General features: G+C 42.2%; 5 protein-coding genes across 16 annotated transcripts; 3 read left to right on the forward strand and 2 right to left on the reverse strand.

Annotated features, from left to right (window-relative positions):
- Positions 1 to 23,248: 23,248 nt before the first annotated feature.
- Positions 23,249 to 29,148, reverse strand: bmp2b (bone morphogenetic protein 2b). Its single transcript, XM_069714240.1, has 3 exons — positions 28,725 to 29,148; positions 27,418 to 27,785; positions 23,249 to 24,253 (listed from the first exon to the last, which is right to left on the reverse strand). The coding sequence occupies exons 2-3, from the start codon at positions 27,770 to 27,772 to the stop codon at positions 23,349 to 23,351; spliced, it is 1,260 nt and encodes a 419-aa protein (XP_069570341.1). The 5' UTR covers positions 27,773 to 27,785; positions 28,725 to 29,148; the 3' UTR covers positions 23,249 to 23,348.
- Positions 29,149 to 55,771: 26,623 nt separating this feature from the next.
- On the forward strand, positions 55,772 to 172,199 carry LOC138630099 (1-phosphatidylinositol 4,5-bisphosphate phosphodiesterase beta-1-like). 4 transcript variants are annotated; one of them, XM_069714217.1, is made up of 34 exons: positions 55,773 to 56,115; positions 60,725 to 60,802; positions 89,541 to 89,609; positions 117,564 to 117,704; positions 118,244 to 118,323; positions 120,518 to 120,571; positions 123,589 to 123,664; positions 125,490 to 125,590; positions 126,280 to 126,446; positions 136,306 to 136,452; positions 137,720 to 137,877; positions 140,287 to 140,369; positions 140,647 to 140,731; positions 144,242 to 144,416; positions 146,359 to 146,445; positions 146,897 to 146,967; positions 147,103 to 147,199; positions 147,520 to 147,604; positions 147,935 to 148,059; positions 148,199 to 148,353; positions 148,525 to 148,689; positions 148,863 to 148,962; positions 149,286 to 149,390; positions 149,490 to 149,605; positions 152,483 to 152,621; positions 153,244 to 153,297; positions 153,682 to 153,901; positions 155,898 to 156,066; positions 157,097 to 157,173; positions 157,275 to 157,364; positions 157,501 to 157,558; positions 157,710 to 157,796; positions 159,321 to 159,345; positions 170,950 to 171,135. In XM_069714217.1, exons 1-34 carry the CDS (start codon positions 56,017 to 56,019, stop codon positions 171,045 to 171,047), a joined length of 3,636 nt encoding a protein of 1,211 aa, XP_069570318.1. In that variant the 5' UTR covers positions 55,773 to 56,016; the 3' UTR covers positions 171,048 to 171,135. The 4 variants fall into 4 exon arrangements, with proteins under 4 accessions (XP_069570320.1, XP_069570318.1, XP_069570319.1 ...); XM_069714218.1 differs by lacking the exon at positions 170,950 to 171,135 and adding an exon at positions 162,181 to 162,236; XM_069714216.1 differs by lacking the exon at positions 159,321 to 159,345 and having other exon boundaries at positions 170,950 to 172,199.
- Positions 172,200 to 174,629: 2,430 nt separating this feature from the next.
- Positions 174,630 to 235,249, forward strand: LOC138630100 (1-phosphatidylinositol 4,5-bisphosphate phosphodiesterase beta-4-like). 7 transcript variants are annotated; one of them, XM_069714221.1, is made up of 40 exons: positions 174,630 to 174,649; positions 179,363 to 179,408; positions 191,633 to 191,699; positions 206,297 to 206,394; positions 211,015 to 211,095; positions 211,828 to 211,887; positions 213,493 to 213,636; positions 216,477 to 216,556; positions 216,696 to 216,749; positions 217,581 to 217,662; positions 217,749 to 217,849; positions 218,324 to 218,381; positions 219,350 to 219,458; positions 220,133 to 220,343; positions 220,526 to 220,619; positions 220,855 to 220,934; positions 221,040 to 221,124; positions 221,225 to 221,315; positions 221,434 to 221,529; positions 221,930 to 222,078; positions 222,673 to 222,768; positions 222,853 to 222,997; positions 223,159 to 223,243; positions 224,449 to 224,573; positions 225,249 to 225,300; positions 225,914 to 226,016; positions 226,380 to 226,544; positions 228,178 to 228,382; positions 229,068 to 229,156; positions 229,339 to 229,495; positions 229,594 to 229,643; positions 230,065 to 230,130; positions 230,761 to 230,876; positions 231,211 to 231,286; positions 231,374 to 231,549; positions 231,754 to 231,855; positions 231,952 to 232,009; positions 232,304 to 232,390; positions 233,108 to 233,144; positions 233,959 to 235,249. In XM_069714221.1, exons 4-40 carry the CDS (start codon positions 206,311 to 206,313, stop codon positions 234,033 to 234,035), a joined length of 3,726 nt encoding a protein of 1,241 aa, XP_069570322.1. In that variant the 5' UTR covers positions 174,630 to 174,649; positions 179,363 to 179,408; positions 191,633 to 191,699; positions 206,297 to 206,310; the 3' UTR covers positions 234,036 to 235,249. The 7 variants fall into 7 exon arrangements, with proteins under 7 accessions (XP_069570322.1, XP_069570321.1, XP_069570326.1 ...); XM_069714220.1 differs by lacking the exon at positions 174,630 to 174,649 and adding an exon at positions 176,237 to 176,561; XM_069714223.1 differs by lacking the exons at positions 174,630 to 174,649; positions 233,108 to 233,144 and adding an exon at positions 176,239 to 176,561.
- Positions 235,250 to 238,956: 3,707 nt separating this feature from the next.
- Positions 238,957 to 246,043, forward strand: lamp5 (lysosomal associated membrane protein family member 5). Of its 3 annotated transcripts, XM_069714230.1 has the most exons (8): positions 238,957 to 239,031; positions 239,605 to 240,050; positions 240,239 to 240,319; positions 241,053 to 241,231; positions 241,754 to 241,885; positions 242,275 to 242,371; positions 242,896 to 243,084; positions 244,763 to 246,043. In XM_069714230.1, the coding sequence occupies exons 3-8, from the start codon at positions 240,259 to 240,261 to the stop codon at positions 244,936 to 244,938; spliced, it is 834 nt and encodes a 277-aa protein (XP_069570331.1). In that variant the 5' UTR covers positions 238,957 to 239,031; positions 239,605 to 240,050; positions 240,239 to 240,258; the 3' UTR covers positions 244,939 to 246,043. The 3 variants fall into 3 exon arrangements, with proteins under 3 accessions (XP_069570331.1, XP_069570332.1, XP_069570330.1); XM_069714231.1 differs by lacking the exon at positions 239,605 to 240,050 and having other exon boundaries at positions 238,958 to 239,031; XM_069714229.1 differs by lacking the exon at positions 238,957 to 239,031 and having other exon boundaries at positions 239,592 to 240,050.
- A 6,546-nt stretch (positions 246,044 to 252,589) lies between these two features.
- On the reverse strand, positions 252,590 to 255,015 carry LOC138630105 (serine/threonine-protein kinase PAK 5-like). The gene is made up of 4 exons (XM_069714234.1): positions 254,857 to 255,015; positions 254,272 to 254,397; positions 254,055 to 254,189; positions 252,590 to 252,936 (listed from the first exon to the last, which is right to left on the reverse strand). Exons 1-4 carry the CDS (start codon positions 254,980 to 254,982, stop codon positions 252,781 to 252,783), a joined length of 543 nt encoding a protein of 180 aa, XP_069570335.1. The 5' UTR covers positions 254,983 to 255,015; the 3' UTR covers positions 252,590 to 252,780.
- Between the last annotated feature and the right edge of the window lie 3,188 nt (positions 255,016 to 258,203).

Consider the following 258,203-nt stretch of genomic DNA (forward strand, 5'->3'; position numbering starts at 1 on the left):
AGACTTGTATTTTTTGGAAGAGCTGGTGGAAAGTACCCTACACTATTGGAGTGGAAGTATAAAGTAGCATCAAAGGGAAATACTAAAGTACAAGTACCTCAAAATAGTACTTAAGTGCAGTACTTGAGAATTTGTCCTTAAGTTACTCTTTACCACTGCAAATTTAACTCGGTCCAATTTACCAGTCATGGGAAGTCCTACTCAGCCTCAGAAAACAGTTGTCTAGTGGTTTCTGGGGCACTAGAGGGAGCTTCCTAAAGCCCCCCCCCTCCCCAAATGATGATGACATGATGGAACTGTAGGAGCCTGCTTTATTTTTTTAATTTTTTAATTTTTAATCTAACTGCTAGAATTGCTAGAATACTGCTTTAAGAACTTAGCAAACAGTGAGTTACTATAATGAATACCAGCCCAACAATAACTCACTGTATTTCAAAATTCAAAGTAATAGAGGATTAATTTTTCACGCTTTCAAAGGAGGTGTAGTTAATGTGAAAATATCACATCAGGATTATAGCTCTTGATTAATAATGAGTTACTAAAGAAAAATCAGCCCACTGTTCCCGAAGCCCACATCCTGTTTAATGAGTAAATCAAGATGAGTCACTTGAGTTTGTCGCTGTTCACATAATATTAATAATTGCCAGCTTACAAAACGACAATAACACATCTGTCACATCTGAGCATTTGTTTACCATTTGTACAGATGGTGTCCTCCTGACAACCAGCCAGCTATCCTGAGTTATGGCCAGCTTGTAATATTTAGGTGTGTATCTTTGTGGGTGTGTTGGACTGCTCCTCTGTGTCAGTCATTTTGGCCTGAGGTTAGCCCATGTGTGAAGCCTGCCCCCCTCTGGTTTCTATTGGTAACATCATACAGGGGCTGTTTGCCATGGCCGATAGTAGAAATGCATACTGTGGCGCGGCAGGGACATCAGCCTCATGTAGCCAAATAGAAAAGATAAATGAGACTCCAGACCCAGACGGTAATCAGGCAGCTTCAGCACAGATTGAAGTTGAATACTGAGTTACATTTTAAGATAGATGTCTTTATTTTGAATAAAAGACAGATCCTACCAGTAAAAGGAAGTAATAAGTACTTTCACACTGTCACTTCCAAGTTTAATTGGAAGTTTCAATCATAAGCCTTTGGTATCCATTGGATTAATTGCTTTTCCCTTTATTTTATTTAATTTTCCCCTGCCCCCTCTTAGCCAAACAGTTATTTGAGTCTTTGTGGACACAGAGCTTTTTAGTTGATTAGTAATTTTTATGGTCGTGTAATGGGAAACAACCGATTGCTTACTAATCACAGATTTAATTTGGTCAGTAATAGTGTTATAGAAATCCTTCTGCCTGACTGCATTCCTCTGCATTGAGACATATTAAGAAATATGCAAATCGGATTATTTGCTCTCCGGGCACTGTCCTTGCATTGAGAGCGCTACAAAACCTGGTACTCTCATTACTGCTTTGCTGCCACAAAGTGGCGCCATTAGACCAAACTGGAGTTGGAGGAGAGAAACATCCTCAGCTGGTGAAACAGTTTTGAGAGGACGATGCTTCATTTCTTATAGAAATTATAGCCCTCACTCAATAGTTCTTTACATTTGTATTTTATGGTGTGTACTCCTTAACAGTGAAGGAATGAACAAATTTAAGCCTGTTTCCACATTTTAAAACATGACTAAAATCATCCCCCCAATCATATGGTATTTTTTGCTCTGAAGAGAGAAAGCCAGAGCTGACAACTGTCACTCAAGTTATCACAACATGAAAAGGCAGCTTAGTAATACAAGTGAAATAGTCTGTTGTCAGTATCAGTTGGAGTCCTATCACTTGCAATTATAGCTTTCTAGGTTATGATTAGCAAACCATGCAAGTCATCTCAGTGGGGACTTTTGGAGCTGTGACTCTTTATTAATTTTTTTATTTTCTTTTGAGAATTTCATACATTTGATTAAGTGAGAAAACTTGTCTCTTTTTTTTTGTCCCGTCCAGGGAGGAGTGATGCCAGAGTCAGCTGCAGAAGAAGAACACACCTAGAGTTGGTACGTATTCAAGGGCACCGGGTACTTGCTAATTCAGAGGCTCAAACCTGGGCACTCCTGTTGAAGGACACTTTCTCTTCGACCATTTTGACCACAGATTAGGTGCAGCAAACACGTCTGCGGGTCTGTCCAAGCTCTCTGTTCCAGCGCAGTGTTTAGTGCTGGCACACGAGGTCGTCTCGAGTCCCCGTGTAAGAGAGGAAATGTAAATTCCATGACAAAAACAAACAAATTCAGTAAACCCTGAGCCTCATAAACTCTGTCAGTGGTGTGAGGACACATGGAAAATAACATAATTTGAACCTGTCAGGCCTGGACACCATGTCATCGTGACACCTGTGGTTCTAATGGCGGCTCGGTGCACAGAGTCCAAGCTAAAGGAGAGGACAAATATCAGCTTTACTGCAGTGCCTGGGAGGATGATAAAATGCAGTCTTTAGAGTGATGAAGAGAGAGAGAGAAGGAAAAGTTTTGGACTGTGGTTTTAGACACAATAAATTACATCTCCTGCCTGAAGCTGGTCTGAACCTACTTGGAAGCGGGTGGGAAACAACATCTGTAGAAGCCTTCGTCGGCGCTCTGTATTTATGGAGAGAGAAACCTCCCGGTGACCTGGGAACACGCTTACCCAATTAGCAGCCTCGCCGACGGATCAAATGGAAGTGAAAACATTCACTGCCGTGACGGAGACGCATCACAATGCTCCATTCATGCTGCCCTATGCTTTGGGGGTGGTGGTGGTGGTGGTGGGGTTGTTCTTTTAAGCATGTAGTGGGTAGGTGGGGATAGGTGAAAGGGAGTAATGAATGCAACAAGAAACTTAACTTACCTCACCACCGTCTTTGACGTGTCAGTGGAGGCCTCATTCATGACTTAATACAGATCCAGAGGTAAACACTGTTCAAAGGTGTTGTTTTCCTAAGGTTATACCAACCACCACTCACCTCGGCACTCCGTGTCCCCCCTCACCTCAGGCCCCGCTTCCCCTGCAGTCTCTCCAATCCAGCACAGCCACAGGGTTTTATGCTGGGGGGACTAGCAGGGGTCAGGAGCCCTGAGAAACAGCAGGAGAAGTGACAGTACAGGGCTCCGGGGAACAAAAGCCCTGCAAAGTCTTACAGATCCGATTTATTCAGGTTTTTTTTTAAGTCTGTTTCTTTCTCTTTTTTTGTTCGTGTGAATCGATTTATTCATAAGCCACAGACCTGCGTAGCTATCATCAAATTCCAGACCAAGTTCCTATTCAAATAAAAAAAAAAACTCAAGCGTGGAGAAGCTGCACCTGGCTGGTTATTTTTTTTTGCAAATGTCAACATAATTTGAAATTCAGTCATGATTGGAGTCAAGACAACCCAGGTGTGACTGTCAAGAGAGGATATATGACTGATATACAGTCTGTGCGGAGTGATTGACTAAATATAGTATAAACGTGTCTAAATATTACTGGCCTCACCTCGCATAAACTGTAATCCTTGCACTGCAGTGAAGGCTCTGCATAAAGGGTGCTTTTATTTCTAAAATTAATTGTTTATTTATATGGGTGGAGCCAAAGATGCTTCGGTAAATGGCGTCTTGCATCGTTGCTTGTGAACCTTATAAAAATGAAGAAATGTTACAGAGCGAAGACCAATAAAGATGTGGGGTTTTTTTTAAGTTTATGAAAGTGAAAAAGAAGTTTAAAAATACACAATTAGCTCGGAGTGATATTCCTCTTCTTTTTTTTTTTCTGTTCACCTCTCCTAGCAATGGAAACCTGTGATAGAAATAAAACTTGTCATGGTGTCAGGTCAGATAGCCATAAATATGGGTTGTCAGTGCCGTGTGACCCTCACATGGAGAGGAGAGGCTGCTCCGAGCCGCGGTTTGGAACTGGATATCATATGTTTAAATATTGCGCTTCTTTCTGAAAAGTGGCTACTGTAAAACAGCTTCCATCACAGAGTATCGCTTTACCTGTCACTGGCAGTATTTCATCCCTCTGCTGCCCAGAAGCTTAAAAGATATAAATGAACACAGCCATATGGACCAGATAGTGATCACTCACCCCTCAGACAGATACTCCTCCTCTCTGAAACTGAAAGGAGGACAGACAGATAGGTGACATTTTTCAGATATTAAACCTGATGAGTTCACTTTCCTGTGGTGCTGAAAACGGTGTCTTTACTTCTTTGTCAGTTGTAGCAGGTGGGCGTGGAAGTTTGAAGCAGCTGACATTTCAGTTCCTATGTGAATATCAAATATGTTGAATAAAGCCATATTCAGTGTTGTGACTTTTATTAGGCCTGTCAGGGCATACAGACGCACAGTGGGAACGCTGCCCATGTTTTGTTAAAGATAAAATAACACCTTTTTCTTGCAGGTCCTGTATGCAGAGGATTTTTTTTTTTTTTGGAGGGGACGGATCTGCCCACATGTGAGTGGAAGTACGCCGATGCTGTCCGGCCACGTCCTGTGCTGCGTGGAAGAACCGAGCGTTGACGCCGGCCTTGAAGTTGCCATGACTGATCTCACAGGTACGGCGTTAAGAGGAAGCAGGGCGTTGTGTTCCTTTCCTCACCACATCAATTTACAAACTGGTTGTGAATGGGTGCCATTTTGAAACATGCAAATATGGGTAGCCTCTGCCTGTATCAGCTGATGCTGGTCAGTGTTGTTTTTGGCCCGGCCTTAAAGGCTTGAGGGGAGAAAGACGTACTGAGAGTTAGAAAAGGTCGTATAAACTCTAGCAGGATTACTTTACCAACACTTTCCATGGCTGAGATCCTGTGAATGGATCCATTGTGGGGTGGGTCTCCGCTCGCGGAAAGCAAACCCTGTCAGGATCCAGTTCATTAGCACCTAGTTTACTGTTTGAAGTCCGTTATTTATCCGGTGTCTAAAGGGGAACCCCGTTCAGACATATGTAAAGTGTGTGCGTGTGCGTGTGTGTGCGTGTGTGTGTGTGTGTGTGTGTGTGTGTGTGTGTGTGTGTGTGTGTGTGTGTGTGTGTGTGTGTGTGTGTGTGTGTGTGTGTGTGTGTGTGTGTGTGTGTGTGTGTGTGTGTATTCATGCGCAGGCATGTCGCATGTACAAACGTACAAGACTCAGAGGATCTACAGGGGGTTTCCAGAGCAAATGGCTCAAGAGCAAATAAAACTTTCCATGGTGCAATAAAATGTATGGAGAACGAACAGGAGGTACATTGGTGCGGCTCTAAAGGTGGGAAATAACCCTGAGAATTTGTAGAAAAAATATATACATAAGGGCTTGATATATTTATGTGCTGACAGTCACTGACCTTGACTCTGTAAATACAAAAATAATATCAAAAGCATAAGAAGTTAGAAATGTTAAAGTACATTTATATTACATTGTTGCATAATTCATAAGGCTCTCTTCTTGAAAAAAAGATACATGAGGTTATATTACATCATTATTTATTCAACATGAGAATGAATTGGTGTTTGTAAACAGTGCTTGAAACCCTGTTTACTTGTGGAATATCAGAGCAACAGCAGCAGCAGCAGTCCGTCCTCTTGAGTTATTCCACTGTATTTCTAACTATCATGTGAGAGCGCCTGTGTGTGTTTTTGCTTCTCTTTTTCTTTTGTGATCTGTTTGTTCTCTGGAAGGCGTCCCTGAGCCTCTGGTCAGACAAAAGTGCCGCGTTGAGCAAAACCTCCACTCCACTTTTATGGTCTGTGTGGGCCGTCCTATTTGTACATGCTTAGAGCAAATTAGACCAGCAGCTGCGCATGGCCGTCCTATTCCATGTTGGCTTTTTATGATAAAAATATGCTACGGTAAACCTCGCAACTTGGATCCAGAAATATGCGGCCCGTTCCTTCTGGCACTGACACCTCTCCATATTTACAATCAGCACTTCCCCCTTTTCCTGGTCTAAAAAGAGATGGAGAAACAGAATAGAGGTTTGGGATGAATTGAGGGGAGTGCAGAGAGAGAGAGAGAGAGAGAGAGACAGATGGGGGGGGGGGCAGAAAGAAAGAGAGGGACCACCTATGCAGATGTTTTCCACATGTAGAATGAAAACAAGCTGCAGCAAGATAAGTACAAGAGAGGAGACTGCACCTGTTGTGGGGTGATGATCCGCCCATGCGTGATATCGGACCTTAACATGTCATGCTGTTTGAGTCATTTTTGTAAACATTTCACAAAAAATCCATTGTTTATTTGAATATATAGAGATTAAAAAGTAAGTAAAAGGCTGGTTTGTCAGCCAGTAAAACAACATTGCAAGCTACAACATAGCTGTTCTGTAAATTCTGTGATTTAAAGTTTTAATATGCTTAGACTTTGTAAATTCCTCCAAATGCTTTTTTTTTTTTTTTTAGAAGATATCAATCCTTTAAAGGAAAATAGTCTGACCTAAATACAAAAAGCACACGTTTACTTTTGTGTGTGTGTTTTTTTATTTGTTGAAATATGCAGTTTTAGAGCAAATATCTCAATGCAGAGGTTTTGTGAAGGTTGTGGGTTGTATGACTGTACTGGTCGTTTCGGCCTGCATCCTAACACTTGGCTCTTCCTATCTTCTTACCTGCATAGAAGTCTACCTTGGTTTCTTTTGGTTTGATTGTGTTGAGTTTATGTTTGTTTAAACTCATTTTGAGTTATCCTTAATAAGTGGTTGGCCTAAATACATTGCTCCTGTTTGGATCTCCCTTCGTTGTCATAGCCTGAACGAGCTGGGCGTAACAGCTTTTATTTTTGACAGATTTTGAAGCTACATCTTGAAATAAATTGACATCAACCTTTGGATGGCTGGAAGATGGCTGGAAATATTCTATCATTGTTACCGTACATCTTACAACAAATTTGAATAGTAGTCCTGAAGTTGCATTCACACATAACAACCAGCAAGTGAAAATAGTTCAAACCAAACTAGTTTAAATTAAATAAGTATAGAATACAAAAGTAAAGAAATAAGATGAAAAATGTATACATTTTGTATAACGTATAAATCAGTACAATAAAAGAGCAGCTTAGATATTGCATTTGAGGATATTATACGTTCCCTGAATCACAGTGACCTTATGTACAAGCAGTGTATTTAGGAAGATATACATAAAAAGGTGCAGTTGGAATGTGAACATCTGTGTTGTGCTCTGTAAATGTAAGTATTTTAGTGCAGCTCGTCACACGGGTCCCAAACAGTCGGTCAGTATTTGGTTTGTTCTGTTTATGTATGGCTCAGGGTCTGTTTTTAAGAGTGTTTGTCTGTGATACGATGGACCTGAAGCATCTGTCAGAGGGCAGCAGGTTGAACAGATGATGTCCAGGATGGAGTGATTATTTCAGTTTGTTGGCTGCTCTTATGAGGCAATTGGAGCTGAATAAGTCCCACAAAGAGATGCGATACGTCAGCATTCTCTTGATGAAGGTGCGGTTGCAGCAGCCTCTCCTGTTTTTCCAGAGGATCCTTAAAACATAACAGTTGCTGCTGTGGTGTTGGTGGTCCCGGAGTAATCTTCTGCGTTTTGCGAACCTAGGAACGTGAAAACAAGAAATCTCTCCACATATCCCCCTTGATGTACAATATATCGGGGTCTGCACTATTCTACGTTCACCAGAATGTGACACATTGTGAAATGAGGTGCAGTTTTTAATATCTTATATAAAAGTCACACACTTGCCTGATTTCCATTGATCACTCAAGTCCTGCTTTATGCCTCGAGACATTTGGGAAAAGTGGTAGGTAAATATAATTTCTGACAGTGTGACAGGAATAAGGAATAGTCCCTGCTCAGAATTGAGTTCTTAGGCTAATCATCCATGATTATAGCCCTCGGAGCCAAAATACACTCCATGTGAAAGAGGTTGTTTTCATCTGCATGCTGCAGCAGAACGACTGGCTGACAGTGTTACCTATTCTCCCGAGGGCTCTCACTCTCCTTCTGCGTCTATTTGACTGGCCTGCAGCAGGTCCTGTAGCCCTCAGGAACTGTCCTGGGAGACCTGGACAACATTGGCATCAGGCAGCTTAGCGGTGTCATTTCGCCGTGGTGAGCCGGACAAAAGCATCTCTTGTTGTCGCAAGCTGTTTGTGGTGCTGCTTTCCCAGCCCTGTGGAAAGGAAAGGACAGCCAATGACCACTGCCAAACAAACCTGCTCCAGCTCACCTGTGCAGTGAATGTGGAACTGAGTGACCCAGATCTGGATGGAAACCATTGCAAATATTTCCCAACATGGTCTGTGGAAGAAACATTTAACAGGGCCTCTCAGCAGGGAATTTAACTAACTGTAAATGACTCTGACTCCCTCTAATTTGTATCATCTGTTCCTAAGAAGTAGTAAACATTCATTTTACCATGAAACCATTCAGCAGTGTGTTCCAAGGTGTGGATTGAAGTAATAAAACTTCAGTGCTCAGGACAATTGTGGTTTCATCTTGTCACTCCCTGAAGAATTTATTATACTACAGAGCAAGGAATGAGAATTACTTTGGGATTAGAAGCAGAATTGTTGTTGTAGAGCAGCGGATCTGTTTATTACCTTGTCTATGCAGTGCTGGTGGCAAGGCAAACCTCTTTTGCCCAAACTACAGCTCAGTTTAGAAGCGTAAGCCATGCTGCAAATATTTGGCTTGGCCGCAGAAATTGAATTATATTGGCACAGAAAGCTTAGAAATAAAAAACAGCAACCTTGGGAACAATTATGCAAAGTGAAACGTGGTTAAACCAAGTGCTACTGGTTTTCCATTCCATCCAAAAGGAAAAAAAAGGAGAAAACTGCTTTAGCAGAGTTTATACACCTTATTAAATATGTTGAAGTATTTATCCTTGCCATGGCAGATGGAGCTACAGCTCATTTTGGTTGTGTTGTATAGCTTCTCTGTGTTTCACAGCCTTAAAAGTGAACACATCTTCTGGGAAGTTCTCCATGTGAACCCGAAGCTGTGGTGACGTGATGGTTTATTTCAACCACAGATGAAACCTCATAACAGATAGCATTTCATAAATATTTCTTGTGTTTCCTTAAAACATTTTATACTTTGACAACACGATCAACATCCATTGAAATATACAGCAATCAAGTCTATGTCTGCAGCAAAAAAAGAAAACAGAATGATTTATGCCTGTTCTAAAATATTAAATTAGTTTCTCCGTCAAAGTTATTATAAATAGATGCCAACAGTATGACAACTAATAGCCAATATCACCAAACACAGTACTGTATGAGGTGCAATTAAAACTTCAGAGACTGCGTCTATTATGTTCTGACTGCCAGCCGAAATCTGATTTTTGTCATATTCACATTGTATCCAGATTGATTTTTGAAAGGCTGAACAGCAAAAACCACATAAAATGGGGAACCAAAAAAAAAATCGGGATCCAAACCACATTTGGAGGTGGTTTGAAATGCAATTCCAATTGAATTTCTGGAGATGCATCGCAGAGTGTCAATCAGACTTTCTACCGTCACTTCCAACACGACACAGTGACGAAGTAAATTTCAGAGAGAGAGAGTGAGTGGAATCTAAGCTACCACTAGCAGAGCGCTATCAGAAAGTGTAGATTTTGGTTGTGTGGAAGACAACGACAACAGCAATCCACAGACAGAATCTGAAATGAACTGTCAGCTGCCACTTCCATACCAGCAGCTTCTGTGTTGGAAAGCCGCTGCACCCCATGCAAATGGGTTGGTGATGTCTGCTCACACCAAATCTGATCGGTTCACTTGCAAACTACAGTGCAGACAGTCTGACCTAAAGATCAGATTCTACCAAGAACTTTACCTGATGTGAATCTGGCTGCCATCCCCGTCAAAGTAGTCTCCTTACGCAGCGATGTACTGCTCCCAGCGCTCCTGCCACACTAGGAACGCTCCCTGAAAGTCCCGGTCTGTAAATGCTTCAAGCACCAACTACAGTTTGTGCTGAATCTATCTATCTATAATGCTGCTGGAGCGAAAAAAAATGTTTTTAATAAAGTAACTATCTATCTATCTATCTATCTATCTATCTATCTATCTATCTATCTATCTATCTATCTATCTATCTATCTATCTTTCTATCTTTCTATCTATCTATCTATCTATCTATCTATCTATCTATCTATCTATCTATCTATCTATCTATCTATCTTTCTATCTTTCTATCTATCTATCTATCTATCTATCTATCTATCTATCTATCTATCTATCTATCTATCTATCTATCTATCTATCTATCTATCTATCTATCTATCTATCTATCTATCTATCTATCTCTTCTACAGTGTCAAAACTGTGAATCTTCAAAAAAAAACAGAAAATATGGCAAGTAGGGATAGTAGAGTGTGTTGTTGCGGCTTAGAAACTTGTGCATTGTCATTTTGGGAAACTCAAATTCAGGTAATTTGGACCAAATGTTTTGCCTCAGAACATCACAGCAGAACTCACCATAGGCAGTCTGATCTTGGGGGATTTGATGTGCACGCTCTGCTTAAGTCCATTATAAAATTGCAAGTGCGCACTTCTCACTGGTCACAAAAACACGTGCAGATGTTGATCACGCTCCATTTGTGCGCAACAGGAACAGTCTCTAAACTTTTTGATCGCACCTCTTGTATTCAATGAGAAGATATTGTAGTGACCCACTACTGCTGTAGATTGTTGCAATGTTAGCTATGGTGACTCTGGTGTGACTTTGTAATGCTTTACTTTGGCAGTGAACTCATGGACACTATGCAAGTTTGATTTAATTGTCACCACCAACTGGCAAAGATCTTATTCTGCACCCTCCAGGCAGGATGCAAAGACTCAGGTTGGCAAAATATACTGTCATAAAAACATATGTATATGTCTGTATGACATGATTAAAATATCACACAAATCAAACAGTGATTAACTTATTAAACTGATAATATATTAGAAAAATACTACTAACTTGGGTGCATAGTTACTATATAATGTACATTTATGTTCCTGTGATAAATTGTGGTAATTGTGGTCTTTTCTCATCAGTCACTGAAGCCCCACCTGCAGAGCACAGGAAGCACAAACTCCATTGCTGTCACTGACATAAACACTAATGCGGCTAGCCAGCTACCTAGCTAACCATCATGCAAACCTTTAAGCCAGCTTTGTTTGCTCACAGCTGAGGCTCAAAAGAAAGGCAGGACCAGTGCAGAAAAGGGACAGCTTTGACAATTTTCACACAAAGAGAGTACTGTTGGCTAACAGTGAGCGGCCTGTTTCTGGGAGGTTTGCACTGTTCCTGGGGCCCATTTCATGGAACAGTTAGCAAGGCCAAAGCAACCCGTGGACTGGAGTGATAGTTACGGCCTTCGGGGCCAAACCTGGGTCTGGCCCTCTGGCTCTCCCCTCTGTCCCCCACCCAGTTCCGAGGCTTTCACAAAGCTGACGGGGGACGCTGGGCGCTGCAGGTGTCCTCTCATAAAAGCCCACATCACACGGGCTGGTGGGCTGACTGACTGAGTTGGCATGTTTGTTGTTGTTTTTTTTCCCCCTCACCACAGGTGTTAGAAAAATCAGGACAATAATGAGGCTCTTATAGTCAGTATAAGACTGGTTGAATTATTAGTTGTAATCAGGATTTTTGTGTTTTCATATTGTCACTATACGTGAAATACTATTTGTAAATAAGCAGTTCTTATAAGTCGGTTTAATAATGTTGATGTCAAGTGATGTGTGTGGATTTAATAAGAATGTGGTTGGCTTCAGTCGTTGTGAGTGTCAAGGAGAGTGTGGTTGACTTATTCAGGTTCAAGCAAAACAGACCAAGCAATTATTAATGGAGAGATTAACATTAAAACATAACCCAGACCTCAGTTTGAGTGGCTGTCGCTATCCATCACTCTAAACTGGGCTAAGACCAGATCGTTAATATCTTTGTACCGCCCAACCACTGTATCGGTGTTTGAGAGGATGCTTCCTCCAGCTGCAACTGCAATTGCAACCACTATCAAAAAGGAACCCACTCTGCCTTCATTTGATTTAGCTGTAATGGGATGGAGAGCCCAGATCTACAACTTGCGTGGTGAGAAGTGGAAAGAGGAAGAAAACATGCGAGTAGAGACGAGAGAAAAAGAGATTAATATCCAGGCTTCTCTCCTCCTGACCACAGAGTGGGCATAAAGAGCCCGGCGCCTCATTGATGTCAACCGTAGTTGTGCCTGTCCTGTAGTTTTCAGTTTGGTTTGGACAGAACAGGCGGCCTGGCCTACAGGAGTTGGGAGGACAGGGCCTAGGCTTTCCCACATCACTCAAGGGCCTCTGATAGGCGGTCACACGGGCCGATAATGACAGGGGGAGAGATTTAGTATTAAAGTCTCCTCCGCTGCCTCCTCTGCTCCTGTCTGACGTCAGACTGTTAAATACGGGGATGAGAGCATGGCATGGCCTATGGGGAAGGGAATTAGACCTGTCTTAAGTATAGAGCTTTGTGTGAGAGAAGCCTGGCTGGATTCCCTTGGACTGTTTCGAAGGACTGTAGCTGTACATAGCAAGGGGGAATTTGGGTTCACAGTCAATCATTAAAGGGATTTGCATTTGCCATAAATATGAATTCAGTCAAGGTAAATGGTGATAAGATTGAAGAAGGAGGGACTTCCTACTTACACAGTGACTCATTCAAATTGGTTTGAATTTGTTGGGCAGACTCCGGGTCAGAAATGCAATAATACAGGCCAAAACTACCAGTAAAATTATTCTTCATACTCTTTAGTTGTTCGGAAGTGCCAGCTTGCCATCTCGTCATTTTTTTAACCACTAACCACATACAATACTGAGGGGTTTTCCCTGGTTATTTGTAGAGCATTATGATATTTGAGTTTATGACTAATGAACTTGGAAAGCCTGGGAAAGGAAAAAGTAGATGGCTGGAGGCTGGTTTTCAAAAATGTCATATACACACAAGTAAAAGACCTCATTGTCTTTGCCAGTTTGCAAGTCAACCGTACAACCAAAACCCAAAGCAGCTCAGCAACATAAAAGCAGCCTATTGCTGCACCTGCATCCACAGATCATCACACCATTGTGGCATTTAAAGAAAAGGCCTCAGTCGAACACGCCCCCTGACCTTCTCCAGCTAACATAAACTAATTAGGGTGGCTCTGAAAGGAATGGCCTACCATTGGATTAATCAGCCTCCGCAGATCTGGACCATGGAACTCTGCTCCGGCCTGTTCTCCCTAATAGAACCTCATTATCTCACGTTTTCAAAGGAGCGCCACGGCAAAGGGAAGGGGCTGAGGGGATGAAGAAATGGAGGAGGTGGTGGTGCAGGAAGGGGCTTCCCCAGTTCCTCTCTTCTCACATTGGACTCAGAAAGGAAATGTCAAGCGTGAAGCTCCAAGAGTGGTCAGTACTGCTCAGTCCAGCAGGCAGCACAGAGGGGGCCTTTGTCCACCATCACTTAGCGCCAATTACAGCCCGTCAAAATAGTTTTTCTGCTGTGGGGCGACGTGTTAATGGGCCCGGCGTTGGGTGTGAGGAGCGACCTTGTCCACACACACCAACCAGGGGTCAGGGGTTAATAGGGCCCCTCTGATGTGGCGGATGAGATTTTGGCAACCTTTAGCTGGCGAGGGAATGCCAGGACAAAGCCTGTAGAATGTGATACAATTAGGCGGACAGCTAGCCATCCTGAATGGAGTCGCTCCCTGGAAGTGGGATGGCTGTGTTAGCTAGGAGCAGATGGGCAGCCGGACGCCAGCCAAACAGGTGCCTTGGAGGGTCAAAACCCCTCCCAAATGCGAAAGAGGACGCAGGTGAGGACACAAACACTGGCCAAACTCAAGGCTTTACTTGAAGTGAGCAGCAATTAAAAGTCCTGTTGAACAAATGACTGCTCTTCTGGACACAAAGAAGGTCTCTTTGTACTTGTGAAAAAGGTCAGAGACCATCCAGTCTTCCGCAGCATTTCCCATCCCAGTCCTGAACCCATGGAGCTGGAGCTTGGCTCAAACAGAGAACTGGGCCACCAAGCCTGTATATCGGCCGCAGTCAAACGTGGAAACTGTCTGCTCTCCAATATGCGAAAGTGAACTTGGCACGGTTGGAGTCTGACCGATACTGTGTGTTTAAGTAATCAGTGTTTATCTGATGAAAAGCAACAAAAAAAACAAAAACAAAAGTTCTGGCAAAATTAAATGTTCATAACCCTGAATTGTGCTACGTGTGTTTGGTCTGGGCTTGTGAGCACAAAGCCAGGCCTCCGTTTACACCATAAGTGTGGGAACCGCACAAATGCCGAACGACCCATTGGCCCTTAGAAGGCTCACAACACCCTGCCAGGGAGAGTTGCAGATTTTTGAAAAAATACCCTACACCACACTGAGCAAATCCAACCACATGCAAGCCTGTGGGAACTAGCGGATGACATCTATCCGCATATAAATACTCTCAAAATACTTTGTGGACTTTTGGGTGTACAGCTCGTTCCCCTTACCCAATCCTCTTGGAAATGGTAGTGGGGATCTGGCCCCCAGCTTCATCTAGTTAATGTTGAAATAAAAGAGGTGATTGAACTCGGCTTCCAAATTGGATTTGTTTAATCTGCATCAAGTTTGAACATCCTGTGTAAACACAAGCGTGTGCAGATGCCGGAAACGCCACGGCTGGAAACGTAAATGCTCGTGGTTGACTTTGGCAGAGAATCAGAAGAGCAGGAGGGGGAATGAGGCCTGAACAGAGGCTGGAGAACGTCCATTGTTACTCGATGGTCAAAGGCTGTTTCTTCAGTGTACATATGAGTACATTTAAATTCTATAGATTAAAAGAATTTCTAATAGTGTAATCATTTGCAGAAAAGCAACACCCCACAAATTACAGACCCTTTTCGTTATTTACTGTCATTACTTTAAAATGAGTCTTATTAGACTCACAACCTCTGGGAAAACAATCTGTAACCTCTCCTCATAACCTTTACACCAAATTCTACTTGGCCAAATGATGGGGAAGCAAAACTGAATAAACACAAACATCATTAAGAGTTCATGTGTTCCAGTTAAACAACCCTTTGGTTAGACTCTCATTTCCTTAATGGCTTTGCAGCCGTATTTCACCCTTGCGTTAAGTCACAAATCATTGGCAAGCAACACAGTTGTTTTTTTTTGCCTTGTTTTCCTCCGAGATAAGTGAGAATATGACTTAGCCTTGATAGGATTTATTTGCCTTACAGCAAAGGCTGCGCCCCTTCAAGCCCAACTCATTAGGGAGTGTGTTTTGGGGAAGGGAGGAGAAGTAAAGGTCACTAGAGGTTAATTCCAATCGCAATGCCTCCTTGAAGCGGCATGACAGCATGTCTCCTCTGCTCACAGATTGGATGAGTTCTTGGCCATCAGGCTGCCTTGATGACAATGTGTGTAAGATTGGAGTCTCTCGCTCACACACACACATTCACAGACACACATATCTTTTTTTCCTCTCCTCTTACTTATATGCATTGTGTTATTTTTTTAGGGGATTTGCACCTTGTGCTCACATGGCTATTGTACAAGTTGAATTTATTCAGGATAGTAACAGTTGCGACTGCACAAGGATTTGCGGTATTATGTCTTCCACAACAAAGGCAATTTCAATAAACCGAATTCAAAACCTAATTTGGGTGTTTTGACAGTTTTATGTGATTCATCATATCCAATGTCTGGAGAGGGTTGATATGTGATGGTGCTGCCCTTGTTCTTGCTTTTGTCTTTTATTGTTTTCATCAGCACAAGCTGCCGCTTTATGACTTATCAAAATATACACCTTGATCTTGAGAAGAAGAAATACAGCAAAGGGGAAGAATGGAAGAAAGAGATGAAGGAGACAAAAGAGCGACCATAGAGAGGTGAAGACATAACAGCAAAGAAAGAAAGAAAGTATATGAAGACAAGAGAAAGAATGTGCCACAGAATGAAAAATAAGAATGAAAGGAAGGAAAAAAAAGAAAACAAAGACAGGCGAGAAAGAGCGAGATGTGGGCCATTCATAAGCAGACTTCTCCAAGGGATCTCGGGCCAGCACACCTGCTACTATTCACTTCAGAGGAAATAGACACTCTGTGGAAGAGAGGCTCTTGGCCTCCGGACAAAACCGCTGCAGCGCCAAATTAGAAACAGGAAGGACTGTGGGTAAGGCTCAGATTAAAAACGCACTCCCCACATGGACTCAATATACTGCAGCCCTGATCCCGCTCTGGAAACCCAAAACCCAACAGCACTATTTTATGTCCCAGTCAACAGAACGCCCGCTGTTTGCACAGTGACAGTACGGAGATTTAGTCCAATGTCAACCCTTGAATGTTGGTAAACTGTGGCCTTATAAATGCTGCCCATTCTAATGAGGAAAAGTTGTTACAGTATATTTAGTATAGTAGTATAGTGTCAAATTCTGCAGTCACAAGTTGCAGTTAAACATAACTGCATTTTCACTAAGGCTACTTTTTTCGACACAGATGTTGGTAAACTTTATATGAGTCCATTCATGAGGATATTATGTGAATGCCAAAAAAAAGAGAGTGGACCAGAGTCTTCCTTTTCTGTCGCACTCGCCTCTTTCTGGTCTTTACCATCTATCAGCATCAGAGATGTGATGCACATGAACACACCAAAAGGGAGGACACAAACCTCAGTTTCCCACAGACGACCATTAGACTAATGTTGTCAACAGGCAGCTAGAAAGAACTAATGATCCATAACGATAAAGGAGTGAAACTAGAAAGAGGTCTGGGAATGTACCAGAAAAGGAAATGAATATTGATATATGCCTGCTGCCTTCCTCATGCGACCCTTGACCTTGAACGGGTTTGTCCTCTGCTTACGGGAGCGGCAAGGCATTTCCTGCCCGTTTGTACATACACATTCAATCTGAAGTTGAAAAGTGCAAAAAAAAAAAAAAAGAATGTTAGTTTAGGTAAAAAAAACAAAAAAACATCACTTCTTTGAGCCCATGATGAAGGAAAATAGTATTCACTTATTCTCATACAATATTTCCATTTACTCATAGGCCTGTCCAAGTAGTGTGTTCCCCTCAATCTATCATTTTCACTGTGGTCACCGGTGGTAGAAAGGCCTACTGTAATTATTCTTGCAGATATTGAGGACATCTAGAGGTTGTTTCTCCTCATTGGAAAACAGAATTACTCCTTCCTCTTAAAGGTCGAGGTTTCATTACTTTCACAAAAGGATTATTACTAGCAATTGAATGCACAGATGCAAGCAGGCAACAAAAGGGCGTATTTGTATCTTCGAGAGAAGAAGAAGAAGCAAAAGAGAATTTTTGTTTTCCAATAATCCAGCCTTGGGACCGAATCCATATTCCATCTACAACCGTCCTCTTCCTCCCCTGTCTGTTTGATGTGCCTCTCTCTGCAGAACCTTTGCCTCACAGAAGAGGTCATCACTGAAGCTATGAAGGGCCACATTCACCACACGTCCTCCGACTGATGTCTGAGCCAGGCACGCTGATGGATGTACACACATAAACACACACGCATGCGTGCGCACGTAGGCTCCAGATGGGGAGTGTGCTCGGCAGCGCGACTCCAAGAGGAAAACCTGCCATGACATCACCCAGGGGAGTGCAGGTGCAGGGCCGGGACAGGAAGTGAGTCACAGGAAGCGTGGTGAGGCAGACTTTGCCATGCCAGTGACAGGCTGTGGGAGAGCGGGATGAAGGGCTGTGAGTTACACCACGTAGCTGAGACTGGCCGGGGCCCCCAGGTTGTGGAGCTTTACATAAACAGGCATCTTTCACCTCCCGCTGCAATCAGATTCATGAAGCCTCCTTTCAAAATAACTCGAGTAGTGTTTTAAAAATTGCATGATTTTCTGCATAATCTTTGCATAGTTTATAAAATCCCGTCACACGACATGCTCAGTGTTCAAAACAAGTGTGTGCAACTATTCATTGGAACATTTCATAACCTGCGAGGAGATGTGCGACAGATGTAACGTGTGGACAGACGGAAGGATGGATGGAGATGGTGCATGTGTCCTTGACAATGGCAGTCCAGTGGTTTATACAAAGCTTATTACTCTAATGAGAAGAGTGTGGAGGAATGGTTTTGTCCCATACCACCCAGGGAAAGAGAGTCTGTCTCCCCAACCCTGGTGCACTGCATCTGGAAGCAGCCTCCTGGTAATCTGCTGTAAGTACAAAAGGTTCAGCACCAGCTTGTTCTCATAGACCACCAAGTGAGACCCTGAACTCCATAACAGGTCCCCTTTCATAGCTGGGATTCAACTGATGCTCAGTGGACTTGGCTTCCAGGCCCGGAGCTCCTCAAGGTGCTGCATCGAGATGCTGGACCGTAGCTTTAGTGTTAATATTCTGTAATTCTGAACTGTGGAGACGTCACACTCAAATCACACTTGATTGATTTAATGTAGTTGTTTTTGTTTTTTGTTTACTGCACTTTTTAGGAAGTTAATTGATAAATAGTGACTATAGTATCATCAATTTATATTTTATATGTATATGAATATATAAAATAGAGATTCATGTGTTTGACAGAGAGTATGGGTGTGTTCCGTTTCATAACTATTTGGCATTATGGGCTTTTGTCTTTACTTCTGTCATCGGACAAGACAGTTAAGTTTAGAGCTTCCTTTTCTTTGCCAGCTCCAAATGCGAACATCACTGTTTTGAAGTCGTATGCGTGGTAATGTACGAGATTTACTGTGTCTGAGATTGACATTTATTTAACAGGCATGCTGGGGGATGTCATGTAGCTCCCTTTGATTGATCTCTTCACTTCCTGTTACAAAGATGGAGGCTGCTCCCGTAACCGCACAGGCCCTTTCAAGCTGGCTGTGTAGGAGACGCCCTTAGGCAAGGTTCCAGGATCAGTCAGGTTTACCCTTTACCCCAAACCTAACTGTAACCATCAGAGGAGTAAACACAACACTGACCTTAGATCAGTGTCTAGAGGCAAATCCATCCTCGAGCCTGTTAGCCCATATGTGGCCCATATGGAACTCCTTCCTGTATCCGCTGTGGAAATGTGTTCGTTCACAATGTGCAAGGTACACATCTTGAGCTCCATTGCCGTTTGACCATAGAGTTAAAAGATAAAAGAACGTAAAACTAAGAACGTTATCGATAACTGCACTATTTTCTCTTGTATTAAGTATTAACTGTAATAAGAGCAGAGAGAGAGAGAGAGCAGAAAGAGTAATAATATAACGAGAAATGTGTGGATTATTCAAAGTTCTTGAACGAGGGATGACCACCTTTGACGTTACGAGGTCATTTTGCTGCTGACACCTATCATCCATCGATTAGAAAGCTTTTGGCTTAAGTTCTTGTCCTTTCTATTCGATTTCATTGCTTTGTTCTCGAGAGTATAATAATGGCAGACAGGCTTTTAACTATGTACTGCAGCTTAACTGCAAGATTATTTGGCTATGAGTGTATGGCCATATAATGGTCTACTCCACTGAGTCCCAGCCAGAGGTAATGATTTCAGCATGTCACTCCAGGCCAACTCCACTGTAATTGCATGGATGATTAGCTCTTACAGTAATGGTAGTAGCAGAACATAGTTCAGGAGCAAGTTAGTCCCAGTTTTTAGTAATTATGAATACATTTCTTACCTGCCGTTTATGATAATGTAAGGTATTAGTAGTAGTACATCTGTGGCACGTGCTCACAGATAAGCTGAGGATTCGTACGTGGGTGCAGTTGTACAAGTGTGCACGTGGAAGAATGAAAGGCAAAGATTGTATATATGTAAAAGTACCATCATCCGTGCAGTCATTCTGGAAAAGTAATTTCCATATTTGCTCTACTCCTGAATCTGTAGACGCCCGTCTGTTTGATGTGTTCAGAGCTGCAGCACAGATGCCACAGTCTTAGCTATGCTGGACGTCATCTCGCTGGCTGTTCTCGGAATACAGAAAAAACACCATGTGCACCACCTCTAAAATTAGTGTGCGCAGCACATGAAGAAGAAAATATCCAAACTTAGAAAAGACTCTAAAGTGGCCGCTGTCTCTCTTCACTTCTCTAAATGTTCATGTCCCACCTTGGCACCAAGCCAGTCGAGATCTCATGAGCCCTCTGTTTCATCAAAGATACACGGCACGCCACATACTTTCCAATTCTGGGCCGGCCAGAAAATCTGGAAATCTGATTTTATAACCCGTACGATTTGGGTTGTTTGGAACTGCAGATAGTTTTGGTGCGGTTTTTCTGTGCACCAAACAAAATGAACGAGCCTTGCCACGCTAGTAGGTCCCAGCTTCCAGTGTTATGCTCATCAGTTGTGCGGCTGCTCTGTTGTGTGTTTGTGCATAAACAAAGACGGTGAAGGACACCTTTAACTGATTTACCAGATGTTGGTGGAGAGGGGAAGGGGAGAAAATCTGTTTTCTGCGAGTGACTTTGCAGAGGTCTGTGTAGCAGGTGAAGAGACTCCTGCCAAGAACACATATCTCACGATTGTGCTTTTATAACTTAATCATGAAATTCACAGTCACACACAGACCCAGTTTTTAGCTCATCAGCTCTTTCATGCTATAAAATGGATGATTTTAGCATCCAGGTTGGATAAAATGATTCTGAAACACAAACATGTTCTCTGCTCTAGCCAGTGGCTGACCACACTTGAAGCCACCGGTCCGTGATGATGTGATGAGCCTGGAAGTCAGTCAGTCAGGGCGGAGATAATAGGTCCTTATTACTTTGACTCCTGACCCCTCTTTTTAGTGAGAAGTTTAGAAGTGGTCCCTTAGGAGCGTTCTGATACTAACATGGCTCTAAAATGAGAACCCCCCCTCCCCCCAGAAGGTGGAGGAACAGTGGTCGACTCATAGTACAACTGGAACCCAGTTCAGCTGGGACTGGGGGCGGGAGTGGGAGTGCTGCCCATGTGTCACCCACCCTGGGAGCAGTATTTCCACCCAACCCAATGAAAGGTTTATGGACTTGAACTATAAAGCCACTAAATCTAACACTTTTTTTTTTTACACAACCCCCTCAACGCCCCACATCCCACTCTTGACATTACTCCTAGAACTCATAGCAGAAACTTTTTTTTTTTTTTGCAGGGGGCGGGGAGGTAAGGTTTTTAGTGTTGATTTTTATCAAGTGTTCATTAAGTGTGCCAGCAAAGTGACTTCCTCCTAAAGTCCATTAAAATGGCGCTGCTACTGGCAGAGTTACAGTATGTGCAGCTCGTGTGGGGTTGTGGGATCCGCAGAGGAAAAAATGGACACCAGATGGCACCAAGGGGGGTGGAAATGCAAGGTAGAATAAAATAACACATTGAGATTGAAATGTGGTGTGTGTGTGTGTGTGTGTGTGTGTGTGTGTGTGTGTGTGTGTGTGTGTGTGTGTGTGTGTGTGTGTGTGTGTGTGTGTGTGTGTGTGTGTGTGTGTGTGTGATTGTGTGTGTGTGTGGTTGTGTGCATGTCAGGAGGGTGTAATATAATTAAATAGTTGCATCATCTAGAGTAGATGGACACCCTTGGAGGATAAGAATGGGGAACCAGGCATGATCTGAGGCTCCAAAAAAATAAAAAAAATAAAAAAAAGTGACATGTCGGTGTTTTTACAGCCCCCAAATATAGTCTCACAGCTCCCCTCTAAATGTTTTGATTTACATTTCCTATATAAGTAACAAGCGTATCTTTGTTCAATGCACATTTGTTTTTGAAGAGAAAAAGCCCACCAGGAAACCCTTGAATAGATGATTGAAAAAACAACCCTGTCGGTTTTCCATGCAAGCGTATGCATGTGTCTGAGATTGAAAACCAACATTCCACGGTCCCAATGTGCGCTCACATAAAAACAGTCTATTTAGAGCATTTTGAGCTGCCCTGTGATCCCTCCAAACCCTTTCTAATGCAAACACAGCAGAAAACGCAGCCTGTCAAACTCCGCAAAACTCTCCCTCTGTTTCTCTCTTCTCTCTCTCATTATCTGATCTGCTATTGTGGCTACACTATAAATTCTCATCCATGTCTTTCTGGAGCAGTTTTACTCGATTCACTTTCGTCTAGATATCACAGTTTCTTTGCTTCAAACTGTCTTCCTGTAATGTGAAGTTTTTTATGTTTAGCTTTTCCCAACATCATTGTTTTAAACTCTTTTCACTGTCAGTGTCTGATTTTTTTTTTTTGTGTTGCACTTCATTTTCTGCTGCTGCTGAGTTGTTTTGTAAAACATTCCTCTATTTTCTCTTCTACCTTTTAGAGCCGAAACACATTAGTGCCCTATGACTCAGAGATGACAAAGGAAAGCAGCCAAACTCTGAAGTGGATAAGAATCTGTCGGAGGATGTGCGAAAAAATGGACAGGTGCAGGTGCGTGTCTGTTTTATACTTATTAATTAAAGTGCATGTAGAGTTCGCAGGACTGTCGGTGGGTCTGTCTGCCACAGTGTGCAATCTTTCAGTTTCAAATCCTCCTGTAGACCTCATGCCCCGGCAGAGTCTTCCACATAAGTGCTGCAGTTTTCACTTTTTTTTCATCCCATAATACTGGTCGGGGACAGAATAAACACAGGAGCGAGCTTTCAGACGAGTCTTCCCAGGGATCTCTGCAGCGACATGTAATGCATAAAAACCCGCTCTGCTGTTTTTCTAATCCCCCTGTGGGAGTCTATCACATGTAAATTGTGCAGTGACTCCACACCGTGCTACAGTCCATTACACCAGTGACCCAGTCCTGTCACTTTGCTCACCAAACTTCCATTGTTGTTGGTTTCCAATTACATTTACCAAAATATTCAGTGTTTGGTTTGCAATCAGTGTAGTGTGAGCTGCTTGTCATGTGTTATATTTTCGTATATTCATGTCAGCCACACATGCCCCCCCACTCCTACACACACACACACACACACACACACACACACACACACACACACACACACACACACACACACACACACACACACACACACACACACTTCCCCTCCTCTCCGACACAGATACATCAACAATGGCTAGTTGAGTGTAGCTGATCTCTGAAAACTGGAGTGACCACGTCCTTTTTTTTTTCACGATAAATACACATTATTTATTTACAAATAAAGTGGTTATAATAGAAATAAATACAAAATAAAAATCTGAGCATTATACTTCATGTGGTATTGCACCCATTTCAAAATGTACATCAGAAATACATTTTCAAAACCAGTAAAGGAATATTCCTTTGATTAAAATATTTATTTTTCCCAACTTTACGTAGACATAAATATATTCATATATAGTTTGTTTTTTTCTTCTTCTTCCACAATAGCTCTATTTTGTGTTTCTTTCATATAAATAAACGTCTTCATTGGGAAACAGGGTGTCCATATTAGGCTCTGATGTCTTTTCAGTCTCTCATGCCGACTCAGTCTTTCTATCCACACCAGCAGGTTCTCACCGGCAGCCGCATCCCTCCACCACCATGTCCTGGTAGTTTTTCAGAATGACTTTCTCGTATTCGTCCAGGTAGAGCAGGGAAATGGGGCTGAGGTCAGTGGGCACGCAACAGGCTCTGGGGATGTTTGAGTTGACAGAGTTGACAAGCGTCTGCACTATGGCGTGATTGGTGGAATTGAGGTGGTCTGCTAGAGGGAAAGGACATTCCCCGTGGCAATAAAAGGCATGATAGCCAGGGGGTGCCACTATCCACTCATTCCACCCCACATCACTGAAGTCCACATACAAGGCATGCCTCTTGCAGCTGGCCTTGTGCTGGTGCTTCCTGCGTTGTTTACGGAGTGCCGCCTGCCTTTTTTCCCGCGTGTGGAGCACCGAGTCCCCACGGCCGTCGTGGCCGTACGTCACCAGCAGAGGCCGGACCTGAGGCCACGAGTCCTGGTCCTGGTGCAGAGACCGGCTCACCCTGACGTGCCTGCTGCGTCTCTGGGCATGCTCACCGCCCGTCTCACCTTTCTCCGGGTGAAGTACCTCCACCATGAAGCCATGGTTGTGGCCCTTCCCAGAGGTCCACTGAGATACGGCGGGGCTGATGTCGAAACTTTCCCAGCGGCTCAAAGAGTCCTGCACCAGCCGAGTGTCCAGCAGACGCGCCAGAGGTTCCGCACTGTGAGAGGCAGGAACTCCAAATAGCTCATAAATGTTGATGCGATGGAAGCCACCGGCGGGAGCACCGTCACTAGTGCTGCTGTTGTTGTTGGGGACTGCAGCTCCTATGACCTGGTCCCGGTAAATACGCAGCTCTGCAGAGGTGATGAGCTCCTCATCGGGGATAGAAGTAAGGTTGAAGTAGAACTGCTGGGTTGTTTTGCTTTTCAGGCTGGCCAGGGCCTCCATAGACTCTACAAAGGACAACAGAGAGACAACCATGGTGTTAGATTATAGAAGTGTGAAATAAGGATGAAGCACAGAATTTATGCATGGTACAAGAACGGGAAACAGCATCTGTGATTAAATCCGAGCTGGCTGCATGGATCCAGTGTGAGCAGCAACAGTTTCTTCTGCTCTCTCGCACACACGCACTCGTAGACCCACACATAACTCACAGCTTTTTTTCCCCCCTTGTGCAGCCAGCCAAGCTGCCACGTGGTTACAGTGAGTGGGTGTGGACCATTGTCACAGATATAAGACGTATATCAACACTTTTTATGTATGACTCAGTGTAATTGTAGGTAAATGCTCATTGTGATGTAATACCGTCAGTAATGTCACGGTCTTAAAATTGCCTGGTTAAATGTCAGAAGATGAAAGTGGTGCGCTTCCATCTATCGATAAGATCACACAGACGAGTCTGGCTGCCTTCAAATGGCTCATTTGCACTGAGAGAGACCTGGCGGCTGCACACGATTCCTATCAATGCACATTGTAATGCAATAACTATCATCAAAGATTAGCAGAGGAATATGGAAATCAATACAAAAATTATTGGATAAGTGCTGGCACAAATGGCAAGTGTTGCATTAACCTTTACAGAACTTGCCTGCTGTAAGATATCACTGGTAAATCTTGTTATGTGAAATTGAATTAATCGTAAAAGCCATTATAAAGACATAAGGTATTTTTAATGTCTACATTTTTGAGAAGTTCAATAGACTGATGGGAAGCTGAGTATATATGCAGTGCTTGATATTAACTGTGAGCCTGGAAATGCTATCCTTTATTATCCAGCTATACATATTATAGCTGTCCTGAGGCATATGAAAATCTAGAGTTCATTGGTATTCCCCTCTATAGTGCGCAGTAAATGACAGAAGTCTTAGTAAAAGCTGCAATTTTCTTTGAGGCAGCCCCACTTTGAACTCTTACTTATGAAGATCACAGATGATGTATAGACACACTTTTTAATCTGTTTGGTGCGGCAGAGTAAACACAAACTTTGAACTTTGCTTTTTCAAAGGAGGCATTTAGGAAATTCCACCATCTCATCCTAAACCTCCCTCCAGAGGCACAAAGACCTCAATTAGGCCCATCACTCCTCATTTGATGTGGGAAAGCCCCCTGTCTCTCGTTCCCTCTCCTCCTTCCCCCAATCCCTCTTTCTTTCCTCCCTCAGCTCCCAAATCCCCTTTTCCCTCTGTTCTCTCAGCCCCAAATCCTCTTTTCGTTCTGTCTCCGTCTCTTGTCACTCTTTCTCCATTTCTTTCCTGCACCAGTACTCACTCTCTCTCTCTTTCTGTCTTTCTCCTCTTTGAGGAACGGCTGTGTGAACAAGTCGAGGCTTGTCAAAAACGTGTGAACCACAGATATGAGTGTATCAACATTCCTAATTTCTTTTTGTGCTGCATGCCAAGACAAAAGATAAAGGCTAATGTTGGGTCATTCATCAGGGACCTGTCTCTGGCAGCCACTTCCTGTGTAATAGTGGAAATGTTCTATTTGGCATGAAAAATGGTTATTTTTTGAAAACTGATATCAGTGAGACTAATTATCTCGGTGAAATGAATATCAGCTGGCAGATGTGATGAATGAGTCGAGCTGCTTGCTTTGATGTGCTGCATTTACATCTGTAGATACATGCTTATTATATGGAGTCGCCATCAGTTGCACGTCTCTTGGAGCGGGACGAGTAGCAGCCCCTGCAGCTCTGTTAGCATAGCATGAAAGAACCGGGGGAACGTATGTAAACACAGTTTGAACACATCCGTAATGGCCAGTGATGTCAAGGTGTGTTGGGCGGGTGCAGAGGTTTCCAGTTGTAGGCAGAGAGCAGTCACTCAGCCTCGGCGGCCCGGGCCAGGGTTGTTTGTAGTGTGTCAGTGTAGCCACTTGGTGTCATTACATTGGGCCTCTGGAGAGCACCCAAGCAACCACTCAACCACCCCTCTGACTCACCCCTGATGGAAACTTCCCCAGTGAAACACTTAGGACTCTGTATGAAGACTCTGTGTAGAGCCCCTATGGACTCAGTCACTTGTGCTCAGTAAAAACTGGAGCATGGACCACAGGAAGTAGAATGGAAGATACCGAGTTGATTTCAGAGTAAAAGTTGTAATTTTTATTTTTTTAATTTTTTTATCAAACACATATCATTTATCTTAGGGCCAGGTGCACCTCTCTAGTTTACCAATAAACCGTCCATATGTTTACATTTCATTTGTTCGATTATTTTGTTTACAAACTTTAGCATATCCAACTTAATCGGTAACATTTTAAACGTATAGTGTATAAGTGGTGAACTACTGCGTTTCATTGTGTGAGCCTTATTCATCTGAGCAGCATATGTTGTCTTGGAAGTAAAATGGACTTGAACTGAAACCATGAATTCAACAATCAGCCCGTATCCAGCATATAAACTAAGTGAGCAATTATGGTGTTATTGGAACGTGCGTAATGGCGCACAGCGCGCAGACAGAGAGAGAGAGAGAGAGAGAGAGAGAGATTTGGAAAGAATATAAAACGCGCGAGCCCGCCTCCCCTCTCCGTTACCAAAGACTAATTTCAGTCTTGTTCAAAATGACTCAGAATTCAGTCTGACACGATGACTTTGTCATAATGCGTGTTAGCATAATGTCATGTCGTGTGTTATTGAAGTAAGAGGGTGATGACTATCACCTGCGCACTAAGGCACACCGCCCTTTATTCCGCTCCTGTGGTGCGTGTCTGGAAAAACTGTTTTCAGAGCCCACGCAAACACCATCAATTATTAAGAAACAAATTACCCGAGGGATTCCACTGCCCCTTGGTGTTTTTGAAGCCGGTGACAGCTGCGCTAGGGGGATGTTTGGTTAAAGGTTGCATCACTACATATAGGAGAGTTAATTTCATTGTGCGTGAGCTGCTTGTTTGTAGTTCTTGTCACTGACTTTTAAGCGATCCCAAACTTATTTAAGAGTTACAAATAACTTGGACGCGTGTCACCTGTAAATGACTAAACCTCCATAAAACAGCGAAGACTCTGAAGTTCAGTCTTGACGCACTGAGTCATGTTTAAATATAGGTTTGGGTTGTCTGAGACAGCCGAGGAGCTCTCCGGCTGACAAGATAAAGGTATGTCACTAATACATACCTTCATGGTGAAAGCTTCTAATCGTGTTGGCCTTGCTGGCGGCTCTCTCTGCGTGTTTCCCCATGCTCTTGGGCCGTTTAGTGCTGTGGTCTCCGTTTGCTGAGTGCATGCGGTAAAGGTCCACCATGTACTGCGGCACCACTGCTTGCTTGCTCGGGGTCGGCCTGCGCCTCAGTCCAAACATATTGAGAAGCCGAAGCTCAAACTCGTTGAGGAAGCTCTCCGACTGCTCTGGGGTCTGCTTCCCGGATTCGCTGTACTTCCTCCGGCCGACCTCGGGGATAAGTCCCGTAGCACCTTCCAGCAACACCTGAGCGAGCAGCAGTACCATGAGAGAGCGGACCACGGCGACCATGATCAGTCAGTCCCTGTGGAGAAAATTGGTTTCTGTCAATACACTGGCGCTTAGGTATTGACAGGACGTGGACACAGCAGTGGCTTCACTGCAGCATTCCCCAAACTGTGCGTTATCCCCCCCCCCCCATACAGTCGGAATGATTGAAGGGAGAGCAGGTTAGAAAGGGAAGACACCTCTTCACTTTGAAGTAGAACAAAAAAGAGAGAGAGAGAGAGAGACAACCCCACCGGCAATACAGCTCGTCAAACTGAAACACAAGTTTGGTCCTAACATGAACTGAAACATGAAAATATCAAGGTGAGGAAGTTATGAAAGAGACGAACAAAAAAAAAAGGGGGTAACTGACACGGAAAAGACAAATCAAAGGTGCGGGGAGGAAGACTGCAGACATAAAGTCTCCAATTAGAAGAGATAAGAAATCGTGTTTGGTGAGGTGATATGAAAAGAAAAGAAAAAAAGAAATGCGAGTCTGTGCAGCCAGAAAAGATCACAAGAAGAATGTAGTGAGGAGTTAGAATACACAGCAGCAACAGAGGCAAGCAGACGGTGTGACAAGCGTCTGTTTGCAGAGGCTTTGACGGTCATGTATAATCATAAGGGATAGAGTTACTTCAAGGGGCTCGCAGGTGTTAGATCTGACGTGCGTACCAGGGCCAGATGTAGCCCGGGATAGGACATCAAAAAACATCAAAAAAGCTAAATATCATCAGAGCAACACAACCTCCAAAAGAAACAAACTTTTCACCGTGTTCTCAGCTTTTTCTCGTGCTTCAAGAAACCCTTAAACTTTTACGCACACACCGTATAATTATATATAAAAAGACAAAGAATTGGCGAGTTCACGTTGTAAAGTAAACGTTTTCTCATCAAGCAGGTTGTTTTAGAACTTCTGAAATTATTAAGGTTCTACTTTTAACAGCTTGTCAAAAGTCCCCCCGTTTTATTTTACCTGACGAGGAAGCGCTGTGTCCGGTCGTCGTTCCACCTTTGGGCTCCGATAAATTCCACATTAATTCGTGTTTAATCCACGTTGCTTCTCCTTGGGGGACCAAAGACAGCCCATACCCTTCGCCGATTGCCTCTCGCACATATTCTCACCAGCTGCAAATCGGTCTTGGTCAGGACGGAAAGTAGAAAAAAAACAACAACTATGTGAACTCTATGAGGAAGCGGGTTGGCGTAGGCATAACCGGTCTAAAATCTCTTGATTGAACATCTTAAAAAGAGTTCGCTGAGACAAAAGTTGAGCGGCGCAGGCTTTTCTTTAAGAGAGAGATAAGCGCACTGGAGTGTCGCTCCTTTGGACGTTTGTTGCTGCGAGTTGGAGAGCGCGTCGCCTCTCCGCTGTGCGCCACACCGTAGTGGTTCAATTGATTGGTGCCTTCTCTTCCCCCAGCGACTCTTTTTGTCGTACAGTGATGTCACCAAGGGGCTGTCAATCATTTGTCCACTATAAAGCACCTCCTGCGGACCTCTATTCCCGAGGTTTATGACTAACGATGTCAAATAAGCACATATTAAGACCCCCCCCCCTTTTTTTTTTTTCTTCTTTTTTTTTTTCTTTTTTGAGAGGATTTGATCAAAGACCCCCAAAGGAACATTTTGTTTTGAAATGGCTTAGACCTTTTTCTGTACTTTGATTTAATTGTAGTAACATAAAACTAATTCATAAAATGCTGCGGACCCCTTTGGAAACCTCCGTAATGAACCGTATCCTCCATCAGCATGTGTAACTATAAAATACACGCAGTATATATATCATTATAAATAACTCCTTTTCTCGTTGATACATATCACTTACTACAAACTCAGACTATAAAAAGTTTAAAAGTCAACTGGTAAAACCAGACTTGTTTTTTCCACACACAGGAAGAGCCATCACTGTTTGCTTAATACTTTTAAATAACATCAAAATGGCTTATTACACTCCTGAAGAGGTGAATTTGAGCACACAGAGCACCAACATGTCAGCTCCTGCTGTTTCAGTAAACAGAAGAGGTGTTAATGGCCTGATCGAACACTTTATAGTTTTTGGATTAAGGCTAATATATAATGGCTTTATAACGTGTTGCTTTTCTGGGTTTAAAAGGATTAGATGCTGCAACATGACTTGTTATATTCTCCTGCTCAACTTGTGTGTGTGTGTGTGTGTGTGTGTGTGTGTGTGTGTGTGTGTGTGTGTGTGTGTGTGTGTGTGTGTGTGTGTGTGTGTGTGTGTGTGTGTGTGTGCGTCAGTGTCAGTGAGCGTGACAGCACTGCTGACTTATACATGCTTCCTCCTGGCTGCATTAATCTTTTCATTTAATTCCAATTCTCAGCAGTTTATCAGTATATCAGTGTCAGATTTGGCTGCATTACTTGCTGTCTTACACCTACAATACTCAGAGTAAAGTGAGACAGTCTCAAGAGAAACACCATCAATTTCCCAAGATGGCAATATTTAATTCACCGATTTTGAAATTCCGTATTTTGAACATTTGTGCTCACACTAAATTGCATCTTAAAAAAAGCGCAACATATTTTATATTTATGTTGATTTACACATTTATGGAGAAGCACTTGGTACATTTGTAGTCAGAGGAACAGGCGAGTGAGTGAAACTTTATTGCTTTGTCTTTAGCCTGTGGGGTGTAGTCAACAGTATCAATGTTTGGGTCATCTCCATAAGAAAAAGTCCCCACTTATTCCCTTCTATAGTGACTTCCATTAGGTAATGATTGTGAGGCAGGCGGCCGTGTTTTGGCCAAAGCAACCGAGCCTGTTTTCTTCACAAGAAACCAATAGATTAAATCCCACACAGATCACAAGATACCTCTGTCTCCCGTCAGGGCAATAACATTTTATGAGGGATAATCCCGGATCATCCACTTAGCAATTAAAATACAGAGAGGCCCGTGGGTACATGCTGTTACCTGAGTGGCTGTGTGCATTCATTTTTGGCTTTTCCCTAACTGGATCCAAGAACTTCTGATTTGACACTTTTTTTTGGTGCAGAATCTAACATGCTTCTTTGGCTGTTGCTTTTTATTTATTCAATATTTTATTTTAATTTTATTCAAAAAATAGATATATAAATTCTGTTCCACTGGACTTCATTCTATGTTTTTTTCAGGGCCGATACTGATCATTGGTAATCAAGGATATAATAAAGGGATATTTGGAACCGAAAATCTTTGTGTCAAAATTTGGAATAAGAAACCCGAACACAAAACTTCATTCACATCCTTTTAAATAGATCATTGTTGCCACTATGTAATCTTATTATGAACGTATATAGCAACTTGGGTTATTTATTGTGAAAACAAAGAAATCCTTTATTGAAGCATCAGTCGTGTTTTTGATACATGATTCAAATGTTTTTTGTTTGTTTTTTTATTGGGAGGATAATCTATCTGCGGCCTTAAATAATGTTGTGTGATGCTTAAAAAAAATACCAATACTGATAATCGGAAAGATGCTAAATATCAGCCCGATATTTGCCCAGGCCGATAATCGGTCGACCCCGAGTTCGTTCATTCATAAAGCCGGGGTATGGGAGACTATGTTCATTCATTCATTCATGCTAAATAGATTTGCTCTATTGTCATGTTAATCTGTTGGCAGTGATAGTTGGGTCTCTGCTGTTGCCAAAACACCACTTGATGAACCTGGTGCTCTAAACCCAGGTAAAAGCTGCTCGGCATTTAGATGCTGCAGATGGGGAGGATAAGGCCTCACACAGCAAGCTGGGAGTATCTTTAATTACCCGAGTGAGGGGATTAGCAAGAGAGGGCTTTATCTGATGCTTTCTCCCTCTTTTTCTTTCTGTATTCCTGTGTGTGTGTGTGTGTGTGTGTGTGTGTGTGTGTGTGTGTGTGTGTGTGTGTGTGTGTGTGTGTGTGTGTGTGTGTGTGTGTGTGTGTGTTTCTTGGCACTGCTTGTGTCAGGCCAGCACTGAGGAATGTGTCTAGCCAAGGCCGTTGAGGGACTTGATCAGCAGTGCCCAGAGTGGATTGAGAAGATCACCGGGCTCTGCTGATACATCATTGTTTTTTAGGCAGATATATCACGCTTATCAAATCTCTGCCGCTGATCCAATTATGCGCTGATTGAAAGGAGAACATTACAGAGTGAAGTGGCCGGAGAGGGCAGGTAGAGATATGCTATCTGAAACACAAATGAACAACCTGCTGTGAGGGTAGAGGGATGGGGATGGGTGGGTGGGTGGGTGGGGGCTGTGAGAGGTTAAACTATGACTCAGCCAAGCTGCGTTAACCTCAGTGCAACCCAGCATCATTATTCCCTTCCAGAAAGCATTTGTTTGTTTGTGATAGCAGTAAATATTCTCTGAAAGTAGCAGCATTAAAACTGCAGGTTTCGGAGCGCTGTACTCACACGGCTCTCTGCTCTTCTCAAACACACCACAGAGCGTCCTGGCCCATTAGGACAGCGGTTTATAAACTTTTTGCTGGCAGTATTTCGCGATGTTCCACTCTGCTGACCCGCTGCTTATAGGAAAGGGAAACATCATTCACTTGAAAATGCATTTTTGTCAAAACAAGAACATATGTCATGCAGTGTTTCCCACAGTTGTGTTTAAGTTCAGTTCCGTATTTCTATAACATATATCCCGTTTTTCTTCGCCACACATATGATCCTGTGGTAGAAATCTTTCTTTAAAAGTGGCATTTATATCTTTTAGGGGTGCAAATAGGAAGCGGTGAATCAATTTTATTCAAAATGTTTCGCTGGCACAACCTAAGTATTTTTGCTATGCCTTGTACTTCTGTCAAAGTCTCCTCTGACCTACAAGGTGGGTTGAAAAAAAATGCAGTGGAACATCTGTACATCCTCATAACAATCATTTGGCTAAAGATGGTTGTTACCAGATTAAACTGGTGTTCTTGGAAATCCTTTTTGTCCCAGAAGTGAGGAGTGATGTGACTAGTCTCTGCTCCGACCCCTGGGGCCTCCGGTTTGTGCTCAGGAGCGACAAAACTGAACTGAACAAACATGCGTTGTCCCTTTTTTCGGACATATTTTCTCTCTTTTAGTCGCCTCTTTGTTCCCTTAATATGATGTTCTGGCCATTATCTTCATAATTCTCTCGCCTTCTTTGACAAGTGGAAGAGAGTATGAGGTTAAATTTGAGCTTAGCCGAACACCATGATGAGGTCTTCTATTATGAAACACACAGAATCTCACCTATATCATTTGAAAGTCAGATTTCTTCATTGGTATGTTCCATTCATCCTTCAGCTCATCTGCAGCAACCAAAAGAATAATATATAGTAAACCACTGTCATGTTCTTGTGCTAATAGATGGGTTTTTTTCTTGTATGGAAACCCCCTGAAGGGAGAACAATGTGTCATACATTATAAGAGAAGTATAATGAATCTATTGAAGGGGAGATGTTTGAGGTTACGTGAGGGAGACGAGGGTTGAAAGTATTGTGTTGTTTTAGCGCACAGATCCTGAGGAAGAGGATTGGAAGACACGACTTATTGTCTCGTACACGCTCGTTTCTCTGTATGCGCTCCGTGTGTGTGTCCGTCCGCACATGTCGCGGTGGACGTGGACGGCGCAGCCTTCTCTTGTCATCACGTACATTCCACGAGTCAGTGGGCAGACAAAGCCCCCGAGATGACACCGCAGATCCAACTATTAGCCTTTCACCTGCTGTTAACAGTAGCTTGGCTAGACACGGGGCCAGCATTCCTCCGCCTCGAGCCACATGTAGTCTTAACACACTGCATCGTGCCTTCGAGGAGATCATCTTCAGAGATGTTGGTCCTCAAAACCGGCAGACAATCTGCTCCTGCTACTCACCTCTAATTCAACCGTTCGAGCAGAGTTGTCTTTTTAATTTAGAAACCATTAAAAATCTTCATCAGTCCACATGTGCTTGACAGCAGAAGCACGACTGATGGACCATGCCGAGCACGTGCACACGGTGCATGAAAGAGATTGCGGCCAAATGGGACACATTTCATATAGGTTTGTCCCAAAATGGAAACCCACCAAGGTCAGAGACAGCCAGCTAGAAAGCCAGAGTCAATATTTATGGATACTGAACATGTGGCATGCTTCTATACCCACTAATTTGAGCAACAAATCCACCTCCAGATTGCATGGCCTTCCAGAGATCACAAGAGAGGGTCCAAACCTTGCATGGAGGGTTCAAATATTGAGAAGTGCGCTGAGGTTGGTCGCTGACAAGGAGCAGTGGGTAATTTGGCAAATTGGCACGTTGTTTATTTGTTTGTGTTTTAATTTCCTGTGTGAATAGGGGACATGGAAGCTTTAATCAGGCAGTCGGGGCTGCAGTTGGTAGTCATTGTCATTGATTTTGTTATAATTATCATATTGTGAAATGACTTTTGGCTCGTATTGACTTGTATTAATGAATCAAAACCATTTCCTTGTGTCTTGTTCTTGACACTTACATAGCAAAATGAAGTTCCAGTGCTCTGACTATATAATCCTACTAACAAGACAAAGCTATAAAGTCACTATACCAGTGTGAAACATTTAGCTCTGTGCCGACCTCTCGCTCCAACAGTGTACAATAGGAATCACATAAACACATGCGCCATTTAGCCGACTAGCTGAGATGCATCCACTTCGATTTTAAAGAGAGAGAGAGAGACACACATAAATACAGGGATCTGCCCTTTGAATGCAGCTCCACTCATAAAGACACCACGCGTCACTCAATTATACGTCTGCATGATTAGAAGCTTGGGCTACGTAAACAGCCAGCGTCAAGATTTACATTTTACCCCTTAAGCACAAGCAGCTGTTTACAGGCGAAGGAAGGAGGGAAACACTTAGCAAGTATCTATACATGAGAAGGGATCCGGCATGAACATATCCAGGAAAGATGGCTTCAATTAATAGTTGTTTATGTAGAGTTAATGCAATACTTGGTTGGAGTAGCAAACTGCTTTTTAAACCCTCAATGCTGCTGCTTTTGGGTTTTGAACTTGTTAAGATTCACTGGGGTTAAACTGCAGCGAGAAAATGAAACTTGCTTCTGTGTAACTGCCCTTTAAAGGTTCAGGAAACCAAATTAAAAAAAGAAGAGTAACATCGTGATAGAAGTGTTGTGACCTTCACAGGCACAAACACAAACTGACAGCATTTTCAATCACGTGCCGGTCAAGATGAAAGAGCAACACTCGTCGTATATATTCTCATCTGCGGTGTCAAGCCATAAGCAATAACACGCATCTGTAGCTTTGAAATGTCCCTCGCTTTCACAGAAGCCATTTCAGCCACACAAGATGAGATTAGACCCATCACATGACGCAGGGTATTGGTCAAATCTGCCAGGTTTATCGTTTGGGAGATACAGTGAAGGTTATACAACGGAAAGCATCTCATATCAACCAGCGCAAGGTCAGTCAATAAACATTAAAAATAAAAACATCTCACTGTTTTCAGATGTTTATTTAATACTTAATAAGGATTGCAGATTTCACTGCCCAGCTAATATAGATCACAATTAGCACCATGACATTTCTTTCACAGAAGCACATTTTGTACCAAACCTAGACCCCCTCCAGCCATGTTGGAAGATATATAGAATTGGTCTGCTTTGAATAGTAATTGTCTGAAATGTTTGTTCCATAGAATTAAATTTACGTGGTCAGAAATTATTAAAATTATATCTGCTCTTTTCCCCTCACTGATATAGTCAGAATCTATGAATATACAAATATTTGTATTCTCTGGACACAAGAAGTCCCCTACATCACTAAAGACCGTTCTCAGTGTTCAATGCAGCCTTCAAGTTTCTACAGCACACTTGTGGAAATTGGATCGGGGTTGGCCTCTAAACTAGTTGTGACTAGGTGAGCTCAGTGATGACAGAAGTATTTAGATTCTTGACTTAAATGCCAACACTGCAAAAATACAATATAAAAATAATCCATTTGAAGTAAAACTCCTTCATGAAAAATCACGAGAAGATCACCATTTAATGGAGCTGTTAACAACTCATAGACATCTGAAATATGACCCCAACTGATTTTTCTAAGACATCAGAGGCCAAAAAAGTTGGAAACCACTAATGATGAACAATTTGTTGTATTTTAAAAGCTTGTTATACTATCCATAGTGTCAAATCTTCATCTGAAAAGTAACTAAAGATATTATGTAGCATAGTAGAAATTTACAATATTTCCCTCTGAATTGTATTGGAGTGGAGGCATAAAGTAGCAGCAAATGGAATTACTCAAATATAGTACAAGTACTACTACAACTTCTACTTTAGTACAGTACTTGAGTAAATGTCCTTAGTTACTTTCCAGCACTGCTGTCCTCTAATTCTCCATCACCAAACAGCACAATAAACAAATTTAGCAAAGACAGTTTTGTATGTTGCTGCTACATATGAGAATATGTCTTCAAAAGCTGATGGAGACCAAAACAGAGATAAAAGAGAGTGGATTTAGCTAAAAACACAACACAAGTGAATGCTGTTGTTGCTCTGAAACTGCTGGGAATGTCAATAAGCTACTGCTTGCTACCAAGTGCAACATATCAACTGAAACTTAAAGCATCCAAGCCATCTGAAAGGAAAAAACATTATTTTAAAAGGTGAATAGGTACTTCTGAAATAGAAAACTGACCATTTTTTGATTCTAGTTGTAGTTATTAGTTGCGTTGTGTTGGTTGGGGAAAAAAAACATCTACAACAAGTTCATGCAAATACATACAGCTGTAGGAAAATGCAAACCCTGGCTTTCACATATTTGAAGTTGAGTACAGAACAAACCCATTTCAATGTCACATTTCATTATCATGGTGTCGTGCTGAGTCTGATCCCAGCCGTCCAGCCTTGAGCAAGTAGAACAGCAGGGTTGTCTGACACAGGGAGAGAGAGAGAGAGAGAGAGAGAGAGAGAGAGAGAGAGAGAGAGAGAGAGAGAGAAGGCTAGTAGGCTATAGGGAGGACCTGATTGTACTCTGGCATCCACAGAATGACATTATAGCTGTGTGGTTTCATGATAATAATAATCTTCAGAGCAGCTGTATAAACATTTAACTGACATCCACTCCCTGGGCATGCAGTATGTATCTTTAACTTCTACTAGGGCCAGTCTGATGCAACTATTCATATCTCCGCCCATCTCTCGCTCTCCCTCCGTCTCTCAGCTTGAGATACATGATCCATGTTAGAATTTGCTGTAAATGTCAGCGGAAAATGAATGTTCATATCACATTAAGCTTTCAGCATCCGAAAGAAAAAGCATGTCACGTTAGGAGAACAAACTTGGAGTGGGCTGATTTACTGTTTGGACCCACACAGAGCTACGACAGTTGTCTTCTTTCATTCAGTTTGAAGAGCAGTTTTTAAAAAGAAATTTAGGACTCAACGAAGGCGAATAAATTCAGACAAACCCTCGCTCCGGCCTCTCACAATGTCGACTATTTCCTGGTAACATTTGTCTTAATTCGTGGCAGTTTGTGTAAATATTTATGCCACTAAACTAACTGGTCTGTATACAGTAAGCCCCCCCCCTCCTTTGCTCCCAATCTTCCCTGGAATGTGATTTAATTGGCGGTTTCCTCTGTTTATCCTGTTTCATACGGTTATGGGCGCTTACTGTAATGAATAATCAGGTAGATAAAGTGTAGCCTTAAATTAAATGTCCTCCTTAAAGAAAATCAAATGAAGGTTAATACCTGTTTCATGCCCCCTGTCTGTAATTCCAGTTCTCTCATCACATGCCAGATTACCATTATGTGTCATTTGTAATACAATAAACAGACTCCAGATGGCTTGGATTCTCTGGAATATACACAGAGCAACAGAAGCTCTGAAGAGAGCTGCTGTATTTTCCTGTGGAGACCAGCTCTCCTTCAACTGCTGGCATGTTATGTCCTCATAAAGTGAGACAAGGGAATGAGGAAAATGATAAAAAAAATAAATGAAAAGGTTCAGATGAGAGATTAGTGTGTTGTGTCCGTTAGAATAAGACTAGATGACTCAGCTTGAACAAATGCAGCCTTACTGAATTTTCTTTCCTGCGTTATTCATTGATTTTTTTAATTTGTCGTGCTGGCAGTGGAGTGAATTTTTTTGAAGTAGTTTCCTTGTTGCTTGCACATCTTTGACATTGTGCAGCGGAGCAGGCAGGAGATGTACGCAGAAGGCAAGAAGTGAGAGTTTCTGATCTCCCAATTCATAATGGCTCTTGCCTTGTCATTGCACGCCGTGCTTTTATTATCCATATCTTGGAGTTTTTTTTTTTTTTTGCCACAGCAGCACAAACAGGCAGTGTGTGAAAACTGATTCTTTTCCAAAAACACCCTGAAAACATATCCATGACATATGAGATGTTAGCTGCAGACTTACCTAAACACCTCTGTTATGATGACTATCTCACATCCGACAGTGATTTATCTGTGATTATTTGGCCTCTGCGTTTGGGTGCGAGGGACGAGGAAAAGATCACTCGTTCAGTTGACGCGTGGATCATCAAGGAACACTGGGCCTCCTTGTCAGTGTGCCAAATTTTTTACCCTAGAATGAAACATTGTATTTTCATAACCTGGTTAAGTAATCACATTACCTAAGACTCCATAAAGTGGAAACAGTAGCATATAACCCCGACTTTTTTTTATGTGCCTTGAGTGACAGATTGGCTTTCATCAAAGAGGCAAGCATAGAAGTTATATAGCCATTTTGCTACACTAAGAACACTAAATTGATCCTCATATGTAGAACATCTGGTGAAAAGCAATTTCCACCCAAGTGTTTTAGTATTTCCTCCTAATTAATTTCACATGTACATGACAAGAGTGAGCGGTCTCCCAGAACCGAGGCACAAAAGCCAGCTTTGTTTCCCTATTAGAAAAAGTCATCTGTGGTTCCTGGTTGAAAACTGGCTGGCGCTTCGACGCTCCAAATCAGTGCTGAAAGCAACATTTTTGGGGGAGAAATATCACATCTTGCTCCCCTGGTGACACCGAGGGGACGAAGGGTTTACATTTACATTCAGTCAACTGGTGAGTCGTGAAGCGAGCGGGGCATGTCGGACAGAGTTGTGAAGGTGAAGGAGAGCAGACAACAGAGCCTGCACAGGAATGAGTAAAGAAAAAAAAAAGTGAGTGCAAAGCCGCCAATCCAAGCCATAATGAAGGAGTGCGTGTTAAAAATGCAGAGTATTAGAGGCAGTTCTTGGATCTGCGCATAAAATGCTTGAAATTGTCTGTCTTGACTCACCTTAAAGTAACAATTATGTTGAGGCAGTGGATGGAGAAATCCCCATTAAAAGGGAACTTCTCAATGGCTCTCCCTGACATGCAGCAGCTTTACATGCAAATATAACAGCATTTCTTGCTGATGATCCTGAAGGATATTAACTATTAGTGTCATATCGCAGGCCTACTGTATATCACAACTGTCTGAGAGACAGGCGCCTCAGTTTATGAAGGTGGTTGCGAGACTGCTGTGAGACACAACACTTCTTGTTATTACTTGTCCACATGACAAGTCAAAAGAGCTCCCAGAGACGTTGGCGTCGACGGATGAAAAGTTGGCTCGATCAGATTAATCATTAAAGAAGGAGATATGAGCACACCGCGGCATTGTTTTTAACACCAGCTTGATGCCACTCAATCTGAGACCTCTGTTTGGATTAGGGCGTCTGGGACCACCTGGATGAATGTAACTTTTGTTTGCCAAAACCGCACATTTCTCACCTGAAGGTCTCTTCTTTACAGCGGGTTTCCCCCACCATCAGAGAGTCAGTCTGCTTTTCATCTCCCCGAGCTCTTCATCTTGAGAGAAGATGTGATGCATGGCTACAGAAGAAATAACTGTCCAGAGGTAGCTAGCGGAGGTCTTGTCTGTACACAGGCGAACAAGAATGGGTGGTATTTACACACAGATGCAGGAGGGAGATACAAGCAGGTGTTTACAGGAATGTTTGAAGTTGAAGGGAGATGGTGTGCTCTGATTAGAGCCCTGAGGAAGGCGGACACTGTAGGTGTTTCTGCGGATACAGAATGAAAAAGTCCTCATCCCTTCTTATCTTTTCATTTCTTCTTCCCATCTGCTGTTTTTATAGCTAAGCTTTTGACTTTCAACTGAATTTGGCACCGGGGAAGCATGACATATTGCCATTCCAAACATACCCTTGCTTTGCCCTTTTTATACCACCAATGACAGCAAAACTAGGCGCGTGTTGGCCTCATGGGAAACAAATCCATCCCACTAACCTCCAGGTCAGTGGCTGGGTTTCTTTCAGTGTGATAAAAGAATTCGAGGACTCCTATTGTCGCTTACCTCCTCTGGTCGTGAAGTTCGGCCGCTGCACCCAGCGCTGCACCGGCTGCATCCTGCATCGAAGAAGCCCTCCTTTCTATCGTGGCTTCAAAGCATTTTTCCCCAGGCGGCAGAGTTACAGGCTCTTTGTGGCTTGGGTTATTTGTCAGAGGGGTTTTGGAGAGTGACTTGTTTCACTCTGTTCTCTGAAAAAAAGGTCCCGTGCGTGAGTGCTTGAGCGGTCTAAAGTTACAGCCGTGAGCCCCGGTATTACAACCTGATGACTGACAGGAAAAATGGGGTGAGCTCTTTTTGCCGGGCTCTAACAAAAACACCAATAAGAAGGAGAGGGAAACAACAGATTAGACTACTGATCTCAATCTGCTCTCTTTTGGTTATTGGGAAATAATAGCTCTGAAAAGGAAGTCATTTAAAAGGGCCTTTAATCAATTTGCCTTTGACGAACAAGCGGCATGAAAGGCTGCAGTGAGAGGGAGAGCATGCTCCTATAGCTCTGAACATTTTGGCGCGCGTGTGTGTGTGTGTGTGTGTGTGTGTGTGTGTGTGTGTGTGTGTGTGTGTGTGTGTGTGTGTGTGTGTGTGTGTGTGTGTGTGTGTGTGTGTGTGTGTGTGGGGGGGGGGGGCATGGGAGAGATGGGCTCTAATTTGTGTTCTCATGGTGTCCAGGCATCTCCAAAGCACTTGATCACCACCACAGCAGGCCTTGATGCCATGTGTGAGTGTAAATGGTTCCAAGGCTCCCTGGTGGTAAAATCACATTGCCAAAATGACCACCAACTCTAAATGAAACACTACCCTCTTTTTAAAAGGTCCTATTCAAAACCCTGTGGCTTTTTTTTTTTTTTTTTTTTTTAAAGGCACATAAGGTAGCAATTTCCCTCAAATATGGCATAGCCCAATAACTGCTGAAATAACTGACACCATGTCAGGCCCAATAAAAGAATTTTTTACAATATGTATGAAGCATTTGCGAGATTTGAGATAGTAAAAAAAAAACTGTTAAGTAAGTCGTAATTGTGTGCCAACATGTGCGACCTGCAGGAGCTGTACTGTACTACATTCTTGCCATCACTTTACCTCTTTTTGTTTTAGTTACAGCCGACTAGAAAGGTCTGTGTATGGACTCTCTTCATTCCAAAGCATGCACAAATCTGTTTTAAGTTCAGGAGAGGAGGAACCCTTTAATTTAAACCCTGAAATGAAGTCATTCATTCCCTGCTAAACTGCACTGTGACCCATGAGGTTAGGTAAACAAGTGTCCCTTGCATTACTGTCAAAAAAAGACCCAACCCCTCGCTCCGCTATGATGTAAACTCCCACTATCCTGTTACAGTTGCATGGAGGGGGAAACTGGCTGGATGGATGGTAAAAAAAAAAAAAATTTAAAAGGAGGGGAAGAAATGTATTCATGTGTGCCCCTATTTCTTTTTTTTTTTATGACATAGGGAGGGTAAGTCAGTACCAGGCTGTTCTCAGGAAGGTGTCCTACAAGGGGGGGGGAAAACACGTTCTTGGTCCAGAGCAGAAAACTGAGGAAGGGAGGACAGGCCACAATGCACTGAGCCCAGCAGGCCTGCTCAGATCTATTACCAGCTCCAGCCCCAGCTCCAGCACGGCCTGGAATGTGAAGAATCCTACTGGGCTGGGGTTCTAGTGCAGGGGTCCAAACCTCACATCGCTGCTTGCACTCATTTTTCCCTCTGTTTTAGCATTGTATTTGGATAGGTGATTGTAATGGAGCAGGAATGCAGAGTAACCATTCTGCGGATAGCTGGACACAAAGTTGAGACTGTATAGGCATCAAATGTACAATGGATCTGTTCTGGTACTCCCTGAATGTAAAAAAGAAAGAAAACGATTTTAAGTAAAAAAATAAAAAAAAAAAAAAATCAAACAAAGTAACTGTTTATGTAGAAAAAAAAAAAAATCCATGAGTGAGCAGCAGCTTTGGCATGAATATTGAATTCTACTCTGGATGTCACTAATGTGACACTAATTGCTTCTTAGTCTGTCAGAGGACAAGAGAGAGACGAGAGGAGACAAAAAGACAGAGGATGAGGAAAAAGAGGGGGAGAGAGAATACCAGGTGCTGACAGAGGGCAGTAATGACTGCCAATGGAATGCCTACACCCATAATCCTCTCTGTCACTGCTGACAGATCCTCTTGACCTCTGAACTTCTGATGTAAGGAAGGGAAAAGAAAGGAAGTCACAACTTAATAAAATTACTGAGTGGTGGTTAGCGCTTGCTTTTGGAGTGGCAGTTGTCTTTGGCTGTTTGGAAGTGTTTACATAGGTAAAGCGTGCACTCTCTAAGATAGAGTTTAACCCCCCCCCCCCCTGTTTTGGATATGCCCTTTGATTGTTGCTCTGCGCATGTGTGCACTCCCAATATGCGAGGTCAAAGGGCAAGGATGTCATAACAATAGTGGAGGTCATATCTGCATGTTACAAAAACCCAGATATTTCAGGATGGATTTCTGCTCTGACATGGGCACTGTGGTTCGCCCGGCTAATCACTCACACATTAAACCCTGACATTGGATGTGTGTGTGTTGGAGGTGCACTGCAATCTATATTTCAGCAGGCGGGCTACCTCTGAAGACATGGGCCAAAGCTGTCAAAAGTTTGTCATCGATTCCCCCCCTGCCTTGTCATCAGGCTTATCTGATCACACTGTGTTGCTCGCTCCACGTTCTCCTCCCTCGTGGCTAATGGCAACAGACTTTCAGTGGTTATAGGGACATTCAAGGTGGGACCTCCAGAGGGCCTCTTAAACAGTTTGTTCTGTATAGTAGCTGTCTTTCAGATCTATTTCCTGGATTTCAGCATGATGTTGTGTTAATATAAAATAATGCTGTTTGTAGGGGGATTTTTTTTTTTGTCACTTCAGGTCAGACTTTTTTTTTTTGCATCTTAATCATTGGAAATGTACTTTGAACAGAAAGATATTTGTGCTGTCAATATGTTTTCAGACAAAGTACATGACAGGAAAGGTGCATAGATTACATAAACTATCCTTCTTTTTGAGGGCTGATGCAGTTCAGAGTGATTACTTTGAAAGTTCACAGAGATTTTGGACTTCTAATATTTAATGTGAGTAGCCTACTGTGCATGTGCACCGTAGCATAGCAAGATATTAGTTTTATATTGTCATGGTATGACGTGATATGTAAAAAAATTCTGTTGCAAAACCGGTAACTAGAAGTAAAGTATACGTGGTCGTTGTCAACATCCTGTAAACTTCCACCCGTCCAGCAGCACCTAAGATGGTTTCAGTATGGTTTTGTATTTATTTGAACACTCTTTTATGTTCACCCTACACATCATATAGAACTACAGGATGATACTATTGTGCACGTTCTGTGTATGAGCGTGTCATCATCATGTTTCTGGCCCTTACTCTCTTCCTCCTCCTAAGCCGGCTGCACTGACAATTCCTTTGACAAACATGCAATCACCATAGTCACAGACAGCCCCTTTACTTAGGGTAGAGCGCAGTGTGAATTATGGTTGAGATGGAAACCTTTGAATTATGGGTAAGCTCTAAAGTGCCAGGGAAAGAGAAAGAAGAAGAAGAAGAAGAAGAAGAAGAAGAAGAAGAAGAAGAAGAAGAAGAAGAAGAAGAAGAAGAAGAAGAAGAAGAAGAAGAAGAAGAAGAAGAAGAAGAAGAAGAAGAAGAAGAAGAAGAAGAAGAAGAAGAAGAAGAAGAAGAAGAAGAGGAGGGATCTTTACAGACTTGTGCCACAGAGGAGCGCTGACAGAGACCTGGCTCAGCCAACTGCAGCAGAACCAGAACAACAAGAGGCTAACCCAAACATGGACCAGCAGAACTGGAGAAACCCAGCCTGGGCTGAGGGTCAGACGGTGCATCTCACCACTGAACAGTGAAGGAGGTTGACGGCATGTAACCTCTTTACCATTCAATCCACCGTTTGCCCAAGCCAGCGCTGCGAACACACGCTTGGAAAACAGCATTGCAGGCATTCCTGCCTAATTGTACATTTGTCCTCTTTCAAAGGGAAGAAGTGTTAGGCCAGATACAAAGAATCTTGGGATAGGGCGATAGCGCCAGCATCCGTCCCTAGCCTCCTGAGGGCTATTTAAAGGTACAGTAGGCTGTATTTTCCGCCGCACAGTGAGGCACCCACCCTTCCGCCTGGCTCCATATTGGAACCAGATGCTGCTGGATGCGAGGCCCCACTAATTTAAGTGGACAGGGCAGATGGAAGCGACTTGCCCTGTATGCATACCACCCCCTGTTGGCTTTCATGTGATAAAAAAAAAACCTCTGCAATATGGCGGGGGAGCTCCACTCCATGATACACACATGCGCCGTACATGCACACATTAATACAGCACCTACGGACACACATTGGCATATACACATGCTCTCTTGTACTTTTAGCAACTGTTGTACACAACCAAAGAAACACACAGACGTTTTTCAGATAGAGAAAAAGGTCATTTATGCACCATGAAATAACAGTGTTGTCTGTGAATAGAATAGAAAAAATATTAAGGTAATGTATAAAAAAAAAAAAAAAAAAAAAATCTGCACACTACGAGCAGAGTTTAGACAGTCTCAGAAAATATGTGGTATTGTTGGCAAGCACTGTACCAGTTGTTTGGCAGCTTTCTGCTTGAAATTTATATTAAATTCCATTCAAAATCTGAATTGGTCCAGAAAATTTTGTGCTAGCCTCAATAGAAAAACACCACCCGCTGACTTACTTATAAAATACTTTTTCTTTGTTTATAGTCCAGACCTTCAGCCAGCGCTGAAATCTCCTCTATCAGCTGTGTATTGTGGAGTAAAGCCCTGTCAGCAAAGCGCTCACCACCTGGTAGGAAGACACTGATGGGCGCTAAGCCTGCAACCCTATCCCGCCATAAATTACAACAGTGCCTAGCAACCATAAGAACTGTTGTATCGTCCCGTGGCGTGTTCGAGCGCACATGCGGTGCGAGTACTTGCATATACCTTAGTGTATGTCTGCATAAGAAATGGCCCTCCATAGTGTGTCCTTTGTCTGGGGAGGTGACAGGTAATTGAGTCAAAGAGAGGATGGAGGAATTATGGCTGGGAAGCAATTTGAAACGTTGCAAGGCTTTAGAGCCAAACCCTCACTGGTGGTTAATTGCTGTGTGACACAGCCACGTGCAGTCCTTTTTGCCGGGTCTAACTTAGCGTGAAATGAAAATGAAAATGTATATCTGAATGCAGTTTTTAAAAGTAACACAGAAAATGTTTGAAAAAAAAAAAGGCCCAGACCAGGGCTCAAAGGCATAGAAAGGTCTCTGCTCTTTACTTCAACATAACCATGGCATATACTGTACAATAATCAACAACTGACTGACAAGCATTAGCACAAACCCATTGTCTCATCCCTCGGGATCATCTGGTGAATGCACGCTAACTGTGAAGCAAAAACTTTCAGATTGGACAGGAAATTTCCTCTTTGATAGTGCATGTTTGTTTAGCTGGACTCGGTTGACCTGTGTTGACCTGTCTTCTCAAGTTCAACGGTCCGCAGCCAGAGCCCTGCCTCGCACCGACAGCCATCCTCTGACAAAACTTTACTGCTCTGCCTTATAACACAGATAAAACCCAAACGGTTTAATTTCTTTGCACATCAAATGCATTGATATTCAGAAAAGCAGGAGTGGAGCTGGGATTGTTGGTAAAATCTCTTGCATGGTTGCAGAAATTTCTTCTTCCTATGTCCGTCCGGAAATGTATTAAAATAGCTTATATAACATTGTTGGAAAGCTGGTGCTTCACTTTAACTTAGTTTTCCAGTCCAGTAGATCTATTTTATGTCAAAAGAGCATGAAGCAAAGTTGAATGTAAATACATGTTGTTATTGGTGAGTTTTTGGTATCTCCTTGACTCTCAGGGTGTTATGGCTTTTGACCTCTCCATTCAGAGCACATTAGATAAGCATGTGTCGAGAGGATCCCCGCCAGCTATACAGTAAATATGGCCGATCTGCGTGGAATTACGTGCGATTATCGGAACAGGATTCCTAACGCTGATTCTGAGAAAATGAAGCTGGGGACTCATTCAGAATTAATGACCCCTCAATCCCTGCATGAAGAACGAGGACACCTTTTTTCAACCAAGAAACCCGACCACTGTGACGAGACACACACACACACACACACACACACACACACACACACACACACACACACACACACACACACACACACACACACACACACACACACACACACACACACACACACACACACACACACACACACACACACACACACACACACACAGGTATGCATGCATACATATATTAAGGAGCACACACAAACACAGAGGGTTAAGGGGTTGCATTGTTATCATGGGGGTGCCCTGTGGCTGTGATTAAGAGTTGTTTTCACTATCCTTCTGGTGTCCTAAAGCTTAGGTAGATGTCACAGCTATGGCAGGAATGCTCGAGTGAAGAGGCCAAGAAGGGGTCACAGCTAGGATGTAAACATCAACATTTTCTTTCTTAAAAGGATTTAGGCCCACTTGAAGGGGGAGCTCTACCACAGCACAAAGCCTGATCCCGAGCACCTGGCCTTAGGCGCAGACCTATGACCAGCTTACCCCCACCTAATCCTCATTTAAAACCATTTGTGGGGGACAAAACTGACCTTAGATCAGCGTCTTAGCGTGGTGGCCTAGGCTTAGTCAGCGCCGGGTTGTTGCAGCGTGTAGGGATTGGGAGAGAGGCTTTAGCTACAGATTGCTATCAGAGCAGACAGGAGTTTTACGCCCTCCCTGGAACTGTGCCACAGCGGGCCAAGGACAATAGAACCTTTGTGCATCACTGATTGGCAGATCTACTCATAACAAACACACTAAATGGTAAAGTCACAGTGGGAGGTGCAAGGGTCTGATAAATCCTGCTTTTCATTTTAGGCACAATGATGCATTTTGCTTTGTTTAAGATGTCAGTTTTGAAGTGACAACTGGACTTTGTGTAATTTAAAGATGACTAGGGGAATACCATGCTGGCAAGCTAGGACTATAAAAGCAATGAATGGCTGCAGAGGCATAAAACATTTTTCTGTCCATTTTTTCTCCTCCTCACTTCTCTCGTCCAGCTGTGTAGTGATGGTTTGAATTAACCTGTCTCCCCAGAGGATGGGCTGTAATGATGCAAATTTAGGGCCTTTCTGACAAGACCCCCAGACACTTGATATGTTGGTGAACTCCTCGTTCCATGTTGGTTTTACTGAACCATAAATACTGAGTCCACTGGTGGAAAGAAGTCGAAGAAAAAGAAAAATAGTTTGTAGTGCTATAGACCTGCAGCCCCATCTACTGTTGCACCACACAATAGGAGCAGAAGATGCCCAGAGGCGAAGATGTCTGGCTCGACCCTGCCTCTTAAAACCAAAGCAATACCCAGCTGGGAGGGAAGTGAATGAAGATCGATTTTCAGTCTAGACGTTTTCTTTTCTTTGTTTGTCATGCGTTGTTATTGGTCAGAGCTGAGCAGTAAAAAAAATTACATTTCAGTAGCTACATCTCTTTTCCCCTTCCTTCTCCCTCATTCTTTGCCTCAAACATGTGACCGTGGTTATGCTAACACAGCATGGGATGTGAACCATTTTTAGGCTGCGGCCACAACCATGGCATCCGCAGCCCTTCCACTGGCCTCATCTGGAAGTTGCAAAATCTGGATTCATGTGGCAAATGGATACATTTAGGTCAATATTAATTTAAACTCTGAAAAACGGGAGATTTGTTTGCAAACCTGGAATGTAGGAATTTAGGAAACGCCTGGACAACTTTAGTGATTGTGTTTTAAGTTTCTTTGCTTGTGTGTGCAGTAAGCTGCCACCATGCAGATACCCTCAGTGCAGCTAAACTACCAGCAAAACACAAACATGAAAGTCAGTTGTATGGGTGCTCTACATCTGCATAAGTGCGAACTGAACGATTACTTTTGTTTGTCAGGAGTTTGAAGAGGCTGTGTTTTCCTTCTGTGATCATTCTGACGTGCACCTAATGAGTTCTTTCTGACAGAGTGAAACTGGCCCAGCTGCAGCTCTGCAGGTGAATGATGTCTCCGACTTCCTGGCTGTGAAAGGGCCCTGTGTGGTCCGGGTTTCTTTACATCATAGCAAAATGTGCACAGATTGGGAACCTGTCATCCATGTTGCCATTTGATATTCAAGAATACTTAGTTGATTGTTGACATTACCAACTGACCTTTTTTTGTTTTTGGTACCGCGCGTGTGTGTGTGTGTGTGTGTGTGTGTGTGTGTGTGTGTGTGTGTGTGTGTGTGTGTGTGTGTGTGTGTGTGTGTGTGTGTGTGTGTGTGTGTGTGTGTGAAGCTTCTGTAGAGGTGTATAGTGTCCACAGCTGTGAGGAAACTGTGCCTATAATCTGTCTCACCAGAACTGTGTAACCTGAGTTAGAGTGAGGTTAAGGGTCAGTTATTGAACTTGAATTACACTGGGAGAGGCCTCCCTCGGCCCCTCGCCACCCCTCTCAGCCACCCTGTGGGGTTTGTTTGTTTTCTCTCCCAGTCTCTCCCAGAGCTCACCCAGCCCTCTGTAATGAGTATTTAATACACACCCTCAGACATGTTTACACTGCATGTAACAGCACTGGCTGTGTGATCTTGCAACACACTTAGACATGTGTGTCAAAATATATGCTTGTGTGTGTGTGTGTGTGTGTGTGTGTGTGTGTGTGTGTGTGTGTGTGTGTGTGTGTGTGTGTGTGTGTGTGTGTGTATACATGCATGCATGTTCCCTATTCATTCTAACTCCCACTCTTTATTTTCATCATTTCTGAAGTCTGTAGCCTGAGGGGAGGAACACCTGCCAGTTTTTTTTCCCCTCTTCAATCTCAGATAAGACAATAGAAGTAGAAGAGGTGTTTGGTTACACAGAGACAGAGCGAGGAATAAGACATATTAAAACCTCCACTGTCTCGAGTATAGTCGCTGCAATACTCCAGGTGTGAATAATGTCAAAAAAAAACCCACATATTTGTGTGAAGAGAGTCGGGTTGGGGAGCAAAAGAGCTTCAGCATTTTTTTCTTTAAACTCATAATTTGACCCGAGCCACAAGCCCTGGGCCCCCTCTGCAAGCTGTTAAGTTTTTAACGTATCGTTTTTCACTGCACATGTTCCGTGTTATGTTAGTTACCAGGAATTTGGATTGAATGGACAATGAAGTTCCTGAACCTTGAGAGAAGGATTATTCTTAATCGTAAACAGAGGACAGCCACCGGGTTCATATAAAGTTATACCACAGCGCCCTCTGTTGGTGAACTTGCAACACTGCAACTGCCCCCCCTCTCCCCTCTTTTTTTTTTTTTAAACCTTGAAAGTCCCAGTATGGCTTTGGTCTTTTTATAGGCCAGAAACCACATCCCTGGTGTCTTTGAAGAACTTGTATTCACTAAGTAGTAGTTAGGGCTGCCAGTACTTACTCACTATTTTATAAGTACGAGTGGTAGAGGAAGCCTTTGAACTGAACCCATTTAGAATCCCAAAGCTGATGGCTTTATAATACAGAAGTAAACAGACTATAGTCACATAATTAGCAGAGTGTTTTCCCTTGCACAGGTGGATTAGAGAAATGGTCCAAATATTCCACGTTGCTTTGGTAAGCACCAACATGCTTTTCACGCATTTATATGCACACATCCAAATGTTGGTCCAGACACACGCTACATTCCCTGCTCAGCATGTCAATGTGCAGCAGAGGTTGTAGACACATCCTGCCCAAGTAACTGTATGAGGAGAAATCTCAGTGGGCTATACTCGTGTCGGGTCTCTCAAACCACACCAGAAACACCACAGGAAACAATTAACTTTAAATCTATAAAACCTTTCAATTATAGTCAAATTATAACCACTTCAGTCTGAATTTGGCAGCACACATGAGTATGAAATATGTGTCTGACTGTGGTCAGAAGTAACTAAGTACATTTAATCAAGCACTGTACAGTTTTGAGGTAGGCTATGTGTGCTTTACTTAGTACAATTTCCATTTGGTGCTTCTTTGTACTTCCACTCATTTCATTCATCCTTTCTACACCACTATATTTATTTGAAAGCTTTAGTTACTTTTAAGATGGAGATTATGAATGATACAAGAATATTTAAAATACAACACAGTGTTAAAGATTAAATCTGTGCTTTCCAGCCTGTTTGGTTTCTGACATCTTACAAACAGCAGTGTGTAGTTGGATTCATATTTCAGATGTCTATGAGTTGTTAACAGCTCCACCAAATAGTGATTTTCCACTCCAAACTTCTCACATGGTTTCATTTCAATAAATCTTCAAATGATTCATATAACTCACAAAAATTAAAGATGAGAGGAAAAGGTCCAGAAACTGAAAACAGATTTTTCTTCTTTCCTCTCCCAGTAATCATCTGAAGACCCCTCAGATTTCTCTGCTGTCTCTGGATCTATAACTGGATATAAAGGAATTCAAATCAGCTACAGCTGCAGCAGCTACAACAGTAAAATGCTGCTTACACACTGATGTTTCAGTAATAATTATCTCATGATAATATATCAGTCAGAGGACGAAACCAGAATGTTGAAGTTTAAGCAGGATTTTCACTGCAAGACTTTTGCTTCGAGTATTTTTACATTGCTGTTTTGGTACTTTTAATCATTTAAATCATCTTAATACGTCTTCCACCACTGCACATCAATGCTCTTTGATGGACAAACTGTAATGAGTGATCAATTGATTTATGAAACAGATCACACCTGGTCTGATTTTTTGTTGAATGTCCTGCTGTTGTTGCTTGATGGAATCCCTGTGATTAACTTATCAATCAAAAATATTTGGTAAATATGTTCCCACAGTGCTTTTAACATAACATCATGATTGGTGGTCAGCTATTGAAAGCTTTGTTACAGTAACGCATGATGACATCATCATTCTGGAACTCATAATACAGCTCCTCCTGAAGTGACAGGTATCTTTGTCTTTGTTGAAAACGAACACTCCGGTATCACCGTTTGCAAGTATATTTGTCATACATATTGTTGTGTATATATTAGTTTTTTTGAGGAACAGATTACACATACATCACTTGTTTTAAACTTCAGTTAAACAGGAGTGGAAGAGACTGACAGGCTTGCAAACTTGTGGAAATCTTCTCTAGAAGAGCAGAGCAAGAGTTCATCAATTAATTGGTATTAATTAATTGTACAGTATTTAATACATTGTATGAAGTGGGGGGAAATAGTAGTTATTTTGCTGTATTTTGCCAAATTTAGGCTTCTACAACATGTAAACCAGCGTTACAACCCACAGAAGTGCACTGGCAGGAAAGAACCAGAAGATGCTGCTAATGCACCGTCTTTGCACCGTGTGATTCTGTTTAGGTTCATAGAGAGGGCAATGCAGGCAGACCCTTTGCCATTCCCACAAGCCTTTTTTTTTTTTATGCATTAATATATTGTACTGTGCAACACCAGATAAGTGATTACAAATCTAGGTTTTCTATTTGAAATCTCAGATTGATTTCTGTGTGTTGTTGTCAGAGAAATGTTATTTCCATCATGTCAGATCCAGGGGGCTGAGCAGTAAAACAGCACTACTTTGTCCTCACGTGGAGCTGCACTGGCACTCTGAATTTAAACAATTAACCATTTTGTATCTGTGACTACGCAGTTGTTTTTGTCATAAATACAAACATTAACGTAACATTATTTTGCATTGCTCTGTAAACATCAAGCCAGTCTCAGCATCTAAAACTGGGTTATACTTAGCGAAATAAACAGAGATGGAGAAAGACGCAGAGGTGTGATGCACTGAGCTTCAGTAGAATCCATAAAGCAGCTTGGTTAATGCTGAACGTGCAGTTTAGGATAGATCTAAAGTTAATATTGATAAAGAAAGCTGCAGGAGGCAGTCATTTGAACACCTGTTCCTCATCGTGTGTGTAGAAACGTTCTGCACAGTACCAGTGTATGAGTGTAGAGGTGTACTGTGTACAAGTGTTTTTATGTCAGGTTCTGCTACCTTAACTTAATTTAGGGTCGGGTGCAAGGTCAGAGCGTCATCTTGGATATTCAGTATGCGGATGACAACACCACTGACCTCAAGTAGGTCTTGAATGTTTCAGAGCCCCAGGTCTCGTCTTGAATACAAAAAAAGTTGCAGGTCCTTCGCAGCTGGTCAGCCGGTGATGTTGCCCGACATAAAAGTCAACATCATCAACTTTGAACGTCAGGCTCCCAATCTACCTGGCTGTAGATCACACTCTTTTCTGGACAATATTCACTCCCCAGTGCAGAGATGAACTAAGAAATCTACAGTTCTCTAACTTACTGTATGCATTTTGGACTGTATTACAGTTTGTAAGACCACAAACTACAGATCAATGCGGTCATGTGAGAGGTGCATCCTTTGGAAATTGTTGGCTTTTTAAACATATTTGGAAAACCAATCATTTTATTCTCTTGCATACACTGCGTGCAGATGAATTCGTTGATGTAAAAAACACCACATGGGAAATTTGTGTTTTCTATCATTTATTTAATACATATGAATAGATGTAATATTCTTCATTGGAAAAAGTAACTACACCCTCGGCATTAGAAGCTAGTATTGCCCCCTTTAGCAGCGATTGCTTCCTGGAGATGTTTTGCTTAATTTTCCACCACTCTCTGACATCGGCTTGCTGACATTTTTGACCACTTTTCCATGAAAAAGTCTCTCAGTTGCTAGATGTTTTAGGGTTTTCTCTGCTGCACTGCCTGTTTTGAATCCCCCAAAACATTTCAATAGGATTTAAATCGAGGCTCTAACTAGGCCGTTCCATAACCCTCAATTTCTTCTTTTTGAGCCACTCCCTGATGGATTTGTTTGTGTGCTTAGGATCAATATCTGTTGAAAAGATTCCCCTCTAATTCAGCTTCAACCTTCAGACAGATAGCCTCACATTACCTTCAAGCAATCTTTGATATCAATCAATAGTTGAATCAATGACTGCAAGCTGCCCAATCCCTGAGGCAGCAAAGCAACCCCAAACCATAATATTTCCACCACCATGCCTCACAGCTTGTATGAGGTTCTTGTCTTGAAAAGCTTGTTTTGGTCTGCAACAAACATGACAAATGTTACTGTGGTTAAACAACTGTACCTCTGACTTGTCTGCCCAGTTCACATTCTTCCAAAAGGTATGGTCTTCGTACACCGGCAAACTGTAGTTTTGCTTTCATGTTCTTTTTCTGGCAATCTTTTTGATTGCAGACACTTTGACTCCAATAGATCCTATAATGAAATTCTGGGGTTCTTGGAGACTTCTTTTAGCATCAGACTACTCTCAGGCTGAACTTCCTGGCATAGCCAGTACTGGACAAATTGGCAGTCGTTTGAAATCGACGCCACTTGGAGAAGATTTTCCTTACATATCAAATCATTCTGAAGGCCTGAGAGACTTTTTTAGATCTTGGCATGAAGACACCACACATCTTAATAGCTGACAGAACAGCAGACACTTAATGTCAGAGGTTTACATACGGTGAGTCCCAACTCCTTCTACCTAAGAAAGTTCTAATTATTGGCAGCAAATCTGAGGCTCCTGATTCAAATTTTATGGTTTTGAAAGTGTAATTATTGTGGGCGTCTACTTACTTTTTCATGTGATTGATTGATTTCATGTTTATTTATCTAAATTATAAAAATCACAACCAAATTGAGTATCACTTTTAGTAGAATAGGCCTTATTTCAAAGAGGATCAAGTGTTTGCTTGTTGAGACATGCTAACATGACAGTACTTACTTTTTTCGGTGCCGTTGTCCTTCCAGCAGAAAACAATATTTTACATGATCACATGGTCTGACAGACTGGTACCAATATACTGGATATTTTTCAGATGAAGCCACGGTAATGCTGCACCAACTGGACAGGCCACCGCATCCCCCCCCCCCAAAAAAAAATCCCAATTAGATAGATGAAGGTCAGCGAATCCTTGTTATGAAGATGACATCAAAACCAGCAGGAAGAAACAGGGAGGAAGTCACATTACACTTAAACACTGACAGGAGGAAGTCAGTTTAAAATAGAACTAGAAACAAGACTGGCAGTGAATGAGATGCAAACCCCTGTCACCTGTCCAAGGACAATGTAAAGTTCACATTAGGATGAGCGTGTATGTTTCGGGTTACCTGAGAAAAGTCACACAGTGTATAATAATACATTTATCATCTACTTCTAATGTGTTTTACATATCACTGTCTCCTACAGCAACAACCACACTATTTGTTTCAACAGTAAGGAAAAGCTGAAATGCTCTACTGACAACTTCGAGGACTTGATTTTAAAAGCTCAAAACAATCTTAGAGTTTTTATATACTGACAATCCAATTATTCCTCCTTACTGTGGGCTTTTGTCTTTCATGTGAGAGTGCTGTGGCTGATTTTAGAGTGAGCTGAAACCTCAGGGCTGATAGGAAGTCAGATGATGGATACCAAAGTCTGAGGCATGGAGGATAATAATGACTCATTCGCTGTATAAAAAAAACAACAACACATTTGAGTCTCGGCATTGGTGTGACACTATTCTGTACATTTGTTGTTGTTGCTGAAATAAGTGCTTCTACTTTGGGATTGTGACTCATTAAAAATATTGTTTTTAAATGTGATTTTTTCCCCCACCCCTTCTTATAGCTTTGAGTCTTTCCTCTCTGTTTCTCTCACACTCTTCTCTCACTTCCCTGAGCTGTCACCCAATTATGACTCTTTTCAGGGTCCGGTCCCCAAACTGTCACAGTTAATCAATCATTAATGACAGGAGGCAAACTCAAACAAACTGCTATTACAGCTGACATGGAAAGTGCCACTCAGAATTTGACAGCTTTGAATAGTTTGACATGTCTGAGGGGTCGGTGCCAGCCGGTGACTGACCGCAGAAGGAGGATTCAAATAGTCCGCCGTTTCTTTTTTTGGAAATTGCAGAAAATACACTGCAGGTGGTGCAAAGCCCAGAGGAGTTCCATGTTTTATTTAATAAGATAGTTAAACTCTTAAAACCAAAAGTCCTGAAGGCTGACTCAGAACTTTATAGAAGTCTAGTGATGAAGAAGGAAAATGACTGAGAGCCATGTTTGGGGACTCAAACAGAAATCGGAGAGCATTCTCACTAATGGGTGTGGACCTATTTCTTAAATTAACAAGAAGCACCTGTTACCCATGGATACAGGGATGAATACTAGTTCAAATTTCCCTTCTGGTGAGGATAGACTACATCCATTTAATGCCAAGACCAAGTCACAGCACACCGAGAAGAATTAAAAAAAAAGGCGTGTAACTTATTTTTCAATATGAAAACCCAACCGCAAAATCCTGCCTCATTTCAAGGGATAAAACATCTTTCTCATTATTATACTGCTGTTATTGTACTCTAAAAACAATTTCACAAGCCAGCAATTGCTAAATATCAGTGTTGCATGCACCTGCACTTATTCATATGTTTCCCACATCACTAGTGACAAGTTTGTTTAAAACTTGAGGACACTAAATGCCCGTCTAATTGCCACGGACGCATGGCGGCGCTAGATCACTTACAGCATCGATCCTGTCCCCGCATTAACTTGTACCATTTGAAACCAGACCTGCAACTCATTCAGATGCCCCCTCCTTCTCCACCATTATCTCTCTCAGTCCGTCTCTCTCTCTCTCTCTCTTCTCGTCCTTAACTGCATGTCGCTCAGTCAGCCAGTCAGTCAGTCAGTGGCCCCGGTCCACGACGCCTGTGTCCGCCTCCACAGCTCTCCAAAACGCCGAGACGCGCCACCGCCGAGCGTCAATGCGGGCATGACACACTGGCAGCAGTAGTGGGCTCCCGTCCGCCTGCTTTTGAGCAGATTACAAAGGAGTGGAAGAGAAATAAGAGTGGAAGAGAGTGAAGTGACTCATTTTCTACCCCTGCCGCGCGTTGAGAAGAGTAGATGAGTCAATGGCTGGGGCACAGCCTGGAGTTCATGCGCTACAGCTCAAGCCAGTGTCCGTGCCCGAGAGCCTGAGAAAGGGCAACAAATTTATGAAATGGGATGATGTAAGTAATGACCTACAGTGAATCTTTTTTTTCTTCTTCTTCTTCTTCTTGTTTGGCACCGTGGGATGATTTCTGCACGCGTCGGTTTGCATGCACTGTAATGTATTACACAATCTATAGGCTACTCATGCAACAGTGGCCGATTGATTTACTAGTCAGTGGAGACAGCACTGACAGAGGGCTGACTGCTTTTGGCTTCCTGGTTTGCGGTTCAAAGAAATACTGCAGCTGTAGTGTGTGCTGACATGTGCTTTGCTTTCATTTACAGTATTTGTATGCGTGCGCGCGTGTTCGCCAATGCTTGTGTGAGAATGTGCTCGCCACTCACTAAATCAAAGGAAACGTTTGAACTAATATCGCCCCTCCCCCTTCCTTTGAATTATTTGATCAATTAACTAATTAGTGTATCGCGAATCTAACCACCAGCCAAAGAGTTGAATGAAGCTCGTCTTTGTTTGTTTGCTTTGACTTTGTTCTTGGTGCTATTCCTATGTAAAGGTCTGACTGGGGTGAAATGACCTTGATTAAAATTGATGGCACGCTGCTGATGAGTAAAACAGTAGTGGCCTTTGACCAGACAGCTTTGTTCCGCACTGCACCTTTTCCCCAAGAATAATCCTGTCGGAGAATTCACACTGAGCCGTTGCGCTTCAAACGGAGTTTAAATTGAATGACCTTATTGTACTAAATGGTTTTGCTTATCTCCAGCTGTGACTTCAGAACAGCTCTCTCTGTTCTGAAACGGACTCTGTGTGATGTTTTTACTTCCCATGTTTTCTGGCGTATGTTTGTTGTGTGAGAATTTGAATATGTACCCACCTGTGAATACTTTCAATTCTCTCCCTACATTTTCCATCACTGAAAATGTTGAGAGAGGATAATGTACCCACATGTAACTGTTGCCCAACATACTTTTCTGACACTGAAAGATGAATCAAATCTCATTATTTTTTGCATTCAAATCCTAAATGGAGCCAAGCAGAGGCAACGAAATGTCGCTAATAAACTATGCAGCTCTGCTAGTTTTACATAAGTGGCCTTTTAAAAGTATAATTTCATAAGCTCATGTATTCACAAATACATATTCAGATTCCCTGAGCTCAGGTGAGCCGAGCACAGCACAGATGGCATTAGTGGATGAGCGTTGACAAAAGTGTGAATGTGGTCAGTACAGATGGCAGAGAGGGAATTATGCACACTTGAAAACCTGCTGCTCTGTCAATCATCAACCTTCAGCTTAAATAAGAGAACTTGAGTCATTCCTTTAACCAGTAATTACTAATGAGCCACTCCTCTCTCGCTTCCTCTCCTCTCTCTCTCTCTCTCCCCCTTTCTCTCCCCGGTATGTTGTGAGAAGGGGTGTGTGAGGTGTGAGTCTGTTTCCCCTGCCAGCGTGTTTATGAACTTCAGTTTGTATGTATGGGCCTATCTCCAGAACCAAATGCCCACCAGGCCTTTCCTGCGAAAAGCCCACGGCATAGAACACACTCGCAGATACTGTCTCTTGTTTTATTTCCCATGCACTCCTTCCTTCCTCTTTCCTCTCTGTATCATTTCATGGAAAGAATGACAGTCCTAGGAATTCAGAGGCAGACAGAGAGAGAAAAGCTCTAATAAATTGTCAGTGGGGAAGGATTAATTCAATCATTCTCTTCTTATCGTGGCATTGGACGTTTGGCTGCACTCAAACCTCTCTCAACGAGAAATTGTACAAACAAAGAAATTCTTATATGCATGTGATTTAATTATTGCGTTATTGCTTTTCTCTGGTGGAATTTTTTTTATTTTTCCTTGTCCGTGTAAATTACAGATTTTTTTTAGTCACTCCTGAAATCCATTTTTTTTTTCTTTCACTGTGTAATGAGGGCATACTGTACTGCAGGAACTAGAAGCCATGAGTTTTCAGAAGCACAGTGTCTGAGCTGGTGAGGAAAAGCACTGCAGAACTACAGCACACAATGCTGTGACTCTCGAAGAAGAAGAATAGACAAACTATCAGAAAACCTCTCGAAATGTTTGCGAAAGCCTCAGACCTCTCCCAACCTCCCCTCACACAGACATATACAGACACCTTGTATTTTAGTTGCAGCCACTTGCAGACAGCTGACTGCCTCTTCAGCTCATGAAACCACTGGTTGCAGCCTCACATATTGCCTGGATTGTGTTATTTTTTGTCAGTCAGTTCAAATGGCACATTTACCACCAATGACTGCTTTCTGTTGGGAGAGAGTGGAGGACAGGCGGCCATCCAAATCCTCAAGGACAAGGACCCTTCATTTTAAGGATCCCTGACAGACTGGCATGATGTGAAATCTGAGAGATGATGCTGGGTCTGTGTAAACAGATTTTTATAAGTTTACACTTGTATCATTTCCCCTTCGGTCTGGCGTGTGTAGAAAAAGATATGATCAGGCTCCACAAGGGAGCATAAAAATCCCTCAAAAGTAGCACAATATGTCATTAGCATACAGAACAGGAATCTGCTGAGCTCAAATCTCCTCTCTAACACATCCCCTTAGGTGATGGCTAATGGTACAGACTGTTCACTAAAAATAATGGCAATGTCTCCTGCCTTGGAATTGGATCCCTCGGGGTGTTTGTACTTTCGCAAGTCAGTCACTAATCTCATCTTAATTCTGCTAAAAAGCAGGCCACTGGTGCCTAATGTCGTCCCATTAATGACAAAAAAAAAATCAACATGAGCAGTCACACTCAGGAGGTGGTAATCTGAGCAAATCACTGAAGTCTAATCCACTATGCTATAAGTACTTTTTGTTTTTTTCTAAATATGCAGCAGACCCATGAGAAAGTCTTTGCTAAGAGTCCATAATGGCTTAATGTGTTTGTCGTGGTGGCCATGAAGAGTCAGGACATTAAGTAAGAAGCTGGTGAAAATGACTGCTCTCACATCATTAGGCTAAATCCCAGAGCTCGCCAACCATCTTCCTCTGACATCCATCCGTCGCCACATGTTGCCCACTGGAAAAATTCTCAATTTACTGGAAATATAAACAGCTTCCTGAAAAGTCAAAGATCAAGCTCATGATTATTTTCTAGAAATAAATATTCATGCAGAAAGAGATATCCATCTGTAATAATGTAACTGTAGAAATTGGACTGTAGATTGTAAATTGAGTGAAGATCAGAGACATGAGCTGGATTCAGTATGAGATGCTACTGTATATCTAAGAACTGCAAACATTAGGCTTCTTTTTCCTGCCCTCAGGCTTTGCATGGTGTGCGTGTGCTACGTGCATTCAGTGGCATGAACTGCATCTTTTGTCATTCAATCAAGCCTGCAAAGATTGTGCAATCATGTGAACAGAACCAAAACGATTCCTTTGAGGCTCTAATAGATTTCATGGGGATGGTGGGTTACCATAGCAAACGTCACTATGGCAAATGCCACTGATGCAGCACTTTACCAGTTCCGACACTGAACGAGTCGCTCATTTAGTTTACGCTCATTTCCTGTCTTTCTTTTTTTCTGCTTTGCCTCTGTTTATTTTAATTTCTCCATGGATGTCAGTGTTGATCCATCATAGAGCAGGTGTGTGAGGTTTCATGAACTGTTACCGTCTTGTTAAGACAGTGTGAAATGATTTCCAATGGTTCTCAGACTCCTCTGCTGTCTGCCACCTCCCTCTCCCAACTTTTAAACTCTGAAAGTTCCAGTACATAGGGTCGCCCCCAAATGTGACAAGTGTGTAGCAGATGCAGACCATTAGCTCTGTCTCCCAATGCTGTGATAGGGACATCATTAGAAGACACTTTGAAGATTTTCTAGCTCTGTGCAGCAAATGCGGTTTCCATCTCTCTGATCTCACAGCCATAGCTGATTGAGGAGGACAATATGCTACTGTTCAGCTCATCCACAGCCACTGTCCACAAGACAAAAAAAATGCAAAGGCTCATTCTTTTTATAGAAGCATCCAATAATATCTGGTGTTGCCATGTATGCCTCAGGGTCAAACTGTGTGTGTGTGTGTGTGTGTGTGTGTGTGTGTGTGTGTGTGTGTGTGTGTGTGTGTGTGTGTGTGTGTGTGTGTGTGTGTGTGTGTGTGTGTGTGTGTAGGAACTGTGTGTGTGTGTGTGTGTGTGTTCCAAGAGAGGAAAATGGAAACATCAGCAAGAGAGGAAAATGAAACATGCTGACAACCTGCAGTTCATGACTGAAGTCATCGCACACACACACACACACACACACACACACACACACACACACACACACACACACACACACACACACACACACACACACACACACACACACACACACACACACACACACACACACACACACACACACACACCAGGCTCCTTGGCCGTTTGTGGTGATGCCCGGTCGTGGTTCGGAAAGAACATTTGATGGAAAGGATTGTGTTCATGCTTACAACATAAACAGGACTTGTAATGTTTTTTCAGGTTCTGGTATGCAAGTGTTATTACAAAAAAAAACTAAGCTTTGATCCCAACAAATTAATTAATTGGTTTACTCAGAGAATATTGTGCCGTAAAGCAGGCACTCATGTAACAACCCAGACAAGGCTACACACATCTAAGCAGAAACACACATTGACTCCCGATGTCGTTTCTGTGTTTACTACAGGATTCCACCACTGTGACCCCGGTGACTCTAACCGTTGACCCCAAAGGTTACTTCCTGTACTGGACCGACCAGAACAAGGTAAGACACCACATGAATACGACCTATCCATGCCTTCAAGCTTGGAGCTCTCCTGAAACTCTTGTGGCAGTCTTCATTTATTAATTTGAAGATTAAATCTAAATTTGGAAGCCCAGATTTAAAGCTTATCAAGCAGCAAGAAATCACATATTGTTTTATAATACATTGGGCCCAGATACTTTCTGTTATCTTTTTATTTTAAGATGTACCATATGAAATTAGCACAATGTTGTGATGTACATAATTCAAGCTTTCCCACGTGAATCAAAATGTTTGGAGAGTGCTTCTGTTATGCATGAACGTAGTGCAACCTCGTAGCGAAGAAGCTATAACCCTCATGAATAAGTACTCCAAGTTTCGTAGATTGATCAACATCATGAGTTAACCGCGTTTTTGTGACCACTGGTCCGAGCACATCAGCGATTTCTCCATGAACCTGAAACTTGGGCGGAGAGCAACATTGTGTAGTTGTGGGTGAGAAACATATGCGTTTTGAACGTGCTGTGAGCGGGCACATTGTCATGTGGGAGAGCCGAAGTGCCACCGCTCCACAGCGCAGGTCGTTTGTACCGAATGTTTTCCCTCGGACACCTCAGAACATCACATTTGAACTCGGCATTGAAAGTCTGACCCACCGGGGTCGAATTCAGGGTGCGCAAAAAAACTCATCTGGTTGCGCTCCTGACCTGGTGTGTGTTTTCCATGTTGAACAGTGATGTTCTGGCCCTCTTAAGACGCGAATGTCACTCAAAACACCTTGACTGGTTCATTGCGTCGTTGCCGTAGGCTTTCTGAAGCATTTCAAGGGTGTCTGTTGCAGATTTCAACAGTTTTGCACAAATTGTGATATGCTCTCTCTGCTCATGTCAATGGAGAAATTGCCACTGCAGCCGGACCAGTGCTCACAGAAGCCTGTGTAACTTAGACACTGATGCTGATCGAGCAACGATACTTACTCACAAAGGTCACTGCTTCCACAGGCACGTCATGATGCTGCACAGCCTTTGCATGCAACAGGAACCCGTCTTGTAACATTTTGGTCCAGCTTCGTACATACTGTATCAGCAGTGCGTTGCCAGGTCATAACAGATAGATTTAGCTTTTTTGCTGATCTCCCCACATATAATTCTCTGATGCACTAAAGCATTAGTCTCACTGAAATGAGAAACCTTTCATTTTTGTCACTGTGCCATTGTCAATCTGAATGCTAGCGGTGAGGATTGAAGGACATAAAGCCTTGACCAATAGAAGGATCTGTGATATCCATTACATAGTCAACACCCTGATGATTGGCAAGTGGAAAGTGCTGAAGCACTAAACGACCGTCTGTGTTGTTCTTATCTAAAGTGCACGTTAAAACTGCCTCCTCGTCTCATTGTGTTTGGTATTAATCTGAAGCAGGTGTCAGGACAATATATAAAACTGGCATCTGCAGGCAAGATTAACCAAATAATCGAATGGACCTTTGTGTATACATAGTCTGTGTGCAATCTAATATTCCCTCGTGACACAGGTCAGCCATCAGAAACCTGATTTCTGCAGTATTTGATTTGTGTCACCATGGGAAGTTACAGCACTTACGGCTCGGAAAGCTGCTACATTACCAGACTGTTTCTTCAAACTGTACAACTTTTACATTTACTACCGCCATCATGCAATCCAGTACTTATTGCCATGTCAACTCCATTAGAATATCCATGATAGGCATTTCAGTTGCCATTATCATGGTACATAGGATTATTAGAGGAGTCACAAGCTCTCTGGGAAGCATTTAAGCCCCTGGAAACAGCCTCCTTAACTGTGTTGACATGAATGGAACAGAGCAGGATCAACAATATAGTTATATCAACATTTTCCAACATTGCGATGGTTTACCTTTTTTCTTTGTCTCACTATTCCAGAAACATTTGTGTTTAACGTTTCAGCTTTTGGATATAAGCGGCCACCAGTTAGCTTCAATTGCATCCATGACAACACTGACTGGTTCTCAGGAGGTCTCTCCTCTCTGTTCTGACTTAAACCTGTAAAAGAGACAGAAATCTGAACTGCTGCAACTGCAGTCCTTAACTTGACACCTGTGAGAATATTCCCTTGTCTATTGTGTTGTTGTTTTTTCTCCACTCCCAAGTATGGCAAAGAGTGTCGTAATAACCAGGAACAAGGTTATAAAACTGAAGATAGTACATGCTATCAGTTTCAGGAACCTTATCAATCACTTCATCTCAGTCTCACCTTAAAATTTGATGTTCCAGTTCGCTGTGTTTATTTGTATGTACAACTGTTGGGTACAGGGATTGATTACGCGGAGGACTCGAGCACAGGTCTGCCAATCCAGCGCCTCCAAAATAGCTCTGCAGGCGTCATGTTTTCCTGTTCTATTTATGTGTATAACGGGAGCCAGAGGTAGACTAATTAATAGCTACCATTGATTTGATGTTTTGCTGGATGAGGGGTAATTCACAGCAGTCATATCAGGAGTGCTGACCGAGACCTTTCCTTTGCACACAAACACGCACAAACACACCATTTATGAGTGTACAACGACTGCTGTTTTGCAACAGACAAAGGACCCTACTATGTTTCCAGCCTGCTGTTGATTAACACACTGTATGTAAAGAAAATATCTGCAGTTCTATTGAACAGTCAAGGAGAAAAGACTTCCTTTTCTAGAAAGAAAGAAAAATAAAGAGACTCTTTTGATGTCTAGTGTGTGTGTGTGTGTGAGTGTATGTGTGTAAAGTGTGTGTTTGTCTGTGGTCGGAGATAACAAGCACTAAGTGTGGTTCTCCACTAAGAGAATTGAGAGAGGCTCGTTGGCATCAATTCGACATTATTTCCTGTGCCTCTGTCATAAGGCGAGGATTTTGAATGATGAGGCTTTTGTGTGTGTGTGTGTGTGTGTGTGTGTGTTTATCTGTGTGGGTGTCTGTTCTGTCTCTCAGCATTGAAAACAGGCCCACCGCACACATAATAACTTAAAATGATTCCATGCACAGCCCCCGACAAAACTCTATTAGGGCATAAAGAAAGGCACCGGCTATATTCCTGTGCCACTGTGTGTTTGTACGCATGTGTTTATAAAGAGATATTGTCTCAAGCGTTTATTCATGATGGTATTACACATCTGTTGAACAGACCAATTTAAACAAGCCGTGATACTCTGTCCAGTTGTTGTGTGTGTGTGTTTGTGAGCGACTCGGCCTGATGGCCTGCAGAGTAAAGGCATTCCTCAGATTCTTCAGGAGCACAGCAGAATTGTACTCGGTGTGCCCACTGCGCTGACTTTCAAACACACACCGCTACACTTTCATCCATTTACTTTATTTTCAGTTCTATTATTTATTGAAGGTCTTAACCATGACTCATTTAGTGGTTCAAGTGCCTTGATTTACTGTCTATTTAAATGGCTTTCAATCTTGTCAAGGAAACACCTTTAAATTCAATGAACATATTTAAGGGCATTGTCACACCTGAATGTCTGGACCAATGTTCGGGTCTGAAAAATGAGGCCAATGCGGAAGTGTTTTAAGCTGAAATACCACAGAGTGCCGCTCCAGGTTGGCTCCAAAAAGCCTCCGGCACCATAGACTCCCATTCAACTTCTCTCATGAAATACAAAGTCAAAGAATTGTTTACATAAGTTATTTCAGTGTTTCTAGCAAAAGTTGCTTTTGCTTATTAGTTTTCTGGCGATCCATCTGAAAATAATCCCATCATTAATTTGAAAATAAGCCTAAAAAAAGCAGCGTTTTGGGGGCGCGTGTCTGTTTGATTGACAGGACTGTGGTGTGACATTCCTACATCCCTAAACTTGACATTGTTAGGTTTGTAGATGGTGTGCATCTGACGTAAGTGTGATCGAAAGTCTGTGCTGTTAATCCCAAGGTTTTTCAGTGATCAGTTCTCCTGCCAGAGTGTGATCCAGCAGTGGATTTCAGCCATGTTTAAAGGTCAGACCTGTTTAGGTGAGATGTTCTTTGCCTTTTAGCAGATGACTCAAGGCTCAGGGATCCAGGTAGTTTTATCTCGCTGTCTTTGTTGGGGTCACAGTAAGTCGTGCTGACGATACAACCTTAATTTTGAAAGGAAAGTATTCTGTGAAGAAAATGTCAGAAGTGTAACAAGATACTTGTATTAGTTGTTGATGGTGTCCGGAGGGGAAATGGAGGTGACTTAACAATGGCAGCAGCTCAGTGTACTGTATGAGCACCTTTGGATTCAATAATAAGCTTAATTGTATTTTTCACTTCTCTCTACATACCAAAACAAATGCTTGAACCAGCTTAGTACTCTTGTTGAAGGTAGTTAATGTAGTATGATATAGTTTAATGGTATTACACTTTCTCTGTAGATAGAGAAACAGGTGCAAACAGTGTAGAGTCCTGTGCAATGTGAGCTGTGTCTCCATTTCTGCACACTGCTGTATTTTTAAACAGGGCACTGCTATGTAAACTACTGCAGTCATAACTCTCCTGTGTTTGTATGAGTCCATTTGGCTGGCTTTTTATGTTTCTGCACGGTCTCCCTTTCATTTTGAAACGCCTCCTGCTTTAAAAACACACAAACACACATTCACATTCACAGATGGAAAAAAATTATGATGAAGATTACAGTGATGATGCAGCTGATGAAAATGATGGTATGCCTGACAATGTCAGAAACAATACCATCAGTAGTAGAGCAGAACCATGTGTCACCTCAGCGTAAATGATTACCACGCAGTTACTTTATGTCAACATAATCCTATCCTACATTTGACATAGATTAACAGGAGGGTCATAAATACTCCACCGTGTCTGCTTCTAGTATCATTGATAATTAGAAATACCGAGTTCAAAAGTTGGCACATTTCCCATTGCCATTCAATACCATCATCAGTAGATGTTGAAAACATAGGTGAGGTGTTTTCCCTCAATCAAAGAAAAGTACAAGACACTTTAAGAACAAGGAACTTGAATATATTTAAAGGTTCCTTGTCCCAAACTGTAAGAAAACACTTCCTGCTTGGAGTTTCGCTGTGTCTATTATTGTTGGCTTCTACTCAATGAATTTGCTCAGAAATGTGGTCTGAATAGCCTGCAAATGCATCACCAGTGTGTCTCTTATTTACTTGATACCCATTATTGGAATGACACAAGTCACTGAGTTCCCATTTTCACCCTCCGCTTTGGCTGACTACTTTACATATTCCAGTTAGAGTGCCATGGTAACTAGACAGAGCTCATTTGACCACATTACACACATGTGTATGTCATGCTTCAAGTAACAAACCATCACGCACTGGGAAGCACCTACACACACACAGACACCCCAACATTCCTGTCATGTCCAGCCAGGAACAGGTGCTTCTTTAGGAGGTTAAAAATAACGTTTGCTCCTGTTGGTTGGGTCTGCTTCCAGGGGGAGGAGCAACTGAGAAGTGGACTGACTCAGTCAAATTAACAGCGTTTTGGTTTAGTTGCCATGGTTGCCATGCAACAGCACACACCTTGGAAATGTCACATTCTCTTTCGGCCCCCGCTCATATTGTGAGGAATGTTGCTTTGAAACTGATATCATTGTTTCTGTGTGTGTGTTTGTGTGTGTGTGTGTGTGTGTGTGTGTGTGTGTGTGTGTGTGTGTGTGTGTGTGTGTGTGTGTGTGTGTGTGTGTGTGTGTGTGTGTGTGTGTGTGTGTGTTTTCTCCCAGGCAGGCTGTGGTTATAACAAAAGGTTAAATGCTTTCTCTCAGGAGATTTATGTTTGAGTATTGTGCCAATTTCAGGACATTCACTGGACAAGCACTCAGCATATGGCATTGAATGATGTTCAGAGGTGAAAGTCAGTTCACCCCGGGCCAAAACCAGAGTCACACAGTTGGCGGCTGGTATGTAAGGAGCATTTCTCGATGAGCCCCGAATTGTCATAATCCAGAGCACAAAAAAAAAAGAAGCTCTTTTCGGGTTTCAGTTAAGTCCAAATACAAACGGGATGGACCAACACAAAGCCTTTTCTTTGTCATAGCAGAATTCGTACATCTGTTTACCCCAACACAGCAATTTTCTGTGATTACTGAGGCTGCTGCTCCTCCACCTCTGTCAGCACTATATGGGAGCGAGAGACGAGGCATAAATCTGCAGCCAATCCACTGAAAGTGAATTGTGACCTCTTCCAAGTTATAGGCTGGCACACAGAGCCCCTATTTCATCCTCATCAGTAGTCAGAGAAAGAGAAAGAAGATTAGGAAGAAAAAAAAAAAAAAAAAAAAAAAACTTTGTTAGCTGTGGTTGTCAGTTTATTTACATAGAGTCACTTTCCTGCCATATTCACCCTGAGATATGCAGCAGATCTTCTGTCAGTATCTTGGTTAAATAGTATTTTCATGATTGCTGAGGAAAATCTTTCCACCAAATTACTTAGATAAGATGTTCAGACAGAAGGAATCAGCCACTCAGAGAGGCTTAAGCTTTGCTGTAAACACTGAATGGCTAAAGCGTACAGCAAAAGGTCAGAACAGGGTTATCGATAACCGGCCAACACCTTTTGTAGGTGTTATTTATTGGTTTTCAGCAGTGTGGTGAAAGCTGTTGTCACTGCAGTAGTTAAATATTATGGCCTTTAATCAGTCACTCTACGCCAGGGTTCTCCTGGAGCTCGTGAACTACCAGTAGCCCATGACCCAGTTCTGAGTAGATTGTGACATTTTTGAACAATATGCAGTGTTTCCCATACATTTACTTGGGCTGGACGCTCAGGTGTATTGATGGACGCCCAGGTATATTTGGTATATTCATCATTTTTTTATTTATTTATTTTTCTACCTGTCAGAGAGAATGCTGCTAACAATGCGATCAATTAACAAGTGGACAATCTCCCCTTGCTGCCTTCACCTGTGTCTGCTGTGTCAGTGCAGCAGAGGTTGAGCTCTCGTATACTTTCATTTTGCCAAAGTATCTCTCAGAGTGAAAATGGTTGGACACCCCTGCTTTACTCCATGTTTTTTTAGGAACATCAAATGCTCCTATATATATGACAAAGAGCAAGGATAGTTTTGCTTTATCTCAAAGGTTTTTTTTATTCAGTGTGCTGAACAACAGCTTGACTTGAAGCATCCACCCTAAAACAAGTGAATGGTGACTGTCAGACTGTCAGTCTGTCTGCTGAGCAGGGTAGAGCTGTGACTGTGGAGCAATCCAGTGGCCTGGATGTTGGAACTTGGAACTTGGAACTTGGCACCGTGGAGTAAGGAACAGAGCCGAGAATCAAATGCAGAAAAAGAAAGGTGTTAAACGAAAAAAAAACACTGCCAAACTATTTAGGATTAGCAGTTCCTGGGTGAATTCAAAAAAGGCTTTGTTTGTGCATGAGTTAGTCCAGTTTTACTCCTTGAATTCTGATTAGGACTTCTCCACTGCACAGCGCTGGTTTGGTAAACACTGCATGCTCCAGCACACACACACACACACACACACACACACACACACACACACACACACACACACACACACACACACACACACACACACACACACACACACACACACACACACACACACACACACACACACACACACACACACACACACACACACACACACACACAGTTACACTAAAGAGGAGGTGCAGCGATATTGTTCTGTTCGTTTCCTCTCCTGAACAACTGCGATCTGTTCACAAAACTTGGGAGTCGCAGATCCAGAAAGAGGACTTCTTTTTTTTGGCTGATTAAATGTTTCCCTGGTGCCAAAAGCGTTCAGTGTGAATCTCAGTACTTCTGCAGAGTTGGAACAGAGGTGGCTTAACAATGGCAGCAGCTCTGACTGGCCAGCTCAGAAGAGCCACTAAGACCCTGGATTCAGGTGATAAGCTCAACCAATCACATTGCTTGAAATTGATGATGCAGCAGCAACTGAAGGGTTGTGGCCCATTTTCAGTATTAACAGGGATGGAAATGGTCAGAGAAAATAACAGGAGTACTTTCTATAGTAATGAGATCATATACTATAACATAAATAATCCTATGAGTTGAATACTCATAGTTGAGGAAGACTGTTAGTTCACTGTCATGCTTATGAAAATTATTTTTTCTTATTTTGCCCACCTTCTTATTTAATAATTTATCTTCAAGGTGCAGTGATCGAGGCCTCAGAGAGATATTTAAAGGATAACACTGGTATAATTTTAGTGTTTCCCCTCACTGTTTTAATTCACATGAAGAGTCAACTTGTTCTTGCCACAGTCACAAACTACTGCTGTTTGTCTTTCCAACCAGAAGCCATAGAGTGGGCTGTAACTGTAGTTTTTAATGCATTTTTTTATGCTCAGACAGGGGCTTTATTTCAATATTTTTTTCCTAACATAACTTAATAACACAACAAGTCTCGTTTGTAGGTGTTTATTTATCTCTGACTTTACATTTTGGTGAGAAGGACTGCTGCTATAAAGTGGGAAAATATAAAATGTTTTTAATTGGTGGAAATAATTTAACCCATCTTAATAACTGCGGATCTCAGTACAGGAATTGCTGCCTGTAAACTGGCTTAAAATGTATTTTCCCTTCATATTCAAGATTCATATTCTACATTTTGATAGACCTGTATTATGAACATAGAGTGTATATAAAAGTGGACGTAGCTTCCAGGTCTGAAAAATGAGGCTGATGCGAAAGTGCCATACCACCGGGTGCCACGAGGGGTTGGCTTCAAAAAGCCTCCGGCTGCATTGACTTCCATTCAACTAGTTTCATAAAATTGAACAATCTATAGTTTTTTTCCAATTAGTTATTTCAGTTTTGCTAGCTAAAGTCGATCCTTGTCATTAATTTTCGGGTGGTCATTAATTCGAAAACAAGACTTAAAACGTCGTGTTTTTGGGGGCGTGTGTGTTTGATTGTCAGCCTTTGGTATAGTCAGTTTACTGCCATGGGTGGGTGGGACCTATTATCATCAGATTTCAATTAGATAAAGTCTAAGCTCACAAGCTTGTACAAATATGGTCACTTCCAACTCCAAACCACTCTGAACAGCAAGATTTGCCGGCCAAAATCCGAACTTGAGCCTTCATATTGGCCGTTCACAAACCAATGGGTGAATTCACTGTTGGTTGATTGTGACGAAAAGGAAATTGATCCACATTTGAGTATTTCATGAGAGAATACATTAAAGGCCAGTATTGACTCATCTGTAAAAACAAATATCATAATCTGAAACTTGAATTAGTCAATCAGCTTATAACAAAATATTGTTGTAGCACTGTGTTTGTGTACAATGAGACGGCAGCTCGTGACTAATCACAGGTGCTCTGTGTGACTGCCTGTTTAAAATGTGACAGCAGAGTGAAGAGGCTGATTAAGCTTCTCATTGTCTCATGTGTCCAGGTATTTATAACATTTATGCCGGCCTATTTCTGCACCACTTATTCAAAACTGATCTCTATTGTGTTGATTTCTTTCATCTGACACAGTTCACACAGGCTGCAGTGGGATATTTTGCGGGCTAAGTGCTTGTATGATGGCGTAGCACACAGTCGTAGGAGTACGAGAGCAGAGCGAGAAAGGAAGAGATGAAGAAAGGGAGACTTTTGTTGGATGAAGATGACTGAAATAATTACACCGCCTTTTTCTTCGGCTGCCTTGATCCACTCACTTGAACACTGTCAGAAAAACCCTCTCTTATTTCAAGCCTATAAAAAAAAAAAAAAAAATCTAAGGATGCCTCTCTGGTGCCAAAGAAAGTGGTTAGTGAAATTTTGATGTGGAGCACTTAGATGTTTGGTTAACAGTGATGACGATAAATTGACTTTATCTGTACTCAATAGACTGCAGTCAGCTGGAAGGTCTGCGTCATCTCACTCTGCCCGTTTTGGTTAAGTTCTGCCTCTGCCACTCTATTTCTGTATGCTTTTACGTCTCTTGGTGCTCTCTGTCATTACTGTCTTTGGACATGCTGATTACCTCTTCATTATGTTCATATATTGGTTTGGCTGCACAATAACACGCAATGCTTTGAGGGAAATCTTTTTATATAAACAACTGTTGCCATTTCTCACACAGATTACGTTTTACCTAGCTGTGTGCAAGGAATTAAAACTCACATATTCATATTTATTATCCCTCTAGGCAGTTAGGAGCCTTTTTTATTGCAGGCAGTAAATAAGCTGAGCCAAAAGTGAACTTTGAACATTTGGACCTTTAACATGGGATGTCAGGAGGACGACTCTGGTATAGGCCCCCGTGCAGCAGCTTTTGTTGGAGTTTTGAGTTGTCACTCTGACATTGCCGTGATTTGAATATATTTAAATGTGCAACAGAGGCTGTAGCTGTCAGTTAGATATTTTCATGGTTGAGACAGAGCGGAGTTGATCTGTTGGTTGAACTCACAACACGGATGAATCAGTCAGTGTCAGCTGGTTTATGGCTTTTCTTTTTCATCCATACTGGTCTGCATGGCAGTGCCTCCCAGCTGAACTACTAAAGTCTCTGTGTTGTCCACAAGATTCAGAAAAAAAGTATATAATGTCAGATTACAATAGTTTACTTAAACATTAAACAATAAGTTTATCGTTATCTTTGCTGTCTGATGTTTGGGGAGCCAAAGTCGATTAAGGGCATTTTGATATGTGGGGTTGGTCTCATTAATTTTGACATTGATTGGTTTGTGTGTCTGCTGACAGCATTTTGTCAATTTAGCCGGTAGCCTTTTTGGTTTGAATGGAGCAAAAATAACTAAACAGATTAATTTCATTGCCACTATATTATTGTTACGGCATTACTACCAGCTTTAATTCTCCTCCCAGAAAATAAGCTCTAAGTTTTGGCATTTTTATGTTTTTTTCAAGTTGACTTTTGATTTGTACGTCAGACCACATTTCCATTGAATGCTTTGTTTCCTCCTCTGCCCATGTGCTGCAGCTAATTTTTACTTCACTTCTAGTTCTTTTTTTTTCTTTTTTTTCTGTTGTTCAATTGGTGTTGGTAGCCAAAATCAACTTCCTGTATTTACTCCGAAAGTTTGAACCATCCAAAATGACCAAATTTCGGTCGCTTAGTCTGGAACAGGGTCAGAGGCGCCTCTCACACCTGCCAATTTGGTTCAGAACAAACTGAAAAGTCAGAAGATCCGGACCAAACCAGGTAGGTGTGAAAGCATCCCAAGACTCCACTGAGTCTAAAGGAGTTCATATAAAAATAAGTCTATTCTAAATGGCCACGCTTAAAGGCTGGGGGATGGTGGCACGCCGTTTCAGACAGTCTTTTGTCAAAGCTGTTCATGGTGTTGCACTTAACTGTATACCCTCAAGTGATGAAAGTAGTTGTGAGATGAATGATAAAAGAGAGTTCAAGAGGGAAAGTCAATCCCAGTTTAAATTCATACTCTTGCACTCCTCCTTGGTTGCAATGTAAGGAGGTGTACGGTATATTATTGGAATATTTATTGTTGTAGCGCCACTTAAGACGATCCATCAAGTGTTTAGTTTGATTTTTACTGAGGCCTTTATTTATATCCAGCTTTGATTTATCTTTGAAAACATGCGGTCCTAAATGTCACAGGACTTTAATCTGACCTGGGGATTGTGTTTAATCATTCTCCATATGTGTCCTTTTTTTTTTTTTTTTACTCATAATTTGACCTACTTATACACAAAGCATTTGCAAATGAAAAAAAAAAGTTGAATGTGTTCACTCAGCTGAGCCCCTTGGGTATTCTTTTACCCACTCAGACAATTACAGCGGGTAAAATAAGTATTGAACACGTCACCATTTTTCTCAGTAAATATATTTCCAAAGGTGCTATTGACATGACATTTTCACCAGATGTTGGTAACAACCCAAGTAATCCATACATACAAAGAAACCAAAACAAATAAATTCAGAAATTAAGTTATGTGTGATAATGTGAAATGACACAGGGAAAAAGTATTGAACACGCTTACAGATATTTATTTATTACTTTGAACAAAAGCCTTTGTTGGTAACGACAGCTTTAAGACGCCTCCTGTATGGAGAAACTAGTCGTATGCATTGCTCAGGTGTGATTTTGGCCGATTCTTCCACACAAACAGTCTTCAAATCTTAAAGGGCCTCTTCTATGAACTCTGATCTTCAGTTCTTTCCATAGATTTTCAAGTCGGGTGATTGGCTGGGCCATTGTAGCAGCTTTATTTTCTTTCTCTGGAACCAATCGACAGTTTCCTTGGCTGTGTGTTTGGGATCAATGTCCACCCTCGTTTCATCTTCATCATCCTGGTAGATGGCAGCAGATTTTTGTCAAGAATGTCTCGGTACAGTTTTCCATTCATCCTTCCTTCAATTATGTGAAGTTTGCCAGTACCGTATGCTGAAAAGCAGCCCGACACCATGATGTTCCCACCTCCAAACGTCACTGTTGGTCTGGTGTTTTTAGGGTGATGTGCAGTGTTGTCCTCCAAACATGGTGTATATTATGGCATCAAAAGAGTTCAATTTTGCTCTCATCTGACCAGACTATATTCTCCCAGTATTTCACAGGATTGTCCAAATCTGCGTGTGAGTCTTGCGTGGTGAGCGTGCATACAGGCCATGGCGGTTGAGTGCATTACTTATTGTGTTCTTTGAAACAATTGTACCTGCTAATTCCAGGTCTTTCTGAAGCTCTCCACAAGTGGTCCTTGGCTCTTGGACAACTCTTCTGATAATTATTTTCACTCTTCTGTCAGAAATTTTGCGAGGAGCAGCTGGTCATTGCCAGTTTATGTTGAAATTATGTTCTTTCCACTTCCGGATTACGGCCCCAACAGTGCTCACTGGAACATTCAGAAATTTAGAAATGCGTCTGTAACCAATGCCATCAGTATGTTTTGCAACAACAAGGTTGCGAAGGTCTTGAGAGAGCTCGTTGCTTTTACCCATCATGAGATGTTTCTTGTGTGACACCTTGGTAATGAGACACCTTTTTATAGTCCATCAGTTAGGACTGAATCAGCTGATATTAATTTGCACTGACAAGGGGCCGGATTGCTTTCTATTTACTGATAGATTTCAGCTGTTGTCTTGGCTTTCCATGCCTCTTTGCACCTCCCTTTCTTCATGTGTTCAATACTTTTTCCTTGTGTCATTTCACATTGTTACACATAACTTAATTTCTGAGATTATTTGTTTTGGTTTCTGTGTATGTATGGATTACTTGGGTTGTTACCAACATCTGGTGAACATTTCATGTCAATAGCACATTTGGAAATATATTTACTGAGAAAAATGGTGACGTGTTCAATACTTATTTTACCCACTGTATATTACCTAGAAAATGGAGATATGCAAGTAAAATTAACAGAATCTGAAAACAAATAAATTCCTTTCTTTTTCTCCCTAATTAACATCACTGTGGGTGATTCTGCTTTGTATACTAGAGCATCTCTTAATCAGATTACAGCTGGACATCGACTGTTATGGTCACTAGTCAATCAAATGTGTGGAGGGCCGTGGTTTTTATGTTGTATTATGTGTTGTGGGGGTCAGAAATCAGTAGTTACAGAGGGCCACAGCAATGTATAGATCCTTTATCACAGTTTGTCTGAGTGTTACTGTGTCAGGTCAGAGGGGATGAATTATAGCTCTCTTTGATTTGCTGTAATACTTGTAATTATGCTGAATCAATTACAGAAGAAAACGTAGCTCAGACATAAAAACTCTGATCCTTCTGTTAAAATGATATTTCAAATTTGTGTTGCCTGTTTTATGAGTCAACTGGTGAGCAGAGACACACTGACTCTCTCTCTCTGTCTTTCTCCTTCCCTTCCTTTCACTTCAAACACTAACCCTGCCCAGTTGCCATGACAATCCAATCCATGCAGCTTGTTTTTTGATACTGCAAAGTACTCAAAAACCCCCCTGCTGCTGTGATTTGACTGCCATCTCTGTTCCAAGCCAGGTGGCTGCTTTCCTCAGGGAGCCCTTTCAAATAAAGGCATTCAGCAAATAGACTTTGAAGTCCCACTGTAGACACGCTCTCAATAAGAGAACACACTTCCTTCCTGTTTCATCCCGGGCTTTGACAGGAGATCCTAAATGGAGCGCAGCCTCGTGTTGCTCATCAGTTTGTTGTGGTGTTAATGCTACAGAACAAGTGACTGTAACTGAGAATCCTCCATTAAGCTCATTTCCTGATTAAACAAGTCTTTTTCTTTCATGCAGGGTTTTGATCCAAATGCGAGACAGAGAATGCACCTTATTTTGCTCAGCAATTTAGCTTCCCTTTAATTTCTGGTCTTTGATTATCCAGTGTGGGTTAAAAGTTCACCCAGTAATGAAGCTCTCCCATTCTCTTTCTCCTCTCTTTCATCTGCACAATCACTGAGAACAGAAAGATGAGAAATTAAATTAAAAAAATATTGAAGTCAGAGCGGCATATTTTAAATTATCCATATCTCCTCTGAAGAATGTTGTAAAATTGGAAATAGGCAAAGTTAGCTTTAGTGGCAAATTAATTATCTGTGTAATACTTATTTTTGCTTCTCTTTTGTGCTAGTATTAGCAAAATTACTATTTCTCATTTCCTGAAAATTGCAAGATGGTTTGTGGAAAGAAAACATCCAATTAACTGTCACAAAATGTATTATTTTCAAAGCCATTAAAAAACAACTCAAAAGAGTAAAAAAAACATGAGAAGCACATTCAACAGGCTCCAAGAACACATAATGTCAATGTACTATGGAGCACATAAAGTACCGTGAAGCAGGTATGTCAGCCAAAAATTTAAGCCAAGAGCCTTATGTATGTACTGTGCCCAAATTCACATCCCCTTTTCTTGGTTGAATTGCTCAAAAAGTATTTATCAGCAGGGTGAATTCATATCAAATAAAATGGCACAACTTGAGCTTTCTAGCAATGTTAGTTGGTTCTCTGTGCGACCAAGTGTTGGCAAAACAACAAGTGTTGAGTTTACATTACAATAAATTTAATCATAGTTATAATCTGCATACAGCTCTGCATCCACCTTCACATTCACTACTCTTGTCTGAATTACTCATGAACTGGCCATTGAATAAATATGGAACATATTTCACAAGAAGGAGCCGAACTGGAGCTTTGTAATGATGATAGCCATATATTCACCCCAAATAAAAATCAAGAGACCACATGTTTGGCTTGCCCTTATAATGACCAAGATAAATCTTGAAAGTAAAGGTAGTGAAATTACCATGTAAATGGCTTAGTGCAAAGTCTGTGCAAACCATACAGTTAGTGACACGAACACATCCTCTGGACAACCACAGTTTTCTATTTCTAGTAAATATACTATACTACAGTTTGTTTGGCCTCTCAGTTCCAAATATATTTCAACCAATTGATCCTTGAAATGGACGGAAAGATTAGCTGGAGGCACTTTTCTTTTTGACATTACTGGTACACTTATGAACATACATATAGATGTTATAAGCGAGAGAAACTGTGTAAAACATTTCACAGTTGAAAGGATACAGATGCACCACATACTTTTTTCCCAAACCCAAAACATGTAGTACATTTTACAAGTGTGTAGAACTATCTGATTAAATAACAAGATTATGCGTTTTCGGTTCAGGGAGGCTGAAAGACTTCAAGTAGCTCCCGACCTTCTGCATGCAAATAGAAAAAAAATCCCACAAGAATTTAATGTCACAGGGTTAGACTACAGATCAAGATGTTTAGCCTCTTCAAGACTCACTTTATTCTCACTGTAGATCTCATAATTGTGTATCATGCTTCATCTTATAACTCTGCGCCAAAGCACTTGGCATTACTTTATTAATCCTGTTAATATATAACGAGCTGTAATTTGCTTTCCCTTCTCCCCGTTTTTCCCTCTTAACTAATGTTTCAAGCTGGTTTTTTCCAAATTCACTGAAAGGCCTCAATACATTTCATTTGGTTGGAGGAATCCAGACGGTGGATGGCGTCCACTCAAGTCCCCTTTGTTAATAAGGCAATTATAGGATTTTTGCTTTCAAACAATTTCCAGTGCTTCCTCCAACACAGATGAATGATCAATTGCTTGAGTGGATAGCTGGAAAGTAGAGGTTTTTAACTCTGTTTCAAAGACACAGATGTAGAGTGGTCAATGGGGTAGTAAGTATCACAGAGATGAAAGAGTATGTTTTGTTCCGCCAACTGGTCTTATAAATTCTTTACAAGCATGTTGGAAGGGCTGCATGTCGTGTGTTGACACTCATTAGCCTATTAGTCAGAAAACTTATTAACAACACACTAAGGGACTCATTTTGGCCTTTTCTGTAAATTATTAACGGAGAGGATTACATTTCAATCCACAATCATTTGTGACAAGATTGTTTAGTGTCTGAAAATCTGTTTAACCCACTATCACACTGCTTTGTGTATCTTACTCTGCAGGTATGACCTACCACCTAAATATTTTTCTTGACTGGTAAATAGAGTGAATATAGAAAGTTTTGTGCCAAGCAATCACTCCGCTGTCCATCCCCAAATTTCCTCGGACTCCCCTCTTCCTCTCCCTGCTCCATTTCCGCTCGAGCAACTAAGTGTGTCACAAATGTGGGTCAGCTGCCTTTCTTTCCCCACTAAAGTCAATTCAATTTGGTGGAATGATATGAAGGTATCAAATTTAAACAGCTTGGTGGTGCTCTGGGGCAAAACAAGAAGCGCAGCAGTCTGCCATACTGAAAATACCAGCTCTTTCGAGAGAGAGAGAGAGAGAGAGAGAGAGAGAGAGAGAGAGAGAGAGAGAGAGAGAGAGAGAGAGAGAGAGAGAGTAACATGACAGGAGGGAGAGGAGCAACACCTGCCCCATTAGAGGAGAGGAGGAGAGGGACATGGAGAATTAGTTTTCAGCAGTGCATTAGCAGATGAGTTGAATTTAGGGTGGCAGTGAAACCTTTCAGTCTCCTCTTTATAGTCTCACTGCGCTCTGTTGATGATGATTGTCTCTGCATCTGTGGCTTTGCTCCATTATTTGTATCAAACAGCATTAGGGCTGGTTGACAAACATATGTAATTGCCGAAGGTTTCGTTTCCAAGAAAGAGGATAAAAAGGCACTTGACTTCTAAGTAGCAGCGGGTCGACAACAGAGCCTGACCGATACATTGGCATGGTTGATATGTGTTCTTTAGTGTTGCTGCCACGACTAGTTTTACTATTATACATACATACCATTAGCATAGTGGAACAGTTGAATTGAACACAGCTTCACTGAAAGTGAAACTATGCAAATGTTTGAGTTAAACAGGAATCATTCATCCTTCTAAGATGAAAGGTAGCCAGTGGTTTGGAAGTTCCCACAAGGATGGAAAGAAAAAAAACTGTTTCACAACAAAGATAGTACTTTTCCCATATTATGCTCTTATGCCTCTTTAATTACTATTTTTACTGTGGTGGCTGTTGTAGCTGCTAACAGACCACAACATACTCTGAATGCCTTCGGTTGCCAGCACAAGAAAAGATGCCTACCTGAACCACAGGGAACTCAAGCTCCACTTATCAAGAAGTTTACTGCTGTTTCCAACCCACACTAGTTTATAGACTAGTTCAGTTCATCACACATGTATTAGTGTCAAAATATATAGAGATGAGTATCAAGGATTTTCATTACAGGACTGTTAAGAATAATAAGATAATTCAGAAACATTGTTAGTTTCAGTCATAGTTTGTCCACCGAAGAGAAAGAGGAGGGCAAAGTTGGTCTGTTGGCTGGTAGTTCCACCACTTTAGATCAGACTGAAATGTCATGTTGGATAGATTGAAATGAAATAGCAATCAGATATTCATGGTCTTCAGAGGAAGATGACTCTTGATTTTGTTAACACCCTGACTTAAACTCTTGTGCCATCATCAGGTTTGGGCTTTTATATCTTGACAGCTTTTGGCAGAAAATGGATGGATTGGCACGACATTGGGTCCAGACCTTCATGGTCCCCAGACAATGCATCGCATAAACTTAAGTGATCCCACATCCATCCATCCATTTGTTTCTACTTATCTGGGGTTCGGGTTGTGGTGGCAATAAGTAAGTTAGTCCAGAAGCCTCCCTTCCCAGCAACATTTTCCAGCTACTCCTGGGGGGTTCTAACACGTTCCCAGGCCAGATGAGATATTTATAGCGATAGAGATAGAACGTAAAAACTTCCCTCTGAGGGATTAATAAAGTATCTATTATCTGTCTGTCTGTCTGTCTGTCTGTCTATCTAGCACCTGTCACCTCACTCCATCCTTCCCTCATCGTGAACAAGGCTTCAAGATACTTGAACTAAGTCACTTGGGGCAGGCTCTCCTTCCCAGTGATCCACTGTTTCTCTGTCATAGCACCACAGCCACAGACTTAGAGGTGCTGACCCTCATCCCAGCTGCTTCACACTCTGCTGGAAACCACCAAAGTGCGTGCTGAAGGTCGTGGTCTGATGAAGCCAACGGACTCATATCATCTTCAAGTAGCGGAGAAACAATCCTGAGACCCGCTTCCTTTTCTCGTCAATTTTCCAATTTGTCAAATACTTTTGGTTTATGACCAAATACCTGTAAAACAAATGACATTCCCATCAGCCTCAGCTACGTTAGCATGCTAACACGCTAAACTAAGATTGTAAACATGGAAACTACTGGTACAGAATGTCTAAATAATAGGCCTTTAAAAACATGAACATTTGACTGTGCACTGATGTCAGAGAAAATCACACTTGGGAAGGTTCTTAGTTTTGTGCTAAGAGCCAGTGTGATGTCCTCTTCTCTCTTCCGTCCTCTTCCTCCCACAACTGTGTTTACTTGTCCTGTTCTGTTCAAAGTGCTCAGGTTTATGAACAAAAAACCTGTAGGAAGAATGAAAGGCTAACCAGAGAGTGTTTAAGGGGCAGAGACATTTGCCTGCAGAGAGAAAGTGACAAATGCATTTCTCTTAGCTGCCCGCTTTGTCCTGACTTCAAAGGACCCGTGGTTTGCACTTAAGAGGCGTCTAAATGAGGTGATGGGAAAGATGAGAGTCAGAACTGCACTGTATCTGCCACTGGCTGTGATTCTCAAAGGATTTCAGCAGAAGCACACACAGACACACTGATCACTTTCATCCCGTAGATGTTAAAACAGAAATGTGGTGTGGTTGAAATGTTCATTTCAGCCATCGCCTGAGTACCAAGAATTTCATTTGTGTGAGTGCTCTTCCCTGCAGACAAAAGGTGAGTGTTGTATTCAGACAAAAGAATATTAAGGATATGCTGTGCAGATGCCCATATATATATTTTAATATCTGAATAGAAGCAAGGTTAGGACACTGAAAAGTATTATGTAGTTGTACAAGTGCATTATAGTGGGTGAGTAACTTAGTTTACATGTATACTGTGGTGTCTCTGTCTGTGTCTTCTCTGGCCTTTATTTACCGTAACTGATCTTTTTGGGGCTTTTTAAGTCAGTATTTGTATGTGTGTTTCTGTATTTCTGTATTCACTTGCTCTGGTACTCTTAACGGGATCTCAGATGTTTCACTGCAGCAGTTAAGAGCCATCCAGAGTGTGCCTAGAGGATGCCAAATAGAGATGGTGCAGAGCAGTCAGGATGGAAGAAGATGGAGGAAGGGATGGGGGTGGCGTGTTTGTGTGTGTCAGTGGGGGTTGAGACAAGACAAGATGTGAACCGTCATCCACAGACGCGAGAGCTGCTGTTGAGATGCGAGCAGACAGGAGGGAAGGTAAGAGGGTGGGAGGATGAGGAGGGACAGAGGAGGCAGTTGTCCAGGGAGAGGAGAGGTGAGATGAGTGAGGAAGAGATGAACATGTCCAAGGCAGCGGAGGCAGATATAGACAAGAGAGGACAGAGTAAGCGAGAGAAGGAGGAGGGGTGTTGCAAAAAAAATAAAATCTAGCTAGAAGCAAGACAAAGACAAACAGAGGATGATGGACAGATAAAGGAAGCAGATTTGCTGTCTTTGTCATCCCACTCTGCTCTGCTATCTATCAGAGAGGAGTACACTCCCCCCAGTATCCCTCACTACACTGCATCAGTCATTGTGTATGCGAGTGTGTGTCCAAGATTTGATTGGTTGAGCGCACTCTAAGGAAATTGGTGGCCAGTGTGAGCTCATGAGACGGTCACATCATCGCTCTCAGTCCCCAAGTGTTTATAATGACTGAACACTGCAGACACTGCAGATTGATGATGGAGACAAGTTGGAATGTGTGTGTGTGTGTGTGTGTGTGTGTGTGTGTGTGTGTGTGTGTGTGTGTGTGTGTGTGTGTGTCTCTGTGTGTGTGTGTGTGTGTGTGTGTGTGTGTGTGTGTGTGTGTGTGTGTGTGTGTGTGTGTGTGTGTGTGTGTGTGTGTGTGTGTGTGTGTGTGTGTGTGTGTGTGTGCGCGCACAAGCACAAGCGTGCGCCCATAGAGTTGTATTTGTGAATGTGTGCATTACCTGGTATGTGTGTGCAAGCATGAATATGTGCGCTGATGTATAGAACAAAGCTTCCTGCAGCCTTTATCTCAGCTCTGGTTGTTTTGCGGAGCGTGCCAGCTGCTGATAGCCGCTATCAGCCGCAGCCATGCTCCCCTGCTGCTCGGCCTCAGCGTTAGTCCCCACAAAACCTCTCCTCCCTCACTCCTTCCTCATAGCCTTTCTCATATTTTTCCTTCTGACCTCCAATCCCTGTGTCTTACCCCCCATCTGTCTTACCATGAACCCAGCTCACACTGATTACCAAAGTCATGTGAGCCCACTGATTTATGACTTATCTCACGTTCTGATGACTCAGCTCTCGTGTGTTTCTAGCTAAGCTTCGTCATCCTACTTAAAAATGAAATTTACGTGACATTGTGGGCATAATGGAAGTGAATTAGCTGAGAGTCCAGCCAGATAAATTCTTATCATATTTGTACACATGCTTGGTGAATGAACTTATTTTTTTGTATAATGCTGGTTTTGACTTGAAAATGTATTCAAACACACCTCAAAGTGTGAGTAAACCCTACGTTCTGAAAGAGGATCTGACCACGATTTCTCCAGCTTGTTTCCTAATATCCTCACCATCCCTCCTGCTGTTTGTGGAAGTCTTTCCCTGCATTTAAAAAAAAAAAAAAAAAAAAAAGCATTAAGATGTGTAAACTTGGCAAAGCTGTATGTGATGTGATTGCTGCCTTGAAAGATAGATGTTGCAATGAACGACTGATGTGATTTTACATTAAAATAATGGGAAAAGTTTTTTGTTGTTGTTTTTAAATAGTATTTATTTACAATGCAGAGTTACAGGCCACACATAGAGGCTGAGAAAGGGAAACAGGAACAAGTAAGAAATTTTTAATAATCTACAAACAGAACACGTTTTATTTTAAGAGCTTTATTTCAATACACAAATCAAACCAAGCAAAGAAAAACAATCAAAACAATGTGGTTATGCAAGAAAGATTTCATCAAAACTTATAGTGGATTGCAGCATTGTGTTAAATATGAAGAAATTCTCTACGCTTGCGTACATATCAATTTCCCCTTTAGAAGAGTAGAAAACAATAGGAATTCCAGGGTTTTTACAGAAAAATAAACAAGAGCTCGACAGATTTAAGATACTGTAATCACAGCACCGCCATCTGACTGTGGACCTTCTTTTGTACGCCCTCCCCCATCCCCTTGTCCCCATGTCTTGTCATCTCTGCACTGACTTTTGTCTTGTAAGGGGTAAACAAAAATCCATCCTAGATATTTAAGAAAACAACATGCATAGGTTGAATGAACAAATTATTTGTATGCTTCTACACATTATGTTCAATTCCACATTTTGTTTTTAGGTTGTCCGTCTGTCCGTTCCATTCTTGTGAAAATGATATCTAAAGAACACCTTGAGGGAGTTTCTTCAGATTTGGCACAAACCTCCACTTGGACTCAAGTGGCTTCATTTGTTAAATGTGACAGTTGCAAGATACAAAAATACAAAAAGATATGACTTTTATAAGAGAAGCATATTACATGTCACCCCATATACGATGCTTTTAACTGCGTGAGAGTGTCGGCCATATTTTCTTTGAATCACTTCTGTGACAAATCGGCACTTGCATTCACGTCATTTAAAGGTTAGAGTGAAATTGGAGGCAGAGAAAACTGGAGTGTGATGCATCATTGCTTTAAGATGCTCAAACGCATGCTGACAATCACTGGACCACAGTGTGTACACAGGTTAGTCAAAGCACGGAGCTCCCACATGGTGGCTAGAAAATGCCCGGATGACATCTCTGCAGCAGCACACTACACATGTCTGAGATAAGAGGACTGTACACTTTCGAAAACACAGCTTTTGCAGTGCTCAACAGTAGAGCCCAGCCCAGAGATAGAAACGGCTCTCTCAGTTGATACACAACTACACATAGAAATTAGGCTTATTAATTAATGCTTTGCCTGAACTCATGCAACCACTTACCATTGAGACTTTAAAGGAGAATAAATAAAAGTGGTGGTGTTCAGTTCATTTCATTTGCATTGTAAAGAGAAATTATCGTGGGTTGGTTGCTTATGACAGGGTATTGATTTGTTTAAAGATTTTATGCAGGTTTTTTTTATGCTGCAGACGAAGCGAGGAAAGGGAAAGAGCTGGAGACATGGAACAGGGCGGATGGATGAACTAATGTCTCCGTTTAACCCTCGTGTTGTCCAGCTGTGTTCAACCAAGTTCTGTTTTATTTCTATATTTTTGGGATCATTGGTCATCATTCTTTAAAGAAACCCTCACAGCCTCCTTGTCACCAATGATCCCCAAAAAATATGAAAATAAAATAGAACTTGGGTGAACACAGCTGCGGGTCATTTTGATCCAAGGACAACACGAGGGTATGCCCTCAGGCAGCCTCATGGCAATGCCATACTCCAGTCTGGTTCAAGGTTTTTGTCGCATGCCATACTTAATTTCTCTCCAAATTGAGCTTGAACTCTTCATTTTATACAGGGAAACTAATGTAAAATTTAATATGTCTTCTTGTGAAGAAGATACATCTTCTTAGCTTATTAGTAGGACAGGAAGGAGCACTGAAACCCTTGGTGGAAGTTCTTGAGAAACAAACGTTGCATGCATTACATTACATTTAGCTGACACTTTTATCCAAAGCGACTTACAACACATCGATGGTACACCATCGGGAGCAATTTTAGGGTTCAGTGTCTTGCTCAAGGACACTTAGGCATGTGGACAGGAGGAGCTGGGGATCAAACCACCTACCTTCCAGATTAGTGTGCAACCCACTCGACCGACTGAGCTACAGCCTCCCACGGCAAATGCAAAATGTACAGAAAATTACTTCCATCCACATCCAGGCTTTCATCTCTTTTATCTGACTCTCTCTCTCTCTCTCTCTCTCTCTCTCTCGCTCTCTCTCTAGTCAGCCACTTCAGGTGAGGAGTTTGGTGACTTTATCACTGTGAGGCTGTTAGAGTTGCTCTGTAGGAACCCAAGAGCAGGGCAGCAGAGTGGATGTGACTCTCGACCGAGCTCAAGCACGACTCTCCACCAACCATTTTCCCTCGTAGGGTGTGTTTCCAGGCAGCTGAGTGTCAGTGGAGGGCCACTTACAGGGACAGGCGCAGCACCTGCACAGCTTCAGCGGGTTTTGTTCCATATAATCACATCAATGCCCCGAATCCTTCGACCATGACTCAGTGGGCCTTTCGAAAACTCTTATGCATGGAGATTGCCGCAGTATACTGTAATTAGTTATGCAATTATCTTATGTAGCTCTGCACCTATTAAACCTCAATAGTCATCTCCTTTTCCTTCTTAATTGTGCGAGTGTATTTTATGTATATGTATAGACAGAGATGTATTTTTTTTTTTATGTTTACAGAGAGCCTCCCCAGGCTTCTAAACCGTCTGTATACTGTATTTACGAGAGATTATTTTGGTCCATAAGTGGCATAAAGAGGCCTGCTTAACATGTAGCAGTATAGTGTGTGTGACCTTATGACACAAACCAGCAGCTTGTCAGCAAGCTTGGAATCAAACCACATCCGACTGGTCAGCAACTTGATGGCAGACATGGACGTGTGGGGCATTAGATGAAACGTGACACGATGGACCAGTAAAAGCTTGTTAGTGGGTTGATTATGTCTTCTATTTCTTCGTTTTGCTTTTTATTCTTCAAATAGATCAAATTATACTTTGATGACATTGTTATTACAAAGCACAGCAAAAATACGATCCATCACAGATAGCCGTAAGAATGACTATCGTGGACATTTTCCTCAGACTATTCCTGGTATAAAACAGTTCTGTCTCAGAAATCTCCCCCTTATTTTTTGCTCCGTGCGTGTTCACTTATCCCTCTGTCCTGCCCTCTCTTTCTTTGCTCATTGTCTCTGTTGCTCAGCAGAGGCCTTCAGCCCTGTGGAGTGCACATCAATTTTTGAACCTGGAGGCTGTTAAGCACGCTGTCGGTAAATGAGCAAGGTAACCTGTGGCTGTCCGTCTTCCCACTTCCACTTATCCTTGTCTCCGTCTCTACCTTCCGTCCCATGTTTCCTTAACCTCTCTCCCTTTTTTCTCTCATCAGCACATCCCTCCATTGCGTATGCTGCTATATACAGCTGTGACAGCTTCAAACAGCAGCAGAATTCTTTGTTATACAACCACCCAGCCTGGTCAAACCATAGCAGCCCCATTGTAGATACTCAGGAAAAACTTTAATTCAAAGCACCTTGAGCAGATTTTTTTTTTTTCCCCACCTTGTCTCGAATCAAATATATTATATCACACTTCATACATAGGTGAACTCATTGTTGTTCAAATTTAATGATAAAAAAAAGGGTGTATCTTGCAGACATGAAATACTGTAAACAGTATATAACATTTATAGAGTAGAGACTGTCCTCATCCAAAAAAACAACCCAGGAGGTCTTTTGTGCGAGCATCTCATTACAATTATATTTTAAGGGTGAGTGACCTCGACTGGTTGTATGATTAATGACAATCTTATGTCACAGAGACATGAGATCATACAGACATCAAATGGCGTCTATACAATGTTAATTATTTTCTTCGATACAATGGGTATGGGAGACCACTGTTAGCGACCCGTTTCCAAACCACGTTTAGCGTTTCCATGGTGATGAAGGTTACATAACGCTGATTGCAGGAGACTGCTGTTTGCTACGCGTTCGGGACCAGGAATCGAGAATTTTTTTTTATAATCGCGTTTACTGTTGCCATGGCAATGAGGGTTGCTTAACACTGTTTGCAGGAGATCGCTGTTCATTTCCTGTTTCGAACTAAAAGTCGAGACAATTCTTTAAAAACTGTTTCCATGGCAATGAGGGTTACTTAACACTGTTTGCAGCAGACCGCTATTTATTTCCCTTTTCGAACTACAAATCAGGACTATTTTTTAAACCGTGTTTACTGTTGCTTTCACAACAAAGGTTGCATAACTTTAAGCAAGTAGTTACTTCAACACACAACAGGGTACAGTTCATTATTTGAACCCTGCTGTCACAAGGACAGATACAGGAGATCATTCCTGCCCACTGCAATAAGACTGCACAATAACTCACCTCTGGCAAAATCCATCACAGAACAATAACACTGTTGACTGTGTTTCTTGGTTTGTTTGTATATAATATATATAGATATATACTATACTGTATATACTGTGCATTTTATATTTTTTACTACTATTTACTGCTATTTTATTGCTTTTCTATTATTCTATTCTATTCTATTATTTTATTCTATTATTTCTATTATTATCTTATTGCTTCTGTATGCTGCTGTAGCGAAAAAAAAAATTCCCCTCGGGGATTAATAAAGTAACTACCTAACCTAACCTAACCCAAACATAAATCTTTTCTAAAATAACCAATTGTTTTTTTTCTGCCTAAACCAGACCAATGGTGCTAATTTAGGAAACAAACAACCGTTATGGTTGAATGCATTGAAAGACATAAAGTTAATAAAGGATCTTAAGCGGAGGTATTTTTTTTTAACAATAAAATGACTTGGATCAATAATGAATGTCCTACAATGTTTCATATATAAACCGTCATCTGTATTTGCTACTCCCCTGCTGGAATGTGTTTGATTTTACAAGGAAGGCAGCATGCTGCAGATGTCGTGTGAACGTTGCTCCTCAGCAGAGACAGACAAACAGGCAGAGAAAACAGGGCCCAGGGCCAGCGCAGGTTAAGCATGTTCATTTATTTCTGTATTTTCTCTCCCGCTGGCACTGCTTGCTTCCTGGACGTGCCGTGGCTCTTAATAGGCTTTGGATTCGTGCTCGCTGTTTTGATACGTACAGAAATGCTCCGAGAGAGGGAGGGGGAATAAGAGAGTGAAAGACAGAGCCGGAGGGAGAGTGATAAATACAGAGATAGCAAAAATGAACAGATAAAGAGCATGTGTCATGGGAAATAAATGAAAGACGTTATACAGGAGAAGTAATGGCTGGACTGCAGGACTGAAAGTGCTTTAGTTAACTAACTGTCCAGTGTCTGTAGTGATAAATGCAAGTCTGTATTAATAAAATGCCATTGCCATCAGATTTTATTTATATCTGTTCAATGAGTAAGCCTCTGCACGCTAACAAATGCTGAGTGAGGTCTTTGGATGTTGCAGTTTTGGCTACATATATATTGTCTCAGTGCTCACAGCTCGTCACCATTACAGGCAGTTTACGTTTAATAAGTCGGTTCTGTAGGTTAACACTTAACCAATGATGTTTAACCAGCTTAGAGCTGTGCTAACAGTGCATGGCCTGAGGGCACAAAGAAAGGACCCCATCAGCCAGTGACTTCCTGATGTCCCACTGCTTCACCAGGCCCCCATGTGGAGTTCCACCTCTCTAAAGAGACTTCAAAGGCAGGCATTTCCAGACCCGATGTAGGCGTTAACCTTTGACTCAGAGGCTCTCTCTGGACAAACTCTAACTGATGCCACAGAAACGGCATAACTTCTCCTTGTGTATTACTGCAACTGAATAGATTGCTTTAATTTCCATTTTTAATATGAAGGCAGACAGCAGCTGCATATGACGTAGCAAAGGGACTACAGTGTTCAGCATGTACTAAAGCTGCATGTCGCTGAAAAAAATGCTAATCAAATTGTTTTCATGTTTAATTCTACCTTGGTTAAATATGCTTTTACTTTGAAAACCTAAAGATCCTATGCTGCCTGTACAACTTTTTGGTTTAAATGTATTTCAAGGGGGGAAATAATGAATAATGCTATGTATCATCATTGTACCTTCAGTATCAGAATGAATGACAAATTTAAACTATTACATCTAGTGGAATTTGCAGGCAAAGTTAAACCCCATTTTTAAATATAAGGATTTAAGTAAATACTCCAGGGGGGTTCCTATTGGCATGTATTTGTAGATAAGGGAGAGTAGGCAGGTGCAATTTTCCAACAACCTCATGGTCCTGAGATGATCAGATAGCGGCGCTGCGGCTGGAGATTGAGTCGAGCCCCCTTCGCCTCCTGTCTCTCCAGATAATGCTGAGTGGACACAAACGTTCTCTGTGGTTAATTTTCCACCTCATGGCCCGGTGCCCTCTCAGAGAGATGGAGGGAGCGATAATCCAGATTGATAAGAGCTGTGGTGACTGAAGGAAGATACCAAGGGACCTTCTGTGGGATTACATTTTCCATATATTTTTTGCTAAACACATTGTAGGCAGTTTAAGGGACAAAAGGTTTTCAAATATGCATGAAACAGAGCCTTTCCATGGATTGATGGATGCATGCTGTGTGTGTGGTGTGTGATGATTTGTAGATGGACATAGAGTGGGTGCCTTTCCTATGGTAAACCTGCTATATAGCGGAAGAGATAAATACAAAGTTTAGATCACCAAGAATTTCTTCAAAATCATGTTTTTAGCTTTAATTTAAAGAAAAAAATACTTCTGTCATTGAAGAAAAAAGAAGGACAGTTCAGATTTCTTGTGCATGTTGCTTAATATTTCGCCACTCCTGTTTACGTTTCTGTCCCACTGTGGCCGTGGATTAAAAATAATGTGAAATATTGGAGCAACTGTATTAATAATGGACCACAGATTCTGTTTAAATTTATTGTGACTGTTAAAATGCTCTAAAGACAGCTTTGCTTAACTTTTTGGTTTAATCATAATGCTGATATTCAAGGCTGACTTCATTAGGGTGCCATGTTGTGTGTCTTTGCCAGTTGAAACCACTCACACAGCTGAGTCCAGCCAAGCTGGACCAAGGTGTTATGGCTGAGCATGATGCACCAGCAGAACATTGTGTATGTGTGAAGTGTTTTGCATCTAATTTCTTTTTTATTAGTCCTTGCCAGCAATAATTCCAGCGCTATGATGCAACTGATGACATTATCTGTCATAGAAAACAGTCAGTACTTTTCATTTTTTGGCTTGTTGCATCAATACTCCTAAAACTACTTAGAATATTTGGTTGTGTGCTTGTGAGGAGCTTCTGCTCATTTAGCCAGGTCATCAGTCAACATGGGAACATTACACTTTTGTCCTAATTTGACATTTTTGCAGCGCAGACAGTCATTAAGGATGCATCTGTCTGTGCTGAGTGACTCCCACGTGACGCCCGTTTAAGGCTAATGTGGGACCTTGAACACTTGTGGCTGTTTAGACACACACAGACACAAACATCCACTGCCATCCGCCACAGGTGGCAGGTTTAAAAATAGAAAGGGTTCCTGAAATGATTCCTATCACCTTGGCTCCCAGTAACTTCCATGAGTATAAAATGTCTTTGTGTCCTGAACAGTCTTTGAAGTCTTTGAATTACCACTTGGTTGACATTGACACTGCTTTTTATGTGCTTGTTCTTGTTTACAGGATACAGACCTCCTAGATATAGCATACATAAAGGATGCCAGAAATGGAAAGTGCACCAAAACACCAAAGGTAAGCCCACAATTCCCGAGTTTGAATTGTTTCCGGGTTGTTTTTTTTATCTGTGCATTATTACATATTAAAGAAACAGTGTGAACAAGTCTCTATTCAGACAATGATCAATGTGAAAGGAAACAGGAGAGCTTTTTTGGGGGGAATGATATGAAAGCCATGTGTGGGTGTGAGCCCAACCATGAATTATACTGTCTGCGTACACAATACTGATTGTAATGACTGATATTCAACCGTAGAGCATTCTTAGAGGTGCAACTGGCAGTAGTCTTTGTGTCGCAAGTATAATTCATGTAATTGATTGATGTGTGTGTTGCTGTGTGTGTGAGAACAATGGTATTCTATCAGAATCTGCACATATATAGTTTTTTTTTTTAAAGTAATTCAAATTCAAAATGCTATTGATTGACAGCAATGAGAGAAGAATTCGTACACACATTTTTTATAATCTGGTATACAATTGAACAAGAAGTTGGCCCATTGTGGAGCAGTTAAAAAGCCAAATTCAGTTAATCTCCCATTTACAGAGTGACGATTTGAACAATAACCTTCATTATTCTCTGTTCTTCTACTATACATCATCCCTACATAATGACTCAATTTTAAATAGTTTTTGGAGCTAGTCAGTCTTGAGATGAGACGTGACAGTCTTCATCAGTCTGACTCTGCAGCAGGAGAAGCGAGTGGGGGTCGTGCACTTGCTGCTCCGTCTGGGGACTGAGTAATGACGGAATGAGTACAATAACACAGAGAGGATTCATGCATTTATAAACAGCTTACAGAGTGAAGCTACCCAGGGAAGAGACATGACCACGTGACGGGTAAGATGGTCGAAGCATTGGAAATCCATTACTGGGAGATGGAGTGGTGATGCACCCAGGGCATTGTAATGGGAGCACCAGTGAGACACAGTGTCTGAGGAGTTGATGAGATGAGGAAAGGAAGGAGGGAAAGGAGAGAGGGAGGCAAGTAGAAAGAGTCAAAGGACAGGAAAAGAGAGGTTTTTTTTATGTGCGGTCTGCAGAAGGCAAAGAGAAAGATTGAGAGGAATGGAGGAAGGACACGGAGATGATGCGAGGTCAAAGGAAGATGTCAGTCGAGAGGCGCAGATAATACCAGACATCAGCTGCCGTGAATGGAAGGCACTTTTCAGGCCATTTCTCCTTCACACTTTTTGAGGATCTAGTCAGAACAATGAAGGTTTTGTTAGGATCTCTGTGCTGTTAACTTCACCTTGAAACAAAACCCCGGAGGATTTCTTTTATCCAATTAAAAAAGCCAGTTGAAAATAATGGGATTGGTTATGCAGAGTCATGTAGACAGTGGGAGACACATAGGTAACAAAAATCTATCAACATTTAAATCTTAAATTTTATACCGTGCAAGTCCTTTAATTCATAAAACTCTTATTTTTACTGTGTTGTTGTTTCGTCTGCTGGTTTAATTTTTTTATGCTCTTTACTCTTTAAAGCTCGCTCCTTCTGCTCCTTCTGCTCTCGCTCGAGGGCCTCCTTAGCCGCATTCATCCATTCATGCAAATTGCAGGAAACCGACACACTCACCGAGGCGAGATGAGATGCTGGACTCATGAAGACATGTGGGTAAAAAGCTTCAGAAGTGCTTTCATTGTGCTACTCAAGAGTCCTGCGTTTCAGCTGAATATTGTCAGACTCAGATACAATCACTCTCGACAGACTTGCTTGAAATGGGCTCCAGATGGAAAGGCTGCTCTCGCTCGCCTCTTTTTGAGCTCTTGTTTCTCGTAGAGCTCAAGTTACTTCATATTGTCTTTGAGCGGCGGCGGAATTTTGTGTCTGAACGTCATTAAGGATTTGGAGCACGCCGCTGTGTTCATTGGCTCGTCGCAGTGTGTGGGCAGCTCGTCTGACCTCTGCTGAACTTCTGCCACCCTGCCCACGGGCTCCGGCTAGTCGGTTATGATTCATACGTTTTCTGTGTGGAGGACACACTCACAACACAACACAACACAAAAAATATCTCGCACTGAGGAGCGCTCTCTATCATCGTGTCCATTTACAGCTGCACAGACATAAATCCCACACAGATGCACAAACACATGTACTGCATAGAATACCGAAGCATGACAAAAAACCTGTGCCCTTTGTTTTACCCTGCTCAGGTTGCTAATGCTAATTAGCATGTGTCCACCCATCATCATTCAGGCTGATTAGATTGGCCGCTTGTCAGTATGACGAGAGGCAACCTTTGTGTGACGGTTGGCCACAGAAATAAATCACACACTCTTAGGTCGGGTGAGCAAAGCAGAGCGCTAATGATCATCCACTTCATATAAACAAAAATAGCTGGCTGATTTGCAGTGAGAGAATGGTGGGCAGAAAAGCTTAAAAAAAAGTATTTACTGTTGCTCTGAAACCTGTTCAGTTATTTTGTACATGCTTTTTTCTTTATAATAAACTGTGCTGGAAAAGTTGTATCTTACTTTGGTAATGCCTCATGTGGCTCAGTCATCAACTGGTTGAATATTGGATTTAATTTGTCTTTTAATCTCTGTATTTAAAATATTTAGTATTATTTCATAGTATTTAACCCCATCTTAGATTGCTCTTTGAACCCTTACAGAAAAAAACCCCACCAGAATTAAAAAAAAGAATTCCCCATGGGACACATGTGATCACATATATGACAAATGTATACCACATGTTGCAACATATGATAACACAAGGAAAATATATGACTGTAAAGAAAAAGAAAAAAATAAGAATGCAAAATAATGGCTTTATTGCAGTTATTTGAGGCAGTAAGAGTATTCCACTCATTTGGGGGCGAGAAATGGAAATATAGAAAAAAGGACCACCAGAGAGTCTCGATAGACATCCACTCCTGTTCTTTGTACACGTTAAAGCCCCTGGTCACTGCTACAGGCCCCACTGTTCCAAACCATCCATTCAAATTGTCTCTTTATTAAATCAGCAGATTAGCTTGTTCCTGCACAGCATGTTCCCTCTCCTCAGCACCAACCAAGCAGTTAATCACATGTCCCAGCTTTTATGTACACTTTACCATATAACTAACTTCGACATACCCGCGTTCAGGTAACATCTACTCCGCGTTCGGCCTCTTTGCCCACTGTATGGGGTGTATTGTGACGCTGCCTCTGCCCTCCTGTTCCTCTGTCTGAATTGAAGATAAAAATGTAATCAGCAACTCACCATGCCCACCAGTAGGTGTCTGACAGACAAAATTACATGCTTTCTCTCTGTCGATTTGACAACCAAACAAATGTCTGTCTGAAATGGCCTGCCTGTGAAGTTCAGGCTGTAATATGCATCTAGAAAATGGAAAGTCTTAATGATTTAGTGTTCTGCACTGCAGGCTTCATCCTCACATCTTTCCATTTTTTATGACAAAGTAAGACATCAAGCGCAGACACTGTTATAGGAGGGCAGGATGTGCAGACTGAAGGTGGTTGGATAATTCAGATATGCTTCCATTAAGTCTGACATGTGTTTCAAACAAGACATAAGGATCACGTAGCTTCCTTATGTCTTGTCTTATAGCTGACTGAGTATAACATCGACTCACATGTTCACACACAGGCAGAGGAGTGCTACTCAAAATCAAATTGTTTGGTTGTTATATTGGTGAATTTCACACACACAGAGGCATGTCTGCTTGAGGAGGCGTTTGCAAAAAGGGGTAATCACAATCAGCAGAGAAGGGGGAACAAATTAATGTCTGGAGTCTTGCCAAAGAAGGTAGTTTACAAATGTCTGAGCTGATGCAACTGCTGTTATCAGCAGAGAAACACATGGAAATCTCTCAGAACTCCAAAACAAAGCTGGGAAACAACCTTAATTCTGGAGCTTCAGTATGCAGCTAAAATACCGGATAAATGATGCGAGTCATTTTCAAAGATGGCCAGGTTGAAGTGCTGTGCATCAGCAGCAACACTCATGGAAGGATTATCATGACCACGGACAACTGGACACAAACTCACCACGGACCCTTACTTACACCCACAAATAGCAGACGTGTACTGTGTGCACATGGAGTTTCATCACACAATCATAATGCAGGGAAACCCACAACCACACACCATCTATTACTTTGAAATTGTATTATTTTGATGAATGATTAATACTTTAGGTCTGTTTCTTTCTAAACTCCTACAGCACATCTTGTACATGTACACAGTACATCTTTAGAAGTCAAAACACAAATCCTATTTTAAATACAACCACCTACAACAAACTGTGTAAGATCATAAAATGAGCATCAAATGTTGTGCAGAGCCACAGCTACAACCACACAAAACCACAGTAAACAATATCCAGTCCGCTCTCATTTCAGGGTATCAAATAATTCTGTATTTTTAAAAGCTTTTCACGTCTCATAAACACGCACAAGGTGTCTTACATTTAGGCATCAAAAACCACACGGTTACTGTTAGGAAAAGATCTTTGAGTTAGATGTGACACGGTTGGCACTTGGTTAAGTTTGGGCAACAAAACGACTTGGTTAGAGTTCGGAACAGATCCTGGTTTGGGTTACTTAAAAGACATCCTCATTGACTTTTGCTTTTTCATGGACTTGAACACTGGTCTCCTGGTTAAAAGTCCTGGGTTTGTTCCATTCAACCACCTCCAATTTTCTTCCTAAACTGGCAATAACCTTCTTTGTACTTCATCACATGACCTTCTTTGAATGGCCTTAACACGGCACATAAGACGTAAGGTACCTTTGACCCCACTGGCTGTGACAAAGCGGCATTATTTGATGTCCTGGGAAGGAGAACGGGCTAAAATATCCTGCCTAAGCTACCAATTGTACTCTAAACTTCTTTAAAGAGAAGTCATTGATCAGGTTGTCCAGGTCCAACTTCCATATGAATTCCAGTTTAATGGCAGCTGTTGAGTGGCAGCATGTTCAGGCGTCTCTGTGTCATCGTTGTCTTTAGTTCATTGTAAATCCCACACATTTGTGAAAAGGACCGTTCTGTGTCAAATACAGCCTTTAAACGATGTTTATGTTGGAAAATGTAGATTGTAATCCACATTTGAGCATTTGTTTTCAGAAGATTTGATGGAGGCATGTTCAGTCCATCAGGTCTAATTAAAGATCTGAAGTGAATCTGTTCATTAGCAATATCTGTCTAAATCTGAGGGACAGGCAGAGGAAAGCAGGTTTGCTTTCTCTGGCCTGAACAGAACCCCGAACAGATCACATAGTGCTTGTATGCATCAAGTCTGCCTGTGGCCAAGACAGGAGGAAATCACAGTCACTCCAATATTTTAATTATAAAAAAAATATTTGAATGTCTTTGCACGCTGTTGTCTGCATAGTGAATAAAAGTGTAATGAATCAGCGGTCTGGAGCAGACTCAAGGCTTCAATGTTCATTTCCTCCAGAGCTCTTTGTTCCGTCTGACTTTTGTTGGGAGGTGAGAGGAAGTGGCCGCTAGCTCTGTTACAGTCTGAGCCTGCAGCAGAGAGGACTGCTGCTAAATACAGAGCAGCTTGTGTGTCCCCAGCAGTGTAACAGGATCTGGGAGAGGCCAGCAGGCCATTATCACCACCACTCTGTCTGGCCAACAAAGTCGGCTAAAGCTCTATCTCCCACAGCAGTAAGTGCTAAACATCTCCTCTGAGTGCACAGCGAGCTACTGCAGGGTTTAGATCTGTCTTTTCTTGCTCAATCCATATTCAAAGCAGCTGTGCTATAACAGTGTTTGAGACAGTGATTAGAACAAATAGACAGTAAGAGAGCCCACGGTATCAGTGTCATGGCATTTATTTTAGGCACTATGGAGCTGCGCTTTAACAAATTATCCAAATTCTTTTTCTTTATTTATTCATCTTTGTTTAGCTGAAACATCCCACAATAAACTTCACTGAACTGTAAAGAATATGATTTAAATCTCCTGTGTAGCATATTTTTTTTAGGGCTCTTGCTGTGGCCGTGCTCATTCCCATCGTCTGTGCTGTCTGGTGTGTATTGATGAAAGCCGTGGGTCCCACTATGAGCTCCAGCTACAACAATCACAGCCCTTCAAATCTATTGATGTTGAGAGTGGGCAAGGCCTTCGTCTGACCCTGGACACCGCTGCACTGTAAATAGCCAAGAAAGCATGGAAATATGAGATAACATGAGTCCAGTGTGTCGTACAATACCAATGCAAATGTTTGCAGTTTAAACAAACGGACTTGTGAGCTTTTCCATTACAGTCTTCTGTATGAGGGCTTTCATTATGGGTTTGCATTACAGCGGCGAGCAGGATTCCTGAGAAACAATATGAATTTAAGTTTAATATCTCTGCTCAAATACAACCTAATAATAGTTTTGATATGTACTCAGATGCCTCTGCTGGTTGGTGGCATATTGTACATTGTGATGCATTTATAGTCAGTCCACTTGATCCATGTTTCAGCTAGTGATTGATGTATTTGCGTGTGTGTGTGTAGAAAGATAATACCTGTGCTATGTAGGGGTGGTATTTAGAGAATGTCTAAATCATGTAATGATGTTTGCATGTGTCTGTGTTGCAGATGTAACACAGTAAATATATACGCAAGTAAATATATCTGCAAACCCTCACAGCCGCCGTCTCACCCGCAGCCGAAAGAAAACAAACTGTAATTCAAACCCTGGTCTCGTCTGCTGTACATCTACACAGTCACCTGTGGTCGAATAGAAATAATACTTGATCCCTGCTTACATGCAGGGAGGAGTGTGAACCCGCTGGAGTCATTTAGACTGAAGCTGGCAGCACATCTTGCTCCCCCTGATCGGCTTTAGATCAGTATCACATGGCACTGGGTTGAAATAATGGACCTGAGACCATTATTGTTTGGAAGTGATTCAATCCTTAAGAATGACAATTGTTCAAACGAGCACTGACGGTTTGAGTGATGAGAAGCTGAATCTAAAAAGAAACTTCAGGAAGACAGTCAATGGAAATGAGTCTCTTCCGAGGCCTTTCTAAGAGTGGCTGTGATGCGTGTGTCTGCATGAGTGCCACAGGAAGACAAAGTGAGAAACAGATTGGAGTGTATGTATCTCTGACTGGTGCTTGTAGATTATAAATGAAACGAGAGCTAAAACAGTTAGTTATTTCGTTAGTTACCAAGTTTAGTGAGCAAGTACGTTTATTGGTAATTTTCTAAGCTTCTCCATTGTGAGGACTTTTTGCTTTTCTTTGGCGTATGTGACAGTAAACTGAATAACTTCAGGTTTGGACATACTTTTATAGACAAAACAAGACATTTTATGACATCACCTTTGACTTGAGGCAAGTTTATGTAGCTACATTTTGTCCTAGTTTAACTTTAATCAATGAATAAATGTAGACATCGCCGCCACTATGCTGCAGTGGTTAGCACTCGCAGCAAGAAGGTTCTGGTTCCGAACCTCGGCTGAGGCCGTTCTGTGTGGAGGTGACGTGTTCTCCTCGTGCCTGCGTGGCCTATCAGACCGTGTTCAGACTAAAGTGGGTATAGATAATGGATAGATAGGTGCATACATTTAAAAATAAAACAAAACCAAATGAATCAGTAGTGAATAGAATTTGACTGATGCCAACTTTCATGAACCATCACAGTTTCACAGATTCTAAGGAGACATGTCTTGTTTAGACCAACCATATCCAGTTTGCTCTAAAAGAATGAACCAAAACGTATTCACATTTGAAAAGCTGCAACCAAGATTTTTTTTTTTCTTCCTTTTAAAGAAAATCCTCAAAGCTTAAATCACAAGGAATCAAAACATACGAAACCTGTTAGTGCTCGACCGCAGTTGAGCAGAATAGACCCGTACAACACAATTAATTGAGTAAAAAAGGGGAGAGATTTGGATGTGGTAAGTGTGAATGAATTGAATGAAGTGTTGCTCGCCCCTTCCTTCCCAGCGGAATTTGCTTCGAGACATTTTAGTTCACAGAGGCATGAATATGTCTGTCAGTTGACAGGTCTGCACAGAGAACTCCCACACACTCCTATCTTAGACAGGATGCACACACACACACACACACACACACACACACACACACACACACACACACACACACACACACACACACACACACACACACACACACACACACACACACACACACACACACACACACACACACACACACACACACACACACACACACAAGCATGCAATCATACTTCCAACACTGTGTTATGTAGGTAACTGAAATATACATGCCGTCACACTATCAAAGCATGTATCGTCTTTTCTTACTCGGTCTGGCACTCTCAATCAGAGAGTTAATTCAGTCAGCACCAATATGTGAAGAAGCAATTGGATACTATTGCTCCTAATTATCATTTTCATTGGAGGGATTGGCCACAGGGCAAAGGCAGCTTGCAGTAAGAGGTGATTGAAGTAAAGGGGCATATGGACGAATTGATTTTCATAAAAGAAACTGCAAGCACCATTTGTCATCAGCCTAAGACAAGCAATTGATCAGGCATTGACGTAACCTCCAGGCGAGCAGCATCAGTAGGTGATAATACAAAAAAATAAATAAACAAAGAAAAAGGTTAGCATGATGGACCCTGATGCCTTTGGGTTTGATTCTTCAGTCAATTACGCAGGTAATTCCTGCACACAGATGAATTCCCCCGGTGTGAAGCAGGCCATCTCATTACTGCTCCCGCAGAAATCGAAGTTGATGCCAAGCCTCTCTCTGGACTGTCTCAAAGCTGTCCTGTTCTCAGCTAACATGGGTCTGAGCTGCTGGATCTGGATGAATGAAGGGGAAGAAAATGACAGACTGAATGAACAGATGAAATAGAGACAGTGATGATGAACAGAGTGGCCTGTGTCAGCGTAGAGGGAGAGTTACCCAACTGAGTCCAAAGATTGCTATCTTGGTGAAAAGGCAAGAAGGAGCACAATGGTGCACCTGTTCAGGTAGTTTCCAGCTTTAGCCGAACCTCAGCTGGAATGTCTCAAACATTTTAGTGCAGGAAAGAGAATCCTCTTTGTGGACATTCTTCCTTTGCATTTTTTTTTTGTCTTTTGCTTTGTAGTTAAAAGGACCAAAAAAAAAAAAAAAAAAAGCCACTTTAAAATGGAGCAAACAAGCATCTTTCACACTAATCTTCACAAACAAGCTGTAATATCCAGTTATTTAGGATATTCACAGTGTTGTATTTGTTTTTCCACATTATTAAATGTAGTTAAGTCAGCTGTTTGCAACAGAACACCTTTAGTTAGATGTAATCATATAATAACTGTCTTTAAATTACAAAGAAATTAAGGCACACAGCAATAGGAGAACAGGCAGAAAAGCAGCAAGATTTTTTTTTTTTTTAAAAAGTAAAGAAAACAGCAGCAGCAAAGATAGATTCTAATCACTGCACTTGAAATGCACATAAAAAAAAATTTGCCAATTATGTTTGGCTGCAGTGAGAGATGATTGGACCAGTGAAAATTGACATGTTTTATCATGACTGAGCTGCTAGTAGCTCGACTGAAGCTCAGAAAGCCCCGAAAGAACAAAACTAGTGAAACCTATCAACGTGGAGACAAATGAATTGCTGGTCTGCTGGCATGCAAAGACCCTTTTCTTTAGTCAGTGTGCTGGTGTCAGTCTATGTCAGTGGAACTTGGCTCACATCTTCAGGTTACTCGATGCCCGCAGTGAAATCAGATGTGACATTTTGTTAACCCAGCAAAGGTCGTCCCAGTGGAACTGGAGCTGATCAAATAGGAAGCAGTCGGGACAGGAGCTCTGGGACTGGAAAGCAGGGAGCTGCCAGCTGAAAGTCAGCATTTTCGCCGGTGAAGAAAAACCGGTGTCAACACAGACACGCATTCATTTTTCATTTCAGTTCCTACAGGCAGAGGGAAAGAGTAGTGCACACTTACAGCCTATAAAGACAGATGTACCCCCACATCCCTGTCAGATGAGCTTGAGTGCTCCTTCATAAGCACCATGCATCATGTTCATTCTAACGGGATCCTAAAATGGATGTTAAGAAACACTACAATATGTTGATCTTTGTATTCTATTATCACTTGGAGTTGCAGAAGCGGAAATCTTTCAACCATTTTGTTATTGCTTTCAGTTTATTATTTTAAGTGTGTATCCTCTCTTGGCTTACTTGTTTAACCACTTATCTACTAGTTTTAGGACATTTTGTAGGTGTTATAGTTTTTGTAGGTACAGCACAGGTAAGGCTGGGTACCGACCTTCGCTACTTTTATGGCACTGACCCAATTGCTTTGGTACTATCTAGTATCAAAAAAATGCCTTGTCATTCAAATTTCACGACATAGGCTACATTCACACTAATCCGTTATCATTTTAAAATGCATAAAGTTCTTTATGCAGGAGTAAATCTCATCAGCATCAGTGAGCATATACAGTGTTACATAGACTCAACTGATAAAATCACTCGATTTCAACTGAATAAATTCTTCCAATAAAACACTTTGTTTCTCTCTTTTCAAACTCATTTTCAGCCACATAACTGTCTGAGTTGTGTTCACTCCGGTAACTTCAGGCTTCCCTGTGTGCAGATCTACCGGTAGCATGCGAAGCATTGGTAAATTGTCGCTCCAAGCAATGGCTATGAAATGTAAAATTGTAGCAACGAAAAACAACCTTGATTATATTCTCTCCCTCTACATGAAAACTAAACGTTTGTACCGTAATGTGTCATGTCATTTTCTTTTTCTGAAAAAAGTATCAAAATGGTATCAAAAGTTTGATGGTATCAAAAAAGTATTGTTCAGCAACAAGTATCAAAATTATTTTTTAATGATTTCCAGCCCAATATGTTGAGGCACTCTATCTGGCAACTTTTTTTAAAAATTATTTATCTCAACAGTAACTCGTTTAGTCTGCCACAGACGGGACACTCACTATAAGTCTACAATCAGTGGCTCTTGGTAGTCTTGCTATCGACTAGTCTGGATTTAGCTCTTCTGTGCAGTTAAATCAGTCTGTCCCGGTCAATATATCGAACCGGTTGCTCGTGTCCAACCATCACCTATGGATTCCAATCATTGCTTCGTATGCCATGTTTAACTCTACTGGGTAGACTGAGGCCAACCTTGCACCTTATTTGCTGATTCACAGGCAAACTTTTGATAAATAAAAGTCTCTAAGGGTTAGCTTGTTGGTTTAATGTGTAATGAGTATCTCTAATAGTCGGTCAATGTAATTATCTAAGAGATTAATCCCTGTGTATTAATGCCACCTAAAATTACACCAACCAAAGTCGACCGAAGTCAACTTTATATTCAGTGTCCTTTACACATACACAAACCAATGACACCAATATACTGTGCTCTGCCGGTGAGTGTGAAATATATGGGGTTATGACCAGTCTAATGGGCATGTTACCACGGAAACCATAAGAATGAGATGACACATTTAGAGCTAACAAGGCCAGAGAAGGTTCTCTGACACATAGTAGCTTTCCATTTGACAGGAGAGCAAAGAAATGATCACATTAACCACTAATTAACTGTTCTCATCCACAAAGGTTCACACCTCTTCTTCTCTTTTTCCTTTTCTTCTTCTTCTTCTTCTTCTTCTTCTTCTTCTTCTCTTCTCTTCTCTTCTCTTCTTTGAGAAAAAACTAAAAAGCAAAAAAGATCATCTCCCTGTCAGCTCCGTGAGTCTGTTTAACGGCAGTAATTGGAGTAACATTTTCTGAGATCCATGAGCTGTTCCAGACTCATGATTCTTAAAGTGATTGAGAGTCAAGCTTTAAAAAATATGTTTTTTATTCTGTTTCATCAAGTATCATACTGCCCAAAAAAAACAGTCTTTCCCAGCATCTGTCCCTAATTAAACCCAGAAAGGTTACACTTAAGGCTTCTTATTCTGTGTTCCTTCAAATGCTCACAAGTTATCAGATCGACTGGGAGTTTTGAAGCTGCACTGGCACAGCTTCAGGACCCTTTTCATGCTAATTTCCTACTTCATGCAGGACTCCTTCCAAATTAATCCACTTTGTAAAAGTTGATGATTTTTGGAAGCAAACACCTCAAATGACTCATAATTTAAATGGAATGATATAATTGTCTTTACTTTGATAATGATCATGAATGCTAATGAAACAGTGCTCATGCTCATTGATCATTTCAAACTGCAGATATATCTTTCTTGAACTGGACTCTGCAAGTGGAGAGTTAAATAAACATTTAGACATGCCTGCAGGCAGAAACCAGTTTGTCCCCATTCCTGTCTAATTTGTCCAGATTTAATTTGGTGATCAATATCTCCTCCAAGTTTTCCACTGTACTGTTATCATGCATCCATCCATAACATATACATGGTAAACTGTTAATGGGAGTTGAGAGAGCAGCTCTTGGGGATTCACTTAATTTCCGCCTCGTTCACACTAGTCAGGTCCTAACACCATTAATCATATAGGTGACACCGGGAGAAGTCCCGCTCATGGCCGTGCTTGTGTGATCATTTCTTTGGAGCTGCGTGCATAAATATGTGTCTGTGTGTAAAGAAACAGGCGACCTTTCTCACTCCCTCCAATGATCCCTTCCAAGCACATCAGCACACGGAAGACTTAATTGGTTTTCAATAGTAAATCTCAGGAGGGTCACTAAAGAAAATGTCTGATTCTTAATGCTGCTGCCCCAGAAACCACAGAGCTTGAACCAACTATTTCCTGTCCGAAAGACCAGAGCAAATGAGATTCACTTTATTCTTCTCGCTTATTTGTGTTTCTCCGCTGAGTGATGACTGAGTAGACCAAGTTGGGATCTGAGAACTTGCGTACTTCTCTTTCTTGAATGATTTCACTTTCTGTTGTTTTTTTTTCTCAGGAAGTTATCTTACACTTTTTTTTACATCCATTTGTTTCGTTAGACAAGCCCACTTCCACTCACTTCCATTCTGGACACCACATGGTTTGGAAGCTGACAGACTGCAGTTTCTGTTTAATAAGTGTAACACTTACCAGAGATGCTGACAACACTCTCTTGAAAAAAAACATGTCCACTTAACAAGTATTCTGGCCCGTGCACTTTTAAAATCAAATTTTCCTAAAAGGAAATGAAAATTCTGCCAGGATTAACCAGCTCAATTTCCTTTGTCTTCGTTATGCCATCTTTTTGCTGCATTTCATCCCTTTTCAAAATCTATCTTTTGTTAATATTCAGTAATAAGGCAAGCAATTGACATCAGGAAATCCCCACTTGGACCAGAAATATCTTCAGTGAAGGCATTCTGCATAAAACAGGTGTAATTATTTCATCCCACTGTGTACTGTAATTTACTGCAATTATGCGAACATTTCTCCAAGTGTAGCGACCGTGCTCAAAGGCCTATTGTTACATTCTGCAATGTAGAAAGCAGAACTGGCTGGGATTCAGCTCGAGTAGGATATGACAGCCCGGCAACACTGGTCGGTTTTTTAAAGGGGCTAAAGATACCTCTAGTGTCTGTAGATATTATGATGGGAGCAAAAGAAGAAGTCGGGTGATGCTCTGCCAAGTGATATAATATGTTCACCGTTGTCTTGATCTGGTTGAAATTCTTTTTATATTTTTTAAGTGCTTGAAGATCAAATCATCTCTAAATTATATGTTTGCATGACAAATAGCCACAAATAGAATGGTCAAAGATGCCATATTGACATTGATTGACTCACAACGTCAACTTGAAGCCTCGTTTTGTTCTGCTACTGTTGGCCCTGTTGAAGTTGCTGCATTACACATTAATGCAAATATACACTTCCTCTATCTGTTTTCAAATAAAAGCTGTCTAGTGTTTCAGTAGACAGAAACCTTTCATTTCTTAACAAGGTGTTTATTGTGAAACATTTTCAGGAACCTGTTGCAATTTAAATCGGACAATAATACTTCAGATAAGTAATCCAGGACAACCGCTGAAAATAGCCTGATTATGCTGTTGACAAAATTAAAGCAGTAGAAATATACATTATTGACTATTTTATGTAAACTTGCCACCACAGTGATTACATCACCGAAGGAACAGAAAAACATCTGTGTGTCACAGGGGTGCTATTGTACTTCAGAAAATAGCACCACACCCCTGGTCACGTACGTAACACAATTCATGTAACAAGTGTACTTTTTCCTAAAGTTTTGGTGCTATATTGCAACTCTCACTTTATCCACATGTGTTTATTAGCCTAATGGTACCAGATCCAAATTCACTGCATGAATACATAGGGGTAGAGGTGTTCTTTTGGGGATTGTTTCTAGTTGTTGCATCCTGATGGTCATTGAATTTTGAAACTATTTGAGCAGCCTTTAACCAATAACCACAGCCTTGCTGTGCCAAGTGCTCCCGTGTATATTGATGATATTTATAAGGTGTCTTTAGGACATTTTTCCAGACACAGTCATAGTAAAATGAGGAAGCTGTAATCACGTCCACCATGGCAGCATGTTTCATATGCTCTAATTCAGGGTGGAAGAAGATGAGTCTGATTGAATTTGGCTGTAATATTCTATCTTGGACTGGTAGACTGTCAATGTTGGAAAAGACAACAGCATTGTGTTTTTGGCCTGCCTGTTGTGCAACAATGTGTTACGGTACAGTAAACAGTTATATGTGTTTTTTTCTATAGAATAATATCTCTGTAAATTGTTGTTCATTTTCTGAAATGTTACAAATTGTCTTTTAGGTTTGCTCACATTCATCATACACTAGATTAAGACAATGTCCTCAAAGTTTGATTTGGCTGTCAGTTGTCGAGCTTCTCAAGTGAAAAAGAGGAGTGACTAATGCAATTTTCATCCAGAACACTTCCAGCTCATTTCCATAACTTGTTCAGTGGCTTCTCCTGAAACAAAAGCAGACAGTGATTTTGGTAAAATATGAGGATTGTACTGTTTCTCTGTCTTTTCTGTCTCCTACAGAAATAAATAGTGCCATTAGATGCAGATTACAAGTCAAAGGTTTCTTCTGTTTTGGATTGTCTGTCTTGTTAACTATCAGCAGGCATGTCGAGACATCTCCCGGTCTGCTGTTTCAAACCAAGATTGGCCAATTAAGCTTTGGTGCTATAGGTGTCTGTTGTGTCTGCCAGAGAACAACCATTGACTGATAATCATCTTTTATCAAAGGGCATCAAACAGAATCAAAATTAGTCGGTCTGGTTCCACATGTAGTCTAGATTTCTACCATCATGTGTGTCATTACCACCGTGGAGTCCTGAAATGTTCCCACATCCCTGTTAACTGAGACATAGACCATAGGATTAAACGGCCACTTGAATACTGTCAAATATCCAAAGGCTTGTTTAAACACTGAGTAAGTCTTTGTTGGCAGATCAGTGGAGCACACAGATGCCTTACCAAATGGGGCATGATGCGAGGGTGGTAGGTGGCTGGTTGGTTGGTGGCTGGCATGGCCTGGTCTGGCAGATGGTCTGGGGAAGTCAGGACAGCAGGCTCTCTGTGTCATAGCGGAGCTAATGATGGCAAAAGACTAAATGATTACTACAGACAAAGTATAAATCACAATTATCACAGCACAGAGCTCACCAAGGATGTTCAATGTTTGCTGAGGGATTCGGAGGCCCAAATAGGGTTATTTATGCACAAAATGATGACATCTAGTAAGTTCTGCTCTCCATGTGGGGAACATTAGTGTTTGCCCTGGCTCGAACAGTATGTGGCTAAACAACTGTTGCCATCTTTTTTTGCAAAAAGGCCCGAATGACCCAGCATGCTGGATCACGTACCCCTGAAGCTTCTCACTTTCATAGGAAGTGAAATAGTGCCACTGATTTCACAGAAAAATAATGAGCTTTGATGTTACGAACAGACTGACATGACAATATAGTGTTGTAGAATATAAAAAATGAAAGATGTACTGTACCTTAAAGGTAATTAAGAACAAATGCATTTTTTGTGAAGTCACAGTAGGATTTAATTTGAAATTTAAAGACACAGAAATGAAACAAATAAATGCTCCTACTTCTTCTCCCATGTCCTCTTCACTGTTTGTTTTTTCCTTGTAACAGGTGCATGACAAATATTACTTTTTAAAAAATATATCTACATATCAAAATCCCTCTTTGTCTTCCTATGAAACCATCATTCAAAATGTCAAATTTCTTTGCAGAACGCTGGTAAATCATTTTGTGTGTCTTTAATAAATAGTTTTATTTTATAGGCAGGTACAGTACACTTCATAATAAACTGTAGGGAATGGAGTTTATTATTGCACAACTGCTGTGCGTCATTCATGTTAAGCCTAACAAATCGGCACAAAGTCTGTGTGATGAATAAAGCCAGATATGTTTGTACATCTACGTCCCCCAATAAACCTGATAGGTTCTGGTCAGAATTATTAAAGATCTTGGGGCTGGAACTGGTCGGCGTCCTCTACGCAGCAAGGGCACAGCTCTAGCGGTCGTTTTTGTTAAGATGGAAGGAAAAAGTGGGTGTAAAGAAAATAAATGCAAGAATGGGAACAGCTAAAGGGAGAGGACATATGTGGCATCCGTACAGTAGCTGCAGTGGCAGAGCATCTACAGCCCGAAGGCTGGACTGTGCCAACAGGGACTCGTATTAATTATTTACTCCTGGACCCCGTTTGTGGACATTTCCCCTGCGAGGCCTCTCGCTATGGGGCTCCTGACTCATGGCGGGCCCCTAGCAGGGTGCCAGAGGGAGGACTTTAGTCTGGATATGGCTCTTTTTCCAAACAGCCTGATGTACTGTGAGGCTTTGCAGGCAACTCTGAGGAAAACAGATTACATTTTTCTTTTTTTAAGTCATCTTACTTCATGAACACAGCCATTTTCTGTTGTTTATGTTTGTACACAGTTACTAACACCCATAACTGAACTGTAATTCCTTCACCTTTCTAAGATTTCAGGGTCATTTCGTCAAAGGAGCAGGTGCAAATTCTGTTTCTAGCTCAAGGAGGCACCAAAAACACAGATCCTGGTTTCACCAGTCTCCTGGCTGTTTTTGCTCCACCATGTCTATTTTTGCCCCAACTATGTTTTTTAGTCTTTGTGTGGGCGTACGTGCATCTGCGCCTTCTTGGATGCCAGGGCACATGCCTGTGTCATTCCATGTTAGGTATCATATGAGCTGATTGCTGTTAGCATTTCTCTGCATTCACAGTAGTCTGCCCACAGTAAATTAGAGCTTCTGTAGACTGCAGGATAATTACCGTAGTTATGTACCTGCCAGCTTCTGGCGCCCGGGAGCTGTTTTTAGTGCCACCCTTGATGGAGTGCTGCTTGATGGACGGCTTGAACAGAATGGGGTTCATCCACCTCACAAACTGATGGGAATGAGTCAAAGAGAGTGGGTGGAAGTAATGACCAGAATACCTGAATAGATGGAGGAAGTACTTTTAAATAGCACAACAGGATAATGGCAAGCAGAATTACAAACTTTGTCAAAGAGTTTTACGCTCGTTACTTTGGAAGAAAAAGTATCAAGTTGGCATTTTACCATGAGTTTATTCTCGCTTTTTTTAAAAAAATTTTTTTACTGTATGGCTGTTTTCCAAAGGATGTACATCCCTTAGTACACTCACATAAAGTACTCTTACATGTTAGTACACTCACTTGTGTGGTACTTGAATTTTAGGAGGGTAGTGTAGTGTCAAATTACACACTACTGTTCTGCACTTCCCTAAAATGACTGTAGCATTGGAATGCGTCACCCGTCAAAGTATCTACCAGCTTTGATTATTTTACCCTGAAATGAACGTGTTTTTGTGCCCTTTGTTTAACAGACACAATAAACACACAGGTGGCTCCTGTGCAACAGTAGTATTATGGTACTGAGTGAAATATAAACACTTTTACTTCCTCCACTGCTGCTGTTTGAAAATACTTTATGTTGGTGGTCAAACCAAGATGACGACCGTTCAGTTACATCAGTGTCCATCGTTTAACACACAGCTTATTGGGTCGTTTTGAGTACTTTTATACTTGAGAGTGTGAACGCATGTACTGTATGCACTCAAAATAGCAAGTGTGAGTCTGTAAGTTCACCTTTTGGAACACATCCTCAGTGCCATTTTATTTCCTCCTAAAAACATTTTTTTTTCAGGTAACTGATTGAGTGGTCTTATTTGTTTGTTTGTTTGACAATTGTTTTGTCACGATTCTTAAATTTAACTAGGTTAGACTCAGTCAGAATAAAATCGCTGAAAAACATGTAACGTAAACTTTTTTTCTTGTAATTGAAATCTTGGATTGTTTTCCTGTTTCTAAAATCTCTCAACTTTCTTTTTGGCAGTATAATTTCATTATACAACATCCCACTTTACCAAATACTTCAACCAAGTGAGCTGTCTTGTTTGATCTGATTGCCGGCTCAGCTATTTGAATCCCGTGCAAATCAATTTTTTTTCCCGTGCTCGTTCTAATGAGAATTGCTGAGCTTGTGATTCACAGCATGTGATTATTTTTTTTTCTCCTGCTGGAGTTTGTGCGTTGTATCTGAGGTCAGCTCCCTCCTGTCTGTGCCTTTACCTTCCCGTCTGCCCAATGTGAGCTCAGCCAGCCAGAGGAAGAGAGCATGCCAGGTAGACTACTTCCACCTCATCAAGCTTGGCCCTTGCCCCTTCTGTCTCTCCGCCTTTCCTTTACAATGATTCACACACAGCATGAGTCGTCCTCTTGCCTCTTTTTCTGTTTAGTCTCTCTCACTCCTTCAAAGCCCCCCAAACACTGACCTACCACTGGATGCTCACAAGATCCCATGTCCACACACACACACACACACACACACCAGTGTTTAAACACATGTAAAATGTCGGACCTCATTTTACTGCTGTAAACAGAACGTGTGTCTTTGTAACAGATTATGATGCAGGTTGCGTTCCCGGGAACTCAGGAGCAGAAGGAGTCTGTGTGACAGAGATGTGACTGGTCTCCTCTGTAAAATTATCTTTGCGTCCTGCCCTCCAAGATTTTATTGCCTCTCTTAGTTTAAACTGGCAGTCTGCTCCCCTGCAGGTCCCTTCAGTCCTTTGATAATCAAACATCTGTTCTAAGAGTTTGGTTTTGTGGCGTGTCCAGGTGTTGAGGTAAGTTCTGATTGGGTTTCTGTGAACATGTAAAGAATTAAACAGCTGTTAAAACAGCCTCTGTATAATGAAGTCAGTATGTAGAGAGTGAGTACAGTGACATCCTCCTTGAAGCTTATGGCTGCTACTTTTTGTTTCTGTGCCAATCAATCTTCTCTTTTAGGGATGCTATTTTATTTTCAACACTAATGTCTGCCTTTTCTAGTAATATTTATTGGTAAAAAAGAATACTGAGTAAATACTAGCTTCTAAACTCTGCAGTCCGGCCTCTCTTCTATGTGTATTTTAAGACCAATAAGCAAGTCCAGATGCAAAATAGCAGAACAGGGAACAGAAAAGTAGGAGTCCTTGAAAAGTACTTAAATCTTTAAACAAACACATTCAGCGGTTGTAATCACCATTCATTTGACATTTAAAAAAATGTCACTTGCCACTTTTTCACAATTTTGTTTTGCTTTGCAAAAATATATTGCTTTGCAATGTTAGTGTGAGAGTAGTGGAGTCAAGTGCAGGGTGTAAGAGTGGAGAGCGTATAGAAGCCACTCTGTTCCACTAGTTAAGGTTTTTATTCACATAAATACACTTGTATTTTATTTTGTGTAAAGTTTTATTTCACCTCTAAAGTTTTGTTCTCATCATAATATTTACTCTGTGTTGGGTTTTCATATAATCCGAACTGACATGGCCGCTCCTCATATGCCTCTCATGCTACAATGACGCCAGAGCAAAGCACATTTCTCTGCAAGATTGTTCAATTTCCTCCCCATTTCTGCAGGATTATTCTCTTCAAAGCCCTGCAGTCATCATGTGCAGTCAATACAGATTCTTTTCTTATTTGTTGTTTGAAAAAGATTGCGGCCATGTTGACCTTAAAAAGAAAAAAAACATTTTTTTATAGCATGCCAGACTGTCAGAGATCATTTCAAAAGTGTGAAATAATTGTATATCTTTTATAAACCAGAGAAGGCGTTTCAATGACAATATGGTTACTGATGATATTTGTTTGTAAGTGGTGCACATACAAGCACTAAAACAGAAACATATAGATACACATGTACTCCAGCTGAGGAGATGAGTTGCGTTTGAATCGGTAAGAACTCCTCTGTGGCCGATTTCTTTGTGACCATGTCTGTCGGCTAACAGTGAAATCAGATGATTTCGCTATAGAGGGGGCTGTGATTTGCAGTTAAATGCTTGTCAGGCATTCCTTATGTTTGCAGTGAAAAGCCTGAATGAAATGTCAAGAGTTTCTCCATTTGAGGTGAGTTTCTGCCATTTTCTGGACAAGGCTCCAGGCACAGCTCTCAACAGCTGTCAGACATTGGTAGTTTTGTTCCACTTAAACACTGTGATAGTGAGCAGGTGACTTTTGTCTTCCTTTCAAACGTCTTTAAAATCTCTTCTGTTGGTTTATGCAGTGTTTCTAGACCACAATCCTTCATTCTTGGTTTTATTATTAAATCACCTTCCAAGAATTCAATATCACATGAAGAAAAAACACATATATTGTCATGTGTGTCTTAATATTGGATATAAATGTGGGAAACAGAAGCTGCAGATGGTCTCCTCCCCAAACTTGTCAGGAGGGTTACTCCTGCATTTGTGAGATTTCAATAAATTGTTTCATTCCGAGTGTAATAAAGATTCGTTCTACAAAATTATAAAAGTTTCTGGAACGATACATCAGACATACCTCGACTTCTGAATTTCTTTTGAACACATTTTTGTCTGGAGTCCAGGTGCCTTGCAGGTATCGTGAAAGTTTGACGGGAGTCTCGCTGTGCAGCAGAGTGAAGGCTGATCACTAAGAACAATTAGTGTAGTCCAGGATTTGCGTATCCATGATCAAATGAGAACTATAGTGTTTGTGTAACTGCTCTTATCAAAAATAAATGTTTCACTTTCCAATTCATGCTGGCGATGCTCAGTTCCGGTGTGTGTCATGAAATGATTCGCGCTGGGTGTAAATGTTAGACCACTTCCCCGAGACATGGAAATGAGCGGCTGTCAGCACAAGTTATTGTGCTGGCATTTTGGAAAATGGCGTGATAGCTGCCCTCCGTCTCCCCTCTGTCTCCCCTCCGTCCAGCCCTCCGTCCACCCCTCCGTCTCTCGTTTCATGTCTCACTGCTTCGAGGGTTAATGAAATGCCCCTGTTGAAGAGCTGGAATGAGGGATTGTTAAGTCCGCATGAGCTTTCAACCTCCTCCCACGCGTTTCCTCAACCTCTGCCTCGACGCATGAGCACCAGCGACGCATCAACGCATCAACGCTGGCAAATGTATTCGAGCAGAGAGCTTCTGATGAGCTAAAGCTTTACTCTAATCAGGATGTGATTTTTGTTATTCTAATTCCCTTCTTAGTCGTTATACCCCTCAATCAAACACAGAAGGGGGAAATATTTAGCTTAAGAAGGTTAACTCCTTAACATAATGCAATTTAAATGGCTTTTACAAACTGTTCACTGGTGCTTCACTGATGGACAGTAGACAATATCATAAACAAGTTAGCCCGGTGGCTTGAAGGAAAACATTAAATATAATTTTAAGAAATTGCCATGATTTTGGCACATGTAGTCAGGAGCAAGGTGTTTTGTGAGTGTACACACACACACACACACACACACACACACACACACACACACACACACACACACACACACACACACACACACACACACACACACACACACACACACACACACACACACAAAGCCAAATGTGTGCATGCTCAGTTCTGTACTGTGGTCAGTGATGCATCACCTGACAGATGACTGATGAAGCACTGACCTTTTACTCCCGGCCTTGTGGGCAATTCTCCGCCTCATGAAACTGTGGTGGTCTGCCTCCTCTGACACTTGAGTGCTCAAATGAATTATGACCATGTGGGAGAATCATAAAAAAAAAAAAAAAAGAAGCAGATGAGGAAGCGCCTTGCAGATTGAGGGGATGAGAGCGTGATGCAGATAGCAACAGGAAAGAGTAAGATGGATACACCAGAATATTTAAAAAAAAGACTCCCTGTTGACTCCCTCTGTGATTCCCTCGTATCTCATCCTCTCCTGGTTCTCATTCTCAGTCTGGGGAACGTGTTTACAATACAGTTGTTTGAGAGAGGTTTATCTGTGTCTTATTCTCCGGCTGCAGACAGTGGACTGTATAGTGGCTTAGTTTCACTCGGAGCTAGGAAAGTTAATACAGTCACACTGAGGAAGTTTAAAATATGAAAGTTCAGAGCTGTAATGGGACTAAAGAGTTCTCTCGTACTTATATGAAAGGCGGCTAGCGTTGAGGCTGAACCAAACAGACTGTTTGATCATCCGAAAAAAGCTGTAAAGTTGAACTACATGCTGTCCCTGTGTAGCAGAAATGATTCATACTGTAGTTCCCCACTGTGAGGGTGTGAAGTGTAAGGTTTCTTTGTTGGTGTCTTTGTTTGTGTGTATGAATGTGTTTGTGTGCAGCTTCTGTAATCCATTAGCTGCAGATCTATATAAAACTGTGTTTAGGTTGCTTACATTTTTTTAATCACAGCCATCCTGATGGTTCAACATTCATATACATTGTGTTTTGTAAGATTTTGTTATTTTGACCCATGCAGCCTGTACAGCTGATCCTCCATGATACAGTACCACTGTGTAAGAGGAGATAAAGGAAGTCCTACATCTACAGTGTGTATCTGTGTGTCTTGTGTGTCTGCAATCTGAGGTATCTGCGTGATCGAGGAATGTGCTGTCTATGTGTTCGCGACTACACGTGTGTCGGCGAGTGCACATGAATGCGCATGGGTGATAAGGAGGGCTGTTTGCAAGAAACGAAAAAGACAGGGCTCTTTCTTCTAATGGGATCCATGTTTCAGTGCTTTCCGTCCGTGTAAGTTATGATGTGGTTAATGTTTAAAACATGCCCAGCAGATGCAGCGTGACCCTCTTAAATAAATGACTGTATTGCCAGGAGAGGGAGTCGTCTTAGGATTAGCTTTGCTCAGGGTGAAATGCTCTGTGGACTCTGTGACTCACGCTGGCTGATAAACAAGGACGCACATGTAACAGCAAGTGTAGGCACACACACACACACACACACACACACACACACACACACACACACACACACCCTTAACAACAATGACATGAAGGCAACTGACTCAAGGCATATCAGCATCCAGCAATAACTAGATATCTTGTGGCGCACATGTAAATTACAAAACACGCATCTGCGCAAAATTTGTGAGGCAGAGTTAACATATCACCCCCAACCTGATATCGCATCATTTACTTCCAAAAGCCCGAGGCTTTTTAAAGGCCCACCAGCAGCATCTTGCCGCTCTGTTAGTTAACAAGGCTAGCCAGCAGCAGGAGAACGGTTGCCCTGCTCCTGAACCGGCAGTACTGCTCTGCAGTGTCATGGCTCCACACGTTGAGATGTGCTGCTCTCTTGGATTTACAACTTTCAAGCTCATTAATCCATAATTGTTAGAGGACACGATGAGAGATTAATGAGCAAGTGTGAGGTCAGATGGGATTATTCATAGACGATAAGGATGATATCTGACTGTTTGCACTAATTTCCAAATACCAAATGCACCTTAAAAAAAAAATCTGGCAATATTTGGTAACACTTTACAATATGGGTAAATTAATGCCATAATAAGCATTAACTAACAGTTAATCAGCAGTTAACTAATCTATAAATAATAATGTATTAATTGTGTTAATGCTTACTAAGATATTATTTATACATTGTTTAATAGTTTATAATGTTACTACTGACACAGTAAATACAGTAATAACCATTAACTAACAGTTGATCAACAGTTAACTAACAAGCAAATAATCATCAAATATTTATCACCATCTGCATTTCTTAAACATCTTTTTGTTGAACAAGTGCATGTGCTTTAAAAATGCTACGTGAACTGCCACGAACTGCATTGGCAGGGTCAGCTAAAGTGCAGCCATCCTCAAGACACCAACCTAAGTGGCTGTTTTTTTTCTCTCTCTCTCCCTTACACAACATTCTGTAAAGAGTGTGGGTCTTATGAGAGTTGGTACATTAAGAAGAAAGAAAAGGACCTTTCACACTTCTTATTTTGTAACCCAGCGGTAACTTCCTTGAATGAGGAGCTGTTCACTTATTAAAGCTGCTATCCTTGACGTCTAATTAATTATTTCAACCGTCTCATGTAGACATTTTTTAAGCAAAGCACTTCATAAAAGCATGAAATATTGCTTCTACTACTTGTCCAACATAAGAATCCGAGTATCACATTTCTACTTGTAATTTGGTGGGCAGTGATTTTAGTTTTTTTGATACAGTATATCTCATCATCAGACAACCTAAAGCCTCAACAAACACCACATGGTTGAAGAGGAAACTTTTACTTTGGGTCCCCTGCTGGCTGAATGGTTAATACCAAATACCTGCAGTGTCCATGGTTTGACTTCTGACCAGCGTCTGGCTCCCGTCTCTCTCTGCACAAACAATGATAAAAAGAAAAACTGAAATGAAAGCTCTTTTAGTAGTTGGGTGGCATGTGGGTAGGTAGTCGGGTCATCATCAATCATTCATATTGACATTTCCTCTGATCTCATGTTCTTGTGTGTATATTCATACACACACTTGCATGTGAATCTGTGAACTTGTGAACTTGTGTGTGTTGATCCGAGCCTGCCTGAGTACAGTCTTATGCATGTGTACTCAAATGTGGATGTGTGGATGTGTGTGTGTGTGTGTGTGTGTGTGTGTGTGTGTGTGTGTGTGTGTGTGTGTGTGTGTGTGTGTGTGTGTGTGTGTGTGTGTGTGTGTGTGTGTGTGTGTGTGTGTGTGTGTGTGTGTGTGTGTGTGTGTGTGTGTGTGTGTGTGTGTGTGTGTGACAGCCGAGCCTGCCTGAGTACAGTCTTATGCATGTGTACTCAAATGTGGATGTGTGTGTGTGTGTGTGTGTGTGTGTGTGTGTGTGTGTGTGTGTGTGTGTGTGTGTGTGTGTGTGTGTGTGTGTGTGTGTGTGTGTGTGTGTGTGTGTGCATTTCCGTGTGTGACTTTAGGCAGCCGAGCCTGCCTGAGTACAGTCTTATGCATGTGTACTCAAATGTGTGTGTGTGTGTGTGTGTGTGTGTGTGTGTGTGTGTGTGTGTGTGTGTGTGTGTGTGTGTGTGTGTGTGTGTGTGTGTGCATTTCCGTGTGTGACTTTAGGCAGGTGCGGTGCTGCAGATTTAATGACCTGAGGTGTCACTGACTTCCCTTTTGCAAATCTGAATCTCTTCCTCGTGCCCAGCAGAGTGTGACAGTTTGAGTGCTCGGCTGGTGACAGGTGGGGGCCTTGTGACAAACTCAGGCAGGAAGAGAAAGTCTGTGTATTTCCTCCTCCCGGCTGCAGATCCACCTGAATGTTAAGTGTCTGAGAGGAGTTATCATGCTGACACACTGCAGCTGCTAACATACAACATGAATCTCTGACTAAACACATCCTCATAGGCACGAATATACAGATACATGCCGCGCATTCACACGCGTGCGATTGTGTTATATAAAAGCTGAGCTCTCACAGTAAAAGTATGTTGTGAAACCCAAAAGCATCCTCTCTCGCCTGGATCGCACCATCGTCCCAAATCCCCTCCCACCCCCGACCCTTTGCCTTGTTTTGCTCTAAATCTCCAGTCTTTGTGGTAACTGGGACCTTAGGCATGCCTCTAATGGCTCTCACAATACACCAGCACAAATTACATTTCACTCACATGGCTAAAGCCCCGTCCTCTTCTTCCGTTGCTTTCTCCTTATGGCTCTTTTTCAGTTTCTCCTTATTTTCCTCTCCTCTCCTCTTTTGTTTGTTTCTCAGGCCAAACTCTTTTCCCAACATAACTACTGATGTGGGTGCAGCAAGTGCCGTAAGTGCCTGCAGCTCCCTCCCAAATCAGTGCTGCGCTGACTGCATACAAGGAGATGAGCTGTATGTTCAGCTAATGGGTACAATTTTATAAACCACATCAAATTGTATTGACGTTGAAGCGTATAATAAATGAAATATGCATCTTACTGTCATCTCGTCTTTTCTCAGAAGCCTTCCATCTTTGGCAGGCTGCCACAGCACTCCTCAAAGGCTGCTTTAGTCTTGTATGTTTTTGTAAATTGAAAGTGGCTTGTTATACTTTGACTGATGAGGCTGGTGGCATTCAGAATACAAAAGTCATCAGTGATGGATTCCCATTCAAGTCCAGCACACGTGTTCAATTGATTGGTGGTCAAGCCTAAGACCATGATGTCTCAAATGTCTGAAACGGAAAATGTGCAGTAGTTTTTGCTCCTAAAATTTAAGCAAAGTGTAATATTTTACAAAATCTAGCCACACAAACCTGTAAATACTTACATGAGAGTCAGGCCGACAGACAGACAGGCTGTCAGAAGGGAGAGATCCTTCAGTTTATTGCCTTAGAACATTTTTAGCGTGATAATAATGGGCGCCTCTAAGCCGTGCAATTTGATTCGGGGGCGTGAGGGACGTGTAGAGGACATTTATCAGCATGACACAGGACACAATGCTCTTTGTTTGATTGGTTAAATTAGTGGGAGCTCATTTGCTTTCACTGCAAAATCCTCTACAGGGCTTTTTGTTGTGTTAATTAAGCCAGAGCAACCATTTTGTATGCCACTTGCGTACTGGGTGGCGAGGGAGAAAAGAAGATCATTGCTATTCCTTTTCTTGCACCTCGGAGACGTCGTAGTTTGTTTTGTTTATGATTTGCACTAAATATGAGCTGATTAAATGTATATTTGTTCAAATTAGTTTGGTTTAGTTTTCCTCTGACGATTACCTCCACCGAATACAAAAGCTGGAGTTTTACTCTCTGTGTAAATTGGACTCTGGTCAGCACCCAATGATTTGTCACAACAGAGAACAGATGTACAACAACCTGCTGAATTTGTTGAATGATAAAGATTGTAGGAAGTTAACATTTTATTGAATAAAAAAAAAATGTGTCACTCAAGGTAAAAGACAACTTGTTCGCACACATTTGTGTAAGCATTTACAAGCAAGAGCAGAATCCCCATGGGATCTCTTCAGTTAAGTGAATCCACTTATGACTTTTATAGAAACACTGTGTGCTGTGATGTTATGGCCCGCTCACCGTGTATTGCTGTGTATTGGCTGCCCTTTTTAGCACCATCTTTATCAGTTAAGCTGAAAATGTGATGAGACAGGAGGATGTTTTCCAAACTAAAAACAAGCAGGAGAGAAAGGTTTGGAAACCACCAAGCTCTCAGGATTTGGAGAGCTGTCATGAGGTCATCAATAAATCATAAATAATGCCAGAAATCCCTTGCAGACAGTTTGTGAACTTACTTGACTTTGAAACATTAAAAGTATTGTTGGAAGTTTGCCAGTCATTCTTTTAATGTCAGCTCGACACCTCGAGCTATTTTAATTAGTCCACAAAGAGTACATCTCCTATCACAGTGCTGCTTAGCCCACCGTGTTTGCTGCTTTTATAGCCTCTAATGTGGGCAGGGAGATTCAGTGGAACTGCAGCCTCACACCTCACACCTCCTCACACCGTCTGTGTCAGAGTGCTGACCTCTCATTAATCAAGCAAATCAGCCGTCACACGAGGTGTGAACTCCAAAACGCTAGCAGGTCTTCTTTCACTTCAGAGCTTTCAGAGGGAGATTTTTTTCCATTGTGAAACAGCATCAAACCAGAATACCATGACATAGAGCAGCACTGCCTCTCACTTCCTCAAAAAAAAGCATTGCCTGTCTTTTTCCGTGGCCTGTTTCATGTCATTTGCTTTTCCAGTGAAGTGTTTTTATTCGCAGGTCTGGCCGTTCTGTTCCACCACAGTGTGTGTGAAGAGGGTCAGGATGCTGGCTTCACATCTTCGGAACTGATATTCATTGGTTTGTTCCGTTTGATCATTGTTAATGTCTTTGTTGTTGTCTTTGTGTTTCATCTTTCAGGAGGCCAAGCTGCGTGAGCTTCTGGATGTCAGCACGCTGGCGGGGAAGATGGAGAACAGGATGCTGACGGTGGTGAGCGGCACAGACATGGTCAATATCACCTACCTGAACTTCATGGCCTTCCAGGAGGAGACTGCGAAGGTAAGAAATTTGCAACAACAAAAACTATTTTGAATTGTATTTAAAAGAAGCTATTAAAAGGAATATATCTACTGTTTTTACAGTGAAAACTCTGTTCCTAAAATTCTAATATTTGTATGGCCTTAGGTGGTGTAGTTATGTCTGTATGCTTGAAAAAGCTGGAGATCCTAATGTCACAAAGGTTAATTGTGAAGGATGAAAACTGATGCATAACAATGATATGATCAGTATTTTTACTTTGAAGTCCCTGTTAAACTATCCTAAGTAAACCCTGAGTAAACTATCACTGTAACTGTGTTTTCTAGATTCAAATGGAAATTTTCAGCATAACCATATACATAGAAATAATATCTTAATTTATGGCTGACACAGCTACAGTAACAGAACCCAACATTTCAGCACTCAGCAGTTCTCAATGGGTTCTCCCCTGTGTGTGTGTGTGTGTGTGTGTGTGTGTGTGTGTGTGTGTGTGTGTGTGTGTGTGTGTGTGTGTGTGTGTGTGTGTGTGTGTGTGTGTGTGTGTGTTTTATTTACTGCAGGAATGGGCAGAAGAGCTGTTCAAACTGGCCTCTAACCTCTTGGTACAGAACATGTCCAGAGAGGCCTGCCTTGAAAAAGCGTATGTCATCCATGCACACAGGCACACACAATCTCACACACACACACACACACACACACACACACACACACACACACACACACACACACACACACACACACACACACACACACACACACACACACACACACACACACACACACACATAAACAGACAGTCTCACGCAAATGTAAATCCCCAGTCCCCAAGATACATTTGAAAATCCGGTCTGCTGGTAAAATAACCGACACTCACATCAGGTGTGTGCTGAATTTTATGTAAACATAAACAGCAGGAAAAATCAAATGAAAAGCATCTTCTGTAAAAGAGACGTGACTGATTATCAGAGTGCTCCCACTTCCATGTACATGCAGCAACTAGACTCAATTAGTGTTTTGCATGAAAAAGCATATGTTTATCATGCACAAAGTATACGAGAAACATACACAGAAACCTTTCTGCATACACCGAGGTGCATTTGGGCTGCAGTGTACACATACTGTACTCTACCAGGCAGCCTGAGGGTTTGAGTTTATGAGGGTCACTTCACCCCACAACAATGAGGAGGTAACAGAGAAAGCAGGAACAAAGGGGAAATATGTATTCGTTCATGAACCGCACTCACTTCCTGCATCTCAGTCGGCTTATCTGCTTTCCAGTGTGACAGTATATACATGTGAATTCATGTGGTGCTGTGGCCAATGTTCTTGTTGCATTGATGATGCAGATTGAGCTTAAATTTGAATCTGCCTTAATACTTTCTGTTGAGAATCTCCCGAGCTCTGCTCGGTGACAACTCCCAGCCGTCTGATTGTTTATCAGTGAACTGAAGCCATTATCTGGCACCCCTGAGGAGGCTAATTGACTTATGAGACAATAAAAGTGGCCATCGACCACATAGCACAGAGAGCGCAGAACGGGATTGAATAGAGCACGTTTTGCAGTCATATTGGTTGCTCACAGCAGCGGTTGTTGTGCACTGCTTGCAGCAGGAGGAGGCTTCATCCCTGAAGTGATGGTGATGTCTCTCCGCATGTGGTTAACTCTCATCGCTAGCTTTTAAGGCTGTGATAAAAAAACATGTCGGCGGGGGGTGGAGGCAGCGTAAAGGAAACTGAGCCCAAATGGCTGTTTGCTACCACATCAGTACTACAGAACTGAGTATACTACTTGGATTACGTTGCTTTTAATCATCAAGCATTTGCAATCAGGATAAGAATTGCATGTTATGTTATGTTAAGTTATTGCTTTGCTGTGTAAAAAAAAAAAAGCAGCTGACTGTGCAGAAATAATGTGGATAACCACAGGTCAAATGGAAACTGACATTCTTGCTGTAGGATGAACTCGAGGGGGTAAAAAAAAGGGATAGAGAAAGTGAGTGAGTTAAACAGAAAAAGGAGACTGTGAGTAATCAGTTTTCCCTCTTCCCCCTTGTCAAAATGAATAATACAGGCACTTGTGAGCTAGATGAGAGTATCACGAAACACCCTCAATGTTTCTTCCGTCTTTCTGGGTACTTGAGCCTTTCATTTGTCTTTTGTTTCCTCTGTCTTTGAAAATTATGTTGAAAAAAAATTAACCCTTAGATAGCTATAGTGACCAGCTCTTCCTCAGCCAACAATTTTTTCACTTCACATTTCTGTCATTTTGGATGAAAAAAAGAAGAAAAAGCTTGAGACAAAAACTCCTGATTCCCATTAACCATTACAGCCATCGGTGACTTTGCCCGTGGCACCCGGTCTGCCCTATGAAGTGGACACTGTAATGGATATTAATTATTAGCCAGCAGCCACTTAAAGCCCGGCTGTAATGATGGCTCCTGTTGCAGCTTGGCTATTTTTAGCTCAGGTTGCTGCTGCCTGTGTTGCTGCTGCATGGCTCTGCGCTCGCCCGTGCTTGAGACTTCCATGGATTAGCCACAATTTGAACCCGTCATGTAAACAACAGACATATATTCATTGGTATGCACAGAGAAACCTACACCTGCACTCAGTCACAAGGAGATATTTTATACGCAAGTGTGTATTTCATTGCAGTGATGTCGTATGAATTTGCACATTCGCTCATACACAGACATGGCAAACGGTTATCAGTGACACATGTGAACTCAAGCACAAACACACGCTCCCAGAAATTAAATTGGAGCATGAATGTTCTTCACACAGACAAAACTGCTGTTACGTGTTGTTTAAGGCGTGTGCTCTGTCCAATGCAGATACACTCGGCTGAAGCTGCAGCTCAACCCTGAGGGACGAATCCCTGTCAAGAAGTAAGTCGGTCTGACTCATCCGTCTCTCCCTTGCCACCTCTCTTCTCTTTTGATCAATGCATGGTTTCCTCTGCTTTTTCTTGTTACATTCAGCATTCATACGCTTCAGTACACACACACACACACACACACACACACACACACACACACACACACACACACACACACACTGTGTATTTATGTAGAAATAAATCATCCCTCTCTTCTGTCGTCACAATAAACCCTTTTATTCCTTTCACAACTCTGTAGCTTTATTATTTCTATCACAGTTTTTTTCCTTTATCTCTCAAAAGCCCTCCCTTATTGGTTTGTTCACGCTGTGTGTGTGTGTGTGTGTGTGTGTGTGTGTGTGCGTGCGTGCGTGCGTGCGTGCGTGCGTGCGTGCGTGCGTGTGTAGTAGTAGCATGCCTCCCAGGCAAGACTCAATTGTAAGTGCTACTAACTTCAGCTCAAAGTGCGTCAGCATGTGATGTCTGTGAGAGTTTTCTTTTGTTTATTTCACTTCCATTCATCTGTAAATTTTTCAACAGCTTATTGAAAATCCAGCTCACTCCGTCTCCATTAGTCAAGTAGAGCTTTCAGGCAGGCCGCAGTGAACTTCTGTGATAACCTCCATCAGAGTCTCGAGGAAAGCGGTGGGTGTCAGCACAGCGAGGCAGAGAGAGACACTCCTTGCCGTTTAGGGAATTAACCTCCTCACTGGGAGCACATGTCAACTTGACTAATGTCAGCTTGACACTGCTCTCCCGCTGAGCATACAGTATGCGCTCATGGATCCGCGCATGCATACCTCTGCAAGTAATTATAACGAGGCTATGGCCGACGAAAACAGACCTAAACATCCTACGGTAGCTGTAATGACACCAGAGTTGGTTGTAGTAAATCTCAGTTATTGTCAATATACACTAGAATAAAACAGACGCCAGGAGCTCGTCCACACAGATAATGTACCGTGTAACTGTATCAGTATGTATCTCCAGAGGTAAATGAACCAGGACAGTGATGATACGACAGACTGAGCTTGTTTGTAGTTATGTGCATGCATTTATAATGAGAACATATTATATCTGACTGTCTTGTTTACTTCAGCAAGAAAATAAATTGTTTTGGAAATTGTAAGATGAGATGTGCTCCATTTTACAGGCACAAACTAAAAATAGCTGAAAACTGTAATGATAACGGCAATGATACTTATAATGATAATGACAACCATAAAAGAAATGACAACATTGCAGATGCAGCTTTGTGTGCTAATTATCGTTCAGGGTTATATCGTCTTCATAAAAACATGATCTATTTTGGTGTTTGCCATCTGAAGTTTAGATGTGTGTAATTAATAGTAAGCAGCATTCAAATCAGGTTATTCTTTATTGTACATTAGCCTGGTCGTACCAGACCCAAATCCACTCTGTGAATGGACAGGGTCTGGCCAAGCACTACTGGCTACTGTTACTTGTGGTTATAACTTAATGGGTGTAAACCTCAAGTTTTGAGACTATTGGAGCAGCCTTTGACCAATCAGCATTGACTACCATATGAGGTACTGTATGTTGTGTACTTAAACTCACCAAGCTGTAAACAATAGAGATCCTCCCTCATTGTGAGCACAGCGTGACGCCATGTTGGCAGATGACCACTGTAGACTTTGCTTCAATTCGTCAATATTTTTCTGGTGTTGTCTTCATCTAGCTCTACCACCGCTGCCAATGCTGAAACTTCATTCAACAAACACCTGACTTTTAAATCATGGCACTTAGCCATCCCTACTGGTCGCTGATTGGTCCACCTTTCAGAGTGGCTTTACTAACCTGAATGCAAACAGGGTTTCCAAACTGTAATCACACCAAAGACTGAAGCTGTGATTAATAGGTGGGCAGAGCCAGGCTAATTGTACAAACCACTTATTTGTGAATATTAAATGTTCATTAAGTAAATATATTTAGAGTAAATTTTGTATGACGTTTGTAGAAAATCCACTAGTGTATCTAATTATCAGTCTACCAATACATATCAACGAGTGAAACACTTTTTCAATCAAAACAGATTTGATTTTGGGGGAATTATTTAAACATTTTTATCGCCACGTGCACAAACAGGATCAGTAATGTGAGAGATGTGAGTCTATGGCGATTAGACCCTATTGTGATGTCATCATGTTTAAAGAGGGTGACACTGTGCGTAGTATAGAAACCTCCCGGTGTCCAGACACTGGTGGTGGTTATGGGATCAAATGAACACTGAGGACTTGTATGTGATGAGGAGTGGACTCGGATGAACACTAGAGGTGAATGGGCTGGATGAGGGCTGCAGAAAATCACTTAAATGACAGCTGACGCAGCAGAGAGAAGAGGAGAACAGATTTAAAGACTGACATGATTGGCTGATCGAGATTGTGGTTAAATCTGATAGATTCACTGAAAACACCCGTAGTCATCTTATTAGAAGAAGCAGGAAGAGAGAGAGAGAGAGCGCAAGAAAGAATTGTGAAAGAATCAGGCAGAGATAGTCTTCCTGACTGAACTCAAGAAACACAATATAATTTATTAGTATCGGGTATTATAAACTCCAAATGCTCCAAAAAAGTTGAATCAGTACCTCCAAACAGTTTCAGCAATAATAGAAGATTACTGTGACCTTCATGAATGTAAAATCTATTGCAACACTGTTAGACTGTATTAGTTTGAGCTAGATGTTCCTTTTTTTTTTTTTTTTTACCTCTACCTTCTTATTCTGCATACTTTATACATCACCTATCAGTGTTTCATATTTGTCTGTAGCTTCTCCCTGCGTTAAATAGTTGCATTCTTTCCTGCCTCGTTTATGTTTCGCTCTTTTTAAGTTTGTTGTTTCACATCTTCTCAGTGTACACTGTTGCTGCAATAGGTAGTTCTCACAGTATCCTTGATATGTGTCAATTAAAAAGCTGTAATGAATTCACTGAGAATCTGAGTAAAAACTTCTCCATCTGTGACATTTTCTGCGGTCATTCATAAAGGTGTGTCTTTGTGTCCCTACAGTATCTTCAGGGTGTTCTCAGCAGACAGGAAACGAGTGGAAACGGCATTGGAAAACTGTAACCTCCCTTCTGGCAGAGTGAGACACTCATTTTTTTTTAGTCTTACTGTCTATTCATATTTCCTCCACCTCTGAACCCATTTGTGCCCCTGCTTCTCTATCTTATCCTGTCTCTCTTATCTTCGCCTACAAGCTCTTTCATCTTCTCCAGCCATCCGTCAGTCTGTCCTCCCGCCAGTCAGCTCATTCTCTATTCTCCTGAAACAGTAACTGATTGCTGCTTTGCTCGGTTGTTTGGAGTCTTATTTTCTGGATGTCTGCATGGCTTCCCACTCAGAACTGATTTAGCCTCAGTTGTAATGAAACAAATAGACCCAGTGGGAGCGATAGAGATGACAAAAGCTGTTTTATCTTTACCTCTCTTAGGTATCACTAGAGAGCAGCTGCCCCCTCATGCATAGAGGTGCAAACAGTCCCCCAACACAGTGCGCAATCCCTGAACTCCCAACAGTACAACTGCAAGCAATTTGCAATCCTGGAAGTGGGAAAACTGCTGTTTAATGCAGTTCTCAGCATATGCTGAAACATATGGACGTGCATTACATTGTAGACATTGTAACTGTAATGAATGGCTTTTGAATACAAACAGAATGAACACATACACAGAGAAATACAAACACACACATGCACAGAAGAAGCTATACATAATTAGCGCGTGGAGAAAGAGCAGGAGGTAAAAACGTGTTGCCGTATGAAGGTCTCCTGGGATTTGCTGTTATTCCATTGCGCAAGTAATTACAGCTAAATGGTATTGCTGTTAATCCCTCTCACACACACACACGCACACACACACACTCGCAGACAAAGGCGCATACACAATTTAGCTCGCACCAAGGTCTCTTGAATGACTCAGTGAGCTTCAGCAGGGTTTGACCTGCACCTCCCCCCCTCTCCCTCTGTGTGTCCTTCATCACCTTCCTCTTCTCCCACTGATTTCGAACACTGTCTGGTTCTGCTGTGTTTCCTACCTGTTTGCCTCTGATCGCTCTAAGGAGCCCTCTCTCTCTGTGTTGGGTTGTATTTTACTTATCAGTACTGTAACTGATAAGTGTGCACAACATGACTCATACAGATCACATTCATTACTGTGCAGAGGCGTTTGAGGCTGAGAGAGTTTGATAATAAACACACTGAAGATGGATTCAATCTGAAATTACATCTGGACAACTCAAAGGAAACTGTTACAAAACCGATTTGTTCTGAAGTGTCAGGTACAAAGAATGTAAGACATTTAAAAGGGTCTTAAATGGTCAGAATTATGCGCACGTTGCAGATAATTCAGTTTTTCACTTCAAATTATGTATACAGTATATATATATATATATATATATATATATCTGCTTCAAGGTTGGGGTGAGAGGAGAGCAGAGTACAGTATAGTGAGACAACAAATAAAAAATGTATAGTCTGCCTTTTCTAATGTGGCTGATACTCTGGGTGCAAATGTACAAAGAAGGCTTGACTGCATTCTGGTTTTCTTTGTTTTGTTCTTGTATTGTTTATCAGTAGTGATCAATATGTTAATTATTTCCTCCTTTTCCCCTCATTTAAGTTTTTTTTTTTTTTTTAGATGGGCGTTTTCCTGTCACAACATAATGCATAAATAAAGATTTAAAAATAAAAGAAGTTTATATTAAGAGTATAAAAATGTGCTCTCAGTTCTCGGATACAAGCATTACACTATAGCCATCCCACGATGAGCCTCTAAATTCAACATCTGCTGATTCTATAGATTTGCAGTTTCTCCACAGCGTCTCCACCCTCTGCCAGGCCGCCTGCTGCCCCGCATTTTGTGAACACGTACATACGATTTAAATAACCATGTTGCTGTTGTCTGCTGCAGAGTGACTCCATCCCCCAGGAAGACTTCACTCCAGAGGTGTACGCCATGTTCCTGAGCAACATCTGCCCTCGACCTGAGCTCGACCACATATTCTCTGACGTGTAAGAAGTGTTTCCCTCTCTTGTCTGTAATAGTAATCACCTTTTCAGCTTAGAAGAAAAACTGTGAGAAATGTATATAATTTCTTCCAACCTGTTGCTGTGTTTAGTCCGGCAGCTAGATAATGGCTGCCAGCCCTGAAAAGACAATATGGCTGTGCAGGTTTAACACATCTGCTTTTGCCCATTAAAGCCATCATAAGAAGTTAATTAGCCCGGGAAAGCGCGTTGTAATGGCCCTAGTTGTGACTTCCTGAACCTGGCAGTTTGGCCCCTCGTGCTGCAGAAGCACGGCCCGGAGGGACTCAGACCGTCAGCCGAGGCAGCACGACCGGTGCCACTCCGAGTCATAAATCTAGATTTTAATCACAGTTTAGTGAGATGGCACGAGAGCCAGGAGGATATACAGAAGATAATTTAGTGGAACAGGCTTAGATATGAAAAGCGTTTTAATCAAATCTCATAATTTACTCAACACAACATTTAATCCTCTGCTCCTTTGCGCGTCTGTTGCTCTCCCTCTCCACATCTCTGTGCGCTTTAATTACAGCTCTTCCTCTCCATCGTCCTCTCCTCATTTCATTTCCTCATTTCTCAGTTTCGGAATTCTTGCTTAGTAACCCTCATCATGTTTTTTCCTAATTCTCCTTTTTTGTGTTCTTTCTACTGACCCTGTTCTCTCCTCTCCTCAGAGGGGCGAAGAGTCGACCTTACCTCACAGTGGAGCAGATGACAGAGTTCATTAACAGTAAACAGCGAGACCCTCGTCTGAATGAGATACTCTACCCGCCTCTCAAACCAGAACAGGTCCAGCTGCTGGTGGACAAATATGAACCCAATGCTTCGCTGGCACAGAAAGGTCAGTGGCTCAAGTTTCTGTCAGTACAATCCCAGGCATACTAACATGCTTATGTGTACACAGAGACACACGTAACACACGATCAGCAGCAGCTTTTAATACAGATCCAGTTTGTCCGATAATCAGATCCAGCAAAGAAAAAAATAGGAGTCACAGATTTTAACTCAGAAAGATTTTGTCTATTTTTAAGTTCTTGCACCCTCTTCCAACCCTACTAAGACTCCACCTACCCCCAAACTCTTCACGCCAGCTCCCACCACCAGTAAATTTGGCAGGGGTGTTGCCATAGCGATCGCTGCATGGTGTCCGAAGCTTTAGAAAGTGATGGGACGCAGTAGGATGCCAAAGAGCGGAATGTTAGTGGTCTGTAAATACCACACACACACACACACACACACACACACACACACACACACACACACACACACACACACACACACACACACACACACACACACACACACACACACACACACACACACACACACACACACACACACACACACACACACATCTCACCACCACCAAAATGTTTCTCTGCCTCCAAACTTAACAGTTGATATTCCCCAACATTATTTTATTTAAGTTCAAGATCGCATGAGTAGAATTTCGTAGTGTTTGGGAGTCACATTTCTCTTTACTTTCATTCGTCAGTGTTTTTGTGTCTGTGCTTCTTAGAGTGAATCACAAGTCTTCCTTTTTATCTTAAACTATAAATTTGTTTCTAAGAATGAAATGTCATGTAAAAACTTATAAAAAAAAACTAAAAAAAAACTTATATGATCCCTTAAATGTGCACACACCAAAAATAATTTCTGTGGAAGACTCATAATAATCTTGTGTAATTGTAGCTGTTGTGTCTGAAAGAGCTCTGTGCACTGCAATTTAAAGCTATCGTTCAACATATTGGGAAATATCTATTTGCCTATGGTGTGATGTTAGAGGCAGGTGGCAACCCACTGTGACATCACCCACTGGTTTTTGTGAACTGACGTTTTGAAGCCTCGAGTCTGGCATTTGGGTGGTTGCCATCTTGTTTTTTTTTGGAGCCGGAAGGGACAATACTGTGGGAGGAGCTGAGGAGGAGTGAGGGTGGACCTGGCTGACCACCTGAGGACACTGTACAGAATGAAAGAAATTAAATCATAATTATTTTATTGACTCGGGATTCATGAGAGAAGTTGACTCTTTTTAATTAGAGTCTATTGGAGCCAGAGGTTTTTGGAGCCAGCCCCTAGTGGCCCTCAGTGGTATTGCAGTTAAAGAGGTTTCATTCAGACAAAATTAATCAAAATAACCATCCTCAACATCACAAAACTGCACTTGTGTAGAAGTAAATAATAAAGCAGTCTTGCATGTAGAATTAGAGAGTCAGAAGTGGCGCAGAATAATTCATTAAGGACTGAGAAGGAGGAGTGGATCCAACACTCCTGGACATGCTGTGCTTTCATGTTGTCTGAAGTGTCAGTGGACCGAAAGCTGCCCGTACTGGAGCACATCCCACTCCAGATATCAGGCAACCAGGCCGGGTGTGTGCCAAGTCAAATTTGTATCTCTGCTGGAGAGCATGTTATACAAGTGTGCCCAAAATGGGCGACTTATTTTACACCGTGTTCTGTTTACTGTGGAGCAAATCAGTGGACGGAGGTTTCCATCACGTTAATACATGTTGAATATACTGATTTTTAAATGCACTATAAACTTGCTGTGTTCCAAATGACATACTTCCCTTCTTACATTACGACATAGTTCTCTCACGTTAGGACTCTTACTTGTGCAGTACTAGGGTAGCGTTGTTTCAAATCACACACTGCTGTTCTGCACTGACTGGAAATAACCTCATGTGACACATCAGCCACCAAAATATCTGCAGCTTTAAATATTTTACCCAGAAATGAACGTGTTTTCATACCCTCTGTTTAACACAGTGATGGCTTCTGTCACGCAGTAGTAGTGAAAAAGAAACCTTGTGCTTTGTTAAGAAACAGCGGGAGCTTTCTCAGACGCCTTAATTTGAAAATGTTTTACTTCCTGCTCCCACCCCTTCCTCTATGTCGCCAAGATGATGACCGTTTAGGGTGGAAATTGTCCAGCATTTCACAATTATTTTTATGACTGTCTTATGTAGATCATCCTGGTACTTGTAAAATACTTTATGTTTCTCTACTTGACAGTGTTAACGCACTTATGCAGTCAAAATAGTGAGCGTTAGTGCACAAGTACGCCATTTGAAACACAGCATTTGCATTTACCTTGTGTCAGTTCATTTCCTCCTACAGAACTTTTTTTCAACTAAAGACTTTTACTCAGGAGCTCATGTCTTGTACATTTATTTTCTATCTATTGAGAAAATATTTAGGAATCCCACAGGAGAGCTTTAAGATTAGATCTGTGTATGCAGATATGTAAAGAAATGCAGCACACAATATACAGGCCCTAGACATTAAGCTTCTTAATCTATACTACATCTGATCTGAACAATTTCACAATACGTCAGAAAAATACTTCTACCCCTGCAGTAAGAACGTCCTCAACCTCCATTCACATGTATGATGGATGATGAGATCGCAGTATCTACCTACACACAGCTGTTTTTTACTCCCGCTCACATGCTGTATCCACTTTGACTGCCCACCGTTTGCCTCTGATCACAGCGATGTGCTCCTACTGCGATGTTGTATGTTCATCCTGTCTCAGGCTCCCTGGAACTGTGCCCTTGCCTGTCCCAGTGACAGATTTCCCCATGTGAAGTATTTATCTAGCCGGAGGAAGTGCTGCCATCTGCTCTGCAGAGGGGTCCAGAGCTCCACATGCTACCTTCGCGCACACAGTCAGATATGCATGCACATATTTTTTTTCTTGTCTCAAGGACACTTGTGTGTGCATACCAAGCATGTGCTTTTAGATTGCACTAAAAAAAAAGCATTGCATGAATGCATTTGCATGCATAGATTTATATGCTTACATTGGAGGTGAAGCCTGTCTAATTGAAGAAGTGGAGTGGGGAAACAGTTACATTCTTTTTCCTTTTCTGCTCTTTCAGACCGGGAGTTTTTGAATATTTATACCTTTCATTTATCTCTTCAGAGCTCAGTCTTTGTCTTTGACTACATTAGTCTGTGTTCACTCAAATGTTCTGACAGTGTTTGAAGGCAGATGAATAAAATTCTAAATGAGACAAGACACTTAAAGTCTCGTACATCCAGAATAGATGGTGGAATATCATCAGTGTTTGTAGAGAGGAAACTCTTTGTCAGATTTGGTCATTTTGTGTCCATTCTTGTCTCACAGATTAACGTTAAAATCAGAATACATTTCCACTGCAGTTTCCTCGCAGCTCCCTTGTGTCCTTTTTGCTGCCAACAGCCACAATTTCATTTAATTGACTTGAATGTAGCCCTTTAAGTCTCACCTTTGCAATAACACCTGTAGGTTCCTGCGCAGGTACAACCATAATCCCCCCCTGTTATGTTAACACCATTTGTCCCTGTTTGACCTACAAATGTCTTGAGAACTGGGGAGACTCTTTGTCTGTGTCTGTGTGAGTGTGTGTGGTGCAGAGGTTCGACCTCCACCTGGCGAACTGAGGTCCTGGCAGTCGGCGAGGGAGTGAGAGTCCGCGTGCGACTGAGCTCAGATGTCACAGACAGCAGCCAGCGTTAATTAGTCCAGCAACTCTGCAGAGGGCTGCAGCGCATTAATTAGCATAAAGTGGCCGGAGGGACCTGCTGCACTCGTCAAGCTTGCCTCACTTAGCATATTTAGCATAACGTCAAGTGAGTAGGTGTGGGGGATGAAGGGGGTGTTTTGGTTTAGCTTAGAGCCCCTCGCTATACGATCAAAATGTAATCTATGATATATTTGCGTCTGGATGGATGGAGAGTCAAGCTTTTATCATCAGCTGCTTATTACTTATTTATTCAGTATCGTTCAATTTCTTGAGCACGTTCAGTGAGGACACGAACTCGGTGATGACAGCAAAAGGGCAGAGCTTAAGACGACTGACCTTGATAAACAATCAAAACAAGGACAGAACAACATCAAGGGCAACTCAGCTTTATCAGATCCTCGTATTATTAGTACAGACAGTAGCAAGAACTGTAGACGCAAGTGGAGCCTGAAATGTAGAGAAGTGCAACAATATTGTAATCTACCTGAATTACCGTTTCAAGCCTTTTCATGACTAATAACTGATAGTATACACCTACAGTGAAATGAAAGAGATCAGGCTTTAAGGATTAACCACAGAGACTTTCAGCAAACAAATAATGAAGTTTCTTACTAAATAAAACCTAAAACTTCAGCATGTGTACTTAGTATAGAGTACTTTTTTTTAAGGTTATTCTTCATGTTACATATTTCATGTAAGGCCTCGCAAATTGAAAAAAAAAAAAAGCCTCCAAAAAAATCTGTTGAACATACACCACCATATGGCCTGCACCATATGTTTTATCTGAGTTGTTTAAAGGACAAGGCAGGCCACATTCAATATGTCTCATGTTGCCTACAAATGGCATTAAATAAAAGAAGAAAACCAGCAATGTGTTAGTCCATCTGGTAATACTTTTGTTATGAGGTGGAGTTTATCTTTTTCCAGGACCCAAATGCAAGCACACAGACTCGAGGTATCAGTTCCAAAAATACTGTCTTTATTGTCCCAAAAAATAAACAAACAAAAACTACAAACCAAAAGGTGGCACCGAGCGTGTCCACCTTACGTCCAGTCGGGAGGGCAACTCAACCGACAGCTCCTGCGGGGACACGGGTAACAGGGCAACCGGCAGACCAGCGGAAGGGACGGCGTCAACAATCCTCCTAGCCGGGAGGGCAACTCCACCGACTAGTGATTTTGACCGGGAATATCCGCAGGAGACACAGAGGCCGGAGGAACGGGAACAGGAACAGGACTGACCGGGAGCTGACGGGGAGCAGACGGAAGACGGACGGGCAGCAGACGGAAGACGGACGGGTGGCTAACAAAAACACACAATGAACCGACAACCAGAGTTGTGCAGGGGCAGGTTACATATAGTCTGGGGAGGTGATCAGGGAGATGCAGCACACCTGCAGGTGGTGATCAGGGGTGAGTGGCTGCATCTGCTGGGACTGGTGAGGGGGCGTGGCCACGGGAGGTGAGTGGCGTGGCCACAGACAAAGATAGGGGACACAGGAGGAGAGGTGATCGGGGCAAAATGGAGGACAAAACTGAACTCCTGACAGTACCCCCCCCTCAAAGGGAGCCTCTCGGCGACCAAAACTGGACCGGACCGGGTGGGAGGAGGGGGACCGGAGGAGGGACAGAGGACCACACTAACACAAGACCTGAGACAGGAAACCTAGGTGGACGGAAGAAGGCCACGGGGCAGGGAGGCCTGGGGTGACCGCGCCGGAGGACGGCCACGGGGCAGGTCAGGTTCAGGTGACCGCTCCGGAGGACGGCCACGGGGCAGGACGGACTGGGGTGACCGCGCCGGAGGACGGCCACGGGCCAGGACAGGTTCAGGTGACCGCTCCGGAGGACGGCCACGGGGCAGGGCGGACTGGGGTGACCGCTCCGGAGGACGGCCACGGGGCAGGGCGGACTGGGGTGACCGCTCCGGAGGACGGCCACGGGGCAGGACAGGTTCGGGGAATCTCTCCGGAGGACGGCCACGGGGCAGAGCGGACTGGGGTGACCGCTCCGGAGGACGGCCACGGGGCAGGACAGGTTCAGGGGATCTCTCCGGAGGACGGCCACGGGGCAGGGCAGACTGGGGTGACCGCTCCGGAGGACGGCCACGGGGCAGGACAGGTTCAGGGGATCTCTCCGGAGGACGGCCACGGGGCAGGGCAGACTGGGGTGACCGCTCCGGAGGACGGCCACGGGGCAGGACAGGTTCAGGGGATCTCTCCGGAGGACGGCCACGGGGCAGGACGGACTGGGGTGACCGCGCCGGAGGACGGCCACGGGGCAGGACAGGTTCGGGGGATCTCTCCGGAGGACGGCCATGGGGCAGGACGGGTTTGGGGGACCTCTCCGGAGGACGCCCACGGGGCAGGACGGGCTCGGGGGACCGCTCCGGAGGACAACGACGAGGCAGGGCTTCGACCACGAAGGAGGACGGAGCCGGAGGGACGACATTCCTGGAGGACGGAGCGGCGACCGCGTCGGAGGCCGGAGCGACGACCGAACAGGTGGACGGAGCAGGAGGCGAGGCGGCGTCCGCGCCTGAGGCCGGAGCCGGAGGCACGACCTCGCCGGAGGACGGGGCCGGAGGCGTGGCGCCAACCTCGCCGGAGGCCGGAGCGACGACCGAACAGGTGGACGGAGCAGGAGGCGGGGCGGCGTCCTTGCCTGAGGCCGGAGCCGGAGGCACGACTTCGCCGGAGGCCGGAGGCGGGGCGCCGACCTCGCCGGAGGACGGAGACGGGGGCGTGGCGACGACCGTGCAGGAGGATGGAGCCGGAGGCGGGGCGTTGACCGCGCCGGAGGCAGCAGGGGCCGGTGGCGTGGCGACGACCGCATGGGAGGATGGAGCCGGAGGCGTGGCGACGACCACCCTGGAAGCAGCAGGAGCTGGAGGAGGGGCGTCGACCACCCTGGAGGACGGAGTCGGAGGCGTGGCGACGACCACGCCAGAGGACGGGGCCAGAGGCGTGGCGACGACCGCGCCGGAGAACGGAGACGGGGGCGTGGCGTCGACCGCGCCGGAGGCAGCAGGGGCCGGTGGCGGGGCGTCGACCACCCTGGAGGACAGAGTCGGAGGCGTGGCGACGACCACGCCAGAGGACGGGGCGACGACCGCGCCGGAGAACGGAGACGGGGGCGTGGCGTCGACCACCCTGGAGGACGGAGTCGGAGGCGGGGCGACGACCACGCCAGAGGACGGGGCCAGAGGCGTGGCGACGACCGCGCAGGAGAACGGAGACGGGGCGTGGCGTCGACCGCGCCGGAGGCAGCAGGGGCCGGTGGCGGGGCGTCGACCACCCTGGAGGACGGAGTCGGAGGCGTGGCGACGACCACGCCAGAGGACGGGGCCAGAGGCGTGGCGACGACCGCGCCGGAGAACGGAGACGGGGGCGTGGCGTCGACCACCCTGGAGGACGGAGTCGGAGGCGGGGCGACGATCACGCCAGAGGACGGGGCCAGAGGCGTGGCGACGACCGCGCCGGAGAACGGAGACGGGGGCGTGGCGTCGACCGCGCCGGAGGCAGCAAGGGCCGGTGGCGGGGCGTCGACCACCCTGGAGGACGGAGTCGGAGGCGTGGCGACGACCACGCCAGAGGACGGGGCCAGAGACGTGGCGACAACCGCGCCGGAGAACGGAGACGGGGGCGTGGCGTCGACCACCCTGGAGGACGGAGTCGGAAGCGTGGCGACGACCACGCCAGAGGACGGGGCCAGAGGCGTGGCGACGACCGCGCAGGAGAACGGAGGCGGGGGCGTGGCGTCGACCGCGCCGTAGGCAGCAGGGGCCGGTGGCGTGGCGACGACCGCACAGGAGGACGGAGGCGGGGCGTCGACCCATCCGACGGCAGCAGGAGCTGGAGGCAGGACGTCGATGACCCGTCCAGCGACGGGGAACGAAGGAGCAGCATTACTGCCGCATAGGCCATGCTGCAGGTACTTGAGGGCCAACGCCCGGGCCCGGATGGCGTCCGGATCTCTCACCGGCGCTGCGGGGGTAGAGAGTTCGTAGTGGGGACCGACGGGGCTGTAGGCTCGCCCGTAGCGACCTACGGGGCTGTGAGCTCGCTCGTAGCGGCCGACGGGGCTGTAGGCTCGCTCGTAGCGACCGACGGGGCTGTAGGCTCGCTCGTAGCGGCCGACGGGGCTGTAGGCTCGCTCGTAGCGGCCGACGGGGCTTTGAGCTCGCTCGTAGCGGCCGACGGGGCTGTGGGCTCGCCCGTAGCGACCGACGGGGCTGTAGGCTCGCTCGTAGCGGCCGACGGGGCTGTGAGCTCGCTCGTAGCGGCCGACGGGGCTGTGGGCTCGCCCGTAGCGGCCGACGGGGCTGAGGGCTCGCTCGTAGCGGCCGACGGGGCTGAGGGCTCGCCCGTAGCGGCCGACGGGGCTTTGAGCTCGCTCGTAGCGACCGACGGGGCTGTGGGCTCGCCCGTAGCGACCGACGGGGCTGTGGGCTCGCCCGTAGCGACCGACGGGGCTGTGGGCTCGCCCGTAGCGACCGACGGGGCTGAGGGCTCGCTCGTAGCGGCCGACGGGGCTGTGGGCTCGCTCGTAGCGACGGACTGGACTGACGGCTACACGTCCAGAGATTAAGGGCGCAGCAGGACCGGATGGCCGGTGACCCCGGCGTCGCCGCCTCCTTCTGGGGGGGTCCCAGAAGGCCAGGCGGGTTCCCTCAAACCCAGTCCGGGGTTCAGCGGAAACCGTGTCATTCAGGCGGGCCTGATTGGAAAAATATTGAAATAAAGTCAGGTATTTTGGATTCGAGTCTGTGGCTGCTGGGTCCCTCCGTGGTCGGTTCATTCTGTTATGAGGTGGAGTTTATCTTTTTCCAGGACCCAAATGCAAGCACACAGACTCGAGGTATCAGTTCCAAAAATACTGTCTTTATTGTCCCAAAAAATAAACAAACAAAAACTACAAACCAAAAGGGTGGCACCGAGCGTGTCCACCTTACGTCCAGTCGGGAGGGCAACTCAACCGACAGCTCCTGCGGGGACACGGGTAACAGGGCAACCGGCAGACCAGCGGAAGGGACGGCGTCAACAATCCTCCTAGCCGGGAGGGCAACTCCACCGACTAGTGATTTTGACCGGGAATATCCGCAGGAGACACAGAGGCCGGAGGAACGGGAACAGGAACAGGACTGACCGGGAGCTGACGGGGAGCAGACGGAAGACGGACGGGCAGCAGACGGAAGACGGACGGGTGGCTAACAAAAACACACAATGAACCGACAACCAGAGTTGTGCAGGGGCAGGTTACATATAGTCTGGGGAGGTGATCAGGGAGATGCAGCACACCTGCAGGTGGTGATCAGGGGTGAGTGGCTGCATCTGCTGGGACTGGTGAGGGGGCGTGGCCACGGGAGGTGAGTGGCGTGGCCACAGACAAAGATAGGGGACACAGGAGGAGAGGTGATCGGGGCAAAATGGAGGACAAAACTGAACTCCTGACAACTTTAGGACTTCCTTACCCTGTCTGAGACCCTCAGCCTCACTCCTATATATTTTAACTGAAGATATAAATCTTTAAAAAGGTATGCAAATATGTGATTACATTTTTAAAGAAAGCTCAATAATTTTCTAAAACTGCAAGGCACTGTAGTTCTTAACAAATCACACTCAAACCAGAGTCAGTACGGCATTTGTTTGGGAGTATTTAATGGCGTGAATGAACAACCTGTTGGGCCACTAGGGAGTATTTATGGCAGCAGACTCAACCGTGCCCACATTCATCATAGTGAACCTATCAACTATAATACTTTTGACTCTCTGTATCATACTGTGGACACTTAGACATTAGTCCAATCAGCTCATTAGAGCCAGGACAATCTCCCCATTTGATATATCACGATACTTGAGGTGCCGATTCAATATGTAGTGCGATTTTTAAATACTGAGAACATTGACACTAGGCCATGGGAAAAAGTTGAATTATGTACTTCAAGAGACTGTATCATAAGTCATATTTTCAAAACAATGCACAGCCTTATGACATTTATTTTAACAGCCTTATTTACTGCATATAAAAGAGGTAAATGTTTTTTGAGAGACTGTGCTACATTTAGTTGTTCCAGTGTCATAACTAAATAGATAATGGATTAGAGTGTGTAGGTATCTATCCGGACCCCCAAAACAATGTTTTCCAACTCATCATCTTGACGAGTGTTGCTGTGTTGTGTCCCTGCAGGTCAGATATCGGTGGAAGGCTTTGCCAGGTATCTGAATGGGGAAGAAAACAGCATCATTCCCCCTGAGAAGCTGGACCAGAGTGAAGACATGACCCTTCCCCTCTCCCACTATTTCATCAACTCCTCACACAACACATACCTCACAGGTACGCACATGGCGTCAGCCACAAATCTGTTTTGCATGTAAGGAGCTTTGTCTGTCACATACTCACACTCAAGTTGATTTCACTCCTGACTGATTGCACAGGTGCACGCTTTATTCCTCTACAAAGGAACAGATCAGACATTCATTTAGAAATACAATTATAGCTGCACATTGATATGCTCAACGTTATACCTCGCAGGTCAGTCAATCAGATGTGCCAGAGCTTATCGGGCTCCCTTTCCTGTGTCACCTCTCAAGAGCTTATCCAATCAAGTCATGCCTTGAGACTCATTTCATTGATATTCATGAGTTAAATATTTCTTTGGACTGGTAGTCACAGTAACTGGTTTGCGGCAGCGTGTGAGCATGGCAAGCACAATACAGAGGCCATTTTCTCTTCAATGGATATTAGAATTCATCTATTCAAATCTAATCCCGGGGGGAACCGGAGAGCATCGAATCTCTTGAGTGGATCAGATTTCTCCAGCGATGAGGAAAAAAATAAAATTTCCATAATAGCGCAGCTTCATAGGCTGCGAAATGAAGAAATGAGGAAAAACAAACAAGAGGTCATTGATCTTCTGCTCATGAACACCGTCTGTCTTTACATATTTTCAAAGTGGCACACATTATGCTGTTCTAATACTGTTCTAATAGGGAACGGAGACATGAGGCAATGTAGAATGGATTTGTTTATATTTTACAAGTTAATAAGATCCACACAAAATAAAAACACTGACAACATATTCATTTATGTTGATTTCCTCCTATAAACCTATGATACATTAAAAGAATGTTTCATACTGTATGTACAACCCATTCAGTAAAGACAGTGTTCCCTTGATGGACTTGGGTAAAGATGTCAGGCAAAAGTAGAGAAAGAGTGAGAGGAAAAAGGATAAAAAATATATTTTTTTTTTTAAAGAAAAAAAGGGAGGAAATAATGATGCCTCGGAAAGTGAGAACACAGATCTGCTTCTCACTTTGACACACGTCCCCTCTTGTTGCAGGAAAGTATGTTGCTAATGTGAGGAGGTAATTGCTTCGCTAATGGTGATAGGGTGATGAGATTTGCCAGCTTCAGATAAGGACAGCTGAATTGTTTTTTACTGCATGCAAGCGACGAATACGTTTAATGAGCTCTTGAAAAGTGGGTGGACATGCTTTTGTAGGCATCCTGCCGCTTCTTGGGATCGATACAGCCGTAACCTGAAGGTGCTGTGTGTGTGTGTGTGTTAATGTGTTTGCCCCCGTTTGTGGTGCCGCAGCCGGCCAGCTCGCAGGCAACTCTTCAGTGGAAATGTACAAGCAGGTCCTCCTGTCCGGGTGCCGCTGCATTGAACTGGACTGCTGGAAGGGTCGCACCACAGAAGAAGAGCCTGTCATCACTCATGGCTTCACCATGACAACTGAAATCTCCTTCAAGGTAACACAAGGACAGCTGGGTGATGGCGGTGCAGGGGAGAACTGAGGTGGGGGGGCTGGGAGCAGAAAAGGAGGAGGAAGAGGTAGTACTGCTGAAAAAAACGTTGCTGTAAAGATATATTAATGTCTTTAGACACAGAGAGGGGATGCTCTGGTCAACACGCTGTGCTGGTAGATGATGTAATCCACACTTTGCATGCATGATCCATCCAGTGCATCAAATAAACTTTGATTGGGATTTGGGTTAGGCTAACAATATAATTGTGTTTTAATTACTTGAGTTTTCAAATAGTTTTGGGTTGAAAATATCTAAAAAAAAAAAAAAACATTGTGAGATTCATTGCACAAATTCAAGATCTGAACTGAAACTTCATTTCCACTAGAGTCTGTTTGGTAAACATGATTTTGTGCCCTAATACAGAATTTAGGTCCCATGTGAGTGTGTTGTCAGCCACCTTTATAAACTTCTCCATATTCAAACATACCCACTCTTGCATCAATAATGAGAAGCTTATTTCAGGTTTAAAGAAAATTGAATAAGTCAGCTGTTTAAATAGCTTCATTGCCTTGTTGGCAATGTGTGTTGGTTTGAACCTATAATCCCTCAGAAAGATCTGAGTCCTGGTTGATTTGGTGACACTTGTGGATAGTGGTGGTAACAGCAGGTACAGTTTGATACAGTAGCAAACAATCCCTGGCAGCTAGCCATCCATCCATGACCTATACCTGCTTTATCCTGATCAGGGTCACGGGCGGGCTGGAGCCTGTCCCAGCTCACTTTGGGCTAAGGCTCCCTGCCAGCTACTTTGTTAGAAATAAAACAGAAGTGTGGAACCAAACAAGCTCGCATAATTTAGATAAAGAAGTCAGTGAGTGCTGTCTGATGTCATGCTGCACATGGTGCGAGAGGGAACAGTGAGGATTTTGCTTACCGTGCGGAGGTGTGCAGCCATTTATCTAAAGCTCTTCATCCAACTGCTCACGGTAGCAAAGAATGGCCGTGTCTTATTTTTCAGACATATTTTTGATGATGATCACAGCCACAGATGACAAACACATTGTGTTTCCTGTGACTGTTTCACAATAAAAGATACCCTGTGTTTTGATTGAATGCTTTTAATACGAAGCATCTTGCGCTAGGTGGTTCTTTTCACATTAGCAATAACTTAATACATCTCTGACGAGTGTGAAGAGAACATTAAACACTGAAGCTGTTATCGATAAAATTACAATTTGCCAGATTACATGCATGCACTTTTCTGTAGATTGCGTGTGCTCAGATTGGCAATCTGAATCCAGTGAGGCAATGACGAACTCTACCACTACCAACAAAAACAACTCGAGAAAAATATGAATTCCTGAATGGACATTTAAATGCATTAGTTTATTTTGATTTCATGAAAATCTTTTGTATTCTATCTGCGTTATCATTATATACAGCAGGGAATAAAACAAACTGACAGAGTTGCACACAAATATAGATATCGATAGGAAGATAAAAGAGTTGGAAAAGAATAGTGGAAAACAAAAAGTGGGGCATGCATGCAGCAGATGGCAAATCGTAAGAGACCGGGGCGCACTGAATAGCCCTAAAGAGAAGTGCTGAGGGGCGATTAATTGAAGTCTCAGAAGATGAGGAGGAAAAAAAGAATAGGAGGAGGGCATGGAAATCGAAGGGCAGAGGAGGTGTCGAGTGAAAAGAAGAAAAAGATGGCTGAACAGATTGATAGAGGAAATATCGATCTAGCCACTCGAAAAGCCTAATGGAATTATTCTAATACAAAACGAGGAGAGTCGTGAAAGACGGGAGGAGAGCCACAGATGGAGAGGGTTGAGTTACAGAGAACTATTTTTTTTGGCGGAGATGGAGCAAATGGAAATGAAGGCATTAGTGACACTGTTATTAACGACGGTGTATTTGACTCAGACAATCAGTGGCTTCGAAATCTTATATCAGATGGTTAAGTGTCTTTACAAGTGACACCACCTTCATCGCTCAGCTCTCACTTCAGCAAACATATCGAAAAATTGTGGAATATGAATGAAAACGGTGATTAATGACACTTTACAGGAATGATAGTTCTTGTCGTGTTATGTCTTATTATCACTCTTCTGTCTCAAGCAGTTATTGATTTCAACAGGTTTAGGCATGTTCTTTGACCGAGGCTCCCAAGCTTTCTAGGAATAGTCTTGAATCACAACATTGCAGATAGACATGAAAACAGCCGAGAGTGCTTTGAAATATTTAATTTTTTCATCACTCTACAGCTTAAAACCAACATGATTTATTGTTTTTGAAGTGTATTACATTATTCAGATAATAATGACAGCATTCTGTCTCAGTTTCCTTTATTCATCATAACTTGCGGTTCCAATACTGAATAATCTTTGTCTCTGCCTGGGTATTCAGGAGGTGATCGAGGCTATCGCAGAGTGTGCCTTCAAGACCTCGCCGTTCCCCATCATCCTGTCTTTTGAGAACCACGTGGACTCGTAAGTGAGCCGATCGTTTGAACCTCATTGATGAGCACTGTCTATCAGCAAGCCTGACAATAAGCCTAACCAGCCACTTTCTTTTTATCAACTGTCTTTTATCTGTAATAGCTCCAATGGGATTCTGAGGGGAAACATACATATTCACTGTATTGATATATAGCAAAGAAATTATGTTTTTTTGTGTGTGTGTGTGTGTGTGTGTGTGTGTGTGTGTGTGTGTGCGTGCGTGCGTGCGTGCGTGCGTGTGTGTCTGTGTGTGTGTGGTGACTCCCAGACCAAAGCAGCAGGCCAAGATGGCAGAGTACTGCCGGTCAATATTTGGAGACGCATTACTGACAGAACCTCTGGAGAAATATCAAGTGAGTACATAAGATGTTAAAACACACACTTGCATGTGCACACGCTCACATTAACACTTGTGTGCACTCTTTCTAACATGCACGCACAGACAACATATGACATGGCCAGCAGTGGGGGATTCAGAAGATATTACCACACGCATGAGTGCACTAAAGAAGTGTCCTTGAACTCTGCTGCCCAGCATGCTGCCCATACGGATATGCATTCAGGACGCTACAACATTTTACATACTCACATGTACACATACATATATATATATATTAAATACACAATATAATTTCTCTGTGTCTCTGTCTTTCCCAGTTTCCCTTTCTTTCTCACTTACAGCAACATATCGACATGCCCTCTCACACCTGACAAAATGTGTTACCACTGTTCCTTTTTCAGCCACTCCAGGCACTCTCCTACAGTAAATGGCTGTCTAGACTTTATCTATAACTCTCTCTCTCTCCCACACACACACACACACACACACACACACACACACACACACACACACACACACACACACACACACACACACACACACACACACACACACACACACACACACACACACACACACACACACACACACACACACACATACCTGTGGCTATTTACATGCCCTAGAAGCCCAACTTCTAATGATCCATCCCACAATCCATCTTATTCCTCCGCATCACCTCTCCCGTTATCGTGGGAAACGGCAGCCGCTTAAGATTAAATGGAAGTGTTTTACGCTGTAATCTAAACATGGCTCTTCTTGGCAACCCTTCATCTGCCTTTCCTCTGTTGCCATGGCTACCAGTCAAAAGCTTGCTTTGTCCCTTTGTAGCTAAACTTCTCTTTTTTTTCCCCGAAAGGCGTCTTTGTGTGTAATGACGCAGGCACTTGCGTGAAGCAAATGTCGACACTTGTCTCAAACACACACACACACACACACACACACACACACACACACACACACACACACACACACACACACACACACACACACACACACACACACACACACACACACACACACATCTCTCACTGTGTCTGGTGCAAAAAACAATTCTGCACATATATGTACTTTAACCTCCCACTTGTTCCTCTAGTGTTATTCACCAGGGATGTGGTTGTCCCTGTTGGTTTAACGCTACAAAGTAACTGAAGTTCCCAGCAGTTAGATGCAGCATTATCTCACACACGCAGGGAGCTCCTCCAGCACCGCTGCCTGCCAAAGACACAGCCCGCTGAGAATTACAGCTTCTGACTGGATTTGACATTGAAGTATTACGAGGGAAAAGTCTTTTGAATGGAGTGGCAGAGGGAAGGAGAAGGGAGGCAGAGATACGGGGAGACAGACACCAGCGTAGAACTTAGAGACACGGAACGAGAAAGTGCCATTGAGGAATGAGATTTCTACCACTGAGCATGTAATAACTGAGAAAAGGTGAGAGCAATGACAATCACTCCCTTCTGGACGGCGGTGTATACAGCGTATCGGATGGGATATCAGCTCCATAGGGGCAGATAGGGTAATATAGCTAGATTGGTTCCAGCTCAGCCTAGGGTGAGAATAAAGAGGATTACAGCTTTCTTAGAAACTTGAGCTTCTCCTGCGTCTGCACTCTGCAAAACTGTCACTCGTCTTGAACAATAGGGACTACTGATGTTTTGTTTTTGTGTTTTTTTCCCCATTAAACTGAGAACAGTCATCCTTCCATAAGAATTAGCTAAAACTACTTCATTCATTGTGCTGGTGATGCCAGCATATTTTCATTGTAACTGCTGAATATTGAATATTTTAAGAAATACGAGTATTTGTCTTGCAGTTTGTTTAATCTTGTTGAGGCTTAGCTAAGCAGCAGACGGACCCGAATTGGCAAGGCGAGATGTGCTCGCACACAGAAAGGCAGGCGGGATTGAGAGTAATGTGGGCTCAAGAGGAAATAGCTGCTGGGGACTAACAACAATAATCCACAAATTGAAAATGATATACCTTGAATCATAAAGTTAATAACTCCATCATAGACCTTGCTCCATCCCTCCGGGTCTTCTACTTCTATTCTTTCTGCATACAGTTATAAAGATAAGGATATTAACAGGCAATACTTCCTGCAGGAAAGGTCTGTCTCTTCTTCTCTCAAATATGCTTGACATTGGAGAATTATGCAAGGATCTTTCACATTTTCAAAGTTAAATAAAGGAAGAGATTAGAAACAATCAGACTGACTACACACCAGGGTAAAAAAAAAATGCTTGTTTACAAGAACAAGTCCTGCATTCATTCAGTAAAAAAGTATTATGGGAGAAAGTACTTTGAGTATCATAGAAAAACGTTGCAGAAACTGTCTCCTGTGAGTCTCATATTATTATATCATTAGGGAATCATAATGACTAAGGCATTCTGATGTACTGTTAAGTTTGTAAAATCCAAATTTGAAATATGAGTCACGATATAAGCTTCTTAAGTAGGCTAGTTTAGGAAATGTAGTTACATCCCAACACTGGTCAGACAACAGGGCTCGAAAGTGGGGGGCATTTAACTTGTAGCAATTCAATAGATTTTGTGTGATGCATTTGGGTGAAGTCAAGATCACAAATCACTTCCTGTGGAACTATTTGAGCGAAGCCAATGCAAACAGGACGTCTAATCTGTATTTTATCACTTCCCAACAACATCAGTTGAACAGTTTGGATGGATGTGTGGAGCGTCTGGGAAAACAGATTATTGGATGGGAGATCTTGGCTTGAGTTGATGAATCGCTGTTTTTTTTCCCACTTTTGAGAGAACTTGAGTGAAATGAAGAAATGTTTTAAGTGAGGTTATGTTTATTGCTGATAAGTTATAAACACTGCAGCTGTGCTTGTACTCTACGTGTGTGTGTATTTAACATCGCTGCTGACTATCTCCATAATGAATTATTAATCACCCTAAACACAGTGATCCAACAGCAGTGTACCCCATAAATAAATCAGAGATCTGCCTACTTCTGGCCAGCTCCCTTGGGAGAGTGAGTGTTTGTGTTTAACACTCGGTTTCCCCCTCAGGAGGCTGATTTAGGTGTTGAAAGTGTAAACTTTTGAGCTATTACATCAACAGAGTTTGTAATGCTCGGTGTTGATACTCATGGTCACTAAACCGGCTCTACTCAGCAGAATCTGCCATTCCTTTGAATGGCATAATAGCCACGAATTTACATTTTACACACTCCAGTAAACAACTTCAGTATTTTTTTTCCCCCCTGCAATTGGCTAATTTGTCGAAAGTGGGGTAAACTCTGACTGTAATGTAGAAATCTCCAGCCATACTTCAACATTTAGGAACATAACAGCTGCAATGTATATACTGTTTTCATTGTTTTTGTCAGAAAAATTCTTTACAGTGCCCCATCATCCAACAGAGTTAACATTCAAGTGTTATATTATTCTACAAAAATATAAAAAAATTCTTCCACACCTTTTTCTTTCTCAATTTCCATTACCTTTTTCTGATTTGATGACCTCTCTGTATCTGTTCCCTTCTTCTCTCGTTCCAGCTGGAGTCTGGTGTGCCGCTACCCAGCCCGATGGACCTGATGGGGAAGATCTTGGTGAAGAACAAGAAGAAGCACCACAAGATGGACGGAAGCACCAAGAAAAAGCTCTCAGAGCAAGTGTCCAACACCTACAGCGATTCCTCCAGCGTGTGTGAGCCCTCCTCCCCGAGCGCAGGTGAGGCGCAAGCAGACATCCCGCTAATACAGCCATCAACACTGGGACCGTTGCGTTATGATGTTGCAGATTTTGCAAAATGTAGCCCAACCGTCTGGGTCCACTGTGTGCTGCGGACCCAGACCTCTTTGCCGCCCAGTGACTGAATCCCTGGAGCGAAACTGTGCTGTTGTTTATCATTCATCATTTTCATGGCCCTCTCCATCAGCTGGAGGTATTATTGGCTGTTGCATACACTCTCTGTCATGCATATACACTGCTTGTCACTGAGGCATCTTAAACACTGGCTGGTCATAGCTGTCAAGTGTGTCAGAGTGTGTGCGCATGCAGCTGTGTACATAATGTCCGATGTCCATTTTTATATTTTTACAGCTGTTGCCTTTAGCTTTAGTTTTTTCTCTTCCGACACTTCACGTATGTTGTTTAATGTGTGTGTGTGTGCGTGTGTGTGTGCACGTGTGTGTGCGCGCGTGTGCGTGTGTGTGTGTGTGTGTGTGCGCGCGCGCGCGCATCCCTCAGTGCTTACTTTCTGTGTTTCTCTGTGTTTGTATGTTCAGTGTACCATTCGGGTACAATAGACCTCGCAATCCATCACCTTTAGTTTGCCCTGATTGCTGAGCGCCAAGCTTCATTCTTACACGAACACACACTGCCCCCTGGTGGAAGGAAATAAGCAGTACAGGTGTCAGACTCATTAATAACAATATAGGGCCTGATTTACTAAAATCTCAAACAAAGGGTACTAAATTGCGTGTTTATTCCAAAAGTTTGCACATTTATTTTGCACCCGTTTTGCCGGTGATTTACTAAGAGTAATTGCGTCTTTGATATCAGGTGCAAATCGCTGTATTTAAATGAGGTATTTTCACGTGTTAAAGTGATTCCAGCCGTTCTAACAGAATAAACTCAAAAGAAAAAGAAAATCTGATCCCATTGAAATGAATAAATAGCCTGTTAATATAACCAGAACAAAACGCTTTATAGGAGATTATCAGCGAGGAAGTCAATGCCGAGGGAATAACAAAAAGATCATAGATGAAATTATCAGAAGATGGCAAGATATTAGGCGAAAAATAACAAAAACGGCATATAATAAAATGTCGGCAAATAAAACAGGAGGGACGGTGGATGAGATCCTCTGACAAACACCGATCAGCAGAGCCTGTTCTTTCTTTGATGAGCAGGTGACTTTTCATTCAGTTCCTCGCGAGTGCTCGGGAACCTTATGAAGCTACCTGTGAATTCTGCGGGACACATTCAGGACCTGTGACAGCACACCTGACTAGCAGGACTGTGTGGAACATCCAAGCAGCGATACGCTGGAACGACCTAGAGGCAGGAAAATGCTGAGTCGTAAGAACTGTTTTAATTGCTGGTATTTCGTGGCTCCTCCTTGTTGATGGCTGTCAATCATCATTCAGTTCATTCAATAACTCAGAAATGTCATCGCTTGAAAGAAGAGATGTCTAATAATTTTTTCCTCTGACATCTCAGAAATGTTTACAGTTGTAAAACCACGTTCTCTACATATTCTTTGCTTTCTCTGCGTCTCCTTCTCACCACAATAAGAGCAGCCATCTCTCCAGATTTGCGCTCCTGATTAATACGTTCCCTTCAGTCGTACTAAAATACACAACAATCACTTCTCCTATTTCTACTTTCAGGTTTAGTAAATATAGTTGCAGGTGCTAAATTTATGTATTTGCATTTCCCCTCCCAGTATTTTGCAAGTTCAAGTAGAAACGCCCAATATTACATTGCACATATGAAAGACGCAATCCTCACTGCACAACGTTAGTGGATCACCTCGGACATTTTTTTTGCAGGTGATGTGAAGTTTGCACGTGATTTTACATACGCAAACATTTAGTAAATTTAGGTTTCTCGGTTTAAAAAGGTTCAAAAGTATTCAAAAGTGATCTCTTTTTTTTTTTCCTCACAGGTTCGACCAAAGAGGAGATGGCAGATTCCTCGCAGCCCTCTGAGGTAGCTGAACTTAGCCTCAGACCACAGGGCAGGAAGTCTATTGGTGAGTTATACATAGTACATGACCTTTGACTCAGATCTTTAGTGGAGCCCTGATTAGGCCGGCGCAGAAGCTGTAGGTCAGTCCGACCATTACCCTGTTAAAATTAATTTCCTCTGTCAGCGTGACCTCAGATTCGCTGGGAAATCTTAAGCAGAGCTCTCATTATGTACTGTAGGTGCTGAGGCTCGGTCAGCTCAACCAAAACAATATCAAAATTAATTTCCTCCATCCACGAGCTCCTCGAGTCGGAACCTGTCAGTGTGAGCCTTGTTTGTGTTGCTGCTTTGAATGTAATGTGATTCTAGATAAAGATATATTTAAAGGCTGTCTACTTTCAAACCAGTCTGTCTGACATTTTCATAGAGTTAGTGGAAATGTCAATTACATGTGCATACAATTCATCTTTACCTATTATATTTATCTTTAATGTAATCTGTGACTCCTGTTTTAGGTGAGGTGGAGGCTGAAAGCGAAGATGAAGATGATGACGATGACGACTGTAAAAAAGGATCAATGGATGAGGTGCGTATTTTGCAAGTGACGAGTCAAATGCTGTTAATAACAGACCCTGACTGTCCAGTGTATTATTTGTATGCCACGTGCTGGGGCTGTCCTTTCGTCTTTGATCATTTTTGGTATGTGTCTTTAAATGTACAGGGCACAGCAGGCAGCGAGGCGTTTGCCACGGAGGAAATGTCCAACCTGGTCATCTACATCCAACCTGTCAAGTTTAACAGCTTCGAGGCTGCTAAAAGTACATAAAACCTGTGAACATTTATGTTTGTACAACAATAAATAGAGATATCAATCCCTTAAAAAAAAAAAATCCCATAGACTTAAAGCATAAGTCATTTTAAGACATTTGTTTGCCAAATAACATGTTTCCAAATGGCTGGTGTCAACATCTAAAGGAAGAATATAGTTTTTGATAGAGCACCATTGTCAATCAGCTACCTATTATACTGCTATATAATCTATCTGTTGATCAAGAAAAACATTTAGCCCTTGATTTCTTGAATCTACTTAATAACCATTAAACGTCTCTGATCAATATTTCCCCACCTCCACCCACAGAGATCAGTCGCAGCTACCAGATGTCATCGTTCGTAGAGACCAAAGCTTTGGAGCAGCTGACCAAATCTCCTGTAGAGTTTGTGGAGTATCCTTCTGATGCCGTGTTTTATACTATTTAACATGCCGCACGATGTTTGAATTTAATCTGCATTCATGTAGTTGCTGTTCTTCCACCTCATATTTACTCCTCGTGGTAATGACTTGATAAACAGGAGCTAATTAGACTCTTTCTGGTTGTCTGTTTTCATCACTTTACTTCAGCGCCTCATCTCGTTCAATAAAAGTAATAATAAGATAATGTACAGATAATATGAGGTCAGTAATTCTTACTTTGTAGTTGGATTAATGTTACTTGCATCAAGTTGTGTTTTCTTATGCAGTCCGAGCAGCTTTGTCCTTAACAAACTCTGTTCAGATACAACAAGCTGCAGCTGAGCAGGATCTACCCAAAAGGCACTCGAGTGGATTCATCCAACTACAACCCTCAGCTCTTCTGGAACGCCGGCTGTCAGCTGGTAGCGCTCAACTTCCAGACCATCGGTGAGGGAGGACATCTCTCTGGATAAATATGATGTTCTTTACCACTTGAGGAAATGATAAGTTTCTTGTTTGTTCGTATTTTGTGTGTGTGTTGTTACACATGTAAATGCGTTCTTGTCCTTCTGTCTTCACCCCACAGATTTATCAATGCAGCTGAACCTGGGCATGTACGAGTACAACGGGAAATGTGGCTTCAGACTGAAACCAGAGTTTATGAGACGGCATGATAAGCACTTTGACCCATTTACTGAGAGCACAGTGGATGGGATAGTAGCCAACACACTGTCTGTTAAGGTGTGTGTGTGTGTGTGTGTGTGTGTGTGTGTGTGTGTGTGTGTGTGTGTGTGTGTGTGTGTGTGTGTGTGTGTGTGTTTGCGTTGGTCTTTTCTTGCTTGTGAAGCTCTGTCTGTGTTTGATTACATTTCTCTCTCTACTGCTTTTTCTTTCATGCTACTTTCCCTCCAGATCATCTCTGGCCAGTTCCTGTCAGATAAGAAAGTGGGCACGTATGTGGAGATTGATATGTTCGGTTTACCAGTGGACACAAAGAGGAAAGCTTTCAAGACCAAGACGTCTCAGAGCAACGCCATCAACCCTGTCTGGGAAGAGGAGGCCATTGTTTTCAAGAAGGTGAGTTTTCAATTTACATTCATACGAGTTCGATTGATGAATTTCACTCCAGTTCTCATCAGTTCTTTTAGGGGCTCTATTTTTTTGTGGTCTAAAGTATGTGATGCAAATGCACTCGTGAATGACGTGTAATGATGAGTGCATTTTATGCCTGTTTATACTGTTCTCATTAGGTTGTCCTGCCCACACTTGCTTCATTGAGGATAGCAGTGTTTGAAGAAGGAGGAAAGTTCATCGGTCACCGCATAATCCCTGTGTCAGCCATCCGTCCAGGTGATAAAGTTTTGTATTTATCCACCATCATTTCAAACACTGGTCAATGATTGTTCCACTCTTCTTAGACAAAAAAGAGATAACATATTTAAAAGCAAATGTTTATTAGCTCGTGCATCAAAAGCATTAAAACATTAAATAATAGAAAAGAAAGGCAGAGACAGGCCTAAAGCCATTCCATGTAAGATTTTTGTACATTTTTGCTCGAGCTGTGGTTGTTCTCTAAATTGTGTTCAACTAGCTGGATGCTTCGGTTTGAAGTTGGATCTTCTGAATTGTTGTTTCTGAACTGATGGACTTTAAATCTGACTAAAACCCTGCAGGCTATCACTTCATCAGTCTAAGGAATGAGAAGAACCAGTCCCTGATGTTACCTGCTCTGTTTGTGTACGTTGAGGTGAAGGATTACGTCCCAGACACATTTGCAGGTAAGTCAGGTGAACATATCTAATAGTTCATGAGGTTTCTGTTCTATGATCAGTTACAGAAGAAGAAAAAAACCTCCCTGTTTCCTTCCTGCTCCTCAGATGTCATTGAAGCCTTGTCCAATCCCATCCGCTATGTCAACCTGATGGAGCAGAGAGCCAATCAGCTTGCTGCTCTTACTTTGGAGGAGGGAGGAGAAGAGGAGGGTGATAAAGAGGTGTGTGAATGTTTACACACAGGTCCTCCTGCATGTGTGTGTCTGCTCAGTCGTGTTTGTGTTTATGTGCAGAAAGCTTTGTGGCTTCTGCCACAGATCAGCTGCTGATTCAGATGAGCGGTCCTCCGGCCAGCTGGCTACTCTCCTCATTGTGAGGAACTATGTGGTCCTTAAATCAAAAGATATAGTAAGGAGAATTAGAAGATGTAGAAAGCAGAGTTTCATGTCAGAAAAACTCTATTTAGATACAGTTTAGAAGAAAAGCAGCATGAGGAGGTTTTTAATGTCACCATAAGTACTTTAAAACCCACAGCCATTTACCAGCGCTTCTGTAGGGAAAGAACTGATTATGAATCGCTGCTTGTTTCTATCACAGATATTATCAACAGACTTTGGTCCGTTTTCTATTCCCAGTCACCCCAATGATAAACTGCTCTGCAGCTGCAGCTGTAGCAGGACTGTTGCTGCATTTCATAACGCCTCATCCAGAGTCTTAACTGCAGGCTGTCATAGTAGGTTTTTTTCTGATGGAAGGTCTGTCACTGTGATTTAAGCGCGGCTAACATTAGATGTCAAAAATCAGTAGTGCATATATCTCCATTTATCTCTGTAACTGTGTTTACTTTAGATGTCTGACTGAAATATTTCTCCGACCACATTAAAAGTGTCATTACCCATTCAAAAAATGTTCACAAACTGCTTTGAAGTTGACAAACCAAACCAAAATTCCATGACCATCCTCTTCATTACTGTAACCACTATTTGAGCTGAATGTAATTCTTTTGACTACTATGGAGCAATATTTTAACGTTTTGTTTGCATCTCATGTTTGCCCACTAGGATGCATATGTGCTTGAGACTGATGTAATATACAGTCCTGCTGATGAGTTCACACAACCAACTACTGATTAACTATTGGTGGTGGTGTACAGCACTGGAAGAAGTATTCACATCCTAATACAGCAGTGTAAAAATATTTCATTACAAGTAAAAGTCACGCATAAAACATCCTACTGAAGTACATTACTGCTGTAGTTGCTCCAGGCGGAGCTACTTGAACTACTTTATATCCAATTCTATATCCGGGGACAGCAGATAAATCTGAGGGGTCGTCAGGTGATGAAGCGAAAAGCTTTGAAACCACTGTTGTATTTTAAAAGCTTGTTATATTGTCCATTGTTTCAAATCTTAATCAGAAAAGGAACTAATGCTGTCAGACATATATAAAAGTAGAAAGTACAATATTTATTTCTGATATAGTGGAGTGGGAGTATAAAGTAGAATAAAATGGAAATGCTTGATTAAAATACAAGTACCTCAAAATTGTACTTAAGTATAGTACTTGTAAATGTACTTAGTAACTTCCCATCACTGGCAGTGAACCAATTAAGACAAGAAAGCAGAAGATTAAATGGGGCAGGTTTTCACATTATTCTAATAATTACAATTGTCTTATGAGGAAGGACATGCATTCGTTAATGAGGCCTCAGTGATAAACAAAATGCAGTTTGGTGAGAAACAGTGAATGGAAGCAGGACCTTGTTTGCAGAAACACTCCACAGAGGAAACCTTTAACTTCAGCCCTGTCTGTCCCAGGCATTAACAACCTCTAAAATATTTCTCATATTTAAAGCACATACTGACTTACTGACCTGATGTGAGTCACTATACAGAATATAAGACATAACAGCTTGTATCCAAACTAGGGTTGGCAGTGACCTTTAAGCTTGGGACAGGACTTAGTTTGAACATAACCTAAATGCAAAGCAGTTCAGAGAATTTGTCACGGCTGCTTCAGAGGATGTGACCTTCTGCTTTGTTCCAAGAGACATCCAAGGAAAGATTGTCCTGTGAACGTCTCACACTAACGGCCATCAACAATACAACAATAGCAGGAGGACAGATTTTACTGAAACTTGTAATTAGGGCATTGAGGGTAACATAGCTGCAATCTTGATGAATGGTTTTAATTAGTTTAAAAAGACCTGATGGAGACAAGTGGCCAAGGATTACTGCAGGTGCAATGCAACGGGGAGCAGGCAAAAAGTGTAATATCTGAGGAGAGATGTGACAATAATTTCGAAGATTGAATTGAGGATGCATTTCGGACGAGAGGCGAGGCAGGACGGGGTTATCCGGGGTTATTAGGAAAGGACCATGGGAAAAAGGGTGGCTCCTGAGGGGCTTCTTTTATCTGTTATGGCAGCTGATATGATTACCCACGAGGATGGCCGACACAGCCTTCATGCCGTGACCATGGCAACAGTGACCTAACAGGAGGCAGAGCGTAGAAAAGGCAGCGCATAGCACGGGGAGAGATAAAAGTAGAGAGCAGGGAAATAAAAGGGAAAGATCTGGCTAGCCTGACCAGAGCGGAGATTATTTTAAATTGCATTAACCTTTCGGAGATAAGAGCATATAGTTGGAGATTCGGGCGAGCAAACGAGAAATTAGGATCTGCTGAGCCTCGGCAGAAGGGAGCCATGATGAGAGTGGGTTACCAAAGCTATGTCTACAAATTATCCTGCAGGACACAAGTACAACAAGTGAGTCCAGGAAACAGAGGGAAGGAGATTGTCAGCGATCTAAAAAAAATTTTTTTAATTTTTTTTTTAAAGAAAGCAAAACTTTTTATATGTAGAAGGTGTTTATACTGATGAGGTGTTAGGCTGCTTTCCATTTTACTGCACCAAATATTAATGAAGCTAAAACATATGAAATTGAGTGTGTTGATTGGTAAGATAAATGATGGTTCTCATTTAGTTTTGTATGTTGTTCTTCACTAAATGGCTCTGCAGGGTTGTAGGCTGAGTCTATCCTTTGTGTTGACTTCCAATGAGATTGATCTAAATGTTGGATCTTTCTTGTGACGGACAGGTGGAGGCAGGAAGTGATGCCCCCTCAGAATCTAAGGTGGACCACAGGGTAACGTTGCCCGCGGAAAACGGTCTGAGCCACACACCCATCATTGCTCCGAAACCCCCTTCACTGGTCGGCCACCAGCCTCAGTCTGCAGGTGCACAATCAGTTTACCAGTCTTGTATGGTATTGAAGATGCACTGAAAATTGTTCATTAATTTTCTCATGTTACATTACATTATTATGTCACATCTTACAGTAATTTGAGAGAACTATTTTAATTAAAATATCTTGTTAAACATGCATTATAATCTCCTACATGAATATACTGTATGCCTTTATTCCATGATGTGCATTACGTTTTTTTACTTACTAAAATTACTTTTTAAGTATATAATAAATGATTTGACATTTACATTACCGTTGGTATCCAGTTTACTTAATATTCCAACTCTTTTTTATTTATTTTTTTATAAATTGTTCCATTTTAATCAAATAAATGTATTCATTTGCGAATGTTTTATGGACATACCAGTACCAGGTTATGGATGAGAAACACAATACAATTATTTTTTTCATCTACTTCTAAATTTTGAAAAAAGAAAATATTCAACTACTTAAATTTTATATAATACATAATAATATATACTTTAATAACATAATGAGCAAAACAAGATCTAAAAGTATATTATTTTTTTTGGAAATACAAATTAATAGAAGTATTTCAGACCTGTACATCTGACTGACAACTCATCCTGTGAACTTATTTTGGGGAACAGGCTCATTGAAACCATCAGTGAAGACTGAGGACATCATCCAGAGTGTCCTCACTGGTAAGGTTAAATTCTCTGACTCGCCGTGATCACTTCCTCTTTTGTTTGAATGTGGTTACTGATATTATGGATTTGTTTTCCTTCCCTTATTTCAAATCACTTAAGTGTTTTTTTGACCTTTTGACTCCAAGACCAATTGATTTTGATGTTCATGCACATGGTACTCATGGGAACGATTTTCAGCATAACTCTTAGCGAGAATATTCAGTTTCAGGGGTTTTGATCCTGTTAGGCTTGAAAGACACTCTATAATTGAAGCGTTCATTAACCTAAGAAATCAATGTAGCAATTGCCAGAAAGTAGATATACGTAGTTATTCATATTAAAAAAAAATTACACGACCCCTTCTCCTGCTCACATTGGTCCTCCCTCCCTTGTCTGCAGAGCTGGAGGCTCAGACAGTGGAGGAGTTGAAGCAGCAGAAGGGCTTTGTTCGCGAGCAGAGGAAGCAGTACAAGGAGATGAAGGAGCTGGTTCGGAAACACCACCGCAAGACCAGCGAGCTGATCAAGGAGCACACGGCTCGTGTATCGGAGCTCCAGAGCCAGCATCAGCGCCGGCGCTCCGCCGTGCAGAAGAGCCACAAACGAGATGGTAAGAAAAGGTAGGTAGCCCGCCTCTTCTACTGTTTAAACTGTCCTAGTTTTGGGTGCCGTCTTCAACTTTTTCTTTTAAAGTTTTCCCCTTTTTTTTTTCCAATCTCTTGCTCTCTCTATCTCAAAGGAAATCCCAATTTAAAACACGTCAACTTAGAAAAACTTTTCCAGTCAATCAATACAGACACAGTGTCATGTTTAAAGGAAACTTTTAATTATTTTTTCAACCTGGAGCTTATTTACCCATCATGTTGGGTCTAAGTGACCACTTAATTGAACCAGAAAGCATTTTAGCTGTCAGCTATTCAACGGGCTGCAATGGGCTACTTTGGAGCAACTGCTGCCTGTCAATGTACGTCCACTAAAAGTGCTTGTTTTTGCCACTGACAGGCTCAGATTCTTAATTGTGTGACAACATTATGGAAAGGATCCCTAACCTGGAACAGAAGACTCGCTCTTTATTTTACTGTAGGATGAAGTGCTTTAGTGTAGGATTTCTTCTCTTCTGTGGCTGGCAGTAGTCCTACAAGTCTGAACGGTCACTGTCGGCCCGATGGTCTGCTCGGGGGACAGTATGGACAGGAGTGAAACACAACTAGCCACAACTGGTTACAGCTTCACAAAGTTAGTTAATGAAAGTTTTGCATGACATATTATTGGCACAATTCAGAAATGTGCAAACACAAACCTTTTTTTTTTTTTTTTTTAAATTTCTTTACATTGCACTGTACTGCAACACATTAGCACTTCTCTCTCTAACGCTCTCACATTTCCACCGTTGTGTTCCTGCAGTGACTCGCCTCTTGCAAGATTATAAAATAAGACTTCTATTTCATGTTAGGGATCCTTTCCATATTGTTGCCAGACAATTATGTTCAGAATCTGTCAGTGTGAAAAACAAGCGCTTTTAGCGGATGTACACTGACAGCCCGTTACAGATGCCCATTTTGCTCTCTGGCTGAATACCAGACCAATTTTTAAAAACTGTTGTCCCCATTAGTCATTTAGACACAAAATGATGGGAAAATAGGGTTCAGATTGAAAAATGCAAAAGCTTCTTTTTACGATACAGCAGTAAGCACTTTCACTGCACAATACTGTACTCAGATTCAAAGAGCAAGCACTGTATACAAACCCTAGCAAGAACAAGGCAGATATTTCTGTCCATAGATCAAAATAAAAGACATGTTACATTCTGAGTAGGGGGCATGGCTCTCACTTTTTCACTATTTGTGTCACTCTTACCACCTGCACACAATTGCTTGTCAAAACTACCTCCACAGACGGTGTAGACTCTGCACCATCTGTGGAGGTAGTTTTGACAAGCAATTTGGATATTTGAAAGTGCATTCTGGAAAATGTGTAAATTACCATCTGAATGAGAAATGCAGAAAAACACCACATTACTAATCAGCTTTTGATACATCTTCATTATATACAGTGTTATTTATCAGTTTTTATACCCTCACTCTTCCTTCGCGTCTGTTGTCCATCTACTGACATACACAAAACACAATGCAGTAATACCTACACATTAATAATATACCTTATATATTGTGTTGCTCAGAAACAAACAGTAGCCTACAGGCAGAAGTTGAAAAAGAAAAAAAGCGGAGTTATGCAACGAATATGAATGAGTGGATAAGACTTGCGCCGAGCCCCGGGGACACACTCAGAGCCCTGAGGAGTGTCCATCACACACAGCAGAGATTACAGTCCTCTCAGCCAGCGTGGACCTCAGAGGGGCACTGTACAAGAGAGATAACACATGTCAAGCAAGTTACTTTGAGAGAAGTGTCCTTCCATGTGTTTGAAAATACTTCAGTGTTCTCAGCACCTTTGCCCGAGAAAAGAGAGAAGTATTTTAGTGACAAGTAGACGCGCTGTCATGATGGTATGCCTGTGAAAATCTGAAGTCACTAAGTTATAGTATGAGTTAGGGCTCCTCGACTGATATTTAAGCATGTGTCATAATTTGTAGTTTTCCCGTTTGTGTGTATGCAGTCGGCCCGAAAACTCCCTGTCCACACTGGACCAGGACCTGTGTGAGCTGGAGCAGGAGTGCAGCCAGAGACTGGCCGAGCTGAAGGAGCAGCAGCAGCAGCAGCTCCTCACACTGCGCCAGGAGCAATACTACAGCGAGAAATACCAGAAACGAGAACACATAAAGCAGGTGCTCAATCGCAGATGCACAACACAACTACACACGTACAGGCTTTAGATGTGAGGGCAGCTGGGCTGGCAAGTTGTTTAGAAAACAGTAAACAACAGGACTTTCATACTAATGCATCTCATTCTGTCTGTTTTAACTTCATTTTCACAAAATACCATAGTTATATTTTTTATATTTTTCTTGTCAACACCTGATCTGGAGTGCCCTCATTTACCAGGACTACTAATTATTTAAAATATGGACAAATCCCTTCGAAATACACTTTGTTGTGAAATCGCCTCAAAACGGCAAATCTCTCAGAATAGAAATTAACATTAATATCATATGTGTTCTAGCTACAACTATGCTGTAAGGTATTTTGTCATTATTAGAGGGTACACAGTGCATAGAAATGAATAGAAGATTTAGAACCACAGTCCATAAGTTGGATTTCAGGTCGCGAACACCAATTTCATTCCCTGCACCTGACATTTGTGCCCTTATTTTGCTCTTGTAGAATAATTTTCCAATGCTACTAATACCAGTGTGGGTAGTCAGAGCCTCCACATAAACAGAGCATGTGAACATACTCAATATAAACAAGTACATTCTGTACACTGGGATAAACAGACATGTGCCACAATCAGACAGGAGCCTGTCCTGGCTTGTTTTGGATTGGATAATGTGCTGACAGCTCAGAAACGCCTGCACAGACTAACTATATCAAACATATGAGTAACATCACAGGCATCATTTTGCTGCCTGTGCTCATGTTGTGCTGTATAGTGTGGAAAAAATGAATGTCGTCTGCTCCAGTACACCTGCACATTGAGCACAGCTGAGGTTTCACAAAGATGTATTCAAGCGAAGGGCAATAAGCTTAATGTTGACTGTGTTGTTTACCTGGTCTGAATGTTGTTTGATTATGATCAGAAACACTACAAATGTAGTTTTGATTCGAATGATATATATCGACTCAAATAATTCATTAATAAAAGCAGATGTTTAGTTCTCAGTCTCAAGTTACGACTCTCCTTTTATCTCCCTCCAGCTGGTTGAGAAGCTGACCAGTATAGCAGAGGAGTGCCAGAGTGCCCAGCTCAAAAAGCTCAGAGACATCTGTGAGAAGTAAGGCTGCACACAGCACGCACACACGTTCATACAAACACAGAGAAATCATAATGACACTTTCATTCTCTTTCTGGTGTCCTTTTTCTCACCATCTGCAGAGAAAAGAAGGATCTTAAGAAGAAAATGGACAAGAAAAGGCAAGAGAAGATCAATGAAGCCAAATCTAAAGACAAGAATGTGACAGAGGAGTAAGTGTGTATTTAAACAGGATTAGTAAAGTGTCTGTTTCCCTCTGGAGTTGGATGTTATTGCTTGTATGACCACTAGATGTCACTAAATACTAAAGATTTAGACCAACTGTGCTGCCTGGTTTGCTCCCCACAGAGAGAAGTTAGAGATCAACAGATCGTTTGTCAATGAGGTGGTGCAGTATATCAAACGGGTAAGCAAGGATATGACTGTGGTATTATGAAGATTTGACTGTAATGAAAATCTATGTAGCTGCTACATTCAAAGTCATGCAGTGAATGCAGCAGTATTGTGTGTGACGTGTAACGACCTTAGACTGTGTGTTTGTGTCCATGTGTGTCTAGTTGGAAGACGCACAGAGTAAAAGACAGGAGAAGCTACTGGAGAAGCACAAGGACATCCGTCAGCAAATCTTGGATGAAAGGCCAAAGGTAAGGCATTTATGGAGAACGTGCACGTTTAAAAATGTATGAAATATTTATTTCAGATAAGTACAAATAGTGAACACGCTGACATTTGTAATGAATCCCATCACATGGCTACCACAGCTTAGTTTAAGTTCCTGATCTTTTGCGTGGCATGATTCATCATCAGGATGTCCTGGGTGCAAAGCAACGAGCTCATCATGCTGATATTGCACAAAAATAATTGTCTTGCAAAATAGTAATAATAATAATAATTACTAATAAGCCTTACTGGTAACTGGTATGGCTTCAAATGGCAATCTAGCAGCAGGTATTTTTTAAATGAAATTTAAAAGCATAAAGTCATCGATATGGGTGATATGAGGACTGAATGCAGAAATACATGGGTCATTTACCCAAATTCAAGCTCACATATTTGTCTTTTGGGCAGATTCTTTATAAATTGCAAAGTTGAAAATAATAGTATGTAGTAAATAAATACATTACATACTGTATGTACTTTGTTGTCCTTGTGTTTTACACCAAACACTTGCTCGTCGTGTCAACCACTAGGTGGCAACATGGGCTAGGTTTAGTGAGACGCTACACTGTCTTTAACTTTTGTGTAAAAATGTATGTTGAACATTGTGGAGTAAGAAGACTGTTGTGACCTTCGATCATAAAATACGTTTTCAGTGTTAAATCTTTAGGCTAATATCAGAATATGTCCCCCTGAGTTTAAGTACAACAGTCAAAATCATACAATTTTAGCTGACGAATAATTGTCACAAATAATTGCGTCTAACGATTTTATTGTCTTTTTCTGTTAATTTTGTGCATCTATAGTAGTTTAATCCTAATCATAGGTTAGTAATACACATACACATTATGAAGAGCTATTTATTGAATGTGGGGTTTGGCTTTACAACTAAATTAATGCCAATATCTATTTAGCTAAATGTGCTCGATTGAATACTAGAAGTTAAACGCCTTGAGATAAACAGCTGATGGCGGTAATTCTCCACTTATGTGCGGTTTTAAAGATAGTAGAAGAAGAAGGGGGTGCAACAAAATGATGCCAGTCAAACCGCAAATGGTGGAAGACAATGTGGAAACAGTGATGGAAATATGACATTTCTTTTAGTTTCACCCTGTTTTTATGAATGGAAATGATGAATGATGAAGGGAAACGATTCTGCAGAATGTCTGCAGTCAGCTCGAACAATTACAATCAGGTGATTATGTAATAATTGTTACAGGCTTTAATTACCAATACCTGCTGTACTTTACATGGTTGCATACAGTATAAATAGTTCCTCTATGTGAAGGAGTTGTTGGAAGCTGGTTAATTGCCTTGTATTCTCTGTTGTGGCTGCATCAGTCCTTGGCCATTACTGATGTGCTCCCAGGCTATAATGTCACCATACAACTCTGCTGTTTGCTACATGTGCAAGGGTTTGATGTCAGTGTGCTTATGGAAGGTTTAGCATGTCTGCTCCTCCTGTATGAGTTTCACAGTACCCAACCATGTCATTGTCACTGTCATTGTAGGATGATTGTGCAGCTGCGGAGCATGGTAAGGACATTGTTGCATCCCAGTGTTGAGCACTAATACAGCATACGTGTGGCAATATTAATATGCAAGCTTTCATACACCTGAGCTGCTTACTGGCAACGAGTAACTGTGTATTGCATCTCTGCAATGGCTGACACCTGTCAAACATTTCTGTGATGCAAAATACTCTATTAATAATTGCAAATGCATTATTTATTGCAGTGTTTTAGTTGTGATCGATACCGCTTGGCAGTATAACATCATAAGGGGCAGCAGATTGGCCTGCCTCTAGTGACATCACACCCCTGCTAGGTGCTGGGATTTGATGTGTCTTACAGACCAAAGAGGAAAATGGAAAGAAACTCATCAATTTGGGATAATAATGAGGAATAAAAATCAAAGTAAGCGCACATGTTTTTTAACCATATGTGTCTCAGACATAGTAGCACACATTTCTTCTAGAATCTGCAGACCTATTAGGAGATATAGTTGTCTCACATCTAAGATATTTGGAATGTAAAAGCTTGGTGCAAGTCATGGACTTAAAGTTTGTCATGATCATAACCCAATTCATCACGTTTTACTAGAACATCTATTGAACATAGATACTGTATAGTCATTCATTAGGCAGTCATTTTCTCCTGCTGCAATTTTCTGTTCTCTTCTCTCGAGCTCTGTCTGTGATTTTGACAAATTGTTCATTCTAATGCAGTTTTAACCGTATTACAGCACAGTTTGCCGAGAAGACACTCTGATGTGATTCCCCCACCCTGTTTTTACTCGTGTTGTCAGATAGAGAGCATGTTCAGTTACCATATCCACTCATGAGGTAGTCATGTTGTTGTTTTTTTAAGACAGTGAGAAATCAGAAGTCTTCTGCTGGAGACATCTCCGTAACCACCCACACTCAAAGTGACATCTCCTTGTTCCTTTGAAACCACTTGGAGTTGAATGCAGTACAAACATCCAGCCCCAACAGTTCACATACAGTAGGTCTGCCACGTTTTTCCACAAAGTTGCAGCAGGGACAAATGGAGTAGTGAGCAAACGGCAACCAACAGTGACATCACCCATTGATTTGTGAACGCCCGTTATGAAGCCTTGAGTTCAGATATTGGCCATCGCAATCTTTGCTAGAAGTGACCATATTTGGACGAGCTGGGGGAAAGCGAGCAGTGGCTCTGACTCAATCTGCTTGCAAACCGACGATACTACCTCCCGCCCACTAATAGCCGTAACCTGACTGCACCACAGGCCTGTCAATCAAACAGACACGCCCCCAGATACGCAACTTTTTGAGGCTTATTTTCTAATTAATGACGGGATTATTTTCCGATGGAACGGCAGAAATGTAATAAGAAGGAGTAACTTTAGTTAGCAAAACCGAAGTGACTTGTGGAAAAATTGTATTGAGTTCAAATTTCACCAAGAGAAGTTGAATGGGAGTCGTTGGAGCCGGAGACTTTTTGGAGCCAACCTCTAGTGGCACCCAGTGGTATTGCAGCTTAAGGCACTTCCACATGGGCCCCGAAGCGACGTCCACTTTTATATAGAGTCTATGGTATTGAGACTAACATGCTGGCCAGTGGGTTGTATGTTTAGGAGAGGAAGACAGGGTACAGTCAGAGATGATGGTTCTTATCTTATAAACAGCCTGCTTGTTGTGAAAATCACTAAAGCTATTGAACTGCACTCTTTTGTTTTTAATGTGGTCCTGTGGCAACCATCATTATGTTTATTGTAATTCTTGTCAATAACCCTACGATTCCAATTTCAAAAGTCATCCCTGACTTAATATGAGCTGTATGAAACAGTGTCATCAGGGTCTAATCAACGTTTAATGTGGCAGGTTTCCTCAGAGATTTGTGTCACAATCACATTTCATTCTGATTTTCCATCACCTAACACAGTCACAGACACTTCTCTACATCAAAATATGGACTGCTGCAAATTAGATTTTCGCTGAAGTCTCTGCAGTATCTGTTCTCAGTCATTTGTATGCAAAATATGCTGATGTCAGAGGTCACAGTGCTGGAGACAGCCAGCAGAAGATAGCCGGGGTTATGTTTGTTCAGAAATTCAGGATGCTTTTCGCAACACAGGAATAAGAACCAAAGTTAAAGATACATACAATATTTGTTTGAGATTATGTGGTTAAATAATATTAATGGGAAATCATGTCGTAAAATCATATCAAGCATCCTGGCATGGCATGTCCCATCAGAAAGGGTATTAATGGCTGTAATAACTGATAGGTTGTTTGTTGTTGTCAGTTGCGTAGTCACTACCAACTTCTGTCTCTTGGCTGCCCTGATTTCGTGTTTCACTTAGTTCTCACCAGTTCTCGTAATGAGTGGTGATCACATTCAACTGCTGAATAGTATGTGGAAGTGCCCTTTCACAAGTCACTGAACCCAAAACTGCTCACACTGAGCAGGTCATGGCAGTCCCCACACCCTCTGTGTATGAATGTGTGTGTGTTTATGTGCGTGTGTGGATTAATACAGTGTGATGCATACATGTAAAAGGCTTGGCTCTAGGTAATAAAGAGCCATTCTCCCTCATTAAACCTCCCTCACATGATACTTATAAGGCCAAGGCAAATACTGTCGTCATCTGTTAGTTCAATTAGCGTGCAGGAAAATAAACCTCTATTAGTCATTTAGTCCTTGGATGAATGTAAACAACAACAGACATAGAAAATAGAAGGCTTGAAAGACAGGATGTTAAGAGCTCCAAAGGGGGATAATGAATATGGGCATATAACCAATATATAAATACTTTTGTAGTGTGTCTGTGTGTGTTAGTCTTTCTAAAACAGAGAGAGGAAGATACAACACGCTTTCTCTCATCCAGTTCTGACCCAGTTTCTCCTCTGGGCTCAGAGCAGCCACTAATGGACATCTATAACCATCCCTGGTGGAGACCCTGAGAGCTGAGCGGCCCACTACAATGGTATTTGTGTGTGTACTCGCATGCATGTGACGTACCAACCTAAAAACTCGCCACAGTATCTCTGCGGTGCAATTAACTCCTGCTTTGACCTTCGCAGATACAATTTCGAAACACTTTTACACTGGAGGGCTGTGAAACGTGGGATATTTGTTTATCTAAGCTTCAGTATTATTAACAACCTGCAACCTGGTGATAATATCAGGGTCACACACTAAAGTGAACAAGAAGAAAGAGACGCGGCATGGTTTGTCGTCACTCCCAGCATGTGCACCCTGGTGTCACCGTCCTGTTAATGATCCAATCAAAACAACCCCAAGGTGTCAGCAGGGCACAGCACGAGGCCAAAAGCTGTTTCCGCACACCTCCAGTCCCGATATCCTGGAAATGTCGCTGCTACTTTTCCTCTCTTATTACTTACTTGTGGCCAAATGGTGAAGGTCACATTGCCATATGTCCAGATAATGATATTCACACCTCATGTTGTTTATAAAGTGAAAAAAACATTAGGAAGGCGGCGGCATTCACTCTCAGAACATCTGATGTGGGGTGCACATTTAAACACAGGATGCTGAAAGCTCTTCAAACTATTTATTTGATACAATTTTGGATGGTTGGATGATGGGTTACATAACTTCCTGGGTGTGTCTAGCAGGATGACAGGCTACCCAGTGCAGAGTTAAATGTGGTGATTTCAGTTTATGGTAACGTATTTTAACTTGTGATTAACAAGAGCTAAGTCCCAGTACTCGTGCTGCTCATTAACTTCTAACGTAGATATTTTAAAGCTGAAACATGAGCAAGAACTACTAGCTGAAGGGTCAGAGCTTAGCTTTTTGATTAAATACTGTATGTAGTACTGACCTGTCCAGGGAGTATGCCGCCTTTGCCCAAAGCCAGCTGGAATAGGCTCCACCCCCTCCCGTGACCCCGTACAAGATAAAGCGCGTATAGATCGTGGCTGGATGAAAGTAGATATGTTGAGTGTGTGACTTCATATGCTGACCACTCAGTGTAAGTGAACCAAATGAATCGGCAATGGATTGATTCAAAGAAGGGTTGTCTGAGACCTTTTCTTAGCAAAACCTATATCTTTTGAGGATCTCTGTCTCATATAGGAGCTTTAATCTTTGTACATTTGACCTAGATAGATAGATCCACACAGAAACCTGGTCAGGTTTTTAACTTATACCATACCAAATGTGGTCAGATCATATTTTTGTTCAACCAAAAAATAAGATGGACATCCATAGAAAAGGTTTCTAGCCTCTTTGAAGGTTGTATGACTGGAGCAGACTAAAAGAAAACCAGGGCACGTTGTAATTACTCTGTACTAGTCATCCTTTCCACACACCTTTTTTTGGCTGTGAAAGGAGTATGAAATAGTGATAAGGCAATATGTTTCACAGCATGGTGCGTTGGTGTATGTGTCATTTCAATATGCATTATAATGTGGGAGGACATGTGATTCTTTTTTGCCTTAATGAAAAGCGGAAAAAAAAAATCTCTTGGTGTCTCCTCACTGTGAAAGCATTGAATCAACTCACAGAAGCACACATATTCTGTATGTGCGCACACAGTCATGCGTTCGACAAGCAGGAGTCCTCTGCGGTCGTCATGGAAACTCAGATATCCCCCCCCACCCACACACACACACACACACACACACACACTTCCCCACCTCCCATATCCTCTTCTATCCGTCATGGCTCTCCGCAATCTGTTAATTTGGAACTGAATCCTCATGACGCAATCCAAGGGACGGTTGCTGCAGGAGGAAGAAAGTGGCAGCAGGAGGAGGACGGGTGAAGAGAGCGAGAGCAAACAGGTTGGAGGAGACGTGGAGTTCTGGAGTTGAATAGGAAAAGAGCAATATATGGCCATCTTCTATTCCCATTTGTCTCTTTCTATGTCCCGCTCTCGCTGGGTGGCGTTGGGGTGGCCACCATGTTCCCTCATCACAGACTTTGATCTGCATCATCCATGGCCGTCGGGGCTGCATCAATAATGCACTTGTGCCTGTGCATGCACATTCACACACAGACACACGCGCGCACACACACACACACACACACACACACACACACACACACACACACACACACACACACACACACACACACACACACACACACTATACCCACAGGGAACTCTGCGTGCTTTACCAGAGGCAGTGAAGTAAAATCCATTGTGTGTGTGTGTGTGTGTGTGTGTGTGTGTGTGTGTGTGTGTGTGTGTGTGTGTGTGTGTGTGTGTGTGTGTGTGTGTGTGTGTGTGTGTGTGTGTGTGAGAGAGTGCGTGAACATTTTGCACGCTTGGTTACTCTTCTGCTCTATTATGCTAGCTGCTATTTTAGATTAGTGCCCGAGTGTTCATTATGTATGCCCACATGTGCTAATGAAGCTCTCCAAGGTTATGCTCTGTCTAAGGAACACTCACTACTCAACTCCTGCTGAAAACTGTCCTCAGTGCAGGATGGTTTTGAGGCTTCTCAGCATGACCCGCCTTTTATTTATCTAATCTGTTACCACTGTACACCATGAGAGCAAAAAGACTGTGGCACCAGATAATGTGTGGAAAATGCAGTAAATAAATAGAGATCGGGTTATGGAATGTAAAGAGATAGAAGAGTTTAAGTATATTATGGTAGCGAGCACATTTTAGGCTACATGTTACTACAATGTTACCCAACTCAACCAACCAACCTCTGCTCTCTTGAGCAGCTTTCAGCTCTTTGTTTTGTTTTTGTGACCCGGACCTTTACTGTGTTGGTTCACTGCCAGACACCTCATCAACATTATTTCCCAACTGCAGCATGAAGCTGTTTTCAGTTCTCATAAACTCACTGTACGCGACCTGTCCAGTACCAAATGGCAGCGACTACGCTGTGAACATAGTGGAAAATGGGCAATTAATAAGTGAGACGTTTCCCTCAGGAGTTGGTAGAAAACAAAACCGAGCAAAAAGGGTGAATATCGGACAGCTGCATGTGTAAATAGGCAACTGTTTACTAGCAAATATAAGATTTGCGAGGTGATGATATGTCAGTGTTTTGTTTACAGCTTTTGGCTTTACTGAAAACATTTCATTTCAAAATGATATACAAATATTTTAAAAATTTTACCTTTGGCGCCTTCTATTTAGCATCCGCAACTGAAGTAAAAACATCAAAATACCAGAAAGCACATTTCACAGCTCCCCGTCCCTTTTGAACCAATCCTTTTAGGGAAAACAGCCATTGCAGCACATTAATAGTGGAGGTATGCAGGGGTGTTTTTAACATTCTTGGACCTGAAGAGAGGAATCTCAAGAAAAACTCTTGTAAAGCAGCAGATAAATTATGTCAATGGAGTCAGGAAAGGGCACACGCACACGCACACACACACACACACACACACACACACACACACACACACACACACACACACACACACACACACACACACACACACACACACAGACACAGAGAGTTAGCATGCATTGATCTGCCTTTTTCTTCAAAAAGCCTGGAATGGTGACAGGGTCCGTGTCTCATCTCTCAGACATGGGATCTTTGGTTTAGCTTAATTGGACTATGTTTGGGTTTGTCGGTATATCTCAAGGTCAGGACACACACACCTATACAAATCACGCTGTAAGTCCAAGCTTTACTGGTTTCCTCCGTGTCACAGAAGATGTTCAGCTTCGTTGAAATGGTCTGAATCGGAACAGCAACTGGTTAAAACAAAAAAGGAAAGGAGAAATTTCCCTCAGACGTTCTTACTGTGACTGTAAGACAACAGTTAACATTGCTTCATGCTGTGCATGTGGTGAAATGCATTGCCGGTCGAAGGCTTTTTCTTTTTCTTGTGCAATGCTGCAGCAGGCGTTATGTCATAGCTCAAAGCAAATAATTAATTTGGCTCTTTGGAGGCCCTCTCCACTTCCCTCGATAGCTTCTCAAAATGAGGACAGCTGGTGAAGAAGGTCACCGAGTACTGTATTTTAAGAAAGGCAGAAATGTGTGTGTGTGTGTGTGTGTGTGTGTGTGTGTGTGTGTGTGTGTGTGTGTGTGTGTGTGTGTGTGTGTGTGTGTGTGTGTGTGTGTGTGTGCGCGTGTGCATGCGGTTTGTTGACAGATGACATGTCTTCAGAGATGAGATACAGATTTAAAAGCTAGCTGGATAACTGCCGCTGCTGGTCGGTGTCCAAACAGAAACTGGACCACACACACACACACACACACACACACACACACACACACACACACACACACACACACACACACACACACACACACACACACACACACACACACACATTTTTTTACACTGTATAATTGCAACACACATACTACGGCAAAAAGCACATAGAATAAACAAGTGAATGACCCTGCATTTGCCAGGGATAAGGACTATATCTTTCAGCCACAACTGGAACATTGTTTTTATTAACGGTTGGCCTTATAGTAGTTACAACTTTGGATATTTTCACAAATCAGAATTTGATTCAGTCAAATTCTGCATGACAAAAATTAACCCAAACTTGTATCCAACTCCAGGAAGCCTGAGGAGTTAGTTTCACTGATGCCTCCTCTGATAAGATTTCCGATGGAAGCAACAGATCAGGAAAACTCTTAAAGTATCGCTGCTCTAAAAGTCTGTTCCCTAATCCATTCATCTCTTTATTATTCACTGAGACTGTGTTTTAACTCAAGCTGACCCTATGGTGGAAAGCGTCGTGCTGTCTTACTCACTCTGCACCCCAACTCGAACAGACGTCCATCGCTGTTCGCTTTTGAGCTGTCGATTGCACGCAGAGGACACATACATAGATGCGCGCAGACACACACGTGCACGTGTTTCCGAGATTGGCCTGTCGCCCCCCTCAGACGCCCCCCCACCCCCACCCCACCCCCACCTCCTTCTCATAAGCCCGGGTGTCATCAGATGGGAGGAAGATGACAGCTTTAATCAGAGGGTGTTTGTGCCTCAGCAGGCAGGGTAAAGGCAGGCTGCACATGTACAGACTCACACACACACACACACACACACACACACACACACACACACACACACACACACACACACACACACACACACACACACACACACACACACACACACACACACTGGGTGTGCAGACTGTCCCACCCTTAAGTAGGTCATGCGCAGTGCAGAGCAGAGAGAGAATGGAGCTGTGGTGCATCTTTAGCCATCTGGTTTTGATGTGCTGGATGTCCGCTCTGTGAGACCCATAGAGAGAGTGAGAAAGAAAAAAAGAAAGAAAGAAAGAAAGAAAGAAAGACAGAAAAAGAGAGAGAGAGAGAGAGAGAGAGAGGGAGGGACATGAAGGGAGGAAGGCACGTTTCAGTGAAGGTGACCTTGAAATGCTGTGCTTGGTGGGGGTTGTAGCGGGCGCTGCTGTACCAAAAACACGAGACAGACACAAGTCAAGAGCTCCTTCACTTCAATGAGAGACAAGTAGCCTCACTCAGAGGAGATATTTGAGATGTGTAGCTGATTGAGTCTGCACTTCACTCGAGTTTTCACTTTTTAGAGACACACATGAATGCACTAATTACATATGTCACGGGTTATACACAGATAAGTAACAGTAGCAACCTGTAGGTTTCTTTCGAGTTATATTTATTATTATCGATCCACGAATTTCGATAAAGATTTGTCACTGTATGTACATGGTTAAAATCCTTCACTAAAATTAGATAGCCCTTAGTGAAGACAAGGTGGCAGCAGACTGGGAAACTGATTTACTACTGGATACCAGACATTTTTTGATCTGACAAAATTTCAAAGCACAGGTCAAGGCCGCAAATATCCTATTTTTATCCAGCTATTCTGTTTGCAGCTTTACATTTGATCTCCGGTCTCAGTTAGAAGAGATCTACCTTTGTCTGAGGTTTGATCTGATACCAACTCTTATAATGCCAAAGCATGTAAGAAAGTCCACCAGACGATACCATATCAGTGTCACGTTTTGCTTTGCCAAGGCGGGAAAAGTCCGGTGCCTTAAGTTTAGGCAACAAAAACTATTAAGTTGAGGTTTAGAAAAGGATCATGATTCTGGTTAAATGTGACACTGGCAGTTTGGTTAGGTTTAGGGAGCCAAACAATTTCGTCAGTGTCAGGAAAAGATCATGGTTTTATGTAAGTTAGAAATGCTATGTTATCTGTATGAAGGTCCTGTGTTTTCTTCTATGACCCTGGTCAGACATGTACTTGTACTTTTTACACCTCGGCGATAAAAATACCGTGACATTGACACGGTATCCTCTAGCGGACAGACGGGTGTATTACACACTTTGGCGGAATACCAGGCTGAAATGGCACTTTCAGTACTGCAATTTTGGTTTTGTGATCATATTTTCAATACAGTCCAAATTTGTGTATATTTCTTGATATATTTCATAAAAATCACATCATTGATTTGCAAGTCTAAAACTAAAACCAAATGGATGTGCCATCATCATCTCAGAAGTGGAGAGCAGGATGGCCTGCCTCTTCTCTGTCATTCTTGAGAATATTTCTGTTAATATTCAAGGGCCTCACTTTTGCCAGCTGGGAATTTCTCGGCCACCATTTTGACTGGAGGCTCGGTGTAGGTAAATTCTTTAAGTCGAATGAAGGTTAGTGTTTAGTATTGCTTTCTATCTGAGGCTCCTGCAGGTGCATGTACCTCTCAGTTTGTGCAGATTTATGGCATCGATGTTTGTTCCCAGTGTGTGTCATTGTCTGTTTTCATTTATTAGTTAGAGGTTGGGTCATTTGATTAAAAGAAGCCTCTCAGACAAGATATGGATCCCTTACAAATCCTCTCAGAAGTCAGGTATTTTCGATCCCTCAAATTGCTGACATGCCTGTATGGAGCTGTGAGACTCTGACACCATTCATCTTAGCAGCTTTTCTTTTAATTACTGCTCTCCCGTGGGAGCCAGCCGGGTAGTTAAACAGAAATCAGCATTACAGCAATTATTGGCTCGCAATGAAATGAATACAATCTTGTCATCTGTAATCATTGGGGGCGTCTATGCCTCAGAGAAAACAGCTTCTCTTTTCTATTACTCAACGAGGTTAGGGAGTACAAGGATGCAGGAGGGGGGGGCGGTCCTGGTCTTCCTCCGTGGACCGAGGTACCTGCCTGTCTATCTCCTAATCTAATGTTCTGTGTCCAGTCTTTCTATTGATTCTATTGTAATATAAAATAGAATAAGCAGAATTCCTACAAATATAAGCGTTAAATGAAGGGAAATAAGAGGAAAAACTGCTGCACCTGTTGTACCTCAGCGCATACAATACAGTCCACGCAGTGATTGTTAATATTGCTGTGAAGGTTGAAATCTTTAAAGCTGCTCTAATGGGGTCACTTATACTGATAAACCCACAGAGAATTATTATGCAACTCCTGCAGTTTCCCTCAGCTCTCTTAGCTCATCGTTTAGGTTGGAAGTATCGCAACTTTACCGTTTGTTTCACCCTCACCGCTATCATCAGTGTCATTTACAGACAAGTAGGCTGCTGTTTGAAGGGGGAAAAAAACACCACTGTACACCAAACAGCAGGCATACAAAGTTAATGACTATCTGCTCAACATAGTGGAAAATTTAACTGCAAAAAAATCCAGATAGCAACAAATGCTGGAAATAAAAATAAAGGCGTTAGTGACAGAATAAATACTTACCGATGTTGCTCCATGCCATTGATGTGGAAATACGAAATTAGTGAAGGTGGTAAAATGTCAGTGTTGCTTTTACTACTTGCTGCTCTGCTCATAAGTGGCCAAAAAACAGAAAAAAGATCGATGAACACATGTTTGAGTTTCTAACTAGCGTTGGTAGATATTTAAGGTCACTATTATAACATTACTGTATTTAATTCAGTTAGTCTAATACCCAAAGCATGCCCTTAGTCTGGTTTTAGATTGAATTCCATACAGCTATTGGTTTTCACTCGTGCCAGCATTGTGTAAAAATCTATATCTTCATTTGGCTAGCTTGGTAATATCTCTCGATACAGCATATCTTCATTCAGTTGCATAAAGCACAGTAGCAGTGAGCAGGACTCATTCTGAAACTCCTTTTTGTTTGGCTTCAGAAAAATCTGTGTTGTTGATGGAGAACAATAATAAGAAAATGTGAACCTGTTGCACAGTAAAAGGATGATGTACATGTGGTTTGGAGTGTTTTCCATCGCTGGTTGTTGCATGTGTCAAACCTCTTGTCAAGCAGGCAACCTATGATTGTTCACTTTAGTTTGTTCCAAGAACTATTTTGCCTGCAGAGGAGTTAAAGCAAATACCTGAAATTACCCGTTACATTTTCAAATCAACAGGCTACTTTTATAACCTTTGTGTACACAAGGAAAGTCAAGTGATATACAGGTTTGAGCTTCGATGTTTTCTAGCATAATCCTGATCTGTCTTTTGTAAAATCAGAGGCGGTCAAGTCTTTTGCTCAAAGGAACATAGGTAATAGTTGAGACACATGGTAAAAGGATAGGGACTTGATCTTCTGTATACTAGTGAATAGTCAACCACAAAATCTGAGCTGTTTTCTGTCTTGACAAACTCCGTAAGACCCTTTTTTGAGCACCCTCAAGTATACAACGTGTATCTCTTTGTACTCTTTTCCTTTATGTTGGACTTCTTGGCTGATGTGTATTTCCTTTCTCTCCGCAGCTGCAGAGCGATCTGGACCAGGAGTACCAGGACAAATTTCGCCGGCTACCCGTGGAGATCCAAGAGTTTGTTCAGGACAGCAGCAAGGCCAAGCTTAGCGACGATGGCGTCCACGGAAACCTCGTTGCCTCCTCGACGATGGAGAGGCTCAACCACAAGGCGTCGCAATCCGAGGACGACATAGAGGAGGGCTCGTCGGAACGGGTCTACGACACACCCCTGTAGAGGTTCAAACCGTGGCGCTTTGCTTCACACTGGGACACTAATAGGTGGATGAGGTCGTGACCACAGATCTAGGATGAGACTGCCCCAACTTTGGTCTTAATTGTAACCAATTGGAGGATTAAATCAAATCTGAGCCTGGATTGGTGAGTAGAGGTCCTCTCTGCATTTAGTGCAGTCTTGTCCAGAGAAGCGTTTTCATGTAAATACTTTTTGTGTATTTGTATGTCACCTGTATGTCGTCGTCTCTTTCGGTACGGCCACAGGATGTGTTAGAAAACACAAACTATTTGCAGGAAATAACATACTTGAACTATTGCACAGAGAGTAGTTTCTTTTTATTATTGTTTATTATCATGATTTTGACATTAGTGATGGTCCGAGAGGTGTGTGGTGCCATGTTTTGAATTCACTTATGGTGGATTTTGTCATTTAAGTGGAGTCAACTTAAACTGTAAAGAAACCACTGCATATTCAGCCTTTAAAGCTTCCATCTTTGTAAGATTTAAATTCACCCTCACATATTTGCACTGAAGGCTCACTAGACGTAACTATGTAGATGTTTTTCCTTTAACCCAGAGCCACTGGTGGCTTGCTGGTTCTCGATTTTGTTCTCACAGAACTAAGCTGATGTGTTGCTGCTATTTCGTTTTAAAAACCATCATTTTTTTTAACCATTATTTGCTTAGTGTGACATGGTAATCTTATGCAGTGTGCTGTCATTCTTTCTTTCTTTTAGCTAGTTTTTTTTTTTAGTTTTTTTTTAACAACTTTGCATTGTTTGTGGGTATTTCTGCCCAGAGAGGAAGAGAAGGGAAAGGGTTGTTGTACAGTGTCTGCATGTATTTGAACAACTGTAAATGTTACAGTAGCTCTGTAGCAGAGACGTTTATTAATGTAAATCTATTTTCTCTGAAACATTTACACTAAACCTGGAACGTGTGGCTCGGTACATCACTGTGGAAGGAGCTGAGAAGGACTAAAACAAGTAACGACACACCCTGTTTATTTATATATATATATAAATAAATGTCGCCCCACTGCCGTATATATATATATGTGTCCAACAGTAGCTGGCTCAAGTTCACAGGTTGCTCATTGTGTTGAACCAAAACAGTGAAACCAGGACATTAAGACAGAAGAGGACCCTGTTGTAGTTTACAGAAGTGGCTTTCCTCTTAACTGGTTCACTGTGTTCCTTCAGGGGAACGTGTGCACTTCCACAGTTCACAGAGCAGATGCCCCAGACTGCAGAAAATATGTCGCCCCACTGCCGTCATTCTTGTAATTCACCTACAATTGGAAGCTGTAGTGTGAAGTGGGGAAATAGTTCAGTTGTGTTTACACGGACCACCAAAAAAAGTTTATGTCCGCAGAACACCAGCGTTAACATGAATAACTGGACATCTTCCTCTTTAACATGTGCACTGTGTCCATTCAGTCTGGAAGTATTTTCCACTTCCTGCCTACCCAGTGCCATTTAACCAATGGGTGTGTCATTTGATATCAAATCATATTTTAACTGATTTTCCTTGAAAAAAAAGGGTTGAAAGTGGAGGATTACCTGACATGTAAGTAAAAACCACATTTTAAAATGATTATATTGATGTGAGAGTCCTGTGCCTTTGAATGGGTTTGCCTTGTTTGATGTTGAATGTGTGAACTGCATCATTGTTTAAATTGCCATGATATTATATTATATGAAGCTGTCTGGTATTGAATAGACCGTGTGCACTTTTTTAGTACAGTACCACTACTGAGTAATGCTTGTGATGAGCAGTATTTGACATGTGTCTCATGAAAACAGAGACAGTTTGATTCTATGTTTTGAACCACTTTATTTAACAGCCCCCCCTCAACCCCCCCCCCCCCCCTCTTCTCATCAAATTAAGTGTATTCACTCTGGAAATGTAAATGTATGTATGACATAAAGGACAAAAACATGAAGTTGAGAAAAAAAATATAGTGTAAAGGGAACTTGCTTGTAATTAAAATAAATGTGGCTATTATTGTACTTTGCAGGAGTGGAGTTGTGTGTGTTTTGATTTATCATTGGTTAAACCTAATATTGTGTTGTATGTCTATGTATGTGATATATTTTACCATTGCATACATCATTGTATCGCCCTTTTGATTTTAGTTTTGAAATACTTCCTCATTCATTTTTGTTATTCAGTACTTAATTGTGTGTTGTGTTTGCCTTAAAGTGTGTTAGTCGTCATTGTCTTGTCATGCTTTGTTATTTTCCGTGATTTTGATATTAAACCACAGTCTTTATACTACAGCAAAGACTAGATAAAAAAAAATGGTGCTGAAAAATTGTGTTGAATATGACAACATGGTGCCAGTATGTTTTAAGAACGCACATGAAACTGATCTGAAACCAGCTACAGAGCTTATTTGTCAGCTTCTGTGGGGCGACTGGGCGTTCATGTCCTATGTAAGTGCCTGTATGACATATATGTTACATTCAAGAACAGGGGGAAGCCTTGATGACATACTTCCTGTTATCTCCTTGGTAACAATATCTCTGAAATAACCCAAAGAGAAACACCTCCATGAATGAATAGCTGGTCACCACTTGAAGACTGAGAAGCACTGAAATCAAACAGAATTGTAGGCATTTTATATCCGAGGACAACACTTGTGAATCGTGCAAATTTGCTCTGATGGCAGTTGCTGTGAACTTTTGTGCAAATCTATTTGTGCAGTGACTAAACAAGGGACGGTGTACAGTGCGGTCACATGCATGTACATGTTTGTGGTCGCGTTTGTGTTATGCACCCATCCATTTGGAATTTTCCTATGCCTAAAAAGTCAAATGAATCATTGCCGTTTTTTCATAACAGACTGTGGAAAGGACTATTACTGTGTGAAACAAGTGTGTTGCCACAGTAATATCTAACCACTCTGCTTTGAAAGTGCCCTGTGATAACACATTTTCAAAAAGAAAAGCCTGTTGCATATTGTGTGAGTGTTGCTGGCATGTGCCTAAAGTCTGCTCAATCTTTGTATGTCTGTGCTCATTGTTTGTATCCATGTTCTTCTGCGGGTGAATTGTCAGCTGCCTCTAACATATGTGTGCTGCTCCTGCTGGTGTGAGTGTGTGTTTTCCAGACCACGTAGACACTGTTTCCTTCTCAGTCGCGGCTCCTTAGCAGAATCCCAACAGGCAACAGGAGATAAGACGAGCCCAGTCGCCCATAACAACCACCGTGACCATTCAGAGGCCTGCGTGCATGCCGGCAACCAGGAAGTGAGCTAATTAACCCGGAGTTCAGGACCGAAGGAGAGCAGCTTTTTAATAAGATTCTCTGTGTTATATAAACAGTAACGCCCCTCTAAACTCCCAGGAATATTATCGCCCTGTCTCTGTCCATCTGCTCCGGGGATGAGGAGGAGGTGTCCTGTAACTGGGCTTTAACGAGGCACACCCGCACAGCAGAAGAGGAGAGGACCACAGGATGCTGCCTGAAAGGTACACTGAGCACACACACACACACACACACACACACACACACACACACACACACACACACACACACACACACACACACACACACACACACACACACACACACACACACACACACACACACACACAGATAGACACATAAGCACATAGAGAAATGTGAGAGAGCTTTGCACTTTTTGATATTCATGGACTACTTTCAATCCTTGGCCCCTAAATCTAATCCTAGCCCTCTCCGCTTTGCCTCAAGTGTCATAATCCAACCTTAATCCTGAATTTAAGAATGTAATGTTACTACTAAACCTAACCTTAATCTATCTCTGATCAAATTCTGATTGTAATTCTAATATTATCCCTACCCACGTTAGACCTATAGACCATGTCCTGAAAAAAAAAAAAAAAAAAGGCCCCTTTCGAGGAATGATGAAAGGCACAGTGCCCTTGCTTTGCAGGGTTTTCCTCACCAGCCTTTTATCACATACTTTAAACCCTAAACTCAGAAACACACTATTGTATCCCCCCTGCCCCCCCCCCTTAAGTTACAGTAGCTGTAGTTGCTTTTGTATTGTTTTCACAGTTTTCAGGAACCACATTCATCGTGCACTGATTGATTTTTAAAAGAGAGTTCACTGATTTGACACACGAGTATTAGTTAACGAGTCTCAGGGGTACCACACTGCCTGTGATAATAGTTGAACAGTGTCTTCTGTGGCTCTGCAAGAGCGTTCTAAAGCCTAAGATGCCACTAGAGTTATATTGTGTTGGGTATTAGAGTCAGGATATCGCTGCCTGCCCTGCATCCATTTTGACCATTCTTTTCTAATGTGTTCCTGCCAGTGCTCTGAATTAGGACCACAATAATACATTGCAGGAAATGTCTTTTAAAATTATCATTCTTAACCATTACTGAAGGAAGAGGGTGGATTTCACTCAGCTACAGCTAACCAGAGGCGGTATCTTGTTTACACTGTCAGTATTATTTTATGTGCCTATCTAGTAGCTGATTTCTATCACAGTAAAAGTTACATGGCAATAAAATAAAATACGTAAAATAAATTTCTGCCATCCCATGAGAGATCTGAAATACTTTAGAGGAAGGCGTTGTGTTCACATAACTGACTTGAGTCTGGTTAACATATTTTTTTGGTTATTAAATAATGTCGTAAAGATTTGTGTAAACTGAAAAAAAGGATTGGCAGCTATTTGGTAATGTAAAAACATGGGGAAAAAAACAAACAAACAAAAAAAAAAACACTTCAATACATGAAGTCATGTTATTGAGAAAATAAAGTTCCATAAACAGAGTCCATCACACAGTAGCTTCTTTACAGAGCAACATCAGTGCGTCTTTACAAAGGGAGGAGAGAAGGCACTGTTTGTCTTCATCAACGCATGGCGGCTACAGCAGTCAGCTGTTTAGAGCAGAGAGGGGGGAGGAGGAGGAGGAGGAGGAGGAGCTGGATCTGGTTCTGCTGGATGACTCACTTTGTCAACCCAAGGCTCGCTCATTCAACCCGTTTGCGCACACGCTCATAATACACACAGAGCCGCGCGCGCGCACGCACGCACGCACACGCATTATTAGGCGGCGGCGGCGGCGGCGGGGAGCGCGCGCTGTTTCGCTGAAGTGGGGCTCCTCCGTCAAAGCGCATCAGGGCCGCTCATTCTCCACTGGAGGGCGAGTGGTACAAAGAGCACCGGGACACTCCGGCAGGAGGGAGACAGAGCAGACGGTCGGGAGGGAGACGGGATAAGAGAGCGAGAGCAGCAGCAGCAGCAGCAGCAGCTGGAAGACGCGCAGAGAAACCGTGACCCCCCTCCCCGCCCTCCCCCACCCCCGCCGCGGACTCTGCAAAAGCATCGTTTCTTTCCGCCGTCGGATTAAAACCCGTCCCGAACCTCCGCCGGCCGAAATCACGTAAGACAACAAAACATTTAAGCTTTCGTGAAATGTCTCTCACAGCCGCCCGCGGAACATCCAAGAGAGAGAGAGAGAGGGAGACACCGCGCTTGGCTGCTCCGTTAAACGCGCACCAGACCGGGTTGAATTTACGGTGTTAGTTTAGCTGCTAGACGGATGCTGGGAACCGTTATTTAAAACTCCCAAATCCTGCTCGCATCATTCAGACGTCCTCTCTGTCTCACTGTCTGTCTCACTGTCTGTCTCACACACACACACACACAGCTGGAGACAGTAGCTTTTGCTAGCTAGCTAGCGAGACGCATTAAACAAAAACAACAAAAAAAACCCACAAAAAAAAAAAAACCAAAAAAAAAATGGGACCTGAATCAGTTTTGATATCGAATCGAGTCTCGCTTTGCTCGGCGCCGCGGCTTCTCTTCCCGGTAAAATAGGACACGACACAGAGAGCCGCCGCGGCTTGGAAACTTGATGAAAACGCGGTGGTTATTGATGTTTCCAGGTGCTGGGAGGCTAGCCGGTGGGAGCTAGCTGCAGCGGGACAGAGCAGAAAGCCAGCCGGCCGATGACAAGCACGGTGCACCCTGCAACAGTGGCCATACAAGTCAGCAGAGTAAACAACATACCCGGGTTGTTGTTGTTTTTCCTCCTCCTCTTCTTCTTCTAATATTTACACCTTTTTTGTGTGTGTGTGTTATTCAATTTGTCGGTCTGGTGCATCCACAGTTTGCAGATGCTCGTCGGGTAGTTTTAGTGAATGTGGGAGCTGCAGCTGCCATGCGTCCGTCCCACACTGCAAGGTGTCATTGCTTCACCGTCGGGGCAACTACAAATTACTAGTTTCTTGCGAGAATAGTTTTGCGTTTCCAATTTGTCTTTCACAGGTCAGTGTTTGATTCAGTGATTTCTGGTGTGTCATCTACCAAAATTCTGTTTGGATTTTCTGGTTTGGTTCCACCTGCGTTGCATGAGATTTCAGTGTTGATGTACTGACATTGTCTCGAGGTTAAATCAATGCCAGTCTTCTGTATGGGAGTGAAATCATTTTTTTTTTATTGAAAGGAAAATCTTTTTTGGGCGTTTTTCTTTGATGCCAGTGCAGATGCAGAGTCAGACAGGCGGTTTCACTGTTCAACACCCGTTTCATTAAACACACCCAGGAGGTAGAGTGATATTTGTTGAGGAGTAACTTGTGGATAAGTCTGTAGGCCTATTTGCAGTACAAATAGCCCATAATGTGTTTTTTTTTTTTTTCCACCTGGCTTTGCACCCCTAAAATGAATTAACGAATGGATGTAGACGGTGCAGACAGACATGTTGCATCAGCTCGTCCACCTGTTCTCATCAACCCGTTCTATCTTTCTACATTATGAGGCACGAGGCTTATTTGCAGAGGAACAATATTTTCCTTCTTGTAAGCTGCGGTGCAGGTGTGTTATCGTGCACTGTAAATATACTCTCCTTCCTAACTGTGTCCTCTGCTGCCCGTGAAAGATCGCCACCGAAATACGCCATCGTATTATGTAAAGAAAAACTAATTCTGCTCCGACTCGTCACGTAAACGTTTCAGTGGTGATTACAGAGGAAAACATTACCCTCTCGCACAATAACAATCCCTTACCTGTGGCTTAAACCCATACTGTGAAGCATTTTGATGAATAGAGGTGGACTAAGAAGCTTAAAGGCTAAGTGAGGGCATGCAGGTGTTTTATTATTTTCTTTTTTTTTTTTTTTTGGAGCAGATGACATTGCAAGTGTTACGTCTTTAGTACAATCAGTGTTCAGCCTGAGAGAGGTTCATTTTTTTTTTAGGAAGCACCGAACACTGCAGTGCTATCGCATGGCTGCATGATCAGAGTTTTAATGATAATCCCTATTATTTTTTTGCAAATGCTGTGGTGTAATCAATACTATTTACCCATTAATACTAGTTTTACTGATTCGAAGAACGAAAAGCGACTTTTCCATGTTATAGTGGTAGTAGTAGTTGTTATTGTGAAGCCTAGCATTGTTTTTACAGTTTCAAGTTTCCAAATGTGACCATGTTGCAGTGTGATTAGGCTTTGAATTGTGTCTAAAGGCACACATTACTCAGTATTGCCTTTGTGGATGTTTTCATTTCTGTGGTGAGCATGAGTGCATATGTCGGGTCAGGTCCCAAACGTCTTTTTCTCAGTATGTATTTACAGTGGTAGACTTGCCAACATCATATCGATTTGCTGGGAGGTTTATTCGAGCTGGACTAAAGTTGGAATCCATCCCTTGGCAGTTTATTCTACATCATGATTGCTTCATTTATATATTTATTTTGAAAGGCTGACTGTGCTCCCTCACTAATTTCCTCTCTTCAACTGGATTAGCTCACCTTTCTCCACTTATATCCTAATGGAGCAATCATAGTGCAGCTTCCGCTCACAGCAGCCTTGACAAAGTTGCCTGTCGTCCTCATGGATATTTTAACACCTCACAAAGAGATCTGTGAACGTGGAAGCTCCGACAACCAGATGGATTGATAGTTCAGCAGACAAGAAGCCTGGCACACCAACTGACAGGACCTAGTGTTATCATAGCATTTTTGGAAATATATTGAATCACAGGCCTCAACATGTCTGGCCTTTATGTTTTCCTTGGCAGGGGAGTTGTGGTATGTGCTCATCTCTCTGTGTGGTTCTATCTCAGCTCCTGCTCTTCCTGCTGTATTACAGTTTTAGATCTCAGCCAAATAAGTCCAGATTCAGGCCTTTGTGATCTATGAAATTTTCTCCCCTTCTTACGTATGTCCTTTTTTGTCTCTACAGACCGAGACATGAGCTTCTCCCGCTGAACGTTATTGATGCTGAACTGGTGAGTTTTTGGGCTTGTTCGCTGCCAGTGATCACTGCAGCAACACACATTTCTTTTACTTATGTTATTTTTTTAATCAGTTGTGTTTCGGCTCTGGCGAACAGCTTTGCTGGCTAAAAACCATCTGGTAGCAATTATTGAAGAGGATCTTTTCCTAGAATGTATTGTAACACAGGCAACCCCTTTAATATTAGTTTCTTCTTTCCAAAGCATGTGGTTCACGATTGCATATTAATAACCTAGCCTGCATTAAAGCAGTTGATTAAAACGTATGCATAATGTATATGAACAGATCCTGCCTGCAGGTCTGCCTGACAAGTTATATAATGTCTGTATCTCAGTGTTTAATCTAATGTGTTTCTGAATGTACAAACAACAATGTAGAAACTTAAAATCAGCAGTCCACAATAAAACAAGGAAAGATATGAATGTTCTGGCTATCTACCATTGAGCGCAGATATCCACCTCTTATTTTTCCTTGTTGTTACTTTGTCTTTGAGCCTCATTAGACAAATACAGATGCTATTTCCTCTAAAGCACTCAACATTGCAAACAATCTGCACTGAGTACTGGAAACAGTGGACATTTTATTGGGTTTGTACTGAATGATGAAGGCAAGAGGTCTAATTTTTCAAAGCATCTTTCATACAAGACTGATGCGCAGCGTTGGCCGATCCATGGCCAGACATTACTCATTGATAAGAGGGTTGCGTGGCTGCTGCTGCTGTTCGCTCCCTTGTGCCAAGCTTGACACTGTAATGGAGCCGAGATTGGATTGCTCTCCATAATATGTTCTGTATTAATGATGTAATCTGCATTAATAATGTAATGTGTTGCATGAGAGTTGTCTGTTGGCTGTGCCTGATTAATTTTCATATGCTTCAAGCTTTACTTTGATAAAAGAGAGGCATACATTTCCATTACTCCTAAATGATGTATGTTCGTTTAATGGCAAGTACCCTGTGAGCATAACGGGGCAAATAATAGAAAAACCATATTAAAATGCAGTTTGGGTGGAGTTTTTGTTTTGAAGAAATCCGAGCTCTCTCGTTAACAAAAGAGGATAGGATTAGTTTGGAAACATGAGTCTAATTTAAAAGCTTTAATCCAGGAAATAACATTAAGTTATTTCTATGATGAGCAATCTATCAATACAATGGTAAAAGCCCTGGCAGAATGGCAACAATTAAGGAGACAAGGAGAAAAAGACTTAAACATTTTAAAGTATTAGCATCACATACTCCATAAAAAAAAGTTTCACACTCTATTTTTTACAGATCTACATATCTATAATTTTGCATTCTCTTGAAATGTCAGTTCTATTAAAATGAATGATAAAAATGAAAAATGATGACTTGAACCGTGTTGTGTGTGTTGTGCGTTAAAGTTAAGATTTCCTTAAATATGTGCAACCTTTGTTGTCATGGTAATGTGGTTTAGAAATAACTATCCCAACTCCTGGTTGGAACCGTAAATCAAAAGTTGCTACTTCCTTTAAGTTATGCAACCATCATTGTCAAGGCGACTGTAAACTGCTCTTGTAAAAACTGTCCTGACTCGTGCTTGGAAAGGGAAACTGAACAGGAGTCTCCTGCACCCAATTCCACTGTTGTGTTGCACCATGCACCCAACCTGGACTTTTGAAGAAGGAAAAACTTCAATGGTTCACGAAATGTCACTGATCAAATCAAATGTGTACAGCAAAGTCTTTGTGACATTTCACATTATCAGATCACGGGTGCATTTTATTGACCCCAAATTCTTTAGTGGTTGTCAACAGCATGAGACCAATTTAGCATAAGCGGCATGAGATATGACAGAAGGTAACACAGTTTTCCTAGAAAACAATGGGCAATAAAATGCAACCAACATGGGTCAACCGTCAAAGTTTTGTGATCCTATATTCATGTTCATGCTCATGTTAAGGTGCATTTGCACAGTTTAAATATTAACTACCAGCTTTCAAAACGATTATAAAATGATGCAAACCTTAAATTGCCAATTTTGGTTGGATTGGATTTGATAGAAATCCTTTGACCAATAAGAATGTCTGTCAAAATGTATTTATGTAAACGAGCATTTCTGACTAAATTCACACCTCTTTGTAGAAAAGAATCATGGATGTTCTTTCATATAAAAAATAAAAAACCAGATCCTTACAAACAGTGAAAACTCCAACACTACAGCAGCAGCAGGAGTCAAACATCAGGATTTCCTGAACCAGAAGCAGAGTCAGCAGCAGCAGAGCCAGCACACCTAAATTCCCATTGCAAATGTTTGCATAGATCCAGCACCCTGAAACCCTGTCCTACCCTCAGCTGCGTTTTCAGACCTTGACATTCATTTCAAATATGGATGTGACAGTCACTTGAGGCTGCACTAAGGCAGAGGAAGTGTTGCTTTCAAAGGAACTACATCTTCAAATGTAATCCACTTGTAGGAAGAGAGTAGTCCCTCTTACCAAAACATGTTGAAGCAGCTTGTTTTGTCGTATAACGAGTGAAAGAAGGGAGATGGTTTGAATATTTCCAACATTTTATTTTTGAATATTACAAGTTTTGTGTCAAGAATATTGCTTTATTGCTATCAAAAGTAGTCTTACTATTGCTACTCACGTTTGTAGGACTAGGAATGATAAAAATGCAAATGTCTACTTCTTGGCTCAGGCCTCGTTTATGCTTTCTGTTCAAAGAACTTTAAAGATCAGGTATAACTAACAAGGTCATTCAGGTTGTGCACCTTCTAACCACTGAACCACTTTATCATCATGGATGTTGAGCTCTACTTGCCCCTGACACCACTAAAAGGCTGAGTAAATCCCAGCATCACCCTCTGGTCTTTGCACTGATCAACCACTCAACTCCACTTCGTCAGTCTCGGTTTCTAATACAGGAGAGCTGATTGAAACCGGGCCTCAACCTTTACTGGTCCGGCTCTTGTAGATTATAAAGATACGTGGGAGCGCTGCTTGCTGCTTAAAGAAAGAAAGAGAAAGATCAATGATGAGAGCATGTGTCTTCACTACAAGGGTAAGTGTGGCTTGAGGGTGAATGTAATGATGGGGGTATTCTCTGCAGACTCTCAGCCAGCAGCAGAGAGAGAGAGAGAGAGAGAGAGTTTTTCACACACACACACACACACACACACACACACACACACACACACACACACACACACACACACACACACACACACACACACACACACACACAAAGCGGACAGAAAGAGAAGGCGACACTTCCTCTCTCATCAACAGATGGGAGCTGCAGTCATCAAGTCAATATTTACTCTTTCCTAACAAAAAATTGGCAGCGTTAGGCTTATAGCTGATTCAGTAGCAGGCGGCAGGAGTATCTGAGTTTGAGTGAAAGAGGCGTCGGGGAGTAAAAACAACTCTTCAGTGATAATGATTGTAGCTTAGCTCCACGCGTGGGTCTAAAAATACTTTGGAATCAACCTTCCCCTCTCGTCTGTTAAATGTACTCACGCTTGCAATGTGCGCATTCACTTTACCCATGGCTCAATCCACTTTGGGGATACATGTGAACGCAATTTGCACTTCCAATTAAACTGTCGACCTTTGCTCCAGAATGCAAAACTTGATTTTGTGCCATCCTCTCCTGGATTGCTATTATTACCCAGCCCAGCCTATAATAGAGAGAACACAGCTTTACAACACACTGGCGAGGATCATTGAAGTCAGCAAAATTACTGCAATTATCACAGTCAATATTTGAGGTGCGAAATTAAGAGACCTCTCGATCGACATTTATGTTTATTATCCCTTTCACAAATCAAGTCACATCAAACAGGTTGCCTGATAATGACAGATGTTGTGCAAGTTATGATTTGGGGTAGACAGAGGGGGGGGAGAAAATTATCAGATAAAGCATGTTTCCAGCATCATAAAACCAGCAAGCTGCAAATCTTGAGTAACTTCTGTCTGTGTTTTTGTAAAAAAAAAAAAGAACCGCAGCATTTGTGTGTTTCTGGTGGGGAAATGACTCATTTATAGAGATAGAGAGCACTGTAAAAGTTAAGATTGTGAATACATAGCAGAATACATTAGGCTAGAGTTAGCCTTAAGCATCCTGCCAAGTCTCTTAACACAGCTCCAACACATGACTCGCTGGCCAGATCAGATGACTAGATAAACAGCAGGAATGTTGCCTCTTCTTTTTTCTACAGCGCTCCTCTTGTCTGTCTAGAAAAGGAGAGAGAGATGGTGTGTGTGTGTGTGTGTGTGTGTGTGTGTGTGTGTGTGTTTGTCTTTATGTGCAGTTGTAATTAATTATGCTGTGGGGACATAAATATGTTTAGGTTGAGTGAAGGCAGATCGTAGTTATGCTCATGGTTAGTGTGAATGTTTAAGTTCAGGATAAGTCTTCAGGAAGTAAATGGAAGTGATGGAAACATGAGTGTGTGAGTGTGTGTTGTATGTGCCAGAAGAGCATCTTTAATCAGGCAACTACTGTACAAGATAACAAGTCCAAGCAATTATGTAACATTTAACAGCTGAGCTTATCACTTGTCATGCTCAGCTAGGTTGAAATACAGAACACAGAGCATGGCACAATTGTCTCTTTTTTTTCTTATTGACTTGTATAATCTAATGGCTGCAAGGGAATGCCTGGTTTTATGCAGAAATCCCAGAGTGGAACAGCATGAAATATTTAATATGGGCCAAATTTATGTCTTCATTTGTTTAATGTTTTGAAAGACAAAGTGGATTTTAATGGCGTTTTTGTCTGGAGTTCTTTATAGTTTACGACTAAGATAAAAAAAAAAAGTGTAGGTAAGGATACAAGCAAATTTTAAACACACAATATAACACAATATAACCACTGCCAGATATTTGTCATTGGGCCGGATCCATTTTTCACGAGCCACTTCTCACGTCATTTAAACAAACCTCTGGGTTTGGCACAAAAATCTATTACATGGCTATCATAACAACCTGTGGAAGTAATGTAAAGTTTAGACAACTGTCACAATCAAAGCACATAATCTTCCTTTGCCACTTTTTTCTGAAGTAACACTATTATACTATATTACAAAATAAGAAATTAGATGTATAGCAAATATATATACAGATTTTTGTAAGCTGCACTTTATTCTGAAAAGCGTCCCATTAGTGACTGTAAGTTTTACACCGTATGCAACTTGAGAGATCCCATCAGGTCTCGTAGAAAGCAGTGAAGTGAAAGAATGTAAAACAAAGACTGAAATAAATGTGACTGACAGTTCTGAAATGGCCAGACACGAAACACAATAGTTTTAGTTTTTTCGCAGAGAGGCAGTTTCACAAGAAAGTTTATTTTCCCTGGCTCAGTTAAAAGAAACTCATTCATTTTGTTTATGAAAGTCCTCCTGATGAGGACATTAACTTAATTATCTGTTAAGTTGCCACAGTTTGAATTAACAATGAGAAGAACCATTTTACAAGTGGTTTTATTGTAATACAAAACACTGGAAGGAATTAAAGTTATTTCCATTCCCCAAGGGCCCTTTCAGCACTTCATTATGTGAAGTATTTTATATTTTAGTTTCAGATTTGAATTATTTTCTTCAAAAGAAATCTAATATGGTCAACATCATATTAGATCAACCTATAAACATCTTATTTATTCTTATTTTAAAGTCACCATAATCGTAAGAATCCTCCGTCCCCATCCTTAAATCTTCCTCCCAACAAAGAACGTCTTAGAGTATGAATATCCAACAAGTTAGAATCCCTGGAACTGCAGTATTGGTTGATTTGGTGACACGCTTGTTTACTGTGCTAAGAGCGAGTTCAGTTTAACACTTCAGGTACTCCACAAGCACCTGCTTTGTCAAATATAAAATCTCTCTTTTTACAGCAGAGCCAAACAAGCGCATGTTTTCATAATTGAATAGTCAGTCAAAAATAATTGCAACCGCAATCTGCTAACGGTTTTTTTTTTTTTTTGCACAACATCAGAACAGTTTGGAAACATTAACATGAGTTTATGTACATAAACTGTACATAATGTACTTAAACTAGCCGCAGTAAGTTTGGTTGGCGATAGCAATAACTTAATACAGGCACTGATACGACTGTGCCAGAGTGAACGGTAAACGGTGAGGCTGATTTTGATGAGATCAATTAAAAACATTTCCATACTGGATGCATACCTTGTTGCTGGTGGATCCTTGTGTGTGGCAATTTGAATCCAGTGCAGAAATGACTGAGTCTACTGTTGCCAGTAAAACTTAATGAATAGAAAATTAATACATTTGTGAAGTGGGACTGGCGTCTGCTTCCAGAAGTGATTTCTCTCTCTTGTCTGCATTCGCATTTCAGTTTTTTCTTTCAATAATATTGTTATTGTTGCATAACATTGAAACACAAGGCTCTCCTAGACAATGTAAAGGTCATATTACATTAGGACCACCAGTTTTAACTATTTAAACTTCAGATGATGTTTTATCCAACATTTTGGGATGGCTCTTAATACTGCAATATCCATGAGCATCAGCCCCCGTTGTCATGAAGAAGAAGCTCATCAGAGGCAAGAATCAGGAATGTGCAAAGCAAAATAGGGTACCATAGTTGTGTAAATTAATCAAAGCTGGCTCAGAAATTAAAATATAAATTGAACCAGGGGTGCCCAAATTATTAGCAAATGTGCCTCATTACCTAGTGTGATATTACCAGATCCAGATTGTCTGCATGAATCTATTGGCTCTGGCCACGATCCAATTGAGGATTGCTTAATTTTACAAGCAGCCTTTATCCAATCAGCATTGACCACCATATGACATTTGTTGTGCGCTCACCAAGCTGTAAACAACAGAGACTCTACCCTAATGTGAGCAGAGAGCAACGCCATGTTGGATAAACGGCCATTGCAGACTATTTTTCTATAATTATTTTCAGACATTTTTCTTGCTCCGACTTCATCCATCCATCCATCCATCTATTATCTATACCCGCTTTATCCTGAACAGGGTCCCGGGGGGTGCCGCCCTGCTCCGACTTCAATTCCTTGATATTTGCTTGCATTTCTACAAATGTTCATATCGCTTCATCGAGACACCACCGAGGCCATTGTTAGAACTACATATCAAAACAAACGCTGGACTTTAACATTATTTAACATTATCACACTTCAATCATTGGTTCGCCTTCAGAGTGACTGAAACATTAATGTGAACATGGTTTCCAGACTATAAGCACAGCAAGAACTGAGGCTGTGAGCAATGGGCGAATGAAGCCAGGCTAACCATTAGCTGCACACATGACAGAACCTTCAGCTGAGTAATTGGATATTTCTTGGTGCAATGTCACTTGAGAGTCGTAGTTAACTTGTCCACCACAATAGAAAACTATATTACACTCCTAGGAAATATAAAGAACCATAATTTAAATACAGTATTGAATAGAGATTAAAAGAGTGAATCTCCTTTCCCTAGATTATTTCTTCCCACCTCACCTCTGATTTACAGCACTGCCATTCTCCCTCACATACCCAAGCTAAATATCAGGTGTGAATGAATTACTGTTCCATCTGCAATGATTTGATCATGTTTGAGTTGAATCATTTTTGACTATTTATGTGGTAAAGATCTAAGATTGAAAGCTAAAATCGCTTTATTTGGACAGATTAAGCCAATGTTACAGATTCTATGTGTGAAACTTGCCAAACATTGAAGTGCTGCCAGTTTGCGGCTCTGTACAGAGACCTCATCCCTGCAGTATTCCATGTCATACCAGCACAAATTATGCTGTATAATGGCTATCTAGTATTAGCCGAGGTTGAATGGCCTTACTGTCGTTGGTCCCTCCTAATGTAATCCACTAATTAGCCAGCACAATGGTGGAAGGGGAGAACTGCTCTCCCCGTGTGTGATGTGCCTGTGCATAGAGACCCAGACCTCATTTCGTTCTAAAGACAGTCGTCCATCATTCTCCGCGGCAAAGGGAGTGATGCTCTCTCTGTGTTGTGTCTGACTCACTAAGCAGAGAAAATCCTCCCTCTCACCTTTTTCTCTGCCTGGATTTATTCTCTCTGGCTGCCTCCCTCTCTCTCTCTCTCTCTCTCTTCGGCCCTCAGGGAGCTGGCTTCTGACAGCATCACAAAGAAAAGATAAAATTGAAAAGTCAAAGTGTATGTGAAATGTTTTGGTGCCTGTGCATCTCTCTGTGTCTGACTCTTTATCTCTCCCTCCATTGTTCTCTGCCTCTCTCAGGGAGCCTCTCCTTTTGTCTTTCCCTCCTATTTCAATTTCACCCACGCTCGACTGAGAAGTCAGTAAGAGAAACTGATGTTTCAAGGTATTCATTTCATTCAAGCGAGTGCCTGTTGGTTTGGTTGGTTTGTAGTTTCATACACAATATGTCAAGGAATCAATGAAAAACAAAAACAAAAATCATAAATACTTCATCGAGCTCTAGGCGTATCATGACTCATTTTGTTTACACCACCATGTTGGCAGGAATAATGTGAGAATAAATGGTGCTAGCATGGATGATAATCTGTCAGAGTTCACGTCACACTTTAATACCAGAGACTGAGCTCGACATTGATTCACCTACTAGTGCTCCATAGGAGACACTTATAAAGCTCCATAGGAGAGACATAAAGACTTGGTTAAAAAAAAATAATAATAAAATAACATTCCAGAAATTCTTTGATATGTTAAGGTTCTCTTTTGTCACCAAACATTTTGTTACACTTTAAAAGGACATTAAAAAAAAATTGTGGTTTGTATAAAATATGAGCTTCACTCTAGTCAGAACAGAACAGAACAGAACATTTTGGCACAAATTGAAATGCAGAGGAGCTCCACATGTCTGGTTCTATGATTCATTCATGAGCTCATAGCTCCTAATGTTGATTTTAGAATGTGATGCATCGCTAAGTGTTTCATAATATTAAAACCGTGTTACTAATTAACTGCAGATAATAGGACATACCTGTATTTTTCGTAGATAGTGAACACCCAAACCTCTTCCCAAAGTCTGGAGTGGACTCGGCTGCAGATTATGCAAAAGCTGTCCGAAAGCAGTGGTCTGGGCAACATGGATTTATCTGACTTTGGTGTATTTGTTGTTTTTTTGGGAAACTTGCTTAGCTTATAACCTTAACCACAACAGATCAAACATACAAATCTGTGATAAGCTGTCAACATTTTAAACATATAGTTACATTTTAAAAAATAAATAATAATTTGACATTTTGGGAAAGCAGCTTAAAGTAGTCTTGATTCATGCACTATTGAATACTTTAAGGAGCTATTGTCAGCTGTCGGTCAGTTTAGCACAAAGACTGGAAATTGGGAGAGCGTAACTTACCTCAGTGACAACAGGAAATGACATAGGCCCACATAATATCACAGCATGTCACCGTTATGCTTTGTTTTGCATGCAGATTAGACAAAGAAGATGAAATTTATTAATTTGTGAAATTAAGAGGAGCGGGAAGGCAAAGTTTATGACTTTTGCACAAGGGCAAGATAACTAACTTCCCTGACAGCAGCATCATTGCTGTACAGACACAAGAAGGGTATACATTTTCATACCGTTACATGGACACTAGAAAACACCAAATTTCATTCATGTAGTTGAGTAATTTCAGTGCTCCTGTTTGTCCAGATATTTATCCTGCAGTTTCCAGTCTGTTAACCCGACTTCAACCTTCTTAGAAAACCCTGCTGCCCTGTGGGACGCAGCTGCATGCTGAACAGGGGGGAGGGGTTTTCTCAGAGTGCTCGCCTGGTCAGAGAGTTACTGTTGTTTGATGAGCCTTCACAGTGACTCTCAAAAAAAGCCATATTGAAGAGTTACAGAGCTGACACAATAAGACTTATCTTCTCATTGTCCTGACAGGTGCTGTTCATGGCAGCAAAGCAGCCAACAGCGAGCCCCACAGAGAGCTGCGTGTCAGGCTTTGGGTTGGGTCGAATTCCTGAGGCGGTGACATATGCCATTCGTACTTAAACTGTCGAGTCATTCTCTTCACTTAAAACCAGTTTATAAGATATTTTGGAGGCTGTCACCCTCCCTGTCTTTTTTTTTTTTTTTTTTTTTTTAACGTATGAAGATAAACACGTTTATTTTTAAAGGGCACCATGCAACTTTACAACTAATGTCACTCTTCTTTTCTTTCTTTTTTTAACCATATTTCTCATCTGTATGTGTTGATATTTATATTCACGTGTGTTATTTTTGAGCTATTCCAGGTAACATGGATAATGTCATTTCCCCTGCCGTATCCCATCTTATAATACCTGCGGGAGTGTGTGTGGTTGGCTGTGTTAACACTGCTGTCCTTTTAATCAGCACCCCCGTGTGTTTCCCCCGTAGAGCTGTCATTTGTTGAGTGATGAATGGTAGAGCTGCCACTGTTTACACCGTTTAAATCTGGTGGCAGGCGGGGGTGAGATTACCTGTTGCCCTAATCAAAGGAATTATTACAGCACCGCTGAATGTTGCTTGGAATAGCACCTTCCAAAAACACACACGTACTACACACACACACACACACACACACACACACACACACACACACACACACACACACACACACACACACACACACACACACACACACACACACACACACACACACACACACACACACACACACATACACACACAGAGAAAGGGCAGGAGAGAGCCTTTCAGGTAGCGAAGTACATCCACCCTTGTTTGATATTGCGTATTCATTGCTGGACCGTTGTAGCTGCAGTGCTTGCTGGAGTTTCCATGGTAGCAGTTTTAAGATCCAGTTCGGTATGTCTGGGTTGAAAAGTGAAGAAAACTTACTTTTAAAATAAATACAATTGATATTGTGTAATGTGGCTCATACCAATATATTCACTTGGCAGCATCTCAAAACAAATCATTCTCTGAAATTTGCTGCTTTATTTTCCATCCCTGAGGCTTGTTTGCTCTTGTTTTGACGGCTGGAGGATCATCATTCTTACACTGTTCTCTGTATACATCCTGCTGTTGTCCTCTTACCAAATTACTCAGCAGGACATGAATATTTGTCTCTGCATATATGACATGGCTTCCCTTTTTTGGTGCCCACCGAGAGAGAGACAGAGACAGGAAGCAGATGACTGAAGACATAATAGATGCTGCAGGATCAATGCCAATTTATTATTTTGATTAATTCCTTCATAAAGTAATTTTTCTTCTGGGAAAGTCTGTCATATAATATTCCAAAACAATCCTTGTGGTTCACATGGGCTACTCGCATAGCTGTTTCATTCATAATCCTGTTCATTAAATATTATGCATAGCCCCATTAATAATCCTCCTTTGTTTGACGTTACAGTTTCATAATTTCCTATCATCACTTAGCCTCAATGATTTGCTTTTTATGTTTAATATTCTCACTATATTGGCCCACATTTGTAAATGGACAGATGCAAATTACAATCTGCCGAGCAGCACGTTTTCCTCACTTAGTTGTTGAAATCTTTCCTGCTGCTGTCTACACTTCTCTGGCAAAGTTTATCTTTCAAAGTGATTGTATAAAGAAACAGCCCTGTTCCTGTCCCGCTCTGTGCAAAGCGAGATGGAGCTGTGATGATGAGGTGAGGAGAGACACAAGCAGAGTCACAGTCCCCGCTAAGTACAGGAAACGTTGAGACATTTGTCTTGTCTTCGCCGCAGACGTAACGATATTCACCTCGCCAAGAGGAGGATTATCCTCTTCTCCATGTATAGTTTTGTTCCCGTTTCACTCCTTCACACTGTCTGTCCATCTGTCTGTCCCTTTGACCCAATCTGTTCTTTACATTTACATCTGAAGCTTCGAGCAGCCTCTTCATAGTCCCCCTGACGTACTTGCCACTCAACAAGCTACAGCAGAGCAGATGTGGAGGTGATGCAGTTTGTCTAATGTGCCAGCTCATTTCCACCTCTCTCTGACGAAGGCAGCATTTCTTAAGGGAAGCGGCTTCCTATTAAAAGTTTATTTATCAGAAGCCAGAGGAATGATTAAAATTCTGCACTAGCCAAATAGGATGAGGAGCATTACGGGGAGCGAGTGATTACACCCCGGTGTGTATTGTGCATGCGAAGGCTTGTGTATGGACGTGCGTGCGTGCGTCCTTTTGTGTGTCAGTGTGTCCCCTGAAGGCATCACAAGCATCTGTAACATTACTTAAGTGTATCAGATATCTGCAATTTACACCCAACTAATTTCTATTTTATCTCTCTCCCTTTTGCTTCCTCTCTTTTTCAGAGTGGTCCAGTGCTATCTTCCAGTGTTTCCCCTCCCCTTGGATTTCTGTCCCTCTGTCTGTCACCTGGTAAGTACGCTCACACTCGCCGATACAGTGCAGAGTCTTTCTGTGTTTTTCAATCTTTTACGTAGTCACCATTTTGCTGCAAATTGACGTCACCATTACTAAACAGCATCATTTAATGTTAATGTACATGGAAAGGATTTCTGTAAAGTTTATAACACATGACATAACACAACGTGGTAGGCATACGGTAAACATACTTAAGATGAGAATAATGGGTATTAGTAGTCAATTGGTTTTGTTTTTCCACTTGGGACAGATACAGGTACAGCTCAACAGACAATACTTGATGTTGCCATCATACAGTCAGAAATCTGTGTGATTAATACATAACTGAATTTGTGAAACAAAGGAACAAATTATGATGTCCTGAAATAAGGATCCAAATTTCAAGAGATTAAGCAGAAAAAAAACCTGTTCCGTCATTTGGGTAAAAGTGTATTTTCCTCAGGTAATATTTCACATCACTATCTAAAAAATCTGGACAGATTTTGGTCACAGAGCTGCTTCACAGATCTAATTATGGTACAAATAGCCATTTTTACATCTCTGTGAAAATAGTAATATCGAAGAAGACATAACGTTAACCTTCTCACTGAAATGCAAGCTGGCCGTACAGGAGCTTCATGTCTGTTGTATGTCAGCTCAACACCATTTGATTTTTATGTTTTTATTAAGCAGAAAACAGAGTAACAAAGTATTTCAAATATGTTGAGGACTTCAGACAATTCTTGGCATACATAAATCTACAAATATAAGATAAACACATTTTCTTTCATTCGCAGAGGCAGCTCCTACATAGAAGTGATGAAAACAACACAATAATATGTGAATAATATGTTTGGAAAATAACCAACCCTGCAACACCTGTTGAATCTGAATGTGTAAACACAAGTAGTGTTTACACGAAGCTGCTGTACCTTCTGTATTCATGATGTTGCCTTGCAAAATTGAAAGAAATGTTCAAATGAAAGTATATATTAATATTCAACAGGAAGTTCAACTTTTTTTACACATTCCCAGGAAAGCATCAACACAAGCCAGCTTTAATGTACAGTGTAGTTCTCAGCTATCTCCTATCGCCAATTACGGACCTCATTTACTAGAATCGAGGGACTTGCTGGATCTGTTTGTGTGTGTGTGTGTGTGTGTGTGTGTGTGTGTGTGTGTGTGTGTGTGTGTGTGTGTGTGTGTGTGTGTGTGTGTGTGTGTGTGTGTGTGTGTGTGTGTGTGTGTTTGGTGGGAGGGAGGGGGGATGGGTCTTAATGATAGGGTTGGATGGTCGCCGTTTACAGTTGTGTGCCTGAGGGAGTGGCAGGGCTGGGTGCACCAGTGAGTCCCTGTGTCTCTATAAATACACACCGGGATCCCATTCACAGGCTGAAATTTGCCCATTTGTGTGTGCGTCTGCATGACGCCGCTGTAGCCAGGCGAGCTAGAGGCTATTACTGGCCAGAAGAGTTGCTATGGAGACCAGTGGTGTCAGAGAAGAGCAACATCTGTGGGGTGTTTGTTTGTCCAGAGAGGTTTTCCTCTTTCTGTCGCTTGTCTTTTTTTTTTTTCTCCCTCCATCAGTCTAGTTGTCAAAAACTCACCGTAACCGGGGAAAAGACATGCTGATTCGAGTTAACCCTCGTGTTGTCCTCGGGTCAAAATGACTCACAGCTGTGTTCAATCAAGTTCTATTTTATTTCTCTATTTTTATATTTTTTGGGATCATTGGTCATTATTCTTTAAAGAAACCCTCACAGTCTCCCTGTCACCAATGATCCCAAAAAAATATGAAAATAAAATAGAACTTAGTTGAACACAGCTGCGGGTCATTTTGATCCAAGGAAAACACAAGGGTTAAGAAGCAAAATCTCCAGCCTCTCATCATTATTGTTTTCAAACATTAGTAAACATGGCACTTGACTGTGTAACTAATTTCAAATCTGTATTTTGTCGGGCAATAGTTCAGCCGCTTCTGCTCAATCATGCTCGCAGTAGCCCCCCGGGCTGTCAGTCAGCAGGGACTCGGGGACTCTTTTCACTCAGTTTACGCCAGTGGAAAGCTCACATTCTGGAGAGGCATTTAACCCCCTGCCCCTTCCTGCTCCCTCTCTCCACAGCTCCCCTCTCTATATGGACATGTTCTATTTCTACAGCTTCTTTCTCCTGGCTGCCTTATCGGCAGCTCAGCAGGGCACAAATTCTCTTTTAATAGGTACTTATTTGGGCAATGGAAGAAGTCCCATATTTTTTTACCACCTCCTATCCCCTGTCCAATTCTCCTTGTTTCAGACCTTCGAGCTTCTGTTTATTACACAATTTCTCTCGCTCGGTTGTTTTTCATATCCATGTGTAACCCTTTCTAATGGGTGGCAGTAAAGAAAGCAGGCGGAGGGCTTCCTTTTGGCAAACATTTCAGATGTAACAGCACTACCCAAACTGAATGTCTACTTTTAAGTACCCATTTATGTGGAACATCTTAATCCCCCTCATGTATTGTCCCTGGCTCCGTATGCTGATGTTTTGCAGTAGCCTTCACAAACAGCTTCTTACATTCTCCATAAAGTCTAACAGGCTTGAGTTTATCTGAGGAAAATTAAATCAGATGAAATTTGCAGGATTCTCTTGCACTTCTCATAGGTCAACCAGAATATGTTGTGCCTATGTGTTTCCTTGGTATTTTTGACCATATTTGGGTAAACCTGGCGTAGATGGCCCCCTCTGCAGTGTATGTGTAACTGGGCAAACTGAACCTCCGACCTCCTAATCTGGTCTAAATGAGACCATCACACACACACGACGCAGTAGTGAGAAGCGCAGCACAGTGTCTGTGATGTAACGTGGTCGTTTTGGAATAATTTGGTATTTTTACTCTGCAGGCATCCCTTCGCAAAGGCCAGTTACCTAACCTCACTCCCAAATTAACAGGCTTTTGAAGGATTGCTCGGCACCTACCTTCATCTCCAAGAGAAACATTAAGATGCCAAGATTAGACTCAGCCTTGAGTTAGATTCTGGTTGTGTCCTTGCATGCCTCCAGTAGTATCGTAATATGGATTGTGATACCCAAAATTTCCTCTACAGTAATAAGCTTTACATTAGAGAAAAGTCAAAAATGTAAACCTAATTTTTGCCAGAAACAGAACCAAAAATAAATCAACAGAAACCTTTTCACTGTTACTTCCAGGATCAAAGGTGGGGCAAAACAGTAGTAATTTTACCTATGACACTGTTTAACATCTTATCTATGTTTCTCCACCAATGCTGTTTAAAATAAATAGCATAGACTTGTCTTTATAATAGTATTCCACTCTATTATGAACCAGACATGTACACCATCTCCTCACTTTTGTCTCGTGAAGAATGGTCTTTTCCATATTCCATTTTGTGGCTTCAGTTCCATGTTTTCATCACAGTGCAAAGACTGAGGATTTCTAGTTATATTTTTAGACTCTGTTTCTAAGATAGCATGATTCCTATAAAAAGATTCTTAAATCATCACTGAAATATGGATTTCCCAAGTAGTAGAAAAGTATTTCCCGCATTGCTGATAGTTTATTTTCTGCCTCAATTGATATGGCATTGTTTCGCTCTCTCGTGCAGTATTTTGTCTGCCCCAATTAACTTCCTCGTCAGATTTCTTGCGCACCCGTTACACTTGCAAACAAAAGTAGATGCGAGAGTCGTATCGTCTGTTTACAGATGGCGGGGGAAGTTTCGTCCAGAGAGCTGTCAGGGTTGGATTAAGCACGCTAATGCGTCAGCCTAGCCCCTCTACCTCAGGGAACTCCCTGACTGAGACACAAACACACATGCATGCACGCGCACATGAGGTCACGCAGTACTGGCAATACCTCTGACTAAGATTCCTGATAACCCGGGGACACCCCTTACCCATTTCTTGCCTCCTTCCCTCCAGTTCTTACTGTCGTTCTCTTTGAGAGGCCTCAGTGTTCCCTCACTGAGGGTAGTCATTGGCCCTCAGGTCAACAGACTCTCTCTCTCTCTCTCTCTCTCTCTCTCTCACAGACACACACAGGCACACACGAATATCCACAAAGGTATTTAGCCCATCATTTATTAGATGGATACCGTGTCCATTAGGACACATGTTAAATTCTTTTTATACCTCAGTTTGTCAGAGGTTGGATGTGACTATATATAGAACTCTTTGAGTATGTGGATGTGCGTGTTGTATGAACTCAGTTATGTTCATGTTCAGTATGGACAAACTGTGGAGACTGAGCTGACTAAAGTTTTATGGTTGAAAGTGAAGGAGATGTATTGTTTATATTGTACTTACTGTTGGAATGTTTTATTTTTTATTGTTCCTGACATCCATAGACATGATGTTTGATGTGTGTGTGTGTGTGTGTGTGTGTGTGTGTGTGTGTGTGTGTGTGTGTGTGTGTGTGTGTGTGTGTGTGTGTGTGTGTGTGTGTGTGTGTGTGTGTGTGTGTGTGTGTGTGTGTGTGTGTGTACACATGTGCTTTGTTAGACCGCAGTTGGGCGCTGTAGTTAGTGTGTGATCGAAAGACAGCCAGTTTCCATCCCAGGCTCGTCTTAATTATGTAACCCGGGGCCGAGGAGCGTGAGTGAGCAGGGTGATCCTCAACTATAAAAGGCAAAGAAGAGTGTAGGAGAAAGTCATTTGGCTTGGAAAAAGACATTCTTCCCCTCAACAGCATAATGCTTCCTTAGCTACAGTCCCAGAGAAACAAATGGTGATTCCAGATTGTTGCATGTACAGACCAAGAAGAAAATGCATCCTCCAAACAACATTAGGAAGTCGTTTTCATCTCTGTTATTTAGCACTTACTGTACATTTCTTCCTATTACTTAGTGGCGTGGCACATAAATCCAGGCCCGTTTGTATGCAGTCTCTGTGGCCATTAAACAGGTTTGTTTTCTTGAGAATGGCTGGGCTGGTCAGAGAAAATGGAAACAATAAATCCTCAAATTTCTCCAAAATAGTTTTTAGTCCCGCTCTGAAAGCCTACTGTAGGAACAGGAATGAATATTGTGGACAGTAGTTTGAGTATTACACCCATCCAAGCTATATTGCATATTTCGAATCCTGTTCAAACTGAACACTCCTTACATTCAATTCCTCCATAGTTCATTGTGAAACCACTGTACTCACTAGTTGTTTCCTATCAGTTTGACACGTAAACAGACACAATTCTGCTTTTTCTGTGTCATACGAGCAGCTGTTTAATGTGGGATGTGTGCCTTGCTCAAGAGCATATTTATAGTTTTTTTTTTTTTAAGGAAACATGCAGCACGCAGCAGTTCTCGTCTTTATGAGGAGTCAGAGGACAAAAACAAGCCTTTCAGGCAGAAGACCTCTTTGTTGTGAAGAAATCAATCCCACGTAAATTTAAAATGTGCAAGCCACTCACATTTATAATGGAGTCTGAAAGGAGCCTATAATAAGTTAAAGAGGCCACTGGTCATTCTGGTCTCAGTTGTTGAAGGAAAATAAAATGTTGTGTCTTGGGTTTGAATGCCCAAGACAGTTTGGAGATTGAAACTTGCTGTCTTCTCATCACAATCCTTCTCTAACTTGTAAACTTAACACTATGTACTGAAGGCTGAACACTTTACAGTATATGTTTCTGTTAGTTACTCTTTAGGCTAAGAGGATTAAATGGACTAAAGACAACAAACTTAAACAGACACGTTCACACAAACCTACTTACAAAGACAAACGAACCTGAACAGGCAAACATGGACACACATAAACAGACATATAGGTCTCCATACGCAGTCACTCCCATACACACACAAGGTCACACAATGCCGGAGGGACCGCTGAGACCTCAGTTGACCCTCGCTCGGGAAGCAAACTGGAGCCGAACTGTGAATCAGTTGGAACGAGCAATTTCAGTGCTGAGTAGCGGTTGGTTTTCCAGTCACTTTTTTTCTCACTTTTTCATCAGTGTTGCAGCTCTCCTCACTGAAATTGTTCATAAATTGTCTTGTGTAGTGACACGTAGTAGATCCCACGCTGACATGCTACACAGAGCTGCGATTGGGCTGAAAAAGTTACGATATCAAGTTAAATCAGAGATCTTACCCAGTTTATACACAAGCATATGCACACACAGGATCTGCATCCTTGTTAAGTGTTTAATTAGTGAATGCTGCCTCCTCTTACACCCCTGTTCTGTTCAGTCACTAAAATGTCATGTAAAACAGACATTGGCAATATTAACATTAATTTCCCTGCAATGTGTGCTGTTTGCTCAAAGAACACAAATCTTGTAGGCGTAATAAAAACACAGCACGGCTTTCATCGAATTAGGGACTGAGAGTTAGACTTCGAGACAATTGTATGATATTGTGCTGTCTCTCACAACATGAACGTGTGACTGATGGGTGCTTCAAACTGTTAGCAAAAATCAACTGCTTAATGCATTCAATCTGATAGATTAATCTAATTTATGATAATTCAATCAAACAACCCTGCCACCACCAGAATGTTCAATAGTCCGTTTGTGTTATTGGATGTTAAAGACGTTGTTTCACAGCAGCAACCTGTTTCAGTTTCCTTGCCGGATGTGGTGAATCCTGTCCTTCATGTTCTGTGTACTCTGGGTAGTGGTAGTCTTGCCGGAGGCCATAACAAAAACTGTTTGACTAAGGCAGGTGACCTGAGTTTTTTTTTTCCCCACTATATGGTATAATGAACACTTATTCTATATAATGAAATTAAAAGTCCTGCTAAACGGATCGTTTTTAGCATTACTCTGGGGGATTGGAATATACAGTATAATAAGTTGTTGCTGTTATTGTTGTCCCGAGGAGCACCTTTCCATTTTATGAATTTGAATACAATACCTCAAACTGTGTAGCACTCTTGATATGTTGATATTTTTCAGACCTGTAAATGAGATCTATCTTTGGTATTTGTTTGCCATGCAAACAGACAGTGTGTGAAGGTGTCGATGTACAATGAAATGAAAGTTGTTCATCTGTTACCAGTGGCTCTGTGGTTACCCATATTAAGTAAAGTACACCAAACACCAGGCTACTGTAAAATATCAACACGCATACAGACTGTGTTTCTGCACCCATCAGACTACTTGGCTATAACTTGATAGTCTCCTACTTTATGTGCAACGTTTATAGACAAACTGGGCATGTAGTTCAATACAAAGGCTAGAGACAGTTGAGAGTGTGTTCCCCTTTTATCACCGTTCCCAAACCTCGCTCTGTCGAGGTCTTTCTCTCTTCTGCCAAAAACAACAGGAGTAGTGTGCAGCCAAATGCGTCATATCTTTGTTCCAAATTGTCTGCCAACATGCTGCTTAATTTAAACCTGAAAAGAACATTTAAATTACAATATGATGTGCTGCAGAAGAATTATGAATATTATAGTTTATTTTAATTCAGTTGTGGAGAAAGTAATATTTTGAAAAAAATATATATAAATGCTCAAAATAATTTATTTTGTTATGAGGATTTTTTTATGGAAAGGGTTCATTAATGTAATGTATGATTTGCTTCAAGCAATTCTAGCAAAAATAATTGTTGTCATGAAAACTTAAATGCTACTTTATTAGAACGATATTAAAGGCAGCCAATAAAATGAATCATTGTTTGAAATTATGATGTGTATTTTTAATACAGGCCAAAACTGCCTGCAAGTGGTTGTTGTGAATTGTTGAAAAAAATGAAAAAGGGAAACATAAAAAAAGGAAAAGGATTGAATTACATGCCAACAACATCAAAATTGAGTGTTCATGCCAGGAGATTTGTAATGCAACGCATTTACAACATATGGTCGTAACATAAGGCGTGCAATTTGGAGACTTTAAATGCCATAAAAGCAGTGCTAGAATACGTGGCCCGAGTGGGATTTGACCTCTAACCTGTTGTAGTGTAAGTGTTGTGTTTTGTGCATTGAGGTAAACAACCTGTTTGTGTTGCCTGACAGGTCTGGCATGGAGAAGAAATGCATGACAAATTATCTGAGTTATGAATGTGCTCTCCAGAGGACTAATAATTAAAAACATCTGACAGGGTGTTTACATCACATTATCAATGTACACAGTATACATCTATCATTAATATTATCTGTTCTTTAGTGGATCAACATCCATAGTTGTGTTTCATTAGGTTAAATTGACCATTTAAAATTGCATCATATTGTTGACTGGTGAAGATTGTAATTAATATCTGATAATAAAATAGCAGCAGAATTAACAAGTTATTCATATTGGGCTGTGACTGGGGAGTTTTTGGTCTATAATGAAGACAGATGGCTTTTTTTTATGTTAACTATGTTAGAGAGTGCTTGTCTGTGCTATTAAACAGATGGAGTTCACATCTAATACTGGGATTTGAACATAATGGGCATCAAGAAAATTGTTCTTAGTAGCAGGGGATTTGTTTTGCAGAGAGTCAGTGGAGGTGAGATGGTAGATGTGTGTGTCCTAAAATGGGTTCAGCCCTCAAGGGAGTTCTGACCCTGATAGTGAGCGAGGAAGATTGGTGTAAAAGAAGAGGCCTTCTAGCATACATACATATGTCGGGTGATGACCATTAAAAACACAATCTTGACTCGTACACTATTATTGTTTGTCAGTAGTTTATCGAAAGACCAGAGTGATGTGCTGCGTGTCAAAGGTTGTGTTTCAAAAGCTTTTTATCAAATCCGAATTCTTTCAAATTCCCTTTAACAAGTTTCATTAAGTTTAACTTTTATCATTAGCCAGTAAACAGAGTTAGAAAACGACAACTCAAAGATTCAGTTTAGATCAGCTGTAGAAATGTTACAGTTTTTAGCGGTAGCTACCAAGTTAATCAAAAATCAATTATGCAAGCCTAGTAAATAATCACAATCTCTAACTCCAACCTAAAAATGAGATCAGCATCAGCATTTATAAAATAGATCTTATTGATTGACATTGTTTTGACACTTAAATAACAGCCATGATATTCTGACTTTTACACCATATTTCCTGATTTATTACTTGATCAAAATATTAGAGGGTCAGAACTATGGATGTAATGAGCTCAAAATATTGATTTGCTGCATGAAAAGTTGAACTGGGACAGCTTAATGTCCCATAATCATCTGATCATGTCTCTGAAGAAGAATCAGCCTTGTGGATTGATACCGCGATATTTGGCAGAGCACGGTCAGCAGCTCGGAGAGAGCACATTAACCAACAGAAGAGACATTAACCTCAATTACCTACAGCTCATATTTTAACAGACCAAAAAAAAAAAAAAAGTCAGTGCTGGCTGTAAACAAGCAGCTCTCAATGTTACCTGTAGGACTTCAACATTTATATTTTCCTAATAAAAATACAGAGGAGATACATTGACTTCTGGGATTATAATGAATTCTGGTATTTTGCTGACAAGTTCTAGGTGCCTTCATGTCTTCACTTTCAAGTATGATAGCCATGAGACAATGTAAATATTCTCAACAAATAAGAGGATGTGATGACAAGTTGTCATATGTACAATTTAGATTACAGAACAGGGAGTAAGCCAGTAATGTAACTGTATGTACAAATTTGTACATAGGCCAAGCTTGGGAGAAAATGATGTCCAGATGCTGCTATCATGCCAGACATTAGTGTTACAGCCTCTTTGACTTTCACAGGCACAGTAGCAGTGTGGGTGTGGAACAGTTGTAGAAATGGGAAAATTTGCTCCATCACTGTGTGTGCAGACTCAATATGTGCAGAAAGCTTGTTGTTGGTTGTTGAAACCAAGTTAATTCCGTTGACAATCCCAAGTTCCTAGAAACCGAGGCAAGTGAAAATCATATAATCGGGCAGTATGCACATGTATCATTACTTCCCCTTTATTGTTTTTCAATGATGAGCAGCTCTTTGATCTTACTGTGAAATTCCTGCTTCCTTTTTCAATCGACCCTTTCCTAATATCGACAGTAAGCGTTTGTGTGTTCATTTAAATTCTTAGTTTCAGTTTTTGATGTAGTGTAACTTTCTTTTTCTTCTACATCAGTTACGGTTGTGTGGTTCTGCCGTTTGCCGGTGATGCTTGGAAGATTAATCAGGGATCTTGAAAACCGGTGCGCATCATCAGGTCCTCTGAATAGTGGGTGTGCATGTCTTCTCATTAGTAACTGAGAAATGTGAAATGAATGCTGTTTGTGTTTTTGTGGATTTTTGATTACTTTATCTAGCAGGTGGTAGGCTCACTAATGTGAAGCTGACATAGTGAGATTTTTCTGTTTCAATAAATATTTCTGCCAAACATTGCCATGACTCCATTTTTCAGGAGTTGTCTTTTTGAACAACCCTTTAACAGTAAGTGCAGAAGAGCCATTTTTCTTTTGAATAGCAAAGGTCCACCCACACTCAACCTGAAAGAAGGTCTAATGAGCCGGAGTAACAGTCAATACAAAACATTATTACTTACATTACATTATTATTAGTTCAAATGGCCTTTTTTCCTTGATAGCTACTGACGTGAAAATAATCTTGAAGTACGCTTGTATATAACTGACTTATAGGATGTTAAACTTGTGGGGCTTATGAGTTAATGTTTTTTTACGATACGACTATGGTCTGGAGTTATGGGTGGCAAAAGTCTGTGATACACATTTGTGTTTCTCAAGACATCCCTTTGCAAACCAAGTGTGTCATTTTGGGAAATACTAATAGCTACAGGCAGATGAGAAAACTGATTTCAGTCTAATCCCCATGCTTAGTAGGCTACAGAGGTCCAGGAGATGTAAGATGTGGCAAAGAACAAAAAAAACAAACGCAACATTACCAGAGTTTTGCCCAATGCTATGCTGTTAAACTTGCCTTTGGCCTTCTGCTGTCACATGGTGTAACAGGCCAGCTGACATTTGTTGACTTTGCAGGTCTTCCAGTTTTGGCCCTGAAAGACACAAAGCCATAAATACATATATACACAAGTAAAGCAAATAAGCACAGAGTCCAGCCTCCTTCCAAGACTTAACTCCAGGATTTTTAGTGCCAGGCTGTACATGGTCAAACAGTCAGCACCTGGAAAATCCTTGTCAAGTCCCATGATGAAGACCAACATAAGCACATCATTTATCTTTTGCGCGAACTCCGACCAGCTGTTTGACATTGAGTCTTGACAGATCTGAGGACAGAAACAATGTTTTCCTACTTCTGCAGCTACAAAAGGAAAAGAGGCCATGCAAATTGTGTTCAACTGGAATTTAAATACTTTTTGTCTGCCATTGATGCAGTAAAATGTAAAAATACTGCACGATAATTCTGACACCAAAACATGAAGTGATGATCTGTAAGATCTTATGAGAAATAAAAACATACTTCTAAAAAGGCCTGTTTCCCTCTCAGATTCCTATGTAATCACTCAGTTGTTTTTAATGTACAAGTCTTTTCTTAATACCTGGTATGAGTTACACGTTAAAGGAGAGCTTTGGTTATTGGGACAGCCACGTCACATGTGCCTCTCCCTCTGTGTTGTTCACTTGTGTCCATTTGAGTGTGTCCCCAGTCAACCCTTCCACCGCTGGCTGACTGATGTAGCTGCAGCCTAATTTTAGTTTATGAGGTGTGGGACCGCTGGGTGTTACCCTAGCTGCCATTTTAGATGAGGAGGCTGGGAACAGTGTTCCTCACGGGGATCCTATCTATCGTAATTATCTCGTTGTCAGGGGTTGGACAGGGGGCTCGGACCTCCCTGACTTCCTTCAGCTTCCCTTGGCTCCTCACGTGCACACTCACACGTCCAGGAGCTCAGAGTCCCGGTGTGCACGCTTGGCATGGCCTTACAGAACCTCGGTTTCTGCACTGCTATTGGACAGATTTCATCCCACTGAGGAAAATGTTATCTAATGCATACGGCTGAGTGTGGCGAGATCTAGGCTAATATCAGACAAGACAGCACAACCCAATTAGTCCAAATTAAAGATGTCAATTTTCCTAATGGAATCATTTTAAATCTGATTTACAAATATATAGCATTTCTTTAAGATTAGCATTATCAGTTCATCTGTAACCCCTTTCCTTTTTTTTCTGTAGGTTGTATCATTGCACCTTCCCCAGCCCCAGTTCTTCATTTCCACTGGAAATGTGCAACTGTATTTTCATTCCCCCGACAGGATGTGTGCATCTGTGGTACAGTCCCCTGTTGGACACCACAGATGGTGGAGGGCTGGGTTTGATGAGGCTGGCCCGCTTTTTTTGTACATCAATGGGTATATTGACCTGGCCTGAATGCTCCATCTCCTGGAGCGGTGTGACATACAGTAGAGTACAATAGTCTTCTGTGTTGCGTAATGATTTAAAATTCCTCTCCTGGCATTGATTAACCTACCTCAAAAATGCCTTTGTTCATCAAAATTACATATTTAGAAATCTCCTGATGCCCTAAAGTGGCTTAGATGTAACTCCATGCCTTTTTCTTTATTTAGCAGTCAATGAATATGCAAATAGTCCCCTCATCTATCTCACCCCATCTCTCTACCTGCAGCTTGAGTTGGCTGCTCGATGATATAGAAAGCTCCACCCAGCTTGTTGGCAGGTTTGATTCCTTAGATATGTGATGTATGAGACCCTGGCTGTCTGAGTCTGTGTTTTTGAGTCTGTTGGACTGTAGTTTCAAAGCACTCATAATATGTCTTGTAGCATAAAAAAAAAAAAACACCACTTTTTGACATGTTGACAAGGTTAAATACTTGATTTTTATTGTTAAGGGGTTTAATTCACAAAAGTTAATGGAGTAGTTGTGTGTTTTCTAGTTTCCTTGTTGGTCCGTCGTCTTTATTGGCTAATTTGACCTTTTATTGAACCTGCATGGAGGAGTGAGAATAGCTGTTGCGAGCTCCTGTACTGTATAAGTTTGTATTTTCATAATGACAGCCTTCAGACATCTCAGAGCCCGTGCCTCATCTGTGTTTGTCATGCCATGGGTGGACTGGAGCCCACCCAGCTGGTAGTTTTCTGTAACCTTTGTTGATGTTGTCTCTGATCTATGTAGCCCACATCAAAAGCAGACATCCCCCCGCTGTACTCTCCACACTGCTCCTCCAGCCTGTCCAGCCAGCCTCTGTCACACACAGCTGTTTCACTCTCACATCTCTCTTCTTGTCCACCACTGTTCTGTTTTATCTCCATGCTTCTCATGTTACCCTCTGCTCCTCTCCCTGTCACGTCTCTCACCGGCTTTTATAGCCGGCTCTTACTTTTAGTTCACTGATTTAATTTTGTCCTTCCTGTCTCTTATCAGTCTATTTGCCCATATCTTTCTCTCCTCCCACTCACTCTCTGTTTGTCCCTATTTCTTTCACTTTCTCTATCATCCCCCATCCTCCATTTCCCTCTTTGTCATCTCACCCGTACAACATCTAGTTTTCCTCTGTTTATTCCTGGGAAGAAAATGGGTGGTTTCTGCATGAAATGTAGTGCTTCAGTCTCGGCACTGTCTGCAGGGTTCCTCGACACACAGATACACGCACTCATGCAGATGGACAGTTACATTAATAAAACCGGTGGGGAAGGCATGATGGTAAATCACACCTTAATAGACAAAATAACAGACATGTAGAGTAAACTATAAATGATTGTTCTGTGTTTGAATGCATGGCTAATTTTCTTTATATTAGACATCGTATGCCCTGTACCCTTTGCAGGCTGAAAGAGCTGCTAATCACAATCATATCACACCTCAGAGTATTCCCATAATGACTTAATACCGGCTGCGCTCTCAGACTATACATAGTATGTCACGTTCTCAAGTGCGCTCCTCTCCCTCTAAATTTTGCCTGACACATTTGAGGCTGACGTAAGGGGAGCCTATATTTGGGTGGTGTCATCAACAATATTACAGTTTCCTGTCAGGACCTCCTCCCGTCCCCCTCCTTGAGCTCGATGTCTTACGTGATGATCCACATGCAGGTGTGTCACATGAATCAAACCTGACTTGGTTTTTTGTGTGTGTTTGACGAGGATCACGGTGTAGATCCAAACTGTTTCAGGCCAAGTGCGCGATAAAGGTAGACTTCATGGAAAATTCCACCCTCAGATATTTTTTAACTGTCAGACATGCTCGACCTGCAGTCCCACCCAGCGGTGAACCTGTGATGATGTGGTACACCCACGTTCCCTCAGCCTGACCTGTCTGCATATGTCTCCCTACTTACACTGTGCATATTACAGCTCCAATATCTCTGCATCCTTCACTTCTGCTGTTTGGTAGTCGATAACTGCTGAACCAAATGACAATGAAAGATTTGATTGATTTGTTTCTACCATTTATGTCATTTACTAGTTTTAGACTTTAAGAAATTACCTAATGCAAAAGCTCACATTTTGTCAAGCACTCCCAGGCACAAGAACAGATGTGAGTTTGGTTCCTTTGTTAAATGTTAAAAACCCCAAATAAGCCTTAAATGCTGCCTTTGGTCTCTTGTTTATTAGTCAGTAGTTTTAAATGTACTTATCCTACTTCTCTGGATAGGATATTTTTGGATGAGCCACTAGAGAGGTAGGTATAGTAGCTGTGCTCATGAGCTGTTGCTATTGCTTGTCACAGATTCTTTTTACTAATTTTGTCCTTGTTTCTCTTTTTTTTTTTTTTTTTTTTTATCTGTCTTTCCCTCTTTTATTTGTTTCTCAGGTTTGTGAGCAGCCATGACCAAATCCTATGAGTTTAACTGGCAGAAGCACCTGCCTGAGTTCATGCAGGAAGGGGCCTCCTTCGACAGGTTTGATGAGGTAAATGTGACGCGTTTCCACGCTGGGTAATCAGTCAGTCCATAAGAATAAAGAGCCTCTTGAGTTTAATATCCTTGATGAGGCGATAAAGGTTCAGCCTGTGCTTCAAGCCTTGTGCGTTTGTCAGTAACCCTGCTGATACTGAAATTGATTATTTGCTCTGCCCTGTTATAATCCTTCAACTTAATGACTGTTCCTGGCTTAGTCATTAGTTGTACACGCATGCATGCACGCACGTACACGCACGCACACACACACACAGTCGTGTTTCTATCTCTTTAGAACATTAGCTTAAAACAAGTATTCACTTTCAAATGTAATAATATGCAGATTTCTGTCCCCACAACATGAGTAACACAAGTACGCACACATGAAGCAGAGGCGTCTGCTTTATAACCTGATGCGTCATTGTTGTAGTCAGAGTTCTAGCTGTAGGCCAGCCACATTGATCAGGCTCATTAAGAAGCTTCTGCCTGGCGACTGCCTGTCTGCAACACACACGTCCACCGAGGGCCTGAAGATTCTCTGTATCTTTGTATGTCTGTTTAGTCTATAAATCCTCAGATTTCCACAGGGCTCCTCATAATACCACTGTTATTGAATATTTTAAAATGACACTATCACGAATTTGAGATTAGTGCTGTATACACCAGGACGTAAAACGCAATTACACAATGCTCTACAAAACATAAAAACGAGCTAAGACATATAAATAAATCAATAAAAAGACATATAAAAGTCTGAATTTTAAAACGGAATAAGAGACGATTATTCACAGCCACAAGTAAGTTTGTTGTTTGTCTTTCCAATATTTATATAAACAGAAAAGTTTATAGAAAGTTATCGCGTCAATCTTACTCTGTATGTCCCTCGACTTATATGACCCCGTGTACATCTTTGCCCACGTTTCCTCTGACAAACTTAATCAGGACACTTAGCTAGGACATTTAACAGAGCGAAGGCAAAGTGTGTCATACACACGCGCGCGCGCGCGCACACTCACACAGAGACACACGCGTACCCCTGCACACATCAGGAAATCCCCTCAGTCCCTCTCCGTTTATGTGGGCTTCAGCTGTGCGTGGAGGGGGGAGAGGATCCCTCTTAGGCAGAGAAGACAACTTGAAAGAGCGTACGCGAAGGCATCGTCAAATCCACATCCATGTCAAAGTGAGCGCTGAAACTGGGCCAGCATGCTTCTGAAGAAAGTCCTCGGAGTGTTGCTGCTGTGAGTTTGAGCCAAGCTTAGGCAGGACAAGGTTAGGACTGGCCTGAATGCTAATAAGGTCAACCCCCGTTAGTCACCTAAAATTATGATGCCACTTGGGACATACCACTACCCTCTTAACCCTGTATTTTGTCATTATTGAAACATTATATTTTAAACAATATTAATTACAATTATTTTACAAAAATCTTTGATCAGTCTGGATTGGTAGTTTAAAATGAGATATCGTCCCTCATTCATTAAACAAATTATTTCGGTTGTCAACCTCTTAACCTGTGGTGCACATGAAGTAGTAATGTCCCCCTTTTACTAATAACTGCCAGTCATACTTTACATCTGTGTGTGTGTGTGTGTGTGTGTGTGTGTGTGTGTGTGTGTGTGTGTGTGTGTGTGTGTGTGTGTGTGTGTGTGTGTGTGTGTGTGTGTGTGTGTGTGTGTGTGTGTGTGCGTGTGTGTGCGTGTGTGTGTGTGCGTGAATAGCCCTTAGCTGTGTGTGTGAATAGCCCTTAGCTCTGTTTCCTGGTAAACACAAAGGCTGCAGGGCAAATCGGCTTCGATTGAAATCATATAGACTTGCTCTTCCGCAGGCAAATATGCTAAACAGCATGGATTTTTGTTTTTCCACAAATCATTCTCCACCGACTGAAACCCCACTGCGTGACAGATGGTAGAGGCAGGTTGTGTGTGTGCGTGTGTGTCTGTGTGTGTCTGTGTGTGTGTGTGTGTGTGTGTGTGTGTGTGTGTGTGTGTGTGCGTGTGTGTGTGTGTGTGTGTCTGTGCATGTGCATGTGCATGTGCGTGTCTTACTCGGTGCAATTCGAGGCCTCATGGCGGATGAGTCTCTCAAGAGTGCTACATGTACTTATTACTGCCCTGTCTAAAATGATAAAGATATGACATGACGCGTTTGTAAAAACAACTTCATGTCCCAGAATGCTTTTGTTATCATCTTTTTTTTCTCCCTTTGACTAAAAGCAGTTTGCGAGTGTTTTTTGTTTTTTTCCATCTCTAACTTTGTTTTCTCCTACATCCTTGTTTTTCTGTTTAGCCTCACCCCTGTCTAGTACAATGTAAGAGGCTTTAAATGACCCTATAGATTTGCAATAATTAAATAGTTTTTTTTGTCTTAGACTGGGATATTTCATACAGGTCCCCCGTCATTGACAAGTCCAGAGGCACTGATGTCAAAGGTTAAAGAGATCCTGTGTAATTCATCCTGCTAAGGGCTAAAGGGCTTCCTGTGTGTGTGTGTGTGTGTGTGTGTGTGTGTGTGTGTGTGTGTGTGTGTGTGTGTGTGTGTGTGTGTGTGTGTGTGTGTGTGTGTGTGTGTGTGTGTGTGTGTGTGTGTGTGTGTGTGTGTTTCATTCATTATCTCACTGATTGGAAATCAATCACTTAAGATCTGGCTGATGTTTGGTTTCCATGGGGACTAATCAGCCTTATATCGACAGCTGATGAAAGCAGAGAATAAGTGCTCAGAATTGGGAGACACTGAAAACACATAAAAGCTTATTTCGGTTGCTTTTTACCAGCATTTTATATGATATTGGTAGATACTTCTATAACTGATACACAGGCTGGCTCAGTCATCAATTCATGATATTGGTTTGGTGATTTATACAGAAAGCAAAATACCCCAAAATCATCCGCTCCAACCATAAAATATACTCACCTGTTGAATAAAGCTGTACTTCCTTGCAGTGAACGAAGAGATTACAAAATACATTGTGTGACTGTGAGAAGACGTAAACCTATTACACGGGTAGCGTGAGGGTATTTGCTCTCTCCTTGCATTGTCATGACTTGCTTTGTGGAAAACAATCAAAAACAATGCAATGCAAAATTAGGATGTAAGGCAGATAAGAACATGGCTTCACGCACTCAGAGGTTGAAAATAATCACCTGTGAGAGAGTGTGAGTGTGTGTGGGAGCATACATGCGGGTCTTTTGAACCAAATGCCTTGTGTTTGTGTTTCGCTTCCTTTTGATGGAGAGTTCAAAATAAGACACACACACACACTGAGTTGAACTTAGCCAGGCACTTATGAAAGAATATAGAAATGATCGCGTGGAGCTGAACTCTCCATCCATCCAAAGACGGAGACGGTTGGACCCTCAACTAATTGTTCCTCTTCTTTTAGCTTTACAAGAGCAGACTGTCTGATAGTGTAACAGTAGCTTGCTGTACTGTACGTTCCTAACAGTTGGGGCTCATTTGCCGACATCTCCTTCATCGAGCCGGCGACACTATGTGTAACTGAAGCCTCTGTCAGCCCTAATTCAGATGACAGAGTCAAGCTTTTAACTGCACTTACAGCAGTCTCACTGTTTCCTAAATGGAAATAGGATTGTTCTCCCAGTTTTTATGGTGGTTTTAGATGACAGGATAAGAGCCAAATAACAATCCAGCTTAGTCCTATGTGCAGCTTTGTATCTAATGGCAGCAACATACTGAAATAATAAATTGTGTGTGTGTGTGTGTGTGTGTGTGTGTGTGTGTGTGTGTGTGTGTGTGTGTGTGTGTGTGTGTGTGTGTGTGTGTGTGTGTGTGTGTGTGTGTGTGTGTGTGTGTGTGTGTCACACTGTTCCCTCTTGCTAATATTAGAAGAGTTAGAGTGACCCAGCAGCCATCTCCTATTTTATTTTTTTCTCTCTTATGTTTTTAGCCTTCTCAGATGTGTGATTTGAGTGGGATTAAAATAAATTACACAACACAGTCACTCTTCGGCCCAATTACAGCTTCCAGCTGATTGAGTTTAATGTCAAATGTTTGGTTGAGATACGCCTAATGTTCGTAGATTTTCTGTTCGTGAACACTTCTCCTGAACTGAATAGGGGTCGCTGGCTGCATGTTGCCCACCAGCTGATAGATGGAGAGCCACAGGTCATGTGTGCTTCAGCAGCCATGTACATTCACGGACACACACATGCGTCTCAGACAGTGTTGCGTTCGGCAGTGTGTTCCAGCCAGATGATGTTAGCATTTAACAGCAGTCACATTTATCTCACTGTGTGTTTGCCTTAGCCATAGGGTTCATCTCCTCTGCAACTTGTGTGTACATACTGAATGTATTGGTGAATACTTTGTGTGTGTGTGTGTGTGTGTGTGTGTGTGTGTGTGTGTGTGTGTGTGTGTGTGTGTGTGTGTGTGTGTGTGTGTGTGTGTGTGTGTGTGTGTGTGTGTGTGTGCGTGTGTGTGTGCGTGCGTGCGTGCGTCATCTGGCGGGCAGGTATATTATATAAAATGAGTTAGAGCTACAAGCGATCATGTTATTGCGTAATCCCTGTGTGTTGTTGAGTAGGTTGACTGTTTAATGTCTGGACATGTCAAATAAAACGCTGTGATTGATGAAGCCTCCTGTCTTTACAAAAAATATGTTGTTCCTCTGCAGGACCCGTACTTCTTTGAGCCCAACTGTCAGATGAGGGTGGACGAGTACGGCTTCTTCATCACCTGGAAGAGTGAGGGAAAGGTACACCGTCCACCTCCTCACCTTTGTGTATTTTATTGTCTGCCAGGAGGAAAATATGTTCTTATATAGTGGTCAGGAGAAAAAGTTTTCTCATTCAGTGTTTTCCCAAATACTCCCCTGATGTAAACCTTGCTTGGTTCCTGGAAACTTTAAAAAAAAAAAAAAGAAAGTGCACCTAATCGCAACCTTCCTAACTCTGACATGCTATTCATCTTACTGTAGACATTTTCTAAAATATAAAATCGATTCTTAGATTAATTTCTGACATTCAAGATAGCCATTGTTTTTAGTTAATGATATATGTTGTGTAAATCAACTCGCAGAGAAGTTCTCAATCAGTCAACATTTACAGTAAAAAAAAAAAAATTCTGCCAGCGTTATGTTGCTTTCAGAATTGCTGTTTACTGTAAGAAAAAGAAAAACTCCTTTCAATTTGACAGTTTTGGAAATGGCTGATGTATAAACCTCGAGAAGAAACAGCTTTCTGTCCATCCTCCTGACGTGTTTATCCTGTGTGCACTGGAGATCAAATACAACTCAGAAATTGAACCAATAGGTGTTACAACAGCTATTCTCAAAAATGTGAGGTATTGAAAACATAATTATGAGGAATCGCAACAATCAGAAATCACAAACAGAACGCGCTGTGACCCATCTGTCTGGTTTTCTCCATCTCCACTTGCTATCATTCTGTACCCTCTCCCTGATCCCACCTGTTTGTGTCTCCTGCAGGAAGGCCAGGTTCTTGAGTGTTCCCTCATCAACAGTATCCGTGTCGGTGCCGTCCCGAAGGTGAGGCCTCGGGAAAGACTCATTTCCTCACTTCTGCTTGCAGAAAAATTCTCGCTCTCAGCCCAATCCATCCAGCGTTCAGTCTTTTTGCTCCCAAGGTGACACTCCTGGTAAAGTCTAGGGAGGCTCATTACTCATGCTGAAATTAGCCAAGGCTGCAGCGCTGTGTTGTATCAATATAACACTGATCTGAGACTCACAGTTTAGTTCTCATTGCTGAGCTCCTCTCTCAAATAACAGATTCACGAGGGGCATGAGCAGAACATAAACATTAAATATTTAACTCATTCATATTTATACAACCCGAGCTGGTTCTGGCCGCAGGTTTTGAATGTCGAACTGTTGTTTTGCAGCCAGGGCTTGTGCTCTCAACCCACAGAGGAATGTTGAAAATATTTAGCTTTCAGCTCAGTGATGACGGGCTGTCAGTCAACCACTAGGTTAAGGAGTTCACACGACAGGACCAAAAGCCGGCAGATAGAAGACGGTCTGTCTCCGTCAGAATTACTCTCCCTCATCCTGAAATAGGAAACTGATCCTGAAACAGGCCAAGATGTACCGACCACCTGCTTTACTTCTATTTTCGGCTCTTTTTTTGTTAGCAGATATGAAGCCAATTACACACAAGCACGAAGCTGTGTGGTTTCTCTGTTTATTGAATATTGACTCGTGCTGTGCAGCGTTGACACTGACACATTATATCATAACATTTGGCTTCACGTCGACTATATATATTATGAAAGCTGTTATTGGAATACCCATGTGGATGCCGGCTTCTAATTACAACGCAAACCCATCAAGCTACTAAAAGTCAGAGGCTGCTGGTAGAAGACACTCTGGAGTGCTGTGTACATAACAACTGTGTACAGTAGGTGCTGCTGACAGCAGAACGGAGCCTGTTCGTTTGGTCCTCCGTGTGGACGTGTGTTTACGTACATGTGTGAGGGCACGTATACAGATACCGCCGCCTGATAGCAGCTTCTCCTGTTTGTTCAAACAGTAAGTAGCAGGCAGCTGATAGCAGGGCTTCTCCTCGGAGGCTAACGTGGTTACACACACGCACTGAGAGCTGTTTCCAATAATCCAGTGAGGGAGGACAGATGAACGGGAGGGGATGATTGCGGGCTGGGGTTTTTAAAGCAGCATAGCCTGTTTCTGTTAATTCAATCATATAACAAACATACATTACTACCTTGCACGGTGACGGTGATGTAACACCGAAAATCCAATTGAAAAGATGAGAGGGAGGAGCGCTGCTGTGTTTTTATGCGTGAGAGAAGGGATTTTCTGTTTCATTGATTGAACTGGAGCTTGCGGTCATATCAGGCTGAAGTATTGGGGACTGTAGATTGTTCTGAGGAAAGTAACCAGTGAAACTATGAACCTTTTAATGTCCCAAATGTCTTTTTACAATTAATTAAAATATAGACCATTGTAATTCATATAGCCTTAAATTTAAAGCTGTATAAATTCTTCAAAAGATCTAAAGTTCTTGCATTGTTCCTTTGTCCACACTTCTTCTTTTCTCTTTAAGGGTGTTTTTTTTAAACTTTTTTTTCATCCATCGGTTTCCCCACTAATCTCTCGTTTGCTCTCTTTCCTCAGGACCCGAAGATCTTGTCATCATTCGAGGCCCTCGGAAAGACAGAGGCAGACTTGGAGGGATGCATCATCTGCATCTGCAGTGGCACCGACCTGGTCAACCTCAGCTTCATGTTCATGGTGGCAGAGAACCCAGACACAGCCAGGGTAAAAAACACACACACACACACACACACACACACACACACACACACACACACACACACACACACACACACACACACACACACACACACGACTCGAACAACTGAGGATGTGAAACAGCGAAGTCATAAAGTGGAGGACTGACCTTGAGATTAAAGTGTATGAGTTTTCAAGGCAGTACAGTTTGAAACATTGTATTAATGTTTAATATATTAACAAAGACCAACTTAACCTGGTGTTGTACACGTGTGTACACTGATAGCCCGCTTGAGTAAGTGGAACTTGTCTTTCTTCACACACTTACAGTGTATCTAAACATCTAAACGCACTTAACTGTCTTCCCTATCTGGAGTACATCCAAAATGAATGCAACATTTCACAACATTGTATATAAAGGTTAAAAGAACACCCCCACACAACAAATATTTAATAAAGAAAAGAAAACCAGGAGAATGGTTCATATGCCGGCTCCGACACGAGGCCTTGATTCATTCTGACAAATAGACACATTCCGAGTGACTCATTTTCTCTGTCTCACCTCGTCTCCATCTCCCCGTGTCGCTCCTGCTCTCCTGCTTTTGCTGTTATTTTCTCTTTTGAATCTTCTTTCTTGATCTGAATTTTGAAGAATGAACCACTCAGATGAACCCAAAAACTCTCAGTGTTACCACAACATACTGCAATAGATGACACGAAGAGGCATTAAAGTCAGTGTTGCTTAGTCTTCAAAGGTGGTGGTGGTGGTGGTCTCCATTTTCAACTCTGTATCACGTGTGTAAATACACCCACTAGTCCACGGTGTCACGGTTTAGCCTCGCCAAGGTGGGAAAAAACATGTCGTTACACTTACCCTGCTTACCTCGGTGAAAGTCTGGGGTTTTATGTCTGCAACCACCCCCGACCTTCCCCCTTTCATAGACTTTAAAACGTTTTACTTAATCAATCAAATAACCTCTGTCTACTTTTCCCGATGAGGCAAGGCCTACCGTCACACTGACACGCTCCTCTAGTGGACCAGCGGGTGTATTACACGCTGTGACTTTACACTGCGCTGCTATAAAATGATCCAAACCGGTGATTGTTGGCCTCTCAACGCTGTCTCTTGTCGGTCTGTGGCGCATGGGAATCAGTTCTTTTCTCTACATGACTTTGTGTATCAGATCATTTCACTGTTACTTCTGTCTTTTAATGGGCTTCGTTGACCGTAAGGAAAACTACAGAACGTGACCAGTGAAGGTTTGGATGACTGCATGAGATTACAGGCAGCATCGAGGCAGAAGAAAACTTGTGGAGGAAAAAACAACAGTAAAAGTCAAGCTATCCTCTGTTTATTGTGGCCCAAAGGCTCTGCAGTAATTGAAAGACATGAAGCCAAAGCAAGATGGAGCACTGAGTGTAATTTTTTCTCTGCCTGGAGGATGTCTGCTAGATACCGCAACTAATCCAGAGTATGTGACGTGCAAATAGTGTTTGATCATTTACACAAACTTGCCAAGAATTCTGTGTATCATTCACAATTGTTGCCAGAGAAGAACAATTTAAAGAGGCTGCTGGCAGCGACATATCACAGCTGGAGTGATTGGAAGTTGCAGCATGCTGCTAGCCTTGGTGAAAATGTTTTAAATCATGAATTTAAAGGAGTTGATTTGGACAAAGAATTCAAAGTCAGCAGCCGTTTGAAAACACAATGAACATGTCGCCACAGATCTGTTATGTGTCACCACCGTGTTGATGTTCATTCATATCTAATGAAAGGGTGTTTTTGTGGTGATGGCTGTTATAAATGCTGCGTGTGCTTCGGAGAGCTCGCTGCCACAGGGCTGCCACTGATATTCATCCAACAGCCTTCAGCAGAGAGCCCTGGGGGTTAAAACACACACACACACACACACACACACACACACACACACACACACACACACACACACACACACACACACACACACACACACACACACACACACACACACACACAGACACACATCCAGGTACATAGACCCCCACAGTTCCTGCTATAACTGTCCCCCTCACTCTCTCCCCCACACACACACACACACACACACACACACACACACACACACACACACACACACACACACACACACACACACACACACACACACACACACACACACACACACACACACACACACACACACACTATCAGCACCTCCCAGCATGCAGGTGGACCCCAAGTGGTAGATCTCAGGAGTTATTTACATCAGCAGGCACACGTTCACGCAAACACACACTGCTTCATGGACACCACATGACCCTGCTGCACCCGCTATTTTGTTTAACGCTTTTCTAACGATGTCAGTAATAATATTTGGGGTTGAACAAGAGAAGAAAAAACCCAAAGAAGGACAGTTTGAAGCGCAGAATTTTAGAGATGAAAAGATATTTCAGACTCTCATTGCATCGGGTTGTGTGTTCGTGGAAGTTACAAGGCCATCTCTTGCTATTTATTTGTTGTCACTGCTTGTCGCCTTGCAGCAGCTCACTGTGTTTATCGCTGTGCGTCTGTTTTCATGTGAGTGCACGTATTCCTGATTGTCCTGTCAGAGCACTCGGATGTGTGTGTGAGTTAAGAGGCAATTCATTTGCTTGTGTTTATTTCCCCAAAGGCGCTCAGTCCTAAACTCAATGCAGACTGGATACCCATCCGGCTGCTGTGTGTGTGTGTGTGTGTGTGTGTGTGTGTGTGTGTGTGTGTGTGTGTGTGTGTGTGTGTGTGTGTGTGTGTGTGTGTGTGTGTGTGTGTGTGTGTGTGTGTGTGTGTGTGTGTGTGTGTGTGTGTGTGTGTGTGTGTGTTCTGAATACTGGTGTTTGTTTGTTTGCAGAAGTGGATCGAGGGCTTGAGGTCAGTGATTCACAACTTTAAGGCCAACAACGTCTGTCCAATGACATGCCTCAAGAAACAGTGAGTAGATTTTAAATGATAACTGCTCCAAACAGTTTAGAAATATAGTTTCAGAATTTTATTTCTCAGTCAACCCATTTACTACTCTTTGATATTTCACTCATCTGTGTTTTTTGTTTTACCTCCTTTTCTTGTTTAGTTGGATGAGAATGTGCTTCTTGACCAACGTGAATGGGAAGATTCCTGTGAGAGGGTAAGAGCTGAAAAAGATACGAGATCCTGAATTTAGAAATAATCGTAAAAGAAATGTCAACGTGTTGTGTGTTAAATTGCTCATTACATTCCAATTTCCCCCAAAATGTTCTCCACTTATAATCACAATGCTGTGTCTGTTCATGCTTTGGTCATCCCCACGTGGCCCTCAAGTCACTAAGTTTGCGGTTCCGGTGAACTTCTTTTCATTGACACAGACAGACAGACATGTCCCTTCATTTAGTTGCCTACTTGCATTAGGTAAATATAAATTTGGCAGAAAAATGATATGACAGGAGAGAGAGACAGAGAGTTTTTCACAGTAACCCTGTCTGCGCTGCATGTAACATGTTTAGTAGCGGTGCACACTGTAAAACGGAGTTCACCCAAACACCCCTGCGTACGAGCATATTCATGAGGTGTGTCATTTCGTACCTCATCCTGGTTCCTACTCGTGTTGTCGCGTCCTTCTTTTAACTTTTAAACCACGCCACCACGCCACTTTTTGACTCTCATGTTCAGCAGTCCAAATCACAACACAGCCGTCGCTGACTGTCGCTTTCGCTGTGGCGTTTTTTTTTTTCTCTCTCTCTTGAAACAAAACAACAAACAAGTAACATAAAGTAAAAGACTGTACTAATGACCCGCCCCACACATGGTCCCAGGACCCTCCACGCCTTCCCTCTGTCACAGCTGGTGCATAATCATTATGAAACCTCATTGCAATAACCTAGCAAACTATAAGAATATCATTTTTAATCAACATTAAAAAAAAATATGGCTCTAACAAGTGTTCTTCACCGCACCCTTTGTCTTCACTCCTCTTTTATAGCATCACACGAACGTTTGCATCAGGAAAGACGGAGAAGGGGATTTTCCAGGCTCTGAAGGATCTGGGTCTTCCCAGTGGAAAGGTTCGACAACATGACAGTCAGATGTGTCTCTCTGATTTGTAAAAAGAAAACTATAAGTACTTGACTGTCTTATTTATCACCCACAGAATGATGAGATCGAACATTCAGACTTCACCTTTGACATTTTCTACGCACTCACACAGAAGATCTGCCCTCGCACCGACATAGAGGAACTATTTAAGAAAATGTGAGTGTCCTTTTTTTAAACGGTTCCCCTTTTGTAATTGTGATGCTTCCTTAATTTGTCCCTCAGAAATATGAGTAGAAGATGATAAATACTCCAAATAACTGAAGAGTCGTACCTGTGTTGCCTTGTGCCTAAACAGAACAATCATTTTATTTTTTTCTGTTAAAATATTCTCCTGAGTGTGAGCTGCTGCATCTTGTTGGAAATAATGAGGACAAATGTTTCTGCGCCTGCTGCACTAACTATGTCTGGACAGCCTAACCTGCTTCCACAGTTCAACTTTAATTATATTCAACCTAATGACAACATTCAAATCAGAGGGATGATTAACATGTTATTACTAAAAGTGTAACATTGAAGCGTGTAAAGACTGCTTTCTAATTTTAACTGTGTGAATGACTGTGAGAATGTCTATCTTAAGAAGCATAACATTTTGTTTTGTTGTTTTCTTTTTTCTAATTAATTCCTTTGCAGCAATGGGAACAAAACTGATTATTTAACTGTAGACCAGTTAGTCAGCTTTCTGAATGAAGTAAGCTCTTTATCATTCATTAACTTCTCTGTGTATTTGGCTTGCGCGTAGCCGTCTCTGCAGCTCCCCTGCCTCACTCCCATCCTGCTCTGGGTCGAAGTTGCCCTCCAGCCCGGACTGCATGTCAGGCGCCGCTCATTAAAACTCCATTAATGAGACAGACAAAATATTTAACTTTCAGTCAGCCTGCAAGGGCAACTTCAACCGCCTCCCCTATTCTGCATGCCGGCCCTCATCCCCATTCCCCTTGTTCTCCCTGCCGTGCTTTGCCTTCCCCGTGTCTGATTGGTGTTGCCATGGCAACGGGAGGGTAGAGGTTTCCGTCCTGTTGCTTCCTGCTCGGTTCATCTTGTTTCCTGCTGTGTGTCTGTGTTCTGTGGCCGTGCTCTTCTGTGTGGCTGCATACCCCGCTCAGTCCCGCTGCTGTGCAGTCGTGTGGTGTGTGTGTGGTGTGTGTGTGTTGTGTGTGTGTGTGCGTGCGTGTGTGTGTGTGCTCCTTCGTGCTCTCGACTCGCCAATCAGATTAGTTCCCACCTGGCTTTGTGAACGGGCAGTGACACTATAATGATGTTTTGTTAGAGCTGCTTTGAACCCCTCGAACACAAATGACTTCCTTGCTTTTAAGCAACATTTGAACACTGCACCTGTTAGTGTAGCTCACAGCTGTCTGTGAAATGTTGTTTGATACCGTTAGGCCACAGCTATGCAGATTTAGAAGACCTACCTTAAGAAAAGGATGAATGCTTTTGGTACTTTCAGCCTAAATATGGCACTCACATATAGAGGCTATATAGATCATATTATATTTTTTGGTGGTAAGTGATTTAGTCTAATACCAAGCGCTCCAAATTTACATCTTGCATTCAGTTGGCCCTCATCCTGTGTGTCAGTGCAAGACGTGTTTGTTCTGGAAACAACTGTAGTCTGTACGTGTGTGGATGACTGTGTGTTTGGACGTTGCCCTACAGAACCAGCGTGACCCGAGGTTGAACGAGATTCTGTTTCCGTTCTACGACCCCAAGAGAGCCATGCAGATCGTCGACAAATACGAGAGAGACGAAGATCTGAAGAAGAAAGGTAAAAGAGGCGTGGAGGGAAACAGGATGCACAAAAATGTTTTAGTCTGTGCTGCCATCTGCCTGTGTGACCTTGAAGCTGCAAAATATGAAACCAGAATATGGGCATGGTTTTCTCCTGAAATTGGTCTTCACAGTTATTTAAGCCCCTGTCTTATGTTCCCTGTTCTTCTCATCATGACAAATAGTTGTGAAGGTAGTGCTGCTTCTTGATCAATAAACACCTAAAGGGCATAAACAATCAGGAATAGTTTAACCTTAAAAAACTGTTACACACGCCCTTTTGACATGAATCTGTCAACATCTGATTTTCAATGAGGTATAATCAGAAACTTGAAAACTGTTGTAGTAAGTGATAACAAGCCATTCATATAATCCTCCTGAGTTTAATATATTTCCCACCAGCCATTACAAATTATGCATCAAAGTATACAAATGCATGTAGTATATTCAGCATCAACACTGAATGGAAGCTGTTCGGTTTAAAATCCTTCATTTCTTAGAAAAAGTTAGAGGTGATTGATTGATTGATTTTATTTTTATTTTTTTATATGTGTTGCTAGTTGTATCTTTGTTTTAATAGTACTTTCAGCCTTAAGCTCTCATTGTTGCCATCCAGTTCATCACTTCCTCTGTTCCCACTAAGTTCCACTCCCTTCGTTCCTTCTTCTCCAGGTCAGATGTCCAGTGATGGTTTCTGCCGGTACCTCATGTCAGACGAAAACGCTCCAGTGTTCCTGGACCGACTGGAGCTGTACCAAGAGATGGACCAGCCGCTGGCTCACTACTTCATCAGCTCCTCACACAACACCTACCTGACGGGCCGACAGTTTGGAGGGAAGTCCTCAGTAGAGATGTACCGCCAGGTGCTGCTGTCCGGATGCAGGTATGTATGCGTGTCTGTTGTGTGAAGGGTTGACACACATGACAGAGACACGGACAAAAAAAAGTATTTGAATAAGCTGAAGCTCAGTTCTGCATGTACATTATGTTATGTGTACATGAGTGGGTACCTCCATGTCTATTTTGTGGGCGCTCCAGTTAACTTTTCTGTGTGCTTCCCATCAGATGTGTGGAGCTGGACTGCTGGGACGGGAAAGGAGAGGACCAGGAACCCATTATCACTCATGGCAAGGCCATGTGCACAGACATCCTGTTCAAGGTGAGCGCACACAGCAGTGCAGTTCATGTTGCTCCGTTCACTGCAACAGTTTGCAGAGGTCTTTCTCTGCCCGCCTCAGTGTTATTTCATGATGTATGTCTGCCCCCTTGTGTTCACAGTATGATATTGTATCTCTTATGGCTTCTTTTTGCTCTTCTTTTCATGTTTTCTTCCTCTCTTACTAGCACTTAATATTTTCCTCTGTCATCTTGTTTTTCTTCTATCTTTCTTACAGGATGTTATACAAGCCATCAAAGAGACAGCGTTTGTCACATCAGACTATCCTGTTATTTTGTCCTTTGAAAACCATTGCAGGTAAACAGTGTTGATGCATAAGGATTTTGCTCAAGTGCTTGTGTGCAGAAAGGTTTTAATATATGCAGTACAATGACACAATACATTCTGTGTGTGTACTTCTAGTAAACCACAGCAGTACAAGATGGCCAAGTACTGCGAGGAGCTCTTTGGCGAATTCCTCCTCAAACAGCAGCTGGAGAACTTCCCAGTAAATCCTCTCTTTGTGACGCACAGTGCCTCTCAGAGTTTATTACACCCAGATAATGGCCTTATCGCTTCAAAATGTGTGACTATGTTGTCTTTGGCAGATTGAACCCGGGCGCTCCTTACCCTCTCCGAACGACCTCAAACGGAAAATCCTTATCAAAAACAAACGATTGAAACCTGAAGTTGAACAGAGTATGTACACAGCTGGGCCCGGGAACCGTTGTTATGTATGATTTGATGAGTAGAAACCCTTGTGTGTGTTTAATAGATGTGTGTGTTTAACGTGTGTGTGTGTGTTTGTGCAACACAGAGCAGTTCGAGGCCTTTAAAAAACACATGGAAGCAGGAGAGACCAACACCACTGCCATCATAATGGGAGAGGAGATTGAAGACGACACAGAGAACGGTCAGCTACCCCACACTCAACATGTGTGAAATGGAAAACTATTATAGATTGAGTGTATCACAAGCGGCAACCAGCAGTGACTTCACCCGTTGATTTGTGAACGTAATGAAGCCTAGAGTTCGGAATTTGGCCGGCGCCATCTTGCTTGTCTTAAGGCGGTTTGGTGCCGGTCGTGACCATATTTGGACGAGCTGTATGCTATATGACGAGCAACTATATGTTTCACATAGTTGTACAAGTAGTTAGTTATAAAGGATGAGTAACTAACAAAACATGACAACATTTTCCACAATCCTTGCTTGTTCAGCTTTGGTGCATTCAATCTTTATTTGAACAAGTAACAGAAAAATATTATTGCCTGGATTACAGTATTAATTTCTGTTTATGTATGTGTGTGTAGGAGAAAAAGAGGCTGAGGAGAAGGACTTAAACTCAGAGGCCCCCAGCAGTCAATCAGAAGCAACCAGTGAGAAAGAAGCCAACAGTGTTTCCCAGAGTAACGCTGTCAGTTCAAAGAAAGAAGAAGAACGTACCAACAGTATCAAGAAGGTGGGTTGGTACTTTGAGGATTGAGTGGCCTAAAAACGTATCCTTCAACAGGGTTTTGTCTTACAATAGATCTCTGGCAGGTAGGATTAACACGAGTGTTAAATGTTTCTTCTCTCTAACATTTGCTAAATTTAGGACAGAGAAGTTAAATGGTCCAAATTGTAATGAAGTCCATCACCGAAAAGGTTTGACGGTGCAACATCCATATATAAGCCTGTAGATTCTACAGGCTTATAGAACAATAAATGTCACGTGGAGGTTGGTGGTGAAATAAAAAGCATCACCTGCAACTATTTCGCCCAAAGCCACCTGGTCTGAAGTTTCCACAGAAACAAAAAAGAAGTACTTAGAAATACCCTGAAACGTCCATAAATATTTGTATACTTTTTTCTCTTTTCTTTTCATTTTGCCTTTTTATTGGATGTTGGCAGTAGAGACAGACCGGGAATGTGGTGAAAGAGAGCAGGGGAGTGACATGCACTGAATCACTGCTGAGGGGATTTTGGCCCATTTGGTACGCACTCCAATCACTCGGCTACCGGGTCACCCCATGATCGGACATCTTATATGTGTGGTTGGTGTCTGTGTTTCCAGGCACCTGATGATGAAGTGACAGAGATCTCCGAGGTCACTGAAGCAACAGATGCCACAGACATCTCTGAAGCATCTGACCAAGACAACAACAAGAAGGCACGTACACGCTTGCCTGCTCTATCGCATGACTTAAAAACCAAATGTCATTTCTCGACCAACACCTGTATCTGTCCCGTGCAGGGCGTGGAAGAGGCAGAGGACTCGGAGGAGGCTTTGATAGCTCAGTACACCTACGTGGGAGCCACCACTAACATCCACCCGTATCTCTCAGCTATGGTCAACTATGCACAGCCCGTCAAGTTCCAGAGTTTTGATGTGGCCGAGGGTGAGCTTTAATAAACTCCCTCCTCACGTATTTTGAATAATTTGATTTACATCTTAGTTTTGCTATCCACGTTGCTCTGGATAAAAGAAAAATTCTGTCACAGTCAAAGAACTCCTTAAACTCACCCACTTCTTTTCATTCTGTCTGCCGTGTTTTTTCAGAGAGGAATATCCACCACAACATGTCGTCTTTCAACGAGTCAGTTGGCCTGGGTTATCTGAAGACGAATGCCATCGAGTTTGTCAAGTATCCTTTGGGCTGTTGTGACGTCATAGTCGTCCAGTAGCATTGGATTGATCTGAAAAATAGAGCAGATATAAAAATGACACCAAAGGAAGAAAAATATAGCTTAAATTCACCAAATTGTAGCAGTGTGTGTCTGAATTAATGTTCCGTGTCAAAAAAAATCTTTTCATCGTCATTTGAAATTCAGGGTGATTTAAATGAAAAGGTTTCTACTTTGCTACTAAACCAAAAACTCAAGAAGAGAAACACCTTGAATGTTTTGTTGTAATCATCACCACTGAGAGTTCCACTATCCTAAATCTAATGCTGCGTTCAAATGGAACTCATGAGCTAATGGTTACAACATGGGAAGTCTTGCTATGTTTAGCATTTTATGTTTGGCATTCAAGTGGTCAAGTTGTAAAAACACTGTTGCTAGGCAATGTCGACATGGATGCCATCTCGAAGCCACAGAGGCTAACAATTTAGCAAGCTAACAGGGGGACTAACGTAATGCAGGAAATGCAAAAGCATTGAGGGAAGATCAACATTTTCCTCAGATGTAGGCTATTATCCAAGTTATGAAGACAAACTCTACATGACTAAAATTACAATATATAAGCTTAACATCCAATAAAAAAAAAAAAAAGAACTTCCATGGCCTCTGCTATTTCTGTAAACGTCAGAAAACATGTCACAACTCATCAACGCGATGCTTACAGAAGATTTTGAGTCCCAACAGCGGGAATACTAATGAGGGGGGCCCGTTCGTACGGACTCCTCTTGTGTACGTGGTAAATACAACCACATTTGAACGCAACATGTGCCTGAGTGAAGATAAGTAGCTTTCCAGTAGAATCAAGAGTTTTCACTTAATAGATTGAGGTCACCTAAATGAGAGCTGGGTGGCGGTCAGAGCTGATGTTTTTCAGCCATGTTTGTTTCCACTCTGCTGCTAGAAAAGAACTGGAGGCCTCTAGAGCCCGGTGTGCTTCTGGCCTGACACTCACATACCCTTTGCCTCTCTCTCTCCAGTGGGACTGCTTGACCCAAGCTGTTCGCTCTAAAAATAGTCCTACAGTCTGTTTGATACGCACACGCGCAAGCAGTCATGTATGTACGTGCACGCACACACACACACACACACACACACACACACACACGTATGTGCTGGAACACACATGGTGTCCCTCTCTTTTCTGACATTTTCCTGAGCGACAGCGCAGCTACAACAAGCGTCAGATGAGCCGTATCTACCCCAAAGGGGGCCGGGTGGACTCCAGTAATTACATGCCTCAGATCTTCTGGAACGCCGGCTGCCAGATGGTCTCACTCAACTTCCAGACCCCAGGTATCACAGCACGCAACATGGGACCTCTGACCTCACACACACACACCCATACAGCTACTCCGCATACAGCACATGCTGATAGCTTAGATGTGGCAAATCAATGTTTCTGTATATACACCACTGACTCCTGAAACTCCAAACCCTGTCTGTGAATGGAATCACACTTGACATATGCACAGGTGTGGCTGCCATCAAAACCATCATCAGACTGTGGGTGGGTGGGAGCGAGCACACACACACACACACACACACACACACACACACACACACACACACACACACACACACACACACACACACACACACACACACACACACACACACACACACACACACACACACCTACCTCTACACAGTGAATGAAGCCTGTTGTAAAACAGCTGCTGCCCTATGTCCAGAGGCGAGAGGGGTTGGACCATATGGCTTGCTGTGAGGAGGGCATGTGCAAGGCTGGAGGATGTGTGTGGGGGGGGGGCTTCTGTAGGACAAATAGTTAGAGGGGAGGAAGACAAAGATGTCAGGAAGCCAAAAAAAAAAAAAAAACTCACTCACTCACTCTTTCAGACAAGAAAGAAATCCACAATAGCATCTGCAAAGTGTTTTTTGTTGATTGTTTTGTTTTGTGATGTAACCGGTTGCTAAGCACCTCTCATTCCCTCCTTTTCTGTCTCTCAGATCTGGCCATGCAGTTGAACCAGGGAAAGTACGAGTACAACGGCTCCTGCGGGTGAGAGCAGCTCCTCGCTCCCGTCCTCAGCTCGTTCCCATCCCTCCCCTCTCCGCCCCTCTCTGAAGCTCATCAATTATAGCTTGTCACATCTCATTAGTGGCTGCCAGAAGCGACCGTAGCCACTATCTGCACCAAGAGCCAATGAAGCTCTTCTTCACTCGTCTCTGCAGTCATCTATCTCTTCCTCTCTCCATCGTTGTCGCCGTCCCCTGGCTCTGATACTGTCCCTGAGGGCAGAGATTTTACTGCTAATGCTGGAAATCTCATATGTGGAGAGAGATCAGGGCTTTAGCAGACAACCGCCATTACTAATATTACTCTGATGGGGCCCTTGCTAACGCACGCACACATACACGTGCACACACACACACACACACACACACACACACACACACACACACACACACACACACACACACACACACACACACACACACACACACACTACCTTCTCATGCTGCATTTTTTTTTTTTTTACTCCCTGTACATCAGTAGAGAGGTTTGAAAACAGTGTTTGTAAGAAACCTGAGGATTATATTTTTGTTCCCACATGTGAACATGCTGTGTGTGAACTTACCTCATGTTGATCTCCTGTGCATTTACAATTCAGGTACCTGCTGAAGCCTGACTTCATGCGGCGGTCAGACAGGATGTTTGACCCTTTCTCAGAGACGCCAGTGGACGGAGTCATCGCCGCAACCTGCAGCGTACAGGTTAGGTCATGAAACACCTCCATCATCCAGGAAAACTGTTAAATCAGACAAATCCAAGCAGAATTTACACATTTATGTTCAACAGCATGTTTACACATGGGTTGGTCTAAGGCCTAGTTATTTCAAAGTATGTTGTACCCAAATAGTTTAATGATGTGTAAACAGAGCCTTTATATTATTATGCACACAAACCATTTAAAGTCCCCTCTGTGACATTATTAACTTTAATTTAAACTTAAGTGATGCAAATGTACATCATCGTACCTCATGAAGTACTTCTATTGTTATTAATGATATTATTATTATATTTATATTTCTTTTTATTTAAGAGTGTTGACAATGTTCTCCTCTTTTTCATTTCAGGTGTTCTCAGGGCAGTTTCTGTCTGACAAAAAAATTGGCACTTACGTTGAGGTCGACATGTACGGGCTGCCGACAGACACCATCAGAAAGGAGTTCCGCACACGCATGGTGATGAACAACGGACTGAACCCCGCCTACAACGAGGAGCCCTTCGTTTTCAGAAAGGTAGCGAGGAGTGCGCCGCATGTAGTCACGTTCTGTCTGCACTGTGACGAAAGCTTCGATATCTGGACAGCAGGAATCAGAGGGGGAGGAAAAGCTTGGAAGAAAGGTGTCGGTGGCAAAAGAAGCTACTGATCATGTCCTTACAGTAAGAACAGAGAGTGGAGGGAAAAGAAAAGGGGAGTAAGTAGGTGCGCGAGAAAGAGTCAAGACAAGAAGAGAAGAGAGACGACAGATACATGTCAAATAGATATCTTTACAAAATCTAGAGACAGACAAAGAAAATACAAATTAGGTTTTGGGATACTCTCGAAAAATAAAGTGGAACTAGAACGGAACAATCTATGGTATATTGTGTTTGGACACACAGAGGAAGAAAGGGGGAAAATGAAGGCAAAACGGAAGCCAAAAATTGGAGGTGGAGGAGAGAAAGAAGGGAACGTGAAAGAGATGGGAGATAGAGAGCCAAAGAGAGAGAAACATGTGCGTAATAGTGCTGCTCTCAGCAGAATAAGAAGTCTCTCAGCCATGACTGTGACTCCAGCTTCCTAACACACACCATCAATCACAGCCTGCCGCAGTGCTGCTCTGCTCACACACACACACACACACACACACACACACACACACACACACACACACACACACACACACACACACACACACACACACACACACACACACAGAGGGAGAGTGCTATCAAAGAGGGGCATCATAAGCAGAGCTGCTGGCAACACTCGTTTCTCACATCTACATACACAGACACAAATGCCCTCAAATGCCGCCACACCTTTTGCATGCATAAACACCGCTGTCAACGTGACTGCGAGCGAACAATACGCATCAGCAGCTCTCACACACACTACATCAGCAAGACTGCGGTTGTGGGGGGAGACACACAAGCGGGGCGTCAACCCATTCATCTCCACTGAGTATTCTTCAGCCTTATCTCTTACCTTCCCCTTCGTCTTTGTATTAATCATCCTCCTCTCTCTGTTCACTTATCTCCACACGCAAGGCCAGTTAAGACTCTCGCTCCTCCTCTCTCTGTTCTCCAAAGGATGCGCACACAGAAGCTCATCTACAGACACAAGCTACACACACACACACACACACACACACACACACACACACACACACACACACACACACACACACACACACACACACACACACACACACACACAGACTGTAAACACAAGATATACTCCACTCCCTAGATGTGTACTCGCTGAGGAGATGGCCTTGTCAGTAGTCAGATATGCAGTGTGTTGCTCTGCTATCATGTCGTTGTCCTGTATCACACAGTGACTGTCCCCTGATAGTGTCCCCTGCAGTTCCATCCTTGACCTTCCCCTTTAATGTTTCAAAAACAGGCCATTTTACTGCATTGTCTCCCAAATAGTTTGTCATTTAGCCACTTTCACACTAGAATGAGTTAAGTAGACTTCCCACAGTTCCACAAGGCTGATGAATATCTCCTTTGACTTTTATCTACTGTGGTTTTCTCCTCTGTTCTCTACTCTCTCTCTCTTTCTCTCTCTCTCTCTCTCTCTCTTTTTTTTTTTTTTTGTTCTAATAAATTCTGGTTCCGTCTCCCTCCCACCCACCTTTTTCCCTTCACCCCTTCCTCTAGGTGATCTTACCGGATCTGGCAGTGCTGCGCATCGCAGTCTACGACGACAACAACAAGCTGATTGGGCAGCGCATCCTGCCTCTGGACGGCCTACAGGCTGGCTACCGGCACATCTCTCTGAGGAACGAAGGCAACAAGCCCCTGTCGTTGCCCACCATCTTCTGCCAAATCATCCTCAAGACCTACGTGCCCGACGGCTTCGGAGGTGAGGGGAGCATGAACACACAAATTACAAAGTTGTATAGATAGATCCTGCTTGATGTTCTTCAATGTGTAAATACAGGACTACATGTTTGTTTCATACTTTCTTTTACTGCTCTCAGATTATTCATGGCTGGTAATAAAGTGCCTTCTGGAGCCTATAGGGAGAGCAGAAGAAGAAGAAAAAAAAAAAAAGAAAAGAAAGCAATGCAACTCTCTCCCGCTCACTTCTTCTGTGCCTTGGGTGGATTGGTTTTAACATTCACAGTAATGGCCTGGCGCAAATGATGATGACAGTGAATCTGCAGTAATAAACAGTTAAAAGAGGCACAGGCATACAAATGAGCGGGACAACTGCAGTTGCCATTAAGTAAAGCCGAGGGGCTTTCGCTGAGGAACCATTACTGTAACTATTAGCTTTTTTTTCTTTTTAAAATCTGCTGCCAGAATCACTTCCCTATCAGACACACAGCTCTGCACTAAAATCCTATTCTCTAGTAACAGTTATTTAAACAACAAGGTCTTTCCAAGTCATATTTGTTGACTTTCTCAGAATGCAGACACGAAGAATCACTGAGGTACATCATACAAAGTCTATACTGAACAACATATTAACGTGTTGATCTAAATCAAATAAGTAAATCTCCTCTTTTTCCTGCCGTGTACTTTAATGGATATTGTTGTTTCAGCTATCGTGGATGCTCTATCAGACCCAAAGAAGTTTTTGACCATCGCAGAGAAGAGAGCTGACCAGATGAAGGCACTGGGGATTGACACGGTACGTACACACCTGAAGCTTCAGTTTGAGTTAATAGAAACACTGAACTCCTTACTGGTTTGATGAATTGTATCTCATTGACTTTGAACAAGCAGTGTTAGCTCTACGCTCGGATACATCTGCCTTCATACAATTAAAAACGACACCCCACTCAGATTCAATCCATCCTTTCTCTGTCGCAGAACGACATAGCAGACGTTCCCAGTGGAAGCTCGAAGAACGACAAGAAGGGAAAGGGTAAAGGAGACACCGTGAAAGCCAGTGTGACGCCACAAGCCAGCTCAGACATGGCCCAGACCTCCAACGCTTCACAGAATAACACGGCCGAAACCAAGAAGGGTACGTACCGACTGGAAAACATACATGTTGAACATGTGCATAGCGTTTGCGCACTACGTAAACACAGAATGACATTTCTGTTTCGTCTGCTCTTTCAGATACTGCACTTCTGCCTAATGTCAGCATTGAAGACTTGAAACAAATGAAGGTTGGTATTGTAACTCTTGATGCACTAACAGGGTTCCTGCAGTTCAGGCTGTAAAGATTTACAGTATGTGGAAGGATTAGCGACAAGTATTAGAAACAATACAGAAATTGATTATATTTGATCTCGGTGCCAGGAAAAGTTGCTTCCATCAGGATTTTTGGACTGAAAGGTATCAACTAATTTGCATTATCTCTTAGTGAAACTAAAACTACTGCAATTATGCTTTTGCACTGATATTCCACTCATAATGACCTCGTTAAATACCTCAGAACTACTGTACTATAAACTGAACTACTGTACTATAAACTGTACTACTGTACTATAAACACGCTCCCAGAAAATGCCTCTCCAGTCTCTCCAGTCCGCCTCATGTCAACATGACCTGTACAAGATAACCAAACACGCCTGTCTCCCTCCACAGACCTACCTTAAACTGATTAAAAAGCAACAAAAGGAGCTCAACACTTTAAGGAAGAAACACTCAAAGGTAAGTGATTTTTTTTTTTTTTTTTGGGGGGGGGGGGGGTTGTTTGTTTTTTTGTGCCGACCGGACTGTTAGAAATGCAAAGAGGCTGCTATTTACTCTTGACAGTCATTGATGCTCAGAGGTCTACAAACAGAGAAAGGGGAGGAGGGGTGGCGGCACCTTTCATCTTCCACTGACCACCGTTTCATCATTTTATACGCCTGCACGCACACACTCGGGAACACACGGTCTGTCCGTCACAAACACGCATAGATGCCGTGTTTTGTAAGAAATTAGACTTGCTAAAGTTCCCTTTGCTTTGACCAGAGATCGCCATAGAGACTGCGGTTGGTGCTGGCGCATTCATAGTGGCTGATTAATTATCCCAGTATTGAGTCCTATTGCGTAACACATGTATATTAGGACCATCCCAGACCCATCTGTTAGCTGAATAAAGACGGCTGCTGGCTCATTGCTCAGTGGAGACAACAACTACATATGAATGCATTTGAATTCATCATCACAGTCGCGTATTGCTTCCGATTTCAAAATCAGTTTTAGGTCTGATTTAGTCTCGACACAGATGAAAACTGCAGATTCACAGTATGAATAAATAATTAAGCAATACATGTCTTCTTTTTATCCCAATAGGATCAAAATACAATGCAGAAGGCCCACTGCAGTCAGGTGGACAAGATGGTGTCCCAGCACGACAAAGAGAAGACAAGTCTGGAGAAACTACTAGAGAAAGCCATCAAGAAACGAGGGTGAGTGGGGATAAAAGGAAGAACAAGCACATAGTGTTATGGGAAGGAAACTAGAAGGAATGAAGTACAAGAGAAAAATCTACTGACCCCATGGAACTGCATTGCCCAGGTCTGCTCCACCTGCAGTGTTAAGTCTCTAACTTTTTGTTTGAGATACATAAAATAAACATTTTATGTCTGACTACAGTGTCGGAAGGAAAACTCAAACCAGTGTAACTCATAGAAACCTGCATCGTCCCACCAACTTCCCTCCTTTGACATGAAAGCTCTTCAGCTCAATCTGACTCGCATCGTCTTCAATCGTCGCTTACATACGCGCGTTTTTCTTTTATAGTGAAAACAACTGCCAAGAGCTGAAGAAGGAGACGGAAGATAAGATCCAAACACTAGACACCGATCATAAAGCCAAGGTAACTTCTCCGCCAACCTATCAGCTGTGGGAACGACCTTAGCTATGGATGACTGACAAAGGTGTGTGCATATACGCGTGTGCGCAGGTAAAGGACATCACAGCACAGCACACTAAAGAGTGGTCGGAGCTGATCAGTAGTCACAGCAGCGAGGAGCAGGAGATGAAGGACAGCCACGTCACACAGCAGTGTGAACACCTCAAGAAACTCCTGACCACGGTCCAGGAGCAGCAGACCATGCAGCTCAAACTCATCCATGAACGGTGAGACACACACATACAGTAGATATACCCATACGGATCGATTACTGTAGATGACCAGATCTGGAGGGGCAGCAATCCTGAGATTTCGATATTTCAGTGCTAAAACACAGTTACCACTCTGCTGCTGGAAAACACCAGAGATAACCACTAGGGCTGTTGTAAAACCTGGCTGAGGTTAAGTTTCCTGCTCCTTCGGCATTTCAGGCAGAGCAAAGAGATGCGCGCCAACCAGGCCAAGATGTCCATGGAAAACAGTAAAGCCATCAGCCAGGACAAAAGCATCAAAAACAAAGCAGAGCGAGAGAGGTGGGTCACACTTACGATGGAATATCTCTGAAGTTGAATTGTTTGTTAAACGTTGCACTGATCCTTACGCTGTAAACGTTTTGTGCCGGTCTTCAGGAGAGTGAGAGAGTTAAACAGCAGCAACACCAAGAAGTTCCTGGATGAGAGGAAGCGGGTGGGTGTTTTCATAACAGCTGAAAAATTCAACAGGGATTTTCCCTTTTTAGCCCTCCTACAGGTTAATGAATTATTGACAAGCAAATGTTTGGACGACTATTGCTACTCTTATAGACTAATACAATTAAAATAAGAATCTAAGCTCCACCTAAATTAACCCCAAACCACTGAAGTCAGTGTTTCTTGTTTCATGGCCTGAAACACAGTGTTAAAACAGGTCACTGTTTATTTGCGGTGTCAAACAGTAATTGAATGGTCACCGTTTGTTGCCTTGGTGTTGGTGTGTCTGCAGCTGGCCATGAAGCTTCAGAAAGAAATGGAGCAGCTAGAGAAAAACCAGAGAGAACAGTTGGAGAAACTGGAGAAGTTCAATGAGCAGGTATGACGAGAAAAAGAAGAAAATCTATTTTACAATTTCACTTCCAATACACTGAATATGTTAGAGTAAAGATCGACTCGGTCTGCCTGCCTACTTTCCATCATTTACATATGACGGCTGCTCTCCATCTGAACTGCTAAAATGTTAAATGACAGCATTTATTACAATCCCTCCCTGCACAAACCAGAACATCTCTCACTGTACGGACCTTCTGGCCCTACTGGCTCTGTAGGTGTAAATGAAAGTCGAGGCTGGGGTTGAGTGCAGTTCTCCGGCTGATTCCTCCCTGAGATAATGACAGCAGTTTGTAGCACTTGTGATGGAAACTGTAATTAGTTTTGCAGGAAGTGTTCCACAAATCTGGCACGAGAATCGCCTGAAGAGCTCGAAAGACAAACAACAATGCCGATAAAGAATAAACACAAAGTCCATATTTAAGCGTCAGTTTTTTTTGTTTTTTCTCATAGTTGCACTGCTCTGCATTAAGTCTGTAGAGTTCTCAGTATAACGTTTAAGTAAAGCATATCTCTGCCCTTCACTTTAAGTGTAGACTACAAATAGTACAGATTCTACTACGGTATGGTTCTTATTTATTTATCAAGGTCTCGTGTCCCCATCTTTGCATTTTGTTTCGCCATCTGTCACAGTACGTGTACACGTCTTACATGTATGCACCTTTTCTTTTGTTTTTAATATGATTTGCTTCTTCCGGCACAGCTTTTGAAATCACACCATGCAAACAAGCTGGTTCAAGGTAGGCATCTCCATCTCCGTCCGCTCTACCTCTGATACCACCTCTCTGTCAGTGCATCACCTCGTCACTCTGTTCCCTTCCATGTCTTTCCTTTTCCTCCTCTCCCGTCATCGTTCTCCTTTTTCTTTTTTTTTCATCACATCAGTTTCCTGCCGAGTCTGTCCAAATCTGGAGTCATCTGCCGTTTAGATGGCCGATATAACGAGCGGTGTGACTCATCGCTGAGTGAAAGCATGGAAATAGTCCAGGACAGGCCTATCTTTGAGGAGATGGCACGATTTATTTTTTTTAAAAACAAAGAGAGAGAGAGAGAGAGCGATTCTTTCTTTCTCTCCTGTGTGCAGTGAGATTCCACTCCTTTTTTTTTTTTTTTTTTTAGTCTGCAGCTTTCGGGGTGTGAGGAGTGCCAGAGCAGCTTGAGTCATTTATCACCATGACTCACCAGCTATTACTAAGCAAAAACAGCCAGCTCACAACCTGCCCCACTGCGCTTTCACTCTGGGCTCATCTGCTTTCATAGTACGCGTGTCCCGATGCGCACATCTAAACGTGTGGTATATATGACCTGCTTTAGTCTTCAATGATGGACACCCAGCAGAATGAGTAGAGATGGACACGGATGATAAACTGATGAGCGAGATAACATTCAGAACTAACAAGTGTGCGAGTTGTTATGAACTGAACACGTAAAACGGACAACATGAGACGGATGTCTCTCTGTAAAATGCTGTTCCTGTACATTTAGTGCGAGGTTTACTCTGTGTCGTGTGTGTGTGTGTGTGTGTGTGTGTGACTGTTTTCTGTCTCCTCAAAGGCCAAGGACATGCAGCAGATGGTGAAGTTGGAGGAGGAGATGGACCGCAGACCTGCCACGGTGGTGTGAGCGACTGAGACCGAGACATAAACGCACACACACACGGGTGCAGAAACACCACCACAGAAAGCCCTTCACAACCCAGAGACGACATCCCTGCCTACGTCACTGTCTGACTGATATTAATGTTTCACTCTCACACACACACACACACACACACACCATCCGCTCAGTCATCCCTGCCTCGTGTTCTCTGCACCTCTATCCCACCCACTAACTTTGTGTGTACCACTGAGCCGTCGGTGCTTATCACTGTTTGACAGGGGGCTTAACCACTTATCGAGACAGGAAGTGTTACCACGGAGACGAAGCAATGCAGAGTCAAACGCACCCTCCCTCCCCCCCATCTAAATTGTCTGTCGCCTCCAATGTTCTCCGCATTCTATGGGCAACACAAAACTGCAGCTATTGGTGGACACACACACACACACACACACACACACACACACACACACACACACACACACACACACACACACACACACGCACGCACGCACGCACACGCACGTACGTACGTTCCTCAGACTTCAGACAAAGCAGATATCTGTTCCCTTTTTGACTTATTTTATTTTTTGCCAATTAACGGCTACAGAAACGGAGAGTAAGACGGGAGACGAGTACGTATAAGATTTAATGTAATTTCAGCACAAACGAATAAACTTTGTGAAATACACTGTATACTACACTCCAGTCCTGTCCTGAGCACTTTTGTATGTGATAGGCCGTCAAAAAAAAAAAAAAAAGGAAAATGTAGCGGTGCACTACTGTAGGTTTTCTGTTTTTCAGTAAGAATGTATTTTAAACAAAACAAAATCACTGTATGAAAGAGTGGCAAACCCCCCCCCCCCTCCTGTGTCACCACAATGTAAGTTGTTTGGACTTCACAAAGATGTATTATTGCCTTTTTTTTGTTCAACAATGTAACGGCCGACTATAAGAAGGCTTTTCATCTTGTTAGAGTCAGAATACTATAAAGGGATCACGTGGAATAGATGTTCACCTTCATTATTATGGCCAACTTCTCAGTCAAATGGACACGGTGGAAACGCTGTGCTTCTTCTGCACTTAAAAAAAAAAAAAAAAAAAAAAAAAAAGCTTAATAATTCAAGTTTCCAACTGCAAAATCTGCAACTTTCTATCCTCAAATTTGGAGCTCAAAATCATGTATACTATGCAAAAAAAAAAAAAAAGAGTAAACAAGAGTCCCTCAAAGTAACCACACACACACACACACACACACACACAAAAATAGGTACAAGTGTTACAGTGATGGTAACCAAAATGTGGTATGCCTTTAACGTAATGACAGTCATTGTATATTGCTACAATTTGAGGCAATAACATTTAGTTGACATCTAAAAATATGATGAACTGGACATCTGCTGGTACGAGATCAAATCAGATTCAAATGCATTTAAGGGTTTGTACATTTTAAACTGTCGTGACACCTGAGCCAAATCTGTACTTCTCTGGCGACATTGTTAATTGACTGGCCGTTCACCAACTTTGGCTGACGGAAACCCGGCTCCTCTTGTCAGTCGTGCACTTATTAAGGTATCGTTGAAGTTAAGTGCTCCCTTAATACGTTGTCGACTGTACTTTAGTAACCCCGGCTCGTAATCCTCATTGTTTCCCCCGTTTGGCTTTGGTCAGGGGAGATCAGGCCGAATAATTAGAGCAGATTTGTAACAAAGTCTGGGACATGAATGCGACACGCTCCACTCTCTGGGTTTCAGAGGAGGCCGGCAAAAGGTTCCCTTTAATTGTTGTTGTTTATGGGACTACAGATGGTTTTAGGGAGGAATAATATTTAAGAAACACGGGACGCGAAGTACTGCGATGCATGGCATAACACTAAAGATTGACCAAAATGACAAAAAGTCATCATAATGATATTTAAAAAAAAAAAAAAATAAATATGGGGATAAAAGCACTTGCAGGTCTTTTTTGGGGCTTTTTAAATTTGTTTTCCTTTTATTCTGCTGTAATTCACGTAAAGGGTAGACAGGATGTTCTTGTATATACTGGAATGTATGTAGTTCAGTTTCCTTTTCGACCGGTTGTGTTCTATCATTCAAGGGCTCGTGGACAGAGCGGGTCTGTGGGCTGTCGGGAAAAGACATTTCACTGGGTTTTCTAGTTTGTTCATTTACTTTTCTGTTTTCCAGTCTGCCCTTTTTCTGCACCACACAACACAATATAAAGCTCTCACCACATATCTAGTGCAGAGATAAACGAGTAAAAGTGCTTTTAAATTTTATTCCATCGCTTTCAAATGTGCCACTCAGTGTCTGTTAGGACGTTTAAATTATTTTATGAATGATAAAATGCCAAATTAAGGGGTTATTTATATGAAGGTATATATAAATAAATGAATATATATTATATATATATTAGATAATGTGTAGTTTAAGATTATTATGTTAGAGGCTTTTTTTTTTGCACTAGTTGAATGTTTCTGTTGTGTGATTACATGTAACCTTTGGCTCTCGAGTTTGTCGAAAAAGCAGATTATTTTTGCAGAGCATCATCACTGATTTCATTTCCTCAGTTTCTACTGTATCTTCTCTTTGTTTTCTATTTGAATTGTAGCTTGTCAACAGACATTCTGTGCGTGTTTTTTGTATTTATATTGTACTGTTGAACTTATAGCAATGAAAATACTGTTGTTATCCAGCTCCTTTAATACTGTTTTTTAGTATGTGTACCAATAAATCCAGGTGTAAAATGGGACATAAGTATGTGGCTTATTTCATTTTTCCATCAGAACATGATCCTTGTGTTTGACTTATCCTGTTCAAATTTGGAAAAGCTTAAAGTAAACATTTTCATTTGGAAAACGAAGTGACATTTCAGGTTAAAAGTGATTTTTCTTTTAAGTAAACCAGGGTTTAAATGGCTTGCAGAGTTTTGGACTTAACCAGTGGCACCAATAATATCTATACAAATCTGATTTATTAAAACATTATACTTCTCATCCCCTCAGTTGTACCCTGAGATTTGATCAGTGTGCGCGGTCACACTGCAGGCCACATTTATTGTCAACAGAGGAGTGCGCGACGCGCACACGCACACACACACACACACACACTCCACAACCCACGCACTTATTTTCCCAAATAATGACCCTTCGCAGTCTCATCACATTCAACAAGTGCAGAGTGAATTCATATGCCAGATCTCCTCTTGAGCACAAGCGGCTCCAGTGCCGAAGCCTTTCATTGTCATTATGAGCCAAGTATTTCCATTAGAAAGACGAACAAAGCGCGGTAATTATGTTTGGGTTGCCCGGCAACTCCGGAGCTCCCCTTTTACTATATAACAAGGATGGTGGGCTTGTTTGTCAGCACTTGTTTTTTTTGGGGGGGGGAAGAGGTTTTCAAACCTGCTCCAACCAATAGAAAGATGACTTTTCTTGGAATGAAATCTTGGACTCTTTCAGAAATACGCTCAAAAGTTCCAGAAAAGTCCAACGAGCAAACGGGCACCGAAATCCTCCTAGAGGCGATGTCCAAGGATTTAAAGTCCACCTGGCGAGGTTTGTCCTGGACGCGCTTGGACGGGGAAATCGCGGACTCCAAAACGGAGGGCGCGCAGACACCCCTTCCCCCCCCCCCTCCCAATCTCCTCTGTTCTCCTACCTGATGTCCGGACTCGGCGCAAGTTTGTTGAGCTTCTGCTGCACAAAGGGGCAAGCGTCAACTGTCGAGACGGGAACGGACGCACCGCGCTCACCCGGACGTGGTGAAGATCCCGGTGCGAAACAACGCAGACCCGGAGATCGTGGACTCCTGGGGGGGGGGGGGAGGAACACCGCCCTAATGTGCGCCGCAGTGGCGGGTCAATCGCCCGTTGTGGAGTTTTTTTTTTGGTGAAAGCGTTCAAGAGACTGGGTCTGCAGGTAGACCGGAAAAATAAAGTTGGCAACTCGGCTGTTGAAGTGGCGAAGTTTCTTAAGTTCGGGAAATGAGTTTGAAAGTAAAGTTGAACATTTCGTAAACGAACTCGACGTCCTCCAAACGCGTAACCACAGACGTTGCCCATTTGGTTCAAAATTGCACTTGGCAGCCAAGGCCTCGGACAAAGCAGAGTTTGTTGACGTTTGAAAGAGAGAATGACGACTCTTCACGGGATCAGGTCTTCTCCGGAGTCCCCTCTCCTGTACCCCCCCCCCCTTCCGCGGACTTGTAGTCATTCTCCTGACCATTCAAAACCCGCGGAAAAGGCTCACCGCCTCTGATGATCACCTCCCCCCTCTTGGACGGAGCTCCGAAGTTCAAAAATCGATTTTCGTCCCCCCTCCCTCCCCGAATCCGAGCGGATTCCGCGATCGGAAACTTTTCCCCGGAGCGTGAACCACCCCCCCCCCCCCCGGGTGGACAGTAAGCCCAGCATCGACAGCATCAGCTCCGTCACTTGTCATTTCAGAAAACTAAACTCGTAAAAGCGACTGCGGACCGTGCGTAAAACGGGTTTGGCTGCTTATCCGCCCGCCATTCAACAAACGACACTTTTACACTTGGTTCCAACAGCGATCGTCTGCAAGACTCCTTCATGCTACCTTTCTGAATTCACTTCCAAAAGGGCGTCCCGAGATCATCGCTGACCTTTTTTAAAACACCAAAAACCTTGAGTGCAAGTCACCGGAGCCCCCCCCCCCCCCCCCCCCCCAATTCTCTTTTTTCATAGGCTCACACTAACGTTTTAGCCATTACATCCGGAAGCTGACGACGAATGACGGAGGGAGTAAACGCGTAGTATTTTAACTATCGCTGAACAGCCGAGAAATCACCAGCAATCAGCACAAGTTGACTCTGAATTAAACGGCGAGCCTGCACCTGCCAGTTGGACGCTGCAGCCACAAGATAAAACGCAACGTGCAACTTAGTTTCTGTATATATATATATATATATATATATATATATATATATATATAGTTGCTACTGTGTTCAGCGGCATTTGCCACTCCTTTTCTCAGCGGGGTGGGGTGTTTATCGGAGGTGGTGACGTGCAGTACGTTAGAAATGATTATTTAGTTATTGTTTTGCAAACATCTTTCATACATGTCTTTATGTCTGTATCCTTCACCGCACTGTTGTAGATTTCTTGTCAGCCGGTCTGTGTCAGTTTCTTTAAAAGGTTGCTATTCAAATCAAATCTGAGCTAGATATGACGTCCTGAGTGTTGGGTGTGAGGGAGAGAGAGAGAGAGAGACACACTCAAAAAGAGACCATCAGCATTTGCTGTATTTAAAAAAAAAAAAAAAAAAAAAAAAAGGGGGGGTCACCATGTTGTCTTGTTCTTGGATCCCACAAGTAGAATCCAGGCTTTGACGTAATTCTAAATCGTCAATAATTAAAAGATACGCCCTGGTGGTGGTTCCGGTGCTTCTGAGAACGTCTCAGACGAAAGATGTCCCTCCTGTGCTCAACAAGAGAAGTTTATTGGTAAAAAGTAAATGCTAAAAAAAAAAAAAAATCTCGCCCCATTTAAAACGACCTCTGAACGAATATCTTACATTTCAGTGCGAGATTGAGGGATTTTTATTTATTTATTTTTTATTTTTTTATTTTTTTTCTCACTCAGCTGCAACCTTGCAGAAGTGGAGTTTGCGAGAGGGAGGGAGGGAGGAGTTGCCGGCGTTTCCCTCCAGACATACATCATTTCAGCCCAACCTGCAGCTGCTACCACAGAGATGGAGACGACAGCATTGCGGGAGTAACCGAGACTGCATGCCGAGCCCCCCCCCCCCTTCCGTACAGGAGATAAATTCAGTTAACGAACTTTTTTCCTTTCAGACGGACCATTTGTTCGTGACGTTAAGAATGTGCGGAGGGAAGCCGGTCGTGCAGCTGTTACGGGGTTAGAACCTGTCAACCTTGAACGGGGAGGTCGGTTCAGACAGCCAGAACTCCTCGGTGCCGGCTGCTTCTGCAGCGCAGACCGGATCTCACGTCCAACCTGGAGACATTTTTTTTTTTTTTTGCTGCATTCACGATGATCTGAGCGTGACTTCTTGGCGCTGAGTAGAGGCAATCCTCTCTCTCTCTCTCTCTCTCTCTCTCTCTCTCTCTCTCTCTCTCTCTCTCTCTCTCTCTCTCTCTCTCTCTCTCTCTCCCTTTTCTTCCTCTCCCTCCTCCCCTCCCTGCGTTTCTTTCTCTCCTTTCTTTTCGTGGGTTCAGCACAGGCTGCCTAGTCAGTTCGCCCCTTTTTTTTTCAGCGCCTGGGAAGCTGATAGCGATGGGACGACTCGGTTTCAGCACCACGGAGAGCGCCCGACTTTTGCTGCTCAGTGTGTTTGGTAAGCGAGCGTGTGCGTGCAGTTGTCGTGACTCCTCACTGCAGTGTGTACATGTGTAGGCGCGTGCACGCATGTGCACCCACTGCGTGTGTTTAGACATTACCGGATGTGTGTGTGTGTGTGTGTGTGTGTGTGTGTGTGTGTGTGTGTGTGTGTGTGTGTGTGTGTGTGTGTGTGTGTGTGTGTGTGTGTTGCTCCATATCCATGAGTTGGCATATTTTCAGCAGCATTTTGTCCACTCGGATCGGAAAAGTCGTTCAAACACGATCAGAGTTGCAAGCTGATGACTTTCTGACGTGGTTTAGGCTGCAGCCAGTGGCGTGCTGTTGCTCCCCTGATACTGCAGATTTCAGTCTCCAGTGGTTTAACCTGATTTTGACTTTGCCGGGAGGAAACAGAGGTGATATACCAGTGATCTAAAGGTGTGAGGCCCTCGGCTAAACTCCCGATTAGTCCTTTTGCGTTGCCGTGCCTGCTGATTCTGCATGTTTTAGTGGTGTTGTGGTGTGCGTGGGTGTGTGCGAACCATTTGTTACCTGACTGACATACGCGGCTCACCTTCGACTTTTTAATGTCCCCTGCACTCCCCCCCACCCCCACCCCACACACACACACACACACACACACACACACACACACACACACACACACACACACACACACACACACACACACACACACACACACACACACACACACATTCTATCTCTGACCTCCTCTGCTCTGTTGCCAGGTCTGCTGGCGCTGTCCGTGGTGCTGGCGGAGCAGGAAGGGGAGAACCTGTCCGGTCTCTCCAACAACCCAGACAAGGCGATTTTCGCCGTCCGGGAGAACGGTACAACATGCCTGATGGTGGAGTTCGCTGTGAAATTCCTCGTGCCGTATGACGTGCTCGCGCTCAACAGGATAGACGTAAGGAATCCCCGTGCGTTTTAATACATGTGAATGCAACTCAGCTGCGTAAAATTGTGCTTTTTGTTTTGTTTTGTTTTGTTTTGTTTGTTTTGTTCAGGACTAGCATTGGATCAAACCGTTGTGCATAAAACGGATTCACGCATGTAAATATTTCAGGGTTCGTTCAAATGGTGTTCACTCGTATCAAGGAAGGACATCTACTTTGAATTCAGTCGCAATGTATATTGAAATCTGCGGTTATGATTCGCAGCGGTGCGTAAAATGCCGAGTCTCATCACGAGCCCCGTTGTAAAGAACGGGGAAACATGCTACTTATGAAAGTTGTAAATAAAAAAAAAAAATATATATATATTGGTTGCTATCGTTTGCATAAACGGTGCGTTCAAATAAATTGGTATTCTAAATTTGGTTGCAATTTAAGTTGGCGCTTAAAAATTGTGGTCTGTCGCTGAACACCTCATCTCTTTACAATTCACCCCGTAATGTGTCAACTTTTCTCACATGCTTGCTGTTTTGCAGTTGATCACCGAGCAGGCGTCGTTCACTCTGCCCCGTAATGCAGAAATCGAGGGGAAATGTGGGAGTACGGAGTCGGAGATCCACATTACCTGGAAGAACGTAGCCTACACACTCCGCATCTACTTCTCTAAGGTGGGCGAGAACGCGGAGATACTGCATCATCGTATGCAGAATAACAGAAGGCTCGAGTTCTCTGGGAATTTCCTGGCAATATCGCAAAATCACAAATTGTTTTGTCACTTCGAATCGTAAAGGTATTTGACGCGAGGAAATCAAGAATGCTGCGTTTTCAAGTGTAGGAAAACCTCCGACGCCTTTCGCACGATCAGTGGAAACGCGTCAACTGCGCCGATGAGAGGAATATTATATTTCTAGGAATTACAACGCTCGGTCCAAATGAACTTATTCTCTAAAGATTTCAACACTGAACAAGGCGCGTCGAGCCGTTTTTGCCGACCGGAGGCCGGGCCGAGCCGAAACGTCCGGTTTGACGCGTGCACGTGTCTTTGTGCGTGTTGCAGGAGTTCCGTGACAAGGACATCGAGGTGTGGAAGATTAGCAAGGTCCAGTTCGTCTACGACACCTCGGAGACATCGCATTTCATCAACGCGTACAACCGTGAGTCTCCCGCCGAGCCTGTGTACAGTAGCTACTCAGCACATTTCCCAACCGCCTGCTTTGATCGTTACTTGCCCCAATTCATCTCATCAGCTGGATTTCAAGGCTTTCACTCATACAGACATTTATAAGTATCGACCACATTTATGACTTTTCGGATTTGAGAAAATAATAGATTTTCATCCTGTGTCTTTTAGCTTAAGTTACGGTCCAAGTTCATATTATTATTATTATTACCATCATTGGGAAATGGGCACATAAATAATTAAACATTGTAAATCATAAAGTTTAGTTGTTGTTTTTTTTTTGCCAACTGGCAACATGTTTAAGGTTTTTTTTTTTTTTTTTTTTTTTTTTATCATTTTGTTTCATCCAATACTGGATACCTCCAAATTATACCCAGAAAATCGTCATAAAATTATTATATTGGATTTATTTTCTACATCAAACTAATGAAGGCTAATTACACCTTTCAAAGCGCCTTAAAACTTAGTAACACCGGTAATTCCTTCCTCTCTCTCCAGCTGGGAAGCACACAGCCAGCACCCACCGCCTGTCGGCCCTGGTGACCCCGGCCGGGCGCTCCTTTTTGTGCACGGCGCAGCAGACCCTCACCCTCATCTCGACTGACCATCAGAAAGGCGTCACGCTCTCCATGTACGACACCCAGATCCAGCCCTTCGACATCGCCTCCGACTTCATGTTCAGTGAACGTAAGAGCAAGAGCAGCACGAAAAACTGCACAACCGTTGACACACGCCGCCACGTTCTTCTGGTCACACATGATTAAAAAGAACAACAAAGATGAAGGTGATGGTGATGGTGATGGGAAATCCTCGGGGTGAGGGAGGTACAGCTGTACGTCTCTTTCTGACTCACACGCGCTGCTCTCTGGGGGGGTTATTGCTGCAGTATGAGGAGTAAATAGGGCTGCAGAGAGGAAGATGGGGGTGACGAGAGAGAGAAAGGAGGGGGGGGTGGGGATGCAAGAGAGACAAAGAAGAAAGGGAGAGAGACGAAGACAGAAAGAGAAGGGGGTGGGGGGGGGGTCAGTAGGACTTTATGAGTGCAGTCATATCCTTGCCCTGAATGCAGCTTTTATAGACATACTGAATGTACCTGGCTGTCCAATCACCTTGGAAGAATCATTTGCCCTGAGCTGCTGTAAACTAGGCTGTGCTATGCTTCACTGCTTCCTCCTAGTGTGTGTTACTGTCGTCCACAGGGAGATACACCTCCAACTTCAAAACCAACACACACACACACACACACACACACACACACACACACACACACACACACACACACACACACACACACACACACACACACACACACACACACACACACACACACACACACACACACACACACACACACACACTGTGCAGCCAGAAAGTGTTTCAGGTGTCCTCCTTCCTCCATAACAAACACCAGTATATGAACATATACTTGATGTGTAGGCTACTTTTAACTGAGCACAAGAGACAAAAAAAAAAACGTTATTAAATAATATAACTGGAAGAAAAGGGGATCATCGGTTTGAAAATTGTGCCATTCAGCAAATCAAATCCTCAGGAACGGTTACTTCTGAACAACCACACAAATTCGACCTCCATTATTCCAAACAGCTGTGCACGTCAAGAACGAATACCTCCAACAACCTACGCTTGAGTGAACCTGTGAAGGGCCACATGATAAACGTGTCCTTACTACTATAATCTACAATTAATGAATACAGCCAAGACTGAAAGACAGAGATGGGACTGCAATTATATCACATACAAAATGATCAAATTTCAGCACAATGTGTTCCACTACACAGCAAAAAACAACCTTTGCATGTGTAAAAGAAAAACAAATTCATTTAGTAACATATACTTATATCTCATTAAATTAAACTATGAAACAATTAGGCAGTTGATAAATTAAATCAGCAGCTATTTACAATTTTTTTTTATTTTTAAGCAAAAATGTCAAACATGTACTGGGTCCAGCTTTCTAAATGTAAATCTTGTTTATTGAATTTTTCACAACAGTAAACTCAATAGTTTTGGGTTTTAGGCCTTTGGTCAGACAAAACAAGAAATGTGAACACGTCACTGCATTTTGTTTTACTATTTTTGGAGGTGTTATACAATTAAAAAAAAAAGTGGTCAAGAAAACAATCAGCAGATGAAACAATAATAACTGTTATTCCATTCTGTCACATTCCTAATTTAGACCAAATTATTGATTATATGACTATACAAAGATAATTGAAATATCACTCAGCTTGGAAAGGCAATACACACGAATAGATCCACCACCTCAGGCCTTCGGGGGCTTTTTTGTCAGTCATGTTCAGTCACCTTTGCTTGCATGCTGACTTAATTATTCCACTTTTTGCAGCCTACCAGTGTATCACCGACCAGCGGGAGCGCCTGGAGGAGACCCTCCCCCTCGTGCTGGGCTTCATTTTGGGCCTAATAATCGTCATCACGGTCACGGTCTACCACTTCCACCTCAAGCTGACAGCGGCTCAGCCCCAGCTCCCCAGAGACCGCTCCATGTACAAGAACATGTAGTCGGCAGCACAGTCGCGGCTCCCTCAGCTCACTCCAAAGCTAACCTGATAAAAGACTCGATGTTCCAGGCCTGAAACACCACAGAGGATTTGTGCCCCGCGCTGGACTGAATCCCAGATTGACACATGTGTGTAAGCCTGTACTGTACTGCCCACTGGAACTTATGAACAGCTAAAACACAAGTTAAATGGGACAGCTTTGGGCCTATAGCATGGATGTAGTTGGAGGGTAAACCCACCAAAACCTATTTCACCTGGCTGCTGAGTTGAATCTTAAATGTCATAAATAGTCTCCATTACAGTGCTTACGATTTTAATAAAAATTAAAAAAAAATTAAAAAAAATTAAAAAAAAAGATAATTATGCTTTTATGAAAAGAAATAATTTTGTTGTTCAGATTGGTTGGTTCTTAGTCATTTAAAAATCACCAAATTCAAGTTCTTATTTTTCCCCATAACATCACTGGAAGCTAGTTTATCACTTGAGCCACATTTTATCCGACTTGTCTTTGAATACAAATTTATGAATTTTCCTGAGCTTCTGCTGTCGTTCGCCATCTTCTCCCGTCTCTTTCTCTCTCTCTCTCTCTCTCTCTCTCTCTCTCTCTCTCTCTCTCTCTCTCTCTCTCTCTCTCTCTCTCTTTCTGAAACTGCTGCTAAATAATTTCCTCTGCTGGTCCTGTATTTGCTAACCTCTATATATTTTTTTTTTGCTCAACCCCTTTATTTTTACGTTTTGAATGCAACCATGGTGTTGACAGTGGACAGTCTTGTAGTGTGCAGTGCTGTGGCATTCAGAGTCGTTAAGAGTTGCAATGTTTTTTGCTTTGACTTCAACAAATCTTTTCTCCACGACAATGTATGGAACATATCAAAGAAGAAAGAAACACAAACATCTGACACAACCGTTGTACTAAGTAGTGAAGACGTTATCAGAATGCCATAAGAGAGTGTGTTTATGAAAATGCAGAGAGGTTATTTAACAAAAAATATAAATATATGTGTAAAATATTTTCAAAATCAAAGTCTATGCATAAACCTCTGCTGATGCAATCTTGTGCAGTATTCTTCTGTTCCGTTTGAAATAAATTGCTGGATTCATTGCTGCACATTTGTCCTATCATTTACATTATTGTCAATCGCATTACTACAGTACACCTTGCTTAAGGCCAACCATAAAGAAAGAAAAAAAAAAAAAAAAAACGTTACTTCCTACGTGTTGGTGAAAAACATACAGTGATGAATGAAATAGGGTGACGGCGAACAGGTGACTGATGCACCTGTCAGGAGAGACGCTGCCGGAATGAAGTATTGATTTTGTTCTCTGACTCTGAGCCTTTAAAAGGAAACGCAATATGAACAAGTCTAATTGAAAATAAAAAAGAACATTTATGTCTACACCAATTTGTTTCAGCAGCATGGACATCATACATCATCCTCCGTCGCGGCACATCCAAGTCCAAACCCCTTAATCCATTTCTTCCTTCAGCCGGGCCACTTCATTGCTGCAAATGGTCTTTATAAAAAAGGTCAACTCAAGACCTGAGACACCAACACTTCCCTGATCTCCTGGACGAACAGACAATCATCATCTAAAGTCACAACCAACACTGATTGATGCCACTGAAAAGTTTGTGGATGAGCTGTGGTAATGAGATTGGTCAAATCAACCCGAGGATGGAATGTCTGTAAACAATCCTCTATGGACGGTTGCCGGACCAGTGAAAATCCCGTAGGGAAATCGGGTTGGGTTTGCACCGGGCTAGCTGAGAAGAAGAGGTACAATGTGCGCTGGACCAGCAAAAGCTTCTACCCCAAGTTGTTGTGGAACTTGTGCAGCCTTTCACAGCACCGTATCTGACATCAGCCAGTTATGTACCAAGATGCCCTGTGCTCAGAAAATACACGGCCAAGAAGTACATACAGTAGACGCAGTTATTCAAATGCAGATTTTGTGAACAGCACACTTGGCTGGACTTCTCAATGACCACGGACCACGCCTTTTCTTTTGCCTGCAGACATTTTGCTCACGAGGGCCGCTGGTTATGTAAAAAAACAAAACACGTTTAGCACCTGGATTAAAGCTATGCAGTAATTTCATACACATGATATGAGTGCTGGACATAAATACACGATAGATACGTGGCCTGAATTCAAGTAAAGGAGATAGCGTGAGGGAATCATAGATGCTTTTGCCACGAACCGCAACAACAGACGTAAGAGAGGGCAGGGAGGGAGGTTAAATGCCACAGCATACCCGGTTGAAAAAGTCAACAGGTACATGTGAATGTGTGGGCTCAGGCTCTCGTCATGCTATATCTGTTGTGTTGAAAATGGCAATATGAACAGGCTATGGTTGCTCGGCCCACTAGTGCTGGAGTTTATTTTGAAAATTGACTTGCAACTCCCTGCTGTCATAAAGCTGCTGCTGATGCTACTGCAGTGAAATAGTCCTAGTACTGCCCATTGCCTACATGTAAACTGAAGCTACACTAGATAAGGGTCATTCTACAGAAACGTCCACTTTTGTCATGGAAAAATGTATTCAAATCAACTTCTTCTTCTAACACTTAAACTTAGATGATATTATCATACAACTCATTGGCTTTATGAATACACATAAATGACAGCTTAATGATTTTTCAATCCTTTTTTTGCATTTATTTATAAAACACTTGCACCACATTTTGAGTTACCTTAATCATTCGGCAATTTGAATATTTATTCAATTATTCAATATTATTTCTCAATCTTGCCAGCACATGTACTCACAGCAACAGAAGAATAATGATAATGCAAACAAATCAGGAGATTATCTTTTATTTATTTTAACTGGGTCTGTTAAACGTATGGTTGAATGATGTTTGATCATTTGCGCAATCATGCATTTGTTATTGCGTTGAAAATGTTCGAAAAACATAAAGTCATAATTACTGTCATCATTATTAATCATAAATGATGTAATCGCTAAAGTCTTAATTCTAGAGTGTTGCAAAGTTCAGTGAATGTTATCATGTCAAATTTGACGCAATATGTGTAATGTGATATAAAACACACACAGCAACACTAGTGAAACACCAGTAACACACATAAGACCAACTCCAATGAAGTAGATGAGACTAAATTGTTGCATTTTGCTTAAAATAAAAGACAATCATCAATCAACCCTCGGTGAAAATACTTCATAAAATATCATAAACAACAGTTTAAAAACACATTTAACTACAATGAAAGAAATCCACAACTGTTTTACTTTTTGTTACAAGGTTGTGACTAATAGTGGTAAACTTGGGACTGTCCCCATCTTATATTTCTTAGTGGTTATTTTAGTAAAAAAATAAATAAATAAATAAATAAACAACAGTTTATTTTTTGTGCCAATGACTTTGACATATCCCTTTTTTCTTTTCTACAAGTATGCCGCTCTGCGTTCAGGATCAGCATCCCTGTGCCGTCTTTAGCATCGCTGCTTTTCAGCTGCACTCAATTTAGCCGTGCCTGACCACAGGATAAAGATTAAAAATAAAAATTAGAACCCTCAAACAATAGTGCTATTTTATGCAAAAGAACTCAATGAACAGCTTTGAATAAAGTTTATACGAGTTACTGGTGTTACTGGTGTTACTGGTGTTACCTACAAGGAAAGTAACACCAGTGACCATTTCCATAAAAAAAATTAAAAAAAGAAGCATTTTACAAAATGGTCACTACAGGATGTGGAACCACATTTTGTGATTATAGTATATTCACAAAATGATGTAATTTAATCCATTTGTGTTCTGCTTTTTTATAATCCCATATTAAAGCAGGTCATACTAGTGACAAGCTTCATGTGAAATCATGGAATAAACGATCACATTTGAGATAACTAAAAAGAGACAGTGGACTTACCATGGCTTTTCATGTAGCTCTTCAGGCAGAAGGAAAAAGGAAGTCCAGTGATGTCATCACTGATAATTATTTTGAAAATAACAGACTTTTGTTACCAGTGAGATGACACCAGGGGACTACTACTTCCCTTATATTAAATATTTACTTGGTTGTTTTTTTTTTTTTTGCCATTTAATCATACATGATATAGTGATGTGTATGTTATTGCATTTTAAATGGAAAAAAAGAAAAAGAAAATTGACCACAAAATAGGACACCTGTTCTCCATACTTGACTGTGGGGACAAGGACAAGGACAAGGACAAGGACAAGGACAAGGACAAGGACAAGCACTTCCGTGGTGTTTGGAATTCTACATAATTGATTAAAAAACAAATATTCCCAAACTGACCCAAGAATTGTTCCAATAACATATAAAATGTCCTCAAAACACCCAAAAATTTTAACCCCAAGTTTTTTCAAGTGTAATATTTCTGTAAAGGGTTGGGACAGAAAAATGTATGTTTCCATAGAAACACAGCATCATTCACTGCCAGCTCACAATTAAATCAGGAGGGACTTACCTGCTGCTGAGCCTCACAAAGTCCCAACAATAAAACACTCCACTCCAGTTTGTTTGGTTTCCTTTCCTTGTGGTTTGATCCAAATATCCGCTGCCTTGTTCTTCGGGTGGAATAAAGAAAGTTTTACGGTGAAATTCCCGGAAGTTTCTCTGGTTGCTCCTTTCACTGTTCAGTCACGCACAGAAAACGGCGAGTCGCCATTTCCTCAACTTAAACCAGCTAGTTAGGCTGATGGGCCTTCAGTCACACGCGTCAAAATAAAAAAAATAAAAAGTCTCTGTTCCGTTACTGGCGTATAGTGCGCAAAGCCAGATGGGCAGCATGCATTAGAACTGGGCCCTCGACCTTATACATCTAAACTGAATGCAGCCACTGCCCCACTGACATGAATGCCTTTGCTATTTAAACAGACCCCCATAATAGCTGTATAAATTGTTTTTTCAGCATAACATTTATTCATTTGAATTTGTAATGCCTACATAAGGACATAATTCCTGCCTCAAAGAATTGACCACAATTTGAGAGAAATGTCATATCTCTTCATTTTATTCTTAATTAGCTGATTTATTTCACCTAAGGCATTTAAAAACAGACTCCTGCAAACACCTCCCCAGATTCAAATTTCTCTTTTTCAGAGACACTATTTAGGTACAAATACTGATTTACTTGTACCCTTAATGTGGTGAATAGTGTGTGTGAATATGCGGATGTATTATAGGCCTGCAACTGACAATTATTTTGATTATCAATTCATCTGTCCATTATTTTCTCAATTAATCAGTTGGCAGTGTTGACCAAAAAAAAGTGTTTCCCAAAGCCCAAGGTGTAGCCTAAAATGTTTTGTTTTGTCCAGACTTCACATCCAAAAGATATTTAGACAATTACCATCAAGGACTGAAGGAACCAGAAAATATTCACATTTAAAAAGCGCAAATCAAATAATTTTGGTATTTTTGTGTTAAATTGTTTTTCTCCAAACGATTAATCGATGAACAAAATAGTTGTAAATTCATTTTCTATCAATGAACTATGAATTTATCGACTATTTGTTGCAGCTTTAATTACTTTAAAGACCATTATGGCAACTTAAACATGGACTACTCTACACAGGCTTCAGTGTCATCCTCAGTTATGCCCTGCAGTCCCACTGGCCCCAGAACTTGAGCTTTTATTTACTAGGCCGTCGGCGGTGGTATCTTTCTCTGAGAAAGAAGCTCCATTCTCTGTCCGAGCTAAATCAATATCCCATTATAATGTTTCAGAGGGAAGTGGCTTCGGGGGAAGAAAGAGAAATAACCTAATATATTATGGTAACACCTATCCATGGATGGGTCTTTCTGCGTCTGTGTTCGGAGGTGAAGTTAGGGTGAAGTTGTTGGAAATGAAAACTGTTGAGTTTAGAGAATATGGAAGACCCAAACAACAAAGAAAAAAAAAAACTGTTGATGATTGAAAAGACCTTCCCTGGGATTATCTTGACAGTGTGCTGTTTAACAAAATCTCTGCTTGATATGAGACACTGAGAGAAAGAAGAAGAGACTGTCGAGGATGATGAAGGAAAAATCCATGCAACACAGTTCAATGTTTTAATGGGCGTTTTTTTTTTAATTGAAACCAGCTTCACTGATAACAAACATGCAATATCACTGTACAAGCCAACACCACAGATAAGTGTTACTCATTCAAATCTTGACACATTGTCAAGGATTAGCCAGCAGCACACACGCGCGCACACATGCGCGCACACATACACACACACACACACACACACACACACGCACACGCACACACACACACACACACACACACACACACACACACACACACACACACACACACACACACACACACACACAGACACGCTTTCAGATGCTGTGCAGAGATAAACACACTCTACCTCTTTTGCTCTTTGACATACACAGACTCGCACGCACGCACACACACACACTCACGTACACACAGTCATATTTACATATCACAGTGAATGAAGGGTAAAAAACGATGCGGGGAGGAGGATTACACTGTTCTCCTGGTCCAACTAGAGATGAGAATGGCAGCACAGGTCCAGTGATAGCGAGTGTGTGTCTGACTAAGGTGGGATAAGAAGTGAGATGATGACAGTGAGGATGTGAGTAGAAAACGAGACCCTTTATCAGCATCCTAAACTCTGCGCGGTAGGGAGGCGTCTTGGATGGGCGCAGTGAGACTGCTAATATAAAAGAAAACAGGTCTGCGTAGAATAAATCAGTTTTTTTTTTTGTTGTCAAATCTACTCAGTCTGTGCTACATTTAAATGCGTGGTGTTATTACAGTATCATAAATACAGGGCTTAATAAATAGGTTTTGGGGTATTGCTTGGATGATATAACAACTCATATCACTGCCAGCCAATGCGCTTTTAGAAATGTAAATCAGAACGCAACAAAAAAACAAAACAAAAAATTAAACAAAAAGTTAAACAAAAAAAGGCCACACTACCAACAAAAATATACCTTCAAATTCCAATAAATAAATAAATACTTTAAAACATCATACAAAATTTTGACATTACCCTTTTTTTTCTCCAACATTTAATGGAAGTTCTGTCTACAAATGTTAAGATAATAAATATATTTAGTATTTTTAGTAACAGTTAGGTTTAGGTGGGTTTATTTGGGATATCTCATATCTTTAAGCAAAAACTGGATTATAAACAGTAGGAAAGATCTCTGCAGAAACTCTATTTAATACTGCTCATATCACAATGGTTACGACACGATAAAATACTGCAAGTTATCAAAACTGTACAGAAAAACTTACAAGTTTCTCTAAAATACATTTTCACTGTTAGTGTGGGAGGAGAGATGCGAGAGAGAAAGCTTGTCTCTGTTTGAGCAGCTGAGCAGCAGCAGCCTGCCGGACAACAGTCGTTACCAGTCGAAAACCTCTCTCCACGCGCTGATTGTTCTGCCCTCTGCCGCTCTGGTCCGCAGCAGAGCTCTGGTCACCTGGGTCCCTCCCCCTTGTCAGCCACTCGCCACACCCTTTCTGAAAGCTCTTGATGGCTACTATAAGTCTACGCGGAGCTAAAGACTCACAGTCTAGGAAGAAAGACGACTGCAGCAGGGCGAGCCAGCCCACACGTTTCTACTGGCCAGTTCAGAGTGTCAAAATAGTTGAAGATTCTTTTCTTCTTTTCTCTGTCTGTCTGTGTGTGTGTGTGTTTTTTTTTTTAAATGTATTTCTTAGATATTCATCTAGCTAATCTACTTCACGGTTACAGGTGTGAGTGTTAGTGGCGCCCCACCAGGCGGTGGGGTGTTTTTGGCTGGGTGAGGGCGGTGCCACCCTGGTAGTGTGTGTATGTGTGTGTGTTTTTTAATGTAGAAGAGGGCGGCTTTGGGCCAGCGGGTCAGCGATGGCGGTAGTGTCTCATGAGGGGGACGATGCAGGAAGGAGGTCCCGAGAGCTTGAGGAAGGGGTGCTGGAGGAGTTCCTGGGCTGTGGCTCTCTGCGACGGCTCCCTCACCAGCATCAGGTCCAGGAAGGACCGCAGCACAGATGACACCTGGAGGACGTAAAGAAACACGTTATATCTGCTCTTTGATTCGATCTGTGATTGTTGAGAGTAAAGGAAAGTCGTGACTAAGAAACACTGCCAAATAAACAGCAGAGCATTAAAAATATGGCCATAGGTCTGTTCATCCGATCTTGTGCATGCTACCCAGCGGATATTATCAATTTACCTCAAACACTAGCGTGAGGTTGACATTTGAGATCTCCAGTAAAATGTCTCAATGTCTGTGCTGTTTTTTAACCAGCGGAGTGGAGAGCCACACATAGCAGAGCTGAGCAACTCTGCATCTGCTGTTTAGCTGCGTTTGTCTTGTTTTGTTGTTCCTTATTTCTGTTGTTGATGGTTTTGACTGTAAAACATGGCAGACAGGAAGAGGATGGGCTGATATTCTGCTGCTTTAAAGCAAAAAAGTCTGCTGTTTTGAAAGGAACTTATTGCCTGGCCCTTTAGGACTTCCATGCCGTAGCCTATTCAAAGTGAATAATTTTATACACAGTTTTACAAAATGCAAAGCTTTTTGTACAGAGTTTGTTTAAAATTGTTTTAAAAGTATCTCATTTTATGGCCTTAGTATACATTAGTAAGGAAGTTGCCTGTTTCTTTGTCTATTATGGAGTACGAAATATAACATATATAAAACACAGCATCTGGAGGTAAAAGTGACATGTTGTCTTTTCAGTGTACTGTGTGCAGAGAGCCGTTAGTATCATGGAGATTTAATAGTCAGAATAACTCATTAGGCAGAAAATCGATGTGTCACTCTTATGTCTCAAATGGAAAAGTCGCCTGGTGCTGGCATGACTAAAAAGGGTGAAACATTGTTGTGTTTCATCTCTTTGGAAACAGTGTCAAAATCATCAGTGCAAACTGACTTTTTTTAAATCTCACTTTGGCCTAGTGAGAGTTATTGTATTTCAAAGTTCACCCAAGTGTCCCTTATTAAGAGAGGCCCAAGTTAGTTTTGGGTTTGCATTTGTGGAGTTATTACTGATTAAACTGGGGTTGTTTTTCGGTCTGAAATAAAAGCGCTCAAGTTGTGTATCTGTCAATGCAGAATGTCCTTCTTCTGTTCTAGTTGTCCAAAGAACTAGCATTAAAATCCCTCCTACCTTGTGCGACTCTTTTAGCCGTGGGGGCAAGTTGTCTCGTATCCTCCTCATGGCCTGCAGAGGGGGCTCATTGAAGTAAGGGGGCTCTCCGTCCACCATCTCGATCACCATGATGCCTAAAGACCAGATGTCCACCTACACACACAAAAGCAGTCATATTACACTGGGAAAGCACTTAATTCAGAGCAAAATTAACCCGTGTCTGTGTCGTCCTCACCTCAGTGCCATAAGGTAGTCTTGAGATGACCTCTGGTGCCATCCAGTAGGGCGTGCCCACGAGGGACTTCCTCTTGGGCACCTCTTTGGAAACTTGGGCACAAAAGCCGAAGTCTGATAGCTTTATCTGGGACACACACACACACCATGCTGCCTTCAGGTTCCACCCTCAAACATGTTGGTGTGTGGACACAATATATGAGTTCAGAAGTGCACTGACCTCCTGTGATGAGGAGCTTTTACACAAGACACTAATCTCCTGTATTAGCAGTTAATTATGCCCCAATTAATCATGTCTTATCAAGTTGTTAGGAGGCATTAGGCTGAATTTAATTACTGGGGCACGAGTGGTAATTGATGATGATGAGTTTTTGGCACTGGCTGTTGACAAGTGGCAGAACTGGCACCCGTGGAGAAGGTCAGTGAGTGAGTGTGTGTGTTGAAGTCACCAGTGACACGAACACGGACGGATATTAAAACCTCGGGTATAAATAAGTTCACTAAATTAATTGGTAACTGGCTCGTAGCATCCCAGGAGAAGTGTGAATAAATAATATACGTAAACACACAGATCATGTGCACTTACCCTGCCGTCGCTGGTCAGGAGAATGGAGTCGCTCTTGATGTCACGGTGGATGACGCCCTGTGTGTGCAGGTAGGACAGAGCCCTCAGCACCGACAGACACACTGTAGCAATCTGCTCCTCGTTCATCCTGGAAGGAGACACAAACAAACGTGTCCGCAATAATCAGACCTTTATTGATCGAATATCAGCTATTCTTACCAGGAGGGCTGCCCCCCATATAGTTCACTAGACGTTAGTCTAATAATTAGAGTCCAACAGAGTGGAGATAGAGCAGAAATCCAGTTTGAAAATAGGCCCCTGTAGCCTGCAGCGGATGTAGCTGCAATGTGCCGAGCAGGCAGGAGGGTCCCATATGGAGAGACGGGGCGATGCAGTGCGTCTGACTGAGCTCACACAAAAACTCACAGCTCCACTGAACATTAACATCTAGACCCAGCTGGCCAGGCCGTGCTGTGTGTTTATGAGTGTGTGTGTGTGTGTGTGTGTGTGTGTGTGTGTGTGTGTGTGTGTGTGTGTGTGTGTGTGTGTGTGTGTGTGTGTGTGTGTGTGTGTGTGTGTGTGTGTGTGTGTGTGTGCACGCGCTTTACGTGCATCAACATGTACTACATTTATGTATGTTCCCTGTTGTTTAAAATGATTGTCTCTATTTCTGCACATGTACTGTACGTGATGGGAGATCAGAACACACACACACACACACACACACACACACACACACACACACACACACACACACACACACACACACACACACACACACACACACACTCGCATATCAGACACACATTTGACACCGCAGATTGCAGCAGATTTTATTGTCACACATGTATGCTTTTACAATCACGAGATAAATGAGCTTTCTGCTAATGGAAAACCGACTGGATAACTCAAAGTGAATGGGATGAAGACGTGTACACAAAAAACAATTCACCTCTTCCCACATGTTCCTTCACCCACAAACATACACACAAACAAACACACACAACTGAATGGAAAACAGGATTACTGAAATAGAAAATTGTTTCACAAAGTGAAAAACAATTTTTAATGAGCCTGTAAGGGTTGTCAAGGGGAGGAGAAATACACATGCACCTGTGTACACGCAAGCGTGCAGGCATTTACAAACGCACACACAGTAGCACAAGAATCCGCGTGAAGTGCAGCTCATTAACCAACTTTAAAAGTATAATTGAAATTTGAACGTGACCGAAATAGTCCAGGAGACGCCCATTATGCTGATGCTGGCTGGTGCTGTGCGCTAGAAGTGTGCGTGTGTGTGTGTGTGTGTGTGTGTGTGTGTGTGTGTGTGTGTGTGTGTGTGTGTGTGTGTGTGTGTGTGTGTGTGTGTGTGTGTGTGTGTGTGTGTTCAAAAAATCTCAGCTTGTGTGTTTGCTGCCAAACAGCCGAGTGAGCTGATGAGGCTTGCGCGACGCAAGGCAAGAGGCGGTTATTTCCACAACAAAAGGCTTAACAGAAATAGCACGAAGCTTTCACCTGGACAAATACAGTAGGCTGAAATTACCAAGAAGATAACACACTGTTGTTGTCCTTAGATTTTCTCCTTGACTACATAATGCTTAATAATTAAATCAAGTGGTTGGTTTGTATGGCTCCTAATCAAACTTATATAATAAGGAGGTTTTAATGACACGTAGCTACACATTCAAATTATTTTCCTACTTTCTTTGTCACTTTGCTCTAATTGGTGTTTGCTAGAATATCGATTTTAAATACTGAAAACACTCAGTCCCATTTAAAATTCATTCAAGTCATGTGCCAGTGTGGGAGAGATTATTAAAAAGAGGAAAAATGGCAGAGTTAAAAGAGAAAACGTGTCCAATAATATCCTGTTGTCTGAGATCTCCATTAATGCTTCTAAAAGCACTCATGCATACTCAAACTTTCTCTCTCTCTCTCACACACACACACACACACACACACACACACACACACACACACACACACACACACACACACACACACACACACACACACACACACACACACACACACACACAAACATCTGTGTGGGAGACTGTTCAAAATACTTCACGGCAGCACCGGTGCTCAGCCTCACCAAAGCGTGTTATTAGCATCCGACACCGCGCAGCACTGATGCTGACACTCCACGCAAATGACTGTAATTAAACGCCAAGCACAAAGTAAGCTTAAAACAATGAGGCGGCAGCTTAGAAACACAACTCAACAACACAAGAGCAACCTGGACAACAATAATCCTGAAACTGTGGAAGGCAAAAATGGATGATTTCACAGGCCAACCAGTCTGCCTGGTTGTCCTGTGAAATCATCCATTTTTAAATTAGATGAATGCATGAATTTTAACTACACATCTTTGAATGATAGTGAGCAGTTAAATCCACCTAAAGTGAACATCACATGTCTTTTAAACATGACATGAACCGTCCCATATGGCTGCTCCCTCAGTAGTCAAATACACACTTGAAACACTAACATAGAAATGACACACAAAGCTGTCGGCTGATTTCTGGGACTATTTGAATTTAATATCTTATTGCCCTCTTCAATCCTGCTGCAAGCTGTCAGGCCAAACATAGCTGCTGAGGTTTTAAAGTACTTGTTTGACTTTTTGGACATGTGTTTATTTGTTTTCGTGGAGAGTTTGATGAGAAGATTGACACCACCTGTTTAGTGAATACATGATTGCATCCGGGCTACGACTGGGAACGAGGAAACTGCTAGAGTGTCCCTGTTTGAAGGAAACAAAATCTGCCAACCAGTCAGACTGTTATAGTTATTACATAATCCCTTGATCGTGATTATTTGAGCTGACCGCAATCATTTTGCAAAATCACTAGAATCATTTCCATTCATCTGTATAAAACCAGCTGAAAGAAGCTAACAGAAATAACATTCTTTCACTATGGCCACGTCGTTTTCCATATTTTGAGATTTGACTGTCTGAAATATGATCAAAAAGTCAAACTATAGCATGTCATCCACAAAATTATCGACGATAACATGTCATCATACGCAAGTCGTCTGCAAAATTATCAAAAAGTCATACTATAGCATTTTGTCCGAAATATGATAATAAAGTCATACTTTATTGAGTATGTACTTTCGTATTTAGTATGACTTTGTTATCATATTTCAGACAAAATGCTACTATCCATAGTATTAAATATCTTTCTGTAATGTGTAGTGTATGCAAAACTTTTTCAATTTCTCCAAACGTTTCAACTTCTTTAAAAGTTGAATCACCATCAACAGTTGGAATCTGAATCATTATAACAACCTTGGTGAATTTAGTCACCATTTTTGGCAATTCACACATGTTGTACTTTAACGAACTCCTCCCACAGATT

The sequence above is a fragment of the Brachyistius frenatus genome, unplaced genomic scaffold (assembly GCF_029030835.1).
Source record: "Brachyistius frenatus isolate BFR_SWC_R1_liver_20210118 unplaced genomic scaffold, ASM2903083v1 Contig_128, whole genome shotgun sequence".
Taxonomy (NCBI): Eukaryota; Metazoa; Chordata; class Actinopteri; family Embiotocidae; genus Brachyistius; species Brachyistius frenatus.

Bases quoted from the DNA above. Each gene is read 5' to 3' on its own strand.
- bmp2b (XM_069714240.1), bottom strand. From the start codon at position 27,772: ATGGTCGCCGTGGTCCGCTCTCTCATGGTACTGCTGCTCGCTCAGGTG. The intron at 24,254-27,417 runs GTATGTATTAGT...TGTCCTTTGTAG, and splicing joins TAGAAGCTTTCACCATGAAG to AGTCTATGGAGGCCCTGGCC.
- LOC138630099 (XM_069714216.1), top strand. From the start codon at position 56,017: ATGGCTGGGGCACAGCCTGGAGTTCATGCGCTACAGCTCAAGCCAGTG. The intron at 56,116-60,724 runs GTAAGTAATGAC...TGTTTACTACAG, and splicing joins AATTTATGAAATGGGATGAT to GATTCCACCACTGTGACCCC. The intron at 125,591-126,279 runs GTAAGAAGTGTT...TCCTCTCCTCAG, and splicing joins GACCACATATTCTCTGACGT to AGGGGCGAAGAGTCGACCTT.
- LOC138630100 (XM_069714221.1), top strand. From the start codon at position 206,311: ATGACCAAATCCTATGAGTTTAACTGGCAGAAGCACCTGCCTGAGTTC. The intron at 230,131-230,760 runs GTAAGTGATTTT...TTATCCCAATAG, and splicing joins TAAGGAAGAAACACTCAAAG to GATCAAAATACAATGCAGAA. The intron at 231,287-231,373 runs GTAACTTCTCCG...GCGTGTGCGCAG, and splicing joins ACACCGATCATAAAGCCAAG to GTAAAGGACATCACAGCACA.
- lamp5 (XM_069714230.1), top strand. From the start codon at position 240,259: ATGGGACGACTCGGTTTCAGCACCACGGAGAGCGCCCGACTTTTGCTG. The intron at 242,372-242,895 runs GTGAGTCTCCCG...CTCTCTCTCCAG, and splicing joins TTTCATCAACGCGTACAACC to CTGGGAAGCACACAGCCAGC. The intron at 243,085-244,762 runs GTAAGAGCAAGA...CACTTTTTGCAG, and splicing joins CGACTTCATGTTCAGTGAAC to CCTACCAGTGTATCACCGAC.
- LOC138630105 (XM_069714234.1), bottom strand. From the start codon at position 254,982: ATGAACGAGGAGCAGATTGCTACAGTGTGTCTGTCGGTGCTGAGGGCT. The intron at 254,190-254,271 runs GTGAGGACGACA...TTGTGTGTGTAG, and splicing joins GACTACCTTATGGCACTGAG to GTGGACATCTGGTCTTTAGG. The intron at 252,937-254,054 runs GTAGGAGGGATT...TACGTCCTCCAG, and splicing joins GGCTAAAAGAGTCGCACAAG to GTGTCATCTGTGCTGCGGTC.